The sequence below is a fragment of the Elephas maximus genome, chromosome 17 (genome assembly GCF_024166365.1).
Source record: "Elephas maximus indicus isolate mEleMax1 chromosome 17, mEleMax1 primary haplotype, whole genome shotgun sequence".
In the NCBI taxonomy this organism is placed as follows: Eukaryota; Metazoa; Chordata; class Mammalia; order Proboscidea; family Elephantidae; genus Elephas; species Elephas maximus.
This window is the reverse complement of record NC_064835.1, coordinates 66,566,976-66,794,658: the sequence shown is the minus strand read 5'-3', so window position 1 is coordinate 66,794,658 and position 227,683 is coordinate 66,566,976. Positions and strand designations below refer to the sequence as shown.

Here is a 227,683-nt window from a genome sequence, read left to right as displayed (position 1 = left end):
TGCAAAATAAACTCTTTCCTCCTCTCAAAACAGTGTCTGAGAGATTGGCTTCTTGTACGCTGGGCACAGACCCATTGGTCCAGTTTCACTAGGGGCCCTAATGCATGGCATAAACAGAATACAAAACATTACTAACTGCACAAACACCAGAAGAGAAACTAGATAGCTAAGAGCTCTGAGAAATCAAACACTTATGCTCATCAAAAAACTTCGTCAAGAGAGTAAAAAGACAACCTAAAGACTGGGAAAAAAGTTTTTGGCTACGACAAATCCAATCAGCGTCTAATCTCTAAAATCTACAAGATACTGCAAAACGTCAACAACAAAAAGACAAATAACCCCATTAAAAAAATGGGCAAAGGATATGAACAGACACTTCACCAAAGACATTCAGGCAGCTACCAGATACATGAGGAAATGCTCATGATCATTAGCCTTTAGAGAAATGCAAATCAAAACTACAATGAGATACCCATCTCACCCCAACAAGGCTAGCATTAATCCAAAAAATACAACATAATAAATGTTGGAGAGGTTGTGGAGAGACTGGAACACTTATATACTGTTGGCAGGAATGTAAAATGGTACAGCCACTTTGGAAATTGATTTGGCACTTCCTTAAAAAGCTAGAAATAGAAGTACCATACGATCCAACAATCCCACTCCTTGGAATATATCCTAGAGAAATAAGAGCCATCACACAAATAGATACAGGCATGCCCATGTTCATTGCAGCACTGTTCACAATAGCAAAAAGTTGTAAACAACCTAGGTGCCTATCGACAGATGAATGGATAAACAAATTATGGTATATCCACACAGTGGAATACTACACAACAATAAAGAACAACGATGAATCCATAAAACATCTCATAACATGGAGGAATCTGGAAGGCATTATGCTGAGTGAAATTAGTCAGTTATAAAAGGACAAATATTGTTTGAGACCACTATTATAAGAACTCAAGAAAAGGTTTAAACACAGAGGAAAACATTATTTGACAGTTACGAGGGTGGGGAGGGAGGGAGAGGGGTATTCACTAACTAGATGATAGATAAGAATTATCTTAGGTGAAGGGAAGGACAACACACAATACAGGGGAAGTCAGCACAGCTGGACTAAACCAAAAGCTAAGGAGTTTCCTGAATACAACCACACACTTCGAGGGACAGAGTAGCAGGGGCAGGGGTCTCGGGACCATGGTTTCAGGAGACATCTAGGTCAACTGGCATAACAAAGTTTATTAAGGAAATGTTCCGCATCCCATTTTGGTGAGTGGTGTCTGGGATCTTAAAAGCTAGCTAGTGGCCACCTGAGATACATCAGTTTGTCCCAATCCATCTGGAGCAAAGGAGAATGAAGAACATCAAAGATACAAGGAAAATATGAGCCCAAGAGACAGAAAGTGCCACATAAACAAGAGACTCCATCAGCCTGAGACCAGAAGAACTAGATTGTGCCCGGCTACAACCAATGACTGCCCTGACAGGGAACACAACAGACAGTCCCTGATGAAGCAGGAGAATAGTGGGGTATAGAACTCAAATTCTAGTAAAAAGACCAGACTTAATGGTCTAACTGAAACTGGAGGGACCCCAGAAGACATGGCCCCTGGACTCTCTGTTAGCCCAGAACTGAAACCATTCCCAAGGCCAACTCTTCAGACAGAGATTTGACTGGACCATAAGACATAATCCTTGTGAAGAGAGTGCTTTTTAGCTCAAGTAGATACATGAAACTAAGTGGGCAGCTCCTGTCCGAAGGCAAGATGAAGGCAAAAAGGGACAGGAGCTGGTTGAACGGACACGGGAAATCTGGAGTGGAAAGGAGTGTGCTGTGACATTATAGGGAGAGCAACTAGGGCCACATAAAAATGTGTGCATAAATTTTTGTATGAGAAACTAACCTGAACTGTAAACTTTCACTTAAAGCACAATTAAAAAAAAAAAAGTTCCAAAGAAGAATGAGTCTTTACAGATTTTTATACTCCAGCATATTGCTGGTAAAACAATTAGTGGTCAGTAGGATTCCACGGGAGCCCTGATGGCACAGTGGTTAAGCGTTCAGCTGCTAAGCAAACGGTTGGCTGTTTGAATCCACCAGCTGCTCCTTGGAAACCCTGTGGGGCAGCTCTACTCTGTCCTATAGGGTAGTTATGAGTCAACTCTACATGAAAGGGTTTTTTTTTTTTTTCCCCCTTAGGATTCCATATGACCAGTCTTAAAGAATCATTAAAGTAATTTCTGATTTACCCTAGAACATAGCTCTAGTTTGACCTTCAGACTTCAAAGTTTCTGTTTCTTGAAACTGATTGCACATAATTCTTCAAGAGACTGCGATGTCCAAGGCAAAACAGCTTTTTTTTTTTTTTTTCAATTGTTTGACTTAAAAGTGAATTTTAGAAGACCAGTTTCCTCAAGGTTCACAGATCATCTCAGGGTGATAGCTTGGGTGGGTCATCCTAACTCCATGGAACCCAGAAATCTGGATTCCACAGGAATTTCTCAGAACCCACCCTGAAGCACCTTGGAAAACAGGCCTGATGGTTTGCCTGAAAACCCTATGGAGTGCAATTCTACTCTGCAACAGACAGTGTTGCCATGAGTTGGAATTGACTTGACGGCAACTGGTTTGGGTTTTTTGTTTCTGATTTTTTAGTAGAAAAGACACACAGGCTTTTGGAAATGTTCAGGCCACACACCCAAGACAACCCTGGTGGTTTCTATGGCTTCTAAAGGGGTGGGGGGTGCTATAGGCTTGCAGCTGGCCTGGACCTGGATGCTGTGAGTGGGCTGTGCCGCCTCTGAGTGCAGTTTACATTCTAAAGGCTGCTTGTTTGCTTCCAAACACTGTCTCCCTTCACTGACCCATTGTAGACCGCAGTGCAGTCCAAGGCTTTTTCTTTTACTCTCTTCTAGACCATGAATTCAGTGCAAAATGTGGTTTTTCCATCCAGGACCAGGCCCTGGTTAGGGACAATCTTTTCTTTCTTTCTTCAACTTCTCTCTCTCTTATGGTTTCCTTCTCATGAGAAAAATCCTGCCTTGCTCCAAATCTCCTTCCAGCTACCACCCTCTCTTTGCTTTTCTTCAGAGTCAAATGGCTTAAAAGAGATGTCTACACTCTACTCTCTAGTTTTTCATGTCCCACTGCTCAGATCATCGAGACCAGACTTCTATGTCCCGCCATTCTCAAGGAACTGCTGTAGGCAAGGCCACACATAACCTCTTTGTTGCTAAACCTGAAGAAGCCTTCTAGGTCCTTACCTTTCCTGACCTCTGCAACATACATGCTGCAACCTTTGTTTCTTGGCACCACAACCGACTATTTTCCTGCTACCTTTCCGGTTATTCCTTTTCAGTCTCCTTTGTAGAGTTTCATCTGTCCACCGTTTAAATGTTGGTGCTCTGAGAACCTCATTAAAGGCCATCTTGTCATCTCACTCTTTTGGCATTATGTGACAAATTTCACTCCTGTGAGTTTGTACCAATTAGCATTTCCACCAGCCACCAGAATATGTGTTTCTCTCCTTTGCCAAAATTGGAATTAAAAAAAAAAACAAAACACTTTGCCAATTATTGGTTATTTACATTAAGGGAAAACAGAAAAACAGCGTGGAAGCAGGATGTATAGTATGACCCTATTTGTGTATAGGAAACCCTGGTGGCGTAGTAGTTAAGAGCTACCAAAAGGTACCAAAAGGTCAGCAGTTTGAATCCACCAGGCGCTCCTTGCAAACCGTATGGGGTAGTTCTATTCTATCCTATAGGGTCTCTATGAGTTGGATTCGGCTCGATGACAATGGGTTTTTTTGGTTAATTTATGTATAATCGTTTGTGTCTGTGTGTGTGCTTGTACATGTGTGCATAGAGAGGAGGATAGAAGGAACATTGTCAGCTTCCTCTCACTTCCCCTCTCCCCTGACTCATTTTCAGTTTCTTAAATATGCCAAATTACTTCCCACCTTAAGGCTGTTGCATAAGTTGTTCCCCCAGCAGGGAATGCCCTTTTCCTACTCTTCTTGACTCTCTTGTACTGATTCTGCAGTTCTGGCCCTAAATATCCCTTCTTTAGAGGGTCCTTCCTGACACCTTCTATTCCCAAATAATTAACTCTCCTCTGTTATTCTCTCTCAAAATACCCTCTCCTTTTTCTTCATAGCAGAGTATCACGACTTGAAATTATGAATTTAGGTATTGGCTTTTTTTAATGATCCTTTCCTCTGCTCTGCCATAAACTTCATGAGGAACATGCCTGTCACTTCACTTTTGTATCTCCAGCCCCAGTATAGTGCCTGATACACAGTAGGTGCTCAAAAAGTATTCATTGGGTGAATGAATGTAGTCACCTCAACCCTTTATCAAATACAATTTACTCACTCAACTCGGTGCAATGCTGGCGTGGAGAGTAAAAAGAGAGGGCATAAGGCAAGTGTGGCCTAGCCCCATCCACCTATCACCCAGTTCTGTGCCGGGGGTGGGGGCAGCATCTTATGGAGAGTGCTGTGTCCAGTGGCACGTGGAGCTGAAGACAGCTGCCAGGTGTACAACTCAGAAGCAGATGTAGGACAGCCTCCCCTTTTTTCTCAAATATACGGGAGGGAAGAAGACTCTTCAGGAAAAAGAAAAACTACTACTTGAGATATCTGTATCTCTGTGTTTATAACCCTCCTACACACACACATACATATACATATGTTCACAACGACAACTGATAGATATCTATTTTCCCTTATAACATTTTAGTGACGATGTTAACTATGTTTTAATTGTTGGGTAAGAAGATTTCCCATAGACCATCTATTTCCCATAGATTGTTGCAGCATAGACTAAAAAAGCATTGACTTATTCACCCATTCATTCAATCAAAAACTATTCATGGAAAAAAAAACAAAAAAAACTATGGAGAGCTCTCTAGGTGTTGAGCATTGTGCCTTGTATTGGGTACTGGGGCAGACAACCTTCAACTACCTACCCTCTCCTTCTTCCTTACTGACGAACACTACTGATTTTGTTCAGGTGTCAATGAACCCAACTTAAAAAACCTATTTCACAACTCTCTTGCAGCTAGAGATGGCCATGTGGCAGAGTTCAGTCCAATGAGGTGAGTGTGGAAGTTTGCCAGGAATGTTTGGGAAAGCTTTGTTTTCCTGCCTTTAAAGCTGACCCTTCCTGTTTGCATGGGAGTGGGAATGCTGGAGTCACAGCAACCACATTTCAACCATGACATCCCTGAGGCAATGAGCCAATAACTGCCAACAACCAATCTCCTCTAGACTTGTTGCATAAGAAAAAAAATCAACCTCAAATTTGCATAGGCCACTGTTTAATCAGGTTTTCTGCTACTGTTTTGGGTTGAATTGTTTTCCCTGAAAAGAAAAGTTGAAGTCCTAACCCCTGGTACCTGTGAATGTGACTTTATTTGGAAATAGGGTCTTTTCAGATGTAATTAGCTAAGTTAACATGAGGTCAGAGCAACCCCATGTGACAAAGTAGAACCATCCCATAGGGGTTTCTAGGCTATAATCTACAGAGGCAGATTGCCAGGTCTTTTCTCCTGAGGAGCCACTGGGTGGGTTCAAACCACCAATTTTTCAGTTTGCAGCTGAGTGCTTAACCATTGCACCACAAAAAAAAAAAAAAAAATTTTTTTCTTTTTTTTTTTTAAGGCTCCCATGAACTAGAAATATTCCTTTTAGAGTTTTGGCTAAAGCCTTAAAGTCAAGGATGTTGGGTAACAAGGGCTTCAACATTTTCAAGCTGTCAGAGATAACTGTGTAGGCTTCCTAAAAGACAGAAAAATGGTGACCACCACCGTATTGGGGTTATACAAGACAAAAACAAAAACAAAAAACCCCAAATCAACCTGTTGCCATTGAGTCGAATCTGACTCATAGAGACCCTATAGGACAAAGTAAAACTGCCCCCTAGAGTTTCCCAGGAGCCACCGGGTGGATTCTGCTAACCTTTTGGTTAGCAGAAAAGCTCTTAACCACTATGGCACCAGGGCTCCTATACAAGACAGACCAACTCAAAATCATTTTTTAAGGCCTCGGGGTACCTGTGAGAAGAGTAGTTTGATGTCTCACCCCAGCTGGAGGCTTCCTGAGCTGCAGAAACTCTTGCTTCCATCTCCTCAATTACTGGCGTAAAACATGATGAGGGAGTCTTTGGAGTGTCCCCAGGAGTTTGTGGGTGGAGAATGAAGGCGAGAGGCTAACTGAAGCAGCTGAAGATAGCCTGGCAAAGAGAGAAGGAGCCCAGCTTGCACTCCCAGCATTTGGGGACAAAGATGTAAGGTTTTCCCATGAGCCAAGTGGACACTGTAGGTGTTAGCTAGGCTGGGCTGACCTAGAGGAATCCTGCTCACAAGAGTCCCCAGCAGGGCAAGGGGACCCAGCTATCAGAGTGGAGTGTACCACCAGGAGCTGGAGGCGAGGGAGTGGGTTATAAGAGTTAGTTAGAGAAGGGGTTGGCAAGCTTTTCTGTAGAAGGCCAGAGAGTAAATACATTAGTCTTTGTGGGTCATATGGTCTCTGTTGCATGTACTTAACCCTGCCATTGCAGAGCAAAAGCAACCATAGACAATATGCAAATGAACGGCAGTGACTATGTTTCAATATGACTTTATTTATGGACACTAACATTCGAAACTCATATAATTTTCATGTGTCATGAAATATTCTTCTTCTTTTGATTTTTTTCAACCATTTAAAAATGTAAAGACCATTCTTACCTCACAGGCTATACAAAAATAGGAGTGGCCTGGATTTGTCCCACAGACTGTCGGCTGACTGCTGAGCTAGAGGGTGCCACCATTGCTACCGCTGTTTCTAAGTGGTGCCCCAGACAGGAACACTGCAGACAGCCACAGGCAACCCCAGCCAAGGAAAAAGACTGCTGCTTGGTTCCAACCCCTCTCCTCCAGCTCCAACCTGCAGGAGCCAGTTATAGAAGGAGGAAAAAGATGGTCCCTGAGCCTGAACTGGGGAAAAGAGAAAAACGCTGAGGCAGAAGTTATGAAGGTATGAAGACTTGGACTAGAATTTTAATACTGAAAGTAAGACGGAAAATAAGATTGTTCTTAGAGCTGAAGGTGACCAGAAAGCTGCCTGGGATTCCATCTAGGAATGAGTCAGAAAGATCAAAAAGACCATATTTAAGCCCTTTCCTGATTGTATCTTTTGAACTCAGTCCATTCAAAACGCAGGTTGCATGTATTTGGATCATTTCCTTTATTAGCTACTTTAAACTGCCGCTTCCCTCCTCAGTCTTACCAGATGATCCTGTATTTTATTTGTAGAAAAAAAGATAGAAACACTGGTATCAGCGGTGGCAATGGGCTTCCTACACTGTGTTGTTGTTGTTAGGTGCCTTCAAGCCTATTTTGACTCACAGCAACCCAATGTGACAGAGTAGGTCTGCCTCCACAGGGTTTTCTTGGCTGTAATCTTTAGGGGAGGTTTTTCTCCTGCAGAGCTGCTGAGTGGGCTCAAATAGCCAGCCTTTCAGTTAACAGCCAATGGCTTAACCGCTCGGGCCACCAGGGCTCCTAAACTGCCTGTGTTTTGAGGAGTGCCAGTCAGATATTTTGTAGCATGTTCCACGTTGAGATTTGTTGGTATTATTCTCCTGGTTAGACTGGGGTTATGCGTTTTGGAGAGGAAGTGTACGGAGGTAAAGAGCCATTCTCATCACTATTAATATAACTTAACGCTGTTGACATTGATCTTGATCATCCAGCTGAGGTAGTGTTTGTCAGATTTATCCACTGTATAGTTACTTTTTCCCCCTTTCCATACTCTACTCTTTGGAAGTGCAGCCCACATTCGAGATATATGGAATTAAGTGCCATCTCCTTGGAGGGGGGTATTTACTTAAATCAGTTGAAATTCTTCTGTATGAGATTTGTCTTTTCTTCCCCATTTATTTATTTAGCCAATTATTTACGTATGGAGCCCTGGTAGCATAGTAGTTAAGGGCCACAGCCACTAACCAAAAGGTCAGCAGTACAAATCTGCCAGCCGCTCCTTGGAAACCCTACGGAGCAGTTCTACTCTGTCTTATAGGGTGGTCAGGAGTCTGAATCGACATGACAGCAATGGGTTTGTTTTGGTTTGGGTTATATTCTAGTACTACACTAGGAGCCAGGCGCTCCTTGGAAACTCTATGGGGCAGTTCTACTCTGTCCTATAGGGTCACTATGAGTCAGAATCGACTCGACGGCACTGGGTTGGTGGCACTGGATACACTATTATATTGCTCAGATTTTTCCGGTTTGGGCCATTGGGGGCTCTTTCAGGCTGGGTCCTGTGTCCTTGTGAAGAGTTTTTTCTTTTTTTGAGCAGTTTTTTTTTTTTTGCTTTCTGGTGCTACAAGATGCTTGCTGTAGACTCATCTTGTATATTCCCTGCCCCAACATGGAATCAGCCATTTCTCCAAGGAGCCTTGGTTCCCTTTTTTTTTTTTTTAATTAACTTTTATTGAGCTTCAAGTGAACGTTTACAAATCAAGTCAGACTGTCACATATAAATTTATATACATCTTACTCCGTACTCCCACTTGCTCTCCCCCTAATGAGTCAGCCCTTCCAGTCTCTCCTTTCGTGACAATTTTGCCGGCTTCCCTCTCTCTCTATCCTCCCACCCCCCCTCCAGACAGGAGATGCCAACACAGTCTCAAGTGACCACTTGATATAATTAGCTCACTCTTCATCAGCATCTCTCTCCCACCCACTGTCCAGTCCCTTTCATGTCAGATGATTTGTCTTCAGGGATGGTTCCTGTCCTGTGCCAACAGAAGGTTTGGGGACCATGACCGCCGGGATTCCTCTAGTCTCAGTCAGACCATTAAGTATGGTCTTTTTATGAGAATTTGGGGTCTGCATCCCACTGATCTCCTGCTCCCTCAGGGGTCCTCTGCTGTGCTCCCTGTCAGGGCAGTCATCGATTGTGGCCGGGCACCAACTAGTTCTTCTGGTCTCAGGATGATGTAGGTCTCTGGTTCATGTGGCCCTTTCTGTCTCTTGGGCTCTTAGTTGTCGTGTGACCTTGGTGTTCTTCATTCTCTTTTGCTCCAGGTGGGTTGAGACCAATTGATGCATCTTAGATGGCCGCTTGTTAGCATTTAAGACCCCAGATGCCACATTTCAAAATGGGGTGCAGAATGTTTTCATAATAGAATTATTTTGCCAATTGACTTAGAAGTCCCCTTAAACCATGGTCCCCAAACCCCCGCCCTTGCTCCGCTGACCTTTGAAGCATTCATTTTATTCCGGAAACTTCTTTGCTTTTGGTCCAGTCCAATTGAGCTGACCTTCCATGTATTGAGTGTTGTCCTTCCCTTCACCTAAAGCAGTTCTTATCTACTAATTAATCAATAAAAAACCCTCTCCCTCCCTCCCTTCCTCCCCCCCTCGTAACCACAAAAGTATGTGTTCTTCTCAGTTTATACTATTTCTCAAGATCTTATAATAGTGGTCTTATACAATATTTGTCCTTTTGCCTCTGACTAATTTTGCTCAGCATAATGCCTTCCAGGTTCCTCCATGTTATAAAATGTTTCACAGATTCGTCACTGTTCTTTATCGATGCGTAGTATTCCATTGTGTGAATATACCACAATTTATTTACCCATTCATCCGTTGACGGACACCTTGGTTGCTTCCAGCTTTTTGCTATTGTAAACAGAGCTGCGGTAAACATGGGTGTGCATATATCTGTTTGTGTGAAGGCTCTTCTTTCTCTAGGGTATATTCCGAGGAGTGGGATTTCTGGGTTGTATGGTAGTTCTATTTCTAACTGTTTAAGATAAACGCCAGATAGATTTCCAAAGTGGTTGTACCATTTTACATTCCCACCAGCAGTGTATAAGAGTTCCAATCTCTCCGCAGCCTCTCCAACATTTATTATTTTGTGTTTTTTGGATTAATGCCAGCCTTGTTGGAGTGAGATGGAATCTCATCGTAGTTTTAATTTGCATTTCTCTAATGGCTAATGATCGAGAGCATTTTCTCATGTGTCTGTTAGCTGCCTGAATATCTTCTTTAGTGAAGTGTGTGTTCATATCCTTTGCCCACTTCTTGATTGGGTTGTTTGTCTTTTTGTGGTTGAGTTTTGACAGAATCATATAGATTTTAGAGATCAGGCACTGGTCGGAGATGTCATAGCTGAAAATTCTTTCCCAGTCTGTAGGTGGTCTTTTTACTCTTTTGGTGAAGTCTTTAGATGAGCATAGGTGTTTGATTTTTAGAGCTCCCAGTTATCTGGTTTCTCTTCGTCATTTTTGGTAATATTTTGTATTCTGTTTATGCCTTGTATTAGGGCTCCTAGGGTTGTCCCTATTTTTTCTTTGATCATCTTTATCGTTTTAGTGTTTATGTTTAGGTCTTTGATCCACTTGGAGTTAGTTTTTGTGCTTGGTGTGAGGTATGGGTCCTGTTTCATTTTTTTGCAAATGGATATCCAGTTATGTCAGCACCATTTGTTAAAAAGACTATCTTTTCCCCAATTAACTGACACTGGGCCTTTGTCAAATATCAGCTGCTCATATGTGGATGGATTTATATCTGGGTTCTCAATTCTGTTCCATTGGTCTATGTGCCTGTTGTTGTACCAGTACCAGGCTGTTTTGACTACTGTGGCTGTATAATAGGTTCTGAAATCAGGTAGAGTGAGGCCTCCCACTTTCTTCTTCTTTTTCAGTAATGCTTTGCTTATCCGAGGCTTCTTTCCCTTCCATATGAAATTGGTGATTTGTTTCTCTATCACCTTAAAAAATGACATTATAATTTGGATCAGAAGTGCATTGTATGTATAGATGGCTTTTGGTAGAATAGACATTTTTACTATGTTAAGTCTTCCTATCCATGAGCAAGGTATGTTTTTCTACTTAAGTATGTCCTTTTTAATTTCTTGTAGTAGAGCTTTGTAGTTTTCTTTGTAAAGGTCTTTTACATCCTTGGTAAGATTTATTCCTAAGTATTTTATCATCTTGGGGGCTACTGTGAATGGTATTGATTTGGTTATTTCCTCTTCGATGTTCTTTTTGTTGATGTAGAGGAATCCAAGTGATTTTTGTATGTTTATCTTATGACCTGAGACTCTGCCAAACTCTTCTATTAGTTTCAGTAGTTTTCTGGAGGATTCCTTAGGGTTTTCTGTGTATAAGATCATGTCATCTGCAAATAGAGATAATTTTACTTCCTCCTTGCCAATCCGGATGCCCTTTATTTCTTTGTCTAGCCTGATTGCCCTGGCTAGGACTTCTAGCATGATGTTGAATAAGAGCGGTGATAAAGGGCATCCTTGTCTGGTTCCCGTTCTCAAGGGAAATGCTTTCAGGTTCTCTCCATTTAGAGTGATGTTGGCTGTTGGCTTTGTATAGATGCCCTTTATTATGTTGAGGATTTTTCCTTCAATTCCTATTTTGCTGAGAGTTTTTATCATAAATGGGTGTTGGACTTTGTCAAATGCCTTTTCTGCATCAATTGATAAGATCATGTGGTTTTTGTCTTTTGTTTTATTTATGTGGTGGATTACATTAATGGTTTTTTTGATATTAAGCCAGCCTTGCATACCTGGTATAAATCCCACTTGGTCATGGTGAATTATTTTTTTGATATGTTGTTGAATTCTATTGGCTAGAATTTTGTTGAGGATTTTTGCATCTATGTTCATGAGGGATATAGGTCTGTAATTTTCTTTTTTTGTAATGTCTTTACCTGGTTTTGGTATCAGGGAGATGGTGGCTTCATAGAATGAGTTGGGTAGTATTCCGTCATTTTCTATGCTTTGAAGTACCTTTAGTAGTAGTGGTGTTAACTCTTCTCTGAAAGTTTGGTAGAACTCTGCAGTGAAGCCGTCCGGGCCAGGGCTTTTTTTTGTTGGGAGTTTTTTGATTACCGTTTCAATCTCTTTTTTTGTTATGGGTCTATTTAGTTGTTCTACTTCTGAATGTGTTAGTTTAGGTAGGTAGTGTTTTTCCAGGAATTCATCCATTTCTTCTAGGTTTGCAAATTTGTTAGAGTACAAGTTTTCATAATAATCTGAAATGATTCTTTTAATTTCAGTTGGTTCTGTTGTGATGTGGCCCTTCTCGTTTCTTATTTGGGTTATTTGTTTCTTTTCCTGTATTTCTTTAGTCATTCTAGCCAATGGTTTATCAATTTTGTTAATTTTTTCAAAGAGCCTTGGTTCCTTTTATTAGAGAATTTTATTAGAAGCTAACGTGTAGGTGCTGTGAGTGCTTGTTGTCCATTTACTTTTTAGTCTCTTATTCCCTCATTTTCATCTGCTCGCCCTCTATAGATTGTTTCTCCTTAGCTGCCAGCACACAAACATGCTTGTATATTTCTCCCATTAATCCTTCTTGACCCATGTCCCCCACTGGCAAGCTTCGTAGCTTTCTCTTTCCATTTGCTTCCAAGCTTTAGTATGGTTGTATTTTATAAAAGTTTGAAAGTGCTACAAAAGAGTTTAATAGAGTCTCACTCCATGTGCAAATTTGAAATAAATGCAAATTTTAAAAATTGTGGGGAAAAGGACAATTTCAAAGCTGGTAGGTTGAGGGAATTATACCGTCACCACCCGGTGGTGTGACTACAGCTAGTAAATCAAACAGAAATAGCTAACACTGATTGACCGCTTAAAAAGGGCCAAACACTGTTCTAGGCACGTCTCATAACAATCTATGGGCATTTAACATTACCCCCATTTTACAGATGAAGAAACTGAGACTCTTATAAGTTCCATAATTTGCTCAAGTTACACAGCCACGAAGTGATAGACAAGGGATATAAACGTAAGCAGTCTTAATCCATGATCTTAACTACCACTCCTCAATAGTTGGTATCGGTCACTCTTTGTCACTATTGTGAGACTTATGCTACTGTTGATTTGTCTTAAAATTTTGGAGCGTGATTTTCATTCTTGTGCTGTTTTCCAATTGCTGAGTAGCTTAAGACAACACAGTGTTTTCCTCTTACAGTTCTGAAGGCCAGAAGTCTGATGTAAGTGTCCCTGGTGTCAGCAGGGCTGGCTCCTTCTGGAGATTCTGACGGGAGAATCTGTTTCCTCGCCTGTAGCAGCTTCTAGTGGTCCCGTTTCCTGGGCTTTCTCCATCTTCGAAGCATGTGACAAAATTTTTTGCTTCACCTTCTTCTCTTATTCCTCCTTCATCCCACTTATAAGGACTGTTATGATTATATCAGGCCCACCTGGATAATCCAGGATAATCTCCCCAGCTCAAAATCCTTGATTTAATCGCATCTGCAAAATCCCTTTTGCCATATAAACTGAGGAATGGCAAAGTCCCCTTTGCCATATAAACTGAGGAATGGAGTTTTAGTCTCATGGAATCCAGATTTCAAGGTTCTCCGGAGGCTGAGGAACCCTGGTGGCGCAGTGATTTAAAACTCGGCTGCTAACCAAAAGGCTGGCAGTTCGAATTCACCAGCTGCTCCTTGGAAACCCTGTAGGGCAATTCTACTCTGTTCTATAGGGTCGCTGTGGTGGTTGAGATGACTCACCCCGGCTATTGCCCTGAGATTATCCTTGAGCCTTGAGAAAACTGGTTTTCTAAAAGTCACCTTAAAGTCAAAAAGCAGACAAGATTAATTAGTAAAGAATGTTTTGCCTTGGACATTGTGCTCTTTCATAGGATTATCTATGGGCAGTTTCCTCAACAGAAACACCAAAGGTCAGACTAGAACTGTTTTAGGGTAAATCAGTAATTATCTGAATTATTCTTCAAGAAAATGTTGCACATCTACAATTTATTACGTAGACACATTATCCTGCCCTTTTTCCATGGCAATGTATAATTACAATCGATAAGCTGGAGTATAAGCACCTGTAAAGGATTTTTTTTCCTTGGAACATTTTTGATTCTCTAGTCGAAATGTTTTGTGTTTTTTTGGTTTAGTCAAAATGTTACCCTGATTTGCAAATTGTTTATTAAATAAACTTCAATTTCTATTATTGGCTTAATATATATATATATTTTTAAACAAAGGTAACATTCAAACAAAGGGTCTGGGAATTAGGAGCGAACATATCTGGGGGTCATTATTCAACCTATCACGGTAACTATTCGGTTATTATACCTTTTTAACATTCACTAATATAGTTAATTGTGATTGTTAAGGTTATGTGTCAACTTGGCTGGACCATGATTCTCAGTGGTTTGGCAGTTATGATGTAATTTGGCAGTCATGTAATGATGTAATCATTTCCATGATGAGATCTGCTATGAGTGGCCAATCAGTTGAAAGGGAGTTTCCTTGGGGGTGTGGCCTGCATTCCATATACTTTGACCTTCCGGCAAAACTCACTGGCTTTTGCTCTACTCTGGATCCTGCGTTTGACCCGTCAACATCTGACCTCCAGTTCTTGGGACTTGACGTCTGACCTGTGGATCTTGGGTTCGTCAGCCCTTCCAGCTCTCTGAGTCAGAAGAAGCCTCCAGCCTGATGCCTGACTCACAGACTTGGGACTTGCCAGCCTCTACAACCCTGCGAGACTTTTCCTTGAGACAACTCTCTTTCTCTATTTATATATATGTGATTTACTGGTTTTGCTTTTCTAGAGAACCCAGCCTAAGACATCTATCCTAAAAATGCCATCTAAATGATTTGCTAAATGATGTTATTAGTACCAGAACTGGGGTACACATACACACGCACACATACACGCACACACGTAAGTCAATAATATTGGAATGCAAGACAGATGTCATAAAATATGGAGAAGGCTGTTAAATTGAGAAGACAGATCTTTTAAGTAAAAAAATCCATGTTAAAAAAAAGGGGGGACATGGGGACCACTTCGTTGTTCTGGTACAAGGATCAGTGCAGCTGTGATGTGCCCTTAAATTACAATAACTCTAGAAAACTGAGCCATGAGAATATGCTACCCTTACTTTCAATTCTTATGGGAAAATTAGTCTTGAATTTTGGATCCAGGTCTACGTGAATGTATCCCTTGTAAAACAGAACCACTCGATTCTTTAAAATGTATCCTTCATTCTTTACCCCCTGTGACGCCTCAACCCACTGCAATCTGCCCCCACCACTTTACTAAATTAGCTGTTGCTGAGGTCATTAATGGCCTAACTGACAAAGCCAAGGAACAGTTTTCCATCTCATTTGATCTCTTCCTGGCATATAACACTGACTACTGTCTTGCTCTTGATATTTTTTTCTCTCTTGCTTTGGCGTTACCCTTCTGTTGTTCTTCTGCCTACACTTGTGGCTCCTGTTTCTCAGCCTCGTTCATGACTTTTCTTTTCCAGCCATCCCTTAAGTGTTGATGTTCCCAGAGTGTTCTTCTCTTCACTCTACATCCTTCTTCATTGTTCTTATCTATGCCCATGCATTCAAATGTCACCCGCTATTATGGATTGAATCGTACCCCGCCAAAATATGTGTCAACTTGGCTAGGTGCCATGATTTCCAGTATTGTGTGGTTGACCTCCATTTTGTGATCTGATGTAATCTTCCTATGTGTTGTAAATTCTAACTTCTATGATGTTAATGAGGCAGGACACAATTACAGGATTCGGTTATATCTTAAGTCAGTCTCTTTTGAGATATAAAAGAGAGAAGGAAGCAGAGTGAGGGGGACCTCATACCACCAAGAAAGAAGAGCCAGGAGCAGAGCATGTCCTTTGGACCCAGGGTCCCTGTGCTGACAAACTGTTAGATCCAAGGGAAGATGGATGACAAGGACCTTCCCTCAGAGCTGACAGAGAGAGAAAGCTTTCCCCTGGAGCTGGCACCCTGAATTCAGACTTCTAGCCTCCTAGGCTGTGAGAGAACACATTTCTGTTTGTCAAAGTCATCCTCATGTGGTATTTCTGTTATAGCAGTACTAGATAACTAAGACACTCACTGATTGTTTCCCTCTATCACCAGTCAAGACGTCTCTCCTGATCTATACAGCTAATTGCTATCTGGACAACTTCATCCTGATAGCCCATGTACACAAGACATTTTGAACCATGTAACTGTTCCACCCATGTTTTCGAATATAGGTATTTCAATAGGGATAATGCCAGTATTGACTCTATTAAGCAACTTTAGCCAATTTAAGTTCTTGGGAATTGTTTCCTATGCAATGCATTTCCTTTTATTATAATTCATTTCAGTGGGGTACAGAGATTTGTGTTGTTAGTCAAGTTTTGGTCTATTTCAAATTTTGCTGATGATACCTTCTGCCGCTGAGTTCTCTTGTGGTCACTATTCCTACTAAATCCAAATTCCCAAGTCAAATTTTGTTGATCTAAATTTTGTCAAGATTTCATTCTTCCATCAATTTTTAACCATATGTAGAGTTTTAGCTGTTTTGAATTTTATTTCTACCTGTAATATTCAGTATAAACTGAACAAAGACTGGCAGTTTATATTTAATTTCTGGCTACTCTATGAGAAAATTCCACTACCCACCTGTCACTTTGTCGTACTGTGGTGGCTTGTGTGTTGCTATGATGCTGGAAGCTATGCCACGAGTATATCAAATATCATCAGGGTCACCCATGGTGGACAGGTTTTAGTGGAGCCTCCAGGCTAAGACAGACTAGGAAGAGAGGCCTCATGATCTACTTCTGAAAATTAGTCAGTGAAAACCCTATGATCAAAACAGAGTATTATCTGATATAGTTAGTGCTGGAAGATGAGCACTAGGCTGCAGGGCACTGAAAATACACAGTGACCACAACAATGGACTTGAGAATACCAATGACTGTGAAGATGGAGCAGGACCGGGTGACATTCTGCTCTGTTGTCTCAGTGGCAACTAACAACAGGAGAAAATTGTGAGCCAATCACCTCAGATAACCTAAGGTTTCTCAAAAGAGTGAAGAATGAAGTATGTCCTGGGGATCAAAAGATTTTGCTCAAAAACAAGATGAGACTTGCCTTTTCCCTGGGTCCTCCCACTTGGTTCTCAATTAACTGAAACTAAATCTGTTGCCGTTCAGTGGATTCCAACTCATAACGACCCTATAGGACAGTGTAGAACTGCCCCATAGTGTTTCCAAGGAACAGCTGGTGGATTCAAACTGCCAACCTTTTGGTTAGCAGCTGATCCCTTAACCACTGTGTCACAAGGGCCCAGTTCTTGATTAGGGGGTGATATAAGGGCATCTCCTCCCTTGTTGGTCTCTTACCAACCAGCCTCTGGGGAGAAAGTGAACCAAAAAAGGGATCAATACGAACAGAGCCCAACCCCATGGGATTTGAAGCTTCTAACTCCTAAGCTCCCTACATGGAAGGCAGGGTTTAGTCACTGTGAGTAAGCTGTGTTCCACATCTTGTCAGAAGGCTCTGATTCCTGCACCTCAGTGGGAGTCATGAGTCTCTGAAAGGGCTTTCCACAGAGCAGATGGGAGTCACAGATAAGGAAGAGTGCACTTTTGGTTAGTACTAACTCGAAAAAGCCTAAGAACTTCACATTCTTTGGAGAACTAGGTGGGGCGTATATTTAAAACAGATAAATTGATCAGATCTTAAATAAATCTTCATAGAAAGGCAACTTTGGTTTTACTCATGCATATTAAACCATAACTCTTTGGATCCCTGGATCTTCTTTGAACACCCTCTGAACTCGGCACATTACTAGTTCTCCCCAATCCTGGATAAAGTCAAGCTCGTTGAAGTTCAGCCAAATATCACTCTGTACTTTTCAAATTTGGAGTGGAAACAGATAGACAGGTTGTCCCGCACATTATGGATTTCAAAATCCTTAGGTATTCTTCCAAGACTTCTGTTAGGGATTGAATTGTGTCCCCCCAAAAATATATGTTGTTTAAGTCCTAATCTCTATACCTGTGGATGTAATTGCATTTGGGAATAGAGTTTTGTTGTTGCTGTTAATGAGGCCATATTGGTGTAGAGTGTGTTTTAAGTCCATCATTTTTGAGGTATAAAAGGAGCAAATTAGACACAGAAGCAAGGAAGTAGATGGGTAACGATAGATACCACACCACGTGAAGTCCCCCAAGGAAGAGAAACTGCAAAAAGGCAAGGACCTTCCCCTAGAGCTGGTGGCTGAATTGGGCCTCCTAGCCTCCTGTGAGAAAATAAATTTCTGTTCATTAAAGCCACCCACTTGTGGTACTTCTATTACAACAGCACTAAGACACTACGGCAACTTCTCCTTTCAATTTCTTCTTATGTTAATGCTGGTCTCTCTTCAGGAATATTTTAAGAATTAAAAAAAGACTGCATGTTGATGCAGGTCACACTGAAATAACAGATGCTCTTTTTCTAAAAGCTCAGGGGACAGTTTACACAGCAGGGAGCTTCCTGGTTTTCCCAGTGCAGTCCTTCGGGCCCCACTATCTTTTATTATTTCATTTGTGTCTCCATTTAACATCCAGAAGGGAAAGCAGATCTCGGCAAATAATGCCAGCATTCACAATGTTAAGGCCTGTCAGAGATTTGGAAACAACTAAACCAATCAAAAGCTGTTTTCTGAAACTTAAAAAGCACTACTACACATGGTATTAAGTGGGAAGACGCTTGTGGATCTCTTTAATCTGAGGCAGATCTGGTTAAAAAAAATAACACAATGTTTAAATCATTTATTTTAATTAGGTCCATTTTAATAAAGTGTATAGGAGTTTACAACTCAATTATTCATAAAAACTATCAGATACATAAGATAGATCACACCAAGAGTGCAATTAACATAACTCCAATAGTCTGCAAATAAGAGGTATTGCAAAAACTGTTAAGATTGACTTTTAAAATGTCTTTTTCCCTTCCTTTCCCTTGTTCACAGTCCTTGAGATTGCATGCACACATTGTTTTCTGAGGCCCGATGACCTCAGTACTCCTTATAGTTGGACTGGCCTCCTCATATTCAGTCAACTTAAAATACAGTCAACAGAAAGAATTCATCTCTTCTCCACAAAATGATCATGGTCCTTGGCCTTTATCATTTGGTTTCCATCCCTTAACAACTTTAAATTTTCCCTCATTCAAATTAAGACCTTAAGGCCTTGTGGTGGCCTGGTCACTACTGCCCTCCCACCACCACACATGAGCCAAGGGTTCAGGACAAGCACTATTAAGTTTCATCTTTATGGATGAGAAGAGCATGCTTACTGTGGAAACAAGGCTAAGGCAATAGCTGATTTTTCCCCACCTTCATCAAGAACAACTCCAGTTCTAACTTGGACAGTTGTCAACAAAAGGAACAAAATTCATGCCAAATACCTACTGTCAACTCTTGGTATTCTTTGGATGCCTTTATTCAGAGGTCTTGAGTTAATACTATGGAAAGAAAGCAGGAGGATGGACACACACAAGCGCACACATGTACACACACACACACACTCTGTTCACTCCTCAAGCAGGAGTCTTTGGTAGACTCAGAGAATACAATTGACTTGCCACTTCAGAGTGAAAACGTGCATTGTCCTCCCTCACCCCCAAGATCTGCACCCCCTACTTTAACTAACATTAGTAAAAATCATTCTGCTAACTCCTTGCCAAAAGAAATCAAGCAGGTCTCTTTAACACACCAACATGGTTCTATTAAGAGGCAATGCAAAGAACATTAACTAGATTTTAAGAACAAAACCTTGTTACCATAAACTCAAACTGTGCCATGCACACTTAGAGACTCCTGGGGTACAGTTCTGACTAAACTTCTTACGAAATTATAAATTATGGGGATACTTGACAAAGCCATCAAGGTGCTGGTTAATATTTAGTCATTTTTACCAGCTATTACCAAGCCCCTTCACATATAAACTTGCCCCTGCGTCCTGGGGCCCTCCAGGCCCGTGTAAGAACAAAGTTAACTCCTGTGTCTGGATTGTGTCTCCACAGAGTAAGGCTGGGCTCCTGCCAACCTTCCATCATCCTCTTTTTTAGTCCACAAGAAATGGGGAAGGTGAGCCACTGCATTCTTATTTAGCATTATTCCAGTGTGGTGAGACTGTCACAGGCTGGGCGGAAACCTAAGAAACCGCTTATAGAAAATGAGGAGGCAAATGAAAGTTAACATGGTCGTTCCACCAAATCTCTACTCATCCACTGTACTGGTGTGGTTATAACAGGGGATGTCGAGTCAGGAAATGAAGTGGAAACTGGAACAAGTAAGGTCAGCCGAGAAGACTTTCGGGGCCGAGAAAAAGCAGGGAAGAGCCTTGTCTGACAGTGTTTTAATGATGGGACCTTGGGCACCACACGTGGGGGGCCTGTTTCCTAACAAAGGGCAAGCAGTAATGAGGCAGGGTAGGACAGTGACGCCAGAGAGCACAGTGACGTTCTGGGAATTGAGACATTGCCAGTTGGGATTCCCCACATTTGATGCTATGAGAGCTGAGGTAACCATCTCACTGCTCAACTGAGTAAAATAGATGAAGCAAATTTGTTTTGCAGCAAAAGAACACAAAAACAATTCTCAGCCAGGTATTACTTTTCGTTTTCAACCATTTTGAAACTCTTCTTTTCCTTAAATGAAGTTTTCAGTAAAGAGATTACAAGTACTCTGACGGTTAAAAACAAAAACGACAACAAAAAAAAAAACTATAAGTAGTAGTTGATAAAACACTGGGAAAAATGAGAGTTTAATTTACATAATTCCATTAAAATCTTCAGTGTTTACTCCTTCTGGCAGGCTTGGGGGATTAGAACTCAGGGGCAGGTATGGACATTAACAATGTGCCCTGTCTCCTTAGAGGCTGGTCTTGTCAGCAGCTGTCCTATGTATCTTTCATCAACGTAATTGGAGTTCCAAATATCTCAGGTAAAACTACATCTGTATGGCCAACAGCCCTTTCACGGAATTGGCAGTTATGTGCTCTCTAATTCAAAGGCACAGCAGAGAACAACTTCCTTATTGAAAGGACTCAAGTGACTCCCTTTTAGGTTGTATCCTTTATGCCAGAGAGTGAGCTGGATTTCACCCTTCTCTCGTTTCCTATAGTAAAATTTCCTATTTGACATAATATATACATATTACATGATGATAACATGTTTTGGTTCTTTTTCTTGATGGAAGCAAATACAGTATGATTGAATTTTACTGTCAGATCACTTTGGTGATTATACTTAAAAAAAAACCCCAAATCTGCTACTTTCCTTATGAGTCAGTGAAATGTCCACCAAGGAGTTGAAAACGCTGATGTACACATATTCTAAAACTTATTAAAAAATCAATAGGTCAGGAAGAAACTGGTATCTTTCTTGAAAGTTTAGAATGAGATCTTGGTTGTCAGGTTAAACTCAGATCTAACATGAAAATGTAAACACATACACACCAGTCTGTTGTTGCCGTGTGCTGTCGAGTCCATTTCGACTCACAGAAAGCCTATGTGACAGAGTAAAACTGTCCCACAGGGTTTCCTAGGCTGTCACCTTTCCGGGAGCAGATTGCCGGGTCTTTCTCCTGAGGAGAACCACCAACCTTTGGGTCAGCAGCTGAGCCGTTGTGCCCCCAGTCCACACATATGAAATTTTCAACTCAACAATGAGTGGGCCCTCCATGAAATAGGATCTGGATTCCCTTAGGTCCCGTCTAGCATCTGCTTCCGCATTAAATTTTGTTCATTCCATTTTCCAATCTAACAAGGATTTGGAGCAAAAGGCTTACATATAAGCCCAAGAAACAGTTATGTTAAATAATTTTCAACAAACACAAGATAACTTTATAAATGCAATGGTGTCTGTTAGCCAATTAATGTAGATTCTTTAGGAATTTACTAGTGCAAGTTGTGGCTCAACGCTTTATGTCTGAATATATTCTGGTTCACTGCTTCTCACTGAAATGAAAGGTCACTATGTAAGTTCCTATATTCTGTATCAGATGTGTAATGCAAATAGCACATAAAACAACCTAAAGCAAAAAAAATACAGTATTTTGCTAACTGTGTATTTTCTCTTTAACTTTAACCTGTTGCAGTACAGTTGTTGGAAACATGTGTTAGGTAATTCAAAGCACCCTGAGAACTCCTAATTTTCCTTAAAACTGAATCGTCCAGATTCAGGACTGCCTCTGGCAAGAACGTTTTATCTTTAAATGATAAATTTGCTGTATATGATCCAAAGAAAGTCAGTAGAAAGGGCATAAAATCCTATTGTAGTACATGTCTGCAAAATTCACCAGTTATTAGTTAATAATAAATGTAGCTCAAGTCATAAAAAGTTTCCATGCATCATTCAGTAAGGAAATAAACAAAAGTAATTTGCATGTGTTTACACTTCTTTCCTTACTCAAATAATGTATTTATGGAGTCTCCTTTTTTTTTCCACCTATCACAAGTATCTGGTAAAAATAAAAAGGTTACAAGCCCATGCTCGACTAACAATTCAACTACATAACAAAATCACCATGATTTTATTTTGATTTGTACCTTGAGAATGAAAACGGCCACTTGACTGGACAGGAGTGATCAAACCACCAAAGGAAAGGCATTTTCCAGGACCCTTACAGAGGTAATGCTGAACATTTGGAAGATTGAGTTAGGGTGACCTTCCACTTTGTAGGGTTTTCTGATTTGGGGTGAGAACTCCCCCTGAAGGAACATTACTACCCTCTTAGCTCATGCCTTTAAGGCTTCCACTGATGATGACCATGGGAAAAGTTTTGGATGCAAAGTTTTATGTGCATTGGCCAAAAATATTCCTTCAACTAGAAGGATGGTTTTGTATCCATTGTTACAAAATAAAATCAGAAATTATATTTGGGAGGAAGCAAACCCTCAGAATGAATATTTAGCATCCACCAAAGTAAAATTAAGTTTCTGGAACAATTAGACCTTCTTTGGAAAACCATTACTGGTAGCCCTGCTATAGTACCAATTATTCATCTTTTAATCTGGGTATTTGAAATAGATGGAGGCTAAACTAGAAAGTCTTGAAAAGCAGTCATTCATATTTTACTCCCAAGATCCTTGATCTTCAAATTTGAAGACTATCTCACCTAACCAACTGCAAGGGAGTTTGGCATTTAGGCTTGATTCTTGGATAAATTCCCAATAATTCTTCAAACATTAATCTGGTCTGGTAAACAACTCTCTCAACTTCTCCTGCTAACAGAGAAATCACTAACATTTACTAGAAGTCCCACAAAGCTTTCAAGGTGAAACTTGGTGCAACTCTTTACAGGAAGTTGAATTCGTCAACAGAAATCTTCCCATTGAGATGCAGGCTTTATTTTAAGGCACTAATAAAAGGTAAGAAAAAAGCTAAAAATGCATCAGATCTTTCTAGAAATAGATATTTTCAAAAACACAAGTCAGTCACCTATCTGGGCTACTCCAACATCTAAAGAGGATAATTTAAAAATTTTCACGGCTAGCTGATTCAGCTCTTTTCCATTCTCCTAGACAAATTTATTTACACATCTCAGATTTATCCTTCCTCAAGGCAGTAGAGAAAGACAGCAAGGATTAAACAAAACAAAAACAAAAAGACAAGCAAATCTATTTTGCAGTCTAGTCTCATGATCAGCACATTCCACAATGACAGCCTTGAGTGCTCAGACCTCAGGTTTTTGAGCACTTTTTTGTTACCAAGACCACACACCCAGGGGTTGGAACTGTGATAAGGAGTAATAAGGAGTTCGTTTCTATTGTTCTGAAGGGAAAATGTATAGAATACCTATTTTTTTCACCAGGTAGATGGAATTTGTTAATAGCAAATAGGAATAGCGAGAATTAAATCCACTCTGAAACCTCAGTCCAGTCAGAATTTTCCTACACCTTCCAATGAATCCAATTTTACCATGAAAAAAGAACCGAACAAAAACAGGGTTCAAGTCAGGTAGGTCAGCAGGCAAATGCCAGTAAATGAGGGACTTGATTGTGGAGGTAGGCATGGTGGGACAGGACTTACCTAAAGGAAAAATGTGTCCTGTGTACATGCGCATACACATGCACCAACACAACTCTACACACTCATACTAATTTTAAAAGTATGGATGTGAGGAAGGCTCTGCTAACACCATTAGACGTGAGCACGGACGTTGAACCTGTGTGCGTGTCATTTCTACACAGGAATGGACAGGATGTACATTACACACTGACAGACACGCTCATGCACAAGGGACAGCCTGGCTTGCACACAGACACAGAGAGCTGCTGGTCTTACAGGAATGACTAGTATCTTCAAGACGATGCTTCCTCTTGATATGCGGGATTTTTACTCGGCGCTTCTTTCCAGAAACCTCTCCTTTTCAAGGGTATTACATCAGTCCTGTAGGGACTAATCTTGATTCCTCAATGGACATGACTCAGAACAGGTACTGCAGGAGTTAAAACTAACAATAATATGGGCCCCTTTGGGATCAGGGTGAAGTATTTCCAGACTTAAACAGTTGCAGGGCAAAAAGCAAGGTGGGTGCTGGGTGGAGATGAAGTCCTCTGTGAAGATGGAAATGTCTAGAAGTCCAGAAATTAATATAAACAGAAGAAATGGGCATAACTTAAAGGGGTTTCAACTAAATATCACGGGAACTCAGTTTGTTAACTGAAGTTCTGCTCTGACAGCAGGGAACTGAAAGAGAGTAATTGACATTATTTCTTCTTGAGAAGGCTCAGCTGAAAGTGTTGAGGCAGGTACAGGGGTGGGATGGAGGCAGGCTGGAGGCTCAGGTATTGCTCCTAAGGTTTCTGCTTGCCTGATTTTGAAGGAAAGGGTGCTAAAGCAAAAGGATCCGCAGCTGGCAACTCTGTAGTCCTGGAGGGAAAGGATGTGATGGAAACAGAGCCAGCTATCGACTGCTTGTTGGTTTGCGAGACAATTTTGTAGGCAGCAATGGGCTGGGCTTCTGGATTTGGCTCATCTTCTGGGCTATAGTGACGGGAATATTTGGATAAAGATGGGGGAAGGAATGGTTTGCCAGCCACTGGGCCTAAGACTGCTTCTTTCTGGGGCTGAGGTCCTTTGTTTCTGTCGTTAGGATGGCCCCCAGGTTCCAGGGAGGATCCCCTGGGACTAAAGCTTTCAAGATGATCTGCTGCTTGTACAGAATGGGAGGGGAGGTTAGGCTGTTGGACAAAACCAGCCATGGAATACTGAGATCGGACAGAGGTGAACACTGCTCTATCAAGGCTCGAGAGCAGAGGGCTAGCCCCTGTTGGAACATCACCTGTCTGAATGAGGAGACTTGCCTGTGTAGGTAAGTCCTGGGAGGTGGTCTGGGCAACTGTTAGCTCCTCCATGCTCTTCTTCTTGGTAAAAGGAGCTCTCAAGAACACGTCTGCCTCCTCTGGCTGGGAAGAAGCCACACTGCTCTTGGAGATAAATGGGGCTTTGGAGAAAATGTCCACATCATCAGTTGGAACCCTCGAGCTCCTAAATGGGGCTGTGGTGAAAACATCTGGCTCACTGAGACCATCAGTGGTTGGTTGTGTGAGGGCTTGGAACTGGTTCTTTCTCCCATCTTGTGCTGCCTTTGCTTGCTCAGTAGAGACTTCTGGCTGAGGGAATGGAACAGCTCTTCCCAGCTTTCCCTGGGAAGGCTTAGAGCTCTCATCCTCTTCTTCGGACTCCATGAGGAGAGGTCGAGACCCACTGCAGTCTAGCATGTCCCCCTCAAGGTCAGTCCCTTCCTCTTCACTGCTATGGAATGAGCTATTGCTTGAGGGACCATCTCTGGACAAGTAGTCGGATTCTAAGTTGTTCTGAGTTTTTGTGCCAGCTGCCCTGGAGGGGTCTGGATACAGGTGAAGGCCTTTAACACCCGTCGACTCTTTAAAGTGCTCTACAGTTATTACAGGACAGGGGTTGGGCTCTCTCTGGAGACCTAGAAAAGCACAAAATGCAGAATTAATGCACAGGTCAGTTCAATTCCATTCTTGGAACATTTAATGGTCAACCCGCGGCAGAAACGTTGTGGGACCAAATAATAGATGTTGAAAATGGAAAAGGAAAAACAGAAAAGTAAAAGTCAGGCAAGGAAACTGCACACAAACTGGAACACAACCAATCACTGTCTCACATTTTGGAACATGACAGGCACAATGTGCAGGAAAGGAGATGAAGACGTTAGGCACACAGACAGTCAGCATCACTACGCAATGCTCCTACTCACAGTGCCAGGCGCCAACACCTGCTCTACCTGGCACTGGTTCAAAATGGAATGAAAACAAACCCAGTCACTCATCTCCACATATACCACGACAGTTTTGGATTATGTAAAAACACTGTCTGGGGATGAACTCAATTCAGGAACCGGCATGTGGTCATGGGTTCCACACTGCCTATATCTGAGTACAGACCCTCTGAAAAGAAGCAGAACATGTCTGCTTGGTAACTGCCAAGTTTACTGGATGATTACATCACAAGCACTATTCACAGAGCACAAAAGTGCCCAAAATAGGAATACTGAAGGCATTTTCTAAGGAAAGGAGACAATTAAATTATAACAAGTAAACCACCTTCAGCTGGAGTTGCCCTGGGATTTTTGTTTTCAGTCTTCTAAGTTAGCAAATATCTCCTCTGCTTAAATGAATCCATCATAACATTCTTTAAGCACAAGGAGCAAAATATATGGGTAATCACAGAAGTATTAGCAAATTCTATTATGGTAGTCTATTTTATCTAGGTAGAGGGTGCTCTGGCTTTTAAAATCAAATAGACAATTATCAGAATGCAAGAGAGCTTACCTTCCAAGAAATATTAGCAGGTTAGAAGTATGTCATTGGGCACATGTTAGCAAGAGGGCAGGAAAAAGGCATATGTAACTAAGCAAGAAGAATCCAGAGAAAGGGTGATGGGGGGGGAGGTAAAGGGCTTATTTCATCATGGGCTCAATAAAGAGGTACCAGTGGAGTTTCCCAACCCACCAGGACAAGAATTTTAGGCACAATGATTGGATCCATAGATGTCTCAGTACCTCTATATAGATGCAACTCAAACATCCCCTCCCCATTCACCCTCTTCCCTCCTATGCAAACCGGTGGCTGGCAGAGTTATTTTGCTAAAAAGTATTCCCTTCTAAAGTTTCTGCTTGAATTAAGCACACAGAACACAGCAGAAGAGGCATCAAAATCAGTTTATTGGGAAACCAGTCACTTTGAGACATTACATTGTAAAGAGAATGTAGAGGGAGATCTGAACATTTTATAAGACACTGTACAAAAATACTGTTTCTCTGAATCCTGTAACTTTTTAGCAGTGTTTCTTTTTAAACAGCTGACCTTAAATATTGTTCTCAGGAAAAAAAAAAAGTTGTTTTCCCCATTTTTATTTATCTAACAGAATGCATTCAGTAAATTTCAAATTAGAATCTTTTAAGTTAAATTTTGTACTGATGCCAAATGGCTTTCTAAATAGTATTTGAAGAACATGATTTTGAAGAGGATAAATTTTCCCTTGCATGACAACTTCAATATGTGCAGCTATATGGTGATAGGAAAGCATTGGTCAGCTGAGAGGAAATAAAATGGAACACTTTCTCCCTTATAATATATGTGGAAAGAAATACCCTTGATTTCGCAGGCAAGCATATTGATATTAGTTTAGATCTATCACAGTGATACCCAGATGATGATTTCTGGGAGGAAACTCAGATGAAGGGGGACAAAGTTCCAAAATAAAACCTGCCAAGCAAAGAGGTACAAGAGGCCTCCAAAACTCCTTGAACCACTTCCCAACATATATCATCAGGTGGATAAAGTTCTCAGTTGCCACAACTAGGGCACAATTCCATCATCTTCCAAAACTACCCTGACGGTTGACGTTATTCAGCTGGTTCTGCAAGGGAGTAATACCTCTTGGAAAAAGATAGTAATATTTAGTCAAGACAATGACTGACTATGGCATCACACAGATAAATAATCAAAATGAATGCTAGTTTGATTGGATTCAGTGTTTTTTAAAATTTAAGTTTATATTGAATTCAGTCAAACCAGTTTGTGTATATGAAAACAAAACCCAAACCCATTGCCATTAAGTCGATTCCAACTCATAGCGACTCTACAGGACAGTGTAGAACTGCCCTAGAGAGTTTCCAAGGAGCACCTGGTGGATGTGAACTGCCGACCTTTTGGTTAGCAGCCGTAGCACTTAACTACTATGCCACCAGGGTTGCCATTTGTGTATATAGACTGCCCAAAAAGCAGCTACCCATGGAACCAGGAGCACTTTGGAGTCCTGCAGGGTGAGGTTACATTTTGAGAACTGTTAAGTACCAAGTGGGGGAGCCCAGATCCAGTGTTGGACAGGATGGAAGAACATGCCTAATCTACCAAAATGACTTATGTTAAAAACTGGGCTCTTGGTCAAGTCAACCGGAAATCTGCCGACTGAGAGCATATTCTATGACCTTCATGGTGAATAATGGGAAAATCATACTTGAAATTCAATGACTTTTAGAAATTCACAGGCACAGTCACAAAACATCATAACATTAAGGCTGACGGGGAAACTAGCCTCCTGTCCTTGAAAGCAAGGGTCAGAGCTATTGTATATCTCTCTTTCAGCATGAATCTGTTTTGTACGACTGGAAAAGCATATTGAAAGGATCCACTTGAGAAGGCCAAGTCTCTTATCCATGCTTTTTAAAGGAGATGTAGCATGACCAAGGAAGAGAGCAGCCACCCTTTGCAACTCTCCAAGCCTGGAACTCTGAAGACCAAAGAAAGCACAGACACCACATTTCCCTTAGGGAATTTTGGTGGTGGCAGCACAAGAAACAAAGTAGTCAGTAGAAGGAGAGATTCTAAATAACGGTAAACAAAAAAACAGATTATTAAATCTTGATGGTAGTTGACCGTCTTCTTTGGAATTTGTGATGTGCTCTTACAGGGAAAGCGTGTGTTTTCAGAGTGGGCAGTCCTTCTAGATGAAGATCGCCTTGTACCATCAGGAAAGCATGCATTTCAAGCAGTGTGCCTGCTAGCAATGAAGTAAACTGATTTAACCTCATGCCTTGGCCAGCTTCTTCTGGTAACCAATGGCATGCATGGCAGATACCCTATGACCACAGAGCTCAATAAAGGCTGCCTGTTGTTCCTCAGGGTCATAAGCTCAGGACCTGGGCCCACAGCCTACACAAGGTCTTACTTATCCTGAACCCTAAAAGGTGGGGCATTTTGTTACAATTCCCTCAAATTAGGTCATGTTTCTTTTTTACTTTGGTTTAGCATGTTAAATTAAGCAAGAAGTCAAAACACACTTCTTTTTCTTGCTCTGATGTAGGACTGAGTGCCAGGGTAAGCAGACTTAGACATTTCCACTAAAGATAAGTCCATTTTAGTCTATTTTGAGGCTCCAAATTATGTAGATTTGAGTAAGAACTCATGTGCTAGGAAAGCAGTCCCAAAATGGACTTAATGATTTGGTAGCTATCCTCATGGGCTCCCTATTAACTTCCAAAACAACTGAAAGTGCTAGTGATTTCAGATAGGTTTATCCAGAATATTTTATCTGATGGACACAGTGAAGGTCATTAGAGAACCCTCTGAAGACTTAAATTTCAAGCTGGATATTCCCTAGTGCAACATACCATGAACAACCAGAATTTTACTTTTCCCGAGACTATAAACTGAATTAACAGCTATTAAAAAAAAAAAAAAAATTAACAGCTATAGGGAGTATCAAAGACATCACTCTTGCCAACAACTAAAAATAAAGACTTTGAGTATTGTGAATCCTTCTCATATATCGTTAGGTAATGGAAAGCAAAATATCCCTTCAAAAGAACTTCAGAGATACAGTACCAATGGAAATTTACGGTCTTGGAACACAATTGGGGAATCAAAGAAAAGTACATCAAATTCATAATTTCCATGACCTTTGGTTTAGATAATAAGATTAAGCCTTTGGCTCTGCCATATGTTGTGTAGTTGCATTAAAGCCCGTGCTTGGGGCGTAATGGACCTGATGGGAACCAACACTGGCTGGTGATGTTGTGCCTCGCAAGCCAACGTGGCAATTAAATGACAGTGATTTCTCCTTGGGCATATAACTGCACTTACAAACATAAAACGTTTGATTAAATTGGCCTGGGTGTATTAAAGATTAAATTAGAGGAAGGTAGCTGCCAATCTGTGGTCCATGTTATAACTCTGCTTCTGATTTACCCAATGTAGGTTTCACAGGGGGTTTGTTCTCCTTAAAGCCAAGGGTGGCCATGACCCATGAAAATGTCCTCAGTATACCATTCTCCCATGTCTGCACCTCTCTTGTGCATAGGTACTTAGTGTCACTCAACAATGTGTTTAAATCCCTTCTGCAAAAGTATATTTTCAGCAAAGGAAAATAGCAGCTATTTTAAGTTATTTACATCTCTAAACATGCTCCCGTTTGAACAGATAAAAGACTTTATTCCCCTGTATGTTTACATAAGAAACTTGTTTACAGAACTTGTTTTCTATACAATACTTGCGTAGCAATTTTCAGATTTCACATTTTTTTTTTAACTGCGTAAGACAGCTTCATGTACATCTGTTAGCTTTTTCTTCTTGGGGAGGACAGGATAAAGGCTGATAATAAACACACATCTACATGACAAGGGAGTGTGCAATAAATAGGGCAGGGTAGAATATGCGCAGGAAAAGAGAATCGTTCAGGACACTACAACAAAATGGGAACCAAGAAGAGTATATTCCATTCTAGTAACTACCACCATTTGGTAACTTTGTTTGCATAGGTTAGCATTACCCAAGGAGCCTCCTTCCCCTACATTAAAAACCCCAGTGATTAGTTAAAGGAAATCCAGGAGAAACAAAATAGTATCTTGTTACAGATTACTTGAAACAGAGGCCATGGGATTCATTCTGATCAAGAAACCCAAGCATACCCAACCTCAGTAACATCATGAGTGTGGAAAGGAAAAGGTTAACTTTGTGTTGATGAAATTACAGTCTCTAGACAGGATAAAAGATATTTTTGCAATACCTGGAGTGTTTCAGATATTCTAAATATCTGGATTTAAGCATTCTAAATATCCACCCATGTGATAATTTTTCTATTCTACCTGGCAGTCTCTAATTTGCTTAATCCAGTACTTTGGGCAATCCTGTTACTTTTACCCCCACACCCTACATTAGTGGTTCTGGGACCCTGATAATTTTACAGAATGAGAAGGTTAATGACTCCTAGAGATGACAGAAAAACCTCATTATGGGAGACTTTATTTTGTCCCATGGTACCAATAGCAGGCATTCATTCAGCTGAACTCAGATCTCTCCATACCTCTGGGCTGGGGTCAGTCACAAAGGTCTCCTCCTTCCCACATGACTGCTAAAGGCAGGTATGTTCCTGACTTGGGGGAAGGTTACGTTGGTTTGAATCAAAGTGATCAATTATCTGTCAGAAGACTGAGAAAAAAACATTAAAGACAAAATAAAACTAATATTCCATCTTGAGATAAATAGGTTCTTTTCTTGGGTTTGTTTCCCTACAATAATTAGCAATCCAAGTTTCATAATTCTAAATCAGAAAGAGCCAAGTCCAATATCAAATGACACTGAACAAAAGTGACAACCTTTTTGGGAGGCATTTGAAAATCCCTATCTTATAATTTTCTATACCATGCTAAAGACTGGGGACCACAAGAGTTCCCTTATTCAGGATATTAAAGAAATTATGACTGAGCTTTTTCATTTTCCATTACAAAGTCCTCTCTGGCAAGTTTCTGGGGAGTATCCTATTTGCTATCTTCAGTAGTAACCACTCTTCACCTTATGGGGGTGATTTTGCTTTTTGGAAACAGTCAAATGTTACTCAGAACACAGAGTGGTGGAAAAATATCAAGAAATGGAATATACTTTCAGAAACTGAAAGTGATATTATTGAGCTAGTAATATAACTGATTTTATTATACCATATTACCTTCCTTGATGGTATTTCTAAGGAGAGGAGTTTCAAAATAAATGATGGCAGCCTCATTTAAAAAAGTATTAGCTTTTCACATGAAACCAGGAGACTTTGAAGGGAATAACACTCAACTAGATGTCAAGATTCTGATATGTCTGCTAAAGAAATCATCGGATAATAATTATAATCACATTTTTAAAAAGAGACCAATTAAGCCTCGTCTCCTCTGAGGCCTGTGTTTTTAAAAACATTGGGACTTGAATTTGATTACTTAATTATCTGAACATTGTAAAGGGAAAAATACCAACTTGTGATGTTTTCTAGTTTAGTTACTACTTTTATACAGTTGGAATAAAAGCAAATGAGAAACATATCTTATAGTATTTGCCCATTTTTTAATGGCAGATCCCTGATTATACATTTAAAAAGAACTGAAATCTAATATGATTTTGTTAGAATATGTAGGGGTATGTGTGTGTGTATAATATTAAAAAAGGAAAATCTGTGTTCAAAACTCTGTGATATTTTAGGCTTCTATTCAGATAGCCAAGAAAGAGCAACCCCGGTTATCAAAAGCCCACTATAATTCTCTAAAATGTAAATATTGCTACAGTAATAGCAAGAACTATAGAAGGTAACTGAAGAACATCGGGATTATATAAATCCTTCATAGTCCTTCTAAAGAATAACAGTATTTACTTAGAATCCTATAATTCTATAATCTTAAAGACCATCTAGTTCAAACCCATTGCTGTTTAACAGAAACAGCAGCTCTAAAAGGTAAAGCGCTTCCTGAAGGCCACTCAGCTGCTGACTGGCGAGGGCCAGGATGAGGTCCCATGAGGCCTGTCCAGCCCAGGCATCTTTTCCTACCACCCTGCCTCCATCCAGCTCAGGTCCCACATCTGTAAAACGAAGTGGATGGACTAGAGGATGGTCTCTAAGGTTCCTCTTGTAGCTCAGTTTATGGTTCCATAGGTCTATCAATTATCAGCACATTATACTCAGCTCAAATAAACCCTCTTAGTTCAGGGTGATGCTACAAACTAAGGAAGCTCCCATTACTGAGTCACTCACAGGTATTCCTCAGGAGAAAAACAGTTCTCCCCACTGAGGCCCTACTCTTCAAGAACAAGCCCAAGATAATTTCATGACATTACCTCCCTCAGGCTTCCACCATCTAGTCTCTGGCTTCTATTCTGTTCACTTTCATTAGCAGTCCCCATTAAGCTTTATTGAGCCAGATGACTACATAATATATCTCAATATAATTATGGGTAATGCACAAAAGGAACAATTTAGAGACATCTAATTTCTAAACTATAGTCTTCATGGTTTCAACTAAATTGTGAAACTAGAGATTTCATTATATTTCTAACATGTATGTATGAAAAAAATCAAATCTGAAAACACAGGAGTAAACATTATTCTTATTTAAAAATAAACATTTCCTTCATTAGTTTATACATTCTTTCTACGCCCAGGAAAGAGAATACAATTCTGATCTGCAGCAGTTTTTCTTTTTTATAAACGGGTAAGCCAAGTCCCACTTTCACTGCTATCCACTTAGAGAAAGCACTTCATAGACTTTTTTTTTTTTTTAATCCTCAGCATGCAAGTCGTGCCTCTCTACATTTTGGAAACAATCTGTTATTTTAGTAGAGGCCTTCACTTAGCCTATCTAATTTCACCAGAACAGGAAGTATTTAAAGTCAAAAGATGGAAAGGCTCAGACCTTTCCTCGGATGCCTTTCTGGGGTCAAAGCTTGTCCTCCAAAGTGCAGTGTTTTGCAGGTTTTTATGGTTGCTGTTAAACCTTCTCTCCCCCCAACCCCCTTAAAGTGCAAATGTGAGGAAGAAGAAACAAAGGTACTAGATAGAGAAACCAGTGAATGGACTTGGAATTTTATTTGTACAAATCTGCTCAACTAAGAGTTTCCCTTTTGATCATGGCAAATGGCACTTGAGGAAGAGAACAACAGTGGGGTTCTCTGTGCCCACCTCTTTTCAGAAGGGTGATTTTATAAAATTGGTTTTTCTTGTAAGGGGGAAAAAAAGGAAAAGAAAAAAAAAAACCATGTCAATGAATATGTACATATACAGAGGGTGCCCATGAGGGATGTTGTCATGTCAGTGCAGGGTCCTTGATTTATTTCATGAATATTCTAAGGTTAGTGAGGAACTACTCTTTCTTTTGTTTTGTCTTCTATGTAAGAGGCCAAGGAAAACCAACTGAACATGTTCCATTGGCTGCAGTCTTCAATTTAAACATCAGAGAGATAAAAGAAAGGTAAGTAGCTACGGTCAAACTGTGCCAACCTTGTCAGCACACTTATTTCTGATTATCTGAAAATAAACAACATGCTTATTCTACAAAGACAGAGGACCCGCTGAAAGCTTATAGTAACACACAAGCCAATTCAAAATGATTCCATATGTTACACTGTAGGACTGCTGTGCAGTTATACATGGGAAAGAGGGCAAAACCCTGTACAGACACCCAATATCGGACTTGAAACACCAAGTGGAAACACAACTGTCCAGCGTCTTCATTTATACACAATTTACAATATTTGATTCAAAATAAAAATCACAAGAAAAATACATCTGTTTCTGCTACAATTCCTTCCCCTCCCCCACCTACCCCCCAGTGAAAAGTCTTCTAATAAAAGGTATCACATTACTACCATTGTCTGATTTTGGTCTAATTCTGAGATCCCAGCTTGGGACAGTTAACATGAAAAGGAAGTCAATACTTGGGATTTATATCAGGTACACATTTTATCCAAGGATCTCAAGTACTTGCAGTCACATCTCCAGATCTGAGAAATCACGGTTCAATGGAAGCCAGAAAGCTGGACGAATGCTGAGCAGGTTGCATGGGGTGTAAAATCCCTTGGCTAAGTCTATGATCAAAGGTCAAAGTTGACTGGCTACAGCAGGGCTCAATTTCTCTTCCCAAACACATACTGCTATCAGTCAGTCAGTTTTACCCGCTCTTAAACCACGGACCCATCTCCAGGCTACTGCCTGAAGTTAAGACTAACTGAAGAAGTCATGTCCTCATGATAATGTATCAGGATATAAAGCAAAAACAGGTAAACACATTTGCCAGCATCTGGCCAAAGGAGACACGGGTTGGGAGGTCATTCCTAGCAAGAATGAGACAAAGGTGTCAATTCACTAGTTTCAGTTACGGTTAAGCTTTTGGTGGAGTGGATTCCAGCAGAGGTGAAGCTCATGGCATCTAGCGCTTGATTTAAGATAATGCTATTGAAGAAGGGTAATGAGAAAACACGGCAAAACTAACAGGGAGAAACTGGCCAAGGAATATCTGGAGGGCCAAAGTGATTTTCTTTCCTTATCATTTCTACAGGAGAAGGCAAGGGGTAGGAGATAAGGGCTAGAGGCCCCTTATTTGCAGATTAAAAAAAAAATTCATTTTTCTTATAACTCCGTAATGAAAATGTATATTACGGTATGAAGGTTACACAACTGCATCTGCTACTGGGTCACGGCTACAGGTCTATGAGCTGATCCACCAGCAGTAAAGACCTGGCCAGGTTGGGAAGACTGGGCTCAGAGCTCCCACTGCTGTTTCTAGAGTGCCCACCTGGAAGTGGAGAGATAGGAATTCAGTACAAAACATACAGGGTTAAGGTTCAGATGTGCAGAGCAAGCAAAGAAGAAAACAGCAAAACAAAAAACCTAGAGAAGCAACATTTTACATTTGCAAACTCTTACACGTTGATTTTTAAACATATAAATTAGCTGACCATCACCTCCCACCAAAAGTTCAGGCTGTCTGTTCGCACCGTAGTACACACAGGACACCTTGTGAAGATGATGCTATTTCCAAATGAATATGTTTTGCCTGAGCATTGCTGGCTGTACCCTAACTTCCTGATAACATCTACCTATCTCCCTGATAGTCAAAATCAATCAATTTTTACTTTGGGATGAAATTAGTTATTAAGACCACTGAAATTAGAACATGCTTTTAAAAATAAATAAACTAGAAGGTCCTGTGGCAATTGAGGGTTTAACGGCATGTTCAAATGATTTTAACCCATCCAAGAGGAAAAAGGATGCTCCAAAAATGCCCAAAAAGATGTAAGTAACAGAGTATCCTGTAAATCTCTTTGGGAAGAATATTTATTACACAGTGTTCTAGGCATGATAAAAAACGTTAAGTGCTTTTTTCGACATATGTCTTCAGGTTTGTACTGACTGAAGATCACTTTTTGTTTAATGCTTTATAAAAACTAGCTTTTTAAAAAGTCAAATTATTAAACACTTTTCTCTAAATAAACACTGTGGTCAAGCTCTCTATCTGTATCTCTAGCTTTCTATATGCTGGCCCTCAATGATTATCATTACCCATTTCCTTCATTAAACGTTTTTTGTTTGTTTTTCCCTCTTGCAGACTAGGCTGATTATGATCTCAAGAAGAGCTGATATCAAGCTCTTCTCTTTTTCCCATCCTCTCTTTCTTACCTTGTGGATTTTTGGTTATCAATACAGGAATGGGGTCAAACTCATCTTCCGCCACCTTGTCCGAGCCCTCAGGGACATCAAAACCTGAGATGAGATTACTATCTTCTGCAGCTTAATACCGAATGCAAGTGCACAAGCAGAAACAACAGAGGCAGAGATTAGCAAATGAGAGAATGTGTAAGAGGCACAAAGTTCCCAACTGTAAAATCACTCTTGTTTCTAAAGGTGAAAGTAGTCACTTTTCTGGGTTGAAATGTTGTTGCTGTTAGATGCAGTTGAATTGATTCTGACTCATGGTGACCCCTTGTGTGCAGGGTAGAACTGCTCCACAGGGTTTTTAAGCCTGTGACTTCTGGAAGCAGATCACCAGGCCTGTCTTCCAAGGTGCTCTACGTGGGTTCGAACTGCCAACCTTTTGGCTAGTAGTTGAGCGTCTAACCATTTGCGCCACATAGGGACTTCCTGAGTTGAAATAAAAGTGGCAAAACCAGAAAACTTCGGGATATGGAAGCAATAGCTTTAGAGTTGGCCATGTTAATTCTTTTATAAGTGATATGGGAGAAGTGTTACAGGACAAATTCTCTCCACCACTTATAGGACAAATTAACGGTAATTACAGTCATGCATCGATTAATGTCCACCACACGTTCTGTGAAATAGGATGTTATATGATTTGGACGTTGTGTGAATACCATACAGTCATGTGCCACATAACATCCATTCTGGCAACATCTGACCGCATTTATATCAGTGGCCCCAATAAGGTTATGGAGCGCGGGGAGGAGGAGCCTGCGGCCAATGCCCTGAGGGAGCCATGGAAGGAAAAAAGCTCACAGCGAAGGAAGAGGGAGGGGAACTCCGGGAGGTAGCATGCGGCGTATGGCTACATTGTGAGGTATCTCTTCAATGTCACTATTCACGAAGGCACAGGAATTAGTCATTTGTTTTCTTTATTGAGCAAATAGAGACCTGACTAACAGTACTGCTAAAACTCAAAACTAGAGGTACATGGGGGAGAGGGGTAAATTAGTGGCTCTTTATGAAGCAACCACTATATACAAAAAAAAAAAAAAAGAACCTATTGCCACTGAGTCAATTCCAACTCATCGTGACCTTATAGGACAGAGTAGAACTGTCCCAGAGAGTATCCAAGGAGCGTCTGGTGGATTCGAACTGCTGACCTTTTGTTAGCAGCCATAACTCTTAACTACTATGCCACCAGGGTTTCCACTATATACAAGGCGAGTAAAATATTTCTGGAAGGACTCACTGTTCTGTGACTGGGAGAAACACTTTCAAACAACTCTGATACCTCAGGGAATGCTGGGACACAAAATCATATGGACTGAGACATGGAGCAGAAGTCTGTGAGAACATTCCTCTCAATCCTAACTGAGGCTACCCCACCAGCCCAGCAAGTGCCAGCCAAGCATCTATGCAAGTGATGCATCTCTGTAATTACGCAATGCGGCTGCCACACTCCCGCCAGGCTTGTTTAAATAGGTAACTTCCCTCTACCTGCTCTAAAAAAAAAAAAAAAATCATTTTAATACCGTCAGGGGTAAAAAAAAAACCCCAAACTCAGCTATTACCACTGTAAACCACAGGCTAATTATTTTTAGTTATCTTGGGGAAGTTTCTTCAGAAAGGGCTTAAGCTGTTCTTTTCTATGCATTTTGCTCCTTCCAGAAAACCACCGCCACTGTCCAAGAAGAGAAAGTTTAGTGAATGCCTGTCTACGGTAAGGCATCAAGCCTATCACTTTCACAAGCTACACACTTAATAGAACTCAATTCAAGCTACTTTTGTCCATTAGAATCTCAAAGCAGTATTAACCCAAGACTAAGCGAGAAAAACCCAGTAATCAATCATGACTTCAAAGTGAAGTAAAATTCAAAATTTTCATAAGTTCACTCTTTGAGGGCTGATGATTAATTTTTTACTGCAACTATCACTTTAAATCAGAGCTGATGAAACAATCTTAAGTTCTAAGGCCAATAAGTATCACGTTAATAATGGCCAGTAGATAGTCACCCCAACCATCTTCTTGAGCTGACTGCAAAGGTATATAGCTCTGCCTTTAACAGGCTGACTTGGAATATCTGCCCTCCAACTTCTTGCCAGAATACAACACCTCCTCCACTACTCTGTTGTCTAAGTTTTACTGAACGCTCTTACTGAGAGATGTTATAACACAGTGATTAAGAGTACAAACTCGAATTTTCTACATAGGGAGGTAGTTAAAAAATTCATTAGCAAAGACTTTTGGTAAGGAAAACTGTCAGAAGCCATTCAGTTTTTCTACTCTAAGGATAAATGTGGGCCCAAGGAGAAAGTATTTACCTTTATGGGCCGGAGCAGAGATCGCTATAGGGGCAAACTCTTCCAGAAGATCGGTAGTAGGGTTAGAAAGCAGAGAGGAATCAAGCAGGGAATCTTCCCCGGTGAGAGAATCTGAGTCCAGATTAACAGCGTCCCAAGTCAGTGATGGCATTAAATGGCACACACAACAATATGATAAGATTAGATCTTCAGCCTTTATTTCATTTACATGTTATACATTCAAGCCAAGGTGGGAGAAAGAAAACCAACAGAAACATGGTGAGCCCTCTGGATTTCCATCTATAGAAATAGGTATTTCCATAATCTTCTTAACATTAATACATAAATATGGGAGAATTTTTTGCTCAGAGGTTGCTGGGTAAGCAAGTCTGTGATTTGGACGCCAGGCTAACCTTAGCAACTCAGTTCTCAGCAAATGCCATTTGGGAAAAAGGACTCTGAAGTTAAAGAGTTTTACTTAAATTTTCCCTAAACACTCATGGAGTAGAGGTTCTACAGACCAAGGTATCCAAGCTGACTAGTAGAGGGTTGTCCCTGGTTTGTTATTAGCAGAATGTGACATGTATTTTCTAGAACTCATTCAGCTTCCCATCCAAAGTATCATGATCTTGCTTCTTACTAATATTCTTTAAATCTGAATTGCTCCTTTGAACTTGGGATTTGGCTTTCAGTTAAAGAACAGAAAGAAGACAAAATTCATAGTTCAAGCATGAACTATGAATTATGAACTATGAACACATGAACTGTTTTCTAGGAAAATTTTCCAGGAGAAATACTGAGATTCCATAGCATCCAGATGAGGATAAGGAAAAGGAACCATATTGTCTTCTGTGTTAATTTTTTTTTCTCACCTGGATGAGGTTATTTTCACATGTCTCAGACTTATATTTGTTTCTATTCCAAGTTAGGATATTAGACACTTGTATAAAGGTAATTATGGAATCAATAAAAATGACGGTTACCAATGTATTTATGAGCAGTTAAGAAATTCTACTAAGATTTAACTTTGAATTTAGAGTGAGATCAATGCTGGATCTAGGGACGATATCAGTTTTGCCTACCATTTAGCAGCAAATCACCTGTACATGATTAAAACTCTGTCTTGGGTACAGAATGTCAACACATAGAATGTGAACCCCATGCACATTACTGAACTGTGAGATAGGGAAGACTGCTCAGCAACCTGAAAGAGTTAAGGGCATCCTTGCAGCTCAACAAAGTGTTTTAATTTAAGGAGGTGGAAGAAACCAGCCACCAGTGAAAAGAATCTTGAACAAAGAAATATGATAGCCAGAGGATGCCCAGGGATCGCTCTATAATGAACATGGCTCCAAAAAGCACTCTCTGCTCTTTAGTGAGAAAACACGTCACTCAACAACATCTAGAACCTGGGGCAGAAAGAACAATTCAGGGCATTAGTTCCAGGAGGAACTAGCCAGTCTGCAAAATAAGCCCTCCATCATCTGCCCCAGGTGGAAAAGACTGGCTCTCAGGGCTCACCACATGGACCAGCCCCTCAGCCGCAGAGACACCTGACTGACCTGTGCGGTTCGAGGTAACGGATTCCGTCTGAGATGGGTGGCGCTGGGGCACTGGGGGCTCCAGTCCTGGTATGAGACTCTCAACAGCAGCATCAGCTTTTTCTTTTGGAACAGAACATTAAGAAAGGAGAGGAAATGGCAAAGGAAAGGAGGTCAGAAAGTTTTTTAGGAAATTCTGTAAAGGCTTTCTTCTACAGATCTCTAAAACACCCATCTCAGGTGAGATGGAAAGCATAGGAAGCGATTTTATTTGTGCTGCTCTGAGTGTGTGGGCTTCACTGACTGAGCATGTATGTGGAAGGCTACCACTGGAGTCAATCTCAGCAATTCTCCATTCCTACAGATAAATGTGGAACACAAGCCACCCAGCAGATTTCTTCCATGTCAGAAGACCTAGCGGGTTGAAAGGCACCTTCATACCTTCTGGTAATTCTGTTTTTCTTAGTCGACAGACGTGAGGGCAAAATATCCTCTGTGCCATGCAGGCCACCAGTCCATCTCAAACCATCTCATGAGCTAGAACGCATTCTGCACCGTATGGCATCCCTCAGCTGGAGGTGCATCCCTCTTTATGGTCATGGCATTTTTGAGTTCTAGGACTTTTTGCCCAAAGGCATTATTATGTCTTTAAGACAGGCCTTACTGGACTATACAGGCTCTGGGCATTTTGTAGGTCTTGCCTTCCTTGGAGCACAGGAAAATGCAAGAGAGTTAGCAGACCAAGCCCCTGCCCTGGATTCTCTTCATGGGGCTTAACCACTGGGCAAAGTGTTTTCTCAGTTACTGATTCTCACTACATACAAAGGCTTTCTAAAGAAAAATCCACTAAGTTCCGTTAAGTTCAGTAAAGCTGAGGTTCAGCTCAAAAACTTCCATGAAGTTTTTGTTATTAAATGTGAGTTTTTCCATATTCCTCCTCATTCATAAGAAATTCTTTCTAGAAATCTCAGGATATCAAGAAAATAAAAATGACAGTGTTATACCCCTGGAAGGCAGAGAAAACACTTCATTTGGGGTTATAAGTAGATTAAATAGCCTTTGGCTTCTGGGTGAGCACAAGGCATAACTCCAAAACCAGCAGATGTGGCATTTACGCTATTCACTAGGAATCTGTTCACTAGGTATTTATTATTCTTGAAATAGACAAATATTAACATGCATAAGTGAAGAAACAGAGATGATAAGTTTACCAATTACAGCATCAGCAGTGCTACCAAAAGGATCTGTCAGAGGCAAAAGGTCAGGGAGCAGAAGAGAAGTGTCAGGAGATTTGAGTCCCTCAATAAGTTTTTCTAGGTTGGGCAGAGACAAAGAGAAAGCAAAAATGCAATGAGATCTCAAAGCAAGCTGATCGTTTACAATTTTCTATGCGGACACATTTTAGGCATCAAAATTTTGTTTAGATTTACCATAAAAATGAATACTGTTGGTAATATTTCCCCAATTGAAGTAGTTACTTTGTAAGGCATCCAAGATGCTGCCCTAGGTTTGTCTGCTTTATTTGAAATATAATTTACATATAATGAAGGTCACTAATTTTAAGTGTATAATTTGGTGAGGTTTTTTTCTTTCAATCTGATGAGTTTCGACAAATGCATACATCCATTAACCATCACTGAAATAATGATATGGAACACTGAAAAGTTCCCTTGGGCCCCTTTGTAGTCAATGCCCTCCTCTCACCCCTAGTCCTTGGCAACCACCAATTGATCTATCTGTCACTACAGTTTTACCTATTCTAGAATTTCCTATGAATGGAACCATATGACACGCAGTTCTTTGGGTCTGGCTTCCTTCATTTAGCATAAAGCTTCTGAGATTCACCCATGTTTTAACCTGTATCAGAAGGTCATTCTGTTTTATTGCTGAGCATGGAGGCACATTTTGTTTGTTTGTTTTTTACGGAGGCACATTTTGTTTATCCATTCACCAGCTGATGAGCACTGGACTGTTTCCAGTTTTTAGCTATTAAAAATAAAGCTGCTATAAACATCTGCATACAAGTCTTTGTGTATTCATTCCCCTTCCTGGGCTTAGTTTTGAATCTCTTTTTTGGGGGGCGGAGGGGGTCTTGCATTTAGACACAGTTTATAACTCACCAAACCTCACAAAATTTACTTAAACCTGTAGATGGGTTACTTTGGGCATCTTTTTACTAAGAAATAAAAGAATCTGAGAAACCACCAAGTGTGTCATACCTGATAACTTCATGTATGACAATGTATACACATTAAGATTGCTTCCAAAACGATTCCTTTAGCCCTGATCCCTCAACAACTTTCTATTTACCTTTAACCTATTACAGGCAGAGCGTTAACTGGAAACAAAATAATGAATCACAGAATCTTAGAGGAAGCAGGGACTTCAGAGCTCAGACCTACTTTTACGTCCAAGGAGACTGAGGCCAGATAAATTCTGTAACCTGACCAGTTAAAGACATGTTAACAATGTTTTTTTCTACTGCAGAAAGAAACTGCCATTAAGATAAAACTAAAATTAAAATGTTTGAAAAAAAATGTCTGAGAAAAAGAAGCGACTTAAAGTTCAAGTACATGCATGTAACATTTTATTGGGTCTATATTCTAGCATACAAACGAAAATTAAGATGGCTTTCCTGACAAGCCTAATTTTTCAGTATTCTGAACACTAGTTGCTTTATTCCTTAAAAGCAAAAAAGCTTCTTTCAGCACTCACATACTTGCACTCTTGTGCAGCACTGGATAAAAAGTAAAGACCCAAAATTACTTGTTTGTCTTTTATGCAGTAGCTATCCTGGTGTGAAACCTTAGGCTGGTATTCTTTGAGATTTGAATTCTAGCTTCTCCAGTGACCACTGAGACCCTGAGGCAGTTCCCTAAACTTTTGACATTATCTCCGGGTCTGTAAAATGGAGATACCTCTGCCCACCTTTTGTGCTGATCACTCAGACACCATCTCCTGTAAGCCTTTCCCCACATTCCCTGCCAGATTAAGAATCTTCTGGGGCACTCTGCCCTCACTTCTCTTACAGCCCTTACAACGTGACTGAAGGCAGAGAAGGTGACTTATTAATCTTGGTAGCCCCAGTGCTTGGAGCCCTCTCATACTCCCTGTCACATCTCTGTCTTTTGGCTTGATTGGAGGTTGGGTAGGATAGGAGATCAGCTGCAAAAAGTCTGATGCCTCAACAAGAGTAAGAATCTGATATTTTTTATTATCTAAAACCATGTGAGAAGGTATGAAAGTGTGTGTGTGTGTGTGATGTAGTGAAATGGAAGAGGTGAACTGCCAAGTTTAGGGAGGCTTATTTTCCGACCCATCTCAAACTTGATAATATTTGTATGGTCATTGCTGCCTGGGAATATTCAAATACTGGGTGGGAGGGGCAGAGGATGGGGTACTGCCAGGCAGAAAACTAGGGCAACTAGGAGTGAGAATATAGGGCCACAGCATATGGAAGGCAGAGGACATGTGCAAACGGACTCTCCCAGTGAGGGAAGGCTCTCGGTTACCCAGTGGCTGGCCTCTAGATGCCACCATAACAATAACCATCACTTACATTTGTAGAGTTTAATGTCAACTTTCATTTATTATACATAAAAAGTCCTGAATTTGGGAATAGTAAAACAGTTTTATAGTTGAGGAGAATGGTAATCACAGACTGTGAAAACGTATGACTTGCCCAAAGTCACTGATAGGCCGTGGTAGAGCCTGGACTTGACTTCAAAGTTCTTTCTACATGCTGCCCACAGGGTCTGCCTACCTCCATCAACACAGGAGGAAGGGCCTTCACTTAGATACTGTCCCATGCAGAATGGTAAAGTTATCGAAGAAATGTAGGCGTGGGAAGGAACCTCAGACTTTATTCAATTTAGCCTTCTCATTTATAGATGAAGAAAACAGTTCCAGAAAGATGAAGTAACTTGCCCAAGCTCTTACAGGAAGTCAGCACCAGAATTAGCTAGGACTAGGACCCATATTTTCTGAACTCCAGCTTTTGTACTGTATTACTTTACTGTGCAGTGCCTGAAATTCTACCATCCTAGAGATTCATTCCTCTGGTTTAACTAAGGCTTTGACTGCATTAAAATGTAGACTCTTAGAGACAATCCTATCTAATGCTATTATTGATCATTTCTGGTCACTGTAAATGAAGAGCTTGAGAAAATGTTATCGTGGGGCAGCTACAGCAGGCTGAACATCTACGAGGGAGAAGACATTGTGAGGGAAGTAAGCCTTTAAATCACGGGGCCTGGAGGTCTCCCATCTGCAAGGGCTGGCCCCAGTATCATTTGTTTTATTAATTCTTTCTCTTACAGTTTTACAAAAACATATTGAAGATAAGTATCATGACAGGCAGTAGGGAAGGGCAGAACAGAGAATAGGGTGGTGAACTTAGGAAATGGTGACACAGGCATTCTTAAAGACCCCAGACCTCTATCAAAATTCATGTTGGCAATATCACAACCTGCTGATATCTAATGAACAAATAACCAAGGGAAATGGCTTCTCTGGTAGCAAAAGCAAACGCATATTCTGGGACATTTCATACCCGAAATATAAGACTCACATCCTTATTCTCAATTACATAAGGTAATAACAGATCAACGGAATCCATAAAAAAATCCAGAGATTTCATTTTAGCAATGATTTAATTCTCCTAAGATATACTGTACAGAGGTGTTTTATCTCCTTTGTGATACAAACATATGCCTATGACCTCATCATGTTCCAGTACATGTGAAAAGCACTGAATAATTCTGGATAGAAAAAAGTGGTTCGATTTTGTATCACTTCCTAGATCGGCTTAGAAATTTTTAGAACTGGCTCCAGACTCTAAATATGGGTATGGGGGAGGTGGGGAGGAATACACCTACTCCTCACTTATCAACTGTCTTGTTATCCAACATTTCACATTAACGACAATAGTAAAAAATCTGTTATCTGACTATTTTGCGCATTAACAATGTATGTCTGGCAGTAACAAATGCCGAGGTGTGAGTAATGCCGGCTGTTATGGTTAAGGTTATGTGTCAGCTTGGCTGGGCCACGATTCTCAGTGGTTTGACAGTTATATAACAATGTAATCTGGCTGTTATATAACGATGTAGTCATCCTCCACTTTGTGATCGGATGTGGTCATCTTACATTTTTGCATAACACCAAGTTTCACAATAATGGCCTGGCCTTTGGAACCTAACTAAGCATGTTGGTAAGTGAGGAGTGGGTGTACCTGGATTTAGAAAGAGAAATCTTTTGAGTCCCTGGGTGGTGCAAATGGTTAACACATTTGGCTACCAGCAAAAGGTTGGAGGTTTGAGTCCCCCTGGAGTCACCTCACAAGAAAGGCCTGGCAATCTACTTCCAGAAAATCAGCCATTGAAAACCCTATGGAGCACACATGGTCCCTATGAGTTGCAGTTGACTCCAGGGCAACTAGTTTTTTTAAAAATTCTTTTATTTATTTATTTTACTTTTGTGACACTGTACATTTTTTACTTTAACCGGGGTCTACAAAATGCCAGAAAATAAATAAGCAATATGAAAGAGCAAAAGAGCCTGAATTTAAGCTAGTGAAGTTACCTAATTTTTCTAAGTAGTTTTCTCAGCTGTAAAATGAGAATATAAACTACTTTATAGAGTTGTCAGGATTAAATGGGTATATTTAACAGAATTAATAGGTATACAAATAAAGAGCTTAGTACATATAGAAGGGTATTAACCTTTCCTTAAGCACAAGGACTATACAAGGGGTCACCTAGCTACAGGTGCTTGATTACAGTAGCGAAAATGGATAAAATTCCAGACTTTATTTAAATGCCTTGATGTAAGGCCTGAATAAGGAGAACTCCTTGAATAAAGTAAAACATGGTAAGGAAGCAGCACAGCCTAAGAGAGAAAAAAAGGTTCTAAGAGGTAAGAGACCTAGGCTCTGCACTAAGTTTGTGAGGCATTTTGGGAAAATCACTTACTCTCTCTGGACCTAAGTTTCCTTATTGAAAAAATGAAGATAAAATTAAAGGTCCTATCTACCTTTCATTTTACTTGGATCCACAATCAACGCCCATGGAAGCAGCAGTCAAGAAATCAAAAGACTCATTGCTTTGGGCAAATTTGCTGCTAAAGACCTCTTTTAAAGTGTTAAAAAGCAAAGATGTCACTTTAAGGACTAAGGTGCACCTGACCCAAACCATGGTGTTTTCAATCACCTCATACACATGCAAAAGCTGAACAACAAATAAGGAAGACCAAAGAAGAATCAATGCCTTTGAATTATGGTGCTGGCGAAGAAATACTGAATACACCATGGACTGCCAGAAGAACCAACAAGTCTTCGAAGATGGAAGAAGTACAGCCAGAATGCTCCTTAGAAGCAAGGATGGCGAGACTGTGTCTCACGTACCTTGGACACGTTATCAGGAGGTACCAGTCCCTGGAGAAGGACATTGTGCTTGGTAAAGTAGAGGGTCATGGAAAAAGAAGACCTTAATGAGATGGATTGATATAGTGGCTGCAACAATGGGCTTAAGCATAATAATGAATGTGAGGATGGCCAGGACCGGTAGGGTCGCCATGGGTCAGAATGGACTCGATGGAACCTAAAAACAGCAACATCTACTTCTAAAAGTCAACCATTCAGTGTGAAGAGAAAAATAGTAAGTAGGAACCGGTTGCTTAGAAGATGGTCTGGAGAGATGGAACTGGATGGCCGGCACATTTTAATTCTGACCTGGTAATCACTGCAGGGAAGGATGCTCAGAGGGCATCTCAGTACCACAGGCAGTGAGGTGACTGGCCCAGAGGCAGCAGGTTTTGGAAAACGGAGAGAGCTGAGTCAACATGCTGCTTAACACGCAAACTCAGGCCAGAAAGGCACAGACAGGAGAACAGGGTGAGAAGGAAGGGGAAGATCTAAGCTCGTTCCACATTTGAAAAAAACAACTTCTATTGTTTTATCCCTTGCTGTATCTAGTTTGTCTTGGCAGTTATGAGTGCTACTTCAATGAAAATATCTGTAGATAAATATATAAGCACAGTCAAGTTTTCTTAAATTTTTTAGAAATAGAACTGCTTTCAGTCCAAGAGAAAGTACAATTTTAAAGGCTTCAGTTATAAACTGCCAGAATGTCCTCTCAAAAAGCTGAACTGACACACCCACTAGCAAAATATGTGCATGTCTGTTTTCCTATCCCTTCTCCAAGCCCTAGGATGTTGTCTTTTTTTTTTTTTTTTTTTCATTTTTACCAATCTAATAGCTGAAGTCACAGCACCTCCCTGCTGTATAATAAACACTTCTTGGATTCATCGTGATGATGAACTTTTTAAAAAAAATTTACCTGTAACTGATACTTCTTTTTTTATGAATTGTCTGTTCATATTTTTCTGTTGGAGGTGTTATCGTATTCCATTCCTATTACCTTATTCAGTTCTATCTCAAGTTTCTGGAGGTCCTAGACAAAAACGAGTCAGGTTAAGGGCACAGAGAAGTGCTGAAACCACGCATGGTTAAAGGAACGGCAAGGGGACCCCTAAAGTAAAATGGATCCAGAATAACTGGGCCTGGACAATGGAGACCACGGGTGCTTTTAAAAGAGAGAATTATTAGTATTTTGACATTAAGGAAAGATGTACGAGAAAAGGTCTTTTCTTATGAGCACCTCCCCCACTTCTTAAACATAACTCAAATGGCAGTGGGGGCCAGGGAGGAGGAGAAGGAAGTAGACAGTTGCTAGAGTTGGAGTTAGGAATTACCTAATCCATTTCAGACTCTTCTCTTACAGAATCTCCTCTCAAGACCTGGCCATTAAATTTATCAAATATAAGATGAGAAGGTGACAAACCCTTCATAACCAGTCTAAGATGAGATAATAACAAGCCATTTCCTAACGTGAGATTGGGATAGATTATAAATTGTGACCTTTCTCTCTTTCAACATATCAAGAGAAAGATAGGTACCCATTTTGGGGGCTAATAAAACCCATTTATTCAGGCTCACTCAAGACCCATTCCAGTCCTAACGAGGAAGTAGTGAGGAGTACTGAGCTAACAAATACAGAATAGCCTGATTCAAAGCCCCACCAGGAAGAGATGATGTGGTGTTCAGCTTTGTGGCTTTGGAGATTTATGTCCTGTCTGTCTTGGAGTGTAGTCTTGTGATGACAGATGCTGCTTTTTAAATCCAGTGACGGTAAATAGTTCTTTTCACTGAGAAGCCAGAAACTAACCCATCTGTGACATCTGCGAGTTGGAAGCAAAAGTCAAACACCATACTCCATGGCAAATATGGGTAATTACAGATTCATATTAGAGAAATGAAGCTGCAGGGAGATAAAGTTTCCAGAGTAAAGACACATACGTACTATGATCAACCTTGGACTTTTTAATATCACAGGACAGCTGTTGGCAGTGAGGAAGATGTTAGGCAAACAGCTGTGAGAGGAATGCCCATCTTAAGAATAAACCACAAAGAAAACACAGTTTCTTCAGGAGATGTTAGAGCTACAAACTAAGAGAAACTTTAAAAAAGAAAAAGAAAAAAGATTTTAATTCTGGGAAGTGGCACTTATGCGGAAACTAAAACATTCTTGCTTCGTCTTATGGAACACTGATGTTGAGAGACCTGGATTGAGGAGCTAGTATAAAAATCTTTTCCCCAAATATCAGAGAAAAACCCTCAATCTTTTCTACCATATTTTAAAACTTGGTACTATCTATAGTTTGTTCTCTAATGCTAACAAAAGACAAAATGAATGAACACACAGCAAATGGGCATCAGTGAAATCCTTCAGGACTCACTAGCCATGCCTTATTTGGCAGCTTTGTGAATACATACGTGCTTATGCCTACGATTTTTAGATTCCATATTTTCCAAAAAAATTTTGTTTACAGTGCTTTGCAAAACCAAAAATACTCCTTAGATAACAAAATCCACAATTACCCAGTGCACCTTAACCTACGGTAGACAATCGTTGTATCAAGGGACTCTATTTTAATGGCTCCCAGTTGTGCAAAGGTTAAAGGTTTTAAGAAAACAAAACCCACTGCCATCGAGTTAATTCTGACTCATAGCGACCCTACAGGACAGAGTAGAACTGCCTCAGGGTTTCCAAGGAGTGCCCCGTGGATTCGAGCTGCCAACCTTTTGGTTAGCAGCCCACCTCTTAAACCACTATGCTACCAGGGCTCCAAAAGTCCTAAGAGCAGTTTAATTTCTACAAGGAGAAAAATATTAATGTTACATAAAACTACATAATAACTAGGAATAGGAACCCAGGACCAAAGTTGTCATAGCATTTACCATCTGCATAGTAACTCAGAAATCTACGTAGCTATTTCAAATAAAGATTTCATCTGAACCTCATGATCACTCAGGAGCTAGGACAAGTTTTAATATTCCCAACTTTAAGGGTAAGAACACAGAGTTTAAGTGACTTGGCAGAGATTATCTAGCTACTAAGCGGCTAGAACCCATGTCTTATAAGTTCTAGTTCATTTTTATGTTTTCCTAAACCTTAAATTTAGCTCTCCAGTCAAAGAATTTATTAATCTAGAACTGTCCTGAAGACAACAGAAACATTCAGTGCTTGACGGATGTGGACAATGAAAAGGAATGTGTACCACAGCACCGACAGAATAGCACTGAAGTCTTTCTTGACATACCTACCACTCAGTATTATTTGTAGGATCAAAGGAAATTTTATACATGAGAACATTTTAAAAATATAAAATAAAAATGTCAAGTCTTTGAAAGGCATGGTTGTCAGGAGACTATAATTCCATGATTCTTATCATCAAGAAGGCTGAGTGGAGAAGGTGAACATGGGCTGTATGCAAAAAGAAATAAAAAACCAAACCAAAAAAAAACACCTGATTGGTGTCCATATGGGCTGGAGGAAGTGGCAAACTGCATGCTTTTCATGGAGAAAAACAAACTAGAAGTCTGCCTAGGTACCAGGGAGACACTCAACCCTTGGCCCTTTTCTCATCCAGTCCCTTCCTTAACTCAGGCTAAGGAAGGATGCAGCTTGAGTTCCGGCCCCACCTCTGGAGCTCTCAGCTTGAAACTGGCTTATCAAGGTACTGCCAGGCATACCTGGAGGGTACAACACAGAAAAGAGCCTCTATTTGATTCCTTTTCTCCCTTTTCTTTAACCACCCTATACTGAAAGAGTTCCCAAAGTGATTTTAGTTAATTTGTGAGCTACCATCAGGTCCAGCAACCTATAAAGTTACATAGTACTGCTGTTAGGAATTGGTTATCTTTTATTTCTGACTGGATAAAGCAGGATGTCACTTTATGAAAATCTGTTAATCCCTTATATTCATGATGCCATTTGCAGGTTTTTATTTCAGGAATAATCAAGCATAAGTAGAGTGGACTGTTCATAGTTACACAGTAACTCAGCTTTCCTATACGGGCTTATGTCTACCCCTAAAATGCTGCTGCCACCACCAGGCAGAGAGCAGCAAGGCGAGACTGGCAGGGGTCAAGTCAGGTATGTAAGTCAGCTTTCCCATAAGGGCTGACGCCTACCCCTAAAATAATGCTGCCACCACCTGGCAGACAGCAGGAAAGTGAGGCCGGCAGGGTTGAGTCAGGCACGTCAGAGAAGCAGCTCCACAGACAGGAGCAAAGCCACCTGATCAGGGCAACTTTCTGCTTTCCCCTTAGAAAAAAATAAAAATTATCTGGGCACCTAGCTGAAGTCTGTCTTAGTAAGTAGAGTACATGAACATCACAATCACTTCCAATCTTGAGGCAATCAATCAAATACTTTTAAAGTTTTGAGAGAAAAGAGAAAACAGACTCTATCAGTTAAAGGTTAATAATTAGCAGGGGTAAGAAAGGGAAAAAGGAAAGGCTGTCAGAAGCAGAATGGCCATCAGCTGCTGAAGAGTTGGGCCCACCTATCTCCTTTTGCAGAGTCTGAGGGAAGGGAAAGGGCAATTTCCGTTCCTTACACACCTCCCCACCACCCTCCTGAAAGAACAGGATGGGAGGGGAAAGCAGGAGGGGAAATATTTGGCATTCATGAACTCCAATGGAGAATATCCAATTACTGTTTCAAAAGCTTCTTCAATCAGAACATGCTAACCATTCACTTTCAAACTGCTTACTTAAATATCAGGATCTGGTAGGCGGAAAGAGACCGTGAACTCATGCAGCCCAACTCCCTTCACAATGAAGAGTCAGCCCAGAAGGTCTTCAGATCATGGCAGAGTCACAAAGAGGCCCCAGGTCTCCTGACTCACATTTTCCATCAACTTTTATTATGATTTTTTAAAAAACTTGTTAATTTTTATTATGCATTTTTATATTAGAAAATAAAAGCACGTTACATAAAAATAGGTACTGGATGGAAAGGAAGTCACTTATAACCCCATCTTCATAAGAATAACCATTATTAGCATTTTGTCCCTTTTTCATACATTTACAGGTTTTTTTCCCCATGTGGCTATAATTATATTGGACTAATGTTCTTTCTAATACATGAAAAACCAAAAACCAAACCCATTGCCACTGAGTCAATTCCAACTCATAGCAACTCTACAGGACAGAGTAGAACTGCCCTGCAGAGTTTCCAAGGAGCACCCAGAGGATTCGAACTGCCGACCTTTTGGTTAGCAGCTGTAGCACTTAACTACTATGCCACCAGGGTTTCCATTCATAGGCCCCTCATATTATCATTAACACAAGCAGAGAGGAAAAACCAAACATTGGCAAGTGGAATAAAATCTAGCATAATCGGAACTGATTTTATTATCTTTGCTAAGGGCCGCTGCCCCCAAAGACAAGTTTGCCCCTCTTATTAAGACATACTAAAAATATACAAAAGCACTTACCACTAGTGTTTAAAATTTAGACCCCTTTCAAAGAGTGTTTAAAAGGGAACGCTCATAAGGCCCTGGGACATAGGAATTAGGCTGCTTAGTCCCAGAACAGTCCTATTTACCTACCTGGTGCATCAGGTACTTGAAGAGAAATGAAAGGATCAGACACACTTAGAAGTGGCAGGCTAGAATCCACAGTCTGCCCACCCTTCCTTTTTTCAGCTGAAGTCGGTTGGAGGGGGAGGAAGGGTCAAAGAGAGAAAAGAGAAAAGCAGAAAACATCAAGTAAATCTAGATGAATTTATCATCTACTAACACAACAGCTCAAATTACAGAGTAAGTCATAGCAGAATAAAGAAGGACAAAGAGATACGGTCCAGTGGAATGGCAAAGTACCTCTGAGACACATAACCTAGTCCTTGAGCAGACTGTGAGGTACAATTAATGATAAAACCAGGATATTCGCACAAATCTGAAATTCCACTTCTTCCTTAGATACAGCAGCTCACAGTGATTTCTCTTTCACAGTTCCCACAGCAATTACTGTCCGTACCATGCATTCTGGCCTGTAAATAAACACTGTTTTGTAATCCAGCACATGTCTTCCTATACATCCATTACCGCCCTGAGGTACTCAAGGACCTAAGTTCTATTGCATCACCACAGTGTCTGAAACAGTGCTGGGCAGGCACACAGAAAGAGACAGAAATAGACTTATCTGCTGAGGTTAGATAAGTCCTAACCTCTGAACAATGTCAAACATAACATTTGCATTCATTCTGTAACTGGCAAACCTAACTGATAGATTTACAGAAATCTATATACTCAACCTGTAGGGTCGCTATGAGTCAGGATCGACTCGATGGCAGTGGGTTTGGTTTTTGTTTTTTATACACTCTATGGAATATTTTTATTTTTTAGGGATCTAAGAGCCTAGACGTTAAGAGAGTGGCCAGAGATCCACCAACAGAGATAGGATCAGAATCCAGGTCTCTTGATTTCTAATTTATCGTCCTTTAAATTGCATTTCATTATTCCTTTTGTCCATTAATTAAAATCTCCTTTTGCTTTCTATACAGTGGATTTTGATAAAACTTCTGAAATACAGAATCATACCAAGTTTCTATACATAGAATCCTGTGATGAACTAGATAAATGGGGCCTCCTAAAAATTAAACATTTAAGCTCATAAGACTTCTCCAAAAGAGTAAAAAGAGAACCTACAGACTAGGAAAAAAAATTTTTGACTATGACATATGTGACAAGGGTCTAGCCTCTAAAATTTATAGAAAACATTAACACCTCAACAACAAGAAGACAATTCAATTAAAAAGTGGGCAAAGGTTATGAATAGACACTTCACCTCTTTAAACATTCAAGTGGCTAACAAACATGAATAAATGCTTGTGACCATTAGTCATTAGAGAGATGGAAATCAAAACTACAATGAAATACCATCTCACCTCAACAATAATGGCACTAATCAAAAAGACAGAAAATAAGAAATGTTGACAAGGTAGTGGGGAGATTGGAACTCTTATACACTGCTGGTGGGAATGTAAAGTGGTACAACCGCTATGGAAAACGGTATGGAGCTTCCTTACAAAAGTAGAAATAGAAATACCATATGATCCAGCAATCCCAATCCTAGGTATATATACCCTTAAGAAATGAGAGCTGTGACACAAATAGACACATGCACACCCATATTCACTGCTGCATTATTCACAATAGCAAAAAGACAGAAACAACTTAAATGCCCATAAACAGATGAATGGATAAACAAACTGTGGTACATACACACAATGGAATATTATGCAATGATAAAGAACAATGACGAATCGGTGAAACATCTCACAACATGGATGAATCTGGAGGACATTATGCTGAGTGAAATAAGTCAATCACAAAAGGACAAACGTTGTATGAGACCACTTTTTAAAAAAACAAGAAGAGGTTTACACACAGAAAAAAACAACAACATTCTTTGATGGTTACCAGGGATAGGACGGAAACCCTGGTGGCGCAGTGGTTAGGAGTTTGGCTGTTAACCAAAAGACCAGCAGTTTGAATTCACCGGGCGCTCTTTGAAAACCCTGTGGAGCAGTTTTACTCTGTCCTATAGGGTTGCTATGAGTCGGAATCGACTGGACAGCAATGGGTTTGGTGTTTTTTGGTTTAGGGATAGGAGGAGATGGAAAAAAAATTACCAGCTGGTTATGAGACTCATGTTAATACTGGTGAAAGGAAAGGCAGTACACAATACAGGGGAAGTCAGCATCAACATGACCAAGGTAAAGGAAGATACTGAGAGGCACACAAGAATGAAGGGCTACTATGGTGCCACCACCACCACGGTAACTACTGTAACACAGACAATTCTGCCACAACAGTATTAACAAACAATAATCTTCTAACGGACACAGGTAGATAGGTATGCTAAAGAGGTGTGGGAGGGTGTAAGGGAACACGCCCACCTATAGATATAGGTTTGGTTGTGGATATTTCTACATATATAATTGTAGGTGCTGCATGTATATTAATATAGGCAATAGAGCACCCAATGGGCACAGTCATGGAAACTTCTTAGACATAACCAAACACCTCGTGCGACGAAGTTCCTAGGCTCAAAGGCAAAGGACCATAGACTCAGGGAACATCTACAGCCCTTGACAAAACATAGTTCATAAAGATGACTTTGGTGAGTAGCGTCTGAGGTCTTAAAAGCAGCTATCTAGGATACAACTAGTGGTCTTTGCCCATTGGAGCAAAGGAGAGTGAAGAAAAGCAAAGGCTCAAGGGAACAGCAATTAGTCCAAAAGACTAATGGACCACATGAACTACAGCCTACATGACCCCAAGACCAGAAGAACTAGATGGTGCCCGGCTACCACTACTGACTGCTCTGACAGGGATCACAACAGAGAGTTCCAGACAGAGCAGAAGAAAAACATAGAAAAAAAATCAAATTCACAAAATAGGCCAGACTTACTGGTCTGACAGAGACTGGAGGAACCCTAGAGACTATGGCCCTAAGACATCTTTCAGACCTGGAACTGAAGCCATTCCCGTAAACCATCTTTCAGCCAAACAACAGACAGGCCCATAAAATAAACAAAAACATCAGAAAGGAACATGCTCCTTAGAGTAATCAATTATACGAGACCAAAAGGACAAGATTTGCCCAAAAGTAAAGATGAGAAGGCAGGAAGGTGTAGAAAATCTGACAAAAGGCAACAGGGAACCCAGGGAAGAAATGGGGAGAGTGCTGCCACATTGTCGGGAATGAAGTCAAGGCCATGGAATACTTTATGTACAAATTATTGAATGAGAGACTAAACTGCTCTGTAAACTTTCACCTAAAGCACAATAAAAAGTTAAAGAAAGAAATTAAAAAAATAGCAAGAAAACAAAGAGAGTAAGAAGAGTATTACATATAAAATATTATGGAATGACAGCCAAACTTTTAATCGGAGGTAAGTTTATGAGGTTAGAAAAACTACTAACATACCTAAAGAAAACAAGAAGAAAGAATATGTAAGGTTAAAAGCAGAAATTAATCAGTATATTTAAAACGATCAATTTCAGAAGTATATCAAATTCCATATCCTACAAAGAACATATTCAAAACCTTATGTCCACTGCTGAGGAATTTACAATACAAAACACTGTAACCAAGTGAATATTTAAAAAGTAGTTTTGAGAATATACTATATAAAGGAATATAATACAGATTTAAAAAAAAAATTACATTTTAGGAGCCTTTTGAATGATGTGGGGAACATATGTCAGATTTATTAAGTGAAAAAATTAGGTTTTAAAATAGTATGTACAATGAGTACAATGTGTGTATATATATATTAAATACATAAAGCTGTACACCACAGTCTTAAGCTGAGGCTTAAAATTATGTACAAAGTTGTGATCACATGCATTTTGGTAAGGGAGAAGATCCATAAATTTCGTTAGATTCTCAGAAATATCTGTGACTTTAAAAAAGATTAAATGCCACTAATAAACATCAAAATTACGTACCCCCTGTGCTCTCTCTTAGTGGTGAGATAATGAGGGATTTTACCTTTTTTCTCTATAGTTTTGTTGGTATAAATTGCCAACTTTTATATAGTAAATATGTATTATTTTTTACCAATAGAGGAGAAAATTCATTTAATTCTTCTATAATTAAAAAAAAAAAAATCATTAAAAAAATTCCCCCCTCACCCTGTAAGCAGATACACACAAACAGCTTAGTAGAGTCTCAGACACAGGACAGACCATCTAATTCTTCAAGTCATTCCAAAGAACCTAAACAATCACATGAGATTAATGAAGTGAACAAACTCCCTGAGCGGAAGGAGGTTTCCTTGGTGTAACGTTATATAGCTATAGATCCTCAAATTTAGAAATAGTTAGACATGTCCATGGGATAGAGAGAACAGCTGTGTATATTTCTGCTGGATGAACCTGTCCTTTTAATTCTAGATTTTTCTCCATTGCTACCTTTTTGATTGGAAACCTTGTGAAGCAAAGAAAATACAAATTATTGGAAATACTTGAGGGCTTACAGGCACGCTAGAGTTATCTGTGAAGTGGAAAACAGTGTGAAGGTAACAACAGTGAACCTCATGTTTCAGGGTGTTGGCCATACTAACCAGTTCCAGCAGAAAATGAGGAAGTTGCAAAAGCATCACCTTGAGTTGCTTGAAAGCCTGGGATCAAACTCTCAGCTGAGCCTCCAAGCTTCTCAGGATGTTTGCCTGGAGGGACAAAACACCAGTCAGTTCATTTCAACCAGAATACTGTTATAAACACACACACACACACACACACACACACACGAGGTGAAGGGTATCCTCTGAATTGACCTGTAGACTTTATTACTTTCACTGAATTACAGCAACACCTCGGCTATTCAAAAATCCCCATCTAGTCATTTCAATATCTGACAGAATAGCTGAGAAGAGGAAGGAAGGTTTGAAGAGTCCAAAGAGATAGCACAGAGGTAAGCCCTGAGGCTCAAGGACATTACTCAGAGCAGAATAGCCATGGACCATCGCTCTGCATCTATTTAGTTTTATATCATTCTAATGAGTGTGATGATCTGTTTTCCCTGCTGAAAGCAGTTCTGAAGCAGCAAATGAGAAGAGGGAGTGGTGGAGAAGACAGAGTGCGACACTGTGAGGGACAGCAACAACAGCTTAACGTGAAAGCTGACAGCTGAAATGTGAGAAGACAGGAAATTATTAAAATAGACTCAAGAATTAAAAAAAAAAAAAAAAACTTGAGGTTCACTTAATTGGGTGCAAAAAATACTACAGCTTTCAACAGCCCATGAAGTATTTGTTTATAGCCCAGAACAGTAACTGGAACACGTAACAATGAAGCTGAGCTGTCAAAGAAAGTTAAATCGTATGCTCAATTCTCTGTTAAAAACCAAGAAAGTGATGCAGATTTTTAAAAGATTTCTATAAAATAACAGCTAAAGCTAAAATGTTTGGTCAATAGGTCACACCATTCACCTAGTTCCGATTATTTCCCTACCTGAGCTTTTGTCTATGCTGAGGTACTCTTTATGAATTGCATCTTTTTTTCTTAAGTGTGCTTTAGGTTAAAGTACACAAAGCAAATAAGTTTCTCATTCAACGATTAATATGCAAATTGTTTTGTGACACTGATTGCCAATCCTGAAATGTGTCAACACTCTCCGCTTCTCCACTCTGGGTTCCCTATTTCCATTCCTCCAGTTTTCCTGTCCCTTCCTGCCTTCTAGTCTTTGCTTCTGGGTTGGTGTGCCCATTTAGTCTCGTGTACGTGACAACTACGATGCATGTTCTTCATGTGTGTTATTGTTTGTTTTATAGACCTGTCTAATCTTTGGCTGAAGGGTGAACTTCAGGAGTGACTTTAGTACTGAATTAAAAGGGCCACACTCTCTGGATTTCTCCAGTCTCTGTCAGACCAGTAAGTCTGGTCTTTTGCGTGTGTGTGTGTGTGTGTGAATCTGAATTTTGTTCTACATTTTTTCCCCACTCTGTTCTAGACCCTCTATTGTGTTCCCTGTCAGAGCAGTCGATGGTGGTAGCTGGGCGCCATCTAGTTGTTCTGGGCTCAGTCTGGAGGAGGCTCTGGTAGTATGGTCCATTAATCCTTTGGACTAATCTGTCCTTGTATCTCTGGTTTTCTTCATTCTCCTTTGTTCTAGCCGAAATGGGACCAGTAGATATATCTTAGACGGCTGCCTGAAGGCTTTGAAGACCCCAGATGCTACTCACCACAGTCGGATATATAGCATTTTCTTCATAAACTATGTTATGCCAACTGAGCTAGATGTCCCTTGAGACCATGGTCTTGAATTGCATTGTCTTGTATTTTCCCAGGGTGTGTGCTGTTGATTTCCAAAATGTGTGTGTGTGTGTCCTGTCTTCAAAATTAGACTGTTGAGGGCAGATATGGTATCTTCTTCTTAACTGATCTCTTTTCTGTGGTCAGTCAACAGTAATGTATAGAACTCTGAACATAGTGGAAGAGAGAATGTCCACATGAGGGCAAACTCTCATGGGCAAGTAGTCACAACTTTCTGGGACAACTCTCAACGAGATGGATTGACACAATCACTGCAACAATGAACTCAAACATACCAACTATCATGAAGATGGTGCAGGACCAGACAATGTTTCATCTGTTATACATAAGGTTGTTGTAAGCTGGGGCCAACTTGATGGCAACTAACAACAACAACAAAACAACTTACGTTGAAGAAGGGGAAGGGGACTGCCATCACATTCCTCTAAGGAGTGACCACGCTTAATACTACCATCTTAATTTACACTACTGTATCTTTCTTAACATAGTTTCTCCCCTAATGCTCACATTCTCCTTGCCACCACCCAAAACAGATCAGGATATCCTGAGGATGAAAAGGCTTCAATGTTGTGGTAAAAATAAAAATAGATTTGCACACATCCTTCAAAATCAGGCCTTTGAGAGAAAAAAAGGCCCAAGTCTACATTTTCACATGTATACCCCTCTAGAATTAAGGTTCATTCTAACTCTTAGTATTTTCCCAGCACAGAGAATTTGTAACCAAGAATCACAAAATGACACCAATCACTCACCTTCCCCCAGCTTGGCAAAGTCCTTGTTTAGCAGTTCTTCAGCTGTGAGTTTGGAGAAGTTGTCATCATCGAAAGGATTCCACGTAGAACCTTCTGAAGGATTATAAACATTCTGCTGGGAGGTCCGAGGGGAGCCCGATGGAGTGGTGGTTGCAGACCTAGGTAGGTTCCCACCCCCACGAAATAAAAAACATAGAAGTTGAACAAAAGAGTCAACCTATTTTCTCCTTGTTTCAGGATCAAATTCTTTTCTGAGTCAAACATTATTTTTCATGGTGTTTTTCTAAAAGAGCTTTCCATGGCAATTGAACCGCTTCCACAGACACCCTTTCCATTTGTGAAACAGACGTCTCCCTGTTCTTCATGACTCACTACCTCCCACTGCATCTCTAATTCCCTGCTTAGTTTGTGGGTCTTGGCTGCATCTCCTTTCACTTCAGGATTCCAAAGCAACCTGCTCTTAGGTTTCTGCATCCTGTGGTGCCCACCATAACAGCCTCAATGACTGGCCCTTGGAGGGATGGGAACGGTGCCTCTTCAGGCTGCCTCCCATTTTTCAGGATCTGACATGTATAGAATTAAAGACCACCATCAGTGATCACCATCACAACTAAAGACATAAAGAAATACAGACAGCACCATCATGTACTTTAAGGTCATCATTATCTAAGTTCTTTCTAAAGTCTCTCTTGACACCTTTTTAAATTTAACTAATGACTTGCTTTACAGATTTTTAACTTTAGAGTGCATGGTTTTAAGAAAGCTGAGGGCCTGACATCGCATTTGTTCAACAAAAAGTCACTGAAACCTACTTTGTGGCAGGCACACAGCCAGTCACAAAGGTTGACTAAGACATGCTCCTTGTCTTAGAGGAACTCACAGGCTAGGTAAACCAGACACACAAATAAATAGTGATAACACAATGTGATACATGCTCATAAAATGGTTTGAGACAAAATGCTAAGTGATGCCAGAGGCCTGAGCCTAGAAGTTTCAAAGAAAAAGGTAATCTCTGACATGGATCCTGATGAATAAATAAACATTTCCTAGGTGGACAAGGAGGAGAGGGCATAGGAGTGCCAAAGGCTCACAAAGGTGAAAAGTGGTCTACCAGTGTGATACAACAGGCCTTGGTGTGCTAACCAGTGAGTTCAGATATTAGTTTATGGGCAATGGGGAGCCAAAGAAGAATTTTCTGCACAGAGAGACTTGGTCAGATCAACAGGTTAGAAAACACTCTAGAGCATGGAATGAGTGAGAGAATGAAAACAGTGAGTGAAGCAGGAAATTATTTCTTAAGATCAGTATGGTACATGTACTACAGGCAAATTCACAGTTTCTTATTAAACACACATATACATTACACACTATACATACGCACATAATCATACATGTGCAAAGGATCACAACAATAATGCCTAACGGTAGACCTTGCCCACAAAGATAAGAAAGACAAAGGGGAAGTGCCACATACTTGGACTTATTGAGACTGGCCTCAGCTGCAGCTGCCTGGAGCAGCTGAGTTGATTTGCTGGCAGGGACCCCAAAGACTGCACTGTGGGTTACATCACTGAGAATCCGCCTGTGCCCAGCACGTTGGGTCTTGGGGGATGATGGAGGAGTGAGAGATCCGATTTTCTGCCCCTGGATGGCAGGAGGTGGGGTTGTCTGAACCTTTGGCTGTTGTCTTATTGGGGCTTGAATCTGCTAGAAAGAAAAGTGGAAAGTGTTCCAAAAAAAAAAAGAAAGGAAAAGGAAAAACAAATAAATAGACATAACAAAAAAGCCACATGAAAGCTAACATGGAACTCAAATAGCTAAGTTTATCAATAACACCCAGAAAGAAAACTGGCTTTGACGATCTGAGTTGCACCTCTGAGGCTGGTATCAACATGGTATTTCCCTTGCACTTTTATACACAAATTTGAGTCTTCATCAGCAATAATATATAAGGTAACTATAAATAATTCATACCAGAGCATTTAAGACTGGAGAAGCTACGTACAGTTCTAAAGATCTAGAATGTATCCTAAAGAATCATTTTCTGCTTCTGGGGTCACATAGGAACTTGTTCAGAATGCCTCCCAAAGGGAGGCCTTAGGACTCTACCACCACAGTCAGAAACCAATGAGATGCACCTCCAGCTAAAACACACGTGAGCGGCATGATTTCTGCTAAGACAGCCCTGAGTCTCTGGCACTCCTGAGACTACAAGTCAGGAGTGAGTCAGCGATTAAAACATGACAGTGCTTTTGTTTGTTTTTCGGGCTATGCATTTTACTGGTGGGATGAACTTACAAGATCCTATTTCTGTGAGACCCCTAAGAAAATATACAGCACTGGGGCGGTGGGATTAACTTGTTTTGATTTTCAGTTTGGAAATGACTTTGAAGAACCATGTAGCAAATACAAGAAAAAGGAAGAGAAAAATAGCCTTTTTGATGATGGTTGAGCCAATAACACAGGATTCTTGAGATGGGGACCATTTTCAGAACAAGGGCCACACTGTCACTACAGAACAACAAACAGGTGGGAACATCCCTGCAGCCACTTGGGTAGTCCTTAAGCACAATCGCCACCCACAAAGGGCTACATCGAGGAAAATGAACAAAAAATAATGCTAAAGAAACCAACTAATCTTTTTCCTTAATTCAGGGATAAAATGATTTAAATGCTCTGAGATTTAACGATCGTTCCCCTCCAGCCCTTCATCTCGGATTAGAGCTGCCTCTCTACGCTGCAACTCAGTTCCTACCTTCTGCATCTTCGAATGCATGCCTTGAAAGAGATGAGGGTCAGGATGCTTATAGCCTGGGATTTTCTTAAGCACTCGGCTGCTAATCGAAAGGTCGGTGGTTCAAACCCACCAGCCTCTCCATGGGAGAGACATGTGGCAGTCTGCTTCTGTAAAAACTACAGCCTTGGAAACCTGACAGGGCAGTTCTACTCTGTTCTACAAGGTCACTATGAGTTGGAATTAATTCAGTAGCAATGGGAATATTTACTCAGACTTAGGAAATTTATTGAGGTATACTATGTACAGGAGTGAGTACACCAACCACTTTGCCAACAGGCTGAATAATACTGTACAGTAAAATCTGCGCAAGCCGGAATCTGTGTAAGGTGGAAACCTGTCAGAGAAGGAAACTCAAATATTTTCCACTGATAGACAGCAATAGAAAAGTGGTTTAAGTCTGCACTCTGTCAAAGATGAAAACCTTGCAAGGCTTGGAAAAACAAGGCAGTCCCGTTGGATTTACTTATTTTTTGGAGTTTAAGACATTCATTACTCTGAAAACCGTACTTAACTGTTGAGTCCCACTATGAAACCTGTGAGAGGTGAACTTGATGGCGCTGTCTTCCTCTAGGAATCCTACCTCATAAACACCCAGTGAGTTTTCCTTCTCTGACAGGTTTCCGTCTTACACATGTTCTGGCTTTCACAGGTTTTACTGCATAAGGTTCTAATATCAATCTAAGGTTAGAAGGGAAATGTTGTTTACTGCACCTGTGAGAGAGAAGCAGCCTGCTCTGTAAAGAAGACCAGAGCTCCACCACCAGGAGTTCCATCAGGGGTCTAGAGTCCCACCTGCTGGCCCAACACCAGCACCAGCACCAGCACCAGCACCCAAAAGGGCCAGAAAGGCTTTAAGGACAAAACTGGATTTGTTTCTTTCTTGGAGTGTAAAACATTCATTACTCTGAAAATGGTACTCAGCTATTAAGTTGCTTTGTCTTGAAGAACATCCTGCCCTCCTCCTGCCTATTCTCTTTCTGCAGCACCCTGAAGAACAGATGCCTCAATCACGAGGACACCTTACCCTATTATAAAACCAGCTGCTGTCCAGTCAATTCCAACTCATGGTGACCCCATGGGTGCTGGAGGAGAACTATGCTCCATAGGGTTTTCAATGGCTGATTTTTTGAAGTAGATCACAGGCCTTTCTTCCAAGGCGCTTCTAGGTGGACTCAAACCCCCAACCGTTCAGTTAGCAGCTAAATGCACTAACCATCTGCACCACCCAGGGACATCTACCCTATTATACCAAACCAAATTCAGTGATTCTGACTCACAGCGACCATATAGGACAGAGTAGAACTGCCCCATAGAGTTTCCAAGGAACGGCTGGTAGATTTGAACTGCCCTATTACAGCCATCTACTAATACAAAGCAGCTACAACCCATTCATCTACTCCTCACAACAACCCTGCCAGGTACTCAGTTTTGTTTCTATTTAGGATCAATGAATGTGAGAGTTGAAAGGGACCTAAGAGAACAAGTATTCCAACTCCCTTACTTTGGAAGCATGAGACCAAGGCCCACAGTGGCTAGGTGCTTGCTGGAGGTCACAGAGTTAATGGGGGGCGGAATCCATGTCTCCTGACTGTCGCTCAGGACTCTTTTCTGCACCACAATGCCTCCCCAATCAAACGTGGCATTAGAAAAAGGGAGGAGGGTGGGGCAGACCATAGGAGAAGGAATACAAAGGATAAACTCAGATCTCTGTCTTGCTAAAGATTTGTTTAATAAATAAAATATATAATTATAAAAGGAGTATAATCACATCAAGAAAAGGAAAAAATAGAAGGGGGGAAAAATTAACCAGAATTCTGTTCCACCACTCTTTTTGATTTTATATTTAAGTCTCTTCAAGTTCAACTTCTCCCATAATTTTCCAGCTCTTTTAACATTACCTCATGAGCATTTTTTCCTACCATTGCACAGACTTTGTAACTATGATTTTTAATGGCTGCACAGTTGGGTGATTGATTCCGTTGCCTCCATTTTGGGGGCTCTTATTAACAAGAATGCAATAAACACCTACGGCAGATGGCCATTATTCCTTTGCAAATTGTTGCTTTAAGATGGCGGCAGGGCTTTTTTTACACTCACTTGCTTCTCTAGGTAAGCCTTGTCAAGGGTCATCAGAGAATGGGATGAGTCAAAGCTGGGAAGTGCTCAGCTCCTGGCCGAAACACATTCTGCTCCTGTTCCCTCTCTGTCCCCTCAACCAGCTACCCCAGAGGCAAAGTGTTCAAAGTATTTTTTCTTTGAAAGAAGATTCATGATTCCCACCAAATGGGCACTTTTGCCCACAGAAAGCAGAGGGGAACCTCACAAGAAGTGTAAGCAACTGGTAGTCGATCATTTCCTCACCCTGGATGAGCATTTGTCTTTGAATGCAGATCCTGATTCTTCGGTTCTTGCCCCCAGCTAAGCTCTTGTCGGTTTTGTGTTTTGGGCAATCACTTTCTAGCCTGGAACTCAGTTTCCAAAGCCATAAAATGAGGGGACTGGTTGCTGAGAATCCTTCCAGCTGTATCATACAATATATATTTTTTTAAACTCTTGTTCCATTAACAAGAACTTCCTCTAGTTAAAAATACAAGCATAGATGTTCACCACACTCCTGCAGGAAAGCTGAGTTGTTTCGGAAAGGAAGGTGTAAGGACACTGAATGCACACTTAGCTGACACTTAAAGAGGACAACCTATTTACGGCACTGCTTCCTTTTCAAGGGATGTAGGCTTTTTGGTTTAACATGGGTGACAAAACGCTATTAGAAATCAGTCCTCAGAAAGATGGTTTCTTACTTTTCCTTGGTTCCTCTATGAGTTGAACTTCCCTGGGAATAAGAGAGTAGCAGTGATGCTCTATCAGCTGGGTGTGTAAAATGTCTTTTTTATCGCTATAAAATTGGAGAGATAAGCAGAAAAATAGGCGTACAGAATAAAGGTCATTTATTAAAGGTAAAGAGGGTGCCAAAACCATAGAGGTCAATCAGGAGAAGATGTAGGGGTTTTGAGGCTATACTTACCCAATATCTATAAGTAGACATACCCAACTACTAAATTGACAAGATGAGTCAAATAATTGGCTATGTAGATGCTCTAGTGACCAGGGGAACTACGCCACGGTACACTGTCCCAGGAAAGCAGACCCTTGAAGGGTGCTGCATGGTAGGCTTAGATGATGTGGCTAGTAATGTCATCCAAGACGAAGGGTAAACAGCACTGCCAGGACTCAGAGTAGAGGTAGGGGTCCACACAAACCTCCAGAGACTGGAAAGGCCACAATGGATCAAAATGCCTCCTGAAGAAGTAAAAGGGATTACTTCTAATCCTACCGAGGTCCTTGACTGCTCAATGGTGGCAATGACACAGACAATGAACCACTCTTCTTGCCAGTCTAATTTCAGAGTGAGGAAGAAGAACGTTCGTCATCACCAGTGGCTTAGAAGTATTTTTTTTTTTTAATCTCTACATTCTACAGAATACCTCATCCTTGGATGTATCAAGAAAAGATCAAATACTTTAACCACTAGGGTGGGGAAGCAGCCTGGACCTGGCTCCCAGACCCCCTCACCAGGTGCCTCCTTCCTGCCCTTTCCCTAGCCCTCACTGCTCGCTTCTCTTCTGCTTTTGTGCTCGGGGCGCTGGTTGATTTCTTACCGCTGGCTCCTGGGCGGGGACTGGCTGTGGGGCAGCCGGCGATGCCTGGGGCTGCTGTACTGCTGTCACAGCAGTCTTTTGCTGCAGGGCAGCCTGCTGAGTCATCAGCTGTTGCTGATGCAGGGCTGTGGCAAGCTGCTGCTGTTGCTGCTGCTGCTGCTGCTGTTGTTGCTGGTAGAAGTTCTGTATCAGCTGCTGCTGAGAGCCTCCTTGGGCCACCACAGGGAACTGAGCAATTGCTGGTTGCTGGGTTGCTGGATGTATTGCCTGAAACTGAGTGGGAGAAAGTGGCAAGAAATGAGGAAGTGAATAAAAAGCTTGTCCCTGTCCTAGAACCACATTTCACAAAGGACGAATGTCTCAGTAAACTAAAACCAGTCCTGGAAGTCAAAAGCAAGTGCAGGTAGAAGTCTTTTAGCTAGGCCAGAAAACTCATGATGAGAAACTCAAAGGTATTCCAATAAAAACAGCAGTACCTTACACTGCCAGGCCCCAGCCACTGCACTGGGCTGCTTCCTACACTACCGAATGAGCCTCAAGTGGGTCTCTATGCCCGGCCTGAGAGAACCTACCTGACTAAAGATCATGTAACCCATAAGCTGGAGTGTGAATGATCTCCCAATCAGAGGCAGTTTGTTATTCACTTTTTAGAAGTAATTCCTTTAAAGGAATTTGGAAGTAGCCAAGATTAAAATGCTTCTCCACATGAATAGAATGAAACAATGATGATATAGAAAAAGAACAGCCTAAATGCCAACCCAGCTGGTAAGACTCATCTCAAGCCATTGTAAAATTATTTTCCAGTAGCTCTATCTTTATTAGCTTCTCCCATCTTTAAGCATTCAAAATATTCAGTATACTCTATGGCATTTATTGATATTTTATCTTATATATGTAGCTAATTGTTTCAAGTTATATTCTTTTGTAAACTTCCTAAGCATAAGGACCACTTCTCTAATCCCCATGGCTAGGGACTATGTGCTAGGCACACAAACATTGCTCACAAAGGTCCTACTGATGAAAAAAGTCAGGGCCTTGTCTTTGAATAAACCAAACACTGTTATTTAGTTATAGAGTTAACAGAGAGGATTTTGTTGGCCTGCTGGGGCAAAATTACAGAGTTAGCAAAGAAGTAGCTGTCAAAAATAGCTGCCTATTTATAACAGCAAAATGCTGGAAACAACCCAAATGTCTATCAAGAGGGGACTGACTGAATAAACTATATGTTTAAGATGAAACACTGTAAATAGGAATGAGGAATATCTTTAAATATGGGCTGGAGGAGACAGAATATTGCAGATTTAACTTTGGAACTATGTAAATGTTTTACATATTCATAAAATTATATCAAAATTTAAAAAACAATAACTAAAAATCAAAAGGAAAATAAAACAAATAAACTTAACTGCACATCAAATTGGTAGTTAAACTCCCTGGGAAATAATGTGCTGAATGTTATAAGGGTAAAAAGGTCAAAAAATTTTAAACTGTTTTCAGTAATAATATTGAGAGTTCATCCGAAACTGTAACTCAAGTAAGTAATTATGTTAATGCTGTTGGGAATCGAGATTTCCAGATGAGAAAAATACAAACACAAAATCCCAAGAAGTTGAACAAAAACCTTGTAATCCCAAATCTGAATTGGGAATTATCGATCTGAATTTATGATGTATATTCTCTTTACAAAACAAAACATTTCCTAGCAGCTATCAACTGTGAAGGCCTAGTAACAATAATCAATCCATCAGCAGATGAGTATTCGCAGCATGAAGATCGTGGTCTCTAAATATTGTTTCCATTAAAAGGAAACAGAGCTCGTTGCAGAAACGGCTGATTCCAGGTCCAGTGCCAAATGAGCCCAGAACAGCTGATTATACTGGCCAAATGAGGGGCAATCTGAGAGCATCAAAATCAACAACTTTCTAAAAAATTGCACTGTATTGAAACACATCAGATATGTTAAAATCCATGAGTTCTTAATGACATAAAAACCAAGCACCTCATTACTCCTCTTTGAATGATATTAGGAATAAACTCATGGCACTGAAAATTGGCGAACAGAGAGAGTCAAGCATTTATCCTGCCTTTTTGGTACAAATAGTGCCTCAGGGTAGCCAAATAGTTGATAATGAAAGCTCTTCTTATAAAAATTCCAGCCCCTAAATGAAGAAGGGATGCTAGGATATCATTATATTGCTGTCCTGAATGAATTAACGGATTTAGGAAACGATCAGCAGTGGCTGCGAAGCTGGTGCAGAACATTAACTGAATGGATCAGACAGACAACACCTAAAGCCACCCGCTGACCTTAACATTACTAAAAGAGAGGGCAACCAGCCATTATATGCCTCCTGATATGATACAATAGGAAGAAGGAAGGACAAACACTGCCAAACTGAATCTAATACTGATCAAGTCTCAAAAATTAGATCTCCAGTTTATACAGGGGATAGAGGAACATATTAAATGACACTATGGGGATGCCATCAGCCAAATCCAGGACGTGGAAAATTCTACAGGACAAATGATCCAGTTTCTTAAAAAAATACACAAACAATAAATAAATGGCAAAGGGGGGGGGGGCAGGAACCCTATGACTAAAAGGGGAATTAAAATATGTATTAATCATTATAAAATGAATACATACCCATAGGAAAAAATGTGGAAAAAAAATGAAATAATAAAAAAAAAAAGATCTACGGTGAGACAGAGGGCTTCCTAAACCAGGGCATTCAAGCTTGGTTAGAACTAGCTGTCAAAATGGACTCTACAATAAAAGCATGCAAATCAGTGAATTTAATAGGGCAATTAGAAGGATTAAGTAAATACAGTATGTGGATCTTATTTGGATCCTGATTCAAACTAACTCCCCAAGGGAAGATACCTGGACCTAGCGGGTCTTTTCACAGTAATGACTCAGATATGCAAAGCAAGGGCCAGGTTCTGACCACCTTACCTGCTGAGCCTGGACCTGTTGTGGCTGCTGCTGCTGCTGCTGCTGCTGGTAAAATGTGCCTGCAGGTTGCTGCGGTGGCGGCTGCTGCTGCGGCTGCGGCTGCGGCTGTTGTTGCTGCTGCTTGAGGAACAGCTGCTGCTGGTGCTGGGGTGTGGCCTGGGCCTGAGTGGGAAGACCCTGGGCCTGAGTAGAAGGCGTCTGCTGAGGGGTAGACGGAGCCTGTGGCTGCTTGGGCTGAGACTGAGGTTGGCTGGGTTGGGGCTGGGTTTTTGGTTGGGGAACACTGGCTAAAAGGCCAGGCTGAGTGCTGGGTCCTGCAATGAGAATAAACTCCATATGAGGGCTCAAAACTCTTCCAGACAAAATTGCCTTTCTTTCTTGCCAAAGCAATAAAGAGGGGGTGGTAAGTAGGCAGATGATCCCAAGATCCAAGTTCCTCGGAGTCTTTGCATATGCTCTGCCCCACCTGGAATGTCTGTTTCCTCCTGCTAACTAAGCTAGGTGCTTCATATCTTTCAAAATAAGATTCAGTATTTGCCTTTTCAGAAAGTCTTTTCTTACTCATTACTCCGTTGGTCAGCAAGTTGGCCTTTGAGGCTACTGTATATAGACAAAATCTTTGCACTCGCTGGAATGCTGCACGACAGACGTGTTCTTTAATGTTTTACGTGGAGGTATACAACCCTAGTCTAGATGCCTGGCTATTAGTAGGTGGCCACCAAATTAGCCAAAAGCAGCTTCCTGGTTGGAGAGGAATGGCTGGCTGTGTTCAGTTAACTGATAATTTGGATCAATCCTCACTATGAAACCAAGCTCAGTCAACTCATTAGAAAAAGAATACCAAAACATGGACGGGAGAATAGACAGCTCTTTAACAACAAAGCATTAAAGAAACAATTTCTCTGAGGGTCAAAAAGGGGCGAGTCTTGTTTCTTTAAAGACACATGAAGAAGCAGTGGCACATGAAATAAAGAGGTAGGTATGGGATGAATGGACCAAACCACAAAATCAGGGCCAAGACTAGAAAAAACAGAGGCAACAGACTTCAGCGGTCTTGAGGACCCATCTGTGAATTCAATGAAAGGTTTCTCTTTTTGCAGGCGCTTGCCACACAATTTCAAAGGCAGTTCACCTCCTTTTTAAGGAAAACCATTATTTTTTAGGTACCTGGTTTTCTAGGAGCAAAACCAGGTGTTCTAATAGTTCCTTATTCTCCTGAAATCACTCCAGGTGTACTATGTTTCAAACTAATCTCATTACTGACCTGCAGCCTGAGGTGGGGGCTGAACCGTGGCCCTCTTTCGAGGTGTCAGGGCTGGCTGGATAGGAAGGATTCCTGGGTTTGGCTGAGTCTGCCCAGCTTTAGGCCTCTGGCGGGGTGCAATTGAAGTTTCTGTGGTGGGAATGGGATCTGTCAATCTAGAAAAGCAAAAGAAAAAACAAATAGACTCACGTTAAAGTGTGGGAAAATGAGGAGTGGGCAGAGTCCGTGATGCTTTCCCCTCAACATGTATTCAAAACTTCTAGATCTATTTGATCAACACTTCCCAAAGTGTATTCCACAGGAAGTTACTCTGTTACTAGACGTTTTGAAAAAAAAAAAAAAAAAAATTGCGAGGAAATAAGTTTTTTTTCCCTTTTCTTTTAATGTTAATCTATTTTATTTTTTTGTGTGCTTTTTTTTAGATAGAGGTTTACAGAGCAAGTTAGTTTCTCAGTAAACAATTAATACACATGTTGTTTTGTGACATTGGCTTCCAACCCCACAACATGCCAACATTCTCCCCTTCTAGACCTTGGTTTCTCCATTACCAGCTTTCCTGTCCCCTCCTGGCCTTCTCACTCTTGCCCCTGAGTTGGTGTGCCCATTTAGTCTCCTGTTGTTCTATGGGCGTGTCTAATCTTTGGCTGAAGGGTGAACATCAGGAGTGACTTCAGTACTGAGTTAAAAGGGTGTCTGGGGACCATACTCTTGGAGTATTTCCAGTCTGTCAGACCAGTAAGTCTGATCATTTTTTGTGAGTTTGAATTTTGTACTATACTTTTCTCCCGCTCTGGCCAGGAACCTCTATTATGATCCCTGTCAGAGCAGTAGGTGGTGGTACCAGGCACCGTCTAATCTGGTGGAGGCTGGGACAGTTGTGGTCCATTAGTCTTTTCGACTAATCTTTCCCTTGTGTCTTTAGTTTTCTTCATTCTCCGTTGCTCCAGGTGGGGTGAGACCAGTGGAGTATCTTAGACTGTAACTCACAAGCTTTTAAGACATCATATGCTACTCACCAAAGTAGAATGTAGAACATTTTCTTTATCAACTATGTTATGCCAGTTCAGCTATATGTCCCCTGAGACCATAGTCTCCAGAATCCTCAGTCCAGTAATTTGGTCTCAGGGAGTTTGGATGTATATATGGAGCTTCCATGACCTGGCCTTGGACAAGTTGTGATGGCTTCCCGAGTATTGTGTGCTGCCTTACCCTCACCAAAGTTGCTACTTATCTATTGTCTATTTAGTGTTTCTCCCTCCCACTTTTCCCCTCCCTCATAACCATCAAAAGTCATTTCTTTCTGTGTGTAAACCTTTTCATGAGTTTTTATAATACTGGTCTCATACAGTATTTGTCTTTTTGTGACTGACTTATTTCACTCGGCACAATGGTGAGCAAATAAGCTTCTAACACACTGATCAAAATACAGTTAAGCAGGTTCCTTCCCTTCAGGACATCTTAGAAGTTTTTATGTGTGAATATTGATGGAGAGCTGCAAAGGGGGTATACAGAATGCATTGTTTCTCAAACTTATTTGATCTTGGGACCCTTTTATCCACATTACTTCCTAGGATTTCCTAGAATACACTCTGGGTGATGACGCAAAGAAAGCTTTGAGACAGATGGTTTCATATGCAGAAGGAACTCAAATAGGGTTAGAACTAGCTGTAAAATGGTCTCCCTACAATAAAAGTATACAAATGAGTGAATTTAATAAGAAAACTAGAAGGAATAAGTAAATAATTCCAGATAGAGGATTTGGAAGCTTGACAGGAATCCATTTCTTCCAATATATGTGCTCCCTTTCTACCACGGTAATAAAATTTTTAGCTGGGTATAGGGTCATCCAGGGTAAAAACTGTGTTGCCCAGCTGCTCTTGCAATCAGGTATGGGCACATGTCTAAGTATTGGCCAGCAGGACGTAAGCAGATTGTTATACAGCAATTTCTAAAAGCTTTAAGAAATAACTGATGTATGCCCTTTGCTTCTCTTCTTCTTTGGCTATTCTTGATCCTGGTGCTTGGAACAGGGATGCTGCCATATTGACCCATGAGGTCACAGACACACGTAAGGATGACAGAGTGGTGAGCTTGAAGAAGCCTGGTTCCCTAAGGGCTTTACAGAGCAGAACTGCCCAAACTGCTTACCACTGGACTTTGTTTATTTGAGAGAGAAAAAAACATCTATCTTGTATAAACCATTGTTATTTTGGACTTCCATTTGCTTTAGCTACTCTGTGTTCAATAGCAAGTTTAAGAGTCTCTTCTGACATCCATTTTGGTCTTTTCTTTCTTTCCTGTCTTTTCAATGATCTCTTGCATTCTTTATGTATAATGCCCTTGGTGTCATCCCACAACAGACATCTCACAATGTCTGGTCTTTGGTCATTAGTGTTCAATGTGTCAAATCTATTCTTGACATGGTTTCTCAATTCGGGTGGGATATACCCAAGGCTGTACTTTGGCTCTCGTGGACTTGTTTTAATCTTCTTGAGCTTCAACTTGAACTTGCATGTTAGCAAATGATGATCTGTTCCACAGTCAGCCTCTGGCCTGGTACTGTCTGATGATATCAAGCTTCTCCATTCTCTTTCCACGGATGTAGCTGATCTCATTCCTGTGTATTCCATCTGATGAGGTCCATCTATATAGTCACTGTTCATGTTATTGAAAAAAAGTATTTCCAAAGAATAGGTCCTCGGTATTGCAAAATTCTATTATGCAATCTTTGCTGTTGTTTCCATCACCAAAGCCGTATTTTCCAACTACTGATCTTTCTCCTTTGTTCCCAACATTCACATTCCAATCACTAGTAATTATCAATGTATCTTGATTGCATGTTTGATCAATTTCAGACTGCAGAAGTTGGTAAAAAAAAACTTCAATTTCTTCATCTTTGGCATTAGCAGTTGGTGCATAGATTTGAATAACACTTGTATTAACTAGTCTTCCTTTAAGGCCTATGGATATTACCCTATCACTAACAGTGCTGGAGGTGCTCACTTGTCTATGCCAAGAAATATGGAAGACAGCTTCCTGGCCAACTGACTGGAAGAGATCCATATTTATGCCTATTTCCAAGAAAGGTGATCCAACCGAATGCGGAAATTATAAAACAATATCATTAATATCACACGCAAGCAAAATTTTGCTGAAGATCATTCAAAAACAGCTGCAGCAGTATATCAACAGGGAACTGCCAGAAATTCAGGCTGGTTTCAGAAGAGGACATGGAACCTGGGATATCATTGCTGATGTCAGATAGATCCTGGCTGAAAGCAGAGAATACCAGAAGGATGTTTACCTGTGTTTTAGTGGCTATGCAAAGGCATTCAACTGCGTGGATCATAACAAAATATGGATAACATTGTGAAGACTGGGAATTCCAGAACATTTAATTGTGCTCATGAGGAATCTACATAGATCATGAGGCAGAACAAGGGGATACTGATTGGTTTAAAGTCAGAAAAGGTGTGTGTCAGGGTTGTATCCTTTCGCCATACCTATTCAATCTGTATGCTGAGCAAATAATACAAGAAGCTGGATTATATGAAGTAGAATGGGGCATCAGGATTGGAGGAAGACTTATTAACAACCTGCATTATGCACATGACACAACCTTGCTTGCTGAATGTGAAAAACACTTGAAGCACTTACTAATGAAGATCAAAGACCAAGCCTTCAGTATGGATTGCACCTCAACATAAAGAAAACAAAAATACTCACAACTGGACCAATGAGCAACATCATGATAAACACAGAAAAGACTGAAGTTGTCAAGGATTTCATTTTACTTGGATCCACAATCAACAGCCATAAAGGCAGCAGTCAAGAAATCAAAAGACGCATTGCATTGGACAAATCTGCTGCAAAAGGCCTCTTTAAAGTGTTGAAAAGCAAAGATGTCACCTTGAAGACTAAGGTGTGCCTGACCCAAGCCATGGTATTTTCAGTTGCATCATATGCATGTGAAAGCTGGACAATGAATAAGAAAGACAGGAGAAGAATTGACGCCTTTGAATTGTGGTGTTGGCGAAGAATATTGAATGTACCATGGACTGCCAAAAGAATGAACAAATCTGTCCTGGAAGAAGTACAACCAGAATGCTCCTTAGAAGCGAGGATGGCGAGACTGTGTCTTACATACTTTGGACACTTTGTCAGGAGGGATCAGTCCCTGGAGACGGACATCATGCTTGGCAAAGTACAGGGTCAGCAGAAGAGAGGAAGACCCTCAATGAGGTGGATGATGCAGTAGCTGCAACAATGAGCTCAAGCATAACAGCAGTTCTAAGAATGGCACAGGACCGGGCAGTGTTTCCTCCTGTTGTGCATCGGGTCGCTATGAGTCAGAACAGACTCAACGGCACCTAACAACAACAACAGCATTGTACTTCAGGACAGATCTTGAAATGTTCTTTTGACAATGAAAGCGATGCTGTTCCTCTTCGATTTGTCATTCCTGGGATAGTAGACCATATGATTATACAATTCAAAATGGCCAATACAAGTCCATTTTAGCTTACTAGTGCCTAGGATATCATTCTTCATGTGTTCCATTTCATTTTCCACAACTTCTAATTTTCCTAGATTCACAGAAGGAGAGAATACTAGAAATGTTTACTTGTGTTTTATTGACTATGCAAAGGCATTCGACTGTGTGGATCATAGCAAATAATGGATAACACTGCCAAGAACGGGAATTCCAGAACACTTACTTGTGCTCATGCGGAACCTGTATGTAGACCAAGAGGCGGTTGTTTGAAAAGAACAAAGGAATATCTCATGGTTTAAATATCACCATACTTATTCAATCTGTATGCTGAGCAAATAATCTAAGAAGCTGGACTATGAAGAACGAGGCATGAAGATTGGAGGAAGACCCATTAACAGCCTGCGATATACAAATGACACAACCTTGCTTACTGAAAGCAAAGGGGACTTCAAGCACTTACTGATGAAAACCAAAGACTATAGCCTTCAGTATGGATTACACCTCAACATAAAGAAAACAAAAATCCTTATAACCGGACCAATAAGCAACATCATGATGAACAGAGCAAAGGCTGAAGCTGTCAAGGGTTTCATTTTACTTGGATCCATAATCAACGCCTACGGAAGCAGCAGTCAAGAAATCGAAGAATATACTGTATTGGGTAAATCTCTGCAAAAGACCTTTTTAAAGTGTTAAAAAACAAAGATGTCACTTTGAGAACTAAGTGTGTTTGGCCTAAGTCATGGTATTTTCAATTGCCTCATACGCATGCGAAAGCTGGGCAGTGAATAAGGAAGACTGAAAAAAGAACTGATGCCTTTGAATTATGAGGTGTTTGTGAAGAATACTGAGTATACTATGAACTACCAGAAGAAGGAACAAATCTATTTTGGAAGAAGTACAGCTAGACTGCTCCTTAGAAGGGAGGATGGCAAGACTTCGTCTTACGTACCTTGGACATGTTATCAGGAAAAACCAGTTCCTGAAGAAGGATATCATGCTTGGTAAAGCAGATGGTCAGTGAAAAAGAGAAAGACCCTTAATGAGATGGACTGACACAGTGGCTGCAACAACGGGCTCAAGCATAGCAACAATTGTGAGGATGGTACATGACCGGGTGGTATTTTGTTCTGTGGTACAGTGTTTTTTTTTTTACAGTGGGTGGCTATGAGCAGTAACCAACTCGATGGCACCTAAAAACAACAACAACAACATTTTGGACTTTTATAACTCAGAGCCAAATCTAATTCAAACAGTCTAGGTCACTTCCACCCAACCTTCCCCTGGCTCTCCCTGGGTCAGGCTGTATCACCTTCTGATGGCGCTCCTCAGCCTTTCCTGGCTCCCTCCCTCTTTTCTCTCACATGGACATATTCCCCTAATAAAATTTTTGCTGATTTAAACCTCTCTTGGCATCTGCTTCTTGGAAGATCCCAAGTAAAACATAAAGCGATTAGCTAAGACCCACAGAGTCTTTTCCTGTCATAGATTCAGTGCTCTGACCTACACTTCTGTACTGTAGCCAGAATTCTAGAAAACGAGGAGGAAAGGGGGAGGAGGATTTGGGTGGTGTATGAGGCTAAACTCAGGCCAGGACACAAGTGTAGGACACTTGTACTAGGGAACCTTTAAAGTCTGCTGATGCCTCATCTCTGAATGTTCTTCTGCCTATCCCCAAGCAAGGGAAACAGCTGTAGAGTTTTTGATTCTCATTCAAATGCAGATGAGGATATTTCATTATATTCTTCTGCATTCCCCAGAATAGTTTCTGCCAAGGGGAGACAGCTTGCTTTCCTGTTCTGTGCAGCCTCTGGGTCATAGCATAGAAGAATCAAGAAACATAAGACATCCACCCTTGCTACAACTGCAATCGGAGCAGGACAGGTGCTCACTAAGGCAATTCTTACCTGGCCTTTGGCTGGGTCTTTTTTGCAGCTGCTTCACTGGCTTTCACTGGTTCAGGAAGCTTTGCAGGAATGGGAGAGTTCTATAGAATTAAAAGGGGGAAAAATGACATCACAGACTTTTTCGTGAAAGATTAACTAGCCTCATTGCTGATGGAAATACACATCAGAGTCTTCCACAGTGGCTTCCAGGCTCTAATCTCTGGTAGAGGGAAGGGAAGTTAACCAAATGCATACCCCACCAAATGCAGGCCCAACTGGGGAGGCAAAGTATCTGAGATGAGGAGAGAGCAGCCTGTACATAGCACACTCCTCCCCCATCACCCTCCACCTCTGGACCAGGCTCAGGCACTAACACTTAATCTTAGTACTCTTCCTACAGCACAGCATAGAAGTGCTGATATGAAAGGAAAAGAGATGTTTGTAACTATATTATTTAAGCTTCATTCCCAGCTGACTAGTGTACCCAATCAAGGGGCATTCATTCTTCTCATTGGAATGAAAAAAACACAGACATCAATGTGCTTGGTTGCTCAGTCAACACCCCTACCCAATGTGAGAGCCATTACTCAGTCCACAAGCCAAACAGAGTTCCTCTAACTTGGATTCTGCACCATCCATCTAATATCCCCTCTTGAGGGAGCATCAGCGGTCCATAATCACAGAACAATTGCTCACCACTAGTGACTGAGTATCAAATGACATGAGACTTGTGGTGAAGTTTACTATTTTTAAAGCAGGTACCAATCTGAATGCTTCCGATTGTACTTCACGGTATTGAACTTTTTATGAATGGGAAAGTGGGACAGCAAAAGCAAACACAGCAAACACATAGCTTACTATGTAGGAATCCTCATTTTATGTGGGAAACCTAACAAACAGAACACAAGTTACAAAACTGACTTTTAGGAGAGACATCCCATTTCCTTCGTGTTTCCTTGTAAAGGAGGAATTTTTGCTATAAAACTTAAGCTGTGAGCTTCTTCTCTACCTTTCAGGCATTTCTCCTTCAAAATAGGAGAGTAACTTATCTGACTGCTAAGATTGGGGAACAAAAGTAAGCTCATCTTGCTCACCCTTGCCCTCCATTCTTTAGGGAACAGCCCACCTGAATCAGGCATTCACTGCACTCCTTAATCTCAGGAAGCCTGACTGGTCAAACCACGTTCTCTGACTCAAACTTATTAGCAAAAAGGTCAACGTTGTGATCTTCACATTTGATTCCAAGTGTAAGAGTGAAAGAGTGTTATATATCAGCACTCTCAAGCCCAATCATGACATCAAAACTTCATTATTTAAAAAACTAGCAAGAAAACTTCGAATTAGAACCTAATTTTTTATGGCATCGATTAGTCAAAAAAAATTTTTTTTAATTCTACTTTAGATGAAGGTTTACAGAACAAACTAGTTTCTCATTAAACAGTTAGTATACATATTGTTTCATGACACTGGTTAACAACCCCACGACATGTCAACACTCCCCCTTCTCAACCTTGGGTTCCCTATTACCAGCATTCATGTCCCCTCCTGCCGTCCAGTCCTTGCCCCTGGGCTGGTGCGCCCCTTTAGTCTCGTTTTGTTCTATGGGCCTGTCTGATCTTTGGCTGAAGGGTGAACCTAAGGAGTGACTTCATTACTGAGCTGAAAGGGTGCCTAGGGGTCATAGTCTCAGGGTTTCTCCTATCTTCATTAGGACAGCAAGTCTGGTCTTTTTTTTTTTTTTGAGTTAAAATTTTGTCTTACATTTTTCTCCAGCCCTGTCCAGGACCCTGTCAGAGCACTCAGTGGTGGTAGCTGGGTACCATTTAGTTGTGCTGGACTCAGTCGGGTGGTGGCTGTGGTCCTTTGGTCCTTTTGACTAATCTTTCTCTTGTATCTTTAGTTTTCTTCATTCTTCCTTGTTCCGGAAGGGATGAAACCAGTGGAGTATCCTAGATGGCCACTCACAGACTTTTAAGACCCCAGATGCTACTCACCAAAGTAAAATGCAGAACATTTCCTTTATAAACCATGTTATGCCAATTGAGCTAGACATTCTCTAAGACCATGGTCCCCACAGCCCTCAGCCCAGCAATTCCGTCCCTCAGGGATTTGGGATTTGTCCACAGAGTTTCCATGACTTTGCCTTGTACAAGTTATACTGGTTTCCCCAGTATTGTGTACTGTCATACCCTTCACCAAAGTTATCACTTATCTATTGTCTAGTGTTTTTCTACCCCCACACCCCCCGCCCCTTAACCATCAAAGATTGTTTCTTTTTGTGTGCAAACCTTCTCATGAGTTTTTACAGTAGTGGTCTCTTACAATATTTGTCCTTTTGTTTCACGCAGCATATCGCCCTCCAGATTCACCCATGTCATGAGATGCTTCACAGATCCATCGTTGTCCTTTATCGTTACATAATACTACATAGTGTGTATGTACCACAGTTTGTTTATCCATTCATCTGTGGATGGGCATCTAGGTTGTCTCCATCTTTTTGCTATTGTGAACAATGCTACAATGAACACGGGTGTGCACATCTCTATTTATGTGACCAACTCCTATTTCTCTAGGATAGATTCCTAGGAGTGGGATTGCTGGATCATATGGTATTTCTATTTCTAGCTTTTTTTTTTTTAAGGAAGTGCCACATTGTTTTCCAAAATGATTGTATCATCTTGAATTTCCACCAGCAGTGCATAAGAGTTCCGATTTCCCTGCAGCCTCTCCAACATTTGTTATTTCCTGTTTTTTTTTTGATTCATGCCAGTAATGCCACAGTGAGATGGTATCCCATTGTGGTTTTGATTTGCATGTCTCTAATGGCTAGTGATCGTGAGCATTTCCTCATGTGTCTGTTGGCCACTTGAACGTGTTCTTTGGTAAAGTGTCTGTTCATTTCCTTTGCCCATTTTTGAACTGGACTATTTGTCTTTTTGTTGTAGAGGTATTGGATTTTCTTGTACATTTTAGAGATTAGACCTTTGTCTGATTTGTAACAGCCAAAAAATTTTTCCCAGTCTGTAGGTTCTCTTTTTACTCTTTTGGTGAAGTCTTTTGATGAGCATGTGTTTAATTTTTAGAAGATCCCAGTTATCTAGCTTATCTTCTGGACTTTGTGTGTTATTGGTTGTGGTTTGTATCCTGTTAACGTCATGTATTAGGGCCTCTAGCATTGATTACATTTTTTCTTCTATGAACTTCATAGTTTTGTGCTTTATATTTAGGTTTTTGATCCATTTTAAATTAGTTTTTGTATATGGTATGAGGTATGGGTCCTATTTCATTTTTTTGCAGATGGACATCCAGTTTTGTCAGCACCATTTGTTAAAAAGGCTGTCTTTTCCCCATTTGATGGACTTTGGGCCCTTGTCAAAGATCACATGACCATACATCTGGGTTCGCAATTCTGTTCCATCGGTCAATATATCTGTCCTTGTACCAGTACCAGGCTGTTTTGACTACCGTAGCTGTATAGCAGGTTCTGAGGTCAGGTAGTGTGAGTCCTCCTACTTTATTATTCTTCTTCAATAGCACTTTACTTATCTGGGGCTTCTTCCCTTTCCATATAAACTTAATGATAAGTTTTTCCATCTCTTTAAAGAATGTTGTTGGTATTTGGATCGAGATTGCACTGGATTTGAAAATCATTTTGGGTAAAACTGTCATTTTCACAATATTGAGTCTATCTATCCATGAGCATGGTATGTTCTTCCATTTATGTAACTCTCTTGGTTTCTTGTAGCAGTGTTTTGTAGTTTTCTTTGTATAAGTCCTTTACATCCCTGGTTAGATTTATTCCTAGATATTTTATTTTTTTAGGGGCTATTATAAATGGTATCGTTTTCATGATTTCCTTTTCATTGTTCTCTTTATTGGCGTATAGGAATCCAAATGATATCTGTGTGTTAATCTTGTATCCTGCTACTCTGCTGAATCTTTCTATTAGTTCCAGTAGTCTTCTCATGGAGTCTTTTAGGTTTTCTATACATAGTGTGATATCATCCGCAAATAGGGACAGTTTAACTTCTTCATTACCAATTTGGATGCCCTTTGTTTCTTTTTCTTGCCTTGTTGCTCTAGCTAGGACTTCTGGCACAATGTTAAATAGGAGTGGTGATAAAGGGCATCCTTGCCTTGTTCCTGTTCTCAAGGGGAATGTTTTCAGCCTCTCTCCATTAAGAATGATGTTGGCCTTTGGTTTTGCATAGGTGCCCTTTAATATGTTGAGATTTTTCCCTTCTATTCCTATTTTTTGAGAGCTTTTATCAGGAATGGGCATTGGACTCTGTCGAATGCCTTTTCTGCATTGACTGAGGTGATAGTGTGATTCTTTTCTTTCCTTTTATTTACGTGCAGGATTACACTGATTGATTTTCTAGTGTTGAACCATCTTTGTATACCTGGTATGAATACTACTTGGTCATGGTGTATTATTTTTTGATATAATGCTGAATTCTATTGGCTAGAATTTTGTTGAGAATTTTTGCATCTATACTCATGAGAGGCATTGGTCTGCAGTTTTCTTTTTTTTTTTTTTTTGTGGTGTCTTTGCCTCGTTTTGGTATCAGAGTTATACTGGCTTCATAGAATGAATTCGGAAGAATCGTTTCCTTTTGTATGTTCTGAAATAGTTTGAGCAGTACTGGTGTAAGCCCTTCTCTGAACGTTTGGTAGAATTCTCCAGTGAAGGCATCTGGGCCAGGGCTTTTTTTTTTGTTGGGGGCTGTTTTTAATTACCTTTTCATTCTCTTCTGTTACGGGTCTGTTCAGATTTTCAACATCATTTTGTGTTAGTTTGGGTAGGTAGTGTGTTTCTAGAAATTTTTCCATTTCCTCTAGGTTTTCAAATTTGTTGGGGCATAGTTTTTCATAATACTTTGTTATGATGATCCTTTTTATTTCAGTTGGGTCTGTTGTAATGTTCCCCATTTCATTTCTTATTTGGGTTATTTGAGTCCTCTCCTGTTTTTCTTTTGTCAGTCTGGCCAGTGGTTTGTTGATTTTGTTGATCCTCTCAAAGAACCGACTTTTGGTTTTGTTGATTTTTTCTATTCTCTATTTCATTTATTTCTGCTCTGATCTTTATTATTTCCTTTCCTCTGGTGGCCCTGGGCTTCTTTTGTTGTTCTCTATTTGTTCAAGATGTATGGCTAATGTTTAGATTTTGTCCCTTTCTTCCTGCTATAAATTCACCTCTGAGCACTGCCTTTGCTGTGTCCCAATAGTTTTGGTATGATGTGTTTTCACTCTCGTTTGATTCTAGGAATTTTTTGATTCTATCTCTGATTTCTTCTATTACCCAGTGGTTTTTAAGCAGGGTGTTACTGAGTTTCAATGTAACTGATTTTTTTTTCCTTGCTTTTCCTGTTGTTAATTTCTACTTTGATGGCATTATGGTCAGAGAAGATAATTTGTATTATCTCAATGTTTTGGATTTTGTTGAGGGTTGCTCTCTGGCCTAAGATGTGGTCTATTCTGGAGAACATTCTATGTGCGTTGGAAAAGAACGTGTATTTTGCAGCTTTTGGGTGGAATGTTCTACAATGTCTATGAGGTCAAGTTGGCTGATTTGTACCCTTTAGCTCTTCTGTATCTTTGTTGAGTTTCTTTCTAGATGTTCTGTCCTTTACCAAGAATGGTGTGTTGAAGTCTCCTACTATTATTGTGGAACTGTCAATTTCTCTTTTCAGTGCTGTTAGAGTTTGTTTTATGTATTTTGGATCCCTGTCATTGAGTGCGCAGATGTTTATTATGGCTAAGTCTTCAGGATGGATCGTCCCTTTAACCAATGTATAGTGGGTGCCCTTCTTTGTCTTTCATGGTGGATTTTGTTTTAAAGTCTATTTTATCTGAGGTTAGTATTGCCACTCCTGCTCTTTTTTGGTAGTTATTTGCTTGATATATATTTTTTCCATCCTTTGATTTTTAGTAAATTTACATCTTTGTTTCTAATGTGTGTCTCTTATAGACAGCACATTGATGGATCCTGCCTTTTATCCATTCTGTCACTCTCTGTCTCTTTATGGGTGCATTTAGGCCATATACATGCAGTGCAATTATTAATAGGTGTGATTTTATTGCTGTCATTTTGTAGTGCTTTTTTTTGTGGTGCTAACATTTTCTTTGTTCCTCTTACTCTCCTGTGCTGAATTCCTTTTGCTTGTGGATTTCTTTTGTTTTTGTAGGTTTTGTTTTTATTGAGACATTATGTTTTTCTTTATTTTGATGAGTGGGTTTCTTAACATCCTTTGTGATTACTTTGAAATTTACCCTTATCTTCCTAGGTCTGAACGAGTCTATTATTACTTGGTATCACCTTGCCTTCCTCTCCATTAGAAAGTTCTGTACCTACAGTGTTTATTCCCTCTTTATTGTTCTGACGTTGTCATTTACAGATTAACCTCTCTGGTTCCCTGTTGTAATTCCTTTGGTTTTGGATAGTCCTTGAGAGTTCATTTCCTAGTCTCGTATCTGACTGGTACAATCTTGTGTCCCAGATTCAGGCTGTGGTCTGATGTTGTTTGTTCTTAGACTGAAGGACTCCCTTTAATAATTCTTGTAAGTTTGATTTGGTTTTTATATATTCCCTTAATTTCTGTTTATCTGGAAATGTCCTAATTTCACCATCATATTTGAACGAAAGTTTTGCATTGAATAGAATTTTCTTGGTTGGCAATTTTTTCTTTCAAGGTTTCATGTATGTCATCCCATTGCCTCCCTGCCTGCATAGTTTCTGCTGAATAATCAGTGTTTAGTCTTATTGTTTCTCCTCTGTGTGTGACTTTTTGTTTTTCTTGAGCTGCTCTCAGGATTTTTTCTTTGTCTCTCATTTCAGCAAGTGTGATTATGATATGCCTTGGTGTTTTTCTTTTGGGGTCTATCCTATATGGGGTTCATTGAGCTTCTTGGATGGTCAGCTTTTCATCTTTCATATTAGGGAAGTTTCCTGTCAGTAATTCTTCAATGATCCTGTCTGTGTTTCCATTTTCTCTCTGTTCTGGAACTCCGATCACTTGTAAATTTTTGCTTTTGATTGTATCCCATATAATTCTCAGGGTTTCTTCATTTTTCTTCATTCTTTTTTCTGATTTTTCCTCAAACAGAGTTGTATCCAAGTGTTTGCCTTCAATTTCACCGATCCTGTCTTCCATCATTTCAAACCTGCTTCTCAGTCTTTCTATGACACTGTCCGTTTCTGAAATCTTGTTGTTTATCTTTTGGCTTTCTAACTGTTGCTTTTATATGATTTCTAGTTGTGGATTTATTTTGGCATTTTGTTTCTGTATTATTTTCCTGATTTTTTCCATTTTTTTTATCTGTATTTTCCATCAATTTCTCTGCCTTTCCCATGAATTTGTCTATTTTTTTCCTCATTTTTATCTGCTTTTTGCTTCAACTCTTGGATAGCTCTGAATATTAGAGATCTGAGTTCCCTATCAGGTAGTTCTAGTGTCTTTTCTTCTACTGGAAAGTCACCTGGTGTTTTATTTTGGACAACTACTGGAACTATCCTGTCCTGTTTTTTAATATGTCTTGATATTTTCTATTGTCTTTGGGACATTCAGAAGCTATTTTCTTCGTTTATTGACCGTAGATCTGTTTGTTTTGTTCTGCTTTTGTTTTATTTGGTTATGTCTGAGCAGGTGGGCTGTGCATTCTTTGTTGTTTACTCGTCTGTGGCTTAATGATACTTTTCCCTTCCTTGTCCAATGGGCAGGGCCAATCATTCAGCTATGGTGCAGCAGGGCAGGTTCAGCTGAAGAGTAGGGGCTGGGATGCATTGTTTGTGGCATGTACTAGGGCTGACAGGGCAGGCCGGGAATCAATGCTGGGCAGGTTCCAGTAGGCCATGCCTGTGCTGCGCGGGCATGTGATGTCCAGCACATGGTGCAGGTAGGCAGGAAGGAGGGGGATGGTTGTGATGTGTGGAGCTAATATGGATATGGGAAAGATGACAGAGAGGAGAGAGAAACAGGAGCCAAAAACAAAAAAAAAGAGTGCTAAGGGAGCTTGTCATTGAAGTGGAGAGATGAAAAACCGAGAAACGGAGAAAAACAAAAGGGAAAAAGAAAAAAAAAACAGATAAAAATTTGGAAGGAAAAAAGAAAGAAAAGAAAAGCCCCCAGGGGTCCCACTGGTATGGCTGCAAAGTGCAGGGAAGTGGCTCTCAGCATGCACGGTACAGCCTGGCTACAGGGGGTACAGGTGTCACACAGTGCCAGGCATCCAGTAGACAGGAAAAGAAGGTAAATATAGACAGAGAAGAACTGAGAAACAAAGAAAGACGGAAACGGGAAAAGAGAGAAAGAAAAAAAAAAAAAAGAAATGCCCCCCGGAATCCCACCTATGCAGATGCACTGATTGGAGGAGTGGCTCCTAAGCTGTGCAGTGCAGCTCAGCTAGAAGGGCCTCCCACATGTAAAAAGAGAAAGAAAACAAACTAAACAAAACAAGCAAAAAAAAAAAAAAAAAAAAAAGCCCCAGGGATCCCACCAGCATGGTTTTGTGGGCCAGGGAAGTGGTTCCCCAGTCCAGCAGGGCTTCACATCCGTTCAAGAAGAAACAAAGATGGCACACAGAACCAGGCATTTGAGAGAAAGGAGAGGGAGGTGGTGGGAGGCACAGAAGAAACCAAAAGAAACAGAAAAAGTAACACCACCAACAGACAAATGGCACTCAGGGAGCTAGCCAGTGTGGGCAGGGTGAATCCAAGCAGCCCAGGACCGAAGCAGTTGTCTCTGGGCCAAGAGACTGTGGCAGGTGGAAAGTGGAGGAGGCTGGAGGAGGCAGGAAAGAAGGGTGGGGGTTAGGAAAGCATGTATCGCTGGTTACCAGGTGCTCTGTCTCCTGCTGGGAACTTCATGAAGCTGCTTTCCTGTACTCCCTGTCTGCCGATCTCCAGTGTGGGTGGGGTGAATCCATGCAGCACGGACACTTTATTTCCCGGCCAGCTGAGCTACCGCTGCCAGCCAGGAAGCCCAGAGGTAAAGCAGCAGGGATAGGATGGGGAGTGGGAAAGCGAGTCTTGCTGGTTACTGAGTGCTCTGTCTCGGCTGGGAGCTCCGTGAAGCTGCTTTCCCATGCTCCCTGTCTGCTGTTCTCCGACAGGAGTCCAAGATGATGAATCTGTGCTGCATTACCTGATAGGGGACCTCAGCACGTATCTCTCCTCGCTCTCTGTTCTCTGTCAGTTTCTTACTCCATTCGGTGTTTGGCTAAGTTCTTTATCTCTTCATTTGAAACTTCGGGTTCCAGGACTGACATTTGTCTCTGTTTTCCTTAGTTTTTCGGGTCTTTGCTGTGAAGGGGCACACATTTGTCTCTGTTTTCCTTAGTTTTTCGGGTCTTTGCTGTGAAGGGGCACTGTGGTGCTTCTGTCTATGGTACCATGTTGGCCAGAAGTCATTTGTCAAATACTCTTGAGAGTTAGTTCATATTATCACATGAAAAATATGCTAAGATTATAAAGAGGGTGTTTGAAAGCATTGTACTCCAAGAGTTGTGAGTGTACAGTTTATGATTACTAAGTATAGAAAACATCCCTATGGTCTCATGTATGTGTGTGTGGTGGGGGTAAAATTGCAAAGTGAGTTACGGATGGCTAACAGCTGAAGCAAAATCAAGAAAGCTCTGCTACGATGAAAGAGAAAAGGAATAAGGTGTATAAGATCCAGTAGGAGGGGGGCAAGTCTAGGCTTTGCCTCAAGAAAGCAGCCTAGGTTGAATGGACACAGGGAATACAGGGTGGAAAGGAGGAGTATGCTTTCTTATTAGCTAGGAGAACACAGCAAGTTGTGTATAAGTTTTTGTGTGAGAGACTGACTTGATTTGTAGACTTTCACTTAAAACACAATAAATAAATAAAAAGAAAGCAGCCTAACCACTTAGTAGGTAAATACAATAGGTTTTCTGAGAACTATGAAAGCTGACAATATAAGAAGTCAGTTAGTTTTTACCCAAAGTGTTCAACTCAGTCCCTGGGGCATTTTTATCCCTAGTGTAATGAATATCAATTTTAAACTTTAATTTCATGAGAAAACTGGATTCCCTTTATACTAACTGCTTCATAGTTAGCTTTGCTTGGATGTCCCCTCAAAGATAATGTAGGGGACATCTATATTCATTTACAAGGCTGATTAATACTCCAGGAATTGTAAGTGACAATTTAATAATATTTAGTTCCCTTAAAAACCACCACTCACATACCTGTACATTTGCAACTGGACATTCTTTCTTGACTAGTTTAAATGAGAAGTAGGAGACCTGGTAAATATCCGGCCTTTTGTCAGGGTCTGGTTCCAACATATACCCTAAGAAAAATATATGTTAACTCATGTAATAGTACCTTAACAAGTATGACATTAACTAGGAAGCATAATTTCCCCCTTTTACTACCAAGGTGTGTGTTTTTTTTTTTAATTTTTATACCTCAGAAAAGTCAGACAGCACAATTAGCCCTTTTCCTCCTCTCTCAGAAAGAGAAGCTACTGCATTCCTAAAATTCTTAATATTAATAAGAAAATAACCAAGTATTTGAATTGTAACAAAGATATGTGAAGTTTATACCCCTATCTTGCACTACAGGGACTCCAGCAAAGCTGTTGTTATTGTTTGCTGCTGTAGAATCAGCCTTCAATTCATGACGACCCCATTCACAATGTGATAGGTCCTTTTGATCAATAGGGTTTTCATTGGCTGATTTCTGGAAGTAGACTGCCAGGCCTTTCTTCCTAGTCTGCCTTAGTCTAGATGCTCTCCTGAAACTTGTTCAGCATCACAGCAACGTGCAAGCCTCCGCTGACAGATGAGTGGTGGCTGCGCATGAGGTGCAATGGCCAGAAAGAGAACCTGGGTGTTCTGCATGGAAAGTGAGAATTCTATCACTGATCCAAGCTACCATCTTCATATTCTGATACCTAGGAGGCTATCTGGTCTTGCTTCTGACTGCCTTAGTTCATACTGTCTTACTAAACAAATGATTATTCTTGATAATTGAAACCAAAACCCAAATTTCATAAATTTACTTATTATTCTTCTGTTGGAGAAATTCGCTGATTTCAAATCTAAAAGTTATCACAAAGTAACATATGCATAACTACTTTTACCCTGATCCATAGATCACCTGTCTGTTTCCAGGTCCTTTAAGCTTTTGCCCTCTCTAAAGCTGGAAAAAAAACCTCAGGGGAAAAAAGGAAAACTGTTGAGGAAACACACAAACACACACATACATGTACAGGTATAAACTGCTTTTTGAAAGTTCACTCTACGTCTCTTTGTTTTTACAAAAAAACCTATATTAGTACTTGTTTTCGCTAACTGAAAGAAATCCAAAGGAGATTTCCACTTTTATGGAAAAAGGCGAAAAGTGAAAATAGTGTTCAGCAGGAGAGCCACCCCTATTCTCATTCCTCTCAAGCGAGTGAGATACTAGGTCTTTACCTACATCGGTGCTACCCATTTTACACAGTGGCTTGACCAAGCTCCTCCTTTCAAACTCCTCTGCCCTTACTGAACTACCCAGCCACATCCAATCAAATGCCTGGTGACATATAAAAGCACCGTGCATCACAAGATCCCATCCTCAACTTGTCATCCCCTGGGCATTTCTCTAACTGTAGTTATTCATCCCTCAGCATGCAGTTAACATAAATCCTGCTCTTCTGTGGGATTTGAGCCCTGGCCCTTCAACCCCACCCCATGTGCCATTGCCAGCTAGGCCACTGGGGCTGCCATCATCACCACCACTGCCTCTCAGCCTCCAGTGTGCTGCTGTCTTCCCGAGTCTGGTAAGTGAAACTATACTGTACAGACATCATTTCTACTTTATATAGGCTGTGTATTTGTCATATCATTCCTGCTTTTACTATATGTAGCATTATTTTAGCTTTTATGTGTTATTTGGTATGATTTGGTAGGTTATTTTTTGGATCTGGGAACACTCAAAATTTTTTCCCATATAAATGAATGGTAATTGCTTCTTTGCTTTATGCCATTTCAGCTTACAAAAGGTTTCACAGAACCCTCTACTTTTGGATAGCAGGGGAAACCTCTACATACAAACAATAATGCAAGGCAATTTACTGCATAAGTAATAAAATGAATGGCTGGGACACTAAGTTCAGAAAAGATCAACCTGCTACAGACTTGTGAAGGCCTCGGAAAAGAAGCAGGACTTGAGTTGGTCCTTGAAGGCAGGGCAGAATTTAGTTAGGCAGGGGAAAAGGTGGGGAAAGTATATCTTAGGTGAGAGAACTGTCGTAGAGAGAAGGACTTGGAGAAAGGAAAGAGAACACCCTGAAGTTTACTGAATGGGGACACAAGAGATTTGGTTTTGTAAAATTAATCTGGTGGTGATTTGTGTTGGATGGATTGAAGAGGGAGGAGAGTAGCTGGTGGCCAATCCACTACTACAGGCAGGAGCTGACAGTATGGTGACAGTGAAGAGATTAGAGAAAATGTAATGGAAGCAGGAGAAATTCAAAAGAAAGAATTAATGCAGCTTAGGAAATGACTCACATACTTTGGACAGTGCTATGGATTGAATTATGTCCCCCCAAAACATGTGTTGAAAATCCTAACACCTGGTGGCACGGTGGTTAAAGCACTCAGCTACCAACCAAAAGGTTGGTTGCTAGAGCCCACCAGCCACTGCATGAGAGAAAGGTGTGGCAGTCTGCATGGCAGTCTGCATCCATAAAGATTTACAGCCTTGGGAACCCTATGGGGCAGTTCCACTCTGCCTTATAGGGTCACTATGAGTCAAAACCAACTCAATGGCAGTGGGTTTGGTTTTGGTTATGCCTGTGGTTATAATTCCATTTAGGGATGGGTTGTTTTTGTTATGTCAATGAGGCAGCATTAGTGTGGGGTGTATCTTGAGTCAATCTCTTATGAGATATAAAAGACATTAGACAAGCGAGCAGAGCAGAGATGGGGTAAGATAGATGCTAAGACACACGGAGATCTCCATGGAACTAGGAGGCAGAAGATGAAGAAATAGGGACCTTCCTCCAGAGACTACAGAGAGAATAAGCCTTCCCCTAGAGCTAGCACTCTGAATTCTGACTTCTAGCCTCTTAAACCATGAGAAAATAAATTCCTGTTTGTTAAACCATCTACTTGTGGTATTTCTGTTACAGCAGCACTAGGTAACTATGTGTTATGCTATCAGGAGGGACCAATCCCTGAATAAGGACGTCATGCTTGGTAAAGCACAGTGTCCATAAAAAAGAAGAAGACCCTCAATGAGATGGATTGACTTAAACATAACAATGGTGTGCCAACCAAAAGGTCGGTGGTTTGAGCCCACCAGCCACTCCATGGGAGAAAGATGTGGCGGTCTGCTTCCATAAAGATTTACAACCTTGGAAACCCTATGAGGCAGTTCTACTCTGTCTACACTGGGCAGTGTTTTGTTCTGTGGTACACAGGGTCACTATGAGTTGGAACTGACTCAACGGCACCTAACAACAACAGGAAATGATTGGCTTTTCCTTCTCTCTTGATATTGAGAGCCAACTAATTGCCACTGAATCAACTATGTCTCATGGCAGCCCCACATGTCAGAGTAGAACTGTCCTCCATAGGGTTTGCGAAGGCTGACTTTTCAGAAGTAGACTGCCAGGCCTTTGTTGTGAGGCACCACTAGGTAGACTCGAACCTCCAATCTTTTGGTTAGCAGCCGAGCATGTTATCTGTTTGTACCACCCTGGGACTCCAGCTAGATCCAAAGAAAACCTTAAGTTTTGGTCATTCAGGCTTGAACGGTGACACCATTGATAGAAACTAAAATGAAGAGAGGAGTATCAGGGGTAAAAGGGGGAAGGAGCGATTAAATTAATTTTAGGCATGGGAGTTTAGTGTGACAGTAGAACCTTCAAGTAGTTGTAAAGTGAAACAGGTCAGAGCTTGGGAAAGACGTCAGTGTTACAAATCTTCACAAGGAGTTGTTTTTCTCAATATGAATTTACTGTACCAACATTAAAAAGAAAAAAAATTACTTCCAAAACAATGCTACCATTCTAACATCAAATTTGGGTGTTTTTCTCAGATCTCCTTCCAATCTCATTTACATAGCTATAATTCCAGTATAAATATAATTCTTTATCTCTGAAAACAATAATCATTAACCGCCATACTCATTCCTGTTAACACCTTCCTCCTTTTTTGTTAATAAATAGCAGAGTTTGATAAAACTGGCATAATGGAAATAGCATGCAGAGCCACTTAAAAGCTATCTTTTCTCAGCCTTGGTCTCCTCATTTTTATAATGGATAAAACTATATGTAATTTAAAAATATATATATATATAATTGTTTTTGGTATAAGTTTATATACCAAATTACATTCCCATTTAACAATTTCTACATAATTTGTTCAGTGACCTTGGTTACATTTTTCACAGTGTCAACTTTCTCATTATTTCCATTCTGGTTGCTCCATTTTCAGTAATCTAGTTTTCCTGCCCCCTTGCCTTCTCGTTTTTGATTTAGAGTAAATCTTGACCGTTTGATCTTATGCCGACAATTTTTCAAAGGAGCACAGTACTCTTGGGTGACATTGTTTATTTTATGAGCCAATCTGGTATTTAGCTAAAAAAAAAGAACACTATATTTAATTTATAAAGGGTTTTAAGAATTAAATGAGGTCTAAGTAGACCCTCAACAAACGTCAGATGCTCCACCTGACATTCGCTGCTTCTGTCATTCTTCAGTACATCCTCACCTAAGATCCAAACTGGGTTCCTCAGGATTTATAACCCATAATGGTTCAAACTTAGGTGTCAAACGTCTCTGTTTCTTTAGGATTTAGTACAGGGGCCTGTATTAAATTCTTCCACTATTTGGTTAATAAACATTAGTACATGTACTTGCTACAATGATGCAAAAAAGTTGGAAATCTTAAAATACTATTTTAAACAAGCAGTGTGTGCTTGTTATCAAAATCCAATGATTACCCTAAATGAGGGGAAAACCTGGTTTCATGGAGTTATACAGCTTAATTATGTATTCACTCCAGCCAACGCACAGCAATCATTTCAATTTGAATTGCTTCCAGTCTTGCAAAGACGAATTTCTTATCGTTTGATATGAGTCAGCTGGGCTTTTTGGTACCAGAGCTTCCATACAGACTACAGAACACAGCAGTACTATACTGCTCAAAGCACAGTTCGAAATTCTGCTCAGGGGTGAAGCAGAGCTTAGACTTCTAGAGGAAGGACCCACTGCTTTCACTAGCCACTAGTATAATCACTTCCAGCTTTGAGATCACGTACATTATCTTTGAGTTCCCAACCAACAACAGCTAATTTTTTATCTTGGCATCTAACCCATTACTCCTGAAATCCAATCTTTTGCTCCATCCTTGCTCCACCAATTTATTCCTAGAGATCAGAGATAAAAAAATGAAACTAGAAAGTTGAAATACTTACTAATCAGGCAGTGCATGTCTTGGGAGTATCGAGAGTTATCGGGAATTGTGAAGTTTCCATCACAAATTGCCACCTGACTCTCCCCAAACGGCAAAGTGAAGTAGCATAATTTATACAACAAACATCCAAGAGCCTAAACAAAGAGAGAAAGCAGACTGCTCACTGGTGCTGTATTTACCGTCAGTGCAAATGGGTCTAATGAGGGACTCCAGTACTGTCTACAGTTACGAAAAACCACACACTACTAACCTTTTAGAAACTTCGGTTTAGAACCCAACACGACTATTGAGCCCAAGTTACCTTATTTCTACCATCATTACCAAACTGTGCTCCAAGAAAGAGCAAGTATTTCAGCTATTTATTCTCTTAAGAGCTAGTAACATATATGGGAAAAACACCGAAATAATGGGCAGGTCACCTAAGTAATTTTCACAGGGCTTCAAAGTACATAATCTTTGATAGGCTTCAAGAAGCAGTGACTGGTCCCCTTGTTTCAAGAATAACCCCGAGAGATAAGTGGACAACATTACGGCACTGTCTGCATTAAATTTGGGCGTTTACAGTCAAGACTGCTGATATCTAAGATGCGGACAGGTTAGTTGGCACCTACCCAAATGTCTGCTTTTGTAGTGATGACTTTGCCACTGTACAGGTTAACCATTTCTGGTGCTCGGTAGGACAGCGTGGTGTATCTAAAATCAAGAGATTTGGTTTTTGTTAAATATGTGATTAATATAATTAAAAACCAGGGACAGCAGAAATAGTTTTTTTTTTTTTTTAAACTCCCAGTTCCTTGGGAGTGATCTGCAGAAGGAGTGTAAAATATTTAAAAAAAGAACAGATAAAATGAAAAGCTGTCCTTTTCATTTAATCATCAGTTTGCTAAGTCAGGGGTGTGTCACACCTGTGGCCCTCTAGCAGCAGTCCTTCCAGTCTTATGAGCATATGGGGACCCAGACGCTAATGCCCTATTATACACTGACTCTAGAAGCAACTTCTCTTGGCAAAATCTTCCTCTAAACTGATGTCTGATACTACGTTTTGCTAATTTGTTTCTAGAAATAGTAATCCCTTTCAATGTGGCCTAACACAGAGGCATGTAGTACTGGCTGGGATGCTCTTGAGAGCAGCAGAGAGAATGTCCTTGATTGAGAGCCCTTGATCTTTGCTCCTGGAATAGGGCTGACGCAGGGAGCCAATATTCCTCTTATTTCTGGCTCAAGGAAAGAGTAGTATAGCATGTCCCCAAAGTGAGTATCTTGGTGCTACCGTGCACGTGACTTGAGCTGCTTGAGACCCTACAGCTCAGTTGTGACTGTGCTTGAGTGTATGTCAGGGCCTTGGAGCAGAAGTCTTCTTGCCCCAGGACTGGCTGCCTGGGGTGAACCGTGAAAGCAGAGGAGGGGCAGGATGTAAGCGCACATGCTAGACTACTGATTTATTACTAGTAAGTGTTGTTGCCGATGAAAAATCCTTACTGGAGCCACAAACCCACAGAAGCTTTTTCTTGTGGAAGTCAGTGGTTCAACATTATAGAGACTTCAATAACCTTAAAAAAAACCCCACGAAACAAAAATCCACTGCCGTTGTTTTGATTCCCTATAGGACAGACTAGAAATTTCCACAGAGTCTGCAGGGCTGTAATTACTACAGAGGCAGACTGCCACATCTTTTTTGCACGGAGTGGCTGGCAGGTTTGAACCTCCAATCTTTCAGTTAGCAGTAAGCACTTAACCACTGCACTACCAGGGCTCCTCAATAACACTTAAAAAAACCCCAAACCAAACCCACTGCCGTTCAGTCGATTCTGACTCATAGTGACCCTTCAGGACAGAATAGAACTGCCCCACAGGATTTCCAAGGAGCGGCTGGTAGATTCAAACTGCCGACCTTTTAGTTAGTGGCCTAGCTCTTAACCACTGTGCCACCAGGGCTCCTTAAATAACCTTAAAATCAAAAACAAACCTGTTGCCGTTGAGTTGATTCCGACTCATAGTGACCCTATAAGACAGAGTAGAAATGCCCCGTAGGGTATGGTTTCCAAGGAGGGGCTGGTAAATTCGAACTGCTGGTGAATTTAAACTGCTGACCTTTTGGTTAGCAGCTGAGCTCTTAACCGCTGTGCCACTAGGGCTCCTCAATAACGTTACTCACCATTGACCCCACCAGACTCTGCAGGAGCTCTAGCAGGTGAGCTCCTTATAAGCAGGAAAGAATACACGGCAATTTAAAGTTGAGTAAAAAGCACATCTGACTGACAGATAAGTTAAATTGCTGATGCGAAAATCGACAAAACTCCAAGAAAGGAGGAAGCTCACTTCTTAATCTCATCTTCTACTGCGTTGACGCCCTCAGTTTGTGGATTCTGGAATTTGTTGGTGGCACTTCCAAAGTCACACAGGACGTAGTGGCCTCGGTCATGCAAGAGGATATTTTCAACCTGAAAAACATGCCCCAATCACCCATTCCAAGTTATTATTTAATAATGTACGTGAAAATTTGGCTTCATGGTCACAAAAATATTTTATTCCTGACAATCCCACTGACGTACACAGGGAAGTTATTCCCCTCCAAGGATCCCAACAGGGGTCATCCAACATGGAACAAAAGGACTAGCACAGTAACTGGGTAAAAAGAGAGCAGAGGGTCAAAAAGAGGAAGCTCTACAAAGACACTAACAACAGAGAAGTACGAGTCCCAGTTTTCTAGATTTCCAGCCACATTTCTCACCTCTGCAGAGACAGTCCTCACGCTTCCGAGCCTCTGTACATTTGTTCTTATAATCCTTTCAGTCTAGAATACTCTCCATAATCCCCCACCTCCTTACTATCAAAATCTCATTCATCTTTTCATCTTTCAAAGCCCTGCTTAAATGCCACCTCCTCTTGTAAGTCTTCCCCAGACCTCTGCTCAGACAAATGTCACTCCTTCCCTACGTTCCTTCAGTATTTTGTTCATCCAGGATATCGATTACTTCACTTGGACCATGTCAGTACATACATCAATTTCTTTACTACACTTGGCCAAGATTTTCAGAATTTACATTTGTTACGTTTTAGTTACTTCTCAAAGTAATAAAAGACCTGGGGAATATGATAATTCCTTGTTAAGGTAATACCCCCATTTTTTTTTATAAATGAAATCTTTGGGCAGTGAGCTAGGAAATACGACTCCTGCAGACTTCTGGGTCATCCCGAGCTTACAAAGACCAGAACTTGGAAAAATCCCTGGTATCAAAGGACTTTGCAAATGAGATATCTTAACAACTCCAAAATAGTGGGCACTACTGTGCTCATGATACATTGCCTAATTTTTTGTATAGGTGAATTGAGCTGACTGAGGTGGTATGCTGGAGGACAGACCTGGCTATGCTTGGGCAGTAAAATGGCAGCCAAAAAATCTTCTTAGGCCAATAAGTTTGTAGTCTCCATTGTCTTTTGCCTTCAGCCTGCCAAAGACTGATCACCTTTGGAAAACAAAGGCAAGAGTAGACTATAAGCTCGTTAAGGACAAGCATCATAATATTCTGACAATATCTGTAGTCTTCTCTACCAGTGTCTAACACAGTGCTTGGTACAGAAGATGTCTGCTGAATGGAATAAACAAAAAAAAAATCTTAAATGTATATAAAACAGTATTTGTGTGTCAGTCACCAGGAAAATATGAGCCAAACCCTACTACTACTGCTGGTTCTCTGTAAAATATCTACTCAGTTATGACTCTCTGGCTCCTATACTTGTTTCTACACTTTCCTTTAATTCTAAAAATTACATGTGTTTATTTTGTAGTCTGTATATCTGCTAATTCCAGTATCTAAATTCTTTGCAGATCTGATTCTGCAGTTTTTCTTGTTCCTGCTGAATGTCACTCATGGTGGTATTCTTCTGAGGGTTTTTTTTGGTTTGTTTGTTGTTGTTGTTAACTCATCTTGCTTGTAACTTCATCTGTAGGAAGTCTTTGAGAATTGGGTTTAAAGTGTATTGTTCCTCCAGAAAGAACACGCTTGTATGCCTGGGAACACTACTAACCTGGAATCATTTTAATCTAAAATTTTGACCTCGGAATTTTTAACCTCAGACAGCACAAACTATGATCATTAACTTGTGTGGATGTGCTCTTGTGATCAAGCATTTTATGGAAAGACTTGTTCCCCACAGACAAGGCTGAAGGAGGCAATGTTTCTATCACCTATATTTTATAAAGCTCACAGATTAATTTATTTATACAACATGAAACAGTCAAGCTATCCTGAGGATATGTTCACTTTAGGAATCTAAAAAAAGTCTAACAAAATGACATCGATGTTTTCAATGTAATTTAGAGGCTATAAAAGCAACAGCCACCGTTTACTAAGTTTGTACTACTGCTAGTACTGCTATATTTAACACTTAACCATGATTACCTCACCAAATCCTCATAACATTTAATTACATACCCATTTTACTGATGGGGAAAGTGAGGCGAACGGTGATCGCGTCCCTTACTAAAGGTTATACAGCTAATAGGTGGTAGAGCCAGGAAGTTAATCTAGACGGTCTAACTCGAGAGATCACCATCAATTGCCACACTCTACCAGGCATATCTGCTTCCTGAATACAAGTTGCTGTCGAGCTGATTCCAATTCATGGTGACCCTGTGTGTGCCAGAGGATAACTGTGCTCTATAGGGTCTCCAATGGCTGATTTTTCAGAAGTAGATCTCCAAACTTTTCTTCTGAGGTGCTTCTGGGTGGCCTTGAACTTCTGACCTTCAGGTTAGCAGCTGAGGCCATTAACCATTTGTACCACTCAGGGACTTGTTACCTGAATAGAACAGGCAATTACCCTTCTGCCAGGCAGGAAGCAGGTTAAGCCAAAAAAAGGCCCAGTGCCGTCGAGTCGATTCTGACTCATAGCGACTCTATAGGACAGAGTAGAAGTGCCCCATAGAGTTTCCAAGGAGCGCCTGGTGGATTTGAACTGCCAACCCTTTGGTTAGCTGCCATAGCACTTAACCACTATGCCACCAGGGTTTCCGGAAGCAGGTTAGAACAGAGCAATTACTCAAGGCTCCCACCCAGACCCTCCAACCCTGGTAGGGGTAATTATGTCTTTATACTTGCCCAGTACACTGGATAGGAAAGCTACCTAGTTCTTTATGTTCAGAAACACCCTTATAGTAAGAATCTAGCCAGTGGGGAACCAAGTGTCTAAATATTAGCCAAGCTGATTTATTCAACGTCTCCTAAGCATTCTTTCTATCGCCTAATTTGTCCTTTTATTTAGTTACTGACTCTCCACTAATCAAATCCTAGCATTTCTTTAAGGCCCTGCACAAGTCATAAATTAAGCAGTAAAACCTTCCATCAAAACCCGAAGTGGGAATGACCCTCCACTCCTCCAAAATCTACAGAACTTACCTCAAGCAGGCCTTGAGGTCAAATTCAGCCATGCCCATTGGTAATTACTCCACCATCTTGGCCCTGCCTCCTCCATCAATTCTTCTTCGATCTTTCTTATTCATTACCCATCTTCCGCATGCATATGAGGTGATTAAAAATACCATGACTTGGGTCGGGTGCACCTTAGTTCTCAATGTAACATCTTTGCTTTTTAACACTTTATAAAGGTCTTTTGCAGCAGATTTGCCCAATGCAAGGCATCATTTGATTTCCTGACTGCTGCTTCCATGGGCCTTGATTGCAGATCCAAGTAAGATGAAATCCTTGACGACTTCAATCTTTTCTCCATTTACCTTAATGTTGCTTATTGGTCCAGTTATGAGGATTTTTGCTTTCTTTATCTTGAGGTGTAATCCATACTGAATGCTGTAGTCTTTGATCTTCATCACACTGTACACATACAATTTTTCTGTAGTTACATCCTCACCAACACTCATTATTTTCCATTTTTTAAAAAATTCTAGCCATCCTAGTGGGTGTGAAGTGGTATCTCATGGTAGCTTTGACTTGTACTTTTCTAATGACTAATGGGAGTCCCTGGGTGGTGCAGATGATTAACACACTTGTTTGCTAACCAAAAGGTTAGAGGTTTGTGTGTACCCAGGTGCCTCGGAAGAAAGGCCTGGCAATCTACTTATGAAAAATCAGCCTTTGAAAACCCTGTGGAGCACAGTTGACTCTGATACACATGGGGTCACGATGAGTCAGAATCAACTCAAAGGCAACTGGTACTGGTAATGACTAATGATGTTGAGCATCTTTTCACGTGCTTGTTGGCCGTTTGTATATCTTCTTTGGAGAACTATCTATGCAAGTCCTCTGCCCATTTTTTAATTGTTTGTCTTTTTGTTGTTGAGTTATGAAAGTTCTTTATAAATACTGGATTCTAGATCCTTATCAGATGTATGATTTCCAAATATTTTCTCCCACTCTATAGACCGTCTTTTCACTTTCTTGATAATATCCTTTGGTGCACAGTTTTTAGTTTTGGCAAAGTCTAATTTATCGATCTTTTTATTATTGTTGCTTGTGCTTTAAGTGTCATATCTAAGAATCCACTGTCAAACCCACGGTCATGAATACTTTTCCCTATTTTTTTTCTAAGTATTTTAGATAGTGTTAGCTCTTATAATTAGGTTGTTAATCCATTCTGAGTTAGTTTTCTGTATATGGTGTGAGGCAGGGGTCCAACTTCATTCTTTTGAATGTGTATATCCATTTGTCCTGGCACCATTTGTTGAAGAGACTATTCTTTCCTCACTGAATGGAATTGGAATCCTTGTGGAAAATCAACTGGCTATAGATGTGTGAGCTTATTTCTGAACTCTCAATTCTATTCCAATGTCTATGCGTCTATCCTTATGCCAGTACCACAATGTTCTGATTACTGTAGTTCTGTAATAAGTTTTGAAATCAGAAGTATGACTCCTCCAACTTTCTTCTTCTTTTTCATTATTATTTTAGCTATTTGGGACCAAATTCCATAAGAATTTGAGGATTAGCTTTTCCATTTCTGCAAAAAAAAGTCCACTGGAATTTTGATAGGGATTGCATTGAATCTGTAGTTTGCTTTGGGTAGTAGTGCCATCTTAACACTACTAAGTCTTCCATCCAGGAACACAGGATTTCTTTCCATTTATTTAGGCCTTCTTTAATTTCTTTCAGCAATGTTCTATAGTTTTCAATGTAGTAGTTTTTCATTTCCTTGGTTAAATTTATTTCTAGGTATTTTTTCTTTTAGATGCTATTGTAAATGGGATTGTTTTCTTAATAATCTTTTTGAATTATTCATTATTGGTGTATATAAACACAGTGATTTTAGTTTGCTGATCTTGTACCCTGCACCTTTGTTGAATTTGTTTATTAGTTCTAGTAGTTTTCTTGTGGATTCTTTGGGATTTTCTATATATGGGATTATGTCATTTGCAAAGAGAGATAGTTTTACTACTACTTTTCTGACTTGAATATCTTTTATTTCTTTTTCTTGCCCAACTGCTCTCACTAGAACTTCCAGTACAATGTTGAATAGCAATGGTGAAAGCGGCCATCCTTGTCTTGTTTACTTTTTCACCACTGAGTATGATGTTAGCTGTGGATCTTTCACAATGCCCTTTATCAGGTTGAGGAAGTTCCCTTTTATTCCTAGTCTGTTGAATGTTTTTATCATGAAAGCATGTTAGATTGTGCCAAAGGCTTTTTTGGTGGTATGAGGTCCCCATGTCTCTCTGCTCCCTTGTCTCTTGTGTATCTCAAAAGAGATCAGCTTAAGACACTATCTAATCTTGTAGATTTCATTAATGTAATTGGCACTAGTCCATCTCCTTACATCATCGTGATAGGATTTACAATACATAGGGAAATCACATCAGATGACAAAATGGTAGACAATCATACAATACTGGGAATTATGACCTAGCCAAATTACAAATATTTTAGGGGGACACAATTCAATCCATGACATCCTGTGTTTCTGGGAATTTGTCCATTTCATCTAGGTGATCTAATTTGTTGGTGAAAATTATTCATAGAATTTTCATAATTTTTTTTTTTTTAATTTCTGAAAGGTCAATAGTAATGTCCTCACCTAAATTTCTGGTTTTAGTTATTTCCATCACCCATGTACTTTTACCTATAGTACTTCATGTAATTCTTATAAAGCCTTATTATTCTACATTTTACAGATGAGGAAATAGAGTCAGAGAAAGTATCTAACTTGCCTAAGTTTGTTTAGATGGTAAGGGGCAGGATTTAGGCTCAGGTTGCCTGACCGCTAGGACTACACCTCCTCCCACTGCATCAATATGCATTATGTAATTAACATGGTCAGTTGAGATCAGTGAAAAAGAAGGGAGCAGAAGGTGAGAGGACCAGAGAAGCAGACAGAAGAAGGTCTCTAGGAAGCCATTCAGCATTTTTAACAGGTCAGCAGCACATGAAAAGAGGAGTTTTAGGAAGGTTAACCTGGCAACAAAAAGGAGGGTAGGTGCAAAGGTCCAGGTGTGAAGGGACAAGGGCCAGGTCTAGATTATGGCTAACATAAATAATAAGGGGCAGGGAGGTGGGATGGATTAAATGAGATTAGGAAGGTAGAGAACCAATGGGATATTCATACACCATCTTCTGAAGGCTTCAGAGAACTTGTATATTGAGTTCGCTTTTGATAAAGTCCTTTAGGATGAAAGCCTTAATACTGATTACGACTGCTTACATCCTCAAATCTTTCAGCTCTTTGAGCGTCCAATGCTGCTGACCTTATTCTCCAATCTATCAGTTTTAGAGGGCTATTAAAGTTGGCACTATCAAACTCTGCTTATTGTTTTAGCTAAGTCTGGAAAGCCACCTCCTACTAATCTCTTCAGGTCCCTGGGTGGCACAAACAATTTGCTCTCGGCTACTACAGGTTGGTGGTTTGAATTCACCTAGTAGCACGGTGGCAGAAAGACCTGGTGATCTGCTTCTGGAAAGATTATAACCAACAAGAAAAGGCAAATATATAGAGACCAAAGTTTCTTTGCGGTTACCAGGGGCAGGAGGGAGGAGGAAAGTGGGGTGGGTTATTGCCTATGGAGTACTGAGTTTTGGTTTACGGTGATAGAAAAATAGTATTGATTAAGGGTAGGGTTGCATAGCCTATTATTTTAAGTGCCATCAATAAGTTGTACGACCATGAACAGCTGAACTGGCAAACGTGATGTGACAGATATACAACAAAGACAAAAGAAAAAAAGACTAGCTGCCAGGCGGCTTTATGTACAACCAAAGATCTCATGGAATTTGGTTATTTGGTTTGAAGGGTCATGATTTTATGGAACAAGCCAGCTAATTGGGCTAATAATGCGTTTAGTGCTTTTGTTCCCCCTCCTAGTTTGTTGTGTAGTGCCTGGGGCCTTAAAAGCTTGCAAGCAGCCATCCAGGGTACAACAACTGGTCTCTGTTTGCCTGGAGCAACAAAAGAAGAAGGAGAGTCAGGAATAAGAGGAGTAAATGGAATGTGTGGCTAATTGCCTCCAGGAACAACTGCCTTCATTTGCCATGAAACCAGAAGAACTGGATGGTGCCCGGCTACCATTACTGAATATTTTGATGAAAGATTGTATAAAGGAATCCTGATCTAAAGGGGGAAAATGCAGAACAGAATTTCAAATTTTCATGAAATTCAGATTTTCTGGAGCTGTGGAGACTGGATGAATCCCTGAAACTATTGCCCTGAGATAATCTTTAAACCGTAAACTAAAATATCCCCTGACATCTTAAAACAAAGCAATAGCTTAACTAGTAAAAAAAAGTCTACCTTAGCATTATGCTCTTTTAAGAACTATCTAAAACCAAAACCAAATCTGTTACTGTTGAGTCGATTCCAACTCATAGTGACCCTATATGGAATCAAACTGACAACTAGAAAGATTAGATAGGAACCTTAGGGAGCAGTTTATGTTATGAGTTTATGTAAATGGAGCAGGAACAACTCAGAAAAGGAGGGTGAACCAGTTGCACAACTTGAAGAATGTAACTGATGTCACTGAACTATACATGTAGAGCCTGATGAACTGGTATACTTTTTGCTGTGTATATTCTCTTCGGCAACAACGAAGAAGATTACAGCGAAGAAAACCCTATAGAGCAGTTCTACTCTGTAACACATGGGGTTGCCATGAGCTGGAATCAGCAATGGACTTTTTACTTATCTCTTCACTTCTGCATTATTCTAGACATGAGATTTAGGCATTTAATCCATGAATTGATTACAACTGGAAATCCTGAAGGATTAAATGAACCCAGGTTTTCAAGCCTATGTTTCTAAATATAGAACAGAAATCTGCACCTTCTTTGTGCTTCATGAGATCAAAATCTCTTTTCTGAGAAAAAAAGAGATATTTATGACTTTTTCAACCTGAAGTGCACTTGTTAAGCCGTAACTCTTCACTTGTTAAGCCGTAACTCTTTAAGTGTCTGGGCAAACAGCATGGTAGAACACAAAAATAAAAAACCAAAACAGGGGTTAAAAAAAACCTAGGTCTTTGTTCAGGGGTTAAAAAAACACCTAGGTCTTTGTTCTGGTTTGATCACTGAAGTAGCTCTGGAGGTCACAGCCTTTCTGTGCCGAGGGTTCTTCAGGACAGGCTGGCTTAGATACCTTGCCAGTTCTAATACTCCATGATCTGCAATAAAGACCTTTACCTTCCCTTGAGGAGAAGAAACTTTAAAACGGTAGAAAGTGTTAAAATAACATATTCGAGGACAGACCTTCAAAATAGAACAGTATTTCTGTTATGGTTATTTTTAGAATATAAGCTGCTTAAGGACAGAGACCACTTTCAGCTTATTTCCTACATGTAATTTAAAAGAAAGACCATGCATGTGCTAGGCAGGCCACAAAAGGCTTTTCTCAGTTCTACACGTGAACAAGGAGACCCACAGACAGGATGGTACTGGTTCAACAAGGGAGTCCACAGCAGGCCTGGCCTGTGCGTTCTCCCCATGTCCCACTGGCTTTTCTTCACATTGGGTGCCTCCTCATCAAATGAAAATGCTGCTCTTAGAGAAGTAACCAAGAGACCAGCAACCAGCACCTTCTCTGGCCAACAGGGGAATAAAGAACTTCTTGGCTGTTTCCAGCAGTGACACGAAGCTCAGAATGGCTGGGATTATGTGATGCTATGACAGAGCCAGGGCAAGCAGGAGGTACAGGGAACCTCTCACTCATGCCTTGGGAAGCTTGCAATGTGACAGACAAATGTTACTGCCCACCACGCATATGCTAATAGAAAACAAAATCCAATGTGTTAGTGAAAGCATCTAGATGGCAGTAAGTGTTTAAGATGTGGGGAGCTTGGGAAAGTTAGATCAAAACAACCGGGAATCAACAACTAAAAACAATAGCACCAAGTGCTCCTCTACAATAATCACAACTGAGCCTCTGATGAATCCCTACTGACGTTCCCTAGTTCCAAGGTTGGAGGAAAAAGGGAAACAGCCAATCTCTTGAACCACTACTGGACAAACCAGCAGCAATCCTAACAGAGGGACCATAGAGAATCAATCATTCAATATTGATTAAAACATGACTGTTGCTGTTGTTAGGTCCGACCGAGTCAATTCTGACTCACAGAGACCCCATGTGACACCGTAGAACTGCCCCATATGGTTTTCTTGGCTGTAATCTTTTTTTTTTTTTTATTAAACTTAATAGCTTCTTTCTTTTCATTGCTCAATAATACTCCCTTGTATGGACATACCACAGTTTATCCATTCGCCATCTTGGTTATCTGAATAAAGCTGCTCTAAACATTCATGTCAGGTTTTTGACTAGACATAAGTTTTTCAAATCAGTTGGGTAAATATCTAGGAGCACAACTCCTAAATCATATAGTAAGACTATGTTTGCTATGTAAGCTTTGTAAGCTTATGATTAGCTCTGTATAAAATTGCCAGATCATCTTCGAAAGTGATGTACTATTTTGCACTCCCACCAGAAATTAAAGAGAGTTCCTGTTGCTCCACATCCTCGCCAGCATTTGGTATTGTCCATTTTTTGGGTTTTAGCCATTCCGATAGGTACATATTAGTATCTTTGTTGTTTTAATTTGCAATTCTTTAATGACAAATGATGCTGAGCATATTTTCATATTCTTAATTGCCATCTGCATATCTTCTTTGATGAAGTGTTTGTTCAGATCTTTGGCTCATTTTTAAAATGGGTTGTTAGTTTTCCTACCGCTGAGTTTTAAGAGTTCTTTGTATATTCTGGATACAAGTCTTTTGTCAGATTCATGTTTTGCAAGAAGACTGCCAGGTCTTTCTTCTGCAGAGCTGCTGGGTGGGTTTCAGTTAGCAGCTAAGTGCTTAATCATTGCGCCACCAGACTCCTTAAAACATGACTACAGAGCCCAAGACTATGCCCCTAGCACTGCGTGGCCTCCCCCTTAGAACACTGAGGAGGTGTGAGGTTATGGACTGAAGGTGGTTTAAGGAAAGGAGTGTGGCAGCACTCTCTTATGCTGCTGCCTTGTCCCCTGATTCCAGTTTGCTCCAGGTTTTCTTGCTGAAACATCTTGTGGGCTGTTCAGTGTAGTGAAGGAATAGTCTGGGGCTCCTGCTGCCTTAGCTCTTCCACTGACCCACTCCATGTCCCCTGGCAAGAGATTGAGCTCCCTGTAGCTTAGGTTCCCATCACAGGAGGCTGCTTTCCTACCACCTCGCAACATCACTGTGAGTGGGCACACCATAGGGCACCGTTATGCTGGATACATGTAAACTGAACAGGTATTATTTACTGATACGAACCCATGCTCATTTAGACATCATTTAATTCAATAAATGCTTAAAAAGTTAAAAATAAAGGAAAATTTTAAGAACATGCAAACAGTACTCTTTAAAATGATCCTCTATGGCCCTCTCTGTCCCTTCCCCTTGCCCTCACCTCTGTGCCCTCTCAGGCATTTATTGCGCTAGGGATGTAACTAGAGATTTATGTGTGTTGTCTCAATGAATCCTTATAATACCAGCCCTAACAAAGCAGACTGAAAAACTGAGGCTCAGGGAGTCTAAGGGGTTTGAAGAAGAAGCCCAGCATAGTGGGAAGGAAGCATCAGGGGGGACACCAGGAGAGAACACTGGGGCAGAGGTCAAGGGAGGAGAAAATCACTAAGGAGTTAAGGGCTACCGGGACTAGAGTAAGACAAGGACCGGAAAGGGTATTTGGCATTTGGCAATTGGAAGGAAGCTGCCTTTGCTCATCTCTCATGCGTGTATGCCATCAGTATTGGTCCCACAGGGCTACAGGATCACAGAGTTCAAATATAAAATCTAACTCCATTTTACAAAGAGGGGGGATGGGGCACGGAGAGGTCCAAGGTCACACAGGTCAGTCACAGGCCCACACTCACAGGCCAGTCTCTGTGCTGCCCTGCCACACTTCCCCTGCAAGTGCCCCTCGCAAACTCTTCCCCAAGGCAGGCAGCAGGGAAAAAAGCCATAGCCTAACGTTTTTGTATCACTGCCTATTTCAAAATGCATGCTAACAGGCCTGAGGATTTCACTCAGCATTACAGACGACTAGGAATAAAGTGTCAATACATACTCGAAGCAGTGGCCCACGATCGCTGTAGCCCCTGCACTGGGTCATACCTGCCTCCCCATCCCCCACCTTGCCACTCCCTTTTTCAGTCTACGCTCAGGCTCCACTCTCTGCCAGGAATCTGGAATGTCCTTCATCCTGTGACCACCCATGTCCCACCTGTCCTTCAAAATCCCACTTTTCCAGATAACTCCAATGGCCACTGCCTGGTCTCACTTTCTGACCATACATTAAGCCACTTGATTCTCTTCTAGTCATTATTTTGTCACAAAGAGTTTTGTATTTCACCTATTTGTGTTTCAAGTCTAAATACGGTGAAACCTGTGAGAGCCAGAGCTCGATGGGACTGCCTTGTTTTTCTGGGTATCACACGTTTTCCGCCTTTGACAGGGTATATTCTTACCACTTACTATTGCTAGCTTTAGTGGAAAGTATTTGTGCTTTCCTTCACTGGCAGGTTTCCACCTTACACAGGTTCCAGCTTTCACAGGCTTTATATCCTTCATGAAGAATACTTTCAACATCTTCAGGGTAGGAAACATGTTATATCTATATCACCCCTACAGAATTACGTACCGGTACCCATGCTAGGTTCACAATAATGTCCACCGAGATGCACCCTCCTTTTCTCACTAAGGAAAGGGGCTGACTGTGGGCAGAGTTACTCTGGAGAAGTCTAAGATATTTGGAGGGTGCAGGTGCAACCTGAGGATCTTCCTGTAAGCTGACCGCCTTAGCACAGAAATGCCAGTAGGTACCATGTCACACCCACTAGGATGACTATAATAAAAAAGACAGACGATAACAAGTGTTGGTGAAGATGTGAAGAAATTGGAGCACTCATACACTGCTGGTGAGAGTGTAAAATGGTGCAGCTGTTTTGTAAAATAATTTGACCATTCCTCAAAAAGTTAAACATAAGGTTACCATAAAAAAAAAACCAAACCCACTGCTGTCGAGTTGATTCCAACTCATAGCAACCCTATAGGACAGAGTAGAGCTGCCCCATAGAGTTCCAAGGAGCGCCTGGTGAATTCGAACTGCCAACCTTTTGGTTAGTAGCCGTAGCACTTAACCACTACGCCACCACGGTTTCCAGAGTTACCATAAAACAATTCCACTACTAGGCATATAACCAAAAGAAGTGAAAACAAGGACTCAAACAAATACTAGTACACAAATGTTCATAGCAATATTATCCATAATATCCAAAAAAGCAGAAACACGAATGGATAAATAAAATGTGGTATATACATACAATGTAATATTATTCAGCCATAAAAAGAAATGAAGTACTGATACATGCTACAATATAGATGGACCTTAAAAACACGTTAAGTGAAAGAAGACATGTACTGACAGAAGGTCACATATTGTATGACTGCATTTATAAGAAATCTCCAGAACAAACCAATCTATAGAGACAGGGAGTAGATCAGTGGGGGAAAGGGGGAAGGAGGAGTGACTGCTACTGGCTGCAGGGTTTCTTTTGGGGGTGATGAAAATGTTCTGGAATTAGATAGTGGTGATGGTTCCACAACCTTGCCATTATACTGAAAAACCACTAAATTGTATACTTTAAAAGAGTGAATTTTATGGTATATGAATTATATCTCATTTTTTTAAGTTAAAAAAAAAAAAGGAATTCCAGTGTGCAGCTGAGATCCTGAAACTTTAGAATATACAAGAACCACCAGGGTTCTTATGGAGATATGAATTCCTGGGCCTCTCCAACACCACCACCAAAATTCTGGCCCAATAGATTCAGTGCAGGACCCAGCAACTTACTTTTACCAAGCACACAAGAAGATTCTGATGCAAGTCATTAGCCATGAAGCATGTTTCCCAAAACACAGGTGTAATGAGAAGAAATTGTAATTTAAACACAGAAATGCTAGATTTAGATTCTGGGACTGCTACTTCCTAGTTATAATAACCTTAAGCAAGTCATGTAATCTCTCTGCTTCTCAGTTTCCTAAACTATAAAATGGAGATAAGAATCTCCCTCCAATGAGAGAGTGTATATGAAGTGTCTAGCAGAGCACATGGCATACAGTCAGTGTTCAATCAATGCTAGCTGAATTCTAGCCCGGTGCCAATTCCATTTGACAAACATTGTCAAGTGCCATTGATATGAAAGGCATGATGCAAGGTGATGCTAATTATTTAAAATAATCAATTAATGATGGATTTTGTAAAATATGACACAGACTTTAGAGACCAAACATCATTATTTACAAACTATTTAAATTAGCATATTATTTTTTCATGACCCAGGAAAAGTAAATTTGGAGGTATATCAGGGAAAACAAAAACAACACATGATAGGGTATCTGGTGATTATAATGAATTTCTAGAGCCATTAAAGAAATCCAGATCAAAACTACAATGAGATACCACCTCACCCCAACAAGGCTTGCACTAATCAAAAAAATTAATAAATAATAATAATAAATGTTGGAGAGGTTGTGGAAAGACTGGAACACTTATACACTGCTGGTAGGGATGTAAAATGGTACAACCACTTTGGAAATCCATTTGGCGATTCCTTAAAAAGCTAAAAATAGAACTACCATACGATACAGCAATCCCACTCCTTGGAATATATCCTAGAGAAATAAGAGTCCTCACACGAACAGATACATACACACCCATGTTCACCGCAGCACTGTTTACAATAGCAGAAAGATGGAAGCAACCAAGGTACCCAACAACAGATAAATGGATAAATAAATTATGGTACATTCACACAATGGAATGCTATGTAACAATTAAGAACAACGATGAATCCATGAAATGTAACACGGAGGAATCTGGAAGGCATTTTGCAAAAGGACAAATATTGTATGAGACCACTATTGTAAGAACTCAAGAAACAGTTTAAACACAGAAGAAAATATTTTTTGATGGTTATGAGGGTGGGGACGGAGGGAGAGGGATATTCACTAATTAGATAGCAGGCAAGAACTATTTTAGATGAAGGGAAAGACAACACACAATACAGGAAAGGTAAGCACAATTGGACTAAATCAAAGGATAAGAAGTTTCCCGAATACAACTAAATGCTTCGAAGGCCAGAGTAGCAGGGACGGGGGTCTGGGGACCATGGTTTCAGGGGACATCTAGGTCAACTGGCATAACAAGATGTTTTAAAATAAACGTTCTGCATCCCATTTTGGTGAGTGGCACCTGGCGTCTTAAAAATGCTAGCAAGCGGACATCTAAGATACATCAATTGTTCTCAACTCACCCGGAGCAAAGGAGAATGAAGAACACCCAAAACACAAGGTAAATATAAGCCCAAGGGAAAAAAAGGGCCACATAAACCAGAGACTCCATTAGCCTGAGACCAGAAGAACTAGATGGTGCCCAGCTATCACCAATGACTGCCCGACAGGGAACAAAGCAGAGAATCCCTCAAATTCTTGTAAAAAGACCAGACTTAATGGTCTGACTGAGGCTAGAGGGACCATAAAGATCACAGTCCCCAGACCCTCTGTTAGCCCAAGACTGGAAACATTCCCAAAGCCAACTCTTCAGACAGGGATTGGACTGGACTATAAGACAGAAAATGATACTGATGAGGAATGAGCTTCTTGGCTCAAGCAGACAGGAGGCTATGTGGGCAGTTCCTGTCTGGAGGTGAGGGGAAAAGGCAGAAGTGGACAGGAGCTGGCTGAATGGACATGGGGAATACAGGGTGGAGAAGAGGAGTGTGTTGTCTCATTAGGGGGAGAGCAGCTAGGAGTACATAGCAAGGTGTGATTAAGTTTTTGTATGAGAGACTGACTTGATTTGTAAACTTTCACTTAAAGCACAATAAATTAAAAAAAAAAAATTCTGGAGGCTATTAGGTAATAAAATTGATACCTGAACTATACTTTTTTTTTTTTTTTGTCCTTTGTATTTTCTCTCCCCAAGGCAAATGGAAGCTTGTATTAGGGACTATGTATTAAACTTCTTTCACATCCTGGGGCAAGTAAAAAATACTCAGTAAGAATGCACTTTATGAAACATGAAGTCTCTTACCTTCAGGTCACGGTGGATAATAGGAGTTTTGCACTGATGCAGGCGGGCGACAGCTTCACAGGTATCACAAAATATTTGGAGCACTTCATTCTCTGTAAAACCTGTTTGTAGGCGCTGATTCATCAGGTTTACCACCTGGCCTCCTGAGAGGGTGCAAAGGAGAGGTTATAAACACTCAGACTTTTCAGCAAGCCCAGACAGGAGCCTCCTGGACTAATATAACAAAGCTGATTACCGACAGAGCCAGGACTAGAACCCAGCCATCTTGGCTCCCAGCATGGGGTTTGCTTCCTCATACCCTGGGCCTATCCTAATGTATCAAAAAGTTATTTTATAAAGCACCCCAGATGTGAGCTGCCCTCGTTATGGCTTCAAGATTAGCAATGGAACTGATAATATGGTCCTGCTATAGGCGCCTGCTTATATTGTCCTGATTATGTATGAGATGAGGTCACAGATTCAACTTGCCACATCTAGTAGTAAGATTCCGATCACATGATAGATATAAGGTGCAGAAAAGGACAACTTCATAGTCTGTACTTTAGGAACAGCTTGGTCTCCGGTTTCACAGCTTGCTGCTTGGCTAGTGGAAAAGGTGCTGAGGGATCCAGGACAAAAGGTTGATGACCTCACTTACAAATTTTACACACCCAGTGATGCTTAAAGAGTCAGAATCAACTTCACGACAACTAATTTGGTTTTTTTAGATGCTCATACTGCCTGGCCTCTAAACATTTTAATGACCAAAAAGGAACAGGCATCAGGAAACAAATTGTCAAGTTCAAATTTGGTAGAATTTTATAGAATCGGGTTAAAGTATTATAGTGGAGGCTGACACCGGTTAACATCATATTTTGGGGATCAGCAACACAATTGATATATGGTATCTTTAAAGGCAGTGAAAAATGTTATAGGAATAACAGTGATTACAAAACAGGGCACCAAACAGCGAGACAATGACTGGAGTTTTTAAGTGGCAGCTACTTATACCAAAAGAGTCAAACCTTCAAACAATGGTTGTATGAAATGCAGTTAACTCTGAATAAATTTATGCTACGGTCTGGATTTCCCAAGATAAATGCTGTTTAACACTTCAAGCTTTCAACTTACTTAACACCACTGTTAACAGTACCATCGTTTGAATGTGGCCTTACTAGGATGTGTAGCTGAAGAGCAAGGAGAGGAAGGTCATTTCCTCTAAAACAAAAGGATTCTTTTATCCTATCACTCAAGGATGGTGATGTGGGAGGAGAAGAGAACATGGTAGCAAGGGAGTGGGAAGCTGCATTGTTTTTTAGTCCATCTGGAGTTGGGTTTTTATTATATGCAATTGTCATATGTTTTGAAGCCTCACAAAGAACACATTCATTCTCATTCATATACAAGCATCAAACCTTCCTAAACCTAATAAAAATGAAGGTTTGTATTATCCATCACTTTGAATTGCTTGTGCCAGCAACTTTGAGTTGCTCTGAAGTGCTTGTGCCATCAACCAAGAATTGATAGCAGACTCAGTACCTTTTGAGCTCTCAGTTTCCCACATTTAAAATGCTAGAGAATCATCCTGAGACCAGAAGAACTAGACGGTGCCCGGCCACAACCGATGACTGCCCTGACAGGGAGCACAACAGAGAACTCCTGAGGGAACAGGAGAACAGTGGGATGCAGACCCCAAATTCTCATAAAAAGACCAGACTTAATGGTCTGACTGAGACTAGAAGAATCCCGGTGGTCATGGTCCCCAAACCTTCTGTTGGCCCAGGACAGGAACCATTCCCGAAGACTACTCATCAGACATGGAAGGGGCTGGACAATGGGTTGGAGAGAGATGCTGATGAAGAGTGAGCTACTTGTATCAGGTGGACACTTGAAGACTGTATTGGCATCTCCTGTCTGGAGGGGAGATGGGAGGGTAGAGAGGGTTAGAAACTGGCAAAACGGTCATGAAAGGAGAGACTGGAAGAAGGGTGTGTGTGGGCTGACTCATTAGGGGGAGAGTAAATGGGAATATGTAGTAAGGTGTATATAAGCTTATATATGATACACTGACTTGATTTGTAAACTTTCACTTAAAGCACAATAAAAATTATTTAAAAAAAAAAAATGCTAGAAAAATGAGAGCTTCAGAGTATGGTTCATTTACTTACCTCTACAGAAGTCCATCAGAATGAGAACTTCCCATACATCGCCACTACTCACGTTGTTGATACTAGAGTCAATGTAACCCACAATGTTCTTGTGCCCGGACAGGTCCCTCTGTGAACAAGAGTTGAGAAACACAGTATCAGTTAAAGATACCAATAAGTACTGAATGAGCCAGTCAGTTCCATTAACACAAATAATTTAAATACACAGGGATATCTATCCATGAACCTCTTTGAGGTATTTAATAGCAATTCCATAACCCTACTAAACCACCACACTCTCCTGGAGCCAAACGCACACATGGAGCCTACTTGCTCACCACATCAATGCTCCATGCAAACCAGAAGCAAAAACTCTCCAAAGCTTCCTAAACTTAACAAAAATGAAGCCTTGTATTATCCATCACTTTGAATGTTATAATCAGGAGTTGACAGCAGACTTAGCATCTCTTAGCCTCCATATCTTTTAAGCACTGCAGAGAGCCTAAGAGGAGAGAGACAGTATGAACTATCTAAATATCTGAATTTTTCATTCAGAAAAATGAAACTGACGTTTTTCTTGTAAGCAGGGGCACAAGTGAATTCAACTTGACTTTTTAAATAATTCATACTGTTTCTCTCCTTTTAGTAAGTAAACACTAGAAAAGAATAACGCTTTATAGTTTTGAAGGGACTATCAGCACATCCAGACCTAAGCATTTTGCTCATAAGTAAGCCTTTCAAGCCAACCAACTGCGATGTAAGAAGGTTCATGCTTCCAGCTCCCCTGTTGCAACCACATGTGATCTCTCCAGTCCGCTTCTGAAATTCGTTCATCGAACAAATATTTACTGAGCACCTCCTATGAGTCAGGCTCCATTTCAGCACTGGAGATTGCCTTACACATTGGTATAATTATTTCAATGTCCATAGAGGCAAATACTTGTAGTGATGATGTCCAAATTCCAAGGTCATTAAAACGGAAGAAGTTGGAGAAAGAAAAAGTAAGCAAGCTGGGTAATATGATTTTTACATAGAAACAAGTTAAGATTTTGTTTAACTAGTTTTTTTTTTTTTTTTTAATTTAACTAGTTTTAATGAATTGTTTTATTTTTATCTTCAAAAAGTGGAGGGAACAGGTCTGGAAAATTTGTGGTTCTTTAAGAGTCATCATACAAACTTGGCAGTTTGGATCATGAGATCAGTACCTACCACCACCCTAGCTGGAGATTCAGCTGTTTAGTGTGATAAATAAACTTCTTTTAATATGAAATTACATACCAAAACAAGACAAAGCCTCAGACTATCAAGTGAACACATCTGAACCCTAGGCATCAAAGTAAAAACTCAATAGAACTTTCCACTGAATGACTTTTTTATTGTCTGAAAAGATAAGACAAAGGTAGAAATGTGACTATTGGAATTGGCAATGGTCACTGGAGATCTATGCAAGAGCAGTTTCACAGAAGGAATGGGTTAGAGGTGAGAATGGAACTGGACTTTTAAAGAATGGGAGTTGAGCAAGTAGAGCCAGACTACAGATCACTCTTTCCAAACATTTTATGCTTAAAGAGTGGAGCAGCACTGAAGGAAGGATGGAGAGAAATGAGTGCTGCAAAGCAGAAGGGGCCAGAGAAAGAGAGCTTAAAGATCCAGGAGAGGGCAAGGAGATCTGATGGACCAAAGTCCTGAGAGCACTGTTACAGGACTGGCCTTCAAAAGACATTTCTTTACTGGCAAGCAGGAAGGAGACAAGGATGGATACGTAGATTGGTTTAAGGCGGGAGAAAAAGGGAATCTGAGTGAGCTCAGATCAACTGTGTTTTGTGTATTTGCTTGTTTTTGGTAAAGAGCAAGGTAATCTTCCAATTGTAAGGGAATGAGAAAGAGGCTTGATGAGAGAAATAGAAGGTTGAAAGCAACTGCTTTGGATAACAGATAAGGGAAATGATGACGAAAAAAGCAGTCTCTAGAGATTTCAAGTTTCTTCAACATAGAAAGTGACTTCAGGGCTCACGTTTTGTAGGCCTATCCTACCCTGGTGACATAGTGGTTAAGTGCTACGGCTGCTAACCAAAAGGTCAGCAGTTTGAATCCACCAGGTGCTCCTTGGAAACTCTATGGGGCAATTCTACGCTGTCCTATAGGGTCGCTATAAGTAGGAATCAACTCGACAGCAGTGGGTTTGGTTTGGCTTTTTTATCCTTCCCTGTGCTTTTTAGTCTCACCATCAATTCTTCTAGAGCTTGTTTCCATTTAGGCAGTCCCGGAAGTAAGAAAAACCAGAAAGAAGGCTTTGAAGCCAAAATGGAGCAGAAGATCATGTCCATGAATAGAAGTAAAAGACCAATATCTCTACATTTAACTATTTGAAAAAAGAATCAGCAGTGTTCCCTCTGAGTTCATCTTATCCAAGAGTAGTAACAAATTAGAGTCTGGTGGACAAAAACGCAAAAACAAACCAATATTCAGTAGATCCCAGAGAGCCGAGGAGGTCAAGAGCGATGAGAGGACCACAGCTGGGTAATTAACATCTGCAGATGGCTCCCTGGGACAGTTGGCCAAGATGTGTGCTGAACAGTTCATGCCCAAATTCCTGTTCATTCTGAGATCTGCAGAAATCCTCAGATGTGTCCAAGCAAAAACAGGCCTACTCTTTGACGGAAGACTATGGGGTTTACCTGTAACCACTTGAAAGTGTAGCAACATCTCAGATTTTAGAGTAAAACCACACTGGTTTACAGCTCTGATGGAGAAGATTTGTTTGAATGGTTATGAAATGTAGAAGAAGTCCAGAGAAAACCTTACTGTAAATTGAGGCTGTCTCATGGTTAGGGCACACTGGCACCAGCTGCTGCCCAGCTTTCAGCAGTAACAGGCCAGAGCTTTCCCTAGGCTTTAGGTAAAAGACCAGCTGCAGGCTTACAGAGAGAAACGGACACAGGGGTATGGGCTGGAACCCATACTGGGGAGCATCTCAGCCACCACTTGCCTACTCAGGAAAAGGTAAGATGTGAGGAAGACGCTCTGCTGCCCCTGCATTAACTATTATATGCCACACTGAGGTCAAAGTCTATGTGATGAATGGAAGTCAAAATTTGATCTTTGGGGAGGCGGGGTGAAGGGCATATTCAACTAAACTATAGACCAGTTTATCCCACATGACTTAAGCAATAATAAGTTTGAAGGGTTTGTGTTGCCATTTAAACATTTGAGATTAATAATGGGCTAAAACACTGATATTAGGAGACCTGATTTATTAAACAGATATTTTAAATGGTTTGTATTTAGCTTACAAATGTTCATATTTAACTTTGCTTAAAGTGCCTAAAACCCTTTTTCATAAACACACATAAAAGCTACCATCTGAAAATCAGGCCTTCGACCCAGAGCCTATATATTATTACAAATTCCAACTTTATCTGGGGTCCTAATTAATGATGTTTTGTGCCTCAAAATCCCTGTGGCAGGAGAATTTATGCTTAAGAATCTTAGAGCCTTATAAGAAAATTGAGGACTCAATTCTTAAGTAAATCTATAAAAACCTTCATATTACAGTTTCTATGACCAAACGGAACATTCTAAATAGCATATCAATAACATGTCACTCATTTCAGAGTAGTAAAAATGAGTATTGTACATAACTAATTTCCCTATGTATCATTTGCTCAGGCCACTCTTCCTTAGAATTTCAACATAACTGCAAAGTTCTGATGCAGACTTCTTCATTTACAGATGGTAAGTTTCCAAAAAGGTTTCTTTACCTACTTTGAGCCTCCATTCAAATATTCAACAGCTTTCTGATTTTATGACTCAGGGCTGTTGAGTCCTACTTCTGGAATCCCACTAGGGTTCATGGTTCCACAGACCCTCTTAACCAAATCTCAGCTTCGTCTTTACATCATAGTTCTAAAAGCCTGGAATTGATTTATTTCTTTCAAGGTTGCTTTGCAAAATTCTTCTTGCCCTCTACTAGTTCATTCCTCCCTCACCCTTTTTCTCACTATAACCCTAAATTTCCTTTATAACTCTTTTCAAAGAGTTATTCACAGGCAAACAAAAACTATCAACTCCAGTGCAGTAGTAAAAAGGAAAACTTTGAGATCTGGGCTGGCCCTGGAGTTCTATCAGAGACCAAGGCATCTGGGGCCAATGGGGTTTTGCTTCTGCTACATAACAAGTTCTAGATAGCTTTCTCCTCCCTGCACAAACATTTCCTCTATCCCTTCCCAAGACTTACTCCTTAACTAATCTTCTACTTAGTGAATACACCTTCAAAGTTATCTGGAGTCTGATTCTAGAGCAGTGATGGCCAAACCTTAACATGCATATGAGTCGCCTGAGAATTTTATTAAAAAGTAGATTCTAATCCAGTAGCTCTGGTATGGGATCTGAGGTTTTCATTTTCTAACAGGTGATGGAGAAGCTGTTAGACAGTGGCACTTTAGTAGCAAGGCTCCAGAGCACTGTTGCTCAAAGTGTGTCCACAGACTTCTGCTGGTTACTAAACTGTCATCAGTCTGTAAGAAGATGGGGAGCTTGCTAGAGAATGTAAACTGATCAAGTCACTGAGCTGACTTTTTCTTCCTAGCAAGACTTTTCCTATGAGAGATGCAGTTCATTGGTTACATTCCAGTACAAAATACTTTAAGTAGCACCCATACACCTATGGTCAATTTATTTTTGATAAGGGTTTAAGGGTGAAAAGACAATTCAATGGGGGAAAGAACAGCCTTTTCAACAAATGGCGCTGGGTCAACTTGATATACACATGCAAAAAAAATATATTAATTTGGACCCCTACCCTCACACCGGCACTAGGCTGGGTTTACCCTCACATCATATAAAAAATTTGACTCAAAATGGATCAGAGACCTAACTATAAGAGGTAAAATCATTAAATGCTTAGGAAAAAACATAGGTGTAAATCTTCATGATCTTGGATTAGCCCATGAATTCTTAGATATAAAAACCTAAAGCACAAGGAACCAAAGAAAAGAGAATGGCTCCAGGAAATGAATGAAATACTTGAGGGTGGGTCATAATTTTTTATTCTGGCAGCCACATCATACTATACATGCATATCAAGTTAACTGACCACTAAACACCTAAGTCTCTTTCCTCCATGGTGCTTTTACTCTCTGCTTCCCTGGAACTGTACCTGTAAAGTTGGGTAAAATAAAAAAAAACAAGTACCTGGCCTTATCCTTGTTATTTCACCTCATTAGTACCAGTCCATTACTCCAATCTGTAAGGGTCATTTTGGATCCTGTAGTTGTTATATCTTCCAACTTTATATTAGGTAGATAATTGATAAGTACGTCTTATATTTCTTTGACCAAGTTATTCATTAGAGGTCAAATAACAAAAAAGCTAATAGCAAGTCTTGGTGATTTTTCCTTAGAGAGTCTTCTCCAGGTTAACAGCAAGCCATTAACAGAAATTTTTACAACCAGTAGTAATTATATCTGTCTCAGCATCCTGTCTAGCCTCAGCACCTTGCTCAAAGATGTCTAGTGAGTGTCCTTAACTAAACAACTTGCCGAAATTCAGAGCACTAAAAATCTTCCACACTCCCTGAGCTTCCTTTCCAGAAGCCTTTCCAAAGGAACACATGATATTGATCTGACACGGTTTGTTCTCACTGAACCTGATGTCTCTTTAGATCCCTGCTTACTCATCCAAATGACTACAAAACAGCTTAAAATTTTATTTATATTATCGACGGGTAATATATTAACATTGTTCAAAAATTTAAAAACATATTAAACAATTATTTCCTACTCTGTTCCCATCCCTTATAGAGAACCACCTTTTCCCCCTTCCTTCCTTCATCCTTCCAATGTTTCTTTAGGCAAACTCAAGCAATATGCATAAGTGTTTTTACGCATACACATATATGTACGTGGGTGTATCTCACCTTTCTTACATGAAAGATAGCATATAAGCATTTTTTAAAAATAATCTATTCCAGATTCTTGTCCCTGATCAATTCTGAGCTCCCTACTGTGCAGAATCTATCTCTCTCCTCTTTTGGAAAATGGAAACATTTGCCTGCTTTGAATCTTCTGGTATGTCTTCTGTTCTAAGCAGAACATCACTGGTGACAGCTCAGTGTCCTCATTATCAGGTTCACTGAGGATGTAATCTATCTGGGCTGGGAGTTCTGAACACAGAACAGCACCTGACACATCTTTAGCTTTAGTTCTTTCCTATCACTGTACTTATCCTTTTAAGTCTGGAGATAATTAATCTTGTCCTGCCTTCAGGCAAAGGGATCAAAAGTCCAAAGCCTACCTTCCAACCATCCATCAGAAACTAGAATCCCTCTGGTTCCATCACAGAACACAGGTTGTGACTGAGAAGACAAATTTTTGATGCATCAAAGGATTCATACTAGGCTCTAATAAATGGTACTGATCATATATTTGTTGAAATAAAATGTCTCTAGTGAAACCATTAACTGTTCTCTTTGAGACTGAGTACAACATGCACATTTTTACCCCACTGTAAGTATAGTGGAGCCCTGGTGGCACAGTGGCTAAGGGCAATGGCTGCTAACCAAAAGGCCAGCAGTTCGAACCCACCAGCTGCTCCTTGGAAACCATACTGGGCAGCTCTACTCTGTCTAGGGTCACTATGAGTTGGAATCAACTCAATGGCAATCGATTTTTTTGGTAAGTACAGAGAAAAATTTGCTTCTTTGATTACTAACAGACAAGACTTAACATGTTGTAAAGCACATTACACCTTCCAAAGCACTTTTCCAATTCTGTAAAATCTGGGAGAGAGGTAGGGCTGTGGTTATGTCCTCCATTTGACAGAAGTCTGAGCCTCGAAAGGTAAATGACACACATGGCTTCTAATTAAAATTGGTAGAATGAACACAAGTATTATCTGTGCTTCCTTTCAAAACTCTTCTAAATGATGTAAAGTTTTTTTGTTTTTTTTTAAGGCATAAACCAAAGACTTCCACTTTTGGGAAGGCAGAGCAGACATACTTTTTTCTTATTCCTCCAAAGTACAACTATATATAAAACAAGCATAAGAAGATGAACAGACTGGTTAGGGACCTCGTGACCAAGTAACAACAGAGTGATGAGTTCCCTGAGTTTTCTCTGTGCCTCATATATCCTAGGCTTCAAACTGAAGAAGCCAGCAACCCAGAAATGCCAACTGGTACCGACAAAAAAAGCCCCAACAAGAGCCCACTCTCACTAGCCAAATGCAGAAAAGGACAACCTAGCAAGACAGAAAACTTTTATTACACAACTACTCTACTACTCCAGCCCAACGCCCTATAAAAAACTGGCCCTCATCCTCACCTGTGCTAGCAAAGGCTGAGTGGGGAGCCTAGACTTCCATCCGTAAACCAAAAAACCAAACCCAGTGCCATCGAGTCGATTCCGACTCATAGCAACCCTACAGGACAGAGTAGAACTGCCCCATAGAGTTTCCAAGAAGCACCTGGTGGATTCGAACTGCCCACCCTTTGGTTAGCAGCCATAGCACTTAACCACTACACCACCAGGGTTTCCAGACTCCCATCCTTAAGAGGCTGCTAACTAAATGCCCCAACCCACCCCAGGGTGATGTCAGCAAAGGGAGTATGTCAGAGTAGAGCACTAGGACATTCATCCCTGCCGGGCAGTAACAAGGCAGAGAAAACATGAGCTACCAGAAGGCTCAAGAATTGGCCACACTGAATACCTCTAGCAATAGGGTAAAGGTGAGGCTAAAAGTATGATGATTGCTGAAAAATCTATTTAAGAAATTAAATCCTAGATCCTTCTCCAAAGCTACATAGCTGGCCTCTCCCCATCCCAAAAGAAGAAAAGGGGTTTATTCCGCAGAGAGGGTAGAAGAGGTCTTGAATCCATCAGCTGCTCCTTGGAAACGCTATGGGGCGGTTCTACTCTGCCCTGTAGAGTCGCTATGAATTGGAATCGACTCAAGAGCAACAGGTTTGATTTGCTGGTTTTAGACTGGTGTATTTACACACTGTTGTGGGCGGGAGTATTGAAAGCAGAAAGATTAAGTGAAAATTTACATCCTAAATGATGAACACCCCTCCTCAGCTCTTTGAACAAAGGCAATCAGAAGACTAAAAGAATATTCTCTGGGAAATCTGATCACCCCCAAAGAAAAAAATCTAAAAATACTGAAAATGGGGGTTCCACCACAAAATAGCTCTGCCAGATCACCCTACAGGGAACCCCTTAGGCAGCATGCCCCACCCATGCATTCAGAGGTGCCAACCAGCTTTTTATTGCCTCACTCTGGAATATGGGTGGACAGCCAAGATTATCAGACCTTTGGTAAATAATTTTCGTATGGAAGACAATTAAAACAAACAACAACAAAATAAAACTTTTCGGGAAATGATCATGCAGGAGGAAGAAACCTTTTAAAACACAACAAAACAAAAACAGTCACTGAGGCAAAAACAGTATGTAATTTTCAGAAACAAGAAAAGAGCTCTCAGAAATTAAAAAGTCTGATAAATTAAAAAATTCAACAGGATGTCTGGAATATATTCTGAAGAAATCAGAATATACAGTGAAAACACAAAGAAATGAAAAACAGGAGAGCCAAAAGAAGAAAATCGGAAGTGGAGAGCCAACATCCCGATAATAGGAGTCTCAGACAGAGGCAAGAGAGAAAAGGAAATCACCTAGTGAGACAAACTAAAATTCCCACTGAATACCTAACGATAATGAATACAGACACCAAGATATATCACCACAAAATTTTAGGAAACTGGAAACAAAGAGAGAATTTATAAATTTCTGGGGGAGAAAAAAATGGTCACACCCAAAGGATCAGGTATCAGGATGACTTCAGAGTAACATTAAACGTTACACTACAGCAGAGCAAGGCTTTCAAAAAATTGAATGAAATTGTTTCCAATCCAGAATTTTATACACAGACTATCACAAATGTTTAGGTAAAATAAAGACAATTTCAGATCTGGAAGGTCTTAAAAATTTTACTTCCCATGTATCAGGTAGCTTCTAGAGAATTAAAAAAAAAAAAAACCCCAAATCCACTGCCGTCGAGTCAATTCCAACTCATAGCGACCTTATGGGACAGAGTAGAACTGCCCCATAGAGTTTCCAAGGAGCACCTGGCACATTCAAATTGCTGACCTCTTGGTTAGCAGCTGTAGCACTTAACCACTATGCCACCAGGGTTTCCCCTAGAGAATAAAAACCAAAACCAAACCCCGTTGCCATCAAGTCGATTCCGACTCATAGTGACTCTAGAGAATAAGCTCCACCAAAATGAAGGAGTAGAGCAAAGAAAAAAAAAGAGGAGCCAGGAGACCTAACAAAAAAAGAGAGGCAAAGGAAATTCCCAGGAGATTCCAAGATAAGACTGTAAAGGAGGCCTAGAGAGCAACCAGTCTGGACTGCATGGAGTCAGAAGATGGAGAGATTTCTTCAAGAAGATAAAATGACAGAATACCAAATGGGTTTAAAAGTATTAAAAAAAATGATTTATACAAGACAGAGTACGGGGTAAAACTGGTGAAAAATATGCAAAAAAAAATAAGATCAAAAAACAAAACTAGGTAAATATTATTTCCAGCGAAAACAGAGTTGTAGGGGAAAGGAATAGGAGTCATAGGCCGCTAGGAGACTCAGCAGGAACAGCGTTTTATTTACATAATTCTATAAAACCTGCGTACTAGAATAACTAGCATTTTGCCAAAACTTACTGGCATTTTGGAAGAACAGGGTATGAGAATAATGCAAGGATATGGGGCAGCACAGGAGATGAAAGAGCTAAACTTTTGCTTTTTCATAGTTGATAACACCTAAAATGTGGGAAAAATGAAGGAACTAGCAATATCAGCATGTTATTTAGAAATATATCAAGGCTTCTGGGATCTTGAAATGGCATAGCAGGACCCCTCGGAGAGCTGCTTGATATGTTTTATAGCAAGCTTATTAGTTCACCTACATGAGCACTGAAGCTTTGATAAAAATATGAACTAATTAGAAACAAACAAGTCTCACAGCTAATAACATGCCTGGGCCAGAACTCGAACCCATGTAACTCAATTCCTTTGAGGTCTGGTGGCACAGTGGTTAAGCACTCAGCTGCCAACCAACTGACGACAATGGTTTTTTTTTTTTTTTTTTTTACTCAATTCTTAATCAGTTCTATTAATTTGGGAGCTCCTATATTTTTTTTTTTTTATATTTTAGGGGGCTTACATCTTCTTAATTCCTCACTACGATGCTGGCCTGGCACAAAGTAAGCCCTCGAAAATGTTTCTAAATGAGTGGGAAAAAGTTAAAGAATAAGGTTATTTTTGGAATATCAGAAAATGAATGAGAAGGACATTCCAGGCAGAGGAAACAGTACAAGCAGGAAACTGAGTCTATGAGATTTGAGCAAAAATAGGGCAAGGAGAGAGGAGGAGTCATGAGAAGCATCTAGAACACTGTGAGATAGGTGGTGGGAGGTATTGCTAGAATGGTGGCTTGGGGTTGTGTGGCAGCCAAGTGGGAGGACACTGGTGCCTTGTATATAGATCCAAGTGGCCTCAATTATATGTATATAAACCCTTGGGGGGAGTGGGAGCTGTTTGCTTTGCCAATGGCGATGACAATACTTGAATTCTCCCAAAGCTCCTTCCCAATAGTCTCAGCTTTCTGGAATCCAAAGTAGTATCAGGCTCTCTAAAATCCTGAGTTGTTCTTTCGGTAGCCCCACTGCAGCACAACTAGTTACTCTAAGTAGTCACTGCGAGAGTAATCCCAGCCTGGTGGAGTCCCTACAAGGCTGCCCTGTCCATTTTCTGGATCTGTTTCTGCTCTTTACGATAAGCAATAATCCAGGGCACAAAGGAATCTCTAGCTGAACGTATGCATCTGCTAATACCATTAGTCACACATTCATTTCATTCCAAGTTTATTAAACATTTATTCTGATAAGCAGTGTGCTGGAATATAAAGATAAATAAAGTTTCTGGTTTTAAATAACTTACTTTCTGATGGCAGAGCTGCTTATAACAGTATAAGCAAAATAACTGGTATAAACAAAGTAATGTGGAAGCACAAAGAAAAGAAGGCCTATATTTTAAATATTTTTTATTATGTACACTGTCTAGTGGAGGTAAAAGAGACTAACGCAACCCCATGTACCCATCACTCTGCTTCGATAATCATCAATCCATGGCCAATCTTGTTTCTCCTCTAAACCTGCCCATTATTTTCAAGACATTCAATTATTTTATCCATAAATATTTCAGCATGTATTTCTAACAGATAGGGGCTCTTTCTTTAAACACAGCCACAATATGAATCTTAATCTGAATCTTGAAGAATGAGTTTTGCTTTGCTTTTTTAAATTAAGGTTAATTAACATATAATAAAATACGTACACAGATCTTAAGATTTCAGTACACTGAGTCCTGACAGTTGCACATCCCGTGTGACCACTACCCGAAACAAGATACAGAACATTTCTGCCACCCAGAAAATCCCCAGGTTCCCCTTCCCAGTCAGTTTCCCACGCCCAGGTAACCACTTTCTGATTTCTATCATTATAGGTCACTTTTGCTTGTTCTTGGACCTCCTAAAAATGGCATCACAGCATATGTGTAAGATGTTTCTAGCCCAAAAAAAAAAAATTCCAGGTGGAAAGAACTAGATGTACACAATACAAAGTTGTAGAAGGATATGTTCACAGAATGCTGAAGAGCTCAGGAGGGTTGAAAACTGGAATTGGTAACTGACAGAGACAGGACTAGAAGAGAAGGCTCACTGTAAAGGGGCTTATGTAACAAGCTAGGGTTTCTGGACTAAATTTCACAGATAATTACTGGAAACCTTTCCCAATGCCCCAAACCACTTCTCTGACCTAAAAATTGGTCAGTGTCCTAACTATGTTCCTCTCTTCTCAACCCTCCACCTAAGAGTGGCCAAGCAAAAGCAGCATTTTATACCTCATTGCTGTTCACTCCTGCCTTACCCAGAGGCCTCTCTGCCATCTCAGGGAAGGGAAAAGCTCCACTGGAGAGGACAAGGCCCAAGGGAGTAAGTTCTGGGCTTGTCTGGCTTTCTATGAGAGGACACAGTCCGGATCAGCCCATAGGTCCCTCACCCCGCCCCCTCGATTTTAAACAAGCAGTGTCAAGTCTGAGCAGCAGCCTTACCATTATCTGGATTTCTCTCTTGCACACCTGCAGATCATGCTCATTGTTGACAAACATGCGTTTCAAGGCACACTTCATTCCATTGCTTGTCCTCACCAGAAACACAATAGCAAATCCACCTGTGAGAGAAACACAAGATCTTTGAGTCATGTTCAAAAAATTACTCGGATGCCTGTGGTGGCTGTGAGTTGCTGTTGTCACTGATGATGGTACCAGTGCCACTGCCAGCCTGCCCTAGGGCTGGCCTGGTGCACAAAGCACTCTTAGGTTCTCAGAAGTCAGAGATATTACTTGTGGGGGTCAGAGAAGTTGTTTCTAAACCCATGTCTCAGGAAAAAGGAAGAACAGTAATTATCTTCCAGTCTACAAATTAAAAAAAAAAAATCAACGAACAAATTAAAGATGGGAAAAAAAAAGGAAAGAACCAACTACATTCTAACCACAGTCCTCAGCACTTGACACTCTACTTAATTCTTACCATAATCCTGTGGAAAAAAAAAAATCCTGTGAAGCTGGGTATTATTCTTCCTTTAAAATGACAGGTAGTTCCTAGCTCAAGAAAGCAGAGGCTCAAAGAGATTAGCACCAAACCAAGGACTTCTGCTTCTAAATCCAGCACTCTTTCTTTCACACCAGAGCAGCTAGGAAACTATTTCAGTAATTCTTATTAAAATAATAATTGTTAATGGATTTCAACAACCTGAGTTTCCCACTTCCTTCTCATCCTTCCTTACCCCATCTCCCAACTCAAAATCTAACAGGAGGCCTTAAGGATGTCTCCTACCCTCTCTACCTCGTGGGGGCAGTGGTGGCTCAGTGGTAGAATTCTTGCCTTCCATGAGGGAGTCTTGGGTTTGATTCCCCTTGGTTCCCACCCACCTGTTAGTGAAGGCTTGTGTGCTGCTATCATGCCGAACAGGTTTTAGCTATCATGCCGAACAGGTTTTAGCGGAGCTTCCAGACTAAGTAAAGGCCTGGTGATTAACTTCTGCAAATGTGCAACCAATCATGGCACAGGACCAGGCAGCATTTGGTTCCCTTGTAGGTGCGATCACGATGAGTCGAGGGCAGGTGATCTGCACAGCAGCTAACAACAACAACTCTACCTCACTGGCTGTTGAGAAGATACGACATATATGATGAAAGTCCTCCTCCATAAGGCAGAAACTAGGCAAGGATAACTCGGGCGGACTTTTAATGTCAGCACTAACTTTTCTCTAAAAGATGGTTTACAATTCGTTAACCCTAGGCAAGGATAACTCGGGCGGACTTTTAATGTCAGCACTAACTTTTCTCTAAAAGATGGTTTATAATTCGTTAACCCAGTAAACCCAGTGCCGTCGAGTCAATTCCGACTCACAGCAACCCTATAGGACAGAGTAGAACTGCCCCATAGAGTTTCCAAGGAGCACCTGGCGGTTTCGAACTGCCGACCTTTTAATTAGCAGCTGTAGCACTTAACCACTACGCCACCAGGGTTAATTCGTTAACAGAAGTTTATAAATTCTAACAAGAATTCCCAAATGCTCTGAATTTGTTACACTTTAGTGTTCCATAAATTGTTAGAACTCCTAACCCCAGTCTCACTCCCAAAGCATTGCAAGAGGTGCTCAGTGCCACTGTTAAGAGGGGTTAGATAAAGAGGCATGGCAAAGCTGTCTGAGCTGAAGGGTTTGGGACAAGCAGCAGTTGTATCAGACAGTTATTACACCTGCATGCCTTGTACACCTTCATAATTTAACCCTCCTGTCCATTGATCCTGTGTGGCAAAAAAAATTTTTAAATTTGCCAGGCCATTCTTTGCGTAGAAGTGGTCACTAATTAGATGGAGGTGAACCAAGAGTTCTGGAAGTCATCAGTACAGAAACCTGAGTTGAGGTTATGATATGGTACTGGGGCTAGCAGCCACAAGTAAAACTGACAGGGAACAATAAGCAGCGATCCAGAGACACAAGCTTCTGGAACATAATTCTTGAGTCCTAACTACGCAGTTCTAATTCCCCTGAGGCCTAGCAGTGCTTCGGTATCTATCTGTTGGTGTTCTTGGCATGTCCTGTTGTATCTTTACAATAATTACTCTTTTCCAAGCTAGGTTCAGTAGCTTTCTGTTCTTTGCAACCAAAAAGAGCCTTAATTATTAAAGCATTGTTGCATGTTTTGATAAAATATATACATGATTCTGTAAAAAATTATTTATATTTTAATGGGCTCAAATGTTCCAAATGTGCATTTTGATAGAGATTTAGCAGAGATTGCATGTATGTGTACTTCCTGTTACTATGTTCCTCAGGTGAACACTAAATTTACCACACAATCTTTAACTTAATTAGTCATCTGTCTAATCCATGTACCTCAATAACATTTTCTTGTAATACTTTAAAGTCTCCTTACTCGTTGAATTACCAATTTTAATTCTACAATTCTGAGTATTTACTTTAAAAAAACTAGCATTGTATCATTTCATTCACAAAAACAACAAGTCTTATCATTGAAAAATATTTCCTCAATTCTAAGAGGCATATTTTTCACACCTTAATTTTTATGGCATTAGAATTCGTCTGGTAATAAATATGTACATTTAATACAACAGTACTTCCCGCCTTTGTTATTCCCAAAAAGCTATTAAGTCCATGAGAGTCAGTTAGAATTGGGAAAAGCGATAGTATAAATTATAAAATTTCCATGTATAATTGTTTTGTGAATATGCCAAGTGGATGTTCATTTTATAAGATATTCTGACTTTTAAAAAATCATAGAATTTGTACATAGGAGTACAGAATTTGTACTCCTAGAGAGCATTAAAGGAGCCCTGGTGGTGCAGTGGTTAAGTGACTGCTAACTGAAAGGTCAGTGGTTTGAATCCACCAGCTGTTTCGTGGGAGAAAGACGTGACAGTCTGCTCCTGAAAATATTACAGCCCCATGGGTTGGAATCAACTCGACAGCAACAGGTAGAGAGCATTAAGCACAAGTGTTCTGCTTTACGGGGTGGAGAAAATGAATAAGGCCTGGAGTAGTTACCGGCAGAACCTGGAACAGATCAGGCCTGATGTTCAAAAACTGTTCACTCCATCTGACCTGTCATAGAGAAGAACTGTGTGATACTCCTTTAGATAAGGAGTCATGTGACTGTGCTGCAAAACAAAAGTTGGGAATGGCTATTTCCTACAGTCCTGTGATATGTGGCACCACTAAGTAGGGTTGAAAAGACAAGGCACTCTTTTAAGAAGCAAGTTGGTGGTGCCACAGTTAGAGATAACAGACACAAGATGGGAGCTGTGTAGTTTGCTTTGCCAGGTAGCAAGACGACTTTCCTGCCAGGACTGAAGAAATGGTTAGATATTACTACATGATCCAGGCAGTGCAGGTGATTGACAAGAGCCAGCTGTGATCTCAAAGCCTACGGCCATCACAAGTCTAAAGGTAAAGCTATGAAACACTATGCCTAATGTAAAAGGAGTCACGTTATCAGCATCTATGCCCATACCAAAAACAACCAAACCCTTTGCCGTTGAGTCATTCTGACCTATAGTGACCCTGCAGGACAGAGCAGAATTGCCCCAAGGCTGTAATCTTTACAGAAACAGACTGCCACATCTTTCTCCCACAGAGCAGCCAGTGGGTTTTAACCACAGACCTTTCCATTAAGAGCCAAGTGCTTTAACCACTATGCCACCAGGGCTCCTCATCGATCCCCATGCAAAGGCTTATTTGCTGTGAGAAACACTTAAACAGGAACCCCTGACCAGGAGATCAAAATCCAAGCCTGATAAAATTTGTCAGTCTAAAAATGTCTCCCATTATCACTACATATTTGACCAAATGGAGATGTAAATTACTAGGTTAGAAGGTAAAGGGAGATAGCACCATCCAAGATACTTGTCTAGTACATGTCCATGTTCACCACACCAATCAGGAGAACAGGTAGAGATTCTTAACCACAGCTTAATAAGCTTCAGGCTATTACAGAATTAGGCAGCTACACTGCTGTCAATACAGATGCTTATGTCAGGTTGAGTTGCATTACAAAATCTTGATTAAATGGAAAAACCTAAAGCCTAGCATGAAATGGTTTGGACAGAATAAAAAAAAAAAAATCTGATATTCACAGCAGAGCCCATGCCAGTCTTTCTGCCTATTGGCATGTTTTGAAACACCAAGATAACCTCATCTATGAATTTATTGACTCGTGAAGGGAAAGGGATCTTAACTATTACATGAGGTAAGCAAATGAAGTAGACGGGATCATTTTGGCACAAATGCACTTTGCCTATTAAATATATAGGAATATTTTTTTACACTCAATATGATGCACCCAATTCAAGGGTACAATTAATGAGTTTTCACAACTGTATACATGCTCAAAACCATCACCACAAGCATGACACAACTTCCATCACTGCGAAGAGCTCCTTCATGCCCCTTGTAGACAATCTCCCCTCTGCCCACATGACCCCATATAACTTCTGATCTGTTCTCAGTCACTATAGATTAGTTTTGCTTGTTCGAGAACAAATGGAATCATACAGTATGTACTCTTTTATGTCTGGCTTCTTTCATTCCGCACAGTATTTCTGAGATTCATCCTCACTGTTACGTGCATTAGTAGTTTGTTTCCTTTTATTGCTGAGTAGTATTCCATTGAATGAATATTCCACAACTAGTTTATCCATTCACCTTTTGAAGGACACCTGGGTGGTTTCCAGCTTTTGACTATTATGAATAAAACTGCTACAAGCATTCATAGGTAAATCTTTTTTTTTTTTCTCCCTTAGGTAAATACCTACTAATGGAATCGCTGGGTCATATACCCGTTGCCATCTAATTGATTCTGATTCATAGCAACCCTATGGCAAGTGTATATCCAACTTTATAAGACTGCCAAATAGTTTCCTACAACGGTTGTTCTATTTTACATCCTGACCAGCCACAAGGGAGAACTCTGGTCAATGCACAGCCTCACCATCACTTGGTACTGTCAGTCTTTTTCATTTTAGCCAGTCTAGTAGGCTTGTAGTAAGATCTCATTGTGGTTTTGGTTTTATAGGTCCTTCCTCATTTAAACTCCTAGGATTAGCTGCTTCCCACCACTTTCCTGACAAAATCCATTCCAAAAAAATTGCTGTCAAGTTGATTCTGGCTCATAGCGACCCTATAGGACACAGTAGAACTGCCTCACAGGGTTTCCAGGGCTGTTTTCTTTACAGAAACATACTGCCACATCTTTCTCCCATGGAGCAGCTGGTGGGTTTGAACCATCAACCTTTCAGTTAGCAGCTGAGCACTCGGCCACTGTGCCACCAGGGCTCCCTTTTCCTGATAAAAGGCTTTAGTAAACATAGAACCATGAAGTCATCAATGAAATGACTAAGATCAGTTGGACTTCTACCTCAGGAATAAACAAAGATGACAGATGTCCCTAGTTCTCTCCTATGAGAAGGTGGTGACTGAGAGTTGGCAACACAGAGAGGGGCCTGAGGAGGCTTGAATTCAACATCAGCAACGGGGCTCTGAATCAAACAATGAATCATGCTACACGGTACCAGCCCCAGGGGCCATTCTGAATGAATCAGGACACCAGTGACTTCCCCTTAGAAGGAAATGTGAGGGATGGGGGAGGTAAGGTGAGTAAGAGAAGAAGGAAAACACCAACTGATGATCTGTGTAGTGATGTGCACAGGGATGGGAGACAGCTGGGCAGACAATGAGAACAATGAGGGCCAGGAATATGAGACAAAGAACCTCATCACGGTGCTCAGGAAGAATTTCTGTTGCTGCTGCCAAAGGGGTTTTGGTGGATATTTTAAAAACGGGCCTTCTAGACACTGAAATCTGCTATGTGCTCATTCCTTACACATAAATGAACATCTCATTTCCCAATCTAAGTCCCTTTTATACCTTTAGGAAAGGTTTCCATTTGTCTAGGATTGAAAGAAGACACAAGCCAAAGGAGCTAGAAGATACTAAAAACAGAAAAACCTCATCCAGACCCATTTTCCATTCCCTGTCTTCCACTTTCCTGCCCAGTTCTCTTAAAATAAAGTTTAACCCAATGAAGGCTGCTTATTTAATGCAACTTCTCTTTGCATTACCTGAAGAAAAGAAAACCAGCATAAAATAAAATAACCTTCTTAAGTTTTCTAAAGAATCAAACAGAAAGCCCAGTTAAAGTGGAATTTATCAGGCAGATCTAAAAGAAGGGACAACACTGGACAAGTTACTGGATCTCTTCGGCCTCCATCTCCTCAGCTGTAAAAGTTAAGACTAGATTGGTGGTTCTGAAATCAGGTTCTCGAGCCCTAGGATTACAGAGGTACTTCAGTGGCTGCAGGAGGGGAAGACGGCTCCACTTCATGGTAGTGCTCTGCACACAGCGTTCTTCTCAGCTTCAAATTAAGCAGCTCCACTTTTATCTGTTTTATTAGTTCTGAGCTGAAGAGAAGATTTCAAAGGGTGGCTTGAGAAGACAAAATAAAGTATTATAATGAAATGTGAAAAGACCGGGAGTTAAAAAATGAAAGGGAAGAACACGCTTGGCTTTTCTCAAGCTGAAACAACTAAAGAAAAAATTCAAGGCTCCAGTTGCAATACTGAAGGATTCTATGGGCAAATATTGAACAACACAGGAAGCATCAAAAGAAGATGGAAGGAATACACAGAGTCATTATACCAAAAAGAATTGCCTGATGTTCAACCATTTCGGGAAGTAGCATATGATCAAGAACCAATGGTATTGAAGGAAGAAGTCTAAGCTGCACTGAAGGCATTGGTGAAAAACAAGGTTCCAGGAACTGACAGAATGCCAATTTGAGATGTTTTAACAAATGGATACAAGGATGGAAGTGCTCACTCATCTATGCCAAGAAATTCAGAAGACAGCTACCTGGCCAACCAACTAGAAGAGAACCATATTTGTGCTCATTCCAAAGAAAGGTGATCCAACAGTATGTGGAAATTACCAAATAATAGCATTACTATCACGCACAAGTAAAATTTTGCTAAAGATAATTCAAAAATGGTTGTAGCAGTACATTGACAGGGAACTGCCAGGAATTCAAGCAGGGTTCAGAAGAGAACATGGAACAAGGGATATCATTGCTGCTGTCAGGTAGATCATGGCTGAAAGCAGAGAATACCAGAAAGATGATTACCTGTGTTTTATTGACTATGCAAAGACATCCGACTGTGAGGATCATAAAGAACTATGGATAACAGTAAGAATGGGGATTCAGAACTCTTAATTGTGCTCAGGTGGAACCTGTACATAGACCACAAGGCAGTCATTTGCACAGAACACGGGGATACTGAGTGGTTTAAAATCAGGAAAGGTGTGCATCAGGGTTATATCTTTTCACCATACTTATTCAATCTGTATGCTGAGCAAATAATCTGAGAAGATGGACTATATGAAAAAGAATGGGGCATCAGGATTGGAGGAAGGCTCATTAACAACCTGCGTTATGCAGATGTCACAACTTGGCTTGCTGAAAGCGAAGAGGATTTGAAGCACTTACTGTGAAGATCAAAGACTTCAGCCTTCGGTATGGATTACACCTCAACATAAACAAAAATTCTCACAACTAGACCAATAAGCAACATCATGATAAAGAGAGAAAAGATCAAAGTTGTCAAGGATTTCATTTTACTTGGATCCACAATCAACACCCATGGACGCAGCAATCAAGATATCAAACGACACATTGCATTGGGCAAATCTGCTGCAAAAGACCTCTTTAAGGCGTTAAAAAGCAAACGTGTCACTCTGATGACTCAGGTGCACCTGACCCAAGCCATGGTCTTTTCAACCACCTCAACCACCTCATATGCCTGCGAGAGCTGGGCTATGAATAAGGAAAACTGAAGAACTGATGCCTTTGAACTATGGTGTTTGTGAAGAATACTGAATAATATACCATGGACTGCCAGAAGAAGGAAAAAATCTGTCTTGGAAGAAGTACAGCCAGAATGCTCCTTAGAAGCGAGGAAAGTGAGACTTTGTCTCAGGTACTTGAGACATGTTATCAGGAGGCATCAGTCCCTGGAGAAGGACATCATGCTTGTAAAGTAGAGGGTCAGTGAAAAAGAGGAAGACCCCCAACAAGATGGATTGACACAGTGGCTGCAACAATGGGCTCAAATATAACCATGATTGTGAGGATGGTGCAGGACCGGGCAGTGTTTTCTGTTGTACACAGGGTCGCTATGAGTCTGAACCAACTTGATTGATGGCACCTACCAACAACAAAAACATTAATTCTGAAAATGATGCTATGAAAAGGGGAGGGGGAAGGGCAACTCTACTTTAAAGGGGAAAAAAGTACCGAAAGAATATTCTGTAACCAAAGAACCAACCGTTGCCGTCGAGTCGATTCTAACTCATAGCGACCCTACAGGACAGAGGAGAACTGTTCCATAGGGTTTCCAAGGAGTGCCTGGTGGATTCGAACACTAACCTTTTGGTTAGCAGTCAAACTCTTAACCACCAGGGCTCCAGAATATTCTGTAGCTCTATATAAAAGTATTTTATAAAGAAAAAAGGGCCACACCACTTCAAGGCATTGAAAGAGCCATGCAAATGGTCCTCAGCCACATGCAAACTACAGGAATAAATGTGCATGGCAGCTTCTGGGGAGGAAAGGCTGTGCTACTACATCAGTTTACACTGAGACCTGTAAAAAAAAGTAGGAGTAGAAGGACATCCAAACCTGTCTAACTTCAGGGAGGATAATGACCAGGATCAGCAGCCCAAAGCTGATTCCCATGAGGTGGATGTCAGATATACCTCCGCCCTCCAGCCTTTTTACCAGTTCTGACACTGGCCATCCCCCTTCCATGGCACTCTCTACTTCTCTTCTAGGTTCAATAATCTGCTGCAATGGCCACCAAAACTCACAGAGCATATTTACAATTAAGTGGTTTATTAACGAAGTAACAGGGTACAACTCAGGATCAGGATCAGGAAGCATGAAGGCAAAGTCTCCCTTCTTCAGTACAGGACAGCTCTCTCAGCTCCCCTAGAGTGTGCAGGCCTCCTCTCAGCCCCCTGGGGATAGGATCCTCTTGACTCTGCCATCTGTCACCACTGACTTTGCTATTGGGCCCGTTCTAGGCCTGTTACTGTCTTCAGCGTTACACCCCTTAATCTGTGTTACAGCTCTTTTAGGAGGTTCCTTGCCGCCTTTCTCTCTGCTTCTCTCCTCTCTTCCTGCTTCTTTCTGTCTGAAAAACCTCTGTGGGGCTGGCTGCATATACACACAACTCATTGTCAATGTCAAGGCATGGCCTCTCTTAAAAAAAAAAAGAAAGGGGGCCACAAACTGACCAATACCCTCTGACCAAGCCACAGACACTTCACTTGCATAGCAAAAAAAAAAAAACCACACCCAGTACCCTACAGTTGATTCTGACTCACAGTGACCCTACAGGACAGAGTAGAACTGCCCCATAGAGTTTCCAAGGAGTGCCTGGCCGATTCAAACCGCCGAGGCTTTGGTTAGCAGCCATAGCACTTAACCACTACACAACCAGGGTTTCCCTTCACTTGCACTAAAAAGTAGGCTATAATTCATTGCTGAGTCAATTCTGACTCATAGCAACCCTACAGGACAGAGTACAACTGCCCCATGGAGTTTCCAAGGGGTGGCTGGTGGGTTCAAACTGCAGACCTTTTGGTTAGCAGCCAAGCTCTTAACCACTGCTCCACCAGGGCTCCCACAGTAGGCTATAATCACCTCATTTGCATAGTATATTGACCAATTCCTACAAGGTGCATACCAATCACTGGGCAAGCCCCACCCTGGGCCAGACAATAAGTATCAAATCAAGTTGTTTACAGCTTATGTAGGAAATACAACAACCCCTCTGGAGTATAGGTAACTGCTTAGGCTTTAGGGAAAATGATCTCTCAAGCTGTTTTCCCAAAGAACCAAGGCAAAAGCCCACAGAAAGAAACTCATTTCACCACAGACCTTGCAGTATTCCCTTAGAGTCAACCAGGTTAGGTTCAACTTCTGACTCAAGCAAGCCACAGTCTCCTTGAGACCCTGTCTTCTTCTTGTTAAGGGAGGCTGAGTACTACCTCACAGCTTTGGGGAAGATTAAGTGATAGGTAAAGCACCTAGCATGCAGGAGGTATGTAATCTGTACAGGTATTCCCTTCTCGAGCCCACGCCCCCGCCCAAAAGAAAACCCTTTGTATTTGTATGATGCATTACTTATAAAGTACTAAATCTGAATATCCTCTTGAGATCAAGGGTAGAAGCCCAAATGCCTAAAAGGCAAGACAGATAACACAAAGGAGTGAAATAGTCCAAGCTTAACGAAGTGTATAGAGAGAGTCCCACGACACAGACTCACTGCCAGAGAGACCACAGGGAGTGGTGGGGACTACCGCACTGTAGGAAATGCACGCCCCACCTCAAGGGTAGCCACTCCTCACCCCAGCCAATTGGCGCCATGGAAGACTGTGGGCCAACGGTTGCCAAGTTTTCTTATTTCCAAAAGAAACCGTAGTTTTAGGTGAAATCTACTGATGTTTAAATGCAGGCAACAAACTTTAAAAAATTCTTTAAACTCTGTGCAGATTAAGGAAAACATATTTCAGGCTGGAACTGAAATAGAGAGCCCTGCTTCAGTCTTTACAAGGGCCTTGTGAAGTACGCAGGGCAGGTATTACCACGTCCACGGGACCAAATGGAAACTGAGGCACAGAGAAATGCGTTTAAGTGGCCTCCTCAGGGCTACCATTTAGTGGCAGAGCTAGGGCTAGAATCTAGGTATAGCAACCCCTGGTCCTTACCTTGGTCCACTTTCTCATGCTGCCAGCCCTTCTCTTCAGCAACAAGATCAGGCAGGAATCCCTCCACGACCAGGGGGAAGGAACAAGAAAAAAAAGACTGTGAAAGGCAAGCGGGGCAGACACGAGCGTTGCCTGTCCAGCTTATCTGTGCAGTGAGACCTTAGGAGCTCTCATGCTCAGTGATGACCAAGATGCTGACAAACGATTTATTTACATGGACAACAACTTTGCCAAAAGTTTCAGAAGGAACAAAAATTTTCAAAACTCTAGAACAGATGGTGAGGAGCACAGCCAAGATTTTACAGGAGAAAAAGGTCAATCTGAAACATTCGTCAACACTGATTTCAGAGGGGGTTTGGGGCTTGTTTTTTTAACATTGATCTCCTCACTTGCCTCAAATTCACAATCACCATGTGCCGGCTCCTTCTGGGGAACATGTCAAAGCAGTCCTTTCCCCAGGCAGAAAGAACACCCAGATGGGGGATGACTTGAGGTATTCAACTCCCTCCTTCCCCAGCTGGGAGCTGTGGGCACAAGGTCCAAGACTAGCAAGCCCTGCCAGTGGTAAAGAAAGATCAACAGAGCCCAACCAAGGCCACAGCCCAGGTTGATGTTGGAGCTGGCCAGTTGGTTCTTCATCTCCAAGACTGGGGTGGCTGGGGAACATCTCCAGCTCAAGGGGTTCGGCAAGAGTTTTTATTAAAAAAAAAAAAAGAAGACAACGACAACGTTTCCAGAGAAGGTATCTGCCTGCTAGAGCAAAAGGGAATAGTTTTTAAAAATCAAGTTGGCTCACACACTGTCGGGAGGCTTGTGAATTACTTACACAGAGAGCCAGGGCACATGGGGCCTGGCCTGTCGACAGTCAAGGCAGACCAAAAGAGAGCCCCTTCCCAGAGCTAACGCCCCTCACCTTTGCTGTACTGTTACCCTGGGGTTGGCTATCTAGCAAATGTAGACAGAAATGGAGGGAGACATCAATAGGGCCATGTTCTTTGTTCACTGAAATCCACAGAGCAGGTTCCTCAGGTCACACTGAACCATTTTCTGTTCTGTTTATTAATGTTAATTTAAGTGAACACACATTATTTTCTCGCTTTTATTTCCTGTCGATTTTACCAACTCAGATGGCTTCAAGTACCACCTATGTGCTCCCAACTCTCACATTTATATCTCTAGCCAGACCCTTCTTCTGAGCTCCAGAAGCACGAATCCAATTAATTTATATTGTTTCTACTACAAACATCTCAAACTGAGCATGTCAAAAACTATCTTCTGCTCTAAATTTCATCTTCTTCCAGTGTTCTTCATTCCAGTGATAGATACCATCACCCACCCACCCAGCTGCTCAAAACACAAGCCTGAGTCTTCTTCAACACTTCCTTCCCTCTCACCCATATAAGATCAACATACCTCCTACATATGCACACATGTGCATGCGTGCGTGCACGCGTGTGCGTGTGTGCGTGTATGCCTGAGTCCATCTACTTTCCTCCACCACCGTCATCAAAGCCACTGTAGCCTCTTGCCTAGGCTACCATCACAGCCTCTTAAATGGTCTTCCTGAGTCCATTACTGTCCCCACTACAATCAATTCCCCACACTGCAACCAGGGGGATCTTTTAAGGAGAGAAATTAAATTATCATTTGCCTATTTGAAATGTCTCAGTGGCTTCTCACCCCTCTCTGAATAAAGTTCCAAATCCTGACTGTGGGAGGCCCTGTGTTATGTGATCTCTCCTCTCCAACCTCATCCACACACCACAGCCTTCCACTGCTCACTCTGCTCCAGTCACAACTGCCTTCTTTTTTCCTCAAAGTTGCTTATGATCCAACCTACTTAAGGATCTTTGTGCATGTTACTCCCTTTCCCCAGAACCTTCTTCACCCCATTCTTGACCTGGCCATCTCCTACTCATCATGCTTCAGGATTCAGCTAAATGGTACTTCTTTGGGGAAGCCTTCTCTGAATGCCCCTGGCCCCTGGCTCTATTCTGACTAGGTTACCCATTGCTGTCAAGCTGATTCTGATTCAAGGCAAACCCAGATGTTTCAGAGTAGAACTGTGCTCCATAGGATTTTTGACAGCTGCAATCTTATGGAAGTAGATCTCCAGGCTTTTCTTCTGTGGTACTGCTGGGTGGATTTGAACCATCAACCTTCCGGTTAGTAGTTTAGCATAAACAGTTTGTGCCACCCAAGGACATTCTGACTAAGTTAGGTACCCTGGTACACGCAGCATCCTCTACTTTCCCTTCACACGAATCACAATACGTGCAAACTTCCTGACTTAATGCCTTCTTCCCCTGTACACTGCAAGCTACACAAGGGCAGGGATGACGACTAATTCACTGTGGCATCTCCGTCGCCCCGCACAATGGCTGATACACAGCAGGCACTCAAGTGTTTGTTACACAATGTGTTTGCCTACTACCATAAAAGATACCAAAAAACAAAAACACACTATCCAGTCCCAGCCTTTCAGAGGGTTAGAATCTGGTTTGGGATAGAAGGGACGTATATTGAGAAAGTGCTCCCTTGGTTATAAGGTGGTCTACCCCTATAGAGGAAAGCCCTTTTCTGGTCAGCCAGACACAAATGAAATTCACGTGGGATTAGAGCCAACTGAGCTCTGTATCCTGGGGCGATATACTCAAGGTGCAGCTTTCTGAGGATCTTAGCAGAAATCACCATGCTGTCACAGTAACAAACACTTCTGCTCAAGATCCCTTATTTTAAAAAGGAAAAGAAATCAAATAACATCAAGTGCCCTATCCTACAACATCCCTCACCCGAAGGAGTGAAAAGTCTCTCCGGCATGATCTCTGCTCACTCCCTTAAACCACAGGGGCCAGCAATCTTCTTATGAAAAACCAAAGCCAAATCCATTGCCATCAAGTCAATTCTGACTCAAAGCGACCCTACAGGTCAGAGGAGAACTGCCCCATAGAGTTTCCAAGGAGCCCCTGATGGATTTGAACTGCTAACCTTTGGTTAGCAGCTGTAGCACTTAACCACTAAGCCACCAGGGTTTCCAATCTCCAATCTTCTCATAGGTGGTGGTAAATTGAGCGGCTGGGTCAGACAGCGGGACCGGTGTCAGTGCCCGGACCCATCTGTTCCCCATGCTGCAGACACCCAGGCCTGGCCCTAATCATTCCGACCAGGACTTGATGTGCGTTACTGATTCATGTTCTCCGAAGGAGAATAACGGTTCCGGCAAAGATGAAGTTAGTTTTGGCCGACATTCTCACAGCTCCCCATTGTTAATTCCAGAGCATTCTAGGTTAACATCATGCTTCAAAGCTTAGTCTTCTGCACGTACTGCTTTTTATATTAAGATCAGGTTAACCAGCCTGGATTCAATCACCTGTTCCAGAGAGAAAATTTTCTAGTGTGGTGAGGTGAACTCAGCAACCTGGTTAAGTTGTATTCTCTGTTCTACTGGGACATATGCTGATACCAAAGGCACATAATACAAAGGTTAAAAAACTCTTCAGGTGTCATTAGAACTAACTGGTCTCCAGATACAACTGATTTATCCAGGCCATCCTATTCTGCCCCAATCCTCTTCATTCTGAAGTCAGGCTGACATTCCCTCAGTTCCCAACTGTTCGTTTCATGGCATTCCAGTTTACTTTATGCTAAAGCCTCCCCTCCTCTGTGGCTCAGGGCATCTGACCTTAGCACCCATCACCATCACCCACCAGCCCCTAGCTCATGGTCCCTCACCCAGGACTCATGCACCAATTCAACATCCCATTCCCACCCTAATTCCTGCCACCATCTAACTTGATTTCATCTAGCCCTACCAATTCTACCCTCTAAATCTCTCCAGAATCCATTCCTTCTGCCCCATCCTTGACACCCCTTTCATTCACGCTCCTCTTTTCTTAACCAGAAAAAGTAAAATACAGCCCTAAGTTCCTATGCCTCAGACCTCCTTCCCTTCTAAAAACCATATCTGATAATTCCTCTTAAAATCATTCATTAGTTTCCCAAAGCTAGGATAAAAGTCCGAATTTCCTAAAGCAGCAGTATACAAGAACCTTTATGTTTTCCCCAATTTACTATGAAAAATTTCAAACATATAGTAGTAAAGGCCATACTGGAAGCATCTATATACCCACCACCTAGATTCTACAATTGTTAATTGATACATTTCTAAGTAAGTCGCAGACCTCAGTATGCTTCATCCTAAACACTTCAGCAAACATATCCTGAACTAGAGTTCAGAGCTCATGGTTCTTCTGAGGGGAAAGGGCAGTGGAAGACAAAGTTTAATTACAGTGACATGTACAAACCTTAAGTGCATTATTCAATGAGTTTTGACAAATGCATACATTCATGCAACCCAAAGCCCTATCAAAATATAAACATTCCCATCATACAGAAAGTTCCTTCATGCCCCTTTCCAGATAATCCTATCCACATCCCCCCCAGAGGCAACTACTGTTCTGATTTTTTTCATCTATTATTAGCTTTTCCTCCTTTAGAACTTCATTCATATAAATGGAATCATACAGTATGTACTTTTTTGTGTAAGGCTCTTTTACTCATTATAATGGTTTATATTGTTGAGTGTATCAGCTCTCTGTTCCTTTTTATTTCTGACAAGTATTCGTTGTTGGAATAAACATCATTTGTTTATCACTTCTCTTATAGATGAACATTAGTGTTTTTTCTCATTTGGGGCTATTATGAAGAAAGCTCTATAAACATTCTTTTTTTTTTTTTCTTCTTAATAGATTTTATTATGCCAATTGACTCAGATGTCCCCTCAAACCATGGTCCCCAAACCCTTGCCCCTGCTACCCTGGCCTTCGAAGTATTCAGTTTATTCAGGAAACTTCTTTGCTTTTGGTTTAGTCCAGTTGTGCTGACCTCGCCTGCATTGTGTGTTGTCTTTCCTTTCACCTAAAGTAGTTCTTATCTACTATCTAATTAGTGAATACCCCTCTCCCTCCCTCCCTCCCTCCCCCCATAACCATCAAAGAATATTTTCTTCTCTGTTTAAACTATTTCTTGAGTTCTTATAATAGTGTCTTATACAACATTTGTCCTTTTGCAACTAATTTCACTCAGCATAATGCCTTCTAGATGCCTCCATGTCATGAAATGTTTCACAGATAACATCACTGTTCTTTATCGATGCATAGTATTCCATTGTGTGAATAAAAAACCCAAAACCTACTGCCGTCGAGTCGATTCCAACTCATAGAGACCCTATAGGACAGAGTAGAACTGCCCCATGGAGTTTCCCTGGAGCGCCTGGCGGATCCGAACTGCCGACCTCCTGGTTAGCAGCCGTAGCCCTTAACCACTATGCCACCAGGGTTTCCTTGTGTGAATATACCATAGTTTATCCATTCATCCATCGATAGGCACCTTGGTTGCTTCCATCTTTTTGCTATTGTAAACAGTGCTGCAATGAACATGGCTGTGCATATAGCTATTCATGAAAAGGCTCTTATTTCTCTAGGGTATATTCCAAAGAGTGGGATTGCTGGCTTGTATGGTAGTTCTATTTCTAGCTTTTTATGGAAGTGCCAAATCGATTTCCAAAGTGGTTGTACCATTTTACACTCCCACCAGCAGTGTATAAGTGTTCCAGACTCTCCACAACCTCTCTAACGTTTATTATTTTGTGTCTATAAGCATTCTGTACAAGTCTTTTTGTGTCACATTTTTTATTTCTCTTGGGTAAATACCTAAGAGTAGAATTACTGAGCCATTGGGTAGATGTACATGTAATTTTATAAGAAACTGCCAGACCTTTGTACAAGTGATTGTACCATTTTACATTCCCACTAACAACATGCAACAGTTCCAGATCCTTTACACTTGAATACTGTCCAGTCCTCACCCAGCTTTCTCTTCCAACACTCTTCTCCCAGTCTTCTCCATCTCTCAAATGCAAGCTTTAAAAACTTCAACCTTTTTAACTGCTTTACTCCTGGGAGATTTGTACATGCTATTCCCTCTAACTGAAATAACCCATCCCAATCTTCTGCCTGATAAAAGAAATTTAAGATTGTTTAAAAAAAACACCTCACCCAAAGCCTTTTCTTTCCTTCCCTATCACCATAGTTTTCCTGTTACCACACATTTGGCCTGTACCCTATTTCTGTACTTATCACAAGGGATTATGCTTATCTGTGGCATACTGATCTCTCCACTAGATAAAACCAATTGCTGTTGAGTAGATTCTGACTCATGGTGACTCCATGTGTGTCAGAGGAGAACTGTGCTCATAGGGTTTTCAATGGCTGGTTTTTTGTAGGTAGATCGCCCAGCTCCTTTTCTGAGGTACTTCTGGGTACACTCGAACCTCCAACCTTTCTTTACATGAGCAGCCTCCATTAGACAGACCGAGGCCAACAAGGAATCACTCTTTGCTGCCTTGGTAGAAATGATATTTGTTATATGTACACCACTTTAAAGACTTTGAATATTGTGAAACCATAAAGACAACATTCTAGATTAGTCGCTGGGTGGAGCACCTGAACTATGAGTCACCAAAGAAAATAAAGATGGCAAGAAGAGCTTACTTCTCTTGGAATCTTTAGCTAGCACAGTGCTTAGTACATGGTAGATGATTAATAAATGTCTGATAAGTTAATAGGAAGTTCAACATGTTGTTTCTTTGCGTATAATTCTCCCCTAAAGCTTGAGCACCTATAGGGTTAAATGTCGACCCTAACATGGCATACAGGGCCCTAGCAATCTGGAACCCACACCCAACTCCTTGAGGCCTGAATGCTTTCTTGCACATGTTCTCTATCTGGAATGCCTGTCCCCTTTTTCACAAGTAAACTTCCAACTGTAAATCCAAGCGTAGCTCAAATGATGATTCTTTTGTGAACTTTCACTCAAAAGAATGCCCATTCACACCCCCACAGCCACCCTCACATTATTTTCTTATCCTGATTATATCCCACTTGTCTACATACCAGTCTTTCTCACCAGGATTATATTCCCTCAGAGGACAAGAACTCTGTGTGTGTGTGTGTGTGTGTGTGTGTGTGTGTGTGTGTGTGTGTGTGTGTGTTATATTCCCTCAGAGGACAAGAACTCTGTGTGTGTGTGTGTGTGTGTGTGTGTGTGTGTGTGTGTGTGTATTTTTTCTTTTAATTTACATTGGTCTAACTTACCATATATCATGTTTGGTAAAGTAGAGTGTCGTTGAAAAAGAAGAAAACTCTCAACGAGGTGGACTGACACAGTGGCTGCTACAACAGGCTCAAGCATACCAACGATTATGAGAAAGGCGTAGGACTGGGCAGTGTTTCCTTGTGTCGTACACAGGGTCGCTATGAGTTGGAACCGACTCGACAGCACCTGACAACAACAGCTTACCATATGCAGCCCTGGTGGTGCAGTAGTTAAGCTTTCAGCTGCTAACCAAAAGGTCAGCAGTTTGAACCCACTAGCCACTCTGCAGGAGAAAAGACCTGGCAATCTGCTTCCATAAAGATTTCAGCCTAGGAAACCCTATGGGGCAGTTCTACTCTGCCCTATGGGTGTCTATGAGTTAGAATCAACTTGATGGGACAATGGGTGTTTTTGAGCTTACCATACCCTTTAGCCCATGTTAAAATAATGATGAGATACATCATACCCCATGACTCCTTTCCCTGGACACAGCTAACTGGACTAAGAGTGCACAGCAAGTTCAGGGTCTCCTTTGAAAATGTGAAGTGACAGTCCCAGGAAATGTAATCAGATGATGCTGGACAACCACACAGACTAGGCTGGGCTACTGCCAGCCACAAGCATGCTCAGGAGCAATCAGAGAAAAGTATTCTGCAAAAAAGAGAATGGAGCACAACTCAGAAGAAGCTGCAGTCTGAGGCAATGAGACTCCAAAGACAGAGCAAAGGAGACAGAAGAGCCACCTGATAACTTTTCAATTCCTAGAAAAGCCAGATTCACTTCTTGCTATTGTGTGGTTCCCCTGTATTTATCCAATAAATTCCATTTTACTTAAGCTAATTTGGAATTAAATTTCTGTCCCTTGCACTCCATGGCTCTAAGGCATTCACCTTTGTATCTCAAGCACATCGCACCAATACATTTGTAGAATACATGAACTCTGATAAAACACAGAGTTTTAATAATTTTAACACTTACAGGTTCCTTTAACAGAAATACAGGTAGTGCCTGACTTATGGCATATTCAAGTTATGAAGAGCCATCCTTTCTCTGCTTTTTTTTTTTAAAAAACATCTTATTGTTAGCAATATGTACTATGTAAAATGTTGTAGCACGTAATTTGCTACTATTACCATTTTCAGATGATCACTTGAAGATGTTCAATTTTATGATTTGCTGTTCAAAACACTGGCGTATAGATTTACTTTTCTAAACTAAAGCAGGATTTCAGCTGCTTGAAAACACGGACCCAAACGCTGATCACTTTGCTAAAGTCGACAGGCAGACTCGGGAAGCAGTGGGATGTTACTGTGAAATATATGAATTAAAAAAAGAAATGCCATCCCCGTTCCCAGGGATAATCCAGATGATCCAGAACCTTCCACAAGTGGAGTTATTTCCACACCTGACAAAATACCAACATCATCCAGTTCTTCTTCATCGTCAAAGTATATTTTTATGATTTATGTATTTCTTATGTATGTATTGCTAAAATATATCTGTAAATTTAAATGTAATGTTTCCAACCCCCAAAGACAAAGATCAGGTTTATAAAGATACTGATAATAAAAGGCAATAATAATGAAATAATGAAAACTAAAAAAAAAAAAAAATGACTTATTTGACTTATGTCCGAACTGACTTACGACAGGCTCCCCGTTGCAACTCACGAGCTACCTGTATCCAGAACAGAGTATTAAAACAGAGTAAAAAAAAATTGCAAAAAATAAAAAACTGTACTTGAAGACTTAGAATTTTTACATTAAAGACTAGATTTACTTTAAAATGGCATTGATGTCAAAGATCTAAGAAAGACAAATGGTCAAAAAATCTACCTGGGGGAAAAAAATCTACCTGGAAAAGAACAGTCACAGGGAAACTGAACAGGGGACATAGCCCGCACTGGTACATTTCTTGAGCTTACAGATCAGGGTTAGAGAGTGAGAGACAAGATCCCCAGCCCTAAGAGCACTCATTATCAGGAGATGCTGGGAAGATGGTTTTTACCTGGGATTATCAGAAAGCAATCACAGATGATAGGATTTAGCCCTTGAATGGAAGAAAACACACAGGTTGGAGTGCCTCATATCAGGTGAAATAAGAGGTCAGCTACGGATAAATCTGGGGAGGCCTGTCAAGAAGGGAAGTCTCAAAAAAAAATCAGGAGCATTCCACCATCAACCAGTGAACTGAATTACACAAGGGGGAAAAATGTTCTCTACCTTTGGTGTAAAACCAGAGCCAGGACTATGGTGAGGGGAGTGAGGCAGGCACTTGACTCAGGCATAAAAAGTCATTGTAGTTGCCGTCGAGTTGATTCCGACTTATGGTGACCCCACGTGTGCACAGTAGGACTGTTCCATAGGGTTTGCAAGGCTGGGTCTTTCAAAAGTAAATAGCCAGGTTAAAAGCTGTGGTTAAATGTTTGGCTGCTAACCAAAAGGTCGGTGGTTCAAACCCACCAGCTACACCATAGGAGAAAGATGTGGCAGTCTGCTTCCATAAAGGTTACAGCTTTGAAAACTCTTTAGGGAAGTTCTACTCTGTTCTAATAATTAATATTAAAATATTAATATGTTAACAAATATGCTTGACTTTGGTTTGGTGGTTTGGTCTTGTGAGATGCCTCTAAGTAGATCTGAACCACCAACCTTTCCGCCAGTAGTCAAGCGCTTAACTGTCTGTGCACCCAGGAACCCAGGGCACAAAAAGGTGGGAACAGTATTATTAATTTTTCCTTTGGTCTCAGAATTCACTGTGGCTGGGCACGGCACGTTCCTGATCCTGTCTCTGTTTTAAATGGGGCATTTTGTTCCTCACAGAGTTTTACTGCATTAACTTGCTTCTACGCTTACTGCCATCCCTACTGGCTAATTTCCTGGGAAATCTTTCCCAACCCCCATCATGGTCAGGGCAGTGAAGCGGACCAATGCCTGTCAGGTCAGGTGGCACTCAGCAGGAGCAAAAGAAGAATGATCATGGCACTCCTATGAAAACCCCATGGCGGGGAGAGATCTGGTCTACAGAGCCCCACACACTCTCCAGGTTCTTCAAGAACAACTCCTACAAGCCCTCTGAACCCTACCACTAGGCTCATCCTTCCTCCCTAGTGACTTTCTGGGTTAAAATAGAAAAATCCTTTCCATTCAGAAAATATAATACATACAATGACTGATAAGCCTCCTCACCACCAACCCCCCCGCCCCCGCCCCCGCCCTACTACCCACCCACAAGAGAAGGGTTGGTCCTTAACAGAACACTATTTTAAAATATTAATATGTTAACAAATATGCTTGAGTTTTAAAGGAGGTATGAATATATGAGTTCCTTCATGCTACAAACAGTTAACACATTCAGCTGCTAACTGAAAGGCTGGAAGTTCAGGTCCAGCCAGAGGCACTTTAGAATAAAGTCCTGGAGATCTGGTTCTTGCTGTCACTTTCATCCTGACTCATGGTGACCCCATGCGTGCACAAGAGAACGACTGTTCCCTGAGTTTTCAAGACAGACCTTTCAGAAGCAGATCACTGGTTGTGTCTTCCAAAGTGACTGTGGGCGGCCTCAAAATGCCAAGCTTTCCGCTAGCAGTTGACTGCTTAACTGTTCGTACCATCCACGGACCCTCCGAGCCATTTACTTCCATAAAATCGGCCACTGAAAACCCCATGGAGCGCAATTCTACCCAGCACAATGGGGTCGCCGTGAGTCAGAGCTGACTTGACAGCAACTGGTTCTTTAATATATGACGCACACATGCACATTCAAAAAGCAAGTGAGTAAGGGTGAACTGTAACAATTAACTCCATTAACCATGCTTCTGAGAAGTTTATCAAGGCCTGGGTCTACCTGGTGACGGGCACAAACATATGTGCCTAGAAAAAATGGCCTCTGGAGCCTTGTTTTATAAGCTCCAGCCAATGAGCACAGAAGCATCACCACCTCAGAGAGCTGTCTGAAAAGTTGCTCTGGTAATGACACAAATACAATCCAAATATAAGTGGGAAGAAAGACTAAGGCCACACAGCCCATTCCCCATCAGACTTTCACAGCTTCCAGCTACATCATACCACATCTGTTTAGGACACATCCAAAAATAGCACTATTGAGATTCAGCTCTGCGCCAACACTTTCACATGCATTATCTAATTGCATCCTCATGACAACCCTGTGAGGCGAGTATTATTACATCCGTCTTGCCAGTGAGGAACCGCAGGTTCACTCTGTAAGTGGCAGAACCCCGCTTTTCTGCCCAATAACCTGGATGTGTGCCCAGCACTCTTGGTCTGTGCCCAGCAGCTCATTTCTTAAAACCCACCTACAAGACATGCTTCCAAAGGCTCTTCCAGCACATTCTACCGTGATTTGCTCATCAAGTTACCCATCACCCATTCAGAGACTCAAGTCCTATCTTACCAATAAAGAAAATGAGACACAGCAAGGCAAGTAATTCGCTGGACTTTCTATTGTCTGACCTCTGGCCCCATGTGATTAAGAGCAAGTGAGCTACTGTGCCATCCTAAGGACCCAGTCTACTCTTAGAATTTACTCAACTCTGAGGGAGAAATGAGGCCTGAACACTCCTCCTATTTGTGCTGTATTCCACAGGACAACCCCCCACAAGCAGGACAGGGAGAACTGGATGACAATATGTTAGGTCGACAAGTAACTGCTGGTGAATGCATCACCTTTCAGCACATCATCTTTCTGCCTTCCAGCACAGCAGAGGTCACTTCCCAGACCTGCCTGCAGAACCCACGTGTGGGAGGGATTTCAGTGACAAAGCTTGGGTTACAGTCCTTGCAGGCTCTGCCCTTCTTCCCTGACCCTTTGTATTTTGCCCAAACAGCCTGAGGCAAGGTGCAATCTACACTCTGCCCCAAAGGAGACCAGGTCCTCGCAAGACACCTCTCCTTATTCCTACCACATTTGTTCCCACTGGTGTTAGGAGGGACCCTGACCAAAAAGCAGCACACTGAAGACAGGGCTGGCATTTTTGGTCAGGGAGGGAACGGGGATGGTGGAAATGGTATTCTTATTCTTAAATTCTATTTCTTTTCATCCTTCTTGGGTATCTTTTCACCTTCATCTTTACTATGGCTCCCCAGGAAATCTAGGCTCCCAGGGCAATGTGGTCTGAGTTGGAACGGAAGGTCAGAGTTGAGAAGCCAGAAGGGGAAGACCTCACCGCATTTCCCCCCACCCCGGGGCTGTAAAATGGGACTCGATCACTTTCACCTCTCAGCTTTCAAGCAGTAATTAATTACTACCAGTCAAAGATTTTAGAGGAAGTGAAAACCGGTTAGCATTAGACAAAATCAGGTCATACACAGATCCCAGTACAGTCACATTAGTAAAAGTATGTAATGGGGGTATGGAGATTATTTTCAGTGAAACTTTGAACAGAAAGATGCCTTTTAGCTTTCTGAATGCTGAATATTAGAGCTGCTGACTGTGGCCTGGGCCCACTTCACTGCAATTAGTGATTCAATTCCAAGGAAATCTGAGAGCCCGATGCCGAGCACACCTACAACCTGGCTCTGACTGAAGTTCAAATGCAATGAGATCCTGTCCTGGGTGTTCCACCTTCCCCCCAACTCTCACTGATCTATACAGCACAGCCACCTAATTTTCTATCCAAAAGTTCTCAGGGGCACAGACATCACTCAAAAAATCTCAACATTGTAAGAGGGCTCAACTCCTCCCTTCCCATCACCACAACCTGCCAACAGTTCTCATGTTCTGAAAAGTCCTGAATCTGACTCTCCTGCCTGTGTCCCTCAACTTTTGTACCCGTTCCCTCTTCTAAGTTCCCTGTATCAACTATATCCCTCCCCCTGTCTCTAGAACCTATGTCTCCTACCCCTTTAGGGACTTTGCTCCAGCATTAACCCCTCTCTTGTATCTGGGTCCAACTAGCTACCAACCTTTTCCTTTCTTTCACAACCATATGTTTTAACTTGCCTATACTTTTTTTTTTTTTTTAAATACTCTCCACGTTCTACCTCCCAGTCACTCAGAAACCTCCTGGCTTTTGTCCTCTGCAAGACCCAGGACCTCTCTGCTGCTCAATCCAATAGGCACTTTTCATATGTTAACTTACATGGCAGTCATGCAGCGCCTTTCACTGGTGACTTCCTGAATCGAACACTCTTTTGGGTTTCCAATGGAAATGGTATTACACACTCATTACAAAGGAATGACGTTACACACTCATTTTTTCTCCTACATCTCTACTGTCTGATCTCCTTTAGAGTTCCTTGTCCTCTTTCTGTTCCTTAAATGCCAGTGTTTCTCTGGATTCAGTCCTAAGTCATGTCTGTTCACTCTACAAATGGTCCCTAACTGATTTCACCTATTAAGCATTTAAGTATCCTTAATTACATTCATTATATTGACAACTCTCTCCACATATTCAACTTAATTAACCTGACGGAATTTCCACAGATTCCCACACGCCCCCTTCCTCCCACCTTCCAAGCCTCCTCTTCCCGCATTCCCTATTGCACACCATCTACCCCATCTCCCATGTTCAACAATGTCCTCTCCCAATATCTGGCCAATTACCAAATCTTATTGATTTTTCGCCTTCATCTCTCCCTGTTTACTTCTCATACCCAATGTCATGACCTTATATCAGATCTTCCTCATTTTTCTCCTACAGTGCTATAATTTCTTAGTGCACTCTCAGAATAGAAACCTTTGTTAGAGGTATCCACCCATCTCAATGATTCACCTTTCTCTGGACATGCCCTCTGCCCCACTGGTCATGTTTATACTAAATAATACCCTCACCCCATCCATGCCAGAGTTGATGGGACTCATATGCACAATCAGACTCTCTCCTGGACAACTGGAATTGGGTGTAAATCTGTGTAGGCAACTTATCTGTAACAAGTGGGAGCTGTATAGCAACCATACTGAATCATGTGACTAGATGAAGAAAGTCCACCTGTGGAGAGAGAGACTAAAGTGGAAGAAAAAAGGAGAGATATAATACAGAAAGAGTCTCCTGATAGCTTTCTTGTTCCCAATTTCAAGCCCTTTCCATGGGTCAGCAGCAGTCCCAGGCCTACGCTCTGAAAGACCAGCCCCCTCCCTCCCCCAGGGATCTTTTCCACCATTTCTCCTTTTTCATTTCAGCTAGTTTAAGCAGGTAACTGTTATACGCCCATAAAGAGTTTGACTAATATATTTGGATCAACTCACTCCTCCTCACTGGGTCTCAGCTTCCCAATCTGTAAAACTGGAAGATTGACTTAGATAAACTCTATGAAGACTTTAAGCATTAAGGTTCCATGGTTTTCAGACAAGTATGTGTTCTTTCTATATTCAGTCTTTGTACAAACTGATGATGGTCACCATTTACCCAAGGACAGTCAAATGTATATTTGAGGGTTGTATTTGTTAATAATCAAGTTTTCAAATGATGCCAAATTTAAAAACAAATTAATAAGAAGAATCTATGTTTAACTCAAAGAAAACGTTTTATTCGTGTCAATTCAAGCCATTTATCATAAATGTACATTGTTAAATTATGGGCTTTTTTAAAGCCCTTAATTAAAACATTTCTATGTGCTCTCTGCAGGTGGGCCAGTCCATTCTCAAATGAGCCATTTCTGAATATATTTAGAGAATACTTTTCATATTAATTCCTATGTTATTGCAGGAAAAAAAAAGATTGACTTTACACTGCCACATCAGATGTAGTATACTAAGTGTATTAAAAAACCAAACAAAGCAAAACCTTCTGTCCTCTCAACAGACTCTAGATAAATTCACAGGCCACTTATTAAGTATCCAACATACAAGGTACAAATGACATCACGGATCAAGTACTTGGTAGATAGCTAAATGCCGACAGAGTCTTATTCAGTAGTCCTAGGTGGGGCCGGGAATCTACTTCGGAAAAAAAAAAAAAGCTTCCCAAGCAACACCGATTATCTGCCAGTTTGGGGAACCACTGTCCCAGGATCAAGAGATATTTCAGCTCTCTTTGGGCAAAGGCTGCAGTGTATTGAGAACACTTAAAATAGAATCAGGGTATCTCTTTAAAAGTGTGTGTGTGCGTGCGTGCATGACTAAATTAAATAAACCCTACCCATTTGGAGTCCCTGGGTGGTGCAGACAGTTAAGTGCTTGACTACTAGCTGAAAGGTTGGCAGTTCAAACCCACCCAGAGGAATCTTGGAAGACAGGCCTGTTGATCTGCTTCTGAACGGTTACAGCCTTGAAAACCCTATGGAGCAGTTCTACTCTGCATACAAGGAGTCACCAAGAGTCAGAAGTGACTCGATGGCTACTAATAACAACAACCAGTGGTTTGGAGGTAAGAGAGGTGGTGAGAAAGTCTAACCATGCTGACTGTCTTTGTCTTCGGGAGGAAGTTAAGAATTTGCAAAGGAGCCCGGATGGCGCGGTGGTTAAGAGCTGGCTACTAACCAAAAGGTTGTCAGTTCGGATCCATCAGCTGCTCCTTGGAAACCTTATGGGGCAGTTCTATACTGTCTTACAGGGTCACTATGAGCCAGAATTGACTCAACAGCAATGGGTTTGGTTTTCTCTGGTTTTATTCTCTTGAAAAGATCTGCCCTGGTGGGAAAAATCATAATCCACATTTTAAACAGTTATTCAAGATCCTACAGAGAGACCTCTTGGCCAAATGTCTGCTCAAGCTAAACTTTGAATATTAGGAAAGTCAGATGAAAGAGCAAGGTTAGTTCAAGGCTGTTCCAAAAACAGAGTCCAACAAGAAGTAGTGGTCAATGGGGAGAGAAGAGAAAGGGCAAACTCAGTCATGGAAATAAATGTTTTGTTCCAAAGTCTCTGCAAACTTAAGAAAAGAACATTGATGTCTAGCACCATAAAATTCTTCCCTGGTGCTGTGAAAATCTGTTGGAAGTTGGGACACCAGCGACATATAACCCACAAATGGTGATATCGAAGGACTGTACAGTTACACACTCAACCTCATCACATGGGACTACCACTGCCACAGGACGATGGGCAACATTTCAAATAAATCTCCACGTGAGAGATACCAAGGGGCAACAGAAAGAACAATGGGCCAGGAATCAGGAGACCTGGTTCTAGTCCAAATTCCACAAATGACAAGCTTATGCCCTTGAGCAAAGAAACACTTTTCTGAGCCTCAATTTCCTTTATCTATAAATAAAAGTATGGCACTGGATTCAAACCAAACCAAACCTGTTGTGGTAGAGTCAATTCTGACTTTTTTTTATGTACAACAGAATGAAACACTGCCTGGTCCTACGCTATCCTCACAATAGTTGGTATTTCTTGGGACATCCGCTTAGAAGCCCTCAAAGGTTGCTTCATCCTCCATCCCTGTCCCCAACAACTCCCTTCAAGAAAGGCACCAATGTTTCTAAGTATAGTTTACCTACCACGCACACTGCTCCCTTCACAATCAAGCATACTCCTTGAAAAACACAATCAGGGAATTCTAAGCAGGCAGGCGTGACTCCTAAGCAGATGGCAGGCCTCATAATCAGGTCATTATATAACACCTCTTCTTTTTAACCAGCTTCTCTATACTTTACTCCAGGACCCTGGGTTGCTGAGCTTTACACTGTGGTTACTTTAATTATAATTTGCTCTTCAGAACACAATAATACCGTGTTTGGATAAAAGAAAACAAACAGGGTAAGAAAATGTGGGAGAAGTAAGAGTCAGAACACTGATTTTAGCTTCAATTTTAAGTAATCCAGACTTAGACCGACAATTTATCTCTTGGTGCCTTAGTTTCCCAAGCTGTCACAGAGTAATGCCAACCCCCAGCTGCACTGGTTCCATTCCAGGACTCACAGGCAAGTGTTATATTAGGACACTACATCACTACATTAGATGTCAACAACTCACCCTTGAGTGAAAGGTGGCACAAGAGGGTGGCAACTTGCACACAGGCAGCTGCTGCTGCTATAAGGACCTGGGTGTGCATCAGACCAGGCATAGTCCTTAATCCCCCTCTACTTCCAACCTCAGACATTCAGAGACCTCATTTATCCCCCATCTCCCTGCCCCTATCAAGAAATCTGAAGCCTTCCACCACACTCCCAATGCAGGTCTCCCTCTGCATTTGGTCTTGCTTCTCTTCAACTTACCCATGCTCCAAAAATCACTGCTCCCTTCTCCCAACATCGCAACTGCCATTCTCACTAGTTTGTTAGTTCTTAGAGAACCTAGGTATCTCATACCTAGTATTCGTATGGATAGTCTACAGTTTACAAAAGTCATTCACATTTATGTTCTCATTTACTCCTGACAATAAGCCTGAATTATCATTTTGTATATTTGAAAGCTGAGGCCCAGGTGTTACAAAAAAAGAAAGGTATATAAAAATTCAAGCTTTAATTCAGGACTAAAAGAAGAGAGTATTCTATTAAAAGGAAAGACTAAAAAACCTATTGCCATCCAGTGGATTCCAACTCATAGTGATCCTATATGACAGAGCAGAACTGCCCCCACAGGGTTTCCAAGACTGTAAATCTTTACAGAAGCAGACCGCCACATCTTTCTCCTGTGGAGTGGCTGGTGGGTATGAACCACCGACCTTTTGGTCAGCAGCTGAGTGCTTTAACCACTGGGGCACCAGGGCTCCTGGGATGATGGGAGGTATTTTTGATCTGGAGGGTCATCTGTCCATGCCCTGGGCTCCTCAAGGACCTCTGTTTAGCATTCATACTTTGGTCACTCTCAATTTTCCAAGCTCTGATGCTGACCTGAGATGGGAGCTGTGTTGGCCCCTGGTGCTTCCAATGGGCTGGTCTATGGGCTTGGCTTCTGCCCTCACCATGATTCTCAGGCTGTGATACCTAATGCTACCCTCTCTAGAGCCCTACTCCAGTCCTGTATCTCTTCTGGATTGTTAGATCAAAAGCCTTGAGTTCTAAAACCTACTGAAAATTAGTATGAGAAACCAAATTTAAAAGTCAATTACCCAAAAAGTTGGACTGGACTAGCTCAAAAGCTCTACATAGGATATGGCACACGATACAAGGAAAAAAGCATGACTTTTCGGTCAGAAGGTTCCAGAATTTATTCTAGCAAAAACATGTACTTGTTTATGTAACCTTGAGAAAGTTACCTAACTTCTGTAAGCCTCAAATTATTATTCATATTTTACAGATGTGAAACTCTCTTCTCCACCCCCCAAGGTTATTGAGGTTTAAAGAAAAAAATAAAAGGAAAGGCACAGGGGTGGGCACACAACAGTCCCTCCCTGCTTTGGTGCCCTCCTCTGCCTTGCTGGTGGAAAGTCCTCCCTCCCCGCAGCAGCATCACCAGGAAAAACTGAGAAATATACGCAGTCTGCAAAGCCTGTGGGACAGACCAGAGGATTATGAACTAATTAGAAAGCATGGCAAAGAAATCAGGGTGACCACTAGTAGAGCAGGTTTTGTCCAAGCACTGCATTTCTAAAATAATCACCGTGCGGCTCTTCAGGCCTTTTCCAGGTGAGATGCTGAAAAATGAACTGACTACAAAGTAATCAGCTGAAAAGCTGTGCCTGTGAACCTAAGGCAAAGTGGGTGGCTGAATTCCAGGCTGGTAATGAGGCAGAAAGGCAGGCAGGGGACTTCTGGCACAGTGACGTCATAGGCTCTGGAGGCCACTTACCACAGTGATAACAGGAACCGCTTACACAGCTTGGGGGATCTCAGAGAGGGCCTGGCAATGATAACATTCAAACGACTTAACACAAAAGAAGTGGGGAAACCTGGGTTCCAGTTGCAGCTTTGCCATTAACCAACTGCATGGCTTTAGGCTAAAAACTCTTCAAAGGCGAGGAAAGTAATTTTTCTTTGCATTACCTGAATCATCCAGAATAACACTCGATGCTGCGTATGTACTGAGTGAAGGAACTTTCGCTCTCTGACCCTCAGTTTCCTCTCACATATCACAATGGGTTTGGAAAGATTATCTCTAGGGCCATTTCAGGATTCACGTTCGTTCCATTGTTCCACATACTGTGACAGTTTCCCAGTCCAAACAGCACATCAGAATCACCTCAGCAGCTTTTCAAAAATAAAAAGACAGGTGTCCTAGCCCCATCCCCAACCCACTGAGATTCAGAATGCTCAGGGTGCTGAGTTTTGGGTTTTTTAATCTCCACAGGTGATTCTAATAGACAGCTAGAGTTGAAAACCAAGCTTTCCAAATGCAGCAATCTTTATTTTCCTATTTTCAGTCTTTTCGGAGGGAGCTGACACTGGCTGAGTCCTTCTTCCAACTCTTTTCTGCCCAAATCAGCAGCCTTCATTTTCTAAAGCAAACCTGCCTCATTTCAAAGCGTGGCTTTGCAGTTGGATCAGGGTTCAAATCTCAGGTTGAACACTCAGCAGGAATGTGACCTCTGTTCATCTATAAAATGAGGAACCACCACCTACCCACAGGGGTATTGTGCAGATTATATGAGACAGTGGCACAGAGCACCTGAGACATGTCAGCTCACCAAGCACTCCAGAAACATGAATCCCGTGGGCACCCCCCCACCCCTTCCTTCCTAAGTAATGTCCATTGGGTGACTTGTCTGACACAACTGACTCTTGCCAGTAGGTGCCCTGTGGACGCTCAGGGAATAAAGACTTTGATGGACCAAAGGAAACCACAGGGACCCTATAGGATAGAGTAGAACATCCCATAGGGTTTCCAAGGCTGTGAGTCTTTACAGAAGCAGACTGCCACATCTTTCTCCTACATAGCAGCTAGGGAGTTCAACCACTGACCTTTTGGTTAGTAGCCGAGTGCTTTGACCACTGTGCTACCAGGGCTCCTTTGGAGCAAAGAAAAAACTCTAATTTTTGTAGATTACTTAAAGCCATGAAAACACTATTACTATAGGTCAGTGAGTGGGCACTGGTGGTTCAGTGGTAGAATTCTCGCCTTCCACGCAGGAGACGCAGGTTTGATTCCCAGACAATGCACCTTATGTGAAGCCACCACTCCTCCGTCCTTGGAGGCTGCGTCTTACTATGATGCTAAGCAGGCTTCAGCGGGGCTTTCAGACTAAGACAAACTAGGAAGAAAGGCCTGGCAATCTACTTCTGAAAACAAGCCAATGAAAACCCTACAGATCACAACAGTCCAGTTTGCAACTAATCATGGGGATGGTGCAGCACCAGGCAGCATTTCATTCTGTTGTACATGGGGTGGCCATGAGCCAGGGATGGATTCAACAGCAGCTAATAACAACATATGTCAGTGAGTGGTCTTCAGAAAAACTTTGGTTATGGGAACTTTTGCTGATGTAAGAATTGTTCCATTTTCAGTATTTTTCATGGGCTTCAATTTCCCCATCCCTCATATTAAGAGAAAAAACTAAACCCATATTCTTCTTAGATAAGGACACTTCTATATATTAATAATGGTTTACTGTCAGTGATAGATGGCTTTAGGTGCTGCAAGTATCCAGAAATCGTGCCCTGTGAATGATAAAAGTGAGACCCAGCCATGGGGGCATGTGGGATCCGAGTGTATATGAAGCTATCCCTGGCGCTGAGCTAACCATCTGATTTTGTTACTCCTGGGTTCTTAGATTTGTTTTGTACCTGCTGCCTCGGCTACATGCTTTTTTATTTCCACGCAGGTTTTATGATATTTCCATTAAACAGGCTGGTCTTATGGATTTCTTTTGCATTATTTTTCTCAAATGGCACACCTGATCTGTAGATCAAGGTTTACTATTGTTAGGACTATCCCAGTACATTCTATGGGAGAAAATTTTATAAAAACCTTGCTCTGTATCCTTCAACAGAATAAATGAAAGAACTACCAAAAAAGCAGCCTCTGATTTTCAAAAGAACTTTCATTGCTTTTTAGATGCCTTTTAGATAAGGTGGATCCAGGCTTGAGAGACACGTAAACAATATGCTTATGCGGTTCCCCTGGAGTCAGTCTTCCTTCTTAGCCATCACAAAGCCATCCATCATGAGCAGTGTCATCCTGGGGTGTGAACAATAGGGTCAGAGTACAGATGAGAAACCAGGGTTTTCACTGAGTCTCCTGGGCACAGTAAAAGGCAGAGATGTGTCAGATTGGACAGGAGTTGAATACTCCTTAGACCAATCAACAGTTAACACTAGGTGGAGACACGTCAAAGTCAGGGAGTAAACCAAGCAGAGTCCAGACAGGCAGCAGATTATACAGTGGACAGAGTTGAGAATACAATTACTAGACTGTGAAGCTGGCCTGTAGTCAAGCACTGAGATACAGAGTCAAGGGCTAGAAAATCAGCAAGAAAGGGTGACCTAGAAGATGTGAACAGAATAAATGGAATATTCCAACTAACTGAAGGTAAAGGAGTGTTGTATCTGAGCAGCTCAGATAAGCGTCCTTGAAAGCAAGGACTAATCCCCAGACATGATCTGCCTCAAACATTCAGGTACAGATAAGACCTGGACTATGTAGTTCAGGCATAGGGAAGTTAGCAGCTCCTAGTCTGTTCCAAAATAGCTTCCATTTTATCTCCAGAGAAGAAAGCCAAACAACATGATAAAAAGAAAACAGGAGCCAACTCAGTCCTGATAAAGTAACACTGCCAGGCCTGGGCAATAAGTCACAAACCTCTGTATGGTTCTGCTTAATCTGCAGGACAACCAACAATGGAAGTCTAACATGCAGTCGAGCTGGGAGCTTCATCCCCCAGTTGATAACCTGAGCTAAAAACAGGCTCCATCCTCTTATACCAGCAGAGTACGCTGCATCATTATCTGAAGTCACCATGCTGGACAAGGCACGCTGACCTTCTAGTGACTTCAGTACATACCACAAAGGGGAGAAAGAGGTGCACTGGAGCCTGCCCCTAGAACACCCAGTTTTAGCTGGTACTATCACAAAATTCTGTAGAGATGCTAAGGCTTAAAACAGAGGACATTGAAGGCTTGGGCCAGTAAAGGTGCCTGAGAACAAGAGAGAAGTCTCAAGAAGGCCATACAGAGAAGCTTTGTGTACATATCCAAGCTCACTTTCCATTCCACAGTGCCTGTCCTTCCTGGAGGACAGATCCAGGGCAGGAATGATTCAGCATAAGCCATTCCACTAACCTACACAGCCTACTTAATACAGCTGGCTTAGATGTCTTAACATTTTAACTGACAACACAAAGATTCTGTACATACCAAATCAAAATCAGTTTTCAGGTTTGCACAATTTCTCTACTTAGGAATCCCAATGCCTTGGCTTAACCACCTATTAACTAGATAACACCGGAAAAGTCTTAACTTCTCTAAAGCACCATTTCCACAGTCATAAAGTGAGAATAATGAGATCTATCCAAACAAACTTAAAAGATCAAATGAAATTAAAGCCTAAAAAGGATTTAATATACTATAAAAATGTGATAACCCCTGTAATTCTCACTTTTCCCTAAAACACAATTTTGTTGGAGACAATAAAGAATGAAACAATGAGAGAAAATGCAAGCCTATATATATAATTCATGCTATGGAAAGATTAATGTTAACTGGAATTGGTACGGAAAGTTTCTTGGGACAGGTTCAATTCTGGATGGATTCTGAAGAGGTGGTAAGATTTGGAAAGGCAAATTAAATTTGTACGTCCAGATCTTTTAAAGTATTTACTTAAACAGTAGTTAGAATATCAATAGTTAGGGAATTATCATTATAGATATCACTGCAATCATTCTCAATAATTTTGAGAAATGGGTAGATTTAAGGCATAAAGGACTCAACTCAATAGGCCACAGGACCCAAGTTCAGCACCTTATGCTATCTGGATCAATGAAAACCAGTACAATTTACTGCTCAGGCACACCACCACTTTGAGAGACTTCCCACCAAGGTATGGAAGTATCATTCCTACAATCCACAGTGAACTAGGCCATGTTTAAGGAAGCAGTTTCTGTAAATGACAAATCACTTTATTCTAGAGCCAAAAGGGTTAGACTTGGTTCTATATTTCAAACCACAAAGACCACAGACATTCTAAGGACAAACTATCAGAAAGTTGGGGCAAGATGTCACCAGGGGATCTGCTGACTATTTTCCTAATATTTTATTAATAACTCACAGTTACACTCTCTCTTGGTTCTCTTATTCCACCGAAGGGTCAAAAAGAGAAGACAGAGAAGGAGGCAGAGGAATCAAGTGACTTGTAGAATTCATAAACTACAATAAAAGAAGACAACCTCTCCAAATTCCCAGTTTCAACAATCCGTAGGCTAGAATGCAATTCTTAGGAAATAGTCCACCAGGGTTTCTAGACGGACAGTGAGCTGACCTCCTTTTCTGCCTGTGTTTTTTATTGGGTAATACCTAAATCCACTTCAAGATCTATCACTCTAGGCTACTGGTTCTCAAGAGGGGGCAATTTTGCCCCCAAGGGGACATTTGGCAATGTCTGGAAACATTTTTTATTATCACAAGTACGGGGGTGGGAGGGAGGTGCTAATTACATCAAATGGGTAGAGGCCAGGAATGCTGCTAACATTCAACAATGCATGGGACAGCCCCTGACAACAAAGAATTATCTGGCCCCAAATGTCAACAGTGCCAAAGCTGAGAAACCCTGTTGACTAAAAAGAGTCAGAGGTTAAAAAAAAAAAAAAAAGTACATACTATATGATTCCACCTATATAATATCCTAGAAAAGGCAAAACAAATCTATAGTTAAAGTAAGCAAATCAGGAATTTCCTGGGGCTGGGGTGGATTGACTACAGAGTTGCATGATGGAACATTTTGGGGGTCATGGAAATGCCCTATATCTTGATTGTGGTGGTGGTTACATGTGTCAAAATTCACTGACTGCTTTTTTTTTTTTTTTTGGTACTGTGCTTTAGGTAAAAATGTACAGCTCAAGTTAATTTCTCATTCAAAAATTTATACACCTATTGTTTTGTGACATTAGTTGCAATCCTCACAATGTGACAGCACGCTCTCCCTTTCTACCTTGGGTTCCCTGTGTCTGTTCCATCAGTTCCTGTTCCTTCCTGCCTTCTCATCCTGCTTTTGGACAAGAGCTGCCCAGAAAACACTAACTGCTTTTTCATATATAAACTATACCTCAAAAAAACTGATTAAACTAGGAAAAATTAATAGCTTTCTTATATATTAGCAATATATAGGAATATAATCAACTAGAAGACAAACCTCAAAAATAAAATCTAACCACAGCAAAACAAATAAAATTTAAAATATCTAGTAATAAAATTTTTAAAAAGAAATGTTCAAGATTTATATAAAGAAAACTGTGAAACTTTACTAAGAAATAATAGAACATGTGAATAAATAGTTAACAATGTTCTTTACAGGGAGACAACATTCTAATAATGCCTATTCTTGCCAAATTAATCTAAATATTTAACAAAATTCCATTGGGGAAACATCCGATTCTAGCCATGATGCAGTAAGAGGAAACAGATTTACTTTCCTGCCCTAAACAACTAAAATATATGAAACAATGCTTTTAAGATTAGGCAACAGGCCCAGTTGATTGCCTGCAGAGTTTCTGGGCCACAGAAGAACCCAGTGGTTCTTCCTAAGTTGAGGAGACAGAGCTGAGAATTCAGGGAGGCGAGTGTGCTTAAATCTGCAGGGCAAAGTATTGAAGAAGAGAGAGCTGGGGGCAGGAGGAATCACAAGCACTCTGGAGATGTTCCACATGCATGTGCAGGAAACTACCTAGGCCAGGGAAAGAAGCAGGTGGGACAACCCCCAGAGCTCACACTGGGCCTAAAATAGTTTACATTCCCACCAGCCAGATGGAAAAACCTCTTAACACATGAGACATCCAATAGAATGGTCAGAAGAGTATGTCTCAGTAGGGGAAAACAAACAGTCCCAGATGAAACACTACTCCTGTTCCTCCTCATGTTGTTGTTACCTGCCGTTGAGCTGGTTGTGACTCACAGCAACCCTATGTACAACAGAATGAAATGCTGCCCAATCCTGCACCATCCTCACAATCATTTCTGTGTTTGAGTCCATTGTTATAGCTACTATGTCAATCCATCTTGTTGAAAGTAAAATCAGGCCTTGAAAGGATCAGCCTGTTTCCAAGTAACATGCCTGCATTCCAAACCAAAAGTTAACGAATATTTAAAGGAATACAAAATTATCCAGCAACCAACAGGTAAAACTGAAAACATCTATCATCCAATAAAAAATTATCAAGCATGCAAAGAAGTAGGAAAAACAATTTATGATGAAGATGAAAGTAAGTCAATAGAAATAGACTCAGAAATGGCAAAGATGAAAGAAATAACAGACACGGTCATGAAAACAGTTACTATAACAATATCCCGTATGTTCAAAAAGCTAGAGGAAAACATAAGCATAAGGACAGCATGAAAAACATATTTCTAAAAAATCAAAAAGAATTTCTAGGATGAAATACACAAGGTCTAAAATTTTAAAAAATACACCAGAAGGAATTAACAACAGATTAGATATTGCAGAAGCTGAGTGAATCTGATGTAGAAAATGTCTAAAATAAAATGAACAAAAGTATCAGTGGTTAGACAGCCTAATATACATGTAAATGGAGGCCCTAAAGGGGAGTGAGAACGAATAAAGTATTTAAAGGAATAATGACCAAAAATTTTCCCAATTTGATGAAACTATAAACCCACAGATTCAAGAAGCTCTTACAAGCCTATGCACTATCACCATGGAAAAAAAAAAAAAATCACACCAAGGAACATTATAATCAAACCTTTTAAACCAGTGATAAAGAGTAAATCTTAATGCAACCAGAGGAAATAGGCATGTTACAAACAGAGGAAAAAAATAAGAATGACAACGGGCTTCTTGTCAGAAACAATGCAAGCCAGAAGAGAGTAGAACAATGTCTTTAAGACACCGGGTATAAAAACACCAACAACAAACACACACAAACACTATTAACCTAGAATTCTAAATCAAGAGAAAATATCTCAAAAATAAAGATGAGATAAAGACATTTTCAGACATACAAAAGCTAGGGAAAAAAATCGACAGCAGTACACCTGTACTATAAGAAATGTAATGTTAACCCACAACTTACTGCTCTGACAGGGATCACAATAAAGGGTCCCAGACAGAGCAGAAAAAAATGTAGAACTGAGCATTTTTTTTTTTAATAATTTTTATTGTGCTTTAAGTGAAAGTTTACAAATCAAGTCAGTCTCTCACACAAAAACCCATATACACCTTGCTACACACTCCCAATTACTCTCCCCCTAATGAGACACCCTGCTCTCTCCCTCCATTCTCTTTTTTCATGTCCATTTCACCAGCTTCTAACCCTCTCCACCCTCTCATCTCCCCTCCAGGCAGGAGATGCCAACATAGTCCAAGAAGCTCACTCCTCACCAGCATCCCTCTCCAACCCATTGTCCAGTCCAATCCATGTCTGAGGAGTTGGCTTCGGGAATGGTTCCTGTCCTGGGCCAACAGAAGGTCTGGGGGCCATGACCACTGGGGTCCTTCCAGTCTCAGTCAGACCATTAAGTCTGGTCTTTTTATGAGAATTTGGGGTCTGCATCCCACTGCTCTCCTGCTCCCTCAGGGGTTCTCAGTTGTGTTCCCTGTCAGGGCAGTCATCAGTTGTAGCCGGCCACCATCTAGTTCTTCTGGTCTCAGGATGATGTAGTCTCTGGTTCAAGTGGCCCCTTCTGTCTCTTGGGCTCATAATTGCCTTGTGTCCTTGCTGTTCTTCATTCTCCTTTGATCTAGGTGGGCTGAGACCAATTGGCGCATCTTAGATGGCTGCTTGCTAGCGTTTAAGACCCCAGACGCCACTCTTTAAAGTGGGATGCAGACCAGACTTAACGGTCTGACTGAGACTAGACGAATCCCGGCGGTCATGGTCCCCAAACCTTCTATTGGCCCAGGACAGGAACCATTCCCGAAGACAACTCATCAGACATGGAAGGGACTGGACAATGGGTTGGAGATAGATGCTGACGAAGAGTGAGCTACTTGTATCGGGTGGACACTTGAGACTGTGTTGGCATCTCTGTCTGGAGGGGACATAGAAGGGTAGAGAGGGTTAGAAACTGGCAAAATTGTCACGAAAGGAGAGACTGGAAGGAGGGAGGGGGCTGACTCATTAGGGGGAGAGTAAGTGGAAGTATGGAGTAAGGTGTATATAAGCTTATATGTGACAGACTGACTTGATTTGTAAACATTCACTTAAAGCTCAATAAAAATTATTAAAAAAAAAAGTGGGATGCAGAATGTTTTAATAGATTTTATTATGCCAATTGACTTAGATGTCCCCTGAAACCATGGTCCCAGACCCATGGCCCTAGAACTGAGCACTGAAGTCACTCCCGACATTCACCCTTCAACCAAACATTAGACAAGTCTATAGGGCAAACAATAACACATGTGAGGAACATGCTTCAAAGTTCAATCATGTATATGAGACTAAATGGGCACACAAGCACAAAAGCAAAGACAAGAAGGAAAGAAGGGACAGGAAGACTGGATGAATGGAAACAGGGAAACTGCAGTGGAGAAGGGGAAAGTGTTGACACATCACAGGGTTGGCAGCAATGTCACAAAACAATTCGTGTGTTAACTGTTTAATGAGAAACTAATTTGCTCTGTAAACTTTCACCTAAAGCATAATACAGTAAGAAAGAAAGAAATGTTATATTAAAGGAATTTCTTCAGGCAAAAGGAAGATGATACCAGACAGAAATCTGGACCTTGACAAAGGAATGATGAGCACTAAAAATGGTAAATATGTGGGTAAACATAATTAAAAGATAGTTAACTGTTAGGGGCAAAAATAATAACAATGTGCTATAAGTTTTATAACATATACAGAAATAAAATACTCAATGAAAATGACACAAACTCAGGAGAAAGGAAAAGGGAAGTGTAGTAAAAGTTTAATTCTCTATATCAAAACCAAAAAAAAAACCCAAATCCATTGCTGTTGAGTCAACTGTAGAGGACAGGGTAGAACTGCCCACTGGGTTTCCAAGGAGTGGCTGGTGAATCCAAATGGCCAACGTTTTGGTTAGCAGCGATTGCTAAGTGGTATAATATTACTTAATGGCTAACTGAGATAAGTTAAAGATGTACACTGTAAACCATAAATAAATAAATAAACCAATAAAAGAAAACAAACAGGTATAGCTAATAAAATAACAAAGAAGGTAAAATGGAGTCATAAAAAAAATTCAATTAATTTTAAAAAAAGAAGAAAAGAGATACAAAAAATAGATGGGACCAAAAAAAAAAAAAGTATCATTATGGTAGATTTAGCACAATCATATAAAAAGACACATTAAATATAAATGGCCTAAACACCCCAATTAAAATACAGAGATTCATGGATTGGATAAAGATACATCTATATGTTGCATTTTTCTTTCACTTCACCATTTCTTCCTTTTGCTTTAGCTACTCAACGTTTAAAAGCAAGTTTCAGAGTCTCTTCTGACATACACTTGTTTTCTTTCTTTCCTGTCTTTTTAATAACCTCTTGCTTTCTTCATGTATGATGTCCATCATGTCATTCTACAACTCATCTGGTCTTCTGTCATTAGTGTTCAATGTGTCAAATCTATTCTTCAGATGGTCTCAAAATTCAGGCAGGATATATTCAAGGTCGTACTTTGGCTCCCATGGACTTGTTCTAATTTTCTTCAGTTTCAACTTGAACTTGCATATGAACAACTGATGGTTTGTTCCACAGTCAGCCCCTGGCCTTGTTCTGACTGACGATATTGAGCTTTTCCATTGTCTCTTTCCACAGGGCTTGAGTAGCTAAACCAAAAGGAAGAAATGACAAAGTAAAAGAATTGAACAGAAGATTACAAAGGGCAGCTCAAGAAGACAAAGTATTATAACGACATGTGCAAAGAGCTAGAAATAGAAAACCAAAAGGGAAGAACATGCTTGGCATTTCTCAAGCTGAAAGAACTGAAGAAATAATTCAAGCCTCTAGTTGCAATACTGAAGGATTCCCCAGGAAAAATATTAAACGATGCAGGACGCATCAAAAGAAGATGGAAGGAATACACAGTCATTGTACCAAAAACAACTGGTCGACGTTCAACCGCTTCCGGAGGTAGCATATGATCAGGAACCAAAGGTACTGAAAGAAGTCCAAGCTGCACTGAAGGCACTGGTGAAAAATAAGGCTCCAGGAATTTACAGAATATCAACTGAGATGTTTCAACAAATGGATGCAGCACAAGTGCTCACTCATCTATGCCAAGAAATTTAGAAGATAGCTACCTGGCCAACTGACTAGAAGAGATCCATATTTATGCCTATTCACAAGAAAGGTGATCCAACTGAATGAGGAAATTATCAAACAATATCATTAGTATCACATACAAGTAAAATTTTGCTGAAGATCACTCCAACACAGCTGCAGCAGTATATCGACAGGGTACTGCCAGAAATTCAAGCCAGATTCAGAAGAGGACATGGAACAAGGGATATCATTGCTGATGTCAGGTGGATCCGGGCTGAAAAGCAGAGAATACCAGAAAGATGTTTACCTGTGTTTTACTGACTATGCTAAGGCATTCGGCTATGCAAATTATGGATAACATAATTCAGCATAGCAAATTATGGATAACATTGCAAAAAGAATGGCAATTCCAGAACACTTAATTGTGCTCGTGAAGAATGTGTACACAGATTAAGAGGCAGTCATTCGAACAGAACAAGGGCATACTGTGTGGTTTAAAGTCAGGAAAGGTGTGCATCAGGGTTGTATCCTTTCACCATACCTATTCAATCTGTATGCTGAGCAAATAATCCGAGAAGCTGGACTATATGAAGAAGAACAGGCATCAAGATTGGAGGAAGACTCATTAACAACCTGTGTTATGCAGATGACACAACCTTGCTTGCTGAAAGCGAAGAGGACTTGAACCACTTACTGATGAAGATCAAAGACCACAGCGTTCAGTATGGACTGCACCTCAACCTAAAGAAAACAAAAATCCTCACAACTGGACCAATGAGCAACATTATGATAAACGGAGGAAAGACTGAAGTTGTTAAGCATTTCATTTTACTTGGATCCACAGTCAACACCCATGGAAGCAGCAGTCAAGAAATCAAAACACGCACTGCATTGGGCAAATCTGCTGCAAAGGGCCTCTTTAAAGTGTTGAAAAGCAAAGATGTCACCCTGAAGACTAAGGTGTGCCCGACCCAAGCCATGGTGTTTTTGATCACCTCATATGCATGCGAAAGCTGGATGACAAATAAGGAAGACCGAAGAACTGATGCCTTTGAACTGTGCTGTTGGTGAAGAATATTGAATACATGGTGGACTGTCAAAAGAACGAACAAATCTGCCTTGGAAGAAGTACAATCAGAATGCTCCTTAGAAGCAAGGATGGTGAGACTATGTCACATACTTTGGACATGTTATCAGGATCAGTCCCTGGAGAAGGACATCATGCGTGGTAAAGTAAGGGTCAGAGAAAAAGAAGACGACCCTCAAAGAGATGGATTGACACGGTAGCTGCAACAATGGGCTCAAGCATAACAACAATTGTGAGGATGGCGCAGGATCGGGCAGTGTTTCGTTCTGTTGTGCATAGGGTCGCCGTGAGTCAGACTCACTCCACGGAACCTAACTACGACATATGTTGCGTATAACAAACCCATATTAAATATAAAGATGAAATACATTAAAAGCATAAGGATGGAAAAAGATATGACATGTTAAAATGAATCAAAAGAAAGTTGGAATGTCTATATTAATACCAAGGAAGACCAGGGTCATTTCATAATGATAAAAGGGCCAATTCATCAAGGGACATAACAATCTTAAATGTGTTGCACCTAATAACAGAGCTTCAAAATACATGAAGCAAAAGCTGATGGAACTACAAGAGAAGATAGACAAACCCACAGTTAACAGTCAAAAATGTCAATACCTCTCTCTCAGAAATTGACAGAACAAGTAACAGAAAAACCATAAGGATACAGAAGATTTAAATAACCCTATTAACCAACTTGACTTGATTAATATTTATAAAACACTCCACCCAAAAACTGCAGACTATCCATTCTTTTCAAGTGCCCAGAGAAGACTTACCAAGATAGACCATATTATGGGCCATAAAACAATTCTCAATGAATTTGAAATGATTCAAATCATGCAAAGTATGTTCTCTCACTATAATGACCTTAGATGGAATTAAATTAGAAATTAATAATAGATAGCTGGGAAAACCCTGAAACATTTGGAACCTAAATAAAATACATCTGAATAACTCATAGGTCAAAGACAAAACCAAAAGGAAAATTACATTAGGGGACACTGTACTTGTTAAGAGTGAAACAAAAATTTGGAAATGAATAGTGGTGATAGACACTTAACATCACTTAATTTTACGCACAAAAAGTTTGAAATGAAAAAAGGGAATTACAAAGTATTTTGGACAGAAAGAAAATAAAAACATGATGTATCAGAATTTGTGGGATGGTAATAAAGTTTCCGTAAGCTGCTTTTCTTTTGGGATTAAATTATTCTAAAGTTCATCTGGGGAAAAAAAATGCACTGGAATATTGGAATAATCAACATCAGGAAGGTGGGTAAGGCAAGTGTGTGGGAGGCTAGTTCTACCAAACATCAATATTAAAACATACTATTTAGATACAAAATTTTAAAATGCTGTTGTTGTAAGAACAAACAGAAAAATGCAAAGGCCTCAAGAATTTAATTTGGTGGTACAATGACGAAGTGCTCAGCTGGCTGGTGGTTTAAACCCGCCCAGGGGCTCCAAAGGAGAAAGACCTGGTGATCTGCCCCATGCAGACTACCGCCTGGGAAACCCATGGGGCGGCTCTAGGCTGTCACACAGGGTCGCTAGGAGTCGAAATAGACTTGACGGCGCTTAACAAAAACAAGGAGTTACTCAATAAAAATTGTTGAGACTAAGTAATCACTTGGGGGGCGGGGGATTCAAATCAATTCCCTGCATCACCCAAATACTAAAATAAACTCTAGAGGGACTAACACTTTAAATTTGGGGTCACAAAGTCTATTGGTACCACAAAGGTAAAATAAAATGTTCAAATCTGAAAATGCAAGGCATGAGATAATAGGCAGTCCAGGGAACTGAGGCAAATTAGAGGATACTTGCCTTTCCTAAAAGGCAGTGCAATTCTAACTTTTACAAGCACTATACTGAACCACCAATGACTGCCCTGATAGAGAACACAACACAGTCCTTGATGGAGCAGGAGAAAAGTGGGGTGCAGAACTCAAATTCACATAAAAAGACCAGACTTACCAGTCTGACTGAGATTAGAGGAACCTCAGAAGACATGGCTCCCAGACTCTCTGCTAACCCAGAACTAAAACCATTCCCAAAGCCAGCTTTTCAGACAAAGATTAGACTGGTCTATAAAACATACAATAATACTCGTGAAGAGTGTGTTTCTCAGTTCAAGTAGATAAAAAGTGTGCTTCTCAGTTCAAGTAGATACATGAGACTAAATGGGCAGCTCTTGTCCACAGGCGAGATGAGAACGCAGCAGGGGAGACGAGCAGGTTGAATGGACCCAGAAAACCTGGGGTGGAAAGGGGGAGTGTGCTGTCACATTACAGGGTTTGCAACTAGGGTCATACAACAATACGTGTATAAATTTTTATATGAGAAACTAACTTGAACTGTAAACTTTCACCTAAAGCATGATAAAAAATAAAAAACACTATACTTGGGGAAAAAACAAAAAACATCCACTTCTACCAGGTGTGGAGCCCTCGTGACAAAGTGGTTGGGCATTTGGCTGCTAACCAAAAAGTCAGCAGTTCAAATCCACCAGCTCCTTGGCAACTCTATGGGGCAGTTCTACTCTGTCCTATAGGCTCACTATGAGTCAGAATTGACTTGACATCAACAGGTTTGGTGTGGATTTTTCTAGCAGGTACAATGCAGTCTATCAGATATGTTTGCAACTTCTCATTTAAATGGAAAAAATAAAACTATAGAACTACAAAAAGTAAATTAAGGTAGTACTATAGCCTTGAGGTAAGGAAGGTTTCCTAGAAACATAATATAAAAATCAATCAAATACCAAACATTTGATTGATTTTACTCATTAAAATCTGAAGCTTCTGTATGTGAAATAAAACAAAATCCACAAACAGGGCTAAAGGCAACTGAAAAGTTGTAACACAAAGTTATACAAAAATTAGTAAGCAAAAATAAATACAGTCTAATCCTGAGATTCACCCACTTGGGTCACTTAACACCACTTCTCAAGTTAGGTGGCATTTCTTCTAATTCACAAACACTGATTTAGATTTCATATACTCCATGAACAGGCGAGTGTCTTAAGACTAGAGTTGCCATATTTGTGCACTGAATAAGTAGCATGTTAAGTTCTTGGTTTGCTAGTTTATGAAACATAATAGCCTCATACATCACATTCCTAAAATGTACTGTTTTTCTTGACTTCTTTGGTTTTTACTACTGTTTACATTTTGTTTTATGTATAAAAGACTGAATTACATAAATACCTATTAAAAAGAATATAATATCAAATATTGCCATGCCTCACCTACCTTGAGACCAGAAGATTTAGATGGCGCCCAGCTACCACTACCGACCGTCCAGACCACAGACACAATAGATGGTGCCAGAAAGAATGAGAGAAAAATGTAGAACAAAACTCAAATTCCTAAAAAAAGGTCAGACTTACTGGGCTGGTAAAGAGCAGAGGAACCCCCGAGACTATCGCCCTGGAATACCCTTTAAACTTGGAACTCAAACCACTTCCGGAGGTCTCTAAATAATCACCAAAATGAAACCAAATGGTAAATATTTAGCCTAGACCAAAGATGAGAAGTTAAGGGGAGACTGGGAAGCTAGATTAATGGGAACAGAACAACCAGAATAGAAATAATGGGAATGCTGATATATTGTGAAAAATGTAACCAACGTCACTGAATATGTACAGAAATTGTTATATAAGAATTTAATTTGCTGTGTAAACTTTCATCAAAACCACAATAAAATATTTTTTTTTTAATATGAAATACTGGTAGGAATACAACAAAACAGGCACTTAAAATTGTGGAAGTAAAATTTGACAATATGTATCAGAAGCCATCAGAAAGTACACATCTATCAACCCAAGTTTTCTCCCAGGACTTCATACAAATGAAATGTGGAAGTATGTATATTTAAAGATGCTTGTTGCAGTGCTAACATCCAAAACTGAAAGCCTAAATATCCAACAACAGAGAATTGGTTAACTAGATTAGAGCATATCCATAATCATAGAGCCCTAAAAATGAACATCTATACTCAATTATATGGGAAAATATTCACAATATATTGTTGAATTTAAAAAAGGAAGTCCACATGCATAGTATATCATTTAGTATCAGAAAAAAGCTAGAGAGCTACATACTAATATGTTAAGAGTAATGGGTGGTAAGCGTATGGGTTGTTTTTTATATTTTTTCTTTTGTTTCTGAGTATTTGTAATTAGTGTATTATAAAAGTTTTGAAAAGAAACTATTATTCACATCTTGATGTTTGCAGATTACAGGTTGGATGTAATTCCACCTTTTATCTTAAACTGAAGAAATCATTACAAATATTAATCGCTGTTCTGTGCCCAACATGGGGATGACCTCAGAAGCTCCTGGAGGGCATAACGCCACTTCTCTCGCTCATGAAGTCACTCCAGACCACCACTCTTTAGCGGCTCTGTCAGCTTTCACACTTTTGTCTTTTCTCACTATTGTTTGCATCTGGTCTCTCTCCATTTTGATTTACTGCTTTTAATTGAGTGGTAAACCAAAAGTATAAGAATTCATTAATAGAAAAAAGAATAAAAAAGACTGAGGGAGGGCATGAGGGTCTCTCCTAAAGTACACAACAGGGTGGGGCCTTTGTGACAGATATCTGCCATCCAAAAACTGACCAAAAAAAACCAAACCTACTGCTGTCGAGTCAATTCCAACTCACAGCAACCCTACAGGACAGAGCAGAACTGCCCCATAGGATTCCCAAGGCTGCAGTCTTTACAGGAGCAGACTGCCACATCTTTCTCCCGTGGAGCAGCTGATGGGTTTGAAACACCAACCTTTCAGTTAGCAGCTGAGTGCTTTAACCACTGTGCCACCAGGGCTCCCTCAAAGTGGAAGTAGGGGGCAGTAATTTCTAAATTCAAAGCTATGTTTCAGCACAGCCATTTAAGTATTCTCCACTGTGATGCACATGCCCAATGATATTCACAGGTAAGACACAGGCCCATGGACATTCATTCAGAGGGCTCACTTAAGGGCTCTGGCTTAAGTAAGAGAATCCTATGCGGGCTGTGTGTAACTTCTAAGGATCAGAGTTGTACCTCCACCCTACCCTCTGGCACCGGAGAAAACTTATCAATATTTGAGGGACAGTCATATTGTGGAGATCACCCTGAATTTGTTCATGTGTTTATATGTATGAATGTGCTTAAATGTTAACACAAAGACAGAAAGAAGCATGTGGTGCCACCATAGTGGAGAGCTGTGTTTTCGGGGTTATGGCTGCCAGCAGTACGACTGCTGAGTAAGTGACATATTGCCATGTCCAATGACTATTACATCTTACCCCATCGACACTCATGAACAGTAGCCACCAGCTACCCCAAGAAGACCCTGGTGAGGTAAACATTTTAGAAATGCTGAGAGATTATGCTCTAAAAAAGGGCAGAATGACTAATTAAATAACGGGAAGCACCTTCCCTGTACCAATACTGAGCCGAAGAGACTAACCTTCTTTGTATCAACATGCCATCCAACCTCTAATTCAACTAAAAAACTAAAAGGCACTGTGACCAGGGACCGGAAGCAGAGATGTGGTTATTATGAATGCCTGCAAATGAGCACAGACAGGAAGCATGAAGCTTACCTACTGTCTTGGTTATCCAGTGCTGCCATAACAGAAATACCACAAGAGGATGGTTTTAACAAAGAGAAATTTATTTTCTCACAGTCTAGTAATTTACAAGTCCAAATTCAGGGCGTCATCTCCAGGGGAATGTTTTCTCTCTCTGTCAGCTCTGGAGGAAGGCTTCCCCCGGTCAAGGAGCTTCTGAGGCACAGGGGCTCCAGGTCCAAAGGACGTACTCTGCTCCTGGTGCTGCCTTCTCAGTGGTATGAGGTCCCCCACTCTCTGCTTGCTTCCTTTCCTTTTATCTCTTGACAGATAAAAGGTGGTGAAGGCCACAACCCAGGGGAACTCCCTTTACCTCAGATCAAGGAGTTGACCTGAGTAAGGGTGGTGTTACAACCCCACCCTAATCCTCTCAACATAAAATTGCAATCACAAAATGGAAGACAATCACACAATACTGGGAATCATGGCCTAACCAAGTTCATACACATATTTTGGGGGGGGACATAATTCAATCCATGACGCCTACGTATAATCCAGGTGCAAGAACTCAGCTACCCTGGCCTCATCACCCTTCCCTCAGCTTCTGGTTGAGCCATAAGCTAGAAAAGTGGATTCCCACTGTTGCTTATTGGCTCGCTATGAGTCAGAATCAACTCAAAGGCAATAGGTTTTTTTTTGTTTGATCCTTGCTTATGCAGCTTAAAGGCTGCTCATTCTCATCTCTGGGCTCTTTCTCAAAACATCCCTACCAAACTATCATTCAAGGTTCATTTCCCAAAAAAAGTCTTCTGTGATTATTCTTTGCTTCGCTCATCTCTCCTTTCTTTAACTTCTATAGTATCCAATTTTAAGAACTGACAACTGATTAAATAAAGACCATTTGGTATGTTTTAAACCTTCTGGGTGGCAAAGTGGTTAAGTGCTATGACTGCTAACCAAAAGGTCGGCAGCTCAAATCCACCAGGCGCTCCTTGGAAACTCTATGGGGCAGTTCTACTCTGTCCTACAGGGTCACTATGAGTCAGAATAACTTGACAGCAACAGGGATTAGGATAGTTCTGGACTCCCCAACATACTAAAACTTGCTTCTGCAATTCTTACAATTGCAGCCTTAGAGCACAGGATATGTAACTGGGGCTCAGTAGATAGCTATCTGATTAGATGGGTCTGGGAGCCCTGGTGACTCAGTGGTTAGGAGCTACAGCTGCTAACCAAAAGGTCGGCAGTTTGAATCTACCAGCTGCTCCTTGGAAACCCTACGGGGCAGTTCTACTGTGTCTTATAGGGACGCTATGAGTTGGAGTTCACTGGAAGGCAATGCTTTTTCACAAGTGATTCAACACAGAGGTGGCTTATTCCAGCTTCTTGATCAGATGCAAAGATCTGGGTCAAAGATGAAACAGAGCCACAGGCCAAAGACCCAGTAGCACTTACAGCCAGAAAAACTGGTTGGACCCATTTTGGACCCTGGGTGACCAAAACAAGAGCCCAAAGGTTGCAATGACACCTAATCACCATTCAGAAGAGTCTGAGTAAAGTTATATTAATGTTTGCAAAGATAATCCAAAGAGCACAGGCAGTGGGCAAAAGGAATGTGGTCGATTTACCTAATAGGCTGAATGCTTCTCTTTGCTTCACTCTAGCGTATCTGTTTGTTATCTCAAAAATGCCAAAATCCAGCCAAAAATGCATAACCTCAATCTAGGCATAGGAAACATGAGACACCTGAAGTAAGGGACAAAATAGAAGTGGCCCGTACTGTCTAAAACTGCCAAAGCTATGAAAGATTAAGAAACTGTTCCACATTAAAGAAGATTTAAGAAACATGACAACTAAATGCAATGTGTGATTCTGGACTGGAGAGAAAATACTTTTCTTTTACTATAAAGGATACTGGAAACCCTGGTGGTCTAGTGGTTAAGAGCTACAGCTGCTAACCAAAAGGTCAGGAGTTCAAATCCATCAGCCACTCCTTGAAAACCATATGGGGAAGTCCTATAGGGCAGTTCTACTCTGTCCTACAGGGTCACTGAGTCAAAATCAACTCAATGGCAACAGGTTTGGGTTTTTTTCTTTTTTTAATATAAATTACCAAAACTCTAGCATTAAATAAAGAAAACAAAATCATCATAGACTATCCAATTTATGAATAAAGATGCAGAGATACTCAATAAAATACTAAGCAAACTGAATCCGGAAATATTAAAAGAATAATAGACCATGACAAAATCAGGTTAGTTCAGAGAGGTAAGAATGAATGGGCAGGTCAGTATCAAGAAATCCATTAATAATATAATTAATTAGTTAACAGAAGTCAAAAAAGACAGAGACTTATAAATTCAATAATGAGGCATTTTCTATATTTCAACATCTTTTCCTGATTTTTAAATGTTTACATTTTTAATAGGAATATTTGTAACTTTTGCAATTAAAAAAGTATTTATGATTATGATAAAATTTTTCATATGATCTAAAAGCACGTAGAATAGAAAGTAAAAGTTTCCTGAGTAATTCATAGATAATGGCTTTCCCAGGACAATGGAGGAAGTCCTTCAAGCCTATTAAAGCTTATTTATAGGTAGACAACGAAAGACAGAGAGAGAGAGGGGGAAAAAAACGTTCTGAGAATTAAAGACTGGTTCTGCCTCTACTTAAAATTTACTCTATTAAAATGGAGGGGAGGGGGCGGAGGCTCTCATACCACTGATAAAAATGGAATCCACAAGGAGTCTCCACTTTCATTATCCTCTCTCTCCCTGCCTAACCTGCCACCATTAGCCCAGAAGGTAGCAAGTCTACTTGTGAATTCCTTTATAAAAGCTCTCATCACATATTAAGTCCTCACCACCCAGATACTAGCCATCTTCAGGTAGCAAGGGCTACTGTGTAGACAGAAGGATAAAATATCATTTATATATTTAGGTACAAAATTTTAAATTAGAGAGCAGGAGATTAAAAAATTAAGAGATCTCATGAATGGTGTTTGACACCTTTGAATTGTGGTGTAGGCAAAGAATACTGAATATAGCACAGACCGCCAAAAGAATGAACAAATCTATCTTGGAAGAAGTACAGCCAGAATGCTCTTTATAAGCAAGGATGATGAGACTATGTCTCACATACTTTGGACCCGTTGTCAGGAGGGATCAGTCCCTGGAGAAGAACATCATGCTCGGTAACGTAGAGGGTCAGTGAAAAAGAGGAAGGCCTTCTATGAGATGGATTAATACAATGGCTGCAACAATGAGCTCAAGCATAACAACGATTGTGAGGATGGCGCAGGATGGGGCAGTGTTTCGTTCTGTTGTACGTAGGGTCACTATGAGTCAGAACCAACTCGATGGTATGTAACAACAACAACATGCGTGGTGTTTGATCTGTTGCACACAGTCTCAATGAAAACAACAAAAATAAAAATAAATTATTAAAAAAATTACTTATGCAGAAGAACTCAGACTGAAATCATCATCATCATCATCTACTTTTGGGACTCTACACAGTGTAAAAGGCAAGAGACCTTCTTCAGTACACTTGTTTTTAAATTCTCTGGTATTTCAAGGGTTGGGAGTAGGTTTTCAGAACTCCGACAACTGACAACATCTTTAAGTAACAGAAAAGGAGTCAAGGCAAGAAAGTGGAAGCCCCATTCACTGATGCTGTTCTCTGTGTCATGAAAATAGGCATTTTAATAAACTGCACAGAATCTAACAGGAAGCATACCCACTCCCAAGTCCGAGCAACTAGCCCTGCAAAAGGCAAGGATCTTTCTGAAACCAGGTGTGTTAGAAAGTCTGACCTCATCCCTTCAGAATGAGAGTTCACGGTTACCCGTAACCTGAATCCCTAGTATTATCCTGACCAACTTCAAAAAAACAAAAGCTGCCTTTGATGAGCTTCAAAGCCCAGCCACCTCACCAGAGAATCAAATATTAAAAATTAATCAGGCAATGCACTAACAGTTGAAGGGCTAATAATAAGGTATTCATGCTTGATAATTCTAAATGTTTTGTCCACCATGTTTTTTTAATAGCAAATATATAAAAGACAAAAGGATAGTATTATGTTACAGGATACGTGAAACATAAATACATAATTAGTGATAACAACAAAAGGGGGGGAGGAATGGCATATAGAATTTCTTGTACGTTACTGAAGTTAAGGTGGTACCAACTTACCGTAGAATGTTATAAATACAACCTCTTAAATGTAATATTCATGGTAACCACTAAGAAAAGATACAAAAAATATACACAAAAGGAAAAGAGAAAGGAAACAAAAAGCCTCACTATAAAAAAACCAAAAAAAACACAAAAGCAAGCAGTACTAGCAGACACAAAGAAGGCTTAAGACATACAAATAACAAAATGCCAGAAGTCACTTCTTATCAGTAATTACAGTGAATGTAAATTGATTAAATGTTCCAATCAAAAGGCAGAGAGTAGCAGAATGGATTTAAAAACAACCATGATCCAACTATATGCTGTTTACAAGAGTCACACCTCAAACCCAAGGACACAAATAGGTTGAAAGTGAAAGGATGGAAAAAAATATTCCATGCAAATAATAGCCAAAAGAGAGCTGGGGTGGCGATCTTAATATCAGACAAAGTAGACTTTAAGACAAAATCTGTCAGAAGAGACAAAGATGGACATTATATACTGGTAAAAGCATCAATTCATCAAGGAGATTTAACAATCATAAATATATATGCACCAAACATTGGGACACCTAAATAAATAAAGCAAACATGGATATAATTAAAAATAGGAACAGACAGTATTACAATAATAGTTGGAGACTTCGATACACCACTATTGATATTGGACAGAACATCTAGAAAGAAGACCAACAAGTAAACAGAGAACCTGAATAATGCTATAAATCAACTAGACTTAACAGAGCACTTCACTCAGCAACAACACAATATATATTCTACTCCAGTGCACGTGGATCATTCTCCAGGATAGACCACATTTTACGCCACAAAGTGAGTCTTGATAAATTTTAAAAGACTGGAATCATACAAAGTATCTTCTCTGACCACAACAAAGTGAAATTGGAAATCAATAACAGAAAAAAAACTGGAAAATACACAAACACATGGAAATTAAACAACACACTAATAAACTAGCAATGGGTCAAGGAAGAAATCCAAAGAGGAATCCCAAATTTCTTAGAATCAAAAGAAAATGAAAGCACAACATACCAAAACTTATGGGATACAGCGAAGGAGTACTCAGAGGGAAACTTAAAGCAATAAATGCCTACATAAAATAAAAAAAAGAAAAATCTCAAATTAACAGCGTAACTTGACAACTCCAGGAACTAGAAAGAGAAGAGCAAACTAAGCCTAAACCTACCAGAAGAAAGGAAATAAGATCAGAGTAGAAATAAATAAAATCGAAAACAAAATAGAGAGAATCAATAAAATCAGAAGTCGGTTCTTTGAAAAGATCAATAAAATTGACAAACCTTTACCTAGACTGACAAAGAAAAGATGCAAATAACCAAAATAAAAAATGAAAGGGGGTACATTACAACTGACCCTATAGAAATAAAGAGAATATGACAGAATATCATGAACAACTGTATAGCAACAAATTAGACAACCTAGATGAAATTAACAAATACTTAGAAGTACATAACCTACTCAAACTGACTCAAGAGGAACCAGAAAGTCTCAACAGATGCATAACAAGTGAAGAGATCAGTGGTCAAAAACCTCCCAACAAAAAAAAAAAAAGCACTGGACCAGATGGCTTCACTGGGAAATTCTACCAAACATTTAGAGAAGAACTGACACCAGTACTGTTTAAACTCTTCCAAAATACAGAGAAGAAAGGAATACTCCTTAATTTACTCTATGAAGACTTAGATAAATGGAACATGCTCTATGTTCACAGATGCCCAAACCAAAGACACCACAAAAAAAGAAAACTGCAGGCCAATATCTCTTATGAATATAGATGCAAAAATCCTCAACAAATACTAGTGAACATAATTCAACAGCATATTAAAAGAGTCATACACCATGACCAAGTAGGATTTACTCCAGAAATGCAAGGATGTTCAACATTAGAAAAATCAACCAACATAACACACCACATCAGCAGAACAAAGGAAAAGAAACACATGATCATCTCTATGAATGCAGAAAAAGCATTTGATAAAATCCAACACCCTTTCTTGATGAAAGCCCTAAAGAAGACTGGAATAGAAGGGAAATTCCTCAACATGATTCTGGACATACATGAAAAGCCAACAGCCAACATAATACTTAATGGAGAAAGACTGAGAGATTTCCCCTGGAAATCAGGAACAAGACAAGTGTACCCACTCTCACCACTCCCACTCAACATTATATTACAAGTTGTAGCCAGAGCAACAAGACAAGAGAAAGAAATAAAAAGTATCCAATTGAAAAAGAAGTAAAATTATCCCTATCTACAGATGATATGATCCTCTACATAGAAAATTCCAAAAAGTCCACAAGAAAACTTCTAGAGCTAATAGAGGAAGTTAGCAAAGTTGCATGGTACAAGGTCAACAAACACTTGGGTAGAATTTCTATACACCAGCAATGAGAAATCTGAAGGGGAAGTTAGGGAAAGAATTCCATTTACAACAGCATCTAAGAATATAAATTAAAAAAAAAAAAAATACCTAGGAATAAATCTAACCAGGGACATGAGTCTATGTGGTCGCTATGAGTCGGAATTGACTTGACAGCAACGGGTTTGGGTTTTTTTGAAGGGACATGAAGTGCTTACACAATGAAAACTATAAAACACTGCTGAAAGAGACTAAAGAAGACTTAAATAAATGTAAACATTCTCCATGTTCATGGATTGGAAGACTTAATATTGTTAAGATGTCAGTACTACCAAAAGCGATCTACAGATTCAATGCAATCCTGATCAAAATTCCAGCACCCCTCTTTACGGAAACAGAAAAGCCAATCCCCAACTTTATACGAAACAGCAAGAGGCCCCGAATAGCTAAAACAATGTTGAAAGAGAAGAACAAAGTAGGAGGACTCACACTTCTTGATTTTAGAACATACTATACAGCTATAGTAATCAAACAGCCTGGTGCCCGTATAACAAAAGACACATAAACCAATGGAATAGAACTCAGAGTCCAAAAATAAACATACACATCTATGGTCAGCTTATTTTTGACAAGGGTGTTAAGTCAATTCGATGGGCACAACAATTGGTCTCTATTCACCTGGAGCAATAGAGGAAAAAGGAGAGCCTGGAACAGGAGGAGGAAATGGAATGTGTGGCAGTTACCTCCATGAACAACTGCCTCTTTTGCCACGAGACAAGAAGTGAAGGGTGCCTGACTATCATTATTGAACATTTTGATCAAAAATTCCATAGAAGAATCCTGATCAAAAGGGAGAAAATGCAGAACAGAATTTAAAATTCTCCTGGGCGCCAGACTCTGTGGAGCCATGGGGGCTGGATGAACCCCTGTAACTATTGCCCTGTGATATCTTTAAACCTTAAACCAAAAACATCCCCTTAAGTCTTCTTAAAACCAAGCAGTAGTTTAGGCTTAATTAGTAAGAATGTCTACCTTGAACATAATGCTCTTTTAAAAACTATCTATATGAGATCAAATTGACAACAGCCACTCAAAAGATTAGACAGGAACCTTAGGGGCAGTGAGTTTATATTAATAGGGGAGGAACAACTCAGAAAAAAGGGTGAGAATGGTCACACAACTCAAAGAACATAATCAACGTCACTTAACTGTACAAGTGCTTGGCTGCTAACTGAAACATCAAAGGTTCAAATCCACCCCGCTTGTTTTCACATAAAAAGTATCCCTTTAAGGCTCAGCTCAAATGTCATATTTATAAAATGCTATCCCTGACCTCCACCATCCCCAAGCAATTAGTTTTTCCTTTTTCTCTGTTCCCTCTCTTACAGCATGAGAACCACGGAAAGTGTTGTGTGTCTATGTCTTCCCATTTGACCACGAACCAAATGAACATAGAAATGTGAATTATTTACTTTTGTCTTCACAAGGCTCAGAGTTTTGGTACAACAGACTTTCAGGGATCCTTCCTTTGTGCTATCTGTCATTAGCTGGACTTAATGCTGGAGATACAAAAATAAGTATGTTCTGAATGGACTTACGGACTAGCTCACTGAAGATACGCAACAGAATCTTCTTCAATAAATTAATGATGAGTGAAACCTGAAAATCTGCAGGTCACATGAAAACATTTTTAAGACTCAGTGATCTAGAATGGACATACATCACCCATGGCCCTGATAATGCAAGGGACATCAGAGACCACCAATCATGGATTTATTCAATAAATGCTTACTGAATGACTACCACATGCCAAACACTACTCTAGGCACTGAGAATACAGCAGTGAACAAAGCTGACAAAAATCCCTGCTCTAATGGAGCTTGCACTAATGTGCAGGGAGACAGGCAGTAAATAGATAAATTTAAAAGTAAGTTAGTAATAAGGGCTGTGAAGAAAAATAAAGAAGGGTCATAGGGACTATTACTTTGGGGGAGGAGGGAGATGGCTACGTATAGACAATTTTACCAAGGAAGGAGTCCCTGAGAAGGTGACATTTGAACAAAATCATGACGGATGTGAGGGAGCATTGCATGGGGCTACCTGGAGAAAGGCTGAGGGAAGCACAGGCAAGAGAATGCCTGGCATGTTCCAGGACTAGCAAGGAGGCTAGCAAGGCTGGAGCAGATGAGTGTTAGGAAATGAGGTCAGAAAGATGTCAGCTTGGGGGAGAAGGGGTGGGAGAAGATGACATAGGGTCTTGTAGGATACTGGAAGGACTTTGCCTTGATTATTGATTAAACTTTAACTCTTTAATCTTTTTCTCCTGTCTTCTTTTCCCATGATTATTGGGCTTCTCCCTCCCATCCCCACAAGCCCCGAAGATAATACTCTGAGCCAAAAGAATTTTCCAAACACAGATAAGGTCTATTGCTAGCTATCAGAGATATAAAACCTATAGGGCATGGCTGCCAGCAAAAGGTGGGGAAGTATCACCAATGTCTTCTAGATTGGACTTAAACTAAACCAATCCATTTCTAAACTCAGTAATTCTTTTTAAAAAATTCTTTTTTCCCCATTAATAAAAGTAATGGAGGAGAAGCTGTCTTCTCCAACCAGGCCAGTGCTTGGAATCAACAAGCGTGTGGATAAAACAGAGACTTGCCATGACCACTCAGCTTGCTGTGAACAGTCATGTGTTTTACAGCAGGAATGTGAACGCCTAATAATCTCATCAGGTGGAGCTGATTAAGAGAATGTCTGATTTACAGGACATCTGGGTAAGATGGCCAACAGGAGGACAGGTGTCTCCTGCCTCTAGTTCCCTTTAAAATAGACTAAAGGAACATAAAAATAGAGAAAAACCTACTTCTGAGCTGGAAACCAGGAAGGATGCCATCTCACCTGCCTGGAACTTTGAAGAATTTCTGCTAGATACAGTCAAGATGGAAGGGGACTAAAGAAGGCCTAGCAAGCTTTCTATGGAAAAGCAATGTGTTTTGGCAGTAAATGGTGGCAGCGACAGCAGAATATGCAGAGAGCAAAGGCAGCAGGCACAGACTGCTACAACATGGGCCAAGGCTCACACCAAGGGCCTGCTCTCAGAGCCTTGAGCAGACATTATCCTCCCCAACTCCTCGCCCTGCCACCATGCCTGGCAGAGGGACAGGCACTGCAGGGCTGGGTCCTGACATGGGCAACTCCAGTGTAAATTCTGTCAACCTAAAATTTCCCCTTGTTCCTTCACCAGACATGACAAAGTCAGATAGAGACTCACAGTTATCTCTGTGTCATGGATCGAATTGTGTCCTCCCAAAATGTATGTCAACTTGACTAGGCCATAATTCCCAGTACTGTATGGCTGTCCTCCATTTTGTGATCTGACCTATTCATCCTATGTGTTGTAAATACTAACCTCTGTGATGTTAACGACGCAGGATTAGAGGCAGTTATGTTAATGAGGCAGGACTCAATCTACAGGATTAGGTTGTATCTTGAATCAATCTCTTTTGAGATATAAAAAAGAGAAAGGAGGAGAGAGGAAAGGGACCTCATGTCACCAAGAATGAAGAACCAGGAGGGGTGCGTGTCCTTTGGACCCAGCGTCCCTGTGCTGAGACGCTCCTAGACCAGGGGAAGATCGATGACAAGGACCTTCTCCCAGGGCCAACAGATAAAGTTTTCCCTTGGAGATGGCACCCTGAATTTGGACTTCCAGACTCCTAGACTGTGAGAGAATCTATTTGTTTACTAAAGCCATCCACTTGTGGTATTTCTGTCATAGCAGCACTAGATAACTAAGAGGCTCTGTAAGAATCCATCTCCCATGAAATTACGGTAATGGTTGCACAACTGTGTAACTATATTCAGAATAAGATTTAAGGAGTCAATGTAATTATAATACTAAAGTAGGTACTTATTTTAAAAAGGGATATTTAAAGGAGAAAGAATGGATTTAAAACTTTAAATGCTGATTTAAGTAGTAATGGAGGCAAAAACCAACCTCTTGCTGTCGAGTCGACTGACTCATAGCAACCCTATAGGACAAAGCAGAACTGCCCCACAGGGTTTCCAACGAGCGGCTGCTGGACCTGAACTGCCAACCTTTTGGTTAGCAGCCGAGCTCTTAAACACTGCACCGTCAGGACTCCAATGGAGGAAAGGAAGAGCAGATTGAGAACTACAGAAAATCAAATTAGTAAAGTAAATCTTAAATTCTTCAAGAACTCAGATGATTATAAGAAGATAAAAACGAGGTAGGAATTCATTTGAACAGGATAGAGACAAAGCACAGCAAGTTAAAAGCTTGGGCTTAGAGGGTCAGGCAGAGTCCCTAGGTAGGGCAAACAGTTACGCACTTGGTTACTAAAAGAAAGGGTGGCTATTCAAATCCATCCAGAGGTGCCCAGGAAGATTGGCCTGGCAATCTACTTCTAAAAGGTCACAGCCATTAAAAAACCCTACGTGCATGGGTTTTCTACTCTGAAACACACGGAGTTGCCATGAGTCAAAACTGACTTGATGGCAACTGGTTAAAGGGTCAAGTAGTCTCTCTACCTATACTAGATGACTTTGTGGCCTCTGGCAAATTGCTTCACCTCTCAGCTGTAAAATAAGGTAATAACAATTTCATAGGCAGGGAGCCCTGGTGGCACAGTGGTTAAAGCGCTCAGCCGCTAACCGAAATGTTAGTGGTTTGAACCCACCAGGCATTCCACAGGAGAAACATGTGGCAGTCTGCTTCCATAAAGATTACAGCCTTGTAAACCCTATGGGGCAGTTCTACTCTGTCCTACAGGGTCGCTATGAGTTGGAATCGACTCAACAGCAACAGGTTTGTTTTTTTTACTTCATAGGCTGTTAAGTTAAATAATTCCAGAAAACTACTTACCACAAAAGCACTAAAAGTAAGTTCTTACTATATTATGAAGATGCGATGAGGATGGCAACTGCTGACTCCCAGAAGTTTCACCAGAAAAGGAATGTAAATGTATTTTTGAATTATTATCTAGGGAAAGATGTCTTAATTTTTATTTGGCATTTTATCAATAAAGGTCCTTTTTATTATGTCCCCTAATGGCCCTTGCCCCCTTCACCATTCAACCCCTCTACGGATTGAATTATGTGCTGTATAATTTTTACCTGGTAGGTCAATATGTTGCCTAAGGCAGCAGGACATTCCTTGGAAAAATTAAGAACCAGCATATTCATACCAAGGTGGAAGACATGATCCAGTTTATAAAAAAACAACTCAATGACTATGTGGGCAACTCCTGTCTGGAGGTGAAATGAGAAGGCAGAGGGGAATAGGAGCTGGCTGAATGGACATGGGAATACAGGGTGGAGAGGAGGAACGTGCTGTCTCATTAGGGGAAGAGCAGCTAGGAGTACACAGCACGGTGTGTATAACTTTTTGTATGAAAGACTAACGATTTACAAACTTTCAGTTAAAGCACAATTAAAAAAAAAAAAAAAAAACCTCAATGCCGATCTCCAAGCTAGTTAAAAGATTTCAAAGGCTTTGTGTCCACCACTCTACCTACCATGTCAACTTTACAGATTTGCTAATATTTCTGTCCATATTAAAATGTCACACAGAGAAATGCTGAGAAGGCTCCTGGTCCATCAGAAGTATTCCTGTCCTTAGGGAAGATCTGCATTTTAATGAAGTAATTTAACCATGTATAATGGCCCAAGCCCTAGACCTGGGAGATACTAGGAAAATCCAGTGGAAGTGAATGATTCCAAAGGGCTGAAAAAGGGTCCCATCGCCTCAGCCAGCCCAATGGCTCACTTTAAGACAGGTACTCTTGTCAAGGAAGATGAGACGCAAGCAACTGGAAGCACATCCCTTGTACTGTCCCTGCAGCTCCTGGGATCGTGCGGCCAATGATCAAGAACCAAGAAGGGGGACGGTCGCTCCACGACTTCAGCACCACCGTCTGCTGCATCATCTCAGAAAATCATAAACAAAGGGTTACTGAATGAACATTAACATTACTAAAATATATCTATTTCACATTACTGCCCATATTACTTCTTTCCATGATGGGGAGAGAAAAATGCCAAAGAAAAGTAAAGTACTAGAACAAAAACAGGCTCAAAATAACTGGCAAGGAAGGAGAGCAGAAGGGGAAGGGCTCATGAGAGCAAGACAGAGGTAGTAGGGTCACATGGGGACAGGTTCAATAGGTATGAGGTGAGGTCATATCTAAACTCTCTCTCGTGACGCCAGGCCTGGTCAGGCCACTATAGTTCTTTCCCTGTGGAACTGGAATTTCAAGCTAAGAGCTTCTAGGGAGGGTGATGGCAATATTGCAGGTACAGGTGAAAGTTACAGTCATGTCACTCTCCATGGCACTTCGTCTCCTTCTCTCCCAACCAGGAAAAAAATACTTTCCTATACTCCCAGCTCACAGGGTGCTATGGGTTGGAATCGACTCAACAGCAACGGGTTCGGTTTTTCAGTTTTGGTTTATATTCCCAGCACCCTGTCTTCTTCACCCCCGTAGTGGCTGCCCCCCCAAAAGATATGTCCATGTCCTAACTCCCAGAACCTGTGGGAAAAGGGTCTTCGCTGATATAATTAATTTAAGGATCTTGAGATGAGATCATCCTGGGTTATCAGACGGTCCCAAGTCCAGTGACACACAGAATACAGACACACAGAGAGAAGAGGAGAGGGCCATGTGAAGACAGAGGCAGAGCCTGGAGTTATGCAATCATAAGCCAAGGAACACCTGGAACAACCAGAAGCACTGACAAGGACATATTCTCCCCTAGAGCCTCCCCAAGGGAGCACAGCCATGCCAACACCTTGATTTTAGACTTCTGGCCTCCAGAACTGTGAGACAAGTTTCTGTTGTTGTAAGCCACCCAGTTTGTGGTAATTTGTTACAGTAGCCCTAAGAAATTCATACAGCCTCCAACTAGTGGTAGGGAGGGAGGGCTCAAAGCACTTTCCTGTACTTCCTCCTCATAAGCACCATCAGAAATCTTCCTTCTGGGAAACTGTCTCTTACGCAGTCTACCAAGGAAACTTCAGGTCCGCTGGTATGGCGCTTTCTATATGAATTCGGACCTCAGCTTGGCCCACCTCTCAGGGACTCTACAGAGAAAGGAGCCCCCACAAGCCGGAACAGTTCAGTCCTGCTCGAAAGCCAATATCTCATCCCACTGGGGCTCAATGCTTACAGGAGACACGGAGGATGGGCGACAGGGTAATGTTATCTTGTTTTTTAACCGAATCGGGAAGAAATATGACTGTCCCATCTATTTGGCTCAAAAGACAAAGATAGACCACAGTGGAAGATGTTTTAAGAACCAGCCTGTGAGTTTCTAGAGGAACCTGAAACACAGGATTTCCCCAGTGGACTACAGGGCAGGGACAAATGCCACTACCAGTCCCTCCTCCTCACTCCCACGCTCCCATTTCCCTTCATTTATTTTTTTCCCTATGTATTTGAAACTATGAATTTGCTCATACATAGAATCACACACACACACAAAGTAGAATCCAAAAAATTTTGACAGTTAACCCTGCTACACTGGCTACATCTCCTATATTGTCTGCTAAAATCACTTCCAGGACTTGAAAACTTACTAGTGGTGAGTTCAATCATGTCTGCCTCCTCTGCTAGACTGTAAGCTCCTTAAGAGCTGGAGGGGCCTACACCTGTTTTGCACATCATAATTTATGCAGTGCTTTCAACAGTGCTCTCCTGAGTAAAAAAAATATATCTGTTGAATGACCAGTCTGTATCAAAAATTAAATAAACCCAACTTTGCCATTTAACCATAGAATTCAAAGTGTACACAGGTGATAGAACAACTTCTTTTAACACCTTAACTGATCATAAGGGTATTGCTGGTGAGGCACAGGTAGGTCTAAATCAGAGTTCACAACCTCAATACGATTGACATTTTGGACCAGATAATTCTTTGCTGTGGGGGCTGTCCTGTGCATTGTAGGTTGTTTAGAAGCATCTCTGGCCTCTACATACTTGATGCCAGACATTGCCAAATGTCCCTGGGGGGGTGGGTGGGGCGGGTGGGAATGGGAGGGGCAAAACAGCCCCCAGTTGAGACCCACTGGTCCAACTGGAATAAGAGCTCTACCAGCAATTACTGAGATTTTGTTCTTTTTCAATCCCTTGTCAACCTGCCAGTGTGACTCACCGTTTCCTGCCAACCCTGCCAGCCACATATGACCTATTTACAAACATCTAGTACACCTGGTTATAATGTCCTTTCTTCTAATCCTGAGTTTCCAAATTCCCTAAAGCACTCTTAAGTGCCCCGATGTGCTGCTTTCTGCTGACACTGGCTGCCAGGCCACAGATCATCCAGTGCGCCCACCCCGTCCTCAGTGCATGGCTCCACGTCTCCATTAGCACCCAGGGGACAGGACAACTTGATGGTACAGATCAAGGAAAAAGCAAACCTACCAGTGTCTTAGTCATCCAGTGCTTCTGTAACAGAAATACCATAAGTGGATGGCTTTAACAAAGAGAAATTTATTTCTTCACAGTAAAGTAGCTAAAGTCCAAATTCAGGGTGTCAACTCCAGGGGAAGGCCTTCTCTCTGTCGGCCTTCTCATCAGTCTTCCCCGGACTAGGAGCTTCTCCGTGCAGGGACCCAGGGTCCAAAAGATGCACTCTGCTCCCGGCACTGCTTTCTTGGTGATATGAGGTACTCCCTCTCTGCTCCCTTCCCTTTCCTTTTTATCTCACACCCCAGGGAAAATCCCTTAACACTGGATCAGGGATGTGACCTGGTAAGGGTGTTACAATCCCACCCTAATCCTCTTTAACATAAAATTACAATCACAAAATGGAGGACAACCATAGAATTCTGGGAATTATGACCTAGCCAAATTGATACACACATTTTTGGGGGAGACATAATTCAATCCATGACAACCTGTTTTACAACAAATAGGGCAGCATCTCCCTGTGCCTTGGCCCTCATTTCCTAATCTCAGAAGTTAAAGAATAAGAAATGGCCAATATACTCCACTTATCACCCTAACCCTAAACAAAGTAACAGGTGAAATGATAGGTGAGATGAGAGCCCTTATCCCTAGAAGAGGAGTCCCTGGCTATCTGAGATGGTTAACTGCTGGGCTACTAACTGAAAGGCTGGCAGTTTGAACCCACTCAGAGGCACCTTAGAAGGTCAGTCGATCTGCTTCTGAAAGGTTACAGCCATGAAAACCCTATGGAGCACAGTTCTACTCTGACACACATGTGGTCACTGTGAGTTAGAGCCAACTTGACAGAAACTGGAATCCCTAGAAGATATTACTGGATTTTCAAGATACTCAATTATCTCTAACTTTGGGAACACAACCAATTCAGACCTACCTGTTTTGACATTAATTCTTCAGGAAGTCCCAAAAGTTTGAGAGGAATACAGGATTCTAATCCCAGCTGAACCCAGCTGTGTAACCTTGGACAGCTCACTTAATCCTCTGGGCTTAGTTTTCTCATTTGCAAGATGTTCAGTTCACAAGATGTTAAGCTGTTTGAATTCTAAATTTACTGCATTAATTCAATACTTACTTCCTAAGTACCTACTTATTAAGACCATGTAAAAAGATCAGTAGGAACCTAACTGTGACCTCAAGGAGTCCAAAGTTGGGTCAAGGGCGGTGGAGGACAGCTTAGAAGACAAAGATATAAATAATAATTATAGCAAGACGCAACAAATACTACAGAGGTACGTGCCAAGTGCTCTTGAGTGTATGTGAGTACAAACATCAGGAACAACTAATAACAGAAGTCAGCAGATACTCCCAGCAGCATCCTATACTTGCGCAGGAGATGAGGTGAGGAGTTTTATTCACGGAAGTAGGGTTTAATGGACACTTCCCTTCCTAACTATTTTGGTTCACAAATAACTAGAAAGAGTATGCAATGTACCATTTCTAACACGCAGCTTGGCCATTTTGCTGACATGGTCAGAGCTCCTCCTTTATCTAGAGGCAGCAGAGCAAAGATTCCGGAAGTGGTCATTTGTCACTCAGCAACCCCTGAGGTAAAGGGCTTCCACAGAGTTAACTATTATTCCAGTGTGACAAGAGAACCAAGAGACAACCAACCTGATCATTGTTGTTGTTAGGTACTGTCGAGTCGGTTCTGACTCACAGCAACAGAATGAAACACTGCCTGGTCCTGCGCCATCCTCACAATTGTTGCTATGTTTGAACCCACTGTTGCAGCCACTGTGTCAATCAATCTCATTGAGGTCTTCCTCTGTTTTGCTGACCTTCTACTTTACTAAGCAGGATGTCCTGCTCCAGGGACTGGTCCTCCCTGATAACACGTCCCAAGTACATGGGACAAACTCTTACCATCCTCGCTTCTAAGGAGCATTCTGGCCATACTTCTTCCTAAACAGATTTGTTCATTCTTCTGGCACCCCACGGTATATTCAACATTCTTTGCCAACACCATAATTCAAAGGCATCAATTCTTCTTCAGTCTTCCTTATTCACTGTCCAGCTTTCACAACCATAGGAAGTAACTGAAAATACCATGGCTTGGGTCAGGCACACCTGAATCATCAAACTGACATCCTTGCTTTTAAACACTTACAAGAGGTCTTTTGCAGGAGATGTGCCTAATGCAATGCACTGTTTGATTTCTTTACCACTGTTTCCATAAGCGTTGATTGTGGATCCAAGTAAAATGAAATCCTTGACAACTTTAATACTTTATCCATTTATCATGATGTTGCTTACTGGTCTAGTTGTGAGGATTTTTGTTTTCTTTATGTTAAGGTATAATCCCTACTGAAGGCTCTAGTCTTTGATCTTCATCTTCAACCTCCTAATGATTGGCCTGATCATTAGGAGGGCCTAAAAGTTAAAGATGAGTAGAAAGTCTCAGCAACTAAATACAAAAAGCAAAGTCGAAACCAGGCACTGAGCATGGAAGCGTCTCTACAGGGCCAGATCTTTTTCTTCTCAAAGCCCAGTCCCAAAGAGTAGCAAGCAAACAAATCATATACATGTATACGGAAGACTACAAGTAAAAGAAAAATTCCTCTTAAGATAAAAAGGAAACACAAAGTTGTCAAATAAACGCCATAAGTTATATACACACAACAATAAAAGCAACCTAGCTCCATAATCTAGCCAAAAGACAAACCTTTCAAATTGCATGTCCTTGGGCCAACTGACAATCGCTTGCATCACTATCCCTCTGATGCCATATTTTCCTACACCCCAAGCATCTCGGATCAGGAGGTCAGAATTTTCCTTGCTCTCCTAAGTTGATTTCAGATCATTACTCCTTCACTTTCCCATAAAAATTCTTGCTCCTCTGAGCTCATGCCACCTGGCTGCTTTGTCTTTGCGCCCCCATCCTCCTACTCATTCCCCAACATTTACTCAAGTCTTTGGCATTCTGGCTTCCTCTCCACCATGACTCCTGCCATCATCCTGGGTGGTGTTGAAATCCACATGGATGATTTATTCCCACACTCCAGTTTCTAAATTTCTTGACTACCATGACCTTTGTTCCTCTCAACCACCTACATCCATGGCCACAGCTTAGATCTTCTCAACACAGGCAATGGTAGCAGTCCTGAAATCTTAAATGTCAATCTTTTACTTTCTGACACACTCTCAAAGCCTTCCAGCCTCTCATGCCTTCACTTTGGTCTGATCTGTTCATCAAACTCACCCAGTCCTCTATGCTCAGGCTCCTTCATTTTTTCCCAATTGATCAACCTGTTCCCTACTCTGGCCCCATGGCTGACCTTCTGAACTGATCCTTTGATTCTTCTGCAATCGTGACCTTCCATTACACCTACCCAATCCTGGACCAATACTAAATCCACCTCCTCTTCTAACTCCAGGCTCCTGAGTTCTTCCAGGGAAAAATCACACCACCTTACAAAACTGCATCACAACAAATTTATGGTCTTCACTCTGATCCAGGTCCTTTACTTGCCCTTGGATAGATCCCTCTCCTATTTCCCTCAATGACTGACCCAACCCCTCAAGACTCTCCTCAGCCTCAATCTCACCACTACCCTTGGCATACAACCTTGCCTTCTTATTCCAGAAAACTGAAGGAATCTGTCATAACTACCTTCAAATTTCTGCTCCCTCTAGCCTCCAATAAAAACATATCTCTCATAAGGTGAAATATCCTTCTTCTTTTCCAAGATCCAGCCTTGATCCATTCATTCATTCATCCATTTAATCAGCAACTATTAACTGAGTGTCTACTATGTGACAGCTATGGTTCTAGGTCTATGAATAAAACAGACAAGCTTATGAAGCCTACATTCTAAAGGGAGGAGACAATGAACAAATAAATTACCATATTTTTCACAAATAAAGCGCATTACATGGTTTTTTGCCAAGCATGCAACCCTCCCGATTTTTTTTTACCTGTTATTGACTTCAATTAACACTAAGAAAATGTAATTAAACTATGAAAGCAGATCTAACATAACCTAATGGTTTCACTTAAGGCAATCTGATAAAGTTTTCACATTAAACTGTTGAGTTAATGTACTGTAATTATCAACTTTAACAGAAACAAACACAGTTTTGATTGTTTATTCTCTGATTACCAGGGGACAACCAAACTTGATCCAAGACTTCTCGACCATGGCTTATACCTTTATTATACAATTATGATCAAAAGAAACATTTTCAGACTATTTTTATACACATAAGCAGAAGATTAAACAAAATGAACAGAATAAAAGAAAATGAACACAATGATATGATTTACCTGTAACATGGGAGGACGGGGGATGCAGCTGAAATTCACTTCTAGAAATTCCACCAGACACGTGCAACATATGCATGGGTGTGCTATGCCAGAACTGTTTTACTTAATTTCATCATTTCTGCGTGTTATATGTGTGGGTATATTATTTGTGGAAAAATAAGGTAAGCAGATTATATAGCATATTAGAAACAGGGAAAGGGAATAGAAAGTGCTCAGGAAGGGAGGGGCTGCAATTTTTAATAGAATGATTAGGGAAGGAGACATTTGAGCAAAAACATAAAGAAGGTGAGAAAGTAAGTTACAAGGTTATCTGGAGGAAGAACATTCCAGGCAAAAGGAACAATAAGTACAAAAGCCCTGAGGGGACAGTAAACCTGTCGTGCTTCAAGGAACTGCAAGGTGGTCAGTGTGGCTACACGGCAATAACCAAAGAGAATAGTAAAAAAGAAGAAGAGGGCAGAGCAGTGACTGTGGGCCAGAGCACAGCACTTTCTAGGCCCATGCCAAGACTTGCAGTTTTACTCTGAGTGAGACGGGGAGCCACTGGATGGTTCTGAGCAGAAGAGTAACATGACATGATTTGAATCTTAAAGGACTGTTCTGACTGCTATGTCGAGGGTACAATGTAGGAGACTCAGGTAAAAGTAGAGGAACCAGTGAGGAAACTGTTGCCATAATTCAGGCCAAGGATAGCTTGATCAGGAAGAAGTAGTAAGATGGGTGGATTTGCGTGCACTGTCATTGTAGAGCAAACAGGATTTTCTGATAAACTGGATGAGAGGTGAGAGGTTTTTTGGCTTCACGATATGAAAGTACCCCCAGTGAATGGCTGTAGGAGAAATTTTTGGCCTGAGTATCTAAATGAATAGAGTTGCAATTAAAAAAGATGAAGAAGATAATCTCCTTTGGTCTCCTCTGGAACCTTGTTCCATTAGGCAAATGCTCTCACTCTTGTTTTAATCAATCTCTGGGTTACCTTCTCTCTCCTGATGCCTTCCCATCAACCTACTAACATGCTCGAGTGTCTCCCAATCTCTATAGCTACCATACAATCTCTCCCTTTCGTTTCTTATTCAAACTTTTTGAAGAAATAGCCTAAATTCTGATTCCATGCTCTGCCCACTGCTCTTCTGACTCTTGAAATTCAAGTTTCAAACCTGAGTACAAATATCCCTGCACTGACAATCTCAAATGAATCGATTTCCTGATACTAAGTACTCTTTCCTAAAAATTATTTGCCCACGTTCCCCAAAGCCCTTATCCCGTGTTACCAAAACAAAACAAAACAAAAAATATGCCCTTCGCCCAACTCTCACCACAGTGTACCCCCAGGATAGGAAAAACACCAGTGCTTCACACAAAGAAGGCTTTTTTCATCAAGGTGTAAAAACCCGCAGGGTTTCCTGTATTTCTCTAGCATATATATTTCTGTTGATGAAGCATGGTGTTAGAAACGTGGTATTTTGGCCCATGTGGGGAGGTTCTGAATTCACATACACAGTAGAGTGGGGTGGTCCGAGTAAAGAGAATTCTGATAGACCCCAAATGAGATGAATGGAAGTCCAGCTGAGCCACCAGTCAACCCACAGAATCGTGAGAAATAACAAACTGTTGTTTTAAGTCATTAGGTTTCAGGACAGTTTATAACACAGTAAAATATAAACATAACCAAAACGTACCCCAAACACACTCCAACTGATCATGGTCAATACTGAAATCATTACCCTTCCTTCATAGACCTGCATCTTCCCTCGTTCAACCTTCCCTCTCTTCCTATATAATAGAGCTCAGCAGTGCCACCTCCATCTCATCTGCCTAATCACTCAAGCTAGAAACCTGGAATCATTCTTTACTCCACATCTCTCCTTCGACCTCTAAATCTAATCAAGCACCAAGTCCTGGCAATACGACCTCCTAAAAATCCTCTTCGTGACCATCTAAGATACATCTACTGGTCCCAGCACCTCTGGAGCATAGGAGAATGAAGAAAACCAAAGACACAGGAAAATATCAGTCCAAAGAACTAATGGATCACATGAACCACAGCCCCCACCAGGCTGAGCCTAGAAGAACTAGAAGGTGCCCAGCTATCACCATCAACCGCTCCGACGGGGATCACAATAGAGGGTCCAGGACACACCGACAGAAAAATGTAGAACAAAATTCAAATTCCCAAAAAAAGGCCAGACTTAATGATCTGATGGTGACTGGTGGAATCCCTTAGACTATGACTCCCGGACACCCTATTAACTCAGAATTGAAGCCACTCCCAAAGTCCACCTTTCAGCCAAAGATTAGACAGACCTATTTTTTATAAAACAAATGCTAACACATATGAGGAACGTGCTTCTTCCTTAGCTCAATCAAGTATACGAGCCCAAATGGGCAACACCTGCCCAAAAGCAAAAACAAGGCAGGAACGGACAGGAAGACCCAGAGGGTAAAGGGAAAGCCGGAGAATGCTGACACATTGTGAGGACTGCAGCTGATGTTATAAAACAATTTGTGTATAAAATCCTTAATGAAAAATTAATTTGTGCTGTAAATCTTCACCTAAAACTCAATTAAAAAAAAAAAAAAAAAACCAGTCCTCTTGGATGCACTACTCTCTGCCAGTCAGACCCTCATTGCCTTGAACCTGGATCATGGCAACAGCCTTCTCAATGCTCGGCCTCCAGACTCAGCTTCCTCCATCCATCCCCGACAAATCTAAGCTGCGCTTCAGATGGTGCCATACCCATTGCTCCAAGATAAACTGCAGACTCTATGATCTGGGCCCTGCCTTTCTATTCAAGCCCTTCCAAATATAATTGCAGACAAAAACCATAAGGGAAAAGACTGAGAGATTTGATTACATAAAAACTAGAAATAATCTGCAAAACTCAACTATTAACAAAAATGAAATGACAAAATAGAAAAAAAAATCTGCAATGTATATGACTAAGGATTAATATGTTAAATATGTAAAGAACTTCTAAAAACAATTTAGGAAGATGACTGCCCCAATAGGAAAATGGGCCAAGAACATTATGAAAAAATTCACTGTAGAAGAAAATAAAAGACTTGAAAAAAAAAGAGGAAGAAGGGAGACGGAAAGGGGAAGGAGGAAGGGAGAAAGAAACGTCTAACCTCGAACAAGATACACTTCTGACAGAAGTATTTATTAGCTTAATCTTTCTGGAGGCTATTTTTGTAATATGTGTCAAAAGCTAAACTATGCATATCTTTCAATTCGGTCATTTCACATTCAGAAATTTATCCAAAGGAAGTAATAGAACAAGTACTCAAAGGCTTAAGAAATACTCCTTGCAGCTGTTTTATATTAGCTATAAATAACTTAAATGTCTAATAATAGGAGATTGGGTAAATAAATTCTGATACAGCCATACAACGGACCAAGCTACTTGCACAGACCTTTAACATGGAAAGATAAGTTAGGATATACTGCTAAGTGAGAAAGGCAGGTTAGAGGATGATGTAGAGTATATTCTAATTTTTAAAAAAATACACAAAGTCTGTCTACAACTTAAAAACAAAAGGACTAACAACCCAATCAAAATATGGGCAGAGAACTTTAACAGACATTTCACCAAAGAGGATATCCAAATGGCCAACAAGCACACAAAAAGATGCTGACAGTTATTAGCCATTTGTTGTTGCTGTTGTGTGCTGAGCTGACTCTGACATTCAGCTACCCTATACAACACAGTGGAACTGCACTAACATGTTTACTAGGCTGTAAACTTGTATGGGAGCAGATCACCAGGTCTTTTTTCCCCAAGGAGTCATTGGTGGGTTAAAACCACCAACCTTTTGGTTAGCAGCTGAGACTTAACGGTTGTGCCAGCAGGGTTCCTTACGTTAGCCATTAGAGAGATGCAAATCAAAACTATAATGGAATACCACCTCACCCCGATTAGAATGGTATGATGAGAAAACATTAAGGCATTGGAAAGGGTGTGGAGAAACAGGGACCCTCATCCATTGCTGGTGGGAATATAAAATGGCATGATCATTGTAAAAAATATTTTGGTGAATCCTCAAAAAGTTAAACACAGAACTACTATATGACCCAGCAACCCCGATCCTAGGTATTTACCCAGAAGTGAAGGCAGGAACACAAACAGAAACCTGTATACCAATATTCATTGCAGCACTTTGCAACAATAGCCAAGAGTTGGAAACAGCCAAAATGTCCATTGACAGATGAAGGATAAACAAAAGGTGATACATACATACAATGGAATATTACTCAGTCCTAAAGAGGAATGAAGTCCTAATCCATGCGACAACATGGATGAGCCCTGAAAATATGCTGAACGAAGTCAGTCAGTTGCAAAAGGATAAATATTGTATGAACTCACATGAAATAAGCAAATATATAAAAACCAAACATTATTAGTGGTTACCATGGGTGGGAGGGAGGGGAAAAGGGTAAATTTATGCTTAGGGGGCACTGAGTTTATGTTAATGGTGCTGGAATGATCTGGAAAAGGATAAAGAGAATGACTGCACAACTTGAAGCAGGTAATCAATGCACTGAGTTGTACATGTAGAAATTGTTGAGAAGGCAGACGTTCTGTTATGCATATTTCCATCACGATAAAAAATTTGAAAACACATATGTAAATCTGGAAGAGTACACACCAAAATGGTAATCTATGGGGATGTGGGTGATATCGTCTCTTTTTGTGTGGCTTTATCATCTAATTATTCTACTACAGATATGAATTAATTTGTGTCCAGAAAAATTTTAAGGCTTCTGGATTGCTTTCTTCCATATCAACCAAAGATGAAATGGAACTAACATTCATTTCACTGTTTCAAGCACGCCAGCCTCCACCACCAAATACCATTTGGAGGGTCTTTGGTAGGGTCCTTATTAAAATACACACGTATCTAGCTCTAAAGAGTAGATTATAATCCTGGAAGCCTCTCTCTCATTTCAAATAAACAGAAATTGACTAACTGAAACAATGTTATAGTGGTGCCCAGGACACTGCCTACCACTGACAGACAGGGAGAAGGGACTGAGGAGGGAGGTCTGGAGAGAGGGGATAGTAACAAAAAAGAAAAAGGGAACAAGGGGCTAAATCTCTAAGGCACTGATAGACAATTCTTCAGATAAATGATTACAAAAACATTTAATTAGTAATAAATATCATATGGTACCCAGTTATCTCTTCAGAACTCAACCTTTTTAGAACACAAGACGTTTGAAAATAGTTTGTGTCGACAAGAGACATCAAGCCCATGGACTGCAGCTCACGTACTTTAATCAGAGACAAACTCTCAAACCCTCATTCAGAGCATCTTTATCGTTACACACAAGTCTAACAAGCTTAGACATCTGGTCTCCAAGTTCACAGCAGATTAAGAGCAGCGAATTAGAGGAAAGGTACTACTTCAGGGAGGCACACTGACAGCAGCAAGAAGTGACAGCTGACAGTCTCATAAGAAACCAGAAAACACCATAAAGCACAAACATGAGATTCAGAAAGGACAATAACCCAGGGCCACTTTATTCAGGGGCAAACTGTCTTACCCACAAAGATCCTAACAACATGACAATTAACATTCTAATAACAACGCCTTTGAGAAATAAAAGAGCCGTAAGATATTAGGTCACCACCTGTCAGTTTGTCATAGTGTGGTAGCTTCCATGTTGCTATGATACTGGAAGCTATGCAACCAATATTTCACGTTTGGCAAAGTAGAAGTCCTAAGGAGCCCTGGCAGCACAATGGTTAAAGCACTCAGCTGCTAATCGAAAGGTTGGCAGTTCAAACCCACCGGCAGCTCCACAGGAGAAAAGACCTGGGGATCTGCTTCTGTAAAAATTATAGCCTAGAAAACCCCATGGAGCAGTTCTCTGTCCTATAGGGTCGCTGTAAGTTAAAATCAACTCAATGGCACTCAACAATAACAAAGTAGGCCAGTGAAAATGAGGAAAACCCTCAGAAGATGGATTTATACAATATCCACAATAATAGACTCAAACATACCAGTGATCACGATGATGGTGCAGGAGAGGGCAACATTTCATTCTGTTACACCTAAGGTCGCCATGAGACAGAGCCGACTCAAGGGCAACTAACAACTAGATGTTAAGAGCTGGAAAGTAACTTCATCATCATTAGTTCTCATTTGACAGATAAAGAACCTGACAGACACTGTTGGGAAGCCATCTGCCCAGATTACAGGGCAAACTCAGTGGTAGTGACTAGCCACGCTCAGATTAGAAGCACTTTCCACCCATATTACACTGCCTCTGTTGCATATCTCCTAAAAGACAGGAAATGTGTGTTGTATCTCAGAAAAATTACTATCCAAACAATAAATTTTAAAGATAGATAAGCCCTCAAGGGCCAGGAAAAGCTGCCTCCTCACAATGAGTCACCACAAACGGGCACTCAACATGACCAGGACATTCTTTACTCATCCTTTTTTGATAAATTTCCATAATATCTGAATTTTTGATACTTGATCTAATCTCTTCTGTCTTTAGAGCATAGCATTTAAACACCTTTAAAGCTCCTTCATATGGCTAAGATACTCACATCTTACGTCTCTACCTTTGAGATTGATAGTACCAGGAATCCGTAACAATGCATATCACTAAAAAGATTCACATGACTTTCTGGAAAATGTTCCACTTTGCTTTAAATTTTGTTATTTCTCAACTTTACTGAACACTTAGAAGGCGAATAGGTCTCATAACTATAATAAGTTACACAAAGGTCTCAAACATAGATGTAATATAGGAATAGGAATAAGGAAGGTTTGTATAACTCAAATCTATCTGGTCTCTCCTACCTGCCCAGTGAGTATAAATAAGTACTGATATATTGTAATATTAATTTATTTTCCAGTATCCACTGTTGCACTGTTCAAACTTAAAACCAAAATACCCATTGCTGTTGAGTTGATTCCAACTCATAACCACCCTACAGACAGAGCAGAACTGCCCCATAGGATTTTCAAGGCTGTAATCTTTACAGAAGGATACTGCCACCTCTTTCTCCTGCAGAGTATCTGGAAGGTTCAAACCACCGATCTTTCAGTTAGCAGCAGAGCGTATAACCACTGTGTCACCAGGGCCCAAGAGTCCCAGGCTGTTGAAGACAAAGGTTTGAAGAACAGGGTTGGGCTACTCCCAGGGGAAACTAAACAATCTAAGAAACGTGTAAGATAACCAGCACTTCCTGAAGACAAAATTCACTGACCAGGAAAAACAGTGAGTCAAGATACTAGCAGGAGACCTGCCATCTCGGTAAATGCTGCTCAGGCCCTAATCCTCCAGGAATGGCCCAACTGCCTGGGTCCTTTCCCTTTTCCTGTCGCCAATATGTAATAAAATCTCCATTTTGTCCTCAAATTCATACTCAGTACCAGAGGGACAATAATCTTTCTCTCACCCTAAAGGTCCCAGCACAAAAGCTGTATGCGTCCTTGAAAAGACACCAAACAAATTACATGGATTTATACTGCTTTCTCCAGGCTTCAAATCCTAGATGAAAGGCATTATTATTTAAGATCATTATAATTACAAATAATAATCTAGCATCAATGCTATGCTTAGCCTTCCATTATAATAATAGAGAGATGCTGTAAGCTCTTGTCCAATAATCTCTCGGCTTTTCAGAAATCATAAATATCAAAGCCTCAGTTAGCACTGCAATCCACTGTCTGCCAAGGTTAACTCAAGCCCAAGGAGAAGACTGACCAGCTCAAGCTGATCCACCCACAGCAGGCCTCAACTGATATGCCAAGTCTTTACCTGGTTAACATTTTTTCAATTTCAGCTTCAGGAGCTTGGCTGCCAAAGTGGAAGTTTCACTCATGAGAAGGGGCTCCCCTTTCCGAACATTTGCCTATGACTCAACGGTACTAGGTCTGTTTAAAGTGCACATAATAGACTGAAAAATAATAGACTAATAATAATAAAGATAATAAAGGAGAAAGTTGGCAAAAATGCTGCAGCCAGCATCACCTTAAGATGCTAGTATTCATTATTCCTTAGTGATTTAAATTCACATAGATGAAAAGGCTTTTTTGCTTCTAGTATAAACACTGAATAACCAATTTATTTATGTAGGCATTTTTGTCCTCAGAAAAGACCAAAAATACTGCAGTACTTACTTCAACTTTGTCAAGAGAAGTACACAGCATATGCAAACGTGCTGAACTACTTATGTTCCTCAAAACAAGGTTCCTTGAAGGAGGGGTTCCAGAAAAAAGACACACAGTTAAAAACAATCTATTTTCACAAAAATCTTTCTTAACCATTTCAGTCCTCACTGACCTCCTTCCCTTCGATTCCTCTAGAATTCAGACTACACCACACACCCCGGCATTTCAACAGATACGGTCTTACGGAGTTCACTCGCTTCTTGTGTGTCAGTCACATCATGTCAACTAGCAGGGCAGGAGCCAAGTCTTTCCTTATTTCCATTCCCCACAGCATCTCAGAGAGAGCTGACAATATACTAGATGCTCAATAAACCTTGCTTACTCTTTCCTAGCAGGGCGAGCTGTCTCTTACGCAGTCTAACTTATGTCCACATTGTCTCATTTCATGATCACAACATCCCTGCAGAGGTAGGCGGGAGAGTTATTCCTCCGGCTGTAGACACAGGAAAGCAGAAGCTCCTGTTGGTCAAATGACTTCCCCAAAGCCACACTGACAAGAAGTAGCAGTGAAAGAATTTGAACCTAAGGCCTCTAGCTACATGTGCAGGCCTCTTGCTGCAAATTCTTCCTAGTACCAAGGACTGTCAGCATCTTCTCTCATAACTCCCTTTGCAACTCAACCTCCCTAGGAGCTCCTCAAGTCAGGAAATGCTTCCACAACATTTTGGGGTGGCTGAGATATGGGAACATGGGGAGATGTTTATCAAGCTCAAAATCCAACAGCAGAGTATTGTGAAAACTCCCCTCAGCCAGCACCCACAAAGACTTGCCATTCTACCTTCTTGGGTTTACTAGTTTATTTCTAGAAGCGTAGAAATGTATTTCTGCAGAAAATGAAAGATTTTTAACCGTAATAGTTTAAGACTGTTGGTTCACTGATTCCGAAAATATGAATCTAAAAATTAAGTGATTTGCCTGAAGTCACACAGCAAATTAATCCCTTTCAAGCCATCCTTGACTACTCTCTGCCCACACTGCTCAACAAATCACGTTGGTTCCACTTCTGAAATATGTCTCAGCACCATCCCAAGTTCTTCATCCCCCTGTTCTAGCCCAGCTTCTCTCACCCAGACTACTTCAATTGCTCTTCCTCATCTCCCTACCACTAATCTTTCCTATTTCCAATCTTCTTTCCAAACTGCTGCCAGTTATCTTTCCAAAATTCACAACTGATGACTACGTGCCCTGCTTTAATCTTGACAGCTCGCCAGCCAACAGAACGCATGTCCAATTGTTCAGTTAGGTCAATCACACTCTGGACATGGCTTGCCTTCTCAATGTCACCTCCCATCCTTTTCTACCATAAATCCTGCCCTCTACCTGTACCAAGAGCTCTGGTGACACAGTGGTTAAGGGCTCAGCTGCTATTCAAAAGGTCGGCAATTCAAACCCACCAGCCACTCTGCAGGAGAAAGACGTGTTAGTCTACTTCCGTCAAGATTACAGCCTTAAAACCCTACGAGTCAGTTCTACTCTGTCCTATAGGGTTGCTATAAGTCAGAATAGACTCAACGGCAACACGTTTGGTTTCCTACCCATACCAGTTGCCACTGAGACGATTCCAACTCATGGCAACTCCATGTGTGTCACAGTAGAGTTGTGCTCCATAGAGTTTTCAGTGGCTGACTTTTTGGAAGATCGCCAGGCCTTTCTTCGAAGGTGCCTCTGGGTGAACTCTAACCTCCAACATTTTAGTTAGCAGCCAAGCGCATTGACCATTTGCACCACTCAGGAACTCCAATTCTGCCATCTAGACCAAGCTTTCCCCACCTTGGTGCTATTGACATTTTGAGCTAGAAAATTCTTTGTTGTGGAGGGCTGTTCTGTGCACTGTAGGAAGTTCAGCAGTATCCTTGGCCTCTACCCACTAGACGCCAGTATTACTATCCTCCTCACCCCACTCCAAGTTGTAACAATCAAAAATGTTTCCAGACATTGCTAAATGTCCCCTGGGAGTAATTACCCCTGGTTGAGAACCACTTAAGGGTACATAAGACAATCCACTGGAGAAGGAAAAAAAAAAGAGAGACCCTCTATTTATATTTATTTTTCATCTATTTATCTTATTAATATTTACTACATGACCTGACACTAGCGCTCTCACTCAGTTCATACGTTGGTCACTTGTCTCACAGAAATCCGATGGAATCCTGAGGGAAAGTATGTGAGCTCCACAGAGCAGGTTGATGATGACAGCCCTTCCGCATGGGGACATCCTGCACTTCATGTGTGCGTGGTTAACTGGGCTGACTGATCATGCTGTTACACACGAGTTAACCTCATAAAACAAACAAGGAGCTTAAAAAGACTCCCGCAAAGAAACCATGGATTAAAGATAACAACATAAATGAACAGAAGGGAACGGCGAGCTGTCGTTTCTATTCCTGGTATAAACTCTTCGTCAGTCACACTACAAGGTGGAAACAATCACAACCTAATAAGATTTGACAAGAAGTTCACCAAAACCTTACTGAGATTATTTAAAATACGGATTTATATGCACTATCATTGACTAGATGGCAACAGGTTTTTTGTTTTTTTTTAATCATTAAAGATGAACTTCCATCCTAAGTATGTACTATGTGTTCAGAATAACAGTAGCCCACGAATAGAACTTATAAACAAGCGCACATAGATATAGCAATGTTTGTACCTTTTTTAAAACTGATAGTGCTAGTCTACCAAGAAAGTCTAGAAATGATTGCTCTAAACCAACACTGTGCAACGGAATTTTCTGTGATGATGAAATATTCTCTATCTATGTTGTCCAGAATGCTAGGCACTAGGCACATGTGGCTACCGAGCACTTAAAATGTGGCTAGTGCAATTGAGAAAGTGAATTCTTCTTTAATTTTAGTTCACTTAAATTTAAACTGGAGTCCCGGAAACAGTTAACACACTGAGCTGCTAACCAGAAGGCTGGAGGTTTGCATACACCGTATGTGCCTCAGAAGAAAGAGCTGGTGACCTACTTCTGAAAAATCACCCTTTGAAAATCCTAAGGAGCACAGTCCTACACTGACACACACAGGGTCGCCATGAATCAGAGGCGACTCAACGGAAACTGGTTTTTTAGTTGAAATTTGGCTAGTATAACTGAGGAAATGAGTTTCTCTTTCATTTTAATTAATTTAAATTTAAATAGCCACATGTAGCTAGTGGCTACCATATTGGGCAGCACAGCCCTGGGCCACTAATAGATTATGACTCTCTTAAGATATACAGCTCCCCAGCAAGCGATGCCCTTTCCTGCTTCCGTGCCTTTGGCACGCTAGACTCTTCACCTAGAGTGTTCTTCCCCTACCTTGCCAATCTGGCAGTAAGCTCTTCTTATTTTGAAGCCACACCTTAAGTATTACCTTTCTTAAGCTTTCCCTTACTACTCTCCCCACCCAAGATGAGCTGTTCCCTCTTGTCTCCCTACTCCTTTAATATCCCTCCATTACAGCACTTAAGCTACTCGCTTATGCGTCTCAAGTCCTACGATTTTCAGTTCTTCAAGGCAGGGCCATGTCTTACTCATCTCTGTACAACACCAAGCACATAGCGAGTGCTCAGTAACATTTACTGAATAAGGCAATGAATGAACCAACAAATCTTAATCTCCCAATTCATACTGCAGTGCTCATTCAACCACACAAAAGTATGGCTCTGGACATGCAGATGGAAGCTACTCTTTGCTGCCCCACAATGCTAGGTGCTACTTCAGTAGAAAACAGCATTTCTATTATTAAAATTTTTGGCCCTTTCAGATGTAGAAGTCACAGTTGTTCTTTAAGTAGGCTCAGAAAACATTCAACTTTCTAAGAGTGCAAGATGAAGGTAGATGGTGGTACTAGTCCTCTTTCTGAAGTGTCAACTTAAAAAAGCTGAAAGTTAAAATGACTGCTGTAATGCAGGACGTAACATGTTTTCATGTGTGCTTTATGAATATTCATCAAGTCTTTCCTGTGTCCTCTAAAGGCAGTTTAGCTATCGAGGTGCAAGTGTACACCCCCACCTCTGCACCGCCTCGTATGCTCCCAGTAGAAACCCATGTGAAACTCATTCGCTTCCCTCATCATCATCATCAAATGCGCTTGGTTTTTAGAAAGACCAAAGGAAAGGCTCTGACCATGGCAATTGTTTATTCTGGACTTCATTTCTCAATTCTATGTTTGGCTATCTTTAGCGAAGCTATAACCATCATCATGCCTGAAGCAAGGAAGAAGACACCATTCACAAACCACCCCCTGAAAATCTGTAGTTGTCTCTAAAAACCAGACTTCCCAGCAGGCAAAGACATCCCAAGTAGAACAGATGAAACGTGTGTTGAGTCAAGAGATGGTCTCAGGTGCTTGTAACTAACCTCTCTGCCTGGCGTTCAAAGCCTTCCATAACCTTATTCCTATGCTTTCCAACGTAGCAACTACTCTGGTCAGAAGTCCCCATCATCTCCCCTGTTCACTCCCTTCATTTTGTCCTCCCCCCTCATCTGCCTCTGTCCAAATTCTTGAAGCTTCTTGCCTCCCATCTGTGTCCTCTAGGAGCCTTCCCTGACCACTCCTTCCCCAGGCACTAGAGGCTCGGAAGCCCCCACAATCTCACAGGACTGAGGCACAGCAGGAGATCAGTGCATCCTTGATCCAACAGCTATTCAAAGGGCCCTGGGCCGCTGAAGAGAGCGAGCACACCCAGGGAGCAAATGTAATTTTATTCTACTACTCCAGGTTCTTCATTCCTTGATTCTGCAATGGGAAGCTTGTACTAACCAAAATGTTAACAATAGACTAGTCGGTATTATCAGAACTCATCACACTGTTCCATGACTACTCACCTTTGCATGTGCTAGTCTCTCTGCCTGGAAGGCCTTGGGTAATTTTCACCTGCAATATCTGCAGGGTAATTTCCCTTCCTGCTCAAACCACACTTCCTCCATAAACTATAAACCTTCACCCCCGGGCCCTTTCTCTTTGCCATCTCGCAACATCTTTTTAATGAATATCTATTAACCATCTACTATATATCAAGGCCCATGCTAAGTGCTGGACACTTATTTCATGGCTACTTGTTGATCTATGAGCTCTCTGGCTCCCTGGGAGGTGCAAACGGGTAAGCACTAACTACTAGCTGAAAGGTTGGTGGTTTGAACCCACCCAGAGGTGCCTCATAAGAGAGGCTTGACAGCAGCTAACAACAACAACATCATGAGCTCCTTGATGGCAGTGGTAGTTCAAAGGTAGAATGCTTGCCTTCCATGCTGGAGATCCAGGTTTGATTCCTGGCCAGCACACCTCAAGCACAGCCACCACCCGTCTATCAGTGGAAGCTTGCCGGGTCACTATGATGCTGAACAGGTTTCAGCTGAAATTCCACACTAAGACAGATCAGAAAGAAGGGCCTGATCCCATTGTACACAGCTGCCATAAACAGGGGCCAAATCAACAACAAATGAGCTCCCAACCATGTCCCATTTCTCTCTGATCTTTGTATCTCTGGAACCTAATATAGTGCCTGCCACAAAGAGCACTCATAAACATTCACTAAATGAATACGTGCGTCATATTGATACCACCAAGACCATACATATATATAGATATATATACACACATATACACATAAACATACATCCCCAAAACCATACGTATAAATATATATGCCATTGAGTTGATTCCTACTCATAACGACCCCACAGGACAGAGCAGAGCTGTTCCACAGGGTTTCCAAGGAGCAGGTGGTAGATTTGAACTACTGACCTTTTTTGGCTAGCAGCCAAATGCTTAACCACTGCGCCACTAGGGCTTCTGTGTGTGTGTGATTTAAGGTGGTTTCACAGACATTTTTAAGCCTTACTACCGTGAGCTGTAGGCAGAAGAAATTATCAAAGTATACTGATATGGAGACTTACTTAGTAGCCCTCATTAGCCCTAGACCTGGATTTCTTTAGTGCAGGTTATAAAACTGTTCTGAGGGGCCACCTTATCTACCTTACATAGAACTGATGCAGTTCTGGAATACTGTATTTTTACTATTTACTGTTTAGAGCTTAGATGGGAGGACTCATTTAGCTAAGAAGGTCTGATGAAAACCCAGCCTCTCAGTGCTTCTTGGAGCATTGCTCCGATTTTCCCACTGAACTCATTCTGGAAGTTCAAACCAAATCTTCCCATCACATCACATGCCCATTAACTCAGACATGACTTAGCATCTCACTACATCTTCCCTGAGAAAGCTCAAGAGAAAATACCCACCCCTGTACCCAAATGAGAGACAGCCATATCCCTCTAACTCCTGACTCCACTTCCCCCAGGCCGACAAGCTGCTGCTGGGCGAGTTAGAGAAAGCAGGCCAGCAGGGTTGAAGTTGCTGCTGAAGGGATGGCTGCGCAGAGTCTCTCCTGCCTCCTCCAGTACCTGCTCCTTAGGGTTGCTGCAACTCCTCACTGTAAAGCATAGACCAATACCCACCTCAGGGAAAAAGGGATCATCAGTGGGACGTGGGAGCAATCAGGTTTGTGTGGAAAGTCTCACTCCCCACCCCTCCCTGCACTGCCTGGCCTTTTGGGAGCATGAATCTCATTGTCCTTAGACAACTCTGGACTGGTGGTGAAGTCAGCACCTGGGGACTCACAGAAAAGCACAGCTATCCCAAAAAACAGCTGATTCCTTTAAGGAGCTGGTGAGGCCCCTGCAAAGAGTATTTGGCTCTGCCCAGCCACCATGGCACTGCCAAACTAGTCTTCATATTACCCCCTCACTCCCCCGCAACTGTATATATGATGTGAGGTAAGTAATGGCTACCATTTATTGAGCACCTGAGAAATGTTTCCTTTTACATACATTGTCTCATTTAATCTTCAAGACTACCCCATGGGGCAGTGGTTCTTAAGCTTTAGCTTGTACCAGATTGTCTCCAGTAATTTGTTAAAGCCCCACGCCCACAGTTTCTGCAGTGAGCCCCAAAAATGCGCACTTCTAAAATATGCACTTCTAACAAGTGCCAGGGCAATGATGATGGCGATGCTCCTGGTCCAGGTTCCACTCTGTAAGAACCGCTGCCATATGAAAATAAACATTCCAGGGAGGTTTGAAGGGCCTCGTCCACAGTCGGTAAAGACAAGAGCCACGATCTGAACGTACGCCTGTCTGACTCCACAGCCAGTGCTCATAACCACGCTACTCTGTGTGTGAATGTATGCCTGGTCTTCCCAAATTCACTGCCAGCTACTTAAAGGCAGCCACCACATGGCAGATCTCCCTCTACTCCTCTCAGAACCTAGTTATGCCTTTGTACTTAGTAGGGGCTACATACTTTCTACCCTGGTTCCTACATACATACATACTCCTAAGAGCCACAAACTCAAATTCAATTTTAACCAAAGAACATCGCCAGACCCAGTTTCTACACCCAGCTGGAAAAAGTTCAAGGCCAGTTACTCCTTCTTCTGTCTCTACAAACAGGGGTTAAAATGTAACCTCACCTCTATGGCACTGTAACTTTTTAAAAAATGTAAACCTATCAATCTCCCCAAATACATCCTATTCTCTCTTGCTACTTTGAATCTTTGCCCATGCAGTCACCACACCTAGTTAACTCCTATTCATTCTTCAGGTCTCTATTCAGAACACTTCCTCTCTTGGCTCCCTAAAACTGGGGGCTACTGCACGCTAAGCTATCTCCATGACAACACTGATCACTCTTTTGTAACTGGCTGTTTTCCATCTGTCAAAGTAGTTTGTAGACTCCAGTATCTAGTTTAATAACATATCCCCAAAGCCTAGCACAGTGCCTGGCACATCACAGGCACTCTGTAACTATTTGTTGAATGAATAAATAAATGAATGAATGCAGAGCTTATAGGCCCTAGCTTCCACATAAAAATATCATAATGTGTGATGTAGCAATTCTCAAAGATGAATCGTGGGGAAGAGGAGGGTAGCCTAGATAACAAAGACCAATTTTGCCTGTTCTTTTCCCCATCACTGAGAACTGGCATTGTTTAGGGAAGCACCATCTATAATGAGACAACATCCTAGAAGAACAAAATGCTCCTGGACTGAGGTCGGCAGAGACCATTCAGGAAGGAGGAAAGGGTGCTGCACCCTCTCATGCTTCCCGATTTCTCCTGCACATACACATTCCTCCATTTCTCCATCCCACTGCAGTCAAGGGCTTTGGCACAGGGATAAAAAGACACACATCAGACTCAAGGGTGCAGATCTGGCAGCAGGCACAGAAGCATCTCCCATCCTGCACCAAAGCCCACAGGAAGGATCCAGAGACACAGTGACTCAGGCCCCGGATTAAGTCCAGCTACAGCAGTACTGAGAATGGAAAAGAGCAGCAATTTCACAAAATCACGGTTGTCAGATATCTTTTTTAAAACAGTGTTTTTAAAGTACAGGTTTCGCCCCTACCCCCAGAGAACCCGGCCCTGCTGAATCCAGTGCTTACACACGCTAAGAGCCAAAGAGCTTCTTCCTCCTCCCAATCTATCTGCCTGCAACACTCACCATGACAGGCACTTCCCAGGCCCAGGTCGGGACGCTGGCTTCAACCTTAGCTTGCAAAAGGTTCCTAAGCTTTCTCCCCTCCTCCCCTGCTAATCAACTGTTTCTCATCCATATTGCAGTAATAAAGGCCACCCCTTCCCCCATCCCTTCTCAGTCTACAACAACCTACAGCAGGTAGTTTGAATAGCTTTATGCCAAGGAAATTGCTGCTTTTATTAAAAATAAAAGCACACTAAGCAGGCAATGGGCTGAGAAAAGTATGAGTCTGGCATAATTATGAAGGTCGAGGTTAAGGTTATCAAAAGAGACATATGAAGATTTCCCTAAAGCCTGGGGGATAAAGATATAGATCTATATATTTATAGCCATACACACCTAGGGAATTTACACAGCAGATCTAAATAACATCCTCTCCAACCAAGGAAAAACAAAACCAGAGCCACCCAGTTTTAGCTTTAAGTAATTCTTCTTTTGGTTAAAAATAAATAAATGAAATAGGAGGAAGAGGGCCCTACTAGACAGAATTGAGAATAACCACATTCATTTCACAGGATTTTTGCTATCTTAGCTACATTCTCGGGACCTAATTACAGTTGAGTCAGGAAACAAACCTAGACAAATCCACCAAGAGCCTCGGCTCTTGGCAAGTCACATTCCCATTCTCTGAAAATCCTCTTTCTTCCACTGCCTGCTCATGGAAGTAGGAAAGTTGGTTAGGAGGAGAAACAAATTCCTCTCTCTTCTTGAAGGTTCCCCATCCCCACCCTTCAGTCTTCACATCAATATTTCAAGTTTTAGGAGGATGACAAGCCCACTCCCCTGCATTTGATGTGAAGCGTTGTACTCTCACACATACGTTTTCTCCTCTGATCCTCATAACTCGGTGAGGCAGACAGGGGTGGCTTCTCAACATTGTTTTCTGGTTTTGTTTTGTTTTAATAAAAGGTCACTGAGGTAAACCATTTCTGGCAACCTTCCTCCATCCCCATAAGCCCTGTCACTTTCAAATCTCAGTTTTAAATCTCTCAAGGACAATGAACCACAGGGCAAGGGAAGGGGGAGGGGAGGTCAAGTGGTCAAAACCCATTCATACAATCAACATCCAGACAACCAGAGTCCTGCCGCATCGGCACACGATTTTAATTTACCAAGCACTGAAAGAGTCCCAACCGTACCTTCCGCCAACACCTCGTCCACAGTGACCTGCTGTCGCCCGATGCCAAAGACCCTTCCGATGTAGCCACTGCCCAGGCCCGAAGTGCTGCCCCCTCCTCCGCTGGAGCCGGAGCCCAGGCCAGAGCCGCCCTGCTCACGCCGGGAGTCGAAAAACTTCTTCATCTTGCAAAAAGAAAGCAGCAAAGCAAAACACGGATGGTTTCTAGATTTTTTTTTTTTTTAAGATAACAAGAAACCCAAGGATTTCTTCTCAGATTTCAGCTCCGAGAGGAGCCACCCGAATCCGGCCGTGGGGGTGGGGGCTGAGGAAGGATGCCTATAGGAATATGCGTGTCAATCGCGCGGCGGGTCCCCTCCTCCTCGGGAGAGCGATTCGTGTAAGTTTAAACCTGTGATGACAGAGGAAGAAAGAGGATGAATCAATAACACACTTAAAAATTCAACTGCTCAGTCCTGGCGAGGCAAAAGCCATCAACCTGGGGGAACGCTTCATGCATTTTCTTGGCGAGAAAAACCTCTAGGGTTGAAAATGCGTCCCCGGGGCTGGAAGAAAGGGGGCGTTCGGGCCGCCGTGGGCAGCAGCACCAAGCCAGCCGGGCACTGCTTCCCCCTCCTCCCGGTCCTCCCCGCCGCCCCGCGCGGCAGCATCCCGGAGGCACCCACTTGAGACGGCTCGGCGGCCGGCGCCCAGCTACCAGCCCCGCAACATTGTCACGGCCGCCGGGCCGACCTGCGACGCGGAGAGGAGGCGGCGCTGCAGCCAGAGCCCGGGCCGAGTTCGGCGCCCGCCCGCCCGCCAGCTGATCCCGGGAGCGCCCGGAGGAGACTAACCCTCCGCCCCTCCCCCGCGCGCGCTCCCGCCCGGCTCCATCCAGCCAGCCAGGAAGTGAGTCGTGCCGGAAGTGCCTCCCGGCCCGGCACGACGGGGGCGCCAGGGCGTCCCCTAGCCACCGCTGCTCTATCGCGACAGACGAGAAGCGGTGGCCTGAGGGAAGAAGGAGACAGGGGAAAGGCGATCTCGGTGCGGACAGTTTTGGAAAACAACATTGCTATCTCCCGACTTGCAGGGCACCCTGGGAAAGGTAGTTCGGCGCAGCCCAGCTGCGGGACTACAACTCCCAGGATGCCTCTGGAGGAGCTGGGAGGAGAAGGCAGCCGTGGCCTCCGCGGCGCCGAAGGTGGTTAGTTGGGTGGTGCATTTGTGGGGATTCGGTTATTTAAACCCATCCGGTAAACCCACTGCCTGGTACTAGAGTTTCTCTCCTGCTGCTTTTTCCACCCTTCTGGAGCCATCTTATTTGCGGCTTGACCTCTTGGCACAAGGGATTCTGGGGATTGTGGTTTCCCAAAGGATCGAGGCTGACATCTGAAGGACGCGGCTGCTTTAACCGCTTACCCCCTTGCACGTCCTGCGGGGCTTTTCGACTTCACTTGGGCAGAAGGTGGAAGAGAGAGGGCGACCGGGAAAATTTTGCTGACAGTCGGTCCTCAGGCCACACGGGAATGCGAACGTTAAAATCAATAAAACCGGCGCCTCTCCGCCCCCCATCTCCAAAGCTGTTTTTGCCCCTCCCAGATGTTACTGAGAACCCGCTCGTGGGTCGGCTCTGAGCGAGACGCTGTCAGAACGCTCGTAAGACAGTGTCTCGTCCGGGACCTTACTGGCGAGACTCCCACTGTGAATCTGCTAAAGGTTGTGTGCAAGGCAGACCCTAGGGAGACCCAGCCCGTCGGCTCCGCCCCAAACTTTGGGGCTCGCGTGCCAACGGTGACCCTTAATTCTTCTACCTTTGCTGACGTTCTGGGTGGTCCTGACTTTCACTGATAACCCTCCCACACAAGAACTCCAGGCTGACCTTTTAATTCTTTCTCACGTCAAGATTCCTCTTGATGCTTATTTTACCCTGATATCGCCTGAGTGCAGAGGATGGGGGTGGACAATGTGATTTGCTTCTGCCAAACGCAGAAGATTTGGAAGGCCTGTTGGTACTCTTCTCCATCGCTAGATCTCCTGATAAATGACGCCAGAGACAGTGACAAATCCCTGCCCCCCCCCAAAAAAAAGCTTTTTCTAACGCCTGAATATAGGGTATTTTTCACCTCCACCTGCTCGCTCTTCCCGTTCCCTAATTCTGCGACAACCTTCTGGCTTTTAATTCGCCTCAGAATTTTTTTCAGCAGTCATTTCAGGAGAGTTGAGAGGAGTGTCCAGCGAGAAGGAAATGGTTCTTGCTTTCTGTAATTTTGAGCTGAACTGTGGCTCGAATAGCGGGGCCGTGGCGGCGACTTCTTCTCCTTTTTAAGTTTCAAATTGTGCCACTACAATTACACTTCCGGTGTAGAGACTGCTTCTTTTCTTCCCGAGGGAATCAATGTTGTCGCCCATGTTCACAAACCCATGAGGCCAGCTACAGAGTGAAATGCAGAACCCACTAAAACGTCCCGTCAAGGCAAACCCACTGAGGCATGCACTTTCTTAAAAGGTGAGGCGTTGTTTATAAGGAAGTTGGACTAGATTAAAACACATGGGAAAGCTCATTTGGAATTTGATTCATTGCCGCCTGTTTTTCTCAGCACATGTTGATCTTAATTGACTGAAAGAGAGAGAAAGAAACTGTCTTGGGTCCTCGAACCTGTTGCTATCTCAGTTTTCACTTTTCTAGACTTGACTGTTCCAGATTAGGCTAGGTTTACACAAATCCCAAATTCTCACTACTGAGATACAAAAATTTGTTTTCTTCACTGGGATTGGTTGAGATAGCTAAATGTATTTACTGAACCTGAGTGCCTTGATGATAATCTAAGGGAGATGGGGAAAAAAGAAAAAAAAAAATTAGAAGACAGTGGCAAAGTGGTTAAAGAGCTCGGCTGCCTACCCAAAGGTCGGCAGTTTGAATCCACCAGCTGCTCCTTGGAAACCCTAAGGGGCAATTCTACTCTGTCCTACAGGGCCACTTTGAGTCAGAATCAGCTCCACGGCAATGAGTTTTTTGTTGTTGTTAGACTCCTTGCCTTCCATTCTCTCAGCAACTAATAGCAATTTTAATGGCAAACCCACAGTTTTTAAGTGCTCTGCATATATTAAGTTAGTGAATTCTCAGTACAGCCCTACGAAGTAAGATACTATTATTATAATACCCATTCTATAGACGGAATCGACTCAATGGCAGCAGGTTTTTTCATAGATGGGGAAACTGAGGCACAGAGATAAATGACTTGCCCAAAGTCACATAGATAGTAAGTGGCAAAGGCAGGATTCAAAACCCAAATATTTTGGTTACAGAGCCCAGTGCTTAACTGGCTGCACTAAACTGCCTTAGAGAAAGCAAACATAAAATGATGAACAGATTTGGTAATAATTAGAAATATGTCTACAAGCATCATGAGACTCACCATTGCTGTCAAGTCAATTCTGACTTAGAGCGACCCTATAGGACAGAGCAGAATCGCCCCACAGGTTTCCAAGGAGCATCTGGTGGATTCAAATTGCCAACCTTTTATTTAGCAGCCCTAGCACTTAACCACTATGTCACCAGGGTTTCCATCTAGGAGACAGTAAACCTCCGCTAGTAGTTGTGACCCTCTACCACTTAGATCTCTGGGCCTATTTTCTCAGCCATAAAAACAGAGCTCTCTTTCAACTCTCAGTAATTCTGTGGCTTCTGAGGGCAAAATAACCACAGGACAGCCCACTATGACCTCAAAACTCTTGCCATACTTACTTTCTGTATAATTCATTCCATCCTACTTTGCATTCCTATTCAACTTTTCATGTATATTGTCACCTCAACCAGGTACTTCAAAGGCAGGGAACAGTCTTCTGCTTATCTCTTTGAACATCCAGTACAGTAGTTTATATCTACTGCGTCCTTCTCAGTACTTAAATAAACCAAATAAATGACTCCAAATTAAATATGACCCCTAAGAGAGCAATCTGATTGAGGTAGAAAGATTGATTTATAGAATTGCTATGAGTTGGAATCAACCCGATGGCAATAGTTTGGTTTCTTTCTTTCCTGTTTTTTGATTTAGACTAGATGAGGAATCCCTGGGTGGTGTGAAACATTAACATGCTCGGCTGCTAACCAAAAGGATGGAGTTTGGAGTCCACCCAGAGGCACCTTGGAAGAAAGGTCTGTTGATCTACTTCCAAAAAACCAGCCATTGAAAACTCCATGGAGCAAGTTCAACTCTTACATGCACGGAGTCACCATGAGTTGGCATTGACTACTAGATGAGCTTTTTAATTAGACCTAGGAGATAGTATAGAGAAGTACTCATTTAAAGAGAAAGCAAAAGGAAGCTGACATTTACTATGATCTTCCATATGCCAGTTACTGTATTAAGCAGTTAGCATATCTTCTTGTTTAATCCTCGTGGCATCTCTGCAGGGTAGATACCATTATCATTATATGAAAGTAGATCCTATTATAATATTATCCCAATTTTATCAATGACTAAGTGAAGATTTTCTTAGTAACAGAAGGACATGCATGGTTTGGTAGGTTTGGTGGAAATGATTTGACCTGTGGGGCAGCTAAATCATGTCACAGTAAACCCAATTATAGCAAATGTGTGCTGCATCTTTAAGGGAACTCAAAGGGAAAGGGACCAACATTGACCAAGGACCTTAATTAATTAAGGTAGGCATTGTATTGGATGTTTATATAATATCTTTAACCTTTACAACACACCTGTGAGGTATGCATTAGTGTGGAAACAGGCTAAGAGGAAGTATGTTAACTATGCCTAGACACAGCCTGCAAAGGGCAGAGCCACAATCAAACTGATAGGCTACCAACCCTCATCATTTTCACTGCACCATGGTGCCATTCTATGTTCCCATCTTTTAACCCAAAGGAACTGGTTAGAAATGCAAATTTCTCAGGCCCCACCCAGACCTACTGAATAGGAGGGAGGGGCTGAGGCATTAATCTGTTTTCGCAAGCTATCTAAGGGGTTCTGATACACGTCCAAGTTTCAGAAACGATGTTTTGCCCAGAGGAAATTATAACAGCCATTTCCCTTCTTAAAAAAAAAAAAAAGAGCATTTCTTGGTTTTGTGTTTTCTGATTAGAAAAGTAATTGAAGAAAACTCATTGTAGCTTATTGAAGAAATAATAAAGATGAAAATAACAATCAACTGTAATTCTATTGCTGAGAGATATCTGCTATTGACATTTTGATCAGTTTCCTTTTAGCATTTTCTCTCTATAAAAAAAATATATATATAAACGCAAAATTTTTTGGGCATATTGGATCACATTGTAAACTTGTTACATAATATTTTATAACTTTTTCATTTAATAGTTTTCCATTTCATTACATATTCTCTAAAAATACTATTTTTAATGGCTGCTTAGTAATCAACCAATTCTTTACTGTTGAATATTTTATCATTTTATTAAAAATTTGTACTGTTATACATATGATTGGAATGAACATTCTTACGTGTACTGCTTTGATTTTGTTTTTCTAACTCTATGTTTCCATAAATAGGATAACTGGGTCAAAAGGATGGAGCCCTGGTAGCTCAGTGTTAAGGCTACCGCTGCTAACCAAAAGGTCAGCAGCTGGAACCCACCAGGTGCTCCTTGGAAACCCTATGGGGCAGTTCTACTCTGTCCTATGGGGTCGCTGTGAGTTGGAATTGACTTCATGGCAATGGGTTTGGTTTTGTTATTTTTGAAACAAAAGTTATGAACAGTTGATATGCTCTCCACTCAGTGACTGCGTTAACGTATAAATAGCACCTGCCATGTGCTACCAGAAGGGTTATTACAATGAGCAAAAGAGATATGCTCTCTCAAGGAGTTTCTGGTCTTACTAGACTTAATGGTTTGACTGAGACTGGAGGGACCCCAGAGGTCACGGCCCCCGGACTCTGTTAATCCAAGACTGGAACCATTACTGAAGCCAACTCTTCAGACAGGGATTGGACGGGACTATAAGACAAAATGATACTGGTGAGGAGTGAGCTTCTTGGCTAAAGTAGACATGTGAAACTATGTGGACAGCTCCTGTCTGGAGGCGAGATCAGAGAGCAAGGGGGGACAGAAGCTGGTTGAATTGACACGGGGAATACAGGGTGGAGAGGAGGAGTGTGCTGTCAGATTAGGGGGAGAGCAGCTGGGGTTACATATCAACATGTGTATGACTTCTTGTATGATAGACTCACTTGATTTGTAAACTTTCACTTAAAGCTCAATAAATAAAAAAAATTTTAAAAAAGGAGTTTCTGGTCTTAAAAGAGGAAATTAAACTGTAAGCATTCCCATACTCTTGCCAACACTGAGTTTGTACGTTTAAAAAGAAATCCATGCCATACTGATAGGTGCACATGGTGGTCATTGCTTTAACTTACATTCTCTATTAGTGAAGTTGAACACTTTTTCGTGTTCATTTGTGTATTCATCAGCTGTTTTATTAAGAACCAATTACATGCCAAACCAGTGCTAGGTACTGGAAATATAATGATAAATAAGGTAGACATGATCCTTCCCTAACAGAGTTTACAATGTAGTATTTATTGGATGTCTCTATTCTTTTTTAAGTCATGCATTCAAAATTTTTCCCCATATTTCTATGGAAGCATTCATTTTTAAGAATTGATTTGAACATCCTCTTTACTCAAGTCAATCTATTTCTTTTTTTTTCTCACATAACATTTTGTTTTTCCTGGAATTAATAATTACCTTATTTTTTCACTTACAGTTCATCTCATTTCATTTCCTCCTTTTGTATTTTTCGTTTCATTCTACATACTTCTTATTAATTCAATCCCGTATTGGTGACTAGATGTCAAGGTGTTCATTCATTTTAGGTTTTCTATAATTTCATCTTCCTATATAAATCTTTTTTTTTTTTTTTTTATCTTTTTAGGAGCCTTCTGACTTGCTTGTATCTGGGCTAGTTGCCCTCTTGATCAGATATGTAGTTGGCATTCTGTGGTCTTCCTTCACCATCATCCTGGGGATTCTCTCTGCCTTCCTCCTGTGTTGAAGCCTCTGTTTTCTGTATCCTAGATCTTCTTTCTAGTTTAATCTCTCATTTTGATGGAGCACAGGCCCAGTAGCATCTTGATAACAGTGCGTAAAAGGTAAACTTTTTGAAAACTACCATATCTAAAAAGGTTTTTATTCTACTCTGATACTCAGTAGATTATTTAGTTAGTGTACAACTCCAGGGTGAAATAATTTTTTTCAGAATTCTAAGGAAATTGTTCTATTATCTTCTAGCTTTCAGGGTTGCTCTTAGGCAATATAGAGCCACTCTGACAACTGATCCTTTGTACGTGACTCAATCTCTCTCTCTCTGTAGGATATTCTATTTGTCCTCAGTGTTCTTCTGGAAATGCATGTCCTTCAATTCTAGGAAAATTTTTTAAATTGTTTGAGTGGTGGTTTTCACCCCTGTTTCCTCTTCTATTTTCTACCTGTCTTTATTTTATTTGGTTTTAATTGTACTTCCAAGAATATTGCGTCATCTTCACCATCCAACTCTTCAATGGAATATTTGAGATATTTATCATATTTTTATGGTCCCTGGGTAGTGCAAGCAGTTTTTCATCAGCTACTAACCAAAAAGTTAGCAGTTTGAACTCACCCAGTGGCTCCATGGAAGAAAGGACTGGCAATCTGCTTTCTAAAAGATTATAGTTCTACTCTGTAATTCATGAGTCTCCATGAGTCGGGATCAACTTGACAGCAGTGGGTTTGGTTTTTTTGGTTTATCATATTCATAATTTTAAGAGCTCTTTATTATTCTTTAAATATTTCTTTTTATAAGATCCTGTTCTTGTTTCATGAATATAATATCTCCTTGAGGATTAATGACAGTATTTGTTGTTGTTTTGTTTGTTTTAAGTTTCCCTCTCCTTACATGGTCTCTTTTTCTTTCAGGATGCTTTTTTTTTTTTTTAATTTATTTGGTTGGTTAGGTCCCTATATTTCATATATAGAAAGGCTTTCCTTAACATTTGATAATTCTAGTGGTCTATTCATATTTAAAAGTGGAGATTTGAAAGCTCATTGGAAACAAGTGCTTAGATAGGATTTGTGGACTGTATTTCTTTAGGCCTTTAGGGCTAGTCAGATTTCCCCCAAGAAGAGGCTTCCCATATCCTGCCTGGAAGGCAAAGACTTGGTCACCTATGTTTTAGAACCAAGTTTGGGGAGGTGTGCATGCATTTCCTAATCTTCTCAAAATCATCACTATACTTTGACTCTCAACCTTTTCCGTATTCCCTAGGACAGAGACCCCATGTTTTACTCTTTCCAGAGATAGACCTCAGTATTTTGCTGGGGCTAAAGGGGGCAGTCACTTGGCTAGTCAGAGGGGAAGGAAGGATCAGACTGCTTCTTAAACAGACTTTCAACCAATTCTTCTATAGATCCTTTTTTTTTTAATCAGAAAATAAATTTATTTAAGAATATTGGTCACATTACCCAAAAACCAAAAGAACCAAACCCATCGCTGTAGAGCTGATTCCAACTCATAGTGACCCTATAGGACAGAGAACTGCTCCATAGGGTTCCCAAGGAGCAGGTAGCTGGTGGATTCGAACTGCTGATTTTTGGTTAGCGGCCAAGCTCTTAACCACTGTGCCACCGGGGCTCTGGAGTCTCTTAGAAGGCCTGATAATCAGGCTTAAAAGCTGTGAGCCAAGGGTAACACAATTGACATTGAGGTTCCCACTAGTAATGCTGATAGCTGGATTCCAGATTCCAGTACTTCTGCTCCCCCGAGCTGAATGTTTCAACCAACAACCTCAGAGAAAATATATTCCACATAGTTCCTGCTTTCTCACATTGCTCCTCCTTTTTTTTTTGAGGGGTGAGGGGGCTTTAATAAAGAGTTTATTCTCACTGTCTAGTAGGCTAGAAGTCCAAATTCAGGGCGCCAGCTCCAAGAGAAGACTTCCTCTGTCGGCTCTGGAAGAAGGTCCTTGTCATCAGTCTTCCCTTGGTCTGGGAGCATCACAGCACAGGAATCTCAGGTCCCAAGGCCACGCTCTGCTCCCGGTGCTGCTTTCTTGGTGGTATGAGGTTCCCCCTGTCTCTCTGCTCGCTTGTCTCTTATATCTCAAAGAGATTGGCTTAAGACATTATCTAATCTTTTTTTTTTTTAAGTTTTATTGTGCTTTAAGTGAAAGTCCACAAATCAAGTCAGCCTCTCATAGAAAAATCTATACACACCTTGCTGTATACTCCTAATTGCTCTCCCCCCAGTGAGATAGCACACTTCTTCCTGCCACTCTCTCTTTTAGTGTCCATTCCACCAGCTTCTGACCCCCTCTGCCCTCTCATCCCCCCTCCAGACAGGAGATGCCAACATAGTCCCATGTGTCTACTTGATCTAAGAAGCTCATTCTTCACCAGCATCATTTTCTATCCCATTGTCCAGTCCAATCCTTGTCTGAAGAGTTGGCTTTGGGAATGGTTCATGTCTTGCGCTAACAGAAGGTCTGGGGACCACGACCACCGGGGTTCTATAGGTCCTTTTGCAAGCAATTCCAGAGCCTTTTGGAGACTGGTTTAGTCTCAGCTTTCTCTACTGTTGGTATTGGATGCCCCTTTGGTCAGCTAAATCATTCGCCACTCTTTTATTTGCTCTTCCCCTTCCAAAAATTTTTGAGCTGCTGTTCCCTGTACTTGTCTTTGTGGGTTTATGCCCCTGAAGTCTCTTCTTTAAAACAACAATATACACGTCAGATCTCTATTCTCTGACCTTTATGTCTATGATCTCATCTCTTATCATATCCATCTCATTGTTCTTTTCCCCTGCTTTCTGAGAGCTTCTTATGATTGCCATCTACACGATTCAGCTTTTTACTGCTTCTATGTATTTTTAAATTCTGCATTTTGGTTTTCTTTCTGAGTTTCTTTACCTTATCTAGCTTCCTTTTAATTTTGCATACCTTACAGGCCCTTTTCATCTCAAACCTGTGTGTTTTATCTGCTATCTTTCAGTGTTCATTTTTCTTGAATTTTTATTGCAAACATTTCTGCTTTTTTCAGAAATTACCTTCTGTAAATCCTGTCAAAAAAAAAATAAAAAAATAACCTTCTTCTGCACCTTGAGTGTTATGTTTTCTTTTATATGCTATGGAATCTTTCCATAAGCCTATGAGATTTTTTTTTTCTCCTGTTTACTCATCCTTAGATGAGCAATACTCTTACATGTCTGAATCTTTTTCTGAGTCATTTAAAAATTTTTAATGGATTGTTGGGGGAAGCTAATGGACTTCTAAACAGATATCTTCTTAAATTGGAACCTAGCCTTTTCATTTGGAAAATCTGTTATGTTGACTGAAGTGGGCACATGAAAGAATCCGTCTCAGGGGTACTTGTTATAGTTGACATAAAATATAAATTGGGGTTCCTGAAATAGTCAGGGAGAGCAGTATGAACACTTCTGGTCAATTCCTAATGAAACATATACTCTTTCTTTCTTTCTTCCCTTCTTCCTCTCTCTCTCTCTTTTTTACCCCTTTGCTCTTTAATTGTTTAAAGTTTACTTTTAAATCAAATTGTACACACATTGTTTAAGTAAACATAGTTTAAATAAACATTAACATAGTTTAAAGAGCTAGAATTTTTATATAGAGATATTAAAAAGAACCGCACCTTTATACCCTTCATCCAGTTTCTTTTTCATAGTTTGCCTCTTATTTTTTTTTTTTTTTTACATTTTCCCTGGAGCATTGTACCTGTATTTCAGCTTCTTCTGTAGTCTTGTCCTCTTTTCCTAAACCCTGGGATATGTTCATTTCTCTCATGTTTGTGGAGGTGATAAGCCAAACCAAACCAAACCTGTTGCCATTGAGGCAATTCCAACTCATAGAGACCCTATAAGACAGAGTATAACTGTCCTATAGGGTTTCCAAGGAGCAGCCATAGCTCCTAACTGCTGAGCCACCAGGGCTCCTGTAGAGGTGATAAAAAAAAAAAACCTGCTGCCGTCAAATCAATTCCAACTTATTGCGATCCTATAGGACAGAGTACAACTGCCTTATAGGGTTCCCAAGGAGCAGCTGGTGGATTCGAATTGCCAACCTTTCGGTTAGCAGCTGTGGCTCTTAACCACTGTGCCACCAGAGCTCCTGTAGAGAAGATTAAAAAAAAAACCCACTGCCGTTGAGTGGATTCTGACATAGCGACCATACAGGACAGAGTAGAACTGCCCCATAGAGTTTCCAAGGAATGCCTGGTGGATTTGAACTGCCAACCTTTTATTTAGCAGCTGTAGCACTTAACCACTACACCACCAGGGTTTCCTGTAGATGATAAAAAAAAAAATAGTGTCCTTAAATTCAGTAATTTGGTGTCACCTTTGATCATAGTTTTCATGCCTTCTTCTGTATTGCTTTCTTGGGAAGGATTTTTTTAAACATCTTTATTGACATAATTTACATATCATACAGATCAGCCACATAAAGTGTAAAATTCAATGATCTTTAGTATATTCAGAGATAAGTGCAACCATTAATTACCACTATAAATTTTAAATATTTTCATCACCTCAAAAAGAAACTCTGACCCTTGTCATCTCTGCCTATTATCACCTGACCCTCAATGCTAAGCAACCTTCATCTACTCCTCTATATAAATTACCCTATTCTGGATTTTTAAATGAATGGAATCATATAATATATAGTCTTTTGTGGCTGGCTTCTTTCACTTAGCATAACATTTTCAAGAATTATTTATGTTGAAGGATGGGTACTTCATTCCCTTTTTAAAATTTTGATAAAATATATATAACAAATAATTTCCCGTTTTAATAATTTTTTCGGTATACAATTTGGTGACCTTAATTATATTCACAATGTTGTGTAACCACCACAACTATCTATTTCCAAAACTTTTTGTTACCCCAAACAGAATCTCAGTATTCATTAAGAATAACTCTCTATCCTCCACACCAAACTAATTAGACTCTGGTATCTGCTAATCCAAGGAACCCTGGTGGTGCAGTGGTTAAGCACTTGGCTGCTAACCGAAACCCACCAGCTACTCTTCAGGAGAAATACGTGGCAGTCTGCTTCTGTAAGATTACAGCCTTGGAAGCCCTATGGGGCAGTTCTACCCTATCCTATAGGGTTGCTATGAGTTGGAACCAACTTGACTGTGACGGCTTTGGTTATTTGAATGGGTTGCCCACTCATCCTCAAGAACCTGCTTTGATTTTCTTTAGCTTCGACTTGAATTCACACACGAGCAATTAATGGTCTCTTTTTTTTTTTTTTATCTCTCTTAGGCTCCTGGCTTTGTCTTGACTGATGATACTGAGTTTTCCATCTTCCCTTTGCATAGTTATAGTCGATTTGATTCACGTGTACTCCATCTGGCAAAGTCCATGTGCATAGTCATCAGTTATCTTGTTGAAAGAAATTATTTCTAATGAATAAGTTACTGGTTTTGTAGAATTCTATCATGCAATCTCTAGAGTCGTTTCTATCACCAAGGCTGTATTTTCCAACCACCGATCCTTCTTTATTGTTTCCAGAGTTCACATTCCAATTACCAGTAATTATCAATACATCTTGATTGCACGTTAATTTCAGACTACAACAGTTCATAAAACACTTCGTAAAATGGAATGCAGAAATTATCAAACAATATCGTTGATATCACATGTTAGCAAAATTCTGTTGAAGGTAATTAAAAAACGATTACAGCAATAAATCGACGGGACTGCCAGAAGTTCAAGCTGGATTCAGAAGCAGATATGAACCAGAGGATATCAGTGCTGATGTTGGATAGATCTTTGCCAAAAGTGGAGAATACCAGAAAGATGTTTACCAGTGTTTTTATCAACTATGTGAAGGCATTTGACTGTGTGGGTCGTGACAAATTGTGGATAACATTACAAAGAATGGAAATTCCAGAACACTTAATTGTGCTCATGCGGAACCTGTACATAGACCAATAGGCAGTCATTCGAATAGAAAAAAGCAATACCGTCTGATTTAAAATCAGAAAAGGTGTGTGTCAGGGTTGTATGCTTTCACCATACTTATTCAACCTGTATGTTGAGCAAATAATCTGAGAAGCTAGACTTTATGAAGAACGTGGCATCAGGATTGGAGGAAGACTCATTAACAACCTGCAATATTCACATGCAACAACCTTACTTGCTAAAAGTGAAGAGGACTTGAAGCACTTACTGATAAAGATCAAAGACTACAGCCTCCAGTATGGATTGTACCGCAACATAAAGAAAACAAAAATTCTCACACCTGGACCAATAAAGAGCATCATGATAAATGGAGAAAGTATTGAAATTGTCAAGGATTTCACTTTACTTGGACCCACAATCAATGCCCATGGAAGCAGCAGTCAAGGAATCAAATAACATACTGCATTGAGCAAATCTACTGCAAAAAAAAACCTCTTTAAAATATTGAAAAGCAAAGGTGTCACTTTGGTGACTAAGGTGCCCCTGACCGCAGCCATGGTCTTTTCAATTACCTCATATGCGTGTGAAAGCTGAGCAATGAAAAAAGAAGAATTGATGCATTGGAATACAGCCAGAATGTTCCTTAGAAACAAAGATGGAGAGGCTTCAGCTAGCTTATTTTGGGTACATCGTCAGGAGAGACAAAATTGCTGGAAAAGGACCTTGTGTCTGGTAAAGTAGAGGGCCAACAGAAAGGAAGAAAACCCTCCATGAGATGGGTTGACACAATGGCCACAACAATGGACTCAAACATAGGAGTGGTTATGAAGATGGCACAGGATCAAGCAACAAATTTCATTCTGTTATGCGTAAGGTCGCCAGAGTCAGAGCCAACTGAATGGCAACTAGCAACAACATCCCATTCATCTACTTTTTTCACTTAGTCTCTGTGCATTTGCCTATTCTAGATATTTCATATCAGTGGGATCATACAATATTTTTTCTTTTGTGTCTGACTTATTTCACTTAGCATAATGTTTTCAAGGTAGTATGTATTGCAATTTCGTTCCTCTTTATGGCTGAATAATATTCCACATGTATGTCAGGGACTCAAACAGATATTTGTACACCAATGTTAATTGCAGCATTATTCACAATAGCTAAAATGTGCAGACAACCCAAGTGTCCATCAGTGGATAAAAACAACAACAAAAACAGGAAAATAACAAATGTCGGTGAGGATATGGAGAAATTTGAAATCCTCATACATCACCGGTGGAAATGTAAAATGCCGTAATCTCTATGTAAAACAATTTAATTGTTCCTCAAAAAGTTAAACATAGAAATATCATATGACCAGGCAAGTCCACTCTTAGGTATATATACCCAAAAGAATTGAAAACAGTACTCAAATACATGTACACACATGTTCACAATAGCCAAAAGGTAGAAACAACCCCAATGTCCATCAACAGATGAATATAAATTATAGTATATACCTACAATGGAATATTATTCAGCCATAGAAAGGAATGAAGTACTGATACATGCTACAACATGGATGAACCTTGAAAATATTATGCCAAGTGAAAGAAGCCAGACACCAATTGTCACATACTATATGATTTCATTTATATGAAATATCCAGAAAAGGTAAATTCATAGAGTTAGAAAGTAGATTGGTGGTTGTTGGGGCCTGGGAGTAACTGCTTCATGGGTATGAGGTTTCCTTCTGGGGTGATGGAAATGTTTTGGGACTAGATAAAAGGGGTGGTTGTACAACGTTGTAAATGTACTAAATGCTGCTGAACTTTAAGATGCTTAATTTTACGTTATATGAATTTCATTTCAATTAAAAAATAATTATGATCGGAAGGGCTAACCTACTGCTTACTTGCCATGTGACTGTAGTAGGTACTAGTGCCCACTAGACAGTTATTTCTCCCCTCTTCCTTCCTAACAAATTCCTGGTTTTGTTCATGTTCTTTCCTTTTTGTTAAGATTCAGGAAAAGGTGACTCCCCAACTCTAGTAGGTAATCCCATTCTCCTTCCTAATGATTGGATTAGGGAGATCTATGAGGTTTTTTTTTTTTTTTATGAGGTGCTTTTATGAAATATTTCCTTGCTCCTAAGATAGAGAAATAGCAAGAAATTATCCTCCTTTTTTCTTCTGGATATTGTCATGTCTAGATGTGATGTCTGGAACGGCAGCAGCCATCCTGATACCTGTCTGAGATGGACAGAGACAGGAGAAGCACGGAGAAAAGGAGCCAAAGCCCTGATGCTCCATGGCTGGAAATACAGTGGCTCTCTTGTGATTCAAGATAATACATTCCCATATTTTTAGCCTGAGTTCAAACTGGTTTTAGTTTCTTACAGCCAAATGCATCTTCACTGATACAGTGACCTTGACTAAATCATTTAACTTCTCTTAGCATTGTATTTCTCATCTTTAAAACTAGCTATAATTTTGACTTAATAAAAAAAAAACTTTTTTTATTAAGTCAAAATTATACTTCATAAGTTTTTTGGTTATTAAGAAAGATGGTGCTTATATTGAACTTAAAAAAATCAGTTCTCCATTTGCATGATGAATCTTTTCTCTCCTTTTACTTTCAATCTTTCTGGCTCTTTGCATTTTAGATGTGTGTCTTTCTTTAAAGAGTTTTCTTTCCCCCTTTTTAAATCCTGTCTAACAATCTTCGTCTTTTAACTGGAACATTAAGATCATATAAATGTAGTGCAAGTTGATATATTTGGGTTTACATCAACCATTTTATTACTTGCTCTCTATGTTGTCTCGTTTATTCCTTCTTTTACTCCTCACTTGCCTTCTTCTGGATTTAGTGGGGTTTTTGTTTTTTTTTTTAATGTTTTCCATCTTTGCTCTAGTAGCATGAAAATTATTCATGACGCTCTTATGAGTTTCACTACACTAATTGCAATATTTGCACGTATCACTTCTCAGAGTCTAATGTTTATTGGTCCTTTTACCTTGGACAAAGCAAGGACCTTAAAACCCTACTACTCGAAGTCTGGTCTGCAGACTACTGCCAGTCCTAGAGCAGTTTATTACTGGTCCAAAAAGAGGTAAGTACAGAAATTATGAATAAGCAATTACAACATATAAATTGCATATAATTTACAATCAAATTGAAACACTTTAGGAGCAAAAGGAGGTCCTATTAATAATTATACTGGGACAACAGGCATGAGCTGGACTGTCTACACAACCTGGATCATATGGTCACCTCGTCCTTAGACCTTACCAGTGGTGTAACTCTACGGGCACACCTACCAGATGACCTCCTGCCTCTCTTGTTTTCTGAGTGTGATACACCAAATTCCCATCTCCTGTTCCTCAGGCACTTGCTAGTTCTAAAATTGACTATGATGATGGTTGCAGAACTCTCTGAATACACTAAAAACCATGGAATTTTATACCATAAGTGGGTGAAATGTATGGTATGTGAATATCTCCATAAAGCTCTTTTTCAAAAAGAGAAAAAGAAAAGTCCCATGAATTACACTAATTTACAAAGTACTTTGGCCTATCCTTTGAAAAAGCAACAGACTATTCTGTGGGGTGATGTCTGGTGGTCTGGTGATGCTGTGACAAATTTGTCTAAACTCCACTCTCTCTGTTTTGAATCTTGGTTTTCTCCTTCTTATTTCTTCTTTATATGTTAAGATCATAACAAGTTCGCTGTCTTTAGCCCCATTTCATCAGTGAGTGCCTGTATTGTTCTCCTTGAAGGGGAATTAATAGTTACCTTACCTCTGGAAAGAGTTGGGAAAAGAGATTCAGATGATGGTTGGTTATATTTCTGTTTTAACCATGCTTTAACATGAAAACTCTGTTCCCTGCACACGTGTCTGACACCAGAAAACATGGCAAAAGCTGAAGTACAGTGAAGGCTTGGCAAACTCCAGCTTATTGTAATGCAACTATTGTGTTCTTGTTGTTGTTAGGTGCCGTGGAGTCAGTTCTGACTCATAGCAACCCTGCGTACAACAGAAGGAAACACTGCCTGGTCATGCGCCATCCTCACAATCGTTGCTTTTTGATCCCATTGTTGCAGCCACTGTGTTAATCCATCTTGTTGAGGGTCTTGCTCTTTTTCACTGACCCTCTACTTTACAAAACGTGATGTCCTTCTCCAGGGAATGGTCCCTCCTGATAACATGTCAAAAGTATATAAGATGAAGTCTTGCCATCCTCACTACTAAAGAACATTCTGGCTGTACTTCTTCCAAGACAGATATGTTCGTTCTTCTGGCAGTCCATTGTATATTCAATATTCTTCGCCAACACTATAATTCAAAGGCATCAATTCTTCTTCGGTCTTCTTTATTCATTATTCTGTCTTTGCATGCATATGAGGCATTGAAAATTCCACAGATTGAGTCCTTAGTCCTCAAAATGACATCTTTGATTTTTGACACTTGAAAGAGGTCTGTTGCAGCCGATTTGCCCAATGCAATATGTTGTTTGATTTTCTTGACTCCTGCTTCCATGGGCGCTAATTGTGAATCTAGTAAAATGAACTCGACAACTTGATCCACACAAACAAGCCCCTTTGTATAATCAATAAAACACAGGCAAACGATCCTTCTGACATCAGCAATGATATCGCTCGTTCCTTATCCTTTTCTGAATCCAGCCTGAATTTCCAGCAGTTCTCTGTTGATGTATTGCTTCAACTGTTTTTTAATTATCTTCAGCAAAATTTTACTTGCATGTGATATTAATGATATTGTTCAATAATTTCCACATTCTGTTGGATCATTTTTCTTTGAAACGGGGACAAATACAAATCTCTTCTAGTCAGTTGGCCAGGTAGCTGTCTTCCAAATTTCTTGGCATAGACAAGTGAGAACTTCTGACATTGCAATTATTGTAATGCAACTATTAATTACAGTATGTGTTATGGATTAGATTGTGGCCCCCAAAAATGTGTGCCAACTTGGCTAAGCCATGGTTCCCAGTATTGTGTGGTTGTCCTCCATGTTGTGATCTAATTTTCCTATGTGTTGTAAATACTAACCTCTATGATGTTAATGAGACAGGATTAGAGGCAATTATGTTAATGAGGCAGGACACAACCTACAAGGTTAGGTTGTATTTTGAGTCAATCTCTTTCGAGATATAAAAGCGAGAAGTGAGCAGAGAGACAGGGGGACTTCCTACCACCGAGAAAGAAGAGCCAAGAGCAGAGCATGTCCTTTGGACCCAGGGTCCCTGCACTGAGAAGCTCCTAGACTCAGGGGATAATTGATGACAAGGACCTTCCCCCAGAGCCGATAGAAAGAAAGCCTTCCCCTGGTGCTGGTGCCCTGGATTTAGACTTCTAGCCTCCTAGACTGTGAAAGAATAAATTTCTGTTTGTTAAAGCCATCTACTTTTGGTATTTCTATTATAGCAGCACTAGATAACTAAGACAGTATGTGGTTAAAAAAATGACAAATCTGAGGCAAATGCTACAATGGTTGACAGGTGGACCACAGTAAACCGAAAGCATTTTTTCACCCTAACTATAAAGTTATAGTAATTAAGACACTGTGGTATGGGCACTGGTAACCAGTTGCCACTGAATCAACTCCAACTCATGGCAACCTCAGGTGTGTCAGGGTAGGAATGTGCTTCACGAGATTTTCAGTGGCTGATTTTTCTGAAATAGATAGGCCTTTCTTCTGAGGTGCCTATGGGTAGATTAAAACCTCCAACCTTAGAGGCTGTGGAGAGATTGGAACTCTCATACACTGCTGGTGGGAATGTAAAATGGTACAACCACTTTGGAAATCTATCTGGCGTTATCTTAAACAGTTAGAAATAGAACTACCATACAACCCAGAAATCCCACTCCTCGGAATATACCCTAGAGATCCAAGAGCCTTCATACAAACAGATATATGCACACCCATGTTTATTGCAGCTCTGTTTACAATAGCAAAAAGTTGGAAGCAACCAAGGTGTCCATCAACGGATGAATGGGTAAATAAATTGTGGTATATTCACACAATGGAATACTACGCATCGATAAAGAACAGTGACGAATCTCTGAAACATTTCATAACATGGAGGAACCTGGAAGGCATTATGCTGAGTGAAATTAGTCAGAGGCAAAAGGACAAATATTGTATAAGACCACTATTATAAGATCTTGAGAAATAGTAAACCTGAGAAGAACACATACTTTTGTGGTTACGAGGGGGGGAGGGAGGGAGGGTGGGAGAGGGTTTTTTTATTGATTAATCAGTAGATAAGAACTGCTTTAGGTGAAGGGAAAGACAATACTCAATACATGGAAGGTCAGCTCAATTGGACTGGACCAAAAGCAAAGAAGTTTTCGGGATAAAATGAATGCTTCAAAGGTCAGCGGAGCAAGCGCGGGGGTCTGGGGAACATGGTTTGAGGGGACTTCTAAGTCAATTGGCAAAATAATTCTATTATGAAATCATTCTGCATCCCACTTTGAAATGTGGCATCTGGGGTCTTAAATACTAACAAGCGGCCATCTAAGATACATCAATTGGTCTCAACCCACCTGGAGCAAAGGAAAATGAAGAACACCAAGGTCACACGACAACTAAGAGCCCAAGAGACAGAAAGGGCCACATGAACCAGAGACCTACATCATCCTGAGACCAGAAGAACTAGTTGGTGCCCGGCCACAATCGATGACTGCCCTGACAGGGAGCACAGCAGAGGACCCCTGAGGGAGCAGGAGATCAGTGGGATACAGACCCCAAATTCTCATAAAAAGACCAAACTTAATGGTCTAACTGAGACTAGAGGAATCCCGGTGGCCATGCTCCCCAGACCTTCTGTTGGCACAGGACAGGAACCATCCCCGAAGACAACTCATCAGACATGAAAGGAACTGGTCAGTGGGTGGGAGAGAGACGCTGATGAAGAGTGAGCTAATTATATCAGGTGGACACTTGAGATTGTGTTGGCAACTCTTGTCTGGAGGGGGGATGGGAGGATAGAGAGAGAGGGAAGCCGGCAAAATTGTCAAGAAAGGAGAGACTGAAAGGGCTGACTCAAGAGGGGGAGAGCAAGTGGGAGTAGGGAGTGAGATGTATGTAAACTTATATGTGACAGACTGATTGGATTTGTAAACGTTCACTTGAAGCTTAATAAAAGTTATTAAAAAAAAAAAAAAAAACCTCCAACCTTTTGGTTAGCAGCCAAGCATGTTAACCGTTTGCACCACCCAGGGACCTCACAGGGATAGACAAATAGACCAATGGCAGAATAGAGACACTGGAAACTAAGCTACAGTTAGATGGAAACCTGATGCATCATAGATCCTTGGGGAAAAGAGTAAATGGTACTGAGAGGTTTCCTTTTCTATGTGGAAAAAGGTAATTGGACCCTTACCTCACACGAATC

The 227,683-nt window shown here is 40.9% G+C and overlaps 1 protein-coding gene across 8 annotated transcripts; it reads right to left on the bottom strand.

Moving 5' to 3' along the window:
- Positions 1–20,429: 20,429 nt before the first annotated feature.
- Positions 20,430–208,434, bottom strand: AAK1 (AP2 associated kinase 1). Of its 8 annotated transcripts, XM_049857605.1 has the most exons (22): positions 208,044–208,434; positions 207,380–207,769; positions 123,413–123,531; positions 111,268–111,376; positions 109,121–109,263; positions 93,893–94,014; positions 92,185–92,266; positions 91,575–91,707; positions 86,351–86,454; positions 76,163–76,242; positions 69,761–69,915; positions 68,497–68,810; positions 65,541–65,813; positions 60,562–60,791; positions 59,088–59,245; positions 56,625–56,729; positions 52,099–52,194; positions 41,352–41,453; positions 40,162–40,263; positions 38,621–38,731; positions 36,278–36,388; positions 33,285–35,393 (listed from the first exon to the last, which is right to left on the bottom strand). In XM_049857605.1, the coding sequence occupies exons 2-22, from the start codon at positions 207,540–207,542 to the stop codon at positions 35,299–35,301; spliced, it is 2,907 nt and encodes a 968-aa protein (XP_049713562.1). In that variant the 5' UTR covers positions 207,543–207,769; positions 208,044–208,434; the 3' UTR covers positions 33,285–35,298. The 8 variants fall into 8 exon arrangements, with proteins under 8 accessions (XP_049713554.1, XP_049713557.1, XP_049713555.1 ...); XM_049857597.1 differs by lacking the exons at positions 33,285–35,393; positions 36,278–36,388; positions 38,621–38,731 and adding an exon at positions 20,430–25,760 and having other exon boundaries at positions 60,562–60,794; XM_049857600.1 differs by lacking the exons at positions 33,285–35,393; positions 36,278–36,388; positions 38,621–38,731 and adding an exon at positions 20,430–25,760.
- Positions 208,435–227,683: the final 19,249 nt, after the last annotated feature.

Bases quoted from the DNA above. Each gene is read 5' to 3' on its own strand.
- AAK1 (XM_049857597.1), bottom strand. From the start codon at position 207,542: ATGAAGAAGTTTTTCGACTCCCGGCGTGAGCAGGGCGGCTCTGGCCTG. The intron at 109,264-111,267 runs GTAAGTAAATGA...GCACCCTCTCAG, and splicing joins TCTGATGGACTTCTGTAGAG to GAGGCCAGGTGGTAAACCTG. The intron at 68,811-69,760 runs GTCAGTAATGAG...TTCTCATTGCAG, and splicing joins GCCCCCACCTCAGGCTGCAG to GACCCAGCACTCAGCCTGGC.